The 229,423-nt window shown below is 42.3% G+C and overlaps 72 protein-coding genes across 82 annotated transcripts; 33 read left to right on the top strand and 39 right to left on the bottom strand.

The window, feature by feature from the left end:
* The first annotated feature begins 477 nt into the window (after positions 1–477).
* BCIN_11g00720 (hypothetical protein) lies at positions 478–2,201 on the top strand. Its single transcript, XM_001545833.2, has one exon. The coding sequence runs from the start codon at positions 553–555 to the stop codon at positions 2,131–2,133; it is 1,581 nt and encodes a 526-aa protein (XP_001545883.2). The 5' UTR covers positions 478–552; the 3' UTR covers positions 2,134–2,201.
* Positions 2,202–3,244: 1,043 nt separating this feature from the next.
* Positions 3,245–5,183, bottom strand: BCIN_11g00710 (hypothetical protein). The gene has a single exon (XM_024695791.1). It carries the CDS (start codon positions 4,902–4,904, stop codon positions 3,309–3,311), a length of 1,596 nt encoding a protein of 531 aa, XP_024551585.1. The 5' UTR covers positions 4,905–5,183; the 3' UTR covers positions 3,245–3,308.
* Positions 5,184–5,339: 156 nt separating this feature from the next.
* Positions 5,340–7,176, bottom strand: Bcnnt1. The gene is made up of 2 exons (XM_024695790.1): positions 6,887–7,176; positions 5,340–6,587 (listed from the first exon to the last, which is right to left on the bottom strand). The coding sequence occupies exon 2, from the start codon at positions 6,530–6,532 to the stop codon at positions 5,738–5,740; it is 795 nt and encodes a 264-aa protein (XP_024551584.1). The 5' UTR covers positions 6,533–6,587; positions 6,887–7,176; the 3' UTR covers positions 5,340–5,737.
* Positions 7,177–8,062: 886 nt separating this feature from the next.
* Positions 8,063–11,396, top strand: BCIN_11g00690 (hypothetical protein). The gene is made up of 2 exons (XM_024695789.1): positions 8,063–9,066; positions 9,227–11,396. The coding sequence occupies exons 1-2, from the start codon at positions 9,035–9,037 to the stop codon at positions 10,833–10,835; spliced, it is 1,641 nt and encodes a 546-aa protein (XP_024551583.1). The 5' UTR covers positions 8,063–9,034; the 3' UTR covers positions 10,836–11,396.
* Positions 11,397–11,403: 7 nt separating this feature from the next.
* Positions 11,404–12,454, top strand: BCIN_11g00680 (hypothetical protein). The gene is made up of 2 exons (XM_001545839.2): positions 11,404–11,801; positions 11,857–12,454. Exons 1-2 carry the CDS (start codon positions 11,617–11,619, stop codon positions 12,287–12,289), a joined length of 618 nt encoding a protein of 205 aa, XP_001545889.1. The 5' UTR covers positions 11,404–11,616; the 3' UTR covers positions 12,290–12,454.
* A 1,318-nt stretch (positions 12,455–13,772) lies between these two features.
* BCIN_11g00670 (hypothetical protein) lies at positions 13,773–15,115 on the top strand. Its single transcript, XM_001545840.2, has one exon. The coding sequence runs from the start codon at positions 13,855–13,857 to the stop codon at positions 15,022–15,024; it is 1,170 nt and encodes a 389-aa protein (XP_001545890.1). The 5' UTR covers positions 13,773–13,854; the 3' UTR covers positions 15,025–15,115.
* A 291-nt stretch (positions 15,116–15,406) lies between these two features.
* BCIN_11g00660 (hypothetical protein) lies at positions 15,407–16,987 on the bottom strand. Its single transcript, XM_001545841.2, has 2 exons — positions 16,605–16,987; positions 15,407–16,546 (listed from the first exon to the last, which is right to left on the bottom strand). The coding sequence occupies exons 1-2, from the start codon at positions 16,850–16,852 to the stop codon at positions 15,637–15,639; spliced, it is 1,158 nt and encodes a 385-aa protein (XP_001545891.1). The 5' UTR covers positions 16,853–16,987; the 3' UTR covers positions 15,407–15,636.
* Positions 16,988–17,588: 601 nt separating this feature from the next.
* Positions 17,589–19,036, bottom strand: BCIN_11g00650 (hypothetical protein). The gene has a single exon (XM_001545842.2). It carries the CDS (start codon positions 18,966–18,968, stop codon positions 17,688–17,690), a length of 1,281 nt encoding a protein of 426 aa, XP_001545892.1. The 5' UTR covers positions 18,969–19,036; the 3' UTR covers positions 17,589–17,687.
* A 3,040-nt stretch (positions 19,037–22,076) lies between these two features.
* Positions 22,077–23,111, bottom strand: BCIN_11g00640 (hypothetical protein). Its single transcript, XM_001545845.2, has one exon. The coding sequence runs from the start codon at positions 23,080–23,082 to the stop codon at positions 22,153–22,155; it is 930 nt and encodes a 309-aa protein (XP_001545895.2). The 5' UTR covers positions 23,083–23,111; the 3' UTR covers positions 22,077–22,152.
* Positions 23,112–25,456: 2,345 nt separating this feature from the next.
* Positions 25,457–28,203, bottom strand: BCIN_11g00630 (hypothetical protein). Its single transcript, XM_024695788.1, has one exon. It carries the CDS (start codon positions 27,230–27,232, stop codon positions 25,580–25,582), a length of 1,653 nt encoding a protein of 550 aa, XP_024551582.1. The 5' UTR covers positions 27,233–28,203; the 3' UTR covers positions 25,457–25,579.
* A 1,879-nt stretch (positions 28,204–30,082) lies between these two features.
* On the bottom strand, positions 30,083–32,132 carry BCIN_11g00620 (hypothetical protein). Its single transcript, XM_001545848.2, has one exon. It carries the CDS (start codon positions 31,928–31,930, stop codon positions 30,230–30,232), a length of 1,701 nt encoding a protein of 566 aa, XP_001545898.2. The 5' UTR covers positions 31,931–32,132; the 3' UTR covers positions 30,083–30,229.
* Positions 32,133–32,275: 143 nt separating this feature from the next.
* Positions 32,276–33,901, bottom strand: Bcnas6. Its single transcript, XM_024695787.1, has 8 exons — positions 33,771–33,901; positions 33,697–33,722; positions 33,494–33,622; positions 33,328–33,430; positions 33,256–33,269; positions 32,960–33,197; positions 32,756–32,850; positions 32,276–32,702 (listed from the first exon to the last, which is right to left on the bottom strand). Exons 1-8 carry the CDS (start codon positions 33,826–33,828, stop codon positions 32,652–32,654), a joined length of 714 nt encoding a protein of 237 aa, XP_024551581.1. The 5' UTR covers positions 33,829–33,901; the 3' UTR covers positions 32,276–32,651.
* Positions 33,902–34,065: 164 nt separating this feature from the next.
* Positions 34,066–35,859, top strand: Bcprp46. The gene is made up of 2 exons (XM_001545850.2): positions 34,066–35,464; positions 35,600–35,859. Exons 1-2 carry the CDS (start codon positions 34,099–34,101, stop codon positions 35,683–35,685), a joined length of 1,452 nt encoding a protein of 483 aa, XP_001545900.1. The 5' UTR covers positions 34,066–34,098; the 3' UTR covers positions 35,686–35,859.
* A 28-nt stretch (positions 35,860–35,887) lies between these two features.
* Positions 35,888–38,662, bottom strand: BCIN_11g00590 (hypothetical protein). The gene is made up of 4 exons (XM_001545851.2): positions 38,057–38,662; positions 37,510–38,006; positions 36,831–37,459; positions 35,888–36,776 (listed from the first exon to the last, which is right to left on the bottom strand). Exons 1-4 carry the CDS (start codon positions 38,594–38,596, stop codon positions 36,046–36,048), a joined length of 2,397 nt encoding a protein of 798 aa, XP_001545901.2. The 5' UTR covers positions 38,597–38,662; the 3' UTR covers positions 35,888–36,045.
* Positions 38,663–40,745: 2,083 nt separating this feature from the next.
* On the top strand, positions 40,746–43,128 carry BCIN_11g00580 (hypothetical protein; the record flags this gene model as incomplete). Its single annotated transcript, XM_024695786.1, has 6 exons — positions 40,746–40,768; positions 40,830–41,194; positions 41,247–41,527; positions 41,582–42,183; positions 42,238–42,504; positions 42,558–43,128. 6 exons carry the CDS (start codon positions 40,746–40,748, stop codon positions 43,063–43,065), a joined length of 2,046 nt encoding a protein of 681 aa, XP_024551580.1. The 3' UTR covers positions 43,066–43,128.
* Positions 43,129–43,166: 38 nt separating this feature from the next.
* Bcgim5 lies at positions 43,167–44,829 on the bottom strand. The gene is made up of 5 exons (XM_001545854.2): positions 44,650–44,829; positions 44,394–44,558; positions 43,794–43,900; positions 43,525–43,642; positions 43,167–43,462 (listed from the first exon to the last, which is right to left on the bottom strand). The coding sequence occupies exons 1-5, from the start codon at positions 44,669–44,671 to the stop codon at positions 43,404–43,406; spliced, it is 471 nt and encodes a 156-aa protein (XP_001545904.1). The 5' UTR covers positions 44,672–44,829; the 3' UTR covers positions 43,167–43,403.
* A 2,733-nt stretch (positions 44,830–47,562) lies between these two features.
* Bcsgm1 lies at positions 47,563–50,760 on the bottom strand. The gene is made up of 3 exons (XM_001552347.2): positions 50,339–50,760; positions 48,751–50,282; positions 47,563–48,699 (listed from the first exon to the last, which is right to left on the bottom strand). Exons 1-3 carry the CDS (start codon positions 50,502–50,504, stop codon positions 47,731–47,733), a joined length of 2,667 nt encoding a protein of 888 aa, XP_001552397.2. The 5' UTR covers positions 50,505–50,760; the 3' UTR covers positions 47,563–47,730.
* Positions 50,761–51,048: 288 nt separating this feature from the next.
* On the bottom strand, positions 51,049–52,873 carry BCIN_11g00550 (hypothetical protein). The gene is made up of 5 exons (XM_001552348.2): positions 52,405–52,873; positions 52,192–52,350; positions 52,112–52,141; positions 51,917–52,056; positions 51,049–51,852 (listed from the first exon to the last, which is right to left on the bottom strand). The coding sequence occupies exons 1-5, from the start codon at positions 52,496–52,498 to the stop codon at positions 51,271–51,273; spliced, it is 1,005 nt and encodes a 334-aa protein (XP_001552398.1). The 5' UTR covers positions 52,499–52,873; the 3' UTR covers positions 51,049–51,270.
* Positions 52,874–53,509: 636 nt separating this feature from the next.
* BCIN_11g00540 (hypothetical protein) lies at positions 53,510–54,625 on the top strand. Its single transcript, XM_001552349.2, has 3 exons — positions 53,510–53,694; positions 53,812–53,978; positions 54,131–54,625. The coding sequence occupies exons 1-3, from the start codon at positions 53,665–53,667 to the stop codon at positions 54,297–54,299; spliced, it is 366 nt and encodes a 121-aa protein (XP_001552399.1). The 5' UTR covers positions 53,510–53,664; the 3' UTR covers positions 54,300–54,625.
* A 1,401-nt stretch (positions 54,626–56,026) lies between these two features.
* BCIN_11g00530 (hypothetical protein) lies at positions 56,027–58,516 on the top strand. The gene is made up of 2 exons (XM_001552350.2): positions 56,027–57,859; positions 57,983–58,516. Exons 1-2 carry the CDS (start codon positions 56,504–56,506, stop codon positions 58,268–58,270), a joined length of 1,644 nt encoding a protein of 547 aa, XP_001552400.1. The 5' UTR covers positions 56,027–56,503; the 3' UTR covers positions 58,271–58,516.
* A 13-nt stretch (positions 58,517–58,529) lies between these two features.
* On the bottom strand, positions 58,530–59,960 carry BCIN_11g00520 (hypothetical protein). The gene is made up of 2 exons (XM_001552351.2): positions 59,725–59,960; positions 58,530–59,607 (listed from the first exon to the last, which is right to left on the bottom strand). The coding sequence occupies exons 1-2, from the start codon at positions 59,762–59,764 to the stop codon at positions 58,649–58,651; spliced, it is 999 nt and encodes a 332-aa protein (XP_001552401.1). The 5' UTR covers positions 59,765–59,960; the 3' UTR covers positions 58,530–58,648.
* A 107-nt stretch (positions 59,961–60,067) lies between these two features.
* Bcnit2 lies at positions 60,068–61,668 on the top strand. Of its 2 annotated transcripts, XM_001552352.2 has the most exons (5): positions 60,068–60,355; positions 60,403–60,495; positions 60,583–60,945; positions 61,209–61,552; positions 61,610–61,668. In XM_001552352.2, the coding sequence occupies exons 1-5, from the start codon at positions 60,149–60,151 to the stop codon at positions 61,623–61,625; spliced, it is 1,023 nt and encodes a 340-aa protein (XP_001552402.2). In that variant the 5' UTR covers positions 60,068–60,148; the 3' UTR covers positions 61,626–61,668. The 2 variants fall into 2 exon arrangements, with proteins under 2 accessions (XP_001552402.2, XP_024551579.1); XM_024695785.1 differs by lacking the exons at positions 61,209–61,552; positions 61,610–61,668 and having other exon boundaries at positions 60,583–61,117.
* A 12-nt stretch (positions 61,669–61,680) lies between these two features.
* Bcopi3 lies at positions 61,681–63,048 on the bottom strand. The gene is made up of 4 exons (XM_024695784.1): positions 62,864–63,048; positions 62,764–62,803; positions 62,688–62,704; positions 61,681–62,622 (listed from the first exon to the last, which is right to left on the bottom strand). Exons 1-4 carry the CDS (start codon positions 62,922–62,924, stop codon positions 62,111–62,113), a joined length of 630 nt encoding a protein of 209 aa, XP_024551578.1. The 5' UTR covers positions 62,925–63,048; the 3' UTR covers positions 61,681–62,110.
* Positions 63,049–63,204: 156 nt separating this feature from the next.
* BCIN_11g00490 (hypothetical protein) lies at positions 63,205–65,582 on the bottom strand. Its single transcript, XM_024695783.1, has 4 exons — positions 65,176–65,582; positions 64,994–65,115; positions 64,767–64,932; positions 63,205–64,709 (listed from the first exon to the last, which is right to left on the bottom strand). The coding sequence occupies exons 1-4, from the start codon at positions 65,246–65,248 to the stop codon at positions 63,595–63,597; spliced, it is 1,476 nt and encodes a 491-aa protein (XP_024551577.1). The 5' UTR covers positions 65,249–65,582; the 3' UTR covers positions 63,205–63,594.
* A 157-nt stretch (positions 65,583–65,739) lies between these two features.
* Positions 65,740–69,979, top strand: BCIN_11g00480 (hypothetical protein). The gene is made up of 3 exons (XM_024695782.1): positions 65,740–66,271; positions 66,324–67,896; positions 67,948–69,979. Exons 1-3 carry the CDS (start codon positions 66,014–66,016, stop codon positions 69,804–69,806), a joined length of 3,690 nt encoding a protein of 1,229 aa, XP_024551576.1. The 5' UTR covers positions 65,740–66,013; the 3' UTR covers positions 69,807–69,979.
* A 1,349-nt stretch (positions 69,980–71,328) lies between these two features.
* Positions 71,329–75,536, bottom strand: Bcmdm1. Its single transcript, XM_024695781.1, has 3 exons — positions 74,617–75,536; positions 71,767–74,564; positions 71,329–71,651 (listed from the first exon to the last, which is right to left on the bottom strand). Exons 1-3 carry the CDS (start codon positions 75,472–75,474, stop codon positions 71,585–71,587), a joined length of 3,723 nt encoding a protein of 1,240 aa, XP_024551575.1. The 5' UTR covers positions 75,475–75,536; the 3' UTR covers positions 71,329–71,584.
* Positions 75,537–75,704: 168 nt separating this feature from the next.
* On the bottom strand, positions 75,705–76,860 carry Bctrm8. Its single transcript, XM_001552358.2, has 3 exons — positions 76,641–76,860; positions 76,375–76,589; positions 75,705–76,322 (listed from the first exon to the last, which is right to left on the bottom strand). The coding sequence occupies exons 1-3, from the start codon at positions 76,784–76,786 to the stop codon at positions 75,835–75,837; spliced, it is 849 nt and encodes a 282-aa protein (XP_001552408.1). The 5' UTR covers positions 76,787–76,860; the 3' UTR covers positions 75,705–75,834.
* Positions 76,861–77,198: 338 nt separating this feature from the next.
* On the top strand, positions 77,199–78,136 carry BCIN_11g00450 (hypothetical protein). Of its 3 annotated transcripts, XM_024695778.1 has the most exons (2): positions 77,199–77,760; positions 77,812–78,136. In XM_024695778.1, exons 1-2 carry the CDS (start codon positions 77,695–77,697, stop codon positions 78,124–78,126), a joined length of 381 nt encoding a protein of 126 aa, XP_024551574.1. In that variant the 5' UTR covers positions 77,199–77,694; the 3' UTR covers positions 78,127–78,136. The 3 variants fall into 3 exon arrangements, with proteins under 3 accessions (XP_024551574.1, XP_024551573.1, XP_024551572.1); XM_024695779.1 differs by having other exon boundaries at positions 77,213–78,136; XM_024695780.1 differs by having other exon boundaries at positions 77,442–78,136.
* A 7-nt stretch (positions 78,137–78,143) lies between these two features.
* Bchom6 lies at positions 78,144–79,375 on the bottom strand. The gene is made up of 2 exons (XM_001552360.2): positions 79,283–79,375; positions 78,144–79,222 (listed from the first exon to the last, which is right to left on the bottom strand). The coding sequence occupies exons 1-2, from the start codon at positions 79,314–79,316 to the stop codon at positions 78,162–78,164; spliced, it is 1,095 nt and encodes a 364-aa protein (XP_001552410.1). The 5' UTR covers positions 79,317–79,375; the 3' UTR covers positions 78,144–78,161.
* Positions 79,376–79,583: 208 nt separating this feature from the next.
* Positions 79,584–80,928, top strand: BCIN_11g00430 (hypothetical protein). Its single transcript, XM_024695777.1, has one exon. It carries the CDS (start codon positions 79,675–79,677, stop codon positions 80,764–80,766), a length of 1,092 nt encoding a protein of 363 aa, XP_024551571.1. The 5' UTR covers positions 79,584–79,674; the 3' UTR covers positions 80,767–80,928.
* Positions 80,929–81,064: 136 nt separating this feature from the next.
* Bcrtt107 lies at positions 81,065–84,061 on the bottom strand. The gene is made up of 4 exons (XM_001552362.2): positions 83,893–84,061; positions 83,401–83,834; positions 81,917–83,354; positions 81,065–81,868 (listed from the first exon to the last, which is right to left on the bottom strand). The coding sequence occupies exons 1-4, from the start codon at positions 83,992–83,994 to the stop codon at positions 81,266–81,268; spliced, it is 2,577 nt and encodes an 858-aa protein (XP_001552412.1). The 5' UTR covers positions 83,995–84,061; the 3' UTR covers positions 81,065–81,265.
* A 427-nt stretch (positions 84,062–84,488) lies between these two features.
* BCIN_11g00410 (hypothetical protein) lies at positions 84,489–86,370 on the top strand. Its single transcript, XM_024695776.1, has 3 exons — positions 84,489–84,838; positions 84,889–85,027; positions 85,355–86,370. Exons 1-3 carry the CDS (start codon positions 84,644–84,646, stop codon positions 86,296–86,298), a joined length of 1,278 nt encoding a protein of 425 aa, XP_024551570.1. The 5' UTR covers positions 84,489–84,643; the 3' UTR covers positions 86,299–86,370.
* A 721-nt stretch (positions 86,371–87,091) lies between these two features.
* On the bottom strand, positions 87,092–89,491 carry BCIN_11g00400 (hypothetical protein). The gene is made up of 5 exons (XM_024695775.1): positions 88,947–89,491; positions 88,550–88,894; positions 88,423–88,502; positions 88,049–88,374; positions 87,092–87,987 (listed from the first exon to the last, which is right to left on the bottom strand). The coding sequence occupies exons 1-5, from the start codon at positions 89,193–89,195 to the stop codon at positions 87,350–87,352; spliced, it is 1,638 nt and encodes a 545-aa protein (XP_024551569.1). The 5' UTR covers positions 89,196–89,491; the 3' UTR covers positions 87,092–87,349.
* Positions 89,492–91,550: 2,059 nt separating this feature from the next.
* On the bottom strand, positions 91,551–93,039 carry Bcgst3. Its single transcript, XM_001552365.2, has 2 exons — positions 92,355–93,039; positions 91,551–92,136 (listed from the first exon to the last, which is right to left on the bottom strand). The coding sequence occupies exons 1-2, from the start codon at positions 92,819–92,821 to the stop codon at positions 91,683–91,685; spliced, it is 921 nt and encodes a 306-aa protein (XP_001552415.2). The 5' UTR covers positions 92,822–93,039; the 3' UTR covers positions 91,551–91,682.
* Positions 93,040–93,890: 851 nt separating this feature from the next.
* Positions 93,891–96,163, bottom strand: Bcfmp30. Its single transcript, XM_001552366.2, has 3 exons — positions 95,678–96,163; positions 94,440–95,266; positions 93,891–94,278 (listed from the first exon to the last, which is right to left on the bottom strand). The coding sequence occupies exons 1-3, from the start codon at positions 96,016–96,018 to the stop codon at positions 94,049–94,051; spliced, it is 1,398 nt and encodes a 465-aa protein (XP_001552416.2). The 5' UTR covers positions 96,019–96,163; the 3' UTR covers positions 93,891–94,048.
* A 900-nt stretch (positions 96,164–97,063) lies between these two features.
* On the bottom strand, positions 97,064–99,488 carry Bcnpl3. 3 transcript variants are annotated; one of them, XM_001552368.2, is made up of 6 exons: positions 99,068–99,488; positions 98,862–98,990; positions 98,623–98,789; positions 98,070–98,146; positions 97,914–98,013; positions 97,064–97,823 (listed from the first exon to the last, which is right to left on the bottom strand). In XM_001552368.2, exons 1-6 carry the CDS (start codon positions 99,117–99,119, stop codon positions 97,422–97,424), a joined length of 927 nt encoding a protein of 308 aa, XP_001552418.1. In that variant the 5' UTR covers positions 99,120–99,488; the 3' UTR covers positions 97,064–97,421. The 3 variants fall into 3 exon arrangements, with proteins under 3 accessions (XP_001552418.1, XP_024551568.1, XP_024551567.1); XM_024695773.1 differs by having other exon boundaries at positions 98,070–98,789; XM_024695774.1 differs by having other exon boundaries at positions 97,064–98,013.
* Positions 99,489–100,504: 1,016 nt separating this feature from the next.
* Bcndc80 lies at positions 100,505–103,270 on the bottom strand. Its single transcript, XM_001552369.2, has 4 exons — positions 103,121–103,270; positions 101,227–103,053; positions 101,044–101,174; positions 100,505–100,993 (listed from the first exon to the last, which is right to left on the bottom strand). The coding sequence occupies exons 1-4, from the start codon at positions 103,163–103,165 to the stop codon at positions 100,783–100,785; spliced, it is 2,214 nt and encodes a 737-aa protein (XP_001552419.1). The 5' UTR covers positions 103,166–103,270; the 3' UTR covers positions 100,505–100,782.
* A 231-nt stretch (positions 103,271–103,501) lies between these two features.
* Positions 103,502–105,160, top strand: Bcpex14. 2 transcript variants are annotated; one of them, XM_024695772.1, is made up of 4 exons: positions 103,502–103,610; positions 103,661–103,667; positions 103,718–104,037; positions 104,086–105,160. In XM_024695772.1, the coding sequence occupies exons 1-4, from the start codon at positions 103,578–103,580 to the stop codon at positions 104,833–104,835; spliced, it is 1,110 nt and encodes a 369-aa protein (XP_024551566.1). In that variant the 5' UTR covers positions 103,502–103,577; the 3' UTR covers positions 104,836–105,160. The 2 variants fall into 2 exon arrangements, with proteins under 2 accessions (XP_024551566.1, XP_001552420.2); XM_001552370.2 differs by lacking the exons at positions 103,502–103,610; positions 103,661–103,667 and having other exon boundaries at positions 103,713–104,037.
* BCIN_11g00340 (hypothetical protein) lies at positions 105,153–106,995 on the bottom strand. Its single transcript, XM_001552371.2, has one exon. The coding sequence runs from the start codon at positions 106,765–106,767 to the stop codon at positions 105,223–105,225; it is 1,545 nt and encodes a 514-aa protein (XP_001552421.2). The 5' UTR covers positions 106,768–106,995; the 3' UTR covers positions 105,153–105,222.
* Positions 106,996–107,348: 353 nt separating this feature from the next.
* Positions 107,349–109,501, bottom strand: Bcerg13. The gene is made up of 4 exons (XM_001552372.2): positions 109,257–109,501; positions 109,078–109,180; positions 107,938–109,016; positions 107,349–107,886 (listed from the first exon to the last, which is right to left on the bottom strand). Exons 1-4 carry the CDS (start codon positions 109,314–109,316, stop codon positions 107,749–107,751), a joined length of 1,380 nt encoding a protein of 459 aa, XP_001552422.2. The 5' UTR covers positions 109,317–109,501; the 3' UTR covers positions 107,349–107,748.
* Positions 109,502–114,199: 4,698 nt separating this feature from the next.
* Positions 114,200–117,470, top strand: BCIN_11g00320 (hypothetical protein). The gene is made up of 2 exons (XM_024695771.1): positions 114,200–115,900; positions 115,951–117,470. The coding sequence occupies exons 1-2, from the start codon at positions 114,648–114,650 to the stop codon at positions 116,975–116,977; spliced, it is 2,280 nt and encodes a 759-aa protein (XP_024551565.1). The 5' UTR covers positions 114,200–114,647; the 3' UTR covers positions 116,978–117,470.
* A 1,413-nt stretch (positions 117,471–118,883) lies between these two features.
* BCIN_11g00310 (hypothetical protein) lies at positions 118,884–120,513 on the bottom strand. The gene has a single exon (XM_001552376.2). It carries the CDS (start codon positions 120,479–120,481, stop codon positions 118,937–118,939), a length of 1,545 nt encoding a protein of 514 aa, XP_001552426.1. The 5' UTR covers positions 120,482–120,513; the 3' UTR covers positions 118,884–118,936.
* A 742-nt stretch (positions 120,514–121,255) lies between these two features.
* On the top strand, positions 121,256–122,458 carry BCIN_11g00300 (hypothetical protein; the record flags this gene model as incomplete). Its single annotated transcript, XM_001552377.1, has 5 exons — positions 121,256–121,580; positions 121,641–121,741; positions 121,793–121,844; positions 121,897–122,217; positions 122,271–122,458. 5 exons carry the CDS (start codon positions 121,256–121,258, stop codon positions 122,456–122,458), a joined length of 987 nt encoding a protein of 328 aa, XP_001552427.1.
* A 366-nt stretch (positions 122,459–122,824) lies between these two features.
* BCIN_11g00290 (hypothetical protein) lies at positions 122,825–124,368 on the top strand (the record flags this gene model as incomplete). Its single annotated transcript, XM_001552378.1, has 3 exons — positions 122,825–123,013; positions 123,081–123,697; positions 123,747–124,368. 3 exons carry the CDS (start codon positions 122,825–122,827, stop codon positions 124,366–124,368), a joined length of 1,428 nt encoding a protein of 475 aa, XP_001552428.1.
* A 497-nt stretch (positions 124,369–124,865) lies between these two features.
* BCIN_11g00280 (hypothetical protein) lies at positions 124,866–126,185 on the top strand. Of its 3 annotated transcripts, none has more exons than XM_024695770.1 (3): positions 124,866–125,235; positions 125,307–125,594; positions 125,651–126,185. In XM_024695770.1, the coding sequence occupies exons 2-3, from the start codon at positions 125,501–125,503 to the stop codon at positions 126,067–126,069; spliced, it is 513 nt and encodes a 170-aa protein (XP_024551564.1). In that variant the 5' UTR covers positions 124,866–125,235; positions 125,307–125,500; the 3' UTR covers positions 126,070–126,185. The 3 variants fall into 3 exon arrangements, with proteins under 3 accessions (XP_024551564.1, XP_024551563.1, XP_024551562.1); XM_024695768.1 differs by having other exon boundaries at positions 125,296–125,594; XM_024695769.1 differs by having other exon boundaries at positions 124,866–125,594.
* A 172-nt stretch (positions 126,186–126,357) lies between these two features.
* Positions 126,358–127,712, top strand: Bcoms1. 2 transcript variants are annotated; one of them, XM_024695766.1, is made up of 2 exons: positions 126,358–126,622; positions 126,676–127,712. In XM_024695766.1, exons 1-2 carry the CDS (start codon positions 126,441–126,443, stop codon positions 127,667–127,669), a joined length of 1,176 nt encoding a protein of 391 aa, XP_024551560.1. In that variant the 5' UTR covers positions 126,358–126,440; the 3' UTR covers positions 127,670–127,712. The 2 variants fall into 2 exon arrangements, with proteins under 2 accessions (XP_024551560.1, XP_024551561.1); XM_024695767.1 differs by having other exon boundaries at positions 126,358–127,712.
* A 986-nt stretch (positions 127,713–128,698) lies between these two features.
* On the top strand, positions 128,699–130,585 carry BCIN_11g00260 (hypothetical protein). Of its 2 annotated transcripts, XM_001552382.2 has the most exons (4): positions 128,699–128,943; positions 129,006–130,114; positions 130,178–130,256; positions 130,313–130,585. In XM_001552382.2, exons 1-4 carry the CDS (start codon positions 128,742–128,744, stop codon positions 130,507–130,509), a joined length of 1,587 nt encoding a protein of 528 aa, XP_001552432.1. In that variant the 5' UTR covers positions 128,699–128,741; the 3' UTR covers positions 130,510–130,585. The 2 variants fall into 2 exon arrangements, with proteins under 2 accessions (XP_001552432.1, XP_024551559.1); XM_024695765.1 differs by having other exon boundaries at positions 130,178–130,585.
* A 2,407-nt stretch (positions 130,586–132,992) lies between these two features.
* Positions 132,993–134,400, top strand: Bcrad10. Its single transcript, XM_001552385.2, has one exon. It carries the CDS (start codon positions 133,016–133,018, stop codon positions 134,177–134,179), a length of 1,164 nt encoding a protein of 387 aa, XP_001552435.1. The 5' UTR covers positions 132,993–133,015; the 3' UTR covers positions 134,180–134,400.
* A 1,172-nt stretch (positions 134,401–135,572) lies between these two features.
* On the top strand, positions 135,573–137,026 carry BCIN_11g00240 (hypothetical protein). Its single transcript, XM_001552386.2, has one exon. It carries the CDS (start codon positions 135,636–135,638, stop codon positions 136,983–136,985), a length of 1,350 nt encoding a protein of 449 aa, XP_001552436.1. The 5' UTR covers positions 135,573–135,635; the 3' UTR covers positions 136,986–137,026.
* A 203-nt stretch (positions 137,027–137,229) lies between these two features.
* Bcfrp1 lies at positions 137,230–141,107 on the bottom strand. Its single transcript, XM_024695764.1, has 2 exons — positions 139,317–141,107; positions 137,230–139,266 (listed from the first exon to the last, which is right to left on the bottom strand). The coding sequence occupies exons 1-2, from the start codon at positions 139,790–139,792 to the stop codon at positions 137,982–137,984; spliced, it is 1,761 nt and encodes a 586-aa protein (XP_024551558.1). The 5' UTR covers positions 139,793–141,107; the 3' UTR covers positions 137,230–137,981.
* Positions 141,108–145,261: 4,154 nt separating this feature from the next.
* BCIN_11g00220 (hypothetical protein) lies at positions 145,262–147,496 on the top strand. The gene is made up of 2 exons (XM_001552388.2): positions 145,262–145,673; positions 145,868–147,496. Exons 1-2 carry the CDS (start codon positions 145,384–145,386, stop codon positions 146,358–146,360), a joined length of 783 nt encoding a protein of 260 aa, XP_001552438.1. The 5' UTR covers positions 145,262–145,383; the 3' UTR covers positions 146,361–147,496.
* Positions 147,497–150,749: 3,253 nt separating this feature from the next.
* Positions 150,750–153,453, bottom strand: BCIN_11g00210 (hypothetical protein). The gene is made up of 5 exons (XM_024695763.1): positions 153,393–153,453; positions 151,986–153,331; positions 151,578–151,877; positions 151,330–151,493; positions 150,750–151,072 (listed from the first exon to the last, which is right to left on the bottom strand). The coding sequence occupies exons 2-5, from the start codon at positions 153,162–153,164 to the stop codon at positions 150,931–150,933; spliced, it is 1,785 nt and encodes a 594-aa protein (XP_024551557.1). The 5' UTR covers positions 153,165–153,331; positions 153,393–153,453; the 3' UTR covers positions 150,750–150,930.
* Positions 153,454–157,550: 4,097 nt separating this feature from the next.
* Positions 157,551–159,079, top strand: BCIN_11g00200 (hypothetical protein). The gene is made up of 2 exons (XM_001552392.2): positions 157,551–158,445; positions 158,501–159,079. The coding sequence occupies exons 1-2, from the start codon at positions 157,725–157,727 to the stop codon at positions 158,827–158,829; spliced, it is 1,050 nt and encodes a 349-aa protein (XP_001552442.1). The 5' UTR covers positions 157,551–157,724; the 3' UTR covers positions 158,830–159,079.
* A 1,084-nt stretch (positions 159,080–160,163) lies between these two features.
* Positions 160,164–161,701, top strand: BCIN_11g00190 (hypothetical protein). Its single transcript, XM_001552394.2, has one exon. The coding sequence runs from the start codon at positions 160,282–160,284 to the stop codon at positions 161,566–161,568; it is 1,287 nt and encodes a 428-aa protein (XP_001552444.2). The 5' UTR covers positions 160,164–160,281; the 3' UTR covers positions 161,569–161,701.
* A 170-nt stretch (positions 161,702–161,871) lies between these two features.
* BCIN_11g00180 (hypothetical protein) lies at positions 161,872–167,354 on the bottom strand. The gene is made up of 3 exons (XM_024695762.1): positions 166,408–167,354; positions 165,966–166,343; positions 161,872–165,899 (listed from the first exon to the last, which is right to left on the bottom strand). Exons 1-3 carry the CDS (start codon positions 167,102–167,104, stop codon positions 162,385–162,387), a joined length of 4,590 nt encoding a protein of 1,529 aa, XP_024551556.1. The 5' UTR covers positions 167,105–167,354; the 3' UTR covers positions 161,872–162,384.
* A 1,650-nt stretch (positions 167,355–169,004) lies between these two features.
* Bcvma5 lies at positions 169,005–170,618 on the top strand. The gene is made up of 5 exons (XM_024695761.1): positions 169,005–169,479; positions 169,539–169,633; positions 169,683–169,774; positions 169,823–170,315; positions 170,365–170,618. The coding sequence occupies exons 1-5, from the start codon at positions 169,179–169,181 to the stop codon at positions 170,569–170,571; spliced, it is 1,188 nt and encodes a 395-aa protein (XP_024551555.1). The 5' UTR covers positions 169,005–169,178; the 3' UTR covers positions 170,572–170,618.
* Positions 170,619–170,731: 113 nt separating this feature from the next.
* On the bottom strand, positions 170,732–171,563 carry Bcmet14. The gene is made up of 2 exons (XM_001552397.2): positions 171,516–171,563; positions 170,732–171,411 (listed from the first exon to the last, which is right to left on the bottom strand). Exons 1-2 carry the CDS (start codon positions 171,521–171,523, stop codon positions 170,802–170,804), a joined length of 618 nt encoding a protein of 205 aa, XP_001552447.1. The 5' UTR covers positions 171,524–171,563; the 3' UTR covers positions 170,732–170,801.
* A 324-nt stretch (positions 171,564–171,887) lies between these two features.
* On the bottom strand, positions 171,888–173,158 carry BCIN_11g00150 (hypothetical protein). Its single transcript, XM_024695760.1, has 3 exons — positions 172,957–173,158; positions 172,186–172,907; positions 171,888–172,133 (listed from the first exon to the last, which is right to left on the bottom strand). Exons 1-3 carry the CDS (start codon positions 173,117–173,119, stop codon positions 172,104–172,106), a joined length of 915 nt encoding a protein of 304 aa, XP_024551554.1. The 5' UTR covers positions 173,120–173,158; the 3' UTR covers positions 171,888–172,103.
* A 718-nt stretch (positions 173,159–173,876) lies between these two features.
* BCIN_11g00140 (hypothetical protein) lies at positions 173,877–174,610 on the top strand. The gene is made up of 2 exons (XM_001552399.2): positions 173,877–174,088; positions 174,152–174,610. Exons 1-2 carry the CDS (start codon positions 173,962–173,964, stop codon positions 174,457–174,459), a joined length of 435 nt encoding a protein of 144 aa, XP_001552449.1. The 5' UTR covers positions 173,877–173,961; the 3' UTR covers positions 174,460–174,610.
* A 32-nt stretch (positions 174,611–174,642) lies between these two features.
* Bcmak21 lies at positions 174,643–178,014 on the bottom strand. The gene is made up of 4 exons (XM_001552400.2): positions 177,475–178,014; positions 176,278–177,428; positions 175,688–176,228; positions 174,643–175,641 (listed from the first exon to the last, which is right to left on the bottom strand). Exons 1-4 carry the CDS (start codon positions 177,964–177,966, stop codon positions 174,766–174,768), a joined length of 3,060 nt encoding a protein of 1,019 aa, XP_001552450.1. The 5' UTR covers positions 177,967–178,014; the 3' UTR covers positions 174,643–174,765.
* A 275-nt stretch (positions 178,015–178,289) lies between these two features.
* On the top strand, positions 178,290–180,632 carry Bcaim10. Its single transcript, XM_024695759.1, has 7 exons — positions 178,290–178,477; positions 178,548–178,617; positions 178,672–178,712; positions 178,770–178,860; positions 178,925–179,004; positions 179,052–179,181; positions 179,231–180,632. Exons 1-7 carry the CDS (start codon positions 178,343–178,345, stop codon positions 180,571–180,573), a joined length of 1,890 nt encoding a protein of 629 aa, XP_024551553.1. The 5' UTR covers positions 178,290–178,342; the 3' UTR covers positions 180,574–180,632.
* A 464-nt stretch (positions 180,633–181,096) lies between these two features.
* BCIN_11g00110 (hypothetical protein) lies at positions 181,097–181,898 on the top strand. Its single transcript, XM_024695758.1, has 3 exons — positions 181,097–181,532; positions 181,595–181,746; positions 181,803–181,898. Exons 1-3 carry the CDS (start codon positions 181,184–181,186, stop codon positions 181,809–181,811), a joined length of 510 nt encoding a protein of 169 aa, XP_024551552.1. The 5' UTR covers positions 181,097–181,183; the 3' UTR covers positions 181,812–181,898.
* A 3,196-nt stretch (positions 181,899–185,094) lies between these two features.
* Positions 185,095–188,078, bottom strand: BCIN_11g00100 (hypothetical protein). Its single transcript, XM_024695757.1, has 5 exons — positions 187,618–188,078; positions 186,540–187,370; positions 186,057–186,488; positions 185,786–186,003; positions 185,095–185,689 (listed from the first exon to the last, which is right to left on the bottom strand). Exons 1-5 carry the CDS (start codon positions 187,854–187,856, stop codon positions 185,214–185,216), a joined length of 2,196 nt encoding a protein of 731 aa, XP_024551551.1. The 5' UTR covers positions 187,857–188,078; the 3' UTR covers positions 185,095–185,213.
* A 329-nt stretch (positions 188,079–188,407) lies between these two features.
* BCIN_11g00090 (hypothetical protein) lies at positions 188,408–189,982 on the top strand. The gene is made up of 2 exons (XM_024695756.1): positions 188,408–189,131; positions 189,185–189,982. The coding sequence occupies exons 1-2, from the start codon at positions 188,894–188,896 to the stop codon at positions 189,826–189,828; spliced, it is 882 nt and encodes a 293-aa protein (XP_024551550.1). The 5' UTR covers positions 188,408–188,893; the 3' UTR covers positions 189,829–189,982.
* Positions 189,983–190,334: 352 nt separating this feature from the next.
* BCIN_11g00080 (hypothetical protein) lies at positions 190,335–191,665 on the bottom strand. The gene has a single exon (XM_001552406.2). The coding sequence runs from the start codon at positions 191,511–191,513 to the stop codon at positions 190,452–190,454; it is 1,062 nt and encodes a 353-aa protein (XP_001552456.1). The 5' UTR covers positions 191,514–191,665; the 3' UTR covers positions 190,335–190,451.
* Positions 191,666–193,101: 1,436 nt separating this feature from the next.
* BCIN_11g00070 (hypothetical protein) lies at positions 193,102–193,455 on the bottom strand (the record flags this gene model as incomplete). The annotated part of the gene is made up of 2 exons (XM_024695755.1): positions 193,102–193,265; positions 193,308–193,455. 2 exons carry the CDS (start codon positions 193,453–193,455, stop codon positions 193,102–193,104), a joined length of 312 nt encoding a protein of 103 aa, XP_024551549.1.
* Positions 193,456–196,829: 3,374 nt separating this feature from the next.
* Bcagp2 lies at positions 196,830–199,070 on the top strand. Its single transcript, XM_024695754.1, has 6 exons — positions 196,830–197,159; positions 197,240–197,267; positions 197,321–197,544; positions 197,601–198,390; positions 198,449–198,590; positions 198,660–199,070. The coding sequence occupies exons 1-6, from the start codon at positions 196,849–196,851 to the stop codon at positions 198,881–198,883; spliced, it is 1,719 nt and encodes a 572-aa protein (XP_024551548.1). The 5' UTR covers positions 196,830–196,848; the 3' UTR covers positions 198,884–199,070.
* A 1,616-nt stretch (positions 199,071–200,686) lies between these two features.
* Positions 200,687–202,643, top strand: BCIN_11g00050 (hypothetical protein). The gene is made up of 7 exons (XM_024695753.1): positions 200,687–201,108; positions 201,200–201,219; positions 201,268–201,304; positions 201,356–201,435; positions 201,482–201,864; positions 201,927–202,022; positions 202,072–202,643. Exons 1-7 carry the CDS (start codon positions 200,838–200,840, stop codon positions 202,223–202,225), a joined length of 1,041 nt encoding a protein of 346 aa, XP_024551547.1. The 5' UTR covers positions 200,687–200,837; the 3' UTR covers positions 202,226–202,643.
* Positions 202,644–203,403: 760 nt separating this feature from the next.
* BCIN_11g00040 (hypothetical protein) lies at positions 203,404–205,840 on the bottom strand. Its single transcript, XM_024695752.1, has 6 exons — positions 205,560–205,840; positions 205,061–205,482; positions 204,972–205,002; positions 204,744–204,899; positions 203,641–204,629; positions 203,404–203,583 (listed from the first exon to the last, which is right to left on the bottom strand). The coding sequence occupies exons 1-5, from the start codon at positions 205,635–205,637 to the stop codon at positions 204,075–204,077; spliced, it is 1,242 nt and encodes a 413-aa protein (XP_024551546.1). The 5' UTR covers positions 205,638–205,840; the 3' UTR covers positions 203,404–203,583; positions 203,641–204,074.
* A 2,535-nt stretch (positions 205,841–208,375) lies between these two features.
* BCIN_11g00030 (hypothetical protein) lies at positions 208,376–210,548 on the bottom strand. The gene is made up of 4 exons (XM_001552413.2): positions 209,567–210,548; positions 209,387–209,514; positions 208,949–209,267; positions 208,376–208,831 (listed from the first exon to the last, which is right to left on the bottom strand). The coding sequence occupies exons 1-4, from the start codon at positions 209,597–209,599 to the stop codon at positions 208,409–208,411; spliced, it is 903 nt and encodes a 300-aa protein (XP_001552463.1). The 5' UTR covers positions 209,600–210,548; the 3' UTR covers positions 208,376–208,408.
* A 3,770-nt stretch (positions 210,549–214,318) lies between these two features.
* BCIN_11g00020 (hypothetical protein) lies at positions 214,319–216,713 on the bottom strand. Its single transcript, XM_024695751.1, has 4 exons — positions 216,268–216,713; positions 215,943–216,181; positions 215,531–215,875; positions 214,319–215,481 (listed from the first exon to the last, which is right to left on the bottom strand). The coding sequence occupies exons 2-4, from the start codon at positions 216,030–216,032 to the stop codon at positions 214,432–214,434; spliced, it is 1,485 nt and encodes a 494-aa protein (XP_024551545.1). The 5' UTR covers positions 216,033–216,181; positions 216,268–216,713; the 3' UTR covers positions 214,319–214,431.
* Positions 216,714–217,478: 765 nt separating this feature from the next.
* BCIN_11g00010 (hypothetical protein) lies at positions 217,479–220,070 on the top strand. Its single transcript, XM_001552415.2, has one exon. It carries the CDS (start codon positions 217,866–217,868, stop codon positions 219,891–219,893), a length of 2,028 nt encoding a protein of 675 aa, XP_001552465.2. The 5' UTR covers positions 217,479–217,865; the 3' UTR covers positions 219,894–220,070.
* Positions 220,071–229,423: the final 9,353 nt, after the last annotated feature.

The raw sequence follows: 229,423 nt of genomic DNA, 5'->3' as shown, positions 1-229,423 counted from the left end.
GATGTGTATATATCTAGTACAAGTCTACGTACTTTGTTTTTTTAATATTGTAAGAACACACTTCAAGTTTGAATCTATTATAATCACTCTGTGTATTTCTTTCTCCATTATTACAAATAAGATATAATGATTGTTTTTGATGAGATTTATAGAATCCATGAATAGCTGTATATCATTGTTATATAAAACCCTCACCTCCGTATATTTATATAAATAAATGGACTAGACTAAAGACATATTCTCAATTGTAGAAAGGAAATATTTAAATTATATCTATCTTTACTTAATGCTTCGGCAGAGATTGTCGAGATGAATTCTCTTATGTGCACCATTCATCCTTTTGAGAATATCTTGAGGTAAGTAGTGATCAAACAACGTACAACAAAGGACATTCGACATTTCCGGATATCTTATACCTTGTTTCTTTGATAACAATCTCATCGCTCATTCAATGCCTGAATAATCTTTGTCCTCAAAGAACGTAGAAATTATCAAAGTTGAATGTCGATACTTGACCTGGAATAACTCGTCTCATAAGTAACTATCAACATCATGGCTCCACCATTTCCAATCGAGAAGAGGGCGGTTGCTTATTTGCGTACCATTCCCACCATTAACCTTCGAAATAATCCAAATATACCAGACCCTGGCTTACAGCTTGAGGATATTCAAATTGATTCCCATCTGCGCAGCTATGAGAAATTTATTCATCTTGGAGTTACAGACACGCGGGATCCTGGGAAACGTCAATTTGAACTCAAGCTGTATGCCATATCAGATGAGGTGGACGAAGAAAGGACTCCCTCATTTTCTCCAGCCAGCGAAGACGCAGTCACATTACCAAGCGAAATCGCCAGCAAAAGCTACAATGCCAAACGCCAAGTTGAAATAAAAGCCTACCTCCGATATATCAAGAGTGGTCATGAAACTATCAAACAGCTTGAAGCTTTTCATCAATACCGCAATGAAAGGGGCAAACTCATGTTGGCCCAATATTTCAAGTTTTGTGACGTTGGAAATGTCAAACAACTCCGTCGCGCCTACGTCATCCAAAGAAGTCGGCTACCCGAAGCATTCATATGGAAACTCTATCATAAGATTATTGATGCGCTGGCTTTCCTTCACAATGATCATCCGAAGTACGATAATGATCCTTTACACAAAGGTCGCAAGTCAATAATCGTTCCAGACCTTGATGCCGAGAATGTATATCTTTGTTGGCCCGAAGGTGGATCACATAGTTTGGTGTATCCAGACATAAAGTTGGGAGACTTCGACACGGTAAATTTTGTTGATTTCGAAGGTGGGTTTCTGGAGGAGGACATCACCGGTATCGATTACAGACATAACCCCCCCGAATTAAATTGGTGGAGTGCCAAAAGTGATATTTGGCGTGCCGGCTCAATTGTATACTCACTAGTTTCTCAATTAAGGACGACTACTAAGCTCGCTATTCCCAATGGCAAAACTTTTACAGATCTTACGGAGGAGGACCAGAGGAGAATCACAATGGATCCCAGAAGAGTACAGCCTATCGACCACATGTACAGTGGAGAGTTTGAAGCTATGCTTCAAAGATCCTTAGTGCTTGATTATAAAGAAAGACCATCCGCCAGAGAATTGCTACAAGAACTTGAAGGTCCGGCGACAGAGAGAGCGCTTAACTCGGACTTGTTTAGGGCATTGCCTGGTTGGATTGTAGATGATACCATCCCGGGAAAGGATAATAAGTTCACAGAAGAACATACTTTCTCCCAGGAAAGGCTCAAGCAATTACTCCAACCAGGTGCATTGGAAGCAGAGAAAGTGGTACAGAAGAAAAAATTGGCAGCGGAGAAACAAGCGATAATTGATGAAGATAAACGAGTGGCCGCACGAGCAGAGATGGTTCGTGACAATCCATCAGCCTTTGATCGGTTTTATGGGGACTGGTTACCTAGAGAGTTAGAAGATGGGAATCTCACTGATAGGGACTTTCCGCTTGATGAATATGCAGAAGAAGCTATAGCATTTGTAATGGTCAGACGCAGAGGAATAGAAGCCGGAACTTGGATTGATCCAGGTCCAACTTGGCAAGAAATAAAGAAACTCGACCAAGAAGCTAAGGATGCAGCGGCTGCTCCCCCACCTTAAACGCTCTCTACATTGCGTCGTTTTTATATCGTTAAATATACTCAACTTGGTTGAGGTATTAGTATCCAATTAAAAGAGAATGATGCACAATTCACAGTTCTATGCTGCTCTTGCGAACACTATGCTGCCCAAACTACGTAGGTGAACAGACTTTGTACGTGCTCAGCCCAAGTCTTCAACCGATTTTATTTTTGATTGAGACATATGTGATTCCCAGCATCAGGTAACGAAGTAGTTTGATGTCATTACTTACAGTCATAATCAGGATTTTCCAACATACCTAGGCCTTCGATAGTATTAAACTTGATATTGAGTGACTATTCTTTATTTCGCTAGGAATCTGCATGGGCTTTACTCGCATGAGCGCTACTCACAGACGGAGCTTGTATAAAAGGGCTAACCGAGATGCAAAAATGTCGTAGAAAACGGGAAGCCCAACGAGATTGTCATCAGCCATTATCCATCAGATTTATGACCGGCTGTAAAGTCTCAAGACGGTGAAGCTCTAAGTGTATACACATACAAGCACAGAGAATTTCAAATATTTGCTCCGTTCTACGCAATTCCATTAGTATGTGTAAAAGTACAGAACCCTTCTACATTTTTGGGCACACCAGATACTTACATACTGTCTTCAACCAATGTGTTCTCACAATCCTAATCCATAGCGAATAGGGAAACCGTGACAGATGTCCAATCTTATCCGAAAGCCGACCTGTCGCCAGAACATGGTTGATTGAATTATGAATTCTCCGAAAATTTTATTGGCAAAGACAAATAAACGCTGGGTTCAGAATGGCCGATCCTTCTCAAATTCTCTCATTATGGTTAGCTAAGTTTGATTTCTTTTGTTCTACTCAGTGGGAACTACTTGCCTATACAAACCAGTGTTTTTTCATTCAAACAAGAACAGCACTGCAATATCTTCGCACGACAAAAGTGTGCACCAGGTCCTAAATACTCATACTGTCGATAATATCTTGAATAGATTGTTACTATGTAGCTTCAACACATCGAAGATTGGAAACTCAGAATTCTATCACATGGCATAATTATAGATAAAATGATCACAGATTGTGAATGGTTCGAGAAGTGTCGTCCAAAGTTTACATGCAAAATTAGATATATAAGAGTGGCGGATTGAGTAGCAGAAAGTCCAGGATCCGCTGCCTGGATCATTGATTTGCGACATCAAAGCCTGTCTGGCTGGGCTCCGACGCAGACTTATGATCAACCACTTTCGGCAACTGTGGAAGGTCATTCCCGATTGCCATACACATCTCTCCCCACCTATCAATTCTTTTTCTCTCTCTCCCTTTCGCAACCACGCTGACGCTATCGCCCAAACCAATCGACTTTGCTTCCCATTCGTCTCTATCAGCCCCAAATTCTACTGATTCATTGTTCCTCTCCATCCAACCTAGAATCCACTCTCTATCGACATCCCCGACCATAGCCTCTTCCAGTGAGACCCTATAGCCATCGTCTGGACAGTTTGCGAACCCACTCGACTGATAAACATCACTAAGCACCACGTTCAACATCCTTACTCGCTTCCTCGCTTTCTCATAGTCGTTCTCGGCCTCAATGACCCCCTCAATTGCCCCCTGATGTTCTTGCAATAGAGTCAGATCGAAGAAACTCCTAGCAGGCTCCATTGTTCCATTCTTAACTGCACGTGCATATTCTGCATATTCGTTCTCATAATAATGCTTCCAATTATCGAGCCGTTGATGCGTCGCTTCTAAGCGATATCCCATGTCTTTCATATGATCCACGGCTTCTCGTTGTTCGTTTTCGATCCGTTCTCGAGCTTCTTCGCTGTGGGTGAATATTCGACGTGCTTTGTGTTGAGGTACGAGTTGTGAAGTCGGCATGCGATAAAATTGGTTCGATCGAGAATTCTTTCCTTTTTTATCTAGAAGATTTCGATCCCTTAACACGTCCCTCAACGTGTTGAATAATGTGTTTCTTTGCTCACTTAATTCTCCATATTCGCGCTCTGTAGCTTCTTGTAGCTCCCGCTTTTGTTCTTGAATGCGCGAGGAAACATTGGAAAGATATTTCAATTCTTCCAATTTCGCATCTCGATCACCTTGAACTGTGCTACCTGACGATGGAAGTAGGTGATTGAGTTCATTCAAAGTCATCTCAACACACTCATATTCATCATCCAATCGATTTACAATCCTCTTATGATCATTGAATTGTCCTTCCCAGTAGAATATTTCGTTCAAGTTTCTCACAATGTCATTCGTCAAAGCTAGAGCAGAGTTTGGGACACCATTTCGTCTCATGTAGGTAAATATCTCGGGGTACCTTGCAGTCAAAGGTGCTCGCTCCGGTGGATCTCCCTGGTCAATTATTGATGTCGGCAGCTCGTAGGAGCATGTGCGACATTTCTTAAGATTTTGTTGATGCGGAGATGAAAGTGATGTGGCATCGGTCAACACTACGCTGGAAGGCGATAGGGGTTCTCTTCGGAGAGGACTATCCGCACTAGGACTTATTCTACTTGCTCTTATTCTTCTCATCAATCCGCTTCCGAATGTAGATATCGAAGAGGTCTCTCCTCTGCTCGAGCCCTGATTTACTGAAGTTGATGTTGTTGCTGTCTGAGGTGCTTCAGAAACCAAAACCGTATTTAGTGTTGGCAAAGGCTTGGCTGTGGAATCAGATATCTGCTTTGATCGAGTACCTTTCATGAATACCGAGCTGAGCAACCTCCTGAGAGACTTGCCATCTGTCCATTGATCTATCAATGCTTTCATCGAGAACAATTGAATCACTAGAAGTACTCCTTGTCGACGGAGAACATACGAGTGTCATCTTTCGTGCGAGGTGGATTGATACAATTGCTGGAACAGTAGATCGACGTGGAAGAGACATCGAGAAAGTTGCACTCAAGACCTATTTGGGTGTTCTGAGGACAAAGAAAAATATTTTTGGACATTCTAAGAAAGTCGGCACGGTACGAAAACACGGTTTTCACATGGTTACCAAGTTGATTTGAAACAAAGAAATGTTCACCCGAAACCATAAAACTACCCAGGGAGAACGCTTGCAATGTACTTGGGTGGTAATGATTTATTGCGTCGAGTTTGGATCTGCTTGTCATCGGCGGCCACAGGAACTTATGCTTATGCGACCCATGGTGCTCCATTCTTGATTCTTGATTTGTGATGTGTGAATTTTAATGCAAGCAGTGGTGTTGTTGGTGAGGATTTATTGTTTGATGGTAGGCGGTATACATGGTCAATTTGAAGGTGCAATTTTTTGTGTGTGTATATGATTGTTGCGCAAGTGCAGAGCTTTCACTGTTCGTTCATTGTGGTAGAACAGCCAGCGATTATTGTTCTACTCTGCAGCGATGAATCCTGCGCTCTATCGAATTCAACATAGGCCGAAAGTTGGCTCTACGCGGTACAAAGACTTTCGCATATATCGCAGGCCATATGGATTGTCATCTGCGGTGTTCAAGGTCCGTGATTGACGGTAAGAATAGTCTCATCCGCACCAGAGCCGGGCAGCGAAGCATAGCTTAGCCGGCTGGTTCGCCTGTTTCTTGCTCAGCCGCCGAAATCAATTCTTTATATGCTGATGATTAACTACTATCTTCCTCGGCCCATTTCACAACGAAGCCAAAAACTGTCCTTCTCAGTTCTTCATCTCCCCTGTCCTTTTCGAACATTACTTTCTCCATCTTCTCCTCTAAGACCTTCTCAACAGTCATACCCCCCTCTCGTACCAAGTCAAAGAATGCCAAATCCTTTTCCAACAACCAAGGTCGATATGGGGTAAAGAATACCAAGGCCGTAGAATCCTTATTCTTTTTTAGAGTCTTCTTGATAGAATCCAATAGCTTTGCGTGCTCGGAATGATTGAAAAGAAGATCCGCAAGTATCAACACGTCGAAGCCAGCTTCCTTCTCCTCTGAAGGTAGAAGTGAGAGCAACGGGGATGGATCAGCGCCCCAACAATAACCTTCAGCAACCAGGCTTTCTTTATCATTCACCCTCAGCTCGGGAAATTGCTCATAGAATACCGAGATGTTCTTTCTGAGATTATCGATGAGGTCCGAATCTGGATAATCCGTAACCACAACATTTTGGGCACGAAGGGAAGCACACGTAAGACTTGGAAGACCTGCACCTGCACCAAGCTCTAATACTGATTTCGAAGTAATCAAAGAAGGATTCTTTTCCAAGTAGTTGGATATTATGCGACCTGCATTCCAAAGATGATGGCCCCACAGTGGATTGTGACCGACCAGATGCAGAGTCAGTGTCTGACCGGAAAGTAGTGTATGGGTTTCTGTGGTTGGTTTCGGCGATGGAGGATAATAATCGTCCGGTTCAGCGAACAGATCGGGACCATCTTCGAAATCCGAATCAGCCATGATAGATTATTGAATGGAGTAAGTAATCACGTGTATGATATGATGCTTGTGGAATCTTCTTAGACGAAACGAGGTCAATGTGTTAGTTACGAAATGGGAACGTTGAGAGAATGACGAAAAGAAGAAGTGCTTGAGATGAAAGATTTGTCAGAGGACTTGTGTGAAATCTCTACAGTTTGACAATATCAGACTGAATAGACTTATTCCGACCCAACTTCCCAACGTGTTTCTTAGTGAAACACGATACTTGAATGAATGAATGAAGGAATGGATGAGATAGAGATAGAGATGGAGATGGAGATGAAGACTCGCTCCACAACCCCAATGTATACTTAGTCAAGTCTGCTTGCTTACCTTGTTATGAAAGCGTGATTTTGGGGAAAGGAGAGAATTGAGTTGAAGCTGTCTCGCCGTCTCGTCGTCGCGTTGTTTCTGAATGTTTCTCTCTCTCTCCTGATGTTTCGGAATGTATAATACCCAGAGAGCATTGCAAAATATATTTTGATTTTCGCATTACCCCACCATTAATGTAACTGTTATGCGGATTTGGCCCGTGGATTTATGCAAACGTGTGACATTTATTCATCCCCAGCCACTCAGCCACTCAGCCACTCCGCCTCCTGTCGAAGCAGCCAGTAGATAGCTAGATGCACCGCACTGTCCGATAAGATAAGCGAACCAGATGTTGTCTCTTTGCATGGAGTGAAGGAGGAGGATGTGGCTTGCATGAGGAATGGAAATGGTCCCTTGAAGGTTTGAATTAGATCTAACTTTAATGCGGGCACGGGTGATGGCCGAGATGGCTTGCCCATAGTGTATGGTCCAGTTCGCCATTTCGAGTAGTTGATCTACATGACCTTGATGGATGGAATTTCTCAAGTACAGAATGCTACCCAAGGCGAGGGTACTTGGTAGAGACTTTGCGTGTCGAGATGAGAGTAATAGAAACGTTGACAGCAGAAACTCAGTAGATATACTTTCATCACTGAAACAAATGACGCTCCGCTGGCCCTCCGGGAGCCACTGCCGTGGAGGCAGACTATGAGACTGTTCGACCATTTGAAATCACTGTCTGCGTGCTCCTCGTAGATGCGTATTGTATAGAAAACATCTTCGAGCGCAGCGAGCTGTGGGGGTTTGGGGGCTTGCCCCCAGATACGAGAGCTTACAAGTCGATTGGACATTCATCATCTGGTAAGGGGAAGCCAGATCGACCGATATATAAATCATGAATGCTAGATATCATCTTGATATCATCTTGATATCTTCTTGATATCACACTTCTGTTCCGAGTACTAGCGCAGCCTTCCCAGTTTTCAAACCGACTCCATTGTTTCGACTTACCCATACTATGGAGTGAAGATCGATTCCAAGACGCGGTCCATTGGTATCTCTCGTATTGATGTTGTAGATGTCTCGATGTCAACCCAAAAGATTCAAGATTCGACGCACGGGGATCAAATGCCACCAATCAAAACTTGCTCACCCAGCTGCAAGGTTCTTCCAAACTTCTCTTCACTCTCTTCTCAAGTCAAGGGCAGTCAGCAATTCCATATTCATATTGACTCTCGCACACGCACACGCACACACACGCACACTCTCACTCTCTCTCACCCTCACTCTCACCCCACTACGTACGCGCTACATACCGAGAATACTACTTTATACTATATGACCCCCGTCAACGCGAAATCTACTACCTACCACTTTGAGATCTTACGATATCATGAGTAACTCAATCTCCTCCCATTCAATCTTCTTTGGGAAACATTGTTATTCGAGCCGTCCAAGTTCATCCTCCTCCTGTCCTTGCTGTCCTTGCTGTCCTTGCAAACCTTACGAATAGAACAAACAAATTCGAGAAAAATCAATCAACAATTAACAATTCTCAATAAAAACCGGGCAAAAAAGAACAAACAAGGCTTCATTGTTACTAACATCTTACCTTGTCCTATCCTGTCCTGACCTGTCCAGTCCTGTCGTGTCTTGTTGACCTTACCCGTTCTACCATCAGCTCGGATCGCTTCAAACACTTCTCCTCCCTACTTTGGCCCAGAAATATTCTATCCACCCCATCACCCATCACCCATCACCTCATTACCTTGTCACACCCGAAGTAAAATAATTCAAGCTCAATTCAGCTTTTCTTCACTGGCCTGATACGACCTACTAGTGCCTCTCCCACTTTTTCTCATGATATCGATTCATCACAATTCACTGCGTCTTGAAACCTCCCCCCCCTCTGCCAACCACACGTTGGGGACTCAAGATTCTCCGGAAACACGCAGGAACCATTCCACATCAGTCGCACAAGTCAGACGCTGATCATCTTTCCGATTTCCCCTCCGTGCGGTCGTTGCGCATGCAGATAGTGATTTCCGGAACACAAACAACATCGAGATAAGGTTGTCTGAAAGAATTTATCTGCACCTCCAGTCTATCCATTCGGGTCAGCCGACTTGGTTTTGGATCTACTCCAAGAGATTTTCGATTGTCCCAAAGATGCCGTTAATCAATGGATTGAAAATGGCCTGGTATGTTGAGACCCATCCGTCCTTGGCGTGTTCATCAATGTATGCATATGAAGTGGTTCACAAGCCAAAGACATATATATATACATACACACACACCCACTTATAGATACTCGACCTATCCACCAATTGTCTTCAATATGCTAACATAAAACCACCATAGTGAGCCATGTATTCGAGGCCATCGATCAACAAAATGTACACATGCGAATGAGAGACTGATGGTACCGGTGAGGAAGCCCGGAAGACCACTCAGTGCATGCCCTCACTCAAAAGACCAACCATGTAACTGTGGGAGTGTTACTGCTGCCATTCCAAGGAAACAAGCATGCCACTGTGGTACCGACACACCTGTCTCGACTCCTCCGGCTCCTATACAACGAGTCAACTCCATACCCGATCCTACTTCCCCGACGCAACTCACATTCAAAATACAGAAAACAGCATCAAGGCCACAGTCGAGTAGGAAGCAATCATTTGATCCTGGGAATTTGGAACGGATGGATTTAAACCAAGTCAATATAGTTCCTTTCGATCAACATACCCAAAAAATGCCAATCATTCCCCCAAATGCATATCATATGTCGACTGCTCCTCAACCCTATGGATATGGTCCACCACAATATCTCATTATGCAACAACAATACGGCGCCGTCCCTGCCCAACTACCTCCGCCTATGCATGGCTTAGGAGGGCCAATATTAGATATACGAACAAATGGATTCACAAATGGGCTCAGCAGTTTAGATCAAGTTGTGGAAGATCCCCTAGAAACACCAACTGAAGTGAAGAATGGTCAAATTACTCCTAAAATGAACGGTGGGTCTTGTTGTGCGCCATCTACTCCAGAAACTCCACCTCATATCGATAATCTTGCTACGAGTGGTGGTTCATGCTGTGCGCCCCAAAAAACCACTCACAGTCACACTTCTTCGAATGCCAGTACGATGTCAGAACCTCCGCAAGCCACACCCAAACCCAAAAGTTGTTGTTCTTCAAAGAAGAACCCTTCATCGACTCAAAACTCCCAAACAAATACTCCCATGATGAACCCGCAAATACCACAAAACGGATTTCCGATGAATAATGCCATATATTCACAGTATCCACCTACCGTCTTCACATATCCTGCTACATATGGTTCTTATCAAAATCCACTACAGCCATCTGCGTGGCGCCAAGGTGTCCACGATATGAGTTACGTTCATGTTCAAGGACAACCATCTATTCCTAACGCACCTTTGACATTTGATCCAAACCAGATAGCTCAAAACCCCGAAACCGTTCATACTTGTGGCTGTGGTGATGGCTGTCAATGTGTTGGTTGTGCAGCTCATCCATATAACGATGCGACAAGACAATATGTCCTTTCGGCCTGGGAATCGATGCGGGTCGAACCGGACTTGTACAACAACGGTCACGCGCATGGGCGCATCAACTCGAATGGGAACATTGCACCTACTTCCATCCAGACACAAGAGATTATTAAAGAGAGCCCTACTTCTCCACCTCCTGCTACCCCATCTAGTACTAATTCCGGAGCTGCAGAAGAACAGAGCCTTTCAGCATCGGATTTCTTTTTCGTAAATTATCCCTTCAGCGCAGAAGATGGCTGTGGAGGAGAAACTCAAAGCTGCCCCTGCGGTGATGATTGCCAATGTTTAGGGTGCACTATCCATCGCGTGCCAGACATTCCATGCCCTGGCGAGAAGGACAGTTGTCCATGTGGCGATGACTGCGCTTGTATTGGCTGCACTATACACAACATGTGATACTTTGTTATTGCATATATCTAAGTGGGGATGCTATACATGATTCAGGAGGAAAAAATGCTCTTGAAAATATATGGGATCTGATAATTTTAAGTGTTTTGTTTTGAAGGAAAAGTTTGATACCCTTTGCAATTTTTGTTTATTTTAAGCCTCGGGGGCAGTACGATTAGCTATCAGTGATATGTTTCCCCCCTGGGTTGAAGCGAGCTACCCTGAAAAATATGAGAATAATCATGCATGGAATGCCAGAAAGATTCGATTCTCTTTTAATCACTGTATATAATGCAATTATGTTTCTCTAGCATTTGGTACAATATGTATCTCATGCTAGCCGAGGTCGACTTGACAAAATCGTTATTAGCTTAGCTAACAACCCCTGGGCTCATTTGTAGATCTAAAGAGTTCATGATATGCTGGTACAGTGTATCACGAAAGTATCCCCATATCAAATGTGGAGCTTTCAAAAGATTTGCTAGTGATTCTGCACCGCGACCGTACATATTCAACAGGGGTGATTCTATTTGACCACCGAATCACAATGCAAATTCTTCAATTTATTCATCTATTTGCATGCATATGTGACCTTCATGCTTTACTTAATTCTTAGGTACATGTCAGATTTCTCTCTTTTAATCTTAGTCTATATAACCCCCATCTTTCTACAAAATGGCTCGTTCTAGTTAAATATGTGAGCACCGCTCCCAGTTTGACACTTTGCATATCCTCAGTTCTTGGCGTGTCTGTAAAAATACCTCAATTCGCCTCGTCTTGATCCTACGATATGTCATCTTCATCTTGTACGGGAGCCGCCAGATTTCCACCTCTCACACCATCAAGTGATAATCTTGACGCGGCTCAAATTGTTCAATACAATTATCTAGCAAATATAACAAAGGCTGTATATAAAAATAGTATTGTCACGGAAGAGGCAGATGGATCACTTCAAGGACCCTTCAACATGTTGCTGTTAGTATTATCCTAAAATGCTCTAATTCAATACCCACATTAATATTGAAATCAGTTACACGCCCACGGTTGCACAGCCTTGGGTGAATCTGCAACTAGCTGTCGCTGGCCTGCTAGTCCCAAGCGAGGCTGAATGTGCCGTTCTCGGCGTTTTATCAACCACCAAATCCAAATATGGAATTTATGCGCACAAGATCTTGGCTGAGAAAGCAGGTCTAACAGCTTCGCAAGTTGCAGCCATGCTAGCGGGAGATTGTCCGGCAAGCGTGACACCTCGTCAAGAAGCTGTCTATGGCGTCGCTGTAAAACTAGCTCAGACTAGAGGTCCGTTGGATATGCCATTATTCAAAGCTGCCGAGGCGGTATTGGGACAGGCGGGGATTCTTGGGGCCATTCAACAGTCTGCTGCGTTTATGTATGCTTCGATGATGTTGAATGCTGGGGATGTGTGTTTACCATCGGGTGTGGAGGTTGATGAAAAGATGTGATGGGTGGTTGAGCTGCTTTGCTTCTATGAGATTTGGCTGTTGTAGAGTACACGGGGCAATTATATTGGTTATTTATATGTAAATCTATATATAAGGACCAATAAAGTTCCTAAGAAATATCATATGGTAGAATAAACAACATTCTTAAAGGCCTCAGATATCTCAATCCAGCACAATTTCAACATAATCCCCACAACAGTCCGAACCTGTCAAAGCATTAGCCTCTGCTTAATCTTTACCAATTTGGGCAAGTTTCTGATTCCCATAGCGGAACAGGCATCGAACTCTGAAATATCGATGATTTTGTGTGATCGAGCAAAATAAAGTGACTTTGATGTTTAAACATTGATTTTGATACAGAAGATACCACAATTCTAACCCTTTACCACGAAAATGTAAATCGTCGGTTTGAACGCTTCGGCCACTCAATCCATCTTGAACGCAATGCAGTTGTTCGGCGATTTCCGTTCTGGTGAATAAAGAGTAAAATATTCCGCGGTCGACCTCTAAGGCCCAAGGTGTAATGATGAATAAAGAAGTTTTTAAAGTGTTGAACAGACTGTTGTTTTTGTAACACTTTTTTTCTGGGGGGGGGATTTTGATATTTATGGAGGGATGTGATTGGAAGATTGAACATGTGTAATAATGACTTGGTCAGGCTTCTATCGCTTGTGTCCGACAAGTCGAATTTTATTGCTATAGCGTTCGCGTCACCAGTGAATGCCCTATAGAAGTGTTTTCATAGATGATGGCTGTAGGTAGTCCATGTAATACTCATCTTCATGGGTTCGCGTGTATTCTCAAGGATAGGAAGTCCTCCGGACACTGATACTTCAGGATTGATATGTAGCTCCCTGTGCTAAGTAGATGTGTATTTAACACTAGCGAAAATCGAAACCTCTTCGTTATCCCATTTGATTTTTTGTTTTGAACACTGTCCAGTTCACGTTAGCGACATGTTGAACGGCATGTATCAACACCGTGATGAGCTGTGGCGCTTATTTGTGATAACCTGCGGCCACCACAACAAGCAAAAACCACTGCTATCATCATTTTAATTTACGTTATTCTTCATTGCATTGTTTCAGAACTTACTGCGCCTCCCCGTTGATCTAGATCTTCACTGAATGGCCCTAAAGTCGGTTCAATTTTCGCTGGCAAGCGCCTGATGCTTGCTCAATTTGGACCCAACACACAAATTTTATAAAACGTTACAAAAGATCTTCTTTGGAGGCTTAGGATAGGTCAGAAATTTCTTCAAAGCCGCTTTCTTTCCGTATTTTTGGTTCCAATTTTATGGTATGACAAAGAAGCATTTTCCCATGGCCCTCATGAATGACCTCGCAAGACTGAAAAATTGGGAAAATTCCGCACTGTTGACCTTGTTTGTGTTATAAGTGAGACTCTTTTTGCAACATTTAGATTGGAAGAAAGGGGGCGAGAATATATATTTAAGTATCCCGTATACTCTTTCAATTGGTGCGGGACTAGAATCAACACGCCAATGACTGTATGTACTCAACTACAACTTAATTACCATTTATACACATCTTGATTGATACAATATGGCTTCCACGATTATACAGACTTCAAAAGTTCTTGTTCTTGATCTTGGGGAACATGCCACGAAACGCGTGTTGACAGAGGACGACAAACTGGTGGAAATATCCGCACCTTTCGCATTTAAGCTCGTCCACAGCGCTGAAAAGGTTAAGGATCCTGTGACGAGAAAAGTCACTATGTGCACCGAAGCTGTGGATTACGTATGGTTTTATGAATGCTTAAAAGAACGAAAGGTTCAAGAGAGAGGGAAGAAGGCTTCTGTGATTAGATCTAAAGATCCAGATAACATTAGTTACTACGCCGACATGACTCATCGCCCCATCTGTGTACGACTCAACGAAATCAAGATCAAAAAAACTCTAGGGGTACTGTACAGTACTGACTATAAGGTATCGGCAATATTGAAAATTTTTGAAATTTGCTCAAATATTTGCATCAATAGAAAGGGTTACAAAGGCTACGATGATTGGATAAAAAGGTTTGCAGAACAGGGGCTCAGAGACAATATTTTTAGGCTTGCTCACGAGATTAGAGGCTTGGAACTGGATTTCAAGCTTCCATCTTCAACTGATATGATAGTAGACCCTGCTGAAGGATGGCTCTATGATTCCAAGGGAAAGGATCATATGTTATGTTGTCTGAAGAGTGGCGAACCTGTGTTAAATAAGGATGACGAGTTCGTTTGGGCATATGATCTCAAGAAGAGAAAGCCAAAGCCAACAATAAAGGCTTCTGCACCTGTAAATGAGCCTGAAAGTGCACCAAAAGCGCCCCCAAAAAAGCCGAGGAGTAGAGATCTCGATAATAAACAGTCCGAAAGGAGGCGCCATGAGATCGAACCTCCCAGCCAAGATAGCTCTAGAGAAAAACTTCCTAGTCAGCGTAGTTTCGTGGAAGGAATTCCCAGCCAGGGAGATTCCAAGATCAGACCTCCCAAGCAGGGTGGTTCCAGGGACAAAATTCCTAGCCAGAGGAGCTCTGATGTTACACCTGGCAAGCGGAATGACCCTAGCGACAAAAATTCCGCCAAGACTGACCCCAAGGTCGTATCTCAGAAGCGAAACGATATTAGCAAGTCTTTAGAAAAGAAACCTTCGACTAAGAGAACGACTAGTGAATCTAGATCCACCACCAAAAAACCTGTTGCAGGGAGGTTGCAAGCGTCTTCATAATATCAAAAGCTCTTCTGGTATCTTCAGATTCAGTATTTGTCTGACTGGGATAGGTGTTTGACATAGCAAACACAAACATAGAAATCAATCATATTAGTAATTTAATGCAAAAAATTTTAGTGCCAATCTACCATGTGTAATCCTGACATATACATATAAGACATGTAAAACACAAAAGAGATACGACCATGTGCAGCCACGTTGACAAATTCAACAAATGTCCCATATTTAACTCTTCTACTTTGTCTCAGTATCCTTGGACCTAACGTGAAACATACAAGATATAAGTTTTCAAGAAAATTGGTAAAAGTCTCTAGACGACGGTGCTAATTTGTCCAATATTTGGGGTCCTTTTACGGGGGAAGTTTTGGGAAACATGAGATGTGATAAGCTGTCAATATAAGCGGAATTATAAAACTACCACTGTCTATAGCTCCTTGCGGATTCATCGTCTATGACATAAGAAAGTGACTAGATACAAGAAACCACGGTAATTGATGCATGAAATAAACACATTCTTGTCCATGAAAAACTCGTCTCCTGCGTTTAAAGTGCACTACCCCCGAACGTATCTCCATGTACCGGATGAAATAGATCCACTCGAACAAATATTCAGGGATTACAAGTGGTACATTCTCTTATCTCTGATTTTGTGCAGAGCTCCCCTCTTCGCAAGGTTTTATCCGAAGTTTTCTTGGCCGCACCAACAGCTTTCGAAGCTTCCCCAGAATCCAATCCATGGGCACTTTTCAAATGACTTTCGAGTTGAACATCCGTGAAGCGACTTTGCTTCTTTCCACATGCGGTCAACCCGCATTCCAAACTTCCGTGTTCTTTCTGCATGTGCTCGGAGACAGGCGCCTCAACTTCTTTCCCGCAATGAATCACAGGACACATACTGACGGTAGATGGTTTATCATGACATTCTCGGATATGAACCCACAGTTTGTCTTTGCGGGCGAACCCTATGTTTTCACATTGCACAAACGGACACTCGTGGTTACGTGTACGAACGTGTGCAGTTTGGCGGTGCCGTTCCAAGTCATACTTATTTCTAAATGGTTTCTGATAGCCGCAGCCCCCAAAGTCACAGACTAAGGGCTTTAGATGTATATTCTTCAAATGCTTCTTGAAAGCTTTTTGGGTGGTAAATGTTGCCCTGGATGTACATCCGTGCCACTGACACTGAGCCGGTCCGCAGAAAGTGGACTCCAAAAGATCAGCATACTCGCAGTTTTGAACAGACGGGCCAGCTCCTGTCGAGATAGTTGGCAGCTTTTTGTAAGTTGACGTCGGGCCGTAAAATCCAAATTGTTCAGAATAAGGGACTGGTGTTGAAGAGTTGTCGCCAGCGAGACAAAAATCGTGAATATCAAAATACCCAGGTGCCTGAAAATCGTAAATCGTTGGGATGAATGGACTTTCAATTTTGGGATCGCATGTGAAATCAGGGAAGGAAAAATCGCAATCGGCTGAGGAAGAGGGGAGGTTTGGGGCATGATGGAACGATTCCTCATTGGGACTAGCGAAAATGCCCTGTCAGCACAACAAGGCTCGTCATGCAGGGAGTGGTCACTCACAAATTTTGAGCAATGCCCCAATTTGAGTCGGCATAGTCTAATTCGATAGGATCCGGAAAGCTGCTGGGAAAGTCTCTCAATACGACGTTGCCGTGCACACCGGTGTCGAAGCAGGCCCTTGGAACGTTGGAGAAATTGGGGTGTTGTTCATCGCTGTATGCACTGCCGCAAGTGCTGTATGTGTGGTGTGAGGCTGATTCGTATCCCCAGCTGTCGTAAGATGATTGACCGAGATTTCGTCGAGACATGGCTGTGTTGCTCGCAAGGTAATCTTCGAGGCAGAATCTTTGGCTTTTAATCTCGATGAGAGCCTTTTTACTCGGCCACAGGTGAGAAATAGCTGGAAAGTAGAAAGAAATGAGTAAATTTGCTGCATATTCTGCAATTTTGTTAAGGGGGGAAAGTTATCGGTTTAAATATTTTGGGCTACTTGCCAGCTCTCTGCTCTAGCCTCATCTATAAGTCATCGTGATAGATCCTGGCTCGCCCGATCTATACCACACCACACTGAATAGCTGGAGCGGCTTTCTTTGAATACCGACTTCTTAATCTGGCAGAAGCAGATTAGATACAAATAGTATAAAGATTTTGTAATTTAAAAGAACCAGTTACATGAAAGTTAAAGACATTAGAAATCAAAACCCCAAAACCTTCCAGTCCATCATTAAGAAATTGTCAATCATGACCCATCATAAACTCGTTAAGTAGCTTGTGAATATCCAACTCAGACCCCCCTTCCCTCAAGCGATTAATCCAATGGCCCATTTGAATGTCTGAGTGGTTTCGATGTCGGCGTCGATCCCAACTTTTGATATAGACGTTGACTGACATGAGCTATCTACCTGCTCATCCGATCTTGCTTCTCACCTAATGAGTTGAGGCCATTAGAATATGTTTAATTTTGACAGAAATGAATCTAAACAGTCTTAGCAACTTTCATAAGATTGTGGTGTTCTGATTTCGTACCGTTCTTTCAATCTGATATGAGCCCGATGCTTGGCATCATTGATCACATTCCACAATGGAAGGTCATTTCTTAAATTTCACTGCCTCCTAAAACTTCTGACGACATATTCACCTAAATTACTCATGGCTATGAGATTTGATTCGGTGTTCATCTAGTAGTTTCTGATCCTTAAAGCCGTGTCCAGGACCCCGAGGACAATTCATCGCAGGACAGTAGTAATGTCCGTGCCATTTCTCCTTATGTTCCTTCAAGCGATGCTTTCTGTTGAACTCTTTTGCACGACCAGCACAATCTGAGACCTGGCAACTGAATTCCTTAGGACCATCTTCATGTATAGCCGTCGAGTGACGCTTGACTTCCGCATTCGTTCCGAATACTGCACTGCAAATCTGACATGAGAAGCGCTTCTCATGTGCTCTATACCAGTGGGCTTCCCACTCGGAATACTCTTTAAAAATCTTCTTGCTATTGTGACCGCATTTTTTATGTGGGCATTTGCAAGGAAGCTGATATGAATCGCTTGCACCATCTGATGGTGAGTGTTGGTTTTGGTTATCCCAAGCTGCTGGCTCTTGATTTGTGGCGACTACGGTAAAAGATTCCTGGATTTGAGAATGATTGTACGGATAGAAGGTCGGATATTGTGGTTGGGCTATATTGACGTAAGGATAATGAGCTTCCGATATAGTAGAAGACTCAGGGTCTTTCAAAACAATCCCTGCCTGGGCTATTCGGCTATTATCCTTAATAGTGACTTGTATTCCTTCATTTACTGAGGCCACAAGGTTGTTCTGCTGTCTTGGATCTCGTTCCCAATTGTTTGCATATCCCGATACGTCACACCTACTAGGCGAATATGCTTGCAGGGGGTTTATCGAAGTGAAATTGGTCGAGGGGTATGCAATATTGAAAGAGCGTTGCACGTCTGGATTCCCCAAGCCTGGCCACTCTACTTCTGGCTCAGTTGACTGCCCTGGCTTCGCAATGCTTGATTGAATTGCTTCATCGTCTAAATGGCTTTGTTTCGCCCACCCAGAATTTGATCCATGTGAATGCTCATTGTTGGTGAAAGCTCTTGGATCGTAAAAGAGAGAAGGGGGATGGTAGATTTGTCTAGTTGAATTGCAGAACAAATGAGTTGGTGGTGCGTAACTACTGAAATGAGGGATGTCTGGATCTTGATGTTGATTTGTGGATTCGCTTCCAATAGGTTTCGACCCCACTGATTGAGAATAATGGGAAATATTGCTAACAGAAGCCTGATTGATTACGTTTGAGTGAGTAGGAGGGCGAAAAATGCTGTTGGTGGTCGTGTAATGAGGTTCGGGAGGCAAATCCCGGTTAACATGCTGACAACAGCGTTGGTCTTCCCTAAACTCACACACCCTACACGCCATGACTCTGTATGGTATCCTAGGCTATATTTTTCAACAACCTGTGGAATTAATAGCACGAGCGGTTTGTCAAATAGAGGTAATATTTCGCAGATCGTATTCCGCACCCCCGAGCGAATATCTACGTTTGCGGAAATCCATCGTTAGTAAAAACATGACCTTCAAATGCCCCAAAATGAATAGCATCCATTAACAAACTCACCTAAGACTTATTTTTCAGATTTTTCAGAGTGAATGAAGAATATAAACGTTTGTGCAAGGCTTAGCATACTGGGTTTGCTTCTATATCAGAATGAGAAAACACAAATTTGTGGCGGGCCTCAGATTACTTACATATACTTAGCATGTTATGTATGGATGTCATATAGGCAGTAGAAAAGATCTTTATGCAACTTATGTTACTTTTTAAGGTTATGGGCAAGAATGGCTGAGCATTATAGCATGAGAAAGAGGGCATTCCATGGCTGTGAGTGTCTTTCTTGCTAGAAGGCAATTTGAAAGCTTCAACCCCTTCTTATACCCGACTCAGATGAACAGCAACTGGGGCTAACTGGTATCCAGAAGCTGGGCAATTCTGGTCCCACAGATCAAAAGTCGGTCAATGAAGTAAATATCACGAGAATATCGATGAATCTCAGCGTTCGGCAGTGCAAAGTATGTACAAGGGAAGGAAGGGCAAAAGAACACGGGCAGAAAAGACGGCTTATCGAAAGCCGTTAAGAACGGCTGGTGATCGTGACGATTAAACGTTGAAGATAAAAAATTGATAGCGGAGTGAACTATAATCTAGCAACTTCAATGGATCGAATGGAATAAAACAAATTCTAGAATGGAAGAAATAACTTGCATCTATAGACTGGAAGATACTCCCAAAATGAAATACATCTCATAAGTCCATTACATGTCCTAGCATATGGCGAGGCTGAAGTAGGGACGTCGTAGAAAGTACCTCCTACATTACGGCTTCCTCCTTGCTTGCCCAATGAAGCTTGAATCAGAACCAGTTGTCGTAAAGAGCAGTGAATGGTCGAATTTATATTGCATTAGGATTTTGTTCCTGTGATTGCTGGTGCATTAGTGTTGGGGCAATTCTACATGATGGGCATTCACGGGCAAACTTGTCAAATGACAAGAACTTGCGCTGCGATTGAAAGGGAATTGTCCTTGAATCTAGTTCTGTTGCGAGTGATTGATTCGATCAGGGAAATGCGTGGACCCAGGTTATCAGTTGAGTTTGAATTTGAGATACTGGCAATACCGATGATGACATTGATAAACTCGCGTATTTTGAATTGATTCGTCTTCTTTAACTCATGAGATTGAGGTCGATAACAATCGAGAGTTTTGAAGTGTTATGATTCTGAACGAGCGGATATTCCACCTTTCTATATTCATTCTTTGAACCGCCTAGGGCGAAAACATTTGCGGCGATAAAATCTTGCCAAACTTCAAAAAAACATACTTCGTTCTCTGTCTCGCGTTGTTAAAGCGCCTTGGGCGACTATATGAGGATTAGGTCACCGAGCTTACAGGCCAGCCGCGCATATAAAGTTGCGCTTCCCCATAAGCAACAACGCGACTCGGCTTTAAGGGTATCGAAGACGTCCAACAAAGCAATTCCTAATCGGTCAGACATATGAGGTCTATTGTCCAAATTAATCTGGGCAACAGGGCGCATGCTAAGGGCAAAGTTTGTTCCCAAAATGCCAAAGAAGAATGTTCGTGCCTGTCACAACCACCCAGACAGTGTGAAGCACAGCGATCATTGACACTGCTGCGACACTGATCGCAGCGACAAAGCGACGCCCTGCACATGCATTGTAATAGATGCCAGTGAAGCCAAAGGCAACCCTTTATTCGGCAGCATTTATCATACTAGACCCTGGCCAGCGCAGGAGGAGGTAACACGCATCTCGGACGTCCAGAACCCTGGCAATTCTTCTGGGATGACGGTATTGAGTTATGTCAAAGGAATCAATCATTTGCATACAGTCACCGTACTATGGTCGCTGTCAGGCTGTTGTTGGTGTCAATATCGTGAGGTCAAGATACGGATGAGGTCAATTACTAGCGTGTGTTTTGCTTTTTGCACTACATTAGCAGTTCTCGGACCACCGGTTCCCCCAAAATTGCCAATGCACATTATCTACGTAGGTTCTGAGCGACAGCTCAATGAATCAACATGAATGACTTATCGGCTTCATGGATTTTAATACGTGGACTTGGTCAGGTTGTGTTAAAGCCTACATTGCGGCATGATTCGGATAGATGTCTGAAGTCTGGGTGTACAGGAAGTTGGAAACATATTTATTATACTCACTCTTCTGCGGAGACTATGGTGTTTTTGTTTCGATGTTGACGACATGGTATCGTCTCCGACATATAACTAAATCTTTGTTGTTACGACGTTCAATTGGCATACTGGGTTGCTTTGCTGCGGATGATCTCCTGCCCTGCTACTCTCAATACACATTTTCCGTTGGTTTGAGGACTAGAACTGGTGCTGGTTACCAATAATATGGAATGGAACAACAACCCACGACTGATATTACCATAAGAGCGTCTCTTCAGGATCTATATGCTAGGGAGGGTCTCGTTCTATTAAAGGCATGTCCGAATATCTTTGTCAATTCACTATATATAGTCCACCAGGTCACTGCTCCAAAAAAAAACTACTGATATCCCGAAATCCTGCTGGGGTGCGGTCACCGCCACAAGCAGACCGGCCTACGCAACGGTCTAGCAAAACAAGCTTTCTTGGCGAAGCCTGCTAACATTCACGACACTTTAGACGTCACCTCAGAGACACGCGAGAAGGATAATATATGTGTTTGTTTGTTGAAAGAATTAAAAAGTCCACCGAGATATCTTAACAAGAAATACAAAAGACTGGTAGTTAAACATCGTGTACAAACCATAGGTATCGCTAGCAAACAAACACGATTCCCCTTAACATAACAAAAAAAGCTCATTTCAACACAAACACAATTGCTGCCAGTGATAAGATCATCACCAATCATCACTGAATAAAATCCTAGCGCTATACCACCGGGGCATCTTATATATAGGCTCGTATATATAAATCTAAGATAGAAAACGTGATGTTAGCCATGTATTCATTTAGCTGAAGGATATTCTCATACCTTTCATAAATCATATCTCTCATGGCCATCTTCTACAGGGAACCTCACGCACTATGACGACTGCGTATATGATCCATCAACATCCTCTCGTTCTTAAATCCGTTGTCAGGTCCTCGATCGCAGTAAGGAACAGAACAGTAGTTAGGCCCATGCCATTTCTCCTTGTGCTCTTGAAACTTGTCTTTCCTGTTGAACTCTCTCGCACGAGCTTGACATCCTGCAATGTGACAGTAATGCCGTTTGGCCCCCGTTTGATGTTTAGCTTCAGAATGGCGTTTGAGCTCATTGGCCGTCCCGAACACGTCACCTTCAATCTGACATTGGTATTGCTTTACATGTACCCTAAACCAATGGCGTCGCCAATCCGAATGTTCTTGGTATTTTTTTTGCTTGTCCGAAGGTTTTGCTAGACAATTTGCATGTTGACAGACACCCGGGCTCCAAACACCCGGATCTGCATCTGCATTATTGAAAGCGTTGGTATCTTGAGGTATGATTTGCGTAGTAGGTTGATGAAATGGGTTATGATTGGCTGCAAGTTGCTCGAGAGGAATGTCGACAGCAGGTGTGTAAGTGGGCGTGTAAGCGGGTGTGTAAGTGGTATGATGTTGATGGAAATTTTCCGAAGGCCAAGCTTCCTGAGTTACGACATCCATCGACATGATCGGGCGATCATAGTGCGGAGATCCGGAGTCATATTGCTGAATTTGGTTGCCATGCTGCAAATGTTCATTGGTGTATGAATAAGTATATGGCTGATGTCCCTGGATCGCAGGCTGGGCGGGGGTTTCGGTGATAGATGCAGGTGCAAAAACGCTATAGCCTTGAGTGATGACTGGATTATGATGCTGAAGTCTCGGTGGAGCCCTAGGAGCATACGCTACCGGAGTTTCTCGCTGTTGATCAAGAGCCGAGTCTTGGATGTATTGCTCATCCCAAGTGGGACTCGTAAATTGGTTGCCGTGAAAACTCATGTCGCCTATGTTGTCTTTGAGAATAATTCAAAGGACACAAAAAGTTCTTTAGATTGATAGCACTTCAAATTTTGACTGCAATCCAAATGATGGAAAAGTCAAGTACTTTAGTTACCATAGAACGACGGGCAGCTGAGTTCATTCTATATGCATTTCCAAAGTCCAAGTAGAGGGTTCAGGGTACTACCCTTGGGGTAGTCCAAGGGCATAATACCAAGAGTATGAAGCTCTTTAAACCTACAGTGTGACTTGAACTAAGCAGAACTCACCGAAAGAAAGCAGTGCTTAATAACTCCAATCAAGATGGTGAATTTAGAATGGGGAATATTTGGGGCATATAGGGCAGTTTTGGGGCAATCTACTTACCTCGTCTAATGAACTGGCGCGTCGCAGAAGCTTCAAAAAGCAAGGCAGATTGTCAAGAAATCGCGAAGAACGTGGGAGAAGATGAGTAATGAAGAACCGTTTTCTGGAAATAATGTATGATATTGAGATTCTGTCCAAGCCTAGCTACTGAATGAAATACGAATATGGCAGATAGACCGGTTGAAATACCGGAGAGCTTTGCTCCAATATTTGGCTTTCCAAAACGCTAGGGTAGATAGCCAGCCATGAGCCTAAATTTTTTTGATGTGAAACGCATTTTACTTAAGAATAGGCGAAAACGAAGACTCGCTATTGCATTTTTGAAGATATCTCACCACAAGCAGTCTTACTAACTCGCTTCCCCTGAGATTAGCAGACAAAAAGCGGCAAATCCGAATTTTCCCTACCGAGAGTTTCTGTACGATAATTAGCGTATGATTCGACAATCCAAGTAGACCAGCAAGACGCCACTCAAACTTTAGTTTTCGAAGATAAACACATATCTGAGTATGCAGACCCATTCGGAAAATACTTATCTCAAGAGACACAGACCTATGTGCGGATTGCAATACATGGTAGTAGATTGTTCAGAAGTTTCCCCTGTGTCATCCTGTATGTTCGGGTAGTAGGGGTAGCTCCCTCCGTATGCACCAATCCTCGAGAGTCTTCTCGCTTCAAGTCGAAAGAAAAAACTCGTGACTATCAGCAAGGTCAATGACACGCAATCTAGTACTGTATTTTGCGGCCAAAATATTCAAATTCATGTGTAAACTCTTATGACAATTGAAATAATATGGCTCCTGGGAGACCAAAGTGTGAAGGAGAGTATGGATTGAGATGTATAAAACTCAAATACAGTTAGGGAATACGTACCGCTATTCTACCTTGCTCAAGCTCGATATCAGGAGGGGATGAAGAAGCTTTATAGCTTAAGGGTCTATCTTAAATTCTCAATCGGCTAATAGGGCGGCTTTATGGGCGAAAAGGAACATCTGCATAAGCAGTGCTTGAAAAAGGTCAAGCCAAAACAACAACAACAATGGTGGTAGCAATGGTAAGTAGCACCAAGGATGACACGCCCCAAAAATCATAACAAAATTTAGAGAATAGGCTACTGTAAACTTTCTCAAAATATCTAACAACTGCTAGATGGTGTCATGACAGTCGCATCCGTCAAAACTAGACGCTTTCGTCCTTGCAAAGGCGACTTTGAAAAAAATGCCCCGAACATCCAGATCATTTCCTTTGCCTAATTCTGGCCGACAACACCATTTTCCAAGAATTGAGCCTTGCAAAAGGGCATACTTCTTTTCATACATTTCGCCCGGTCAGCTTACAGTTAGCGTGCCATTCTATCCAAAATTCGTTCATATTGCATATAGGGCATCATGTTCCCTGCAATTGCATAAGTGCATCGTTACCAATCAATAGTAATTAAGCCTGATATCCCATCAAAGGCTAGATAGAGTGCTAGTATGCCTTGAATTGATGTCCTGGTTGATAAGGCTTGGGGCATAAATTAATACCAAAACGATTCAAGATTTTTCCAGTATCCCCACCAAGAGCCGCATGATGGAAGCATATAGAATTTACTAACGTGGAAGCACCTACACGGTATTCCAAGAACGCTTCTAGCAAGATCGGTGAAAGATGGCCCTAGTCTTACCGAGTGCTACGGTAAGGAAGAACTAACCACCAGATATTAAGCGCTAAGTAGTGAGGCTGCGAGCCTTTCAGCCTACTCTTCAATCTGTGATTCCCTTTCAAGTGGGTGACATGATGAATAGTCGTGCAAGATGGTTCCAATTTTGGAGTCACGCAAGTTGAGATTTCGTTAAAAGTAGTAGGTAGCTGGATACGGCTTGAGCCTTAGAAATTATCCGTCAACGAAATTTTGAGCATGACTTGCTAATGTGATATGGTACATATCTGAAGGCATATTGATTGATGTGTCGGATTCAGCCTTGACACCGACATAATCTTCCTCAGATTAGAAACTTCATCCATGTGCAATTCTACCCCAAGAAAACTAGGAATCACTTCGAGGAAAAAGAATCTGAATTCGCGGCTATGTAGGAAAAGTAGATCGAAATACTAATACAGGTTTGTATATACACAAGAGGGTCTGGAGCTAAGCATCTTGGCTCCATCTATGCTCTTTTTGACCATGCTTATCAAGTGCTTCTTGATCCTTGAACCCATGACCAAGCCCTCTTACACACCCTGGATACTGGCAGGGGAATGGCCCATGCCATCTATCTCGGTGATCTTTGTACTTGTCACCTCTTATGAACACTTTAGTACTACGTCGACAATCCGGAACCTGGCAGTTCCAGTGTTTAGCATCTGCCTTACCAAAACGGTGAACGGAGAGTCGATGACGCTTGGCTTCTGCAATTGTGCCGTATTTCTTTTTACCATTTGGGCAATTCGGTAAGCCGCAGAGATATCGCTTTTGGTGAGAACGTTTGAAGTGGTTTTTCCAGTCTTTGTATCTATTGTATAGCTTGGGCTTATTTGTTCGTTTGCATTGGCATTGAGGATGTAGACATGTACTTGGAAAGCTTCTCGGGCAGAGTTGATCAATTTCCATAGTAGGAATACAATCAAGGTCTAAGCTTTTGTTCTGATTCATGCTATGAATATCTTCTTGATTATGAACGCTATTTGAGGGACATGAAAGCTTTGGTGAGTGAGACTCTATATGGTTGGAACCGTGTTGTTGATACGCGACTTGATTATAAGGTGATTTAGAGATTTGAGAGGGGTAGGAATTCGAGACAGACGTATTCCCATTCGAAGTATTTGCATCATTGTAGCTTTGAGATACTTGGCATGAAATCGACATTTTTGATGAATGTGGTAGATTGTTAAACAGAATATCACCGCCCCAATGCATGCCCAGAACTTCAGGAGGATTTCCCCACAGATCAGTAGGGCGCGAAGTCGAAATAGTCAGTCCGTTTGTACGTGAAGAGGTCGGTGCTGTGCCCACAGGCAATAAATTCGTGGATGCTTGAGGAGGATATGCCAGTTGATTTCCAGAGCTGTCTTTCCCGAATTTGAGGAAAGAGCCAGAACCATAACGATTGTACTTTACAGGGACATAAGAGTATAGGCTTGGTGAGACGTTTTGAGTTTGATAATGATACTCCGTGGGGGGTTTTTGGTATGAATTGAGTTGTGCAATCGAGTTGTTCGCCAATTGCTGCCCTTGATAGGCCCTGGTATCGAATCGACCTTCGGAATTGCCTTGAAGTGGATCTGTATATGACTCAAGATTGGGAGGAGGAGAGATGGAATGTTGGAATTTCGATATTGAATTTGTACCGTCTTCTGAGTCGTGAAACCCAAAGGCCGTAGAGCTCGAGGCATTGTTTGCTACACCATATTGAAAAGAGCGAATGGGCAATGATGTGCGTAGATTGTTGTGTGACGGCAATTTTAGATTTTGTAAAAATCCATGGCGTACAGATTGGTTGATTTTGTTAAAGTAATGAGGAACGTCCCCGTGAACATTAAAAGAATGGTTGGGTTTTGGAGATATAAATGGTTCGACTTTTACAAAAGAATTGCAATTCTCTATGCGCCCAATTTCATTATCATTGTTCTTTGGTGATGGGATTTGAGTGAAGTATTTGCCAGTGCCTTCACTTCCGTATAAGTTGTTCGGCTGTTCTAGCTTCGAAAAGGATTCTACAACCTCCTCGCAGTTGTCAATAATACCGGTGGGATTCGCGGAGGGTGGGGAGTTGATATGATTGAACCAGGGCGAAACCGGCATAGGGATTTTGTGACAATCAGATAAGTGATATTTGTAGTGAAAGAATATGCTTCGACTCGTTTCTGAATAAATGGAAGAGCTGGACAATCGGATCGTTGTAGAGATATCTGTGATTCTAAGGAGCTTGGCAAGAGAGAAAACTTGCTCTGGTCTCGTAAAAATATATTGCGATTTGGGAGGGGCTTTTTAGCAATATGTGATGTTGAGGGGCAGTTAAGGAACGGCGACGTCAATGAGACTATCAAAAACTGATCATGTGTGATATAGCTCTTGCATTTATATTAATCAGTCTGACACACATGATATATGTGTTTCTCAGGAAACGTAAAACTAGTGAAGTTAGTAAGGAGGCTTATTAGTGTATGGACTTGAATTCAAAATTCATTGGTTGGTCAACGACATGCCACCTCAGAAGGGTATTTTTGAGGGCATTCAGGCAGAATCGCAGTATACTCTGCTTGTTTATGACACGAGAACAACAATACTGCGCCCCCCGTCTCATTATCGTAGCTCAATAAAATTTTGAATTCAAGCCGTACTGAGGAAACGAGATTGCAAACTGGCCCGAGGATTGCCAATGATTCGAAGATCTAGAATGTGTCAAGGAAAGCACGGCTGTCAAGGACGACAGCATATTAGGTTTGAGAACTTCCTATGACGAAAACTTGTCGCGAACATCTTATTGTCAAATTGAAAGAAGTGTTTCTCTATTGAATAAGAGGACAGAGGCTGTGCAATGAGCATCGAAGGTACCAGAGGTCAAAAGAATGAGAAAAGAAGGATATGATGCTTAATACATACACAGACTTGCATGCTGTCCACAATCATAAGCAGGCCTGACCGGCGACTGTGGACTAGATAATTGAACACAAACAAGCGGTGAGCCGGTGAGTGAAACGAGCTGAGCAGGCTGAGAAATGGAAAGCGCATCATCAAAACGAAATGAATTTCTCAGATATGGAAATTTGAACAGGAAGGGTTGTTGCAAATAATTGACACGTAGAAAGGTACATTGTCAAATTTTGCATATAGCCGATATGTTTGTGCTGGGATATTTGCCCAACATAGACGGAGTTCGGCACTGAAAGTGTGGTGGGATTATGGATTATCCAGACATGAAATTATAAATAGTACAAAGTTGAAGAATCGCTCGCAATCCTGAATAAAATAAGTTACAGTATTGAGGAATGAAGAAAATCCAACTACATACGTCTCGGGACTACACGATTGCCCAGGGCAGATTATGGAATTTCAACTGTTCGCAGTCAGATCTTTGAACTGGTGTCGCCGTCGGCCTACTGAGCTAAATATTGAAGAATGATAATGCCAGACGAAGGCATATGATATTATACCATTCCCGATGTATGAGTCGTTGCAATACACATGGTGTGTTTGTCAATCCGATTATTCGCCGTTAGATTCAATAACAGTGAGATGGGTTCCAGCCTCTGCAACAACTAAGCTACGCAAATGGCTTGAAGAACGCTTGTGAGATTTTCGGAGGGGAAAACATCTGTAGAAGAAACGACGAACGACAACGTGAGGTGGATGATTGCGCAAACGAGAGGGGTTGAGAAATGCATTCGCCTTCCCTCATGATCTCAGGAACGGGACCGCTTTGCAAGAGCTGGCCAGAAACTTTGATCAAAGATCACCCGCCTCTATCCTTTCTCCGATTTTATGGCTTCCTTCTCGGTTGCATCATAAGGTACAACTTGTTTGGCACGAGTAAAGCGCCAAACACGATTGTGCTCCAATGGAAATAATAAACCCCATCAAGACCCTTATCAGGTGTCAAATACCATCCTAAATTATCGCTAACCCTTTTACGCAGATCAACCCAAGTCCTTGGCATCTCTGCAGCCCCGCTAGAGCACCAACGTTTTGAAAGATGATCGCGCTTCCTGTCATCGATAAGGTTACACCTCAAGCCGTCGGATTGAAGTTATCCAAGCTCTCCATTTCAGTTTGACCCGACAATATCTTGCCTCGTAATATCACACTGTATCCAAGGGATCTTGAGTCCTAACATGAAGTTGCCCTTCGGAGTTATGGGGTGTATATCTGAATTTGAGCAGATTCAAGCGACATTCAAGATTCCGTCCTGGTCGACAAAATGGCTTGATTTCGAAGTTAGTTCTGTCGTAAAAATCTTGCGAGGTTGCTGGAAACGTTTTTATTTCTGTTCTAGTTGACGTAAAAATGAAATTTGGGCGCTCACGACGGAAGGTTCTAGTCCGAATTAGGCATCGATGCATTGTTTTCTACGACGAATAAGAACATTATCAATTCTACGCCAATCTTCTCTATACATGCTCATTATGTTTTGTACATTTGTTCTTACTAAGAACTCAGTCTTGTGACAAGATCTCTGATAAGACAGTTTCCTTCATATTCATGCCATTTGTTGGATAAAGCTTTCCCCAATATCACCATAACCCCCAGAATTAGCGTTTGTCCGGAAGCGACCACAGGACAATTACGTATGCTAAATTCCGGCTATTTCATTTACTTAGTCTAATTGTAAAGAAATTTGAATCATAAATCAAGACGTGACTGCTTATTTGCGACTGTCGGTTATCCTGCCTCTTCTATCCTACAGATGAACGGACAGCGAAATGACCTGCCCGCTACTCTCCTTGGCAATTCGTTATATGGCTACGAAAGGCACTGAGAGGAAGGTGACGCCTAAGCTCTTAAAGAGCGATGAGTTTGTCAGACCTTCCACACGACGACTGAGAACTCCGTGATTTCCCTGCCTGGAGGATCTACTCGGCTCCCCCTGACAACAATGAGTAGCGTACCAAGTCGCTCGAAGAAATTCGTGAAATCTTACAATATTTATAGAATTGAAACATATTAATACTAAATCAATCGTGTATATATCCCGAATGCTGTCACTATAATACAAATCTACCCATATATCCACCCTTCACTCTCCTCTATCCAGCAGTCAAAAGTCTGCAGGTATCTAGACTTTCAAAATTACCCCAGACGCTAATGTCCCCAATCCCAGTACCCCCTTCGATCACCCATATCACCCCTCTTAATACACCCCGGAGAAGCGTGATCTTCCAAGCCTCCCCAGGGCCAGATTGCCACGAAACATACCTCATCATAATCACACTTTCCACATTCCAGCCAAGTAGTCCAATCCAATTCGTTGATCAATTCTTTGATCAATTGTTTTCCTTCCTCCTCTTTTGCACCATTTTCATCACTGCTTATTAATTCCCTGACTTCAAACAAAGTACTGCAGATATCACGAGACACCTTCAAAATAGCAGCATGAATTAAATGATCTGCATCCGTTTTCGGTGTCACCGGTCTTAGATAGTGACTCGCACATTTCTCAATCGAGGAAGGAATATCAATCTTCTTATAATCCGTGTGCGCATCCAACAGCAATTTGATTTCCGACAGTAACACCGCTTCTGACGTCTCATTTTGAACCATAAACTTGAGACGATCCGAATACCTTGTGACAATCATGTCCACGACATTTTGCCAATTGATCGTTTCTCTTTTCTCGTATTCTCCAGATTTGAAAAGTTGCAGAACATCAGAGCGGATTCTCTCCAAATCACCTGATTCGAAAGGTTCGACCAATCTAGGAAGTTCGGAACGAGAAGGATCGGGGTTAGTAATATTGAGAGGGTAAAAGAAGGCAGAAATCATAGAAGAATAATCGACTTCCACTCTTCCACCCATAATGCCCTGATACCTATATACCAGGGCCCTCACATACTCAAAATGGCTCACATCATCCTTTCCATTATCAAAGCCCCCAGATTTGGCGTCTCTTTGAGAAGCACTTACAAACTCAAGCCCATCTTTGAAACTACAGAGAATAATTTCAAATCCCGCTTCCATGCGAAGAACTCCTTCAATACCATATTCCTCTCCAATTTTACAAAGATCGGCTGCACGGATCCAATCATTGTTCGGCTCTGTTGAAGTGGGAGAAAGATTGCGAATAATGTAGTCTGTAGAATCAAGGGTTCCCATGCTGGTTTTTCCAGCGGACATTCCGTCAATGTAGATGAGCTTGGTGAGGGGCTTGGAGGTACGATACGTGTGGAGATAACCGCGGCTATCTTCTTCTTTATCTTCTGAATTATGAACATTATTATCGTGCTCGGGCTTGGGTCTGGGATGGTTGTCCATTCGCGCATGAGGAGGAGGACCTCTTCCCGGTCCCCCAGGAGGTTTCCCTCCAGGACCTTTCCCTTTACCAGGACCATGATTTCCAGGACCTCCAGGACCTCGACCTCTTCTTGGACGTGCAAATGCTTCTGCATGCTCGATTTCGAAAGCTAACCATTCCATCCCCTCAACCGGCTCGGGTGTGTGGGTTCCATGGTAAAAGAGAGTTCCTTTAGGTACTGTTGCTGGGAAAAAGGACATCCCATTATGCTTCAGAGAAGATCCCCATTGCCGCATAGACGAATGAATTGTATTAAAAATCTCGGGTGCATTTGCGCGTGCGTGTTCTATACTGGGACCATTGGATGTTTGAAGTAACAGTGGTGATTGATCAGGCACTGCACTAGCGCTGACCAATAGGGGTAACAGCGGAGCAAAAATTAGAGTCGGTGAAAGCATTTTCGATTTCATCGCGGCTACTATTCTTGAGGTCAGGAAGAACAGTGACCAAAATGGAGGAAAAAGCCAGGACCAGAGGAGGACGGATAGCATTCAAGTATTTATCATTTCAGGCGCCAAGATAATCAACAACAAGCGATAATAAGTAATAGAAATGCCGGTACGCATACGCAGCTTACGACGACGCGATTCCCGAACCAATTTTTATCTTATCAATCTGATCAGTCAGGGATGCAATGGTGACATGCGACCAATGAATGAGCGAATTGACAGTGGACTTGAAAGCTTGATTTGCAAGAGTGGGGGCACAGTCTATCGGTTCCGAGCTGTCATCCCTTCGTCGGTATGATTCATCCTCACTCAGCTGTTGGGTGCATATAACCTTAGTTGATGTGTACTAACCGAGAGACTGCGTAAATGAAAACTGTTCAGTTCAGTTGGAAAGAAAGAATTAAGTAGTATTCCATTGATTGCCACTGCTATGTGGGCTTTTAATCCACCCTACAGTCAAACAGGAGCGGCCTCGTATTTGATACCACTTCATTTGAGAGGTAGGCCCAAAGGAGTGAGTTCTGAAAAAGTTCTTCCTCCTTGCAAATGAGAAAATGGTACATGAATCGTAGGTTACAGGGGGTGATTTAGACTAGACGAATGTTTAGTTCAAAAGAACGTCAATGTTCAACATTAAATTCAACCCCTGTATTGCCTGAAGGCTCTGAATCTGGCATTAGAAACCGGAATCTCAAAAGAGGATAAGTGAGAAGGGAACGAGATGCAATTAGATTTCATTAATTTCACCAACCATACTAGCATGCTATAAATCGATACCCTCCATCTCGGCCCATTGAACTATATATTTCTTGACCTAAAAGTTTTAAGCTTGGTACGTCATAAAATGGGAGGATAATAATCACTAACCTGACTGTCAGGAGCAAGGTCCAATGCAAGGCAGCCATCTACATCCTTCTTGTCTGTTTCCGCACCGGCTTTCAACAGAGCTACTGCAGTGTCACCTAAATGTATGGTTTAGTAAGCTGGGAGATTCGTAGTGAAATCATCCAAAAGTAGTTGTGAATGTCTTTCAATCTGATATAGAAAGTCAAGTGAACAGTACCAACATACCATGACCTTCGGCAACCGCATGATGAAGTGGTGTTTGTCCCGCGACATCTGTAGGATTCAACGGGCTTTTATTCTTCAACAATAACTCAACTAATGGGGTGGATCCAATAGCTGCTGCACGATGAATTGCATACTGTCCACGCTTGTCCTTAACTCTACAGGATGCAGGTGGAGTTTGCGATAGTAAGAGTTTGGCTATTGGAAGATTGTTTTTGGAGGTGGCAAAGTGGAGAGCGGTCTAAATGTCAGTTAGATGGTTGTTTGTAGGGTGTTCAAAAGAGTCTGCAATGCCATACTTGGTCGCTGAAATCTAAGAGATGATGAGCATCAGTTGAACGGAATCGCAATGCAGTAAGGATAAAACATACTCTTGGCATTTACTTCAGCCTCTTTCTTCAATAACAAGTTCACGATATCATCACCTTCCTTAAGGCTGACAGCGATCATAAGAGGTGTCCATCCAGATCCGTCCTACCATTTATATCAACAAGGTTTGCCTATAGCCTTGAAAGGGATGATATGGAATATACACACCTGTACGTCGGGATCAAAGTTCTTCACATTGGAAAGCAATATGGCAATGTCCAAATGTCCATAAGAAATCGCCCAATGAATAGGTAATCTTTCGTCGTCATCTTTCAAAAAGGCGAGTTTTGGGTTGGCCTACAATTTGTGAGTACTACTCATATTTGCATATAGCCAAGTGTTCCATAGCAGAAAGTCTAGGGATCTCCTACATTGAGAAGGGACTCTACGATAGCAGCTGGATCTTTATTAGTATAAAGGGAGAGAGGAGGAGAGGGTGTCTTACTTCTACCATCTCGACAAGCCTGATGAATGGCGTATTTATCGTCTGATGGTTTTTCCATTTTGTTTCAATGTGTCAAGTATGATTTTGATGAAAGATTGATTGAAAGAAGAAATCTTGTATGAAATTATTTCTGATATCATATGATGGCGTGGAGGAGGAGCCTGGAATACAAAGCGACAGCCAATAACCGACTTCAGTGGCTGGTGTGGTGGCCAATACGGTGGCTTGACGGACTGTGGCTCACGTCCCTGAAGCTTTATCGCGATAAATTTCCAAATCGCAACTCCTCACACGCGCAACTTATTAACATCAACCACCTCCATTCATTATGGCAACCGCAGTCGCCTCCCTACCTTCAGACGATCAAATCCAATCTTTAATAAAACAAAATGCCAAACGAACACGTTCTCTTTTCGCAGATACAGAATCAATTCCCGATCCAAAATCTACAGAAACCGCAGATAAATTAGCATTGGTAGGAAGAGTCCACGCCGAATACGATCATGTTCGAGAATTACCAGCTGCCTTGGCCGCAAAACAAGCTGCCGCGGCTGGGAACAGGAGGAAGAAGGCTAAGGTACAAGCTACAGATGGGGACTCAGCTGCAGACAATAATACCATGAAGATGATCGAAGGAATTCCATCACGAATCGAGAGTTCTGGAGCTGGAAGTAGTACCAGCCTTATAATCCGAGGCAAAGATGCACCACCTAACGCGAACGGCCCTTCGATATCTACTGCGCAGAGTAACTTGCCATCCAGCAGTTTAGTGCGCAAACAAAATTTCGTCCAAGCAAAACCTGAATGGCATGCCCCATGGAAACTCATGCGCGTGATATCTGGACATTTGGGATGGGTGCGTGCTCTAGCTGTTGAGCCCGAGAATCGCTGGTTTGCTTCTGGAGCTGGAGATCGTACAATTAAAATATGGGATTTGGCGACTGGAGGATTGAAACTCACATTGACCGGACATATATCGACTGTGAGAGGATTGGCAGTTAGTCCTCGACATCCGTATTTGTTTAGTTGCGGAGAGGACAAGATGGTCAAGTGCTGGGATCTGGAAACCAACAAGGTGATTCGACATTATCATGGGCATTTGAGTGGTGTCTATACTTTAGCTTTACATCCTACGCTGGATGTATTGGTTACAGGTGGAAGAGATGGTGTAGCAAGAGTATGGGATATGAGGACCAGGAGTAACATCCACGTATTATCTGGACATAAAGGCACAGTATCAGATCTGAAGTGCCAAGAAGCCGATCCACAAGTCATCACTTCCTCCCTCGATTCTACCGTCCGCCTATGGGATTTAGCAGCTGGAAAAAGTATGGGAGCCCTCACCCACCACAAAAAAGGTGTCCGCGCACTCGCCATCCATCCCAAGGAGTTTACATTCGCAAGTGGCAGCGCAGGAAGCATCAAACAATGGAAATGTCCAGAGGGAGCCTTTATGCAAAACTTCGACGGCCAAAATGCTATTATCAACACGCTCAGTGTGAACGAAGACAATGTATTATTCTCCGGAGGAGACAATGGATCGATGGCGTTCTGGGACTGGAAGACGGGTCATAGATATCAAGCGCTGGACTCTATTGCCCAACCGGGTTCTTTGGATGCGGAGGCGGGTATTTTCACGAGTTTGTTCGATAAGACCGGACTGAGATTGATTACGGGAGAAGCGGATAAAACTAGTATGTTCCTCTATTTCCCTTCCTCCCTCTTTCCCTCCCCCCTCTTTACCTTCCTCCACTTTTCCATCTTACCCTTAGCACCCTTTACACTCCCTCCAAAGAGGAATAAATGCTAACCACCCCTTCCCCCAATAGTCAAAGTATGGAAACAAGACGAGCTCGCAACCCCTGAATCCCACCCTCTCGAATGGAAACCAGAGCTTGGACGACGAAAATTCTAAATACGTATATGTATAATATGAAAATGTAAAAAAGCATCGGGAAGGTATTTGGGCGAAGCTAGACGAGACTAGGCAGTTTAGCTGGGGGGCGTGTTTGGCGTTTCATGATATTGCGTGCGTAGTGGTTTAGATACTTATTGCATACATATACCATTGCTACATGAATGATGACCATTTTTGGGAATTTCTATCTTGAAATCATTGCTTCCTTCTTTGTATTACTATGCTATACTGGTTTATCGTGTGTGGTCGTGCTGGGTATCAATTTAACTGTCGTTGTATCCATCTACATATCCCAATCCAATCTATCTCCACATGTTCTCCCTTCCCCGACTCTTCTCGCTACTCCCACCCTTACCGCTATCCCACGAACCCCACCCCCCTAATCTCTGGATCATCCTTAAAAGCAACCTTAACATCTTCCTCTCCAATCCCCAATCTAACCTTGCCCATCCTCTCCGCCTTCCTCACTTCTATCCCTATAATACCCGCCTCCATTAATTCCATTGCTGCTTCACCCATTCCCTGAACTCTTGCCCCTTTTCCTACTTGTTTACCTCTGATTCTTTCTCCATTATTACCACCCCCAGCTCCAGCACCAGTAAGCAAAAACCCCACCACACTTCCCCCTGTGTCCAACTTCGCCATCCTCCTACACTCGTCAACCACCTCTCCCACAAGACACTCTCCCGTCCCGGCCCTCCTCAATCTCAGTACCAACGCCGCTAGAAACATTTTTGTCGCCAACGGCAAAGCTCTCAAATATTGTTGCAATGGACTCGTTGTCGCCTCATTAATGGCTTTTTTGACCGTCGCTATACTAACCACGCCTTTCCCCTTCTTTTCTTCTTTGCCTGGTGTTTTAGAAGGTGTATTCGGGATAGAGAGTGATTCCGATTCTGCGATTTCGACAGCACGACGACAGATATCGAGGGCACGACGAGCATCGCCGGACACGGAAGCGACTTTACGAGAGGCGAATTGAATTGCGTCGGGGTGTATGAGGTGGGTGGGAACATCGGTTAGACGAGAGGTTATGATTGTTTGGAGTTGCTCGTGGGTGTAACCGGGGAAGGTTATACGGGTTAGACCTAGAATTAGATGTTAGTCGTAGTTGATCGAAGATAAAGAGTAATGTTACACACCGAGACGTGAAGAGATTTTGTTGGAAAGGGTACGTTCAGGTAAATCCATGGTGTTGGCCACGGCGAGTACGATCAGTTTGGAGTGCCTCAGACCAGGCCAGTTGAAAAAATTATACATGACACTTTGGTTTTTCGTTACCAGTTGGTCTAATTCGTCCATCAAAACAACGCATGGTTCTCTTCTCGGGGATGGTTTGCTGAATTCCCTTTCCAATAGATCCAACGCGTGACTTGGACTCACACGGTCTCCTTTGAGAGCTTCCCATAACAATGCGTATGATTGATGTGGATCTGTGACTTTCATTCCGTTGATCTCGACGAAAATAAAAGGATCTAATTCATCGGCTGAAACAGATGCATTAAGCTGTGCGACAACTTCTCGTACAGTTGCAGTTTTTCCGGTTCCTGGAGTTCCAGAGATATAAATACATGAGCCAGTACCATCTGTAATAGCAGCTGCAAGATGTGTGTATACTGATGAGAATTCTTCTTCACGACAGGGAAGGGTATCAGGAACGGATGAAACGTGAAGACGCGATCGAGCTGTTTGAAATGGAGAAGCATTAACGGATGGTGAGAGCATACGCATTCCCAAAGGCGTGAATTCTAGTGGCTTCTTAACGACAATCCTACAAATACTGTCAGCATGAATCTTTTTGACCAATCGCCAATGACGAACCGTTTGTGACTAGGAGTGAGTAGCTTGGAGGGTGTGCGTGGTTTTCGAGGGGTTATAGCTTTCGTAGTCTTTTGCCTTTTCCTCGGTGTTGCTAAGATTTCTTCATCCACTTCATAATCATCATCATCATGCTCAGATGCCACGCTTGCGTCATCATCTTCATGATGCTTCTTCTTCTTCTTCTTCTTAGGATGAGAAAGGACAGGCTTCTTTCTCTTATTGCTTGGGAGGCTATTTTCGATCTTCTCGATCAACTGTTCAACACTTTCCTCCGTGTTATGGTATACATCATCCCATACGAATTCGTCTGTATATGTGACAGATTTGCTGTGTAATCCCCGGCGACATATGAATGTTTTCCCTTTTTCTTTTCGGTTTCTAGGTATTTTCCCTGTTGGGAATTTGGCATTGAATGCTTCTTCGGATAGGATCGTAGCTACACCATTAATGGTCGCTAGTGAAATTGTATCGAGATCAGAAGAGATGTAGAGCTCATTCTATAACCGTTAGCTATAAGAAGCACGATGTAAGCACTGGAGAACCTTACTTCTAGAAAATCCGATCGCTTCTTCGTTTTATTGTGAATGTCATTTGGGCTACAGAACCACCAAATATTGGCTTTCATTATATCATGGTATGACTCGGCATTCTCGTCATAGCCCTCATCTTCTTCAAAGCCCGAGATAATTCCAACCCAATTTGTATTCGAAGTATCGTTATTGATCAAAACACAATCTGCAATCCTGCAGACCGTCTTTCCAGCCCTAGCACCAACAATCCTCTTAGCTCCTGTGCCTTTCGAAAGTCGACGCGTTCTCTTAACTGCTGAGTTTTCGCCCCCTTTAGCATCGGTCTGCGAGGGCGAGGCAGTTTCTTCGGAATTCTCGTCGTCATATATCCATTGCCATTCGGCTTCTTCGTCGGAGTCTTCGTCTTCGTCCGAATCCTCCCTCACTGTGCGGCCAGCTACCAAACGTTTTCTTGCATTCTCAGCTTTCTTCAATCGTGTTTTTGCATCTGTAGGTAGAATCGCGTGGGACGAAGGAAGTATTGCCTTTGACGGAGGGAGGATTGGAGTTGGCGACATCTTCGATATTGGAATTCCTCATTGGATCATTAATGTGTTGTTGATTGACCTTTTTGAGTTTAGGTCATGGAATGAAATGTTTTATTTAACCTTGTAACCTTGTAACCTTGCTCTGTCCCTGTACCTGAAATAACCTTAAGTGGACTGCGGGGAAAGCTTGTCACTCCTACGGCACGTCATCTCCTGGCACATCGGTCTCGACGATGAATAACTGATACTCAATTGCTCTTATAAGAACAGCTGCTAAATGCCGAATGAATACATACATACTAATAAGCGTGTGTCTGTTTCTCATCGCGAGAAGAGACACAGAGGGTCGTCTTGAGGGCAGTAAACAGTATGAATGCTCCAGCCTCCAGCCTCCCCAGATAGAGATGGTGGCTCAGGTGCGGCCGATCTCCCGTTCCTCTCCCGTGCTCCTCCGACGCTAAGCTAACAACAAGTCCATCTTGGGTTTATAATTTGGCTTTCGTTTCGAGGAACCTTCCTCCCACAATCCTCCCACGATCCTTAATTCGCCATTTTGGCACACAACTTTTCCACCCTGCACTATAATGTATCAACATACCTCAGAAACATGTCCCATCATTCAAAGAATCTTCTTTATATAACCGCTTACAACGACTTTTCTTTTCCAAAGAAAGATGTCTGTGGCAAGCCATGGGGGAGAACTTTCTCTCCCGACTATTGGTGAGCAAGTCCCCAACCTTGTCAACTCTGGGATTCATGATAACAATATCTGGATATCTCACATGAAACCACAGACTAATAAGAAATCCAGGCAAGAGGGCAAATACTTTTGTTGTATGTTCTTGCACAATTCCTTTCTGTCGCATTCGAATATTGTACCAAAGAGATCAACGAACGTGCATCTGTGTACTCAATGTGCCAAGCTAGGCTACCTGGCAGGAGATAAATACACTGTCAATCGTCAAGTTTTGATATCTCGTGAACTGCACTGCATGTTCATGCTTGAAGTCAGGGTGCGCAGATTGAATTTGTATGTGTGGACTTGGACCAACGTCAAACACACCGATTGGTTCAAAGAAGAGAGATGCCCTTTGCAAGATTTCCCAAGGTTTCCTTTCATGCATGTGGCCCCAGTGATCCTTGTTGAGCGTTTTTGCTTATGCGCGGATAGATGCATATGTATTGAAATTACATGGCATTTTATATGCGTTTGTCTGATCGATAGATCTTCATACGAAGCAGCTTCTCTTTTCATTTGGTCATCGATAGCCTCATGTTGAAGTACGCAAGCCAAAAGTCAAAAACACTCACATCCTTGATACAATATTTCCGTTACCTGCGTAATCTCTGAGAAGCAACCAACAACTCAATAACAATCCACTGACGGTATGATAGGTCTCTCTCCGTTTGGATACTCGCCGGTTTTGCGTCGCTGTCGAGGCCAATTGGCAAATTTGGCCTTTAAAAATTGAACTATCGAGGTAAGAGGAATAGACAACCTTCTTCACTCCATATTTTTTGACAATTTACCTTGGAAACTGAAACGAACATTATCACTTCAAGACTCGTCATATATTCTAAAGTCAGAGTTAACACCTTTTTCTTCTCTGTCTTCTCTGTCTTCTCTCTCTCTCTTCACCGCTTTATATTAGATATCAATGGTGTATTTGACAAAGTAGGATGTTCTCATCATTTCGCTCTTCACTCGCCTAATTTTCTCTACTGGAATTTGGGAAGAACTTGACCTTCTTCCTTCCTCTTCGGTTGCTATGGGATATTATTGTCAACCTAAAATCTTGCCACCTTCAATCCATTTTCCATTTTCCATTTTCCACTTTCCACTTTCTTCTTCAATTTTCTTTTGACAACAACAGCAACAATTTCTGAATCTTGAATTTCCTTCGTCAATCGAGAAATTGATTTTATCTTAGTATCGCTGCCGATACTATCAATCTCTTTTAAAAATTGCCTCAACCTTTCGATCAAGCTTTTAATTCTTCCCTCTACAGACCTCGATTCTCCTCACTTTCTCTTTTGAATTGATTTAATCTTACATTTCATAACCAGTCCGATCATCTCACAATTTTAAAGTGTGATAGATCGTGTGCCACTTCTTACAACTACTCGTCGCAGTATTTGTTCTTCTCAAAGAAAGAAGTGTTGAATATAGATCGACAAGATGCATTCGAACAAGCTCGCGACGTATGCAAAACTTCATTCTCATCATATTATTTCAATCGAGCATACAGCTAATTCTTACAAGTTATGAGACTCATACTGCTGCTGCGTGGTGTGCGGAATCGGAGGCGGGCGACGCTGAGGAAGCACCTACTCCGGCAAATAATGTCGGAGATAGACCTCCTGCTGTCAGACAGGAACTTCCTAGATCGACTCCGGCAACCAGAGGAACCGACACCAGTGGAGGTGGGCGCGGTCGTAGCATTAACAATGCTACCCATGGACGTGGTCGTGGGACCGACAGCAATGTTCGTGGACGCGGACGTGGAACATTTGATCGTGGTAGCGGCCGCAATGGCAGCCACCGCGGTGGCGGAGCCACTCGAGGTAACTCGAGAGGCAATGCTGGCCGTGGCGGGCACCACTCCGTACCTACGGGACGTGGTAACGGTACGTCACAATTGTCAAGTATATTGGCATGAAAAATACTAACAATCATAAGGACGATTGGTCGAGAATGCTCCTCGGGGAGGACGTTCTCGCGATGGTACTGGCTTTTCTGGCCATGTACCTTCAGATAACCATCGTGCCGACCAGGAACTACCTCGCCGTCCAATTAAAAAAGAACGAGAGTCAGGTCTCAATTCAAGCACTGGCTGGGCCGTGCCAGCTGGACTCATGACTGAAGCCAAGAAATTACAACTTGAAAATGACCGAAGCTTGCGCACCAACACAGCACGCTTCTTGAAGAAACCTGTCGAAGGAGAGGTATTCTCAGCCATAGTAAGTCTTTTCTGTCTATTGCTTTAGTCGGTCGTAGACACTGATCTCCCATAGGGATTCTATCAATGGCCAGTGAGGGGAGAGAACCCCGAGCAGTTATTTGGCGAACAAATGAAGGATCTTGACCGTCTAAGAACCACTTGGAAAGTCTTTATTCATTGGAATGGTGCCCGCCGATGGCTAGTTATCTCTGCCCCGTCACCATCCGGTCAAACTACCATAATTGAAGTCATCAAAGGTATCCGACAAGCTGCTGATAGTGCTCATGCTCGTGCAAACATGGAAGACACTGTTTTTATTGTTGTACCACCGCGATATTCTACTGAGTCTACTCTCCTCGAAGCATCTACCAGTTTTGAAGGCCAAAAACATGTCTCTGGTATCAAGTTTTCCAAGATGTCTTCCAATGAAGAGTTAAACAAACAGAGCCCCCGTCGCTCTTTGAAAGTGGAAGCCACCGTCGAAGAGTTTCGTAAGGAGTTGAGCGAACATCTCAACGAGCTGACTCGCCTCAAGGACCGCATGCAGATGCGAGTATATTTTGGAGAACTGCACCTTACACGCTGGCAAACAGTTTTGACTGATGGCAAGCAAAATTGGGATGCCTTCACGAAGATGATGAAACGTACAGGAACTAGGGGTATATTCGAAAAGGGGTAAGTTCATGATGTACCAGAAGTTTATTCACGAGCTGACACATACTTGATTAGTGTTGACCCTCGAGTTGTCATTCACATGATGGCTGATGTGAAGTCAAAACTTAACAAATTCATGGTTTGGAGTAGCACGGACTACGACCTGCAGGACGTGAAGCCAAAATTCGTTGCGATCCTCGTCGTACAGAATTCATCAGGCCAAATGTTCAAGATTGAGGCAGACATTGACACGGTATATGGTGGATACCAATGTGGTGTAGTCAAAGTTGTTGAGGAAGAACGTCGCAACAAGTGTGTGGAGATTGTGACTGTTGATATTGAGTAAGTTTATGATCCTTGACTTCTTGATCACTTACTAATAGAGATACCAATAGACAAGTTGATTGGACCATTGAGATCATCAGTGAAACAGCCGGCACCATAGTCGAGAGTTCATTTCAAGACTTGGTTCAAAGTTGCTTGCAACCTTATGTTCGTACGGGATTAAACACTCGAAGAATGGAGGATCGTAAAGACAAGTATGGATTCATATATCCTAGAATCACCCCTCGTGTTCAGGCTGGTCTACGTGTCGAGAAGGTTACACTTCAAAGCATCTATAGGTTCAAGACTCAAAAGGGTGGTTACTGCCTCGAATTCACCATCAACAGAAACTGGAATGGTTTGAGCACTGTAGCAGAGCCAAATATCTGTGCTGGAGTCGCTGTTTTTCATGATCTCTGGGATACAGATATGGAGGCAAATGATCACACTACGATGGACCGCGACTGGCAGAAGGATATGAGTAACTTCTTTCCAGCTGGGGGATTCAAAGGTTTTTTCGAAGAGCTCGATGAACTTCTCTTGGGTTTCCACCAGTCAATAAACGAAAGCAAACCCTAATCGCCAGATCGATACTACACATCAAGTGCTTTCATAACTTTACTATTTTGAAATTACTTGACAAGTCTCTTCAAAGGCACCGCCTCTCCGATCTCACTTTTTGAGTTTCATTGCACCAGTCCTTTCTTATTTCATTTTGCTGCCATCTTTGAATGAGAGCAATCATCATCGGAATTTCACTCGTCATAAATACAGTCTGCACTCTACAGCGAATTTGGTGTTTTCCTCGACTTGACCATTCTGATTTTAGTGGTGTCTCGAATGAATCGACTTCTCTACGAGATTATTTGAGTTTTTGGCATTTCAATTTTTTCCTTCCCATCCATAGCGCAGAGGTATCAAGATGTTGAAGCTGAAGCAGCACCTGGAGTTGAGCTAAGAACTTTCTGGCGTAAAACTGTATTTAGAAATTAGTTAATAATTCATCGATTCTGTAACCCAAAATAAATTGAAGCATACCATCTTCAACCACACGTAGACTATTTGATTTGTTGTTGACTATAATTTCTAAATCCTTCAAATTGGTTCCAATTTCTTCAACTTTTGCTTCGTAGAATTTGATTGCATCTTTGGTGTTCTAAGGTTTGTATGTAAGTTTCGAGAGAGTTTAGGATACATGTAATTTCTAATATGGGAATGAAGAAATGAATGTATAAAATGGAATTGGAGAAGTGCAAAGGGGTGATGAAGGGAAGATAAAGGATAATGGAGGAAAATAACAATCGTACCTTCTCAACATAGAAACCAGTTCCAATATCTACAATCACATTCTCGGTATCCGCTAATTCGCCGGGGACGTAAAGGGATGTTGTGAGAGGTACGAGGATTGGTTTGCCTAGTGGATTGAGAGGGGTAGTTAGTTCAAGTGTGTTACAGGTATGATCTCGGCTTGTGGACATCTTGGAGTAAAGAGAAGAAGAGGAAAGGGGAGAGAGAGCAAGGGCCAGCACATTTGGTTGCTGGGAGGAGGGTGCGGGTAAGGAGAGGAGAGAAGCTGCATTGCCGGAAATTTGAGCAGCGGGTTGATGTAGGCGAGCAATAGTTGAAATGGCTGAGTGCAGAGAGAAGGAGAGGAGTAGAAGTAGAAGAAAATGCGCAAGGTATTCTGCTCGTTCTTTTGAACTTTGAGACTGGCAAAGCTTCTTCGGCACTTCCTATACTCCTCAATTTCTCGAATCCTTGTGCTCTCCCCGAGATTCCCTTCCCCGTGCTCAAAATTCGCAGCTTCTTGTAGCCTCGCTTTCCTCTCTCCATTACCCACTCTTTTATTCCTTTCTCCCTTTCCCTCTTCTCTACAAACAAGTGAAGAAAACTGCAGATAAACTTACCCTCAAACGTCTTTCCAACACCCGTACTAATACTCCTCAAACATTCTCTGAATTTATTCTGCGCAGCGCGGAGTTGTTGGAAGGAAGACGTGAGATGTTCGAGCTCGTCGTCGAGTTGCTTTTTGACTTGGGTTAATTGGGCGGTGGTGAGAGAGGTGAGGTCGACTGTTGTTTGTTAGGTTTTTGGGCTGGAAGTTCAGAGAAGAGGAGGGAGGAAATGGGAGCGAAGAGAACATTGGAGGGGGAGGAAACGCACTTTGTTGGCCTTTTTGCGCCATTTTTACCGATTCCTTTAAAAGCGCGAGAGCGAAAATCAAAAAGAGTGAAGTAGAGAGGTATGCGGATAGTAAATGGTGGAGTTTGAGAGCTTCAAGTGCGAAATGAGTGGTGGGATGGAAACTAATAATTTATTTCGAGGTGAGATGATGAATGGAGCTTTGTGAGGTGAGGTTTGTGATTAGTCAGCCATGTGCCCCGCGGTGAATTGAATTGAGTGAGGTTAATGATAACGACAGCTTCTGTCTTTTTTGTATGTTTATTTGATTGAGTATTGGATTGGAGGGAGTAATGATTATTCAAGATGAAAAACCAAGTGGTTGTATCTGGTCACTGGCGATGAACTATGGAATTGGTGCTTTTGACTTGTTATATATCGTTTTACTTGGTTTGAGTATTTCTTTGGCTCTGAGAGAAATACTCGCTGTTGTTGACGGCAGGGTTTTACTGTTGGAAATCTGTTTCGAGTTAAGTACTCTCAGAGTGCCAGCTGTTAGACTTTTATGTTAGACTTTCATGGAAAGATAAGAGTGCAATATAGCAAAGGATCTCATGGAATTTCAAGCTAAAGGGCAAGAATTCATCCTAATAGTCTGATATTCATTGCCACGGGCTCTTGATCTCCCCAGTGACAAGGAGGGGGGATATTTGTTCTTACAGAAGTTATGCATCAGTCTATCTTCCATGATTGAATCTTAGCCATATTTTCGGGTGCTTGCTCTCACTTCTTGCTTCCATACGGCTCGTTTTAATCAGAGGACTACATCTTTAGTCGCGTTTATATTTTGAGGATTCTATGAAACGGAACGACAGACAGACAATGACTAACTGTAGTACTTCTGCAATATTGTGACTTTTATTGGGCCATCTATCTTATACCCTCCTCTAAGGAAGTCCCGAACAGGATTTCTACCACAAGAGAAGTAAGTTGGAGAGCCGTTTCACCCTAGCTACTTTGAATTCTAGTAAATGAACGTCATAATATTGCACACATGAGAACTCCTCATTGCCAAGCTTCCAAAAAGGATCTATATCTCTGGGTTCCTTTCATTAGGTATCAAACCTGTACATGTTGAGCTTATGAACCTGGGAGTATAGCTGATGCCAATCCTTCAATATAGCACGATTAATATCACACCTTGGTAAGATTGAAATGTAAGAATGATAAATGGTTTTCAGAATTGGATTAAAATCGGAGATCGAGAAAGAGAAAATAGGTAAACAGGATAACTAAAATTTTAGATATGAACACTAATGTATCTTTACTATTTCCTACGCTCGTTTGTTTTCTCTCATATTCCTCCCTCCACTATCTTCTTTTTTCATTTGATTTCTCGTCAGTGTTCACAAATCTCTTAAGTCCTAGGTAGTTTTAGTGTCCGGCATTGGCGTCTACCTCCTCCCCTTCTCCGACCCAAATCTCAAATCTCAAATCTCCAGCAACCTTAGCGAAATCCTGACCTCACTTCTGTATTTATATATATGCAACCAGACAAGCCTCTACACAATCCGATCGTCCAATTCCCAACCACCATCTTCTATTTCATGCAAGATTCTACCGCTATATATATGCACATACAAGAACTGGATTCACTCTGCAACGATATGTATACAAATCACCAATACACACATGCCATACAGTATCTTCAACCCCAGCCCATCTCCATCACATCTATACTGAAAACAAAAGTAAAGTCAAGAATCAAAATATGAATGGAACCTAAAAATCAAACAATCATCATGAATGAAGTACAAAGCACGAAGTAAGCTTCTATATCTAGATAGCCACCCATTGTTCTAGTCACACCAACTAAGAAATAACTCAGATCAAATAAATCTATTCTCCAACCCAGTGATAGAACCCAGAAGGAGAGTAGATAGACATATAAAGTAAAAACTATCTATCCATCCATCTTCCCATCCATCCATCTATCTCGCATGCGTACCACCACACAGTAGAAGCAACCATCCAAACCCTCCATCTAAGTATACAATTCTCCATACCCGTATATTTACTCATAACCTACAAACAAGTCTCCATCCACATCCATCCCACATCGTGACAGATCAGAATGTATAAAACGCCAACCCAAACCCAAAAACAAAAACAACAAGAACTAAAATCCAATCCATCCCCATGAAATCAATTACAAACGAACGAACAAAACCAAAACCAAAAAGCCGAGTCATCCATCCATTCATCCACCCAATCAACATTTCAAACCAACCCTCCAATCTCAATCTCGTTCTTTCCTTCCCCTCCCCTTTCAATAGTTATCTCATGAGTGATTTAATCACTACTCAAGCAAGTTTATAAATAACCTTTACCCAAATAAACAAACACACTTTGAAATATAAAGAGATTGATTTCCAATCTAGCTATCCCCTCGCTTCTTCCACCGACCCACATTCTCTCCCACCCCCAATTTGATTTAATTCAGATGCGAAGATAAAACTTCCCATCATTCCAAATTCCAAAGTCCCAGTTTTCAATTCCAATTTTATCCTCATAATCCATCCATCCATCCATCCATCCACATCATATCCACGGAATAAAACTCACAAACTCACACTCACATGTAACTTACTCTAGCCTCTAGCCTCTGGCGTCCAGGAGCAAAAGACTCATCTCATCAAGTCTCATCTCATCTCATTCACATCCACATCCAAATTTCCCACTCCTATTCCCCAGAGTTTGGATCTCCCTCCTCGATATATCATATATCATTTATCTAACATCATGTCAATCGTCCTTTGTGTAATTTTTTATTTTTTATTAATAAAAACATACACACAAACATAAATCCACACATTCACCCATTTACGTATGCCTACTTGCTCAGCATATCGTCTCATATCACAACATCACCACCAAGATACCCCTCATTCAATTCAATTCGATTCATCTCATCTAGTCATCACCACACCACACAGACTTCGATTCTAGATAGACGGACTAAAATTCCAAGATTCAGCTAGAAATACAAATCCCACTCATGTGTAGGTCCTCTCCTGGATTCGCCACGCCAGTCACCATTCTACTCTATGAATCAATCCCACTCTACCCAACACTCTTAATGACAAGTTCCTTATACATTGCCTTGATATCCTCCACATCTCCTCTTAACTCATTAACTTCTTCACTCTTCTCCCCTAACAATTCAAGCGTCACCTCATATCTCTCCTTGACCCCTTTAATCTCTTCCTCTAATGTCTCAACTTTCTCCTCCAAGCCCCTCTTAACTTCTACCTCCTTCATCAGTGCTACAATCTCTGTTCTCGCTTCATCTCTTTGAGCAATTAATCTAGCAACTTCCTCTTTCGTAGCCACTTTTTCACTCTCCAATTTCCTTACTGCGGAACTCATTCTCTCAACTAGTTGGACTGTTGGACCGGCACCAGCAGTCGAAGTCGAAATAATATCATGAATAGTTTGTTGAGGAGAAGAAGAACGATGAGTATCAAAGAAATCATCATGATCTAAAGTATGAAGACTTGGAGTTTGTGGTTTAAAATCACTTCCACCCGTCCCATTAGTTGCAATCGAATTCAATGAGAAAGAATTTGTCAAAGAAGCTGTAGAATCATGTCTAACGGGGGTTCCCGGATCTGGCGATTTCGATGTCGGTTGTCCAGATTGACGACGTCCTGCAAATCTCTCTGGTGTTACCAAGTCGCCAGTTGTTGATCGAGCTGATGTTCTTCGTGATTGCATATTTTGTAGACCCAGGTGTTCCGACGTCAATCCTCTTCGACTTGATGCCACAGGTGATTCTCCACGACTATTGAGAGAAACTTCTTCCAACCATTTTTGTTTCTCTTCTAATAGTCGTTGTTGCATCTCAGAGTTCCATGTCTGTTTCTCATCCTCGAATTCAGCTTTGGCTGAAACCAATGCGGATTCGGCTTCTTCAACACGCTTCTTGAGATCATCTAATTGAGCAGTCCGTTGGGAAAGTTCTTGTTGAAAGTTAGGTAATTTCGACCTAGTCTCTTCCAATTCATCTTCATTACGTTTCGCTTTGAGTGTCTAGAGTTGATTAGTTGTATTTCATGGCAATAATTGAACACTAGTACATACCACCTCACGAGCTTTTCGCCTAACGTCAGCTTCTCGCTTAGTCGCCTCATCTCTCTCTTTTTCTAGGCTAGTTGCACGTGCCGTCAATGAGGCTTCAATACCTTGCCAATTCTCACTGGCAACAGCATATTGTGTTTGTAAAGTCTCGATCTGACGTAAAAGTTTCGCCTGTGCATCACCAGTTGCACCAGTTGAAACCTCCTCAGCTCTCGCTCTCATCATCTCCAATTTACCCTCCAATATTTGTTGCTCATTCTTCATTTCAAGAGCTGCAATTCGAGCATTTTCAGCTTCTCTATCCATCTTCTCTCTGAGCTCTTTAAGCTGTATTTGTGCTCTGTCATTAACGAGTTGCTTCTCAATTTTCAGATTGGAAATATCATCCTCCAGCTCAGCAACACGTTTCTTCTCGGCTTGCAAAGCCTCATTAGCAATCTTTGCCTCTGCTTCTTTCTCCTCAGCAGCATCATTTTCGAGTTGAGCTTTGAGGTTGGCAATAACGGTATCCTTGGTATCTCTCTCGATCTTAACTGCATCGAGTTCTTTTCTCAGTCGATTGATTACATTATTTCTTTCACTGAGACTCTTCTCAGCGCCTTCGGCTCTTTTTAAGCGCTCTGCCAGAGATGCAGCTTCCTTTTCGGCCTTTTCTTGTTTCTTTTTGATTTCCGCAACTTCTTTATTATCCTCAAGAATTTTGGCACGAAGTTTTTTGATAGTGGTCATATGAGTTAATTCTTTCTTAGACAAAACCTGTCCTTCTTCCATTAGTAATATGACTTGCTGTTCTTTCTCGGCCAATTTTTTCTCCAGACTTCCAGATGGTGCAGCATTCTTAGCATTGCTGGCTGACTCTAGACTTTCTTTTGCTAGATATTTTAGTTTTGCCTGAAGCGCATCAATTCGTTCAATATAGCCATGGACTTCCTCTTGTCTTTGTAGCTCTGAAGTTTCATAGTCTGACTGTAGTTGGCTAAGAGCTGCCTCGAGTTGCGCCGGACTTTTCGATATTGGAACCGCATCAATTGCTGGAATAGTTACCGATGGTTCGTCAAGGGATGCGCTGGCTATCGTCTCATTGTGTGGAATAGAGTCAATAGATACCCTAGGTATACTTGAGGTGGTAGAATCTGTCGACAAACGAGACGTGGGCTCGGCTTTCAAGGCAGCAACTACATTGGGTGATGCTTGCTGCGATTCGGTAGTTATTTCTGTAGTTGGTTCGACGATTGGAGCACTTGATTGAACCTCCACCGTAAGTGTATCCAATTCACTAGCATTCGCGATTGTAGTAGACCCAAGGTCTTGAGAAACTCGTTTCGTAGCCTCATCTCCGCCTAGATTAGAGGTGGCATCTAAACTCTGCCTCGGACTTTCGCCGACCGTAATTGGACTTCCGGTCCTCGAAGGCACATTCGAAGATGTTGACTGTGCGCCAGCCTTCTGTGCATTTTTTGCAGCTACCGCCCTTGCTAGACGTTCTTGCAATCGATCGTTTGTTCTACTACTATTGGATGCGCTTCGAGAAATTGCTAGAGAAACTGTCAGATCAATGCAAACCCCAAGGACCTGGAGTGAATTTACATACCTGCCTCTGGTTTTGCAGCACTTGTATTGCCAGCTGCAGGAGTTGGTTTGTTCGCTTGACCTTCCTGTCCTTCTGCCAATAAGATATCTAATCTGGATTCCAACCCTCCTACTGCTTGTGATAAGAACCCCCATCTCGAGGAACCTTGTTTCGCCGGACTCGTCATGGTTTCTCAACCTTCCCAATTGAAGCACGATTCTTCCGTTGATTGTCGAAGATGATCAGATCATACATCGCATTTCATGACCCAGAATTAGGAAACGGTTGTAGCCTCGCAGGACAAAACAGTTTTTTGATTTCGCTTTTGGTAGATTTAACTTCCGGCCGCCCTTGAATTGGATGGATAATGTTGCGAAATATATCTTGGGTATCTTCGCATATTTATCCGTCGGGGAAAAAGTACGTATACTTCATTAAATTGTATGCTCACTCTGAATCTTGCTTGCGTACTGCCGTGGCTGAGACTCTTCCCTTGATAATGGACACGATTTGATTATCCAACCAATCACCATTACGAAATAACCCTGTTGGATCTGCGCAAGGCTGGCAATGACATTTCTGGGCAAGGCAAGACAAGGCAAGACAAGGCAAGGCTAGGCAAGGCTACATTTTCGTGGGGGTCGGGGTTACATTGGTCCACCAGTGAGTGGTCTGTCTGTCTCGTCAGATATTTGAATCCAGGTCCAAGAAGAAGAAATCATCAACGACAATAACGATAAATAATACAATTTGATTAATCAACAGCAAAACTTTGAGGCTGACAATAATTCATATTCTATGAGAAAGGGTATCAATATTCAATATTCTCGCTACACCGTTAAGGAGACAGCCATCTACTCATACTCGATTCCACTCTATTCTCACATTGCCAGAGAGTTGCAGACAGGATTCCTGGCCCGGATACATCACCGACCACCACCAACAATTTCTGTTCAAACCGATTTTCTAGACTCATCTTTTGTGTGTCCGTTCCTGATTCCATTCCCACTCGAAATCTTGCTGCTCTCAGGGCGTGTGATGACTTCCGGGAGACTGAAGTAATGTGGCCAATTCAAAACGTATTCATCTTGCTTGTCATTCAAACAATGTCGTAGCCAAATACCCCAGACCAAGTAGAAGTATGATCCAATACCCGTCATCAAATGCCACCAACCATGTCCTTCGAGTAACAATCCCCACGGAAGTCCAATTTCATGTCTCCATTGTCTGACCGTCGAGCAATAATGGTTATCCAAAGACCATATACCAAAACCGCCGAGAAATATGGAAAGACCTAAGCCGACCATCAACCACATCTCTTTAAGGATTTCATACTGTCTCTTTTCATTTGCCAAGCGATCGGAATGAGAAGTATTAGGATGCTCGTGAGAAAGTTCTGTGGTAGCATATTTCTTTCGAAGCGAAGGACGTATGTTAACTTCCATCACATACATGGAACGGAATAGTACGGTAGCTGTGAGAAGCGCAAATGCATTCTGATGGAAGTCTGGGTCTTGAAGGTAATGGTAATAAAGCTGTCGATGTCTTATTTTAGCATGAAGGATTGAAGAATATGAGGACGAACGAAAGCATGCTCACCGTTATGAATACAGACAAGAATATCAAGCTGAATGCTAATACTTGTCTGAAGATGCGGGATTGAGAGAAGGAGAAAGTTGCATAGCACATCAAACATGTGGTATAAATCATAGAAAGTTCGTCTACAAGTTGCATGGGATCTGAAGCAGCATCGTGTCAATGACTGAATACCTTCATAGGATAGATGCAACTTACACTTCAAGGTTGAATGGAACAAGAATGAACCTTTAGCCATGTCAGCTTGACCTCATGTCAAGATCGAACAGCGAGCTCACCTGTTCCTACCGCCCCATAACCTAGAAAGGCCACCAAGAATACACTATCATGATCATACTTCAAACAGTTCCGACTGCCTTTGATGCAAAGCCATATGAAAAGTAGGTTGGTAAGAGTATTGACGATTTCGGCAGAGTATATAGTAGCATAATAATCCTCTATCATTCAAGGTTAGATGAGAACAAGTCAAGTCTGAGGTTGGGAGCGATTGCCTTCACACCAATTTATGGTCGAGGTTACAGGAGCCCAATAACCTTCTTCTGGTCGCGCGGGAGGATATGGTATCGATGGGAGATGGAAGCCCATTGTGACAATCAGAGAGGGGTTTGTCTGTATTGATCGCTCGCAGTGCAAAGGTATATGCCAACCAATATCCAATGGCTGGTTGATCGCACAATGGCGGGGGAAGGGAGGGGGTCTGTGATTTGATATTGCAACGATGAGAGACAATAATGATGATGAGCTGAATATATTTTGAATAGTAAACAATCCACAATGAACAATCAAAAATATTGAAAATATCTAGACTGATCTAATACACACACACACATTGGATGAGTTTCTTTTTTGACTTTGAACTTATCAAGTGCCGGTAACTTTCTTTCCTACTTTGGACTATTTTCCAGCTACGGAAGTGTGTCAGGAAGTGAAGGGCCGACCCTGGTCCAATGTGAGAAATGCTTAAAAATGCAAATCGTCATTCCAGTCAAGGTGGATCTAATACTATGATCTCGAGCTTTCTGGACCGGAAGCTACGGGAAGGAGATTGACGGGGGAGGGGTGAGAATGGGTTTATTGGAAGATATGTTCCGTGTTATTGCATGTGTGGTATTCAATAGGTAGCTAGTCAGCAATAAGAGAGAGAGAAGGAAGCAAGGTATGAAATGGGTACTGTGCCATCTACTCGTACCTAAGGTTTTGATACGATGTCTGGGTATGTTGTCTATGGTCTCTATGTTGTCTATTCTCTATGATCGCCATGCTCTCTGGTCTCCATGCTCTCCATACTCTTTATGATCTCCATGCTGCCTTTTTGCTAGCATCTCTAGAATGGCTCGCTTCTTATGTAGGCGTACATATTAAGCTTTAGCTGATCATGTTTTCCTACACTCCTGAGAAGCAATCTGGATCAGATCATCAACACGAGAGTTACAAATAACCGAGGTATCAAACACATGGAGGCACATCCGAGTAGGTAGTTGGATTGTCTACTCTGTACATACGTCCCGATTCTGCCGTCAAGTCAGCCTTCACCGTCTTTCTTATCGACATTCCTTATCGGCAAACCACATGATATTTTTGAAAATCGTTCCCCACGCACATGGAAACAAGCAGACAGTACAAATTACCAGTATACCAGACCAGCATTCAACGAAGCAAATATATGAAGAGAAAGTGTGAAGAATCAGATCTACTCTTAAATCGAGCTCTTTGACGCCCAGTTCTACACGCCACACACATATTGCACAAACATGTCTATCTCCAACGAAGCTTTACAAAAGGTAAAAGATCAAGAAGACACACTCCATTCCATTCCAGCCTCCCCCCTCCCCCCTCCCGTTCCCCCCAGAATCTTGCCATATCAAACTCAAACCCGGATCTCACTAATACTCTCATAGCTCGTCAACGAAATTCAATCCCAGGCCATTCAAGCCGAGCAGCAAATCAGTGTCGTTAAATCTCAAATTTCTCTCAAGCAACGCGAAATCCGTAAACTCGAACTCACATCCACCGAAGTATCCACGTTACCACCTGACACCAATGTCTATGAAGGAGTTGGTAAAATGTATTTAGATTCCTTCGACTCCTGTTGCTTTCCCCCATTCCCCTCCACCGGTTCTTTCTCTTACCTCGAGTCATTTTTTACTTTTTTCCTGGGTTGTTGGAACACATGATCACTTCACAAGATATAACAAACAAGCATTAATAATTGGACAGGTTTGTTTTCAGCCCTACAGCTGATGTAGACAAGAGGTTGAATCGCGAGACTAAAGACCTGAAATCCGATATTGATAATTTGGGCAAGAAGTTACAATATTTAGAAACGACTTACGAGAAGAGTACGGAGAATATTACGAGGATTCTTCAAAGTGGTGGTCGTGCTTGATGGAAAGTATCCTCCATGTTGGACGCATTCTAGACATTTGCATTTTAGAGTTTATGAAAAAGCTGTGATCGACCATTCTCGTTAATGGCCGGGTAGCTCCTTGGGAAGGATTTGGCTTGGGATAGATGATTGACTGACTGATGGTGGGATTTGGGATTTCAAGGTGTGGCGAGGGAGGGGGAATATAAGTTGTGTGAAGGAGTCATATGAACTCCCGAGTCTTTAGAGACATGCCGTATCAACAAACAAGCTCAATCACTTCACATCACCCTTTCCTTATCTACTGAATAATAGGTTATGGTGTATGACTGAACCTCTCACTCCACTTAGAAAGAGAGAACAAGAGAGACATGAACTTGGAAGTGTTCGAATCAGTGTGATATAAAGTTGTTGAATATACGGGTAACTACCTAGTATTCAATGTCATGTGAAGAGATGATACGGAAACACACAATCAATTATGATATGATAATCATTATTCGCTGGCATTGTCATACACGGACGGATATCGACCTCTACTCAATACCCAGTCCTCAAAATAGATCGAGCACTATGTCTTACCATAAAACATCATCCTCAAGTTCAGATCTATTCCGCACCAATTTCCACCTACTCCTTCATCATAACCCATCACCCAATAATTCAAAATCCGAAAGTAAGGTGTATAACTCGACTCGACTCCTACCGACTCCAAAGTTGGGGGCTAAAAAGCCCAAGCGAACGAAATCTAAGCGCTAACCCAACCCCTCCCCTTTTCTCCATCCCTCTTTTTCCAAGTGCCCAATCTCTCCACCATCCTCTTCTCATCCCATCCCATGCCAAACAGCGTATCGCGAAACTACCAACAATCCATTTGTGCATCTTTCGTTTTCAATACTATTTCCCTCCACCCCACTCTGCACTTTCCCTTCATACATATCCAGATTCTTCACCAACCAACAAACCACAGTTCCACGCAAAACCTAAAACGCGTTTTCCAACGTTCGGCTTTCATTACAGTGGGGAAATATCCTTCAGAGCCTCAAATGATCTAAGTCTACATTCCTTGATCACAGTGTTGGTTACAATGAGCCTAATCCGGATCTTACATCGAGCATTAGCATTGACATTAGCATCAGCACTTGTACCTACCTCTCCTCAACACCCTACAACACCAAGCATATTTTCCACCCCTGCCCACCAACCCATCACCACCATAGGATCAATTTACGAAAGCTAAATTGCACTCGATGGTTTAGCTGTGCTTAGCTGCATAGAACTGACTTCAAAGATGCAGTAGCGCACCAGCGTCTCCACTAATACCGTTAGGGCTGTACGTACAAGAGTACATGGGATAACTAGCCGGAGTGAGAAACTGCACCGTCTGAACCACGGTATGTACACTTGGAGGTAAATTCATAGCATTCTACCAACCCGTTCGTGAGCATTCATCTGTAAATGATAATAATCATAAATGATCTCAAGATAGATACTAGGTATATATAACAGCCCAGTAACAAGCATAATAAATACAGGGGAAGGCAGCCACAAGTTCAAGTCAATCAGTCATTCAGCCGCTCCTCGGAGGGAAGTGAGGGGGGGGATTTTCAACCACACCTAGGTACACACCTTCGATAGATGCAGACGCAGTAATTTGCAAAAATCTAATCCAGTAAAAGAGTCTTAAATAAGCCCATGCCCATTCCTGCTGACGAGACACCCGCTTGATTTCTTTTCCTATCTTTCCTGCCTACTACTACTACTACTACTACTACTACTACTACTACTACTGCTTCCTTCCCTCTCTCTTCTCTTTCCTTTCCTTCACATACGAGGTATCTCGTAGTTCTGCTCAAAATAACACAGAGGGATATTCCACTGAAGATCCCCAAACCACAAGCTTTATTTGAAGGACAAAGCAAGCGACTAGCAAGAAAAGAAGACGACCGAGTTCGAAAAGCTTATCGCACACCACAGTCCATCCTATCTCCACGTCGCAATCCCCATCGCCCAACCCCTCGGTCGCTTCATCGCGGGGTCAGACCGATCAACCAACCAACCGATCATCGCATCTATCCAAATCACTCTGCAAAAATCGCATAGCATATATAAACTTACCATTTCGAGTATTGTCTCCACATCCAGGGAACTACTTTTTTCATCTTTTACTTTACTCCCAAGAATAAATAAATAAGTAAAAAAAAAAAGAAAAAGAGAAGCAAAAAATGGCACGACACTACTACGACGACGAAGAACTCGACATCCACATTTCCCGCGAGACACGGGCCCGCGACGCCGGCGCCCCGATCCCGTACCGACGTCCCCAATACCCACCCGTGCCCGCTTACCGCTACGGCACGAGCACCTATCTCACACCCGAGATCTCGTCGGGAATCCGCCGATCCAGATCCACCGGGCATCGGGAACACTCACCTGTTCCTCCCCCTCCCCCCGCCGCACCTGCTCCAATCGCCCAACCCATCATCGTGGATAATTCCCGCCGCATCTACAATGACTACGATAGTGACAGCGACTCCTCTTCGGCCTACGAGTCCCGACGGGCACGAAGCCGTTTGAGCGTGGGCGAAGTGGGCGGGAGACGAAAACATGGCAGTCGTAGCCACAGTCGTCATGTGAGTCACAGTCCGTCTTCGTCGGGCCGACCGAGCTTCACACGCGATGATTTCGAGCTGGAGCGGACGCGCGCGGAGCTCGAGCGAATTCGAGTGGAGAAGGAGAGAGAGCGGAGTGATCGATTGGTGAGAGATGGGGGGGAGTTAGCTCGCTACCGAGCCGAGAGCGAGAGGGAGCGAAACGAGAGATTGTTGCGCGAAGATATCGAATTGCGCATGACGAAGGGGGAGCTCGAACGGTACAAGTCTGAGCGGGAGCGCGAGCGCGAGAGAGAAAAGGCGGAGAGGATGTTGAGAGAAGATGTGGAGCTGCGCGTGACCAAGGGGGAATTGGAGCGTATCCGCAGCGAGAAAGAGATGGAGAAGAAAGAGCGCATGTTGCGAGAGGAATTCGAGCTGCTCTCTCTCAAGGAAGAGAAGAAGCGGATGGAGAAGGAAAAGCGCACGCAGGAAGAGAGGGAGCGAGCAGATAAGGAGATCCGCGATACGTACGAGCGGATGAAGCGAATGGAGCAGGAGCGGCACGCGCGCGAGAAAAAAGAACACGATGAAGCTATTGAGAAGTACAAGCGAGAAGAAGCCGAGAAGGCGGCTCGCGAGCGCAAGGAACGGGAAGAAATCATTGAGAAGTTCAAGAAGCAAGAGGCGGATCGCATGGCGCGTGAAAGACAGGAGAGAGAGGAGAGAGAGAAGGAATACCAGAGACGTTTGCATGAAGATCTTCACAAAGCGGGCTTGAACGAACAGCAAATCGGAGCGGTGAAAGCTGGGAAGGCTCTCCCGCCTCCACAGGTTCAGAAGCCTCCGCCACCGCCGCCAGTTCAACATGCTCCGCAATTTCAAATCCAACCTGCGGCTCCGAGACCAACGTACACGAGAATGTCGAGGAAGCATTTGTCCATTGAAACTTTGAGGGTTTATGGAATTTCGTATGAGTTTGATAAAGAGGTAATGATCCCATGTTCCTTCCTTTGTCCTTTCCATCTATCTTTTCCCCCCTTTCCCTCTTTGCTCCCGTCCCTTCTTTTGCACTTCACCCACACCACCCACTAACTCCCCTCCCCCACACAGGACCCCGAATTCCTGCTCATCAAACGCTGGGTTCCGGAAGAAGAACAAGACATCCTCTGGACGCACACGCGCCAAATCCGCGAAGTGCGCGCTCCACCCCACACGCACAACCAACAACACACCATCGAATACGTCAAGGAATACGTCGTTGAAGATCGTCACAAGAAGAAACATCATCACAAGAGTGATGATTTGCAATTGGTGATTGAGAGGAAGCATAAGCATAGTCATAGTCATAGCGGGAGCAGGAGTCCGAGTCCTTTTGTTAGATGGGCGGCTGGGAGGTAAGGTGGAAGGGGGGGATGGAGTAAGAAATTGACGATGCAATGCTTGGATGAAGAATGATGATGAAAGAAAGATGATTGATGAATACATGGAGTGGACTGATCAATGAGTCTGTTTTGCTTTAACGATTTTCCTGCACCTTTTTTTTTTCTTTAGATGAACTCTCATCTCTTTTTTTTTATGTACTGAGCTTCAATACCCACGACATGGATCGTTATCAACGATGAATTATTTCCAATAAAAAGACCAACCAAGCAAAACCTGTCAGAAGTGATGTAAATAGCATGGCTCCAATATTGATGAGGGCACTGAAAAGTAATATACAAGTCAAAAGATGTGAGTAGCGAATTCGTCTATACTCCTCCACTTTTCTCTCCTCCATCAAACAACCAACTCTTTCTCTCTCTTCAAAACCGCCTCAGCTCTCCTAATAAGCTCCTCGTAAATCGTCCAAGCCAAAGCAGAACTAACAGCCTTTCTCCCCATTCTCAGCCCCAGCCCATCAAAAAGACTCTTCACACCCTCCTCTCCCACCATCTTCTTCCCCGCCATAACCAAATTTGTATATTTCTTCGGCTGCAACTGAATCCTCGTTTTAATCGCATCAAAAGGATTCGTAATCGCCGTCGCCAGCCCTGCTGCCAATACTCCCGATCCAAAATTGATCGAAGCGCTCGTACTCCCCTTCATATTTTTGCTCAACCCCAAATCCACTTTCTCAGCCAACCCCTCAACTTGAGGAGACGAATGTACAATGTGACTCAGCCTCTTCTTCAGCTCTTCATAAAACAACACGTAGAGTCCCGCATACGGAGCATCCCTAATCGCCGTAGCTCCAAACCCGGAGAAAAATCCTCGAAACCCTTCAGTGAGAAATATATCTCGCCCCGCACCCGCGATCGATTTATACGCATACAAATTCGATTCATATCTTACTTTGATAATCGTCATAGGCATGAGAATAAAGCCGGCTCCAGCTCTCGCCACGGCCCCCGTTGTCAAATTCGCTAGATTCGATAACTTGGGTAGACTAGATGAATGTACCATGCTCTTCTGTTCCACCACGCCAATCGTCCTGAGGAGATTCGATCTTGCGACATTCTGTCGCAGAGCATTTAAACTGGTAAAGTAGATTGCGGAACCGAATCCCGTGCGTAAAGCAGAAGGAACGGTTCCCCGCCAAAAAGACCGGATGCTATTTGGTGACTGCGAAAGCTCGCGAATAGTGGTGAAGAGAGAGGCATGGTTACTTTGTTGCACACGGGTCTTGAGAAGATCGGCGGGTTGGAGGAGAACTGCAGAGAGAATTCCTGATCCTAATCCTGCTCCAAAGTGGAAATCTGGAAGAAGGGCATGATGTTAGTTTTGTATTCTTCCCGGATTGAATTGGATTGGATTGTAGGTAAGATACGTTTGAAGTGGAGGGCCAAATACACAGTAGCGAGAGAAATACATACAAGAAGAGGATTTTTTCCCAGCATTTCCTCCATTTGACATTTCGCTTTCCTAGAGTTACACTGGCATTTCGGTTGCTAATGGATGAAGGAATTGAATTCTTTTATGAATCCAAAAAGTGCTCACGTCAGGTTGCAGTATTGTCAGAGTGGCGGCTTTTGGGATTGTTCAAAAAATGTTTCGTTAAAAGTTCGGGCGCTTTGAGTTCTTTGATGGACGTCATTTTTTTCGGAATTCCGCATGGGAATGGGGGTCCAATCAATTTGGGTGGTGATGCCGTACATCACCATGATTACATCAATTATTGATTATTGAGATTGAATGAATATATATATATATATATACGTATAATATATATACGTATATATCCAATAGTCTCATGTATTTAGATGATGATTGTTGAGCTGAATTATAATTATAATTATAATGTTTCATCTGAAATCACAATCCCACTTTCCCGCCGTGCTGGTTAACATCGTTTGTCAGCAGTATCGACCAATATCAATATCCATATCACGTCACATCTCCAAAGTATCTCTTCCCAAGAATACGAGACCCTTCACCAATTCTTCTCTTAACCGTCCGAAGATTCCCTTCAAAATGGATCAAGATCAAAATTCAGAAACTCTCGTCGTAAGATATCATCCCACGCACATCAACATACAACTAACTCTCTCCAGGCGATAGGACAATTATGTTCCACAGCAGACATTCAACAGAATCTTCTCACATGTCAGAAACTTGCCAAAGAAGCCTCAGAGCAAGGAGCAAAAGTTTGTTTCTTCTTTTCCCTAGCTTCAAATACACAAACCTCAAATCTCCACATCTACCCTCTCAACTCGGCTCACACCATCCCCTAGGCACTCTTTCTCCCTGAAGCTACGGACTACATAACCACCCCAGGCTCACCCCCTACCTCCCTCTCTCTCGCTCTTCCCATGAACACATCCCCCTTCGTCCTCGGTCTCCAATCCTCAGCTAAGAAATATTCTCTAGCTATAAATGTCGGGATCCACGTCCCAAACGCTTCTGGCGACAAGGTGCTTAATCGATCCATCTGGATTTCCGAGTCTGGAGACATAATAGGACAATATGATAAGGTCCATCTCTTTGATTATGCAGCTGCGGGCTTGAAGGAAAGTGATAGTGTAGAAGCTGGAAAGAGGGTTGGAGGGCCGGTTGAGACCTGCGTGGGAAAGGTGGGATTGTTGATTTGTTTTGATGTAAGTTACGCTTTTTTGATTGTTTTGTGGAGTTGGATCGGTATCATTTTGAGTGATGATTTGAAAGAGAGAATATCATAGTTGGTATTCCCTCGTGAAACGGCCTTCGAATCTTCGATACCAAGTTTGGCTCTTTCGTTTCTTCTAATTCTTGTTTCTTTCACTTCTCATGATCCACCCCCCCCCCCCTTTTTCATAAGTCATGCCTCCTTCAACCCTTTTTTTACTTGAACCCAAAACTGAGACTCCTCCCCCATTCCTAGCTCCGCTTCCCCACTGCCTCACTCCATCTCCGCACCCGAAACACCCAAATCCTTACCTACCCCTCCGCCTTCACCATCCCCACCGGCCTCTTACACTGGGAAACTCTTCTCCGCGCTCGAGCAATCGAAACTCAATCTTACGTCATCGCCGCCGCGCAAGTCGGTTCTCACAATGTCAAACGGGAAAGTTACGGACATAGTATGGTTGTTGATCCGCTGGGGAGGATTGTGTTGGATATGGGTGGAGATGGCAACACTCTTGCGGGCGGGAAGTTGGGAATTGCGAAGATCGATTTGGGGAAAGTGGGAGAAGCGAGGGAAAAGATGCCGTTGCTGGCTAGGACGTGAGTACTCTTTGTGTTTTGCGATATGTTTGAGTGGTTACTGATCGATTAATTTAGTGATGTTTATGAGTGAGAACTGCGAAGTCAATAACCAATAGCGAACAGTTAACGATATAATATAGACGATATATAATAGATATAAAGATAAATATAAAGATAAATATAAAGATCTTAAATATGTACACCGTTTTCTTTTTCCTACCGTAAAACGCTTTTGATGCAAAGTAGTTGATATCTATGCCAACCAATCCTGTCCATTGTTGAACCCCGTTTTTGATAACCCATTTTCCGAATGTATATGCTTCGTTCAATCATCAATCCGTACCCATGAAATAAGCCCCTGATGTGAAATTTATCGCTCGACTCTCTCTTTTTTTTATTAAAAAAAATGGCAAGAATACTATGTCACTTCTAGCCGTCGCCATGATCTACGTCCACTACCCCATGCCACTTGCTGCCCCGCATCCACACTTCCCCGGTTTCACACCTTAATTCCCCGCATTGTGCCATGTCCGTTCACACCTATACAACTAGTCCTTTCCGACTCTCACAAATCATTTACAATCCCTTCTTACCCTTCTTGCCACTCCTCTCTTTTTCCCTCTTGGCATAGATACCTGCTGTAAATGGGTCCTCAAATCTCAGTGCCACAAGATAAACGACCAACACTTCGACCGTGAGTAAAATGCCAGCTGGCTTCCCCCAGAGAAGCGCTGTACCAAGGAAGCTCATTGTGCTTCCATAATACATTGGCGCACTACTGACATTGAACGGGAAGCCCGTCACCATCTTGTCCATCAAAATTCCAAAATAATCACCGAGATATGTACCTGTTACACCAAGAGCCCACATGGAACTCAAGACGAGTGTGTTGCCGGCAGCAAGGAGGGCGTAAGATGCATATTGGACAAGAGGAGAGAGCAGTAATGGATGGGTAGGTTGAGAGCGAAGAGCGCGTTCATAGAGAAAATCGCGGAAGATACCGAGGGAAAAGATGGTGACGGCGAGGAAGTAACATCCATATCTTGAGTTTCCATTGAAGAGTTTCGTGAGGATTTTGTTATGGTATTCTGAAAATTGGGCAATTATATCAATAGGTGCTTTTGGGCTATAAGTGGGATTGTTTCAAATGTACCTTGACGAGCGACGGTACTGAGAGATTGGGTTAGTTTGACATTCATCCAGAGGGAGGAGAGGGATATGTAGCTTACTTCCAGAAGATAGGATTGAAGGCAATAGATGCTGCCGCAACTAGGAGCTTTGGTTAGGATTTTATGAAGCTATTGCTGGGGGTGATCCGTATTGACATACTCGTGAGGCTTTTCTGGTCAAAGTCGACCAGACCTTTGTTATTACCTAGGAAACTCGTCATGGTTGTAGAGTGTATAGAAATAGAAGTGAGACGTGATAATTGAGGATATTCTACAAAAGACGAAGTTGTAGAAGAGAAGAAATGGACAGATTGTCTTCCATGAGATTCGATAAAAGTGGTTGTCAAAAAAGTCATGGGAAATCTTTCACGTGAAAGTCTCATACCCTTCGTACCCTTGCCCGTTCTCATGACGTCTTTTGGGGGGAAGCGAGTTTCCAAAGAGTGACCTCAGGAAAAGAAAAGAAAGCTTAGTAAGCATGTGCAGAGAGAGTACCACCAGTGCTCTGCATAGAATTTCCACCAAAATCACGGCTTTCCTACAATTCTCCCTTCCTGTCTTCTCACTCTGTGATATCAATAACCGATGAACGGTCGAATAATATAATAAATTCATTTCATACCGACCAATATACCTAAATTTCCCTATAGATTTCGACTCGAATTGTTCATATTGTACCACTCACTCCATTTGATGCATTCAATACAGAATGCATAGTACAATGCAATCTTTCCTAATTGCGCCATCATGAATCCCCCCAAGGTCGTGGTATCTTCATACAGTAAGTTTATCCCCTTGATTCCTGTTCAATTTCCATACCCGTTACGCCTGCCCTCTTCCCTTGACCCAAAACAATGTTACCCATGATATGATATGATTCGGTATGCCAGTTTACTGTCGTCTCGTTCTAGTTTTCTTGGCTGTTGTTGCAGCATCTTCCTCTTCTTCATCTTGTCCTTTCTTTAAGTCTTCATCTAATCCCCATTCATCTTTATCATACCAGTCCTCCCCATCTGACATATCACGGTTGTCACCGACATGTCCTTCGGCTTTTGTCCATTTCAAAACCAAGTGCCGCATACGATCGGCTCTCAATAATCCGTCGTACACTTTCTGGGCTCCTCGGATAATCTCTTCTTGCTTTTGAATATAGTGTACCAACAATCTCCTTAATTCGTCAGCTTCTCCATGAGGTAGATATAGATCTCGATCAGGATACGAGTTCTCTGGTGCCAAAAAATAAGGATGAACGAAAGGCTCGCCGTTCAAATCGGGTGTTATAGACCTCGAACGAGTCGCGTTGTCGAACACCGCTTGTGCTTGGGCGCGAGTCCTCATACGGCGAGGAACAGCATTCATAACTGTATCGTCTTCATTATCTTCGGCCATTGGCTCGATATCCATTGCATCTCCGGGTTCTTGCGAACCCTCTTGGTCCATATCAACATTGTCTGGCGGTGGTGTTAAACCATGTGCCAGTTCGGAGTCGTTGCCAGTGCCAGTTGCAGTGCCAGTGCCGTTTGCAGCAGATGTGTCTGCAATTTCTCCATTTGCCGAGTTAGACGTCATATCTCTGTCAACATCCAATGCCTTTCCTTTCCCTTTTAAAGCCTGAAGGGCAGCGACTCCAGATGCAGCATCACTCTCGATGCCCATGATCATCAATCCTGAAGCAGCTACGCTGTCGTCGTCAGAAGCTAGAGCTACTCTCGACATTATGTCCGCGTGCTGTTTTGCAAGTCTCTTTACTTGAGCCCGATGACGTTCCGTTTCTGTCTCAAAAAAAGAAGCATCATAGTCAGTTTCGACGGTTTCACACGGCATCCAAGTATCATGGCCACTGAGTCGAGTTAGGAGATGTTTAATCTTCCATAAAGACGCCATTTCTTTCTGAAGCATCTCTCCCGCATTTCTTGTTAATTCTGTTAAGACTTTCGATGTGAAGGGCTGCGATAATTTTGGATGGTCAGGTAAATCGGAGGCAGAGGTTAGAGGTGCAAGAAGTTCTACTCGAAAGAGTTAGCAAGAAACTTCCAGAGTAATAATCTTTTGGCATCGCGAACCCTCTAATTTTATGTTTGCATATGGATCGAATTCTGCTGCTGCTGCTTTCGCGATTGAAATCTTCTCTTCATCTTCTTCGTCGCTATCGATATTCTCGCCGTCTTCGTCAATAAGCGGGGGTTTCCTACTAATAATGTCTCTCGTGTAGCCCGCATGTTCAATTGTCTATTGGTAGATGTATATTAGAGAATAATTCTCAATACTCTGACCAAAGTGCAAACATTACCTCTCTGTATATATGTCGACCATTTGGCGGGGCCAATTGACCTTGCTGGACGTATCTCGCTCTCTTTCGTAACTTATTTCCTCGATTTGTGAGTCTTTCGATAGAAGCATCGGAATCTGATTCTGCCAAATTATATCAGATATATCGATCAACTTATTCCTCGAGGGTAAACCAGTATATACCATATGCTTTTCTCTTGACTGCTCTTTTCATAGCAATGATTGTATCCGCGATCATAGCAGCTTGGGAAGCCATGGTGACAGTTTGCGAGATATGTAGACGAGAACAATATATTTGTGGCAGCTATATTCTTAAAGTCCTACGAGCATGCCGTGATTGTTCGCATTCGATAAAAGCATCCAAGAGCTGAATCTGGGGTGCCTTGAGTACGGGGTTGTTATGGAAGGTATTTGATCGCAATGAGTTTGTGGGAATTCGAATGAATGCGCCAGTTTAGTTATCCCTGACTGTAGGAAACAGAATGAGTCCCAAATTCCTTATATCGAGAAGTAGGTAGGAGGGCGAAATATGCGCGGAGAGGAATTTACAATGTACAATAGAAATAAAGTCGAGAATGATGAAAGTTATCTAAAGAAGCTTTGTACTTACTGGGAGGGCACAGGGCGAGGCTACATCAATCGGCATGTCGGTGCTTACATTGGAGAATGATCCGTGCATCGCAAAATGATCAGCCTTTCGTAGGTGGCTATGGTCTGAAGTTGTGACCTTACTTGTGCATTTTGATAGGATGGAAAGATTGGAATTGATTCACCATTATATTACATTGGAGGAACAGTCTTAATATATATCTCTTCCCATTTGGTTGCTTGACATCTGAAGAGGCTACGTTCAGATTCGAGTCGATCGTTGAGCTCAGCCTTGCCTATCTACCTTCGCATTCAAACGATTCATTCCACACTCGACCAGTCTATGTTTACGAAATAACACTGTCTGGCAACGAATCCTGGACTACTTCCGTCTGTAGTCTTATGGAGCTATTGACACCACAAGACCATCAACATGGATGGCTATGCGACTCAATATGTTGCGCATAATTTACCATTGCTCGTAGTCTCCGGGTTGGGAGCCGATCCATCGCCGACCAATGCCAGATTAAAGGAAGGAGGGGTGCTAATCACTTCTGATGTTGCCCCATTGGAATCAGAGGATGCCAACTTCATTCTACAGTATTTCAAGAACAATGGCGCCGAAAATCTGCCATGGAATGGATACGAGCATAGTGAGAAGAATAAGTTTAGGGTGAAGGTTATTGGACGGGTAGCTACAGATGGGCCACTCTTCTTGGAGTCAATCACTGAAGGGTTCATAGGATTATATATTACCAAGTCGCAAAGCTCCACCTCCAACGAATCTATCGCATTCCCCCGATTCTGGGAGTCCTGTTCCTAATTCTAGACTTATTTTGCACTCCCCATTATCTCCACTGACCCCTGGATCAACGGTCTTTCCAGATGGCTTGTTGGATACAAAGTGGCTAGACAAACACCAAGATCTCGTACCAAGCGCATATCTTTCCTTCTACAACTTTACATCTGATTCGAACTTGGCAACGTTACATGACAATCAGTTGAAGACGGACATCAACAATATAAAAAGTACATTGAACAAATCTGGTTACAAAACTCGGCTCATAGTTGCATTATTGAGCGAAACACCCGGCGTGCCGTCTCCTGATGTAGAAGAGCGCCTTTCTAATATTCGTAAAGCAACTGGTCTTGATTCGAAAACTTCCTTGTTTTTCTTGCCTCCACAGAGCTCTTCTGTTGAACTTGAAGCCTTTGTCGATACGATCTATTTTACTATATATCCGCTCTGTATTGAATATTACCGTGACTTGAGCAAGCACTCAAGAAGAAAGCGCAATAGAGGCGTGGTTCCACCTCCAACAGCTCCACCCACATCAGGAACTTCACAGACACTAACTGGACAAGGATGGAATGTGAGATATGACTTTAAGCTCGGAGTCTTTGCAGAATTCAGGCAGGAAATGGATGTAGCTGTTCGTTCATACGAAAGTGGCTACGAAGCATTGTTGGGTGAAGAGGTCCTCGAAACCATTGCTACATGGAGTCCTCGATTTAATGAAGGGCGTCTCATCGCCGACATATTCGCCATCAGAATATTGCGTTGTCTACTATGGAATGGGCATTCATCAACTGCAGTCCGCCGATGGCAAGTTCATCGGGACAGGATACGTGACTTTGTGGATCGTAGAGGTAAAGGTTCATCAACATATGGCTGGCAAGCATGGGAAGCTCGTTGGGCAACCATTATGGCTGAGATGATTGAGAAAGTTAGCTTTACGGATTTTACTCAATCTAACTCGACTATATATTTACCACTTGACAAAGCTACTTTGAGTGGGGTGCAACCATGGGAGAACCTCCATCATCCAGGTTATTGGTACCGCGAGGCTTCGAAACATTTAATGGCTCGTCGAGCTCTTGCTTTGGCAATACCCGAGGAAGATAGATCTCCTCCTGGATCATCCCCCGCTTCACAAATTGCGAGTAGAGTTTATACTTATGATACATATCTTTGCCCTCAACCTCACGAGGAAAATCCTTTACCAGGTCGGACAGGTGTTGATCATGCAAGTCTTGTAATTGACGTCCTGAACAAAGCCATCGCGGAATTTCAAGCGAGAGGACAACACCGTCTAGTGCAAGAGCTCTTATTTCAATGTGGAAAAGAACATATGAAAAGGGAAGCATGGGATGATGCATTACGAATTCTTCGTGCCCTATGGCAGAAAATGACGTACAGAAATGAGGGGTGGTGGGTTGTAGTTGAGGAGATTGCATGGACTCTGAGAAAGGCTGCTGCTAAGGTCGGCGATGGAGGCACAGTAGTTGCTGTAGATTGGGAACTTCTACATTCTTGTCAGTATATCATTATAGATAAAACTTATCATTTGTTAACATTAACCATAGGCTTTGCTCGTCAATCGAACTGGCATTACAATATCGAAAAGTCTTTAGACGGCCTGAACACAGTCAAGGTAAAGCCTGCCATTGTACTTCATGCTGAAGAAGTTCAATCTTTTTTGACTGCATCATATGCTTTCGAAAAATCTGAAGGTAAGGTGGGCGAGCATTCACTGTCTCAACTGGCAATCAGGTCTTCTGCTCTAGCTTCATCGACGCCTGTAACCATTAGCGAGATACGCATAGAGTTTACAGGCAGTATGAAACCCATTCTTCTACGGCACAAAGCAAACACTGAATCTTCCGAGACTGTGAAATCCGGCGTCTTGTTTAAGAAAACTTCATTGGTTGATGAATCGACCGTGGAAAAGGGACACGATCCTGACGATCCACCTACTCGACACACTTTGACAAACTATGAGGATCTTACTCTTAGTCCTGGGCAGGTTAAAGCTTTCGAGTTTGTCAATTTACTGCGAGAAGCGGGTGATGCAAAGGCTTTGAAAGTAACATTTTCAATTGCCTCGGAGCTTTTCGATTTTGATTATGTCCATTCATTTGACAGGCCTTCATTCCCTGAGATGTGGTATGGTGAACATGCAACAAAGAAGAAGATTGTTCGTGCCAGACCATCATCCATTCACGTACTTCCCAAACCACCCAAGTTGGAACTACGTATCCTCGAATTCCAGGAGCAGTATTACACAAATGAGCTCATCTACTTAAATCTCGAAGTGAAAAATGGAGAGGAAACCGATTCTATTGTAGACCTAGAAGCCCGTCTTCTTGGAGAAAACATTCCATCCAATATTGTCTTACGACGTCTCGATAAAACAGATTCACCAAGTGATACCGAATCTGAAGAAGACGATCATGAACTATCACTTGGTACTATTGCCAGTGGCTCCTCCATCACCGTGGAAATGGTCATCTCATCAATAGATCTACCGGCAGTCTATGATCTTAGCCTCAAAGCTTCATACAACCTTGTAACAGATTTGGAAACACCTATCTCACAAGCGATGTCAGCACAACTTTCAATACTGAACCCCTTTGAGGCTAATTATGATTTCTCTCCCCGAATTCATCCAGGTTCCTGGCCGAGCTTCTTTACCCATGATGAATCATTGGAAATCAGTCAAGATGGACAAGATAATGACCGTGAAGCCTTTGGGTTGGCACAAAAATGGTGTTTGACGACTCGCTTTGCTTCATTCGCAACGGAAGACGTAATTGTCGAAGATGTTGACGTCGAAATCCTCGGTTTACAAGGTGCCATCAAATGCTCTACAAAGCGACTAACGGCAATACCCGAAGGCGGCATAAAAATTAGTCCAAATGAACTCGAAGAAGCTCAATTCGATGCTTTTACGCAGAAGTACTCATTGGATGACCGAGGCACAGCTACTGTTGACTTATCACTCGTCATCAAATGGCGTAGAAATAAAGATGGATCGACGATAAATACATGTATAGTACCTGTCCCCAGACTCCTCGTCTCAAGTAGCGAACCAAGAGTTCTAGCTGCAGTAACCTATTCTTCGACTATCCCATCTATGATCCACTTCGATGTCACGATTGAAAATCCTTCACATCATTTCCTCTCATTCGCAATCACAATGGATCCTAGTGAACAATTTGCGTTTTCAGGAGTCAAACAGAGTACGCTGCAATTAGTTCCGCTTTCGAGAAGAACGGTCAAATTTAGATTATTGCCGACGGTTAGAGGGGAATGGATTGGTCCCATTAGGTGTGTGATTAGAGATAGGTATTTTCAGAAAGTGTTGAAGATTGCGCCGACGGAGGGCATGAAGAGTGACAAGGAAGGATTACTTATCTGGGTGCCGAGTGATGAGGAGTTTTGATTTGGGTATGAGGTCAGGGAGTGTATATCTTAGATGAAGAATTTATTGATTCGTTCTTATGGTGGATTTGTTTTGTTGTGTTGTTATTTGACTCGAACGTGTTTTCTCAAATATGATATTTGATATGTGGCACGATGTAGTGTTTCACGTCAACATTCATCAATAACAAGTCAAGTTCAGCATACTGCCTTTGAAGTTGAGCAAATTCCATTGCTTATAACTTAAAAGAGATAAACACTCACTTAATCACCACCAAGTCATTCGCATCTCCCTAGATAGAGCCCATTGGTGCAAATCGCAAAACCTCCAACTCGCCATTCCCTCCTCGCCCCCTCGCCCCCTCGCGACCTTATCTGCATCCTCTTCCTCACCTCGCTTTTCCAACCACCCCTCAATCCCATCTCCCACAACTCGATAGTGCAGCAGTAGAATCCACTCATTTCCAAATCAAAATAAAATAAATTAAATGGTTGTCCGTCTCGCCTCTCTATTATCTTTCACATATGACAGGGCTGCGGGACTTCGAATCGGATAATCATGCTGGCTGGCTGGGGTATTGATGTACCTGTCTGTGTAATGTAAGTGTAATGTAGTAATACTTGGTGTACTGGGGATGACTGGTGCTTAGATGGTTCATTGGGGGGTGAGAGCGTGGCGTCCTTGGACTTTGGATGCTGGATTTGTGGGGGGGTTGAGATTTTGAGAGAGGGATAGAGGGGGATGAAGTCATTATAGGATGGATGGGTTGGACGTAGATTATTTGTGGGGCTTAAAAGAGGGGGAGAAGCGAGGGAGGGGAGCGTGTTTCTTTTCAGTTTGATAGCTTTGATTGAGATTTATTAGGAGGAAGAGAGAAAGGAAGAAAATGAATATTATATCGAGATGAACTTTTTGTGGGAACTGAGAGATGCGATGCGATGAGACAGGATGGGACGAGATAATAGCGAGTATGTAGAATCTTTCTCTCTCTTAACAGTCTTTGCTTATTTGTCCTTGTATCTCTCAACCTATTCCCTGCATGCTACCTACATATACCTACCTATATCTGCTTGTATCTGCCCAAGATACAAATATGCAAACCAAAGCTCTCCAGACTTCACGAAACTAAAACCACTCTTCCCCATTCAACCCCCACCATTCTCTTTATACAAATCACTAGCCAGCCGCTATGATCCTAATCTTGCATTGCACATCTGACAAGTGTATATATGAAGAGCTTGCTAGATTTGGTTTCACATGAACAAATCCCGGTTTCGGTATTTAGCTTCAACTTGAAGAAGAGCGCATGATTTAACCTCTCTGCTTCATGCTTGCCTTCTTACATCTCTGCTTATACTTTCTAGGAGAGATGATTTCAGCCTAAAGCTAGCGCTCAGTAACAATCATGTTGCCGCAAGTGTTCATCCGTCCCGTTCACAAGTGCTTTCACGCTCGCATCGTGGAGAATCAATGTCCAGTTGCACTCTCCTCACCTCTCACTTCTTCAACTCTGCATCAGATACCGATTCACACATATGAGTACTGTAAGCTGCAAGTCCACTATGTATCCATGGATCCAATCTAATTCTCATATATACATCACACCACAACATAAACCACATCATACATCATACTTCATCTACTCTCCAAACATAACCACACCATTGTTTCATCCACCAAAACTACCATTCATCAAGACAACATGATATTCATCTCTAAACTCCATACCAATGATGCATTCGGTAAAATCAACCCAACGCCTCTGCTAAACTGCAAAACACTCAAATGCAACTAGTCAGCTATGAACCCAAATCCCCAAACAAAGCATCAATAACTTCATCTAACAGCGTAAATGTAAGATGTGCACTAAATTTATGTGTTAGTCTTATCTCATCTCATCTTATTTCATGTCATTTCATTCAATTTCATCACCACCATCCCCCAACCCGTCTTCCAGAAAACAGGAAAGAATAACACTTACTTCAGCCTCGGATTGTTGAACGTAGCAAATATCCTCCGGCTAGCCGCCTGGGCATTAACCCTCCCAACTACACTCCCCGCCAAATCCGGTATCAGCGTTGCCAACATCAAACTTGCTTCCTTTCTACTCTTGCTCTTTTCCCCCGTCGTCCTGGTCTTCCCTTCCACCTTCCTTTCTCCCCCAGGCCACATTGAATCTTTAAGTATTGAAATATACTTCACGATCATATCATCATGTATAAATCCTTTCACATTTTCCCTAACTTTTCTTTCTATCGTTCCACCTAAAAGCTGGTGAAGAACAACAACTACAGCACGACCACGCAACCAATTATTTCCACGATTAAGTTCGAAGACTTCGAGAAAGATATCGCAGATAGGTTTTACGAAGGGTTCTAATTCTTTATCTTCGAAGGCGTTCAGTTCTGCTTCTGCTTCGGCTGCTGTTAGAGGGTCCTCGCTTATTGCTGAGGGCATGTTGATGAGTTGGTTGGTTGCTGCCGATAAGAGATTTTGTCCTGCGACCGAAAGTTGATCTAGCACTGGAATATTTCCTAAAATATCTTCCATTCCATCTGTTACTGAGTTATAGAATCTTGTCATGATATCCTTCTTATTGTCGATGGCATTTGGGTCTTCTAGTTCTGGAGCCAAAGCACTTTGAGAAAGAAATGCGCGCAACTCTCGACTTCGACATACATCTGGTAATAGAAGAATTTCGCGAAGATATTTTTCCAATGCCGCACGTCGCTTTTGAAGAAAGTCACCCTGTAACTTCATAACCATCCTCCTACGAGGAAAATCAAGATGTCCTACTGATGGATACTTGATTCTCAATCGTTGATGAAGTTCGTGAAATTCGCTGTAACGTCGAGTGACGGTCCAATTTGCAGCTGGCATTTGTTCTCCGGCTTTTCTTTGTACTTCAATAACGTAAACGGCATACTCTCGGCCGTCATCCTCTTTGCCAACTACGATCGATTTGATTTTGATTGTGGAACGTCCATAAAGACTATTGTCACTCTCTTGGATAACATATTGCTGCCTCTGAAGTTCCTTGCGACGAATCTCTCTTTCCAAACTAGCCTTTGACTTTCGCAAAATTCTAAGCTCGGCTGTATTGTTTGTGAGTTCAGCTTTTCTTGTTAATGAATCAACTACAGCATCTTGAGCTATAAGTCGATCGATATCAGTAGTGAGAAGAGTGATGGCCTCTGCTAGACCTAAATCACCAGGAGCTGCCTCGTGGACTTGATCTTGGTTATCTTCATCGTCGTCTTTCTCGGGATCGTCATGTTCGTCAGAAAGAAACCTTTCTTCATCCCCAAACAGATCGTTATCTGTAAATACACCAATTCTAGACGATGTATTTACAAGTCCAAGAGATGCTATACTTGGCTTCTCAGTTCGTTCGTGTCTGTCAGCCCCTTTACCATTTTCTAGTCCAAATAGATCCGCTCGCTTATGATCACTTGAACTCCTGTTTGAGATGTCGTTCGACGTGGAATGAACGCTTGGAACTGGTGAATTCGGGGAGTCATTAGGGCCGAACAATGAGCTTCGAATATCATCAATGTTAGGCTTATCTTCCATGATCGTATTCAACGCTGCTTCCATGGCTTGCACAACATTGTTGTCTGGAACAATCACGCCAGGCTCTTGATCAAGACTCATTATTGAATTTGCCATTGCATCGCTATCCAGGTCATCATCTTCAAATAAGGGGGTTTCCTCATCTAGAGAGGCTCGAGAATTCGACATAGAATCTGGTTGGTGGGTGGTTAAATCAGTGAAAGACATGGCAGTCCGACGTAAATCTGACCTCTTTGGAACCAATTTTGATGAAGCCCTCGAGAAAGAAGGGGACCGTGTGTTGACTGTCATGGTAGTATTTGATCTGGGAGCTATTGGCGGTTTGCGCGTTGTATTCTCCAAATTAAGTGACGGTGCTGGAGAAGGTTGGCGAACTTTTGAAGCTTCTTGGGATGTGAGACATTTGTAGAAAAGATCTGATCTTTTAAAATGTGGGAAGAATTTGTCTTGCATCACTTCCAGTGCAGAAGTTTGAGCACGTAAGATAGCTCTTCTAGCCATAAAGTATTGCTTTGAAGTTGCCTTGTTACCCGCCCTGAGAAACTCCTGGACAATATGTTTTGAGGTATCCGGGACTTTGAGTTCTGGCTTAGAAAGATACGCATCATTTATCTGCGCAAGATCCGTTCTATCGGCATCAGTCCAAGGGGCAATAGTAGTCGGGACTTCTTCGTCTTCTGCACCATCATCCTCGAGAGGATTTCGAAATCCATCAACTACAATCCAAAACTGTACAAGAGACATACAATTCTGCCTGTCCATATATTCCATGAAATACGAAAGACCAGAAGGATCGTGTAGGAGATCCACAAGTGAAGCATTTTCGAGCTTTGATGCTTGAACACCATTACGACCTGGTTGCGAGACCTGAGCCCCACGATCACCTGTGGCAGCCAATTGGTTAACCCTTTCATCCAATATCCTCTTTCCAATATCAAGCCGTCGCAAGTATACCGGATCTTGTCCATCCTTCAAGGCATCTCGCTTGAATTGACTGGACACCTCACTTCGAAACCTCCTGGCGTCCGACAAGTTGTTCGTCTTCCTAATCGCGCGAATGAATTTTTCAAATCTCCTTTCATGATCTCCTGGTGACAATCTTGGAAATTGCGCAGTACGATTCGATTTAGGAGCAGGTGATGCATGCTCATCTAGTGCAGCTCGAAGTTTTCGCACAGTTGATCTATCTTGAAGCATAGAGCGTCCCTATACTGCGTTAGCACAAATCTCGAAATTCCTGATAATCCGGGATGTATACATATGCCTCCATTATCTGATTCCACATATCCGGATCAGAAAGCATTTGCATTATGGGGAAAAGAACGGCGCAAGCCACCAATTCTCTGATCAAAACTCCTACCGCACGACTCCCGATAGCACTCTCTGGTAGGATCTCTGGCAACAGTTTTTGAGTCAAGTTTCTCAGATATTCTTGTTGTACCAGCTTTGTATCCGAGAAGGCCAAAGATGCCGCAGAATGTAGTTTCCCATCATTATATTTCGCCGCTATCGCAAGGTCTAACTCATCAGATTCCGTAACGCTTCGATTTAAATTCTTGCCTCTGATAGCAACCTCCGCATTGTAGAATTCCTTAAAGTGCCCTGTCAGAATAGGTACAAAACGAGTGGTCACAACCTCCACCAAATCTATATCCAGTAATCGATCCCGCAGATTGACAAGAGCCAATCTTATCGTCTTGTCGACCTCATTGGTAAATGACGGGTTCCTGCTAATACTCCCATACCACGAAGCCACAAAATCGCGAAGTATAAGGTCCAAGAAGTCGTCGAGAGCGCATGATACCATAAAGGAGTCTGGGACCAATGGCTTTCGTACATGCATTTGTCGTGTGCGTAACGCGGCTATTTCCTTCTTCCATTTCGTCGCTGCCAGAAATGCAGGTCCTTTTGGTCGGCGCACAATATGCTCTTCTCCGTATTGGGAACCTCTAGATGTGAGAAGTAGCAAAGCTATGAGCCCGACGATGGGTACAATCAGTCCTGCGACAAATGCATATCCAATCCAGCGCAAGGTCGGAATCCAATTGGTAGCAAATCCCCAAGCAAAAAACACGGCGATACCAGCTAAGATCACATCCCGACGACTCAGGGCCATAATCTGTAGAGGGCGATTGTATTTATGAACAGCATTTTTGGTGGGAACTTTTTTGGAAGCTCTAATAAGGTCTCACAATGGTTGTAGCTTTCGGCTTTCAGGGTCTTCGCGTAATCTTTCCATTCCATTTCACTACACCATGACCAGTCACGGTCGATGTGCATATTATTCTTTTCACAATGGGAAATGTAGACATGATTTTCGAATTTTTTGTTCATTTGTTTTCTCTATGTAACCTTTCATACTCGCAAATCTCGTCGGGAGTAGATTAATCATAAAGTCCCATTGCCTGGCTTCTATGGTCATTTTTGTGTAAATGATGTCCCCTCTAGATATTTTGATATCTTCTTCGCCCCTCTTTTACCAAGGAGGATCTTCCAAACGCTTGAATAATGCAACAAATTTTGGTCCATTATTCCTCGTCACCTTCTTTCCTTCTTCAGTCTCCGTTCTCATTATGTTGACACATTCATCTGCTTCTTGCTCTTCTTCTGCGACGCGCTCAAAAGTAGGATGTGCGTTGAAATGTGTAACCATCCAATTGTGGAGGTCTTCAACATCGGTGATAGTATATATGATTCCTCCCGGTCGAACGACATAAGCATACTCAGCAGCTAATGTGGTCGACACAATTCTGGCCTTGTGCTTTCGTGCTTTGAAATGAGGATCTGGAAAGCAAAGGAAAATCTTTGAGAGTTGATGTTTCTTAAAGAAATTTGGCATAAACTTCATGGTATTGGCTCGTATGCATGAAGCATTTTGAAATAGACCAGATTCTTTTTCTTGAACCCTTAGAGCTTTAATTCGTTCTTGTACATATTCTGTGACTTGTGCTCGAATCTCCATACCTATTATGGAAGATTAGAGTCGTGTGAAGCGATTGCAAGGAGTGATTCGTACCAAGAATTAAAGAATTTGGTAATTTGGGAGCTAAAGCTACTGTCAAACCACCAAATCCGCAACCAATATCTGCAACTTCAACATCTTGCTTCAGCTTCTTGAGACTGCTAGAGTCTGAACCAGTCGAAGGTTCTTCTGTTCCTTCAGACGCCGCTGCGGACTCTGCGTAGGCGGGGTAATGCGAAGCCCAATCCATCTGAGCTGGGGAAGCGGGACTAATACCAATTAATGACCCTTCCTACAATGACAATTGCAAGCGTACGTACTATGCCAGGCGATGGTCCGAGAATGGATTTGCATGCGCTCTCTGTCTGTAGAACTTCTTCTTTGGCAATTCCTTACTCTCCTCGCCATTTTCTCTCGCAGTTCTATAATCCTCCCTCTTCTGCTTTTTGTTTGGCGGCCCTGCCATTGTGATTGTAGAGCTTCTAAAGTTTCTTGACAGTCAATGGGATCTTCTTTGATATAATGGAAAAGTGAGTGTCCGAAAAGATGGGAGGCTGTGGTTGTAGTTCAAACGAGGCTTTAGCATGACGGAAAAGCTCAAGGCTGAACTTTTTTTTTCGCATGGGACATCAAATGCACAAGATAAAATGTTAGTGGGTGGTGGATTTTGGAATTCTATTTTAGTCCCATTTAGTTAATAAGTTTTACGGATTTTATGGATTTTTAGTATTATTTTTACTAAATTGCTAAACCCCTGTCAAGCTACCAGGTAAATGTGATTGACACAATGATTGATTCCTACCCCTAGTAACCTTAATCGTCATCTTGGGCCACCGCAGCAACCTTACTCTGATTGCGATAACAACATTGTTCTTCCCCAGAATATAATATTGATATATCGAAACATTGTGAAGGACGACCTCGAATAATTGCAACAAACCTCTAGAATTCCATCAAGGGATGAGGTCGACATTCGTTACTCATTCCATTACTCGAATTCAGCTCTTGGCTAGCGGCTGATACAGTTGCATACAAGCTCTGTAGGTATGTGCTTGTACCATAAGCATTGAATGAAGGATTTAAGCCATTCCATCCCTCATTCTTCATTTTTTCTCAACACCGTCTCTCCATTCCTCCAAAATTCGATATATCGATATGTGAAAGGACCGACCATTCATTTTTTACTCCCACATCACTCTGATTCGAGGGGCTCGTACTTGGCGACTACATCTTTACCAACAACAACCATTTCCTTACAGCTTCCGGAGAGAAACACGAACTGTGTACGAATTCTCAGCGTCATCGCCTATTCAATCGTTTAACGTCACCGAGAGACCTTTTGATCTTCGTTCAATAGGAGTCTTTTCATATAACATGCCGTGGTTCTCAATTCTTCCTGAAAGTTTAGCGTTTGTCGAAGTGTGGGCTAGAAACACGTTTGTAGGTATCTGGTGCTAAGTACTTCGATCACTGCACTAACATCATACATAGTTTGTGCTGGGTATACTGTGCATAGGGCCCTGGCTATTAACTCTCCTCTTCGATATTTTCTTCTACCTTTTCCGCTTAATACACCATGAAATGCCTTATTTTGGTGGGAGAGCAAGAGATAGACCACGACCGCGTGCACCGAGCTTGAGCGAACGACCGAATGGCCAAGGACGACCGAGAATCTTGACAATGCCTTCAGTGAATGGGGCAGCCAATATAGCAGAATTATTAGAGGAAACAGCCGAGGGGATGAAGAAGGGAATAGAGGAAGCAGCGCAGCCACGAAAAGATAGTGGCGCGATAGTAGACGATTGAACAGCAAACAACTTTTATGGTATTATAACATGATTTTAAGACAATCTTTCGAGGACCTTAATAAGATCACCTGTGACACCCATTGCTGTCACATCTCCTCCAGCACCAGCTCCTTGAATGATCAAAGGATTGGATCCATATCGCTTTGTGTAGAAGCTAATGATGTTATCACTTCCCTTGAGGGCAGCAATTGGGTGAGATTTATCGAATTTCTCCAAACCTACCTTCACCTCCTTCTTTGCGACATCGATACTACCAACGAATCTTACAACCTTGCCCTCCTTCTCGGCGGCAACCTTTGTTTCCTCCATCTGGGAATCGAACTCTGGCAACTTTTGAAGGAATTCCTCTCCACTTGAAACACTCTCCAATTCCTTAGGGATCAAGCTTTGGACTGGGAATGAAGTTGGAGATTCAACCTCGAGACCTGCCAATCTTGCCAAGATTGTCAATTTTCTGGCGACATCCAGACCGTTCAGATCATCTCTTGGATCTGGCTCGGTATAACCCAACTCCTTTGCTTTAGCAACCTCGGAAGACCACTTTCCTCCCGAACCTTCGGTAGGAGCGAATGAGTTGAACAAGAACGACATGGTACCGCTGAAGACACCTTCGATTTTAGTGACGGAATCACCTGTGTCGACCAATTCCTTCAAAGTAGAAATGACTGGCAATCCAGCACCAACCGAGCTCTCATGGTACACCTTAGCACCAGATGATGAAGCTGCGGAGAAGATATCCTGCCACAATTTATATGATCCAGAAAACGCCTTCTTGTTGGGAGTGACTATCGAGATTCCTTTGGACAAAACTTGTGGGTATGCATCTGCGACATCTTGCGAACTTGTGTTGTCGACAAGGACGACCTTTGCAGGTGCAGCTGCTAAGTATTCAATGATCTTTGGTAAAGAGAGTGGTTCTTGTGTGGAGTCTGCGAGTGTAGTTGAGAGGTTGGAGTATGAAAGCGGTGTGTATTTTGGACTGTAGAGAACTTTCTTGCTTCTTGAAACGAAGATGAGGGATATCTTGGATGAAGTAAATCGTTGAGAAAGAGCTTCAAGTTGAGACAGAAAGCATTTTCCTACACCACCAGCACCTAATCCAGTATTAGCTAATTGGAGCTCCTATTAAGCTATCAAAGATTAGAGATTAATACCAATGACTGCAACGTAAATTTCCTTAGCAACCATATTGACTTGACTTGTAGGTGATTGAGATTGAAGATTGATCAATTGCGGATTGTTTTGTCTTGAATAAGGTTCGATGTCTTGCTCGTACTGAAGAATCGAAATGTTATGAATAATGAGCAATCACGAAAGATTGTAAGTGGTGGGGTTGTTTCCATGCACAATAATCCGATCTCGCACATGCTGATACCCCTCTCTATGATATATCCACCTTGCTGCTTTCCATTGGTCAATTATAGATGGACGAGGCCGTGATTTTCGAGCTCCCCAGATTCCCTCAGCCTTACGAGAATATACATCAAATCCATGATCGCATTACCTCCATCTCTCCTCCAAACACAACAGCGATAATTCCTCCAAAATGTCCAACGACCCTAATAACCTTTACAATTTCAAGAAACCTAAACTCCACTCTTCTTCTGCTAAAGAATTATCCTCTTCCACAAGCCTAGCATTCTCCTCGACTCTCTCATCACTCCTCGCTTCTCAGACACAGGAGTCTTCATCATCATCCACGACCCGCGGTCGTCCCCGGCCTTCCAAAACCAAAGAAGACATCTTCAAAACACACAACAAAGGAACCAAGAAACGCGCCGCAAAAGATCTAGAAGATGACGAGGATGGAAATACATATACCCAGATTCGAAAGACTGGCCAGGGGGAAAGAATAGACGATAGTACACTTCACAGGAGTAAAAAACGACTTGCTGAAAAAGCAAAGATTTATTCGCGGTTAAAGCGCGGCGATAACGATAGACTTGCAAACGGAGATGGAGATGGGAATGAAGAAGCAGAAGGACTTGTAGATTTCGATCGCAAGTGGGTTGAAGGAGGTGAAAAGGATGAAGACTCCGATAGCGATGATTCTTTTGGCGCCGGCGCCTCAAACGCAGAAGATAACCAACTGGTCGAATATGAAGATGAATTTGGTCGTCTCCGCCAGGTAACCAGAAAAGAAGCGCAGCGTCTTGAGCGCCAACGCAGAAATGCCCTCCTCGGCGCAGAAGAACTAGAGCGGATGTCCGCTCGTCCTGCACAACCCTCTCAACTCATCTACGGTGATACTATTCAATCGTCCGCTTTTACATCTACACTAGATTCCGAAACCGCAGAGAAAATGGAGGAGCTCGCGAAAAAGAGGGATAGGAGTGCGACGCCGCCGGAAATGAAACATTATGAGGCGGATAAGGAGGTGAGGAGTAAAGGACAAGGGTTTTATAGTTTTTCGAAAGATGAGGAGATGAGGAAAGAGGAGATGGATAATTTGGAAAGGATGAGGAAGGAGACGGAAAGGGGGAGGAGGGAAAGAGAAGGGCTAAAGGAGAAGAGAAAGAGAGAGATTGAGGAGAGGAGGAGGGTGTTGGGGGAGAAGAGAGCGAAGAAACAGGCGGATGCTTTTCTGGAAGGGCTCGGCGATGTACCGACGCCGACGCTGACGGATGGAAATGAATGAAAGGAGCGAGGAGTGGTGTTGATGTTCTACGTCATCACACATACTTGAGCTATGATTTATATCTCGTCATTTGGTGGGAAACTTCGGACTTGAGCATCGAGTGCTCTGAGAAAATACCGGGTCAGGAACACGAAAATTGTAGACATAGAGAGATAGGAACCATGATACCCCAAATTATTGACATTTAATTTACCAAACCCCCTTAAAAAATACCATACCATCCCTCTAGATAAACCTTTCAGAAGAATCAACACATCACTGTCAATACATCAAGAGTACTCATTTTGAACCAAAATCATGTATCTCATCAGCTAACATACAACCCTACATATCAATATTACATCTAGGCTCCCAAAATTCCTCCAGCCTGCAAAGAACATCGCTTCTTTTCTTTTGTAATCCGTCCGTCCAACCAAAAGCCCAAAAGGTATATGAATACATCGCCATCCCTAATCGCCAGCAAGAACATTAATTGAAGCTTCACCATCCACTTCATCAATTAACGCTTCAGCAAATACTTTTTGTCCCACTTGATTTGTTGAGACATAGCAACGTCTAGCAGCCATTCCACTTTGACAATCCTCGGCTCCATGTTTCCCGCCTTGGCCATCTCTTCAAACTTCGAATAGAGAGCTTGTTCAGGTCTCTTATCGCTGCTAATCAAGTAAACTGGTTCTGGAGGTCCATCATCTTCTTCCGGCTTGGTAGGTTTGATAGTTGGACGTCCTTTAAAAGTACCAAAAGTAGCTCCGTTGACTTCTGCAATTTCTTGATAAGTTTCAATGCCATTGTCGATGTCGACGGTACAGTATATTGGAATTGTGTTTAGAAGTCGACCTTTGTTAACCCTCGCACGTTTCAAAGTATCCTTCAACTTGACATTGTGCTTCTTTTCGTTTTCCGCATCTACCAATGGAAAGTCCTCGACGTCCAGCATCTTTCCGGCTTTGATACAAGCCTCAATGTATTTCTCTGATACGACGGTAGGTCCATGTGCGAGACCGACAAGAAATTTCCTAGTTCGAACCATTTTGGGTGCAGCCATAATGTTGACTTTTCCATAACCAGTCCACAGAGAGATACCTAGACTACGTAATTTTTTCTAATGAATGTTAGTAATGGCTGTGACATGATAAATAGATCAACTTACAGTGTCTGTATCCTCCTTGGTTGGCGCATCTGGATTGGACCAAGCCTTGTAACCAGTAACAAGCATGCGAACTTGCACTTCTGGTTTGGATGCAGTTTTCGCCTTTTTGGATGGACGAACATCAACCTCCTCGCTACCACTATCACTATCCTCATCATCTTCTTGATGTTTTACCAGTGGACTCGAATTACGTTGCAAATCTCGTTCCTTCTCGATTTTATTCGCAGCTCGATCACCCCCAAATACGTGTCCTTTTCTTTTCTTCTCTAATTCGTACTTTGCAATATCGGGGGCCATTTGATGAAGAGCATCGATTGCTTTATTCTTAGCACTTCGGCTACTTGTCGATGAAGGGGTATCATTTTCTTTGCCTAAAGATGTGCGCTTCTTGCCAACCGGTGTAGAAACATTCGTAGAGACTGTAGAGTTTGTTGAAGTTCCTTTGCCTTTGCCTTTAGGTTTCGGCGGAGGTGCAATAACTTCAGCTTCCTCGTCTTCAGTTTCGCCATCCATATCGTGATCTCCATCTCCATCTACATCCCGATCTCGAATTGTCAAATTTTTCATTTTGGACGGCTTTGGACTGTTTGGACCTGGTGTAGGATCTCTAGGAAAGTATTTCTTCTCTAAGGCCTTTTGATCAAATTGAGTTTGTCCAATAACCTCACCCAGATTTGTTCTTGGAGGGAAATGAATATAGCGAGGGTTCGTTAATATCTGAACCTCGCACTTGGCATAGCTCTCTTCAAGCCAAAGGTGGTTGATCATGTTGATATTCCATTCAGCAGCCGCATTACACTTCTCACTGGCCTTTCGAGCGGTGATCAGATGTGTATTATCTTGCTTCATGCTTTTTGTAAATTCGCCACCAGCAGCATTTACCAAGTTTTCAAGGTAGATACGTGCCTCTCCACCATAATTGGAGAGAGTTATCTTGTAATTCTCGAAGCCCGGTAGACCTCCTTTCGGAATAGGATAGTGAAGAAGTCTTCGGGTGGGATTTGTCCATGTATTATGAGCAATCATATAGTAAAGCCATGAAAGATTACCCACGTGAGTTGAAGCTGATCGAGAGGCAATTACATAATTTCTACCCTCCCGGTAATTACAAACAAACATATCAGCTTGACGTACTGAGTTTGTAATCGTACCTTGGCCATGTTCGACGAGATCCGAAAGTAATCTGGTAAGTCGACTTCCAAGGTCCAGGTCTTTAGACAACATCACCTTCTTATCCTTGAAAACATCCAGTTTACGTTGTATAGGGGAAGCAGTTGGAGTCTCGAGCATATCTGAGTGCGCTGTAGTGGCACCTTCAAGTCTAGAGGAGGAAGGTATTGGCAGACTATCTTCGGGATTCAAAAGGAATATTTCGGGATTTGGGAGTAAATATGGTCGTTCGTCTATGCGCTTTCCTAACTTCAAGCAATCATCAAACCTATGTTTGATTAGTTGAGAATACGTGACAGAGTAGAAACACTTACCACTGTGGAAGAACGATTTTGCATTTTAGTCCCTTCTCCTTCGCCGCCTGACACTTTGGATGGTCCATACTAAGAGCACAAATATGAGTGACCAATTTTGTTAAGCTATTACTTTCCATTCCACCCATAGCACATGTAGCACCAATTATCGCAACTTTATCGCCCTGTGGAATATCTGCGCATGTAAGGTGGACATTGGAAAAGATATATCGTTCATCTGGTGTGTATGGACGAATTGGTGCTTGTCTGCGTCTGCTTAAAGATTGTGTAACCCATTCAGGTGTAATGACTGGTACAAGCAAGAGACCTGCTTTATCGTAACATGCGAAGTCGGTTGTGGTAGAGATGATATGGGTAACTTCCTCTAAGTTCATGCCATCGTCTGACTTCTTAATTTCTGCTGAAGCACCATTATCCTCAAGAATTTCTCTCAACTGCCAAATTGTGTCAGCACACGCATGAAACATCATGGATGGTCATTGTGAGGTATACCTGTCTTGCTTGAGGTATTGGAAGTTCTTCGCTCAAAATGATAGTGATAGCACAGCTATCGAAGAGGGGGAGGGGAACGGCGCCACTTTCTACTTCAGTCATATTGAGATACAAATCCTCATGCACAATAGAAAGAGTTTATGGCATGTAGCAAGTGCAACGAATTGACGAGGGCCTTGCTAATAAATACTGCTACAATATTTGCTTGTTGCAATGTTGAAATTGTGTTTGATCTATAAAATCGACAAACGCGGATTGATGCGCGTTTCTAGAATCACGTACTTTAAAGAAACGCGCTAAAATGACAAGGGTTAACTGATTGTTTTTGACAGGTAATCACGTGTGAGCTTGAATCTAGGCGTGTACTGTTTCCCGCCTTTGTTTTTCACATATCGCATAAAACTTCCTTAATAGGAAATCTTTGTTTTTTAAGATATATCGAGATGTTTCAACCAAATGATAATTGGTTAATTATACTAAAAACTGCTAGATGATTCCCGCTTCCCCCTTTCCCGCTAACCTAGTGTTACCGGCCGGGGCCGAGGTTTGTGATGCATCCCAGCTTGGTGCTCAAGTCTCAGTATCTTTCCTTCTCCGTCAATATACTCTGATCTTCACTTCATTATTATATATCACTCAATCCAGATCAAAACGTTTGATATACACCATCCTCTTTGCTGTGCCTTCAAACTACATATATACATCCTTTGTATCCCACCAAATAAGGGTTCTCCCCCACAATTACCCCATCATGCACTCCACAGTCTTTGAGGTAAAGGAACACATTCTCGAATGCCAACACATTCGGGAATACCCTCGTGCCACTTCAAATACTCAAGAAGATGTACTACATCTAGCAATCAAACAATACATACCTCGAGATAACCCGAATCCACAACCAGGAGATGTAACTATAATTGGTGCTCATGCGAATGGTTATCCGAAAGTATACTTATCTCATGCGTTTGGATGATTCCACAAGCTAAACATGTATAGGAGTTGTATGAGCCATTATGGGAAGACGTTCATGCACGCGCAAAAGCCAATGGCTTCAAGATACGAAGTATTTGGATCGCAGATTTAGCTCATGAAGGTGCCAGTAGCGTTCTGAATGAGCAATTATTGGGAAATGATCGTACGTGCTAGTTCTCTTGGTAGACAGATTAGACTGTTTTTGTTCTATTGTAACGATTTCACTTAAGATTCAGAAATGTAAGCCTTCGAATCCCACAAGTGTGTGTTCTACAAGTGTGACTTCTACAAATGTGGGCGGAGGGGCGTGCAAGTCGCACGCACAATAGTCGATTTCTTGACATAGATTGAAATCCCTACTAGGGTCTTTACACGCAAACTCGAAACACAGTTCATATATACCCCTGACATCAGAGTTCTCTTTCATTTACTTAAATTGACTTGATTCTATGAATCGTTATTATACCAAAGGTTATCTAACACCTTCCAGCATCATGGATAGATCATGCCCGGGATCTCCTCCATATGGTCAATACCTACCGTTCCGAAATGCCTCTCCCCATAATTGGAATCGGTCACTCCCTCGGCGCCAACATGCTCACCAACCTTTCTCTCATGCACCCCCGTCTTCTAACCACCCTCATAATGCTCGACCCCGTAATCCAGCAATATGCATCTACCCCCTTTGGTACTATCTCACCCGCCCAACTCTCCACCTTCCGTCGCGACCTCTGGCCCTCCCGTGCCGCTGCCGAAGCTTCCTTTCGAAAATCAAAAGCATACTCAAAATGGGATTCCCGCGTCCTAGACCGCTGGTGTCAATATGCCATCCGCTCAACCCCAACTCTCATCTACCCCAATGAGCCATCAGGCAGTACAACCCTAACCACAACCAAACACCAAGAATGCTTCTCCTTCATGCGTCCATCTTGGGAGGCCTTTTCCGAAGATGGGAAAACTGTTATCCGTCCAGACCTCATCCCAGATTTACACGAGACCAGTCCAGCGAAATATCCTTTGTATCGCCCAGAACCAATTAATACACTTCTACGACTTCCGCAACTTCGTCCCTCGGTTCTTTATATCTATGGTGCTACAAGTAACGTCTGCAGTCCTCCTTCTCGCGTTGAAAAATTATCTATGACGGGCACTGGACACGGAGGGAGCGGAGGGGCTAAAGAAGGAAAAGTTAAAGAAGTCGTGTTGGAAGGAATAGGTCATTTGGTGGCGCAAGAAGCAACACAGGAATGTGCAGATGCTTTGACTCCCTGGATAGGACAAGAGCTAAAGAGGTGGAAAAGAGAACAGGAAGAGTATATACAATGGACTAAAAAGAGCTTGATTGAGAAGCAAACGCTTTCCGAAGAGTGGAAAAAAAGAGTTGGGGGACCACCGAAGAGAGCGGGGGGGGAGAGTGAGGGGAGCAAGTTGTGAGGTGTGAATCAGGAATTTGTGGCGGTAGAATTTCAGATTAGAAGTATAACTAGATTATCTAGATCATAAGCGTTACCATAACTACATTTTTTTCTAGGCTTTGCCAGAGTGATATCAATAGTTCCACTTTAGACGAGAACACATTTGTACCCCATAGACAGTTACACAATTGCAGTTCAATTAACCTCAGTTGATAGATATCATGGTCAGATATCATCATTTCCCTAAAATAGCTTCAAGCGACCTAACACCTACTTCATTCCCCCAAACAAGTATCTTATCACTCCAAGCCCCCCTCCCCCCAAAACCCCCAAATCCATCAAATACCAACGATAGTCCATTCAGATCTCTTCATTCGTTTACTACGTGCTATGTAGGTAGGTATATCACCTGCAACGTGCATCTCCAAACTCAGTATAGTATTGTACGGGAATCCCGCACGCTACAGATATGGGATGACGAAACAGGAGGAAGAAGACAGGCAAGCAAGTATATCGGGTGAGTGAATCATAAGCTTTTTGTATATCTCCATAGCTAGTTAGAACACATCTTTGTTTTAGGTCGCTCGCTCATCAATCATATAGGAATCTATATAAAAACCATCTTCCCATTCCCTCTCATGACTTCTCTTCACTTCACTTCACTTCGCATCATATCATATCATATCATATCATATCGTATCGTATCGAACTCGTCAGTAGTCACATGTGGTTGAAAAGTAACTCATGGATTATCAATATGTAAATGTAAAGATCACACATGCATTCCAGCAATGCCATGTAATGTAATACAATGTGGCGATATTCCTAATTCACGAAAGAACTCCAATCCAACGCAACGTCCGTGTAAAAACCACCGAATTCCTAATCCTATTTCCATGTAGCACTAGCGTTCCTCATTCCATCTCTGAATCAGATGAGATGAGATGAGCAATCAAACCCATCCGAATACCGAAACCCATTGTAAAGTCATCGTTAAATCATCTCTCTGCCCCAATACCCCAATGCCTATGTGAAATGATCAAAAATTCAACCCCAAACCCCATATCAGACTACTGTTCCATCCTCCCCGCCAACCCCCTCCAAAAATTACACCTCGCAACCAACCCCCCGTCAATCTCCTCCATCGCAGTTACATTAGTTTCGATCTTCATCCTCCTCAGCTTCCCCCCGGCTGCACTCGCCTTGCCCAAATTTTCCCAATGCGGCGCCCCCTCCTCCTTCCCCCGATTTGGATCCAGCTCCCTCACAAACCCAATCCAATACTTCATCGTGACCTCCACAACCTGTCGATTGTAACTCAGATAACTGCCTCCATCTCCGGTCTGCGTATTCCCGGGTCCGAAAATGGCGGGGAGTTCGAAGACGTGTGGGACGCCGAGACCGTTGGAGATGTTTTCGGCGTCTTGGACGTTGTAGCGGTAGAACCAGACTTGGGTTGCGGAGTTGAAGGTGGCGAGGTGGGTGGAGATGAAGAGGGCGGGACAGACAAAGGTTGTTTCGCCATAGGCTGCGGAGGCGGAGGGGAAATATGCGTTGTGATTTGGGAGGGGCGTGGTGAGGGGGTATTGTGTGTTGATGGAGTCGAGATCTGCGGAGGTGAGACCGGGATAGTTGTTTTTGAAGAAGGTGGATATGTCGTTTGGTGAAGCGGCATTTGGGGCGAAGACTGAACCTTCATTTGTCACGTCTATGTGTTAAAATGATCAGCATGTATCCCTGTGAAAGTAAGAGAAGATATAATAACAAACCTCCAAACATAATGGGCAAATCAACAGACAACCCCTTTTCAAAAAGAACATAGGGATAATCTCTTATGAAATCCCCATCAATAGCTGGCGTCCAATAAAATATCGGACTTCCACTCTGTCCAGGATATGGAGACGCAACATTAGCCGCTTGAAGAACCGCTGTACTCTGAGTTCTTAAGCACGCTAGTGCATCATCTGCTGATCCGCAACCAGCGGAATTCGCGTAACGATCAAATTGCCATTCTAATTCTGGTACGAGGGGTTGTGTGGGAAAGAAAGGGGATTCGCCAATTGCACCGATGAAGAGGTTATCATTTCTGCCTCCACTTTTGTAGAGTTAGTGAAAGCCTATATTGGTAGATGTTTAGACTCACTACGCAGTAAGATGAAGCGCGACAGAACCACCACCGGCAGAATCTCCATGAATTACCACATGATCCGGATTACCACCAAACTATACTTTCGTTAACATCTATCAGTCAATCGACTATTTACACACACCTGAGCAATATGATCTCGAACCCAATGTAGCAAAAATCGTTGATCAAGAAGTCCGACATTTAAATCACCATTCTCTCTCACTTTCTCGCTTGTCAAAAATCCAAATGATCCAACTCTATAGTTAAAATTGACAAAGACAATCTCATTATTCGATGTGTTGACTACTGTCGAGCCATTAAAGTTGGCATTGGAATTAGAGATATATCCACCTCCTTGTATAAAAACCCATACTGGAAGTTTGGAGGCCGGTGTAGCAGTACTCGGTGCCCACACATTAACGAAAAGACAATCCTCCGATTGTGAGGAGGTGGGACCATTATTTGTAGCGAGACAAATCGGTCCAAACTACAAGAGAATATTAGTGAACATCAATTTTAACATGTGATCCATTGTATACCGTTTGAGCGTTTTGAACACCATTCAAGCTTTGAGGTGGCTGAGGAGCGCGGAATCTTAAATCATCAACAGGAGGAGATGCATATCGCATTCCTAGGTATTGAGTGATTCCTGAGCTTAATAGGGTACCTTGATATTGAGCATATCCTAGATCTACAAGCGATGTTTGATGTTTTATTCTAATTTGGATTGGTGATGAGATAGCGGTTGTAACAAGGTAGCAGACCGTGATTGACAGTCTGAGTAACATATTGAATAGGTGCGGAAGTGTAGAATGTTCAGGATGTTTGTCCAAAGGGAGCCCAAGCAGACCGAGATGAAAGGTAGTGGAACTGCGCCAGCGTCCGTAAGATTCGATGGGGATGGAGAAGTCGGTTGAAGACTGGCGTAATATGGTGATTCAGGAAGTTCTTTAGATGGGAAAGTTGAGGCTCGAGGAGAGGAGTAGTTTGAGGGGAGATCACCTGCTAGATGAATCTAGACACGTGGACATGCACGTATGGGTGATATACAATATGTGAATAGCGACGATATGAGACTTGTATCGATAATTAGGTGAGAACTATGATGACAAGCCCTTGATTGCTCAATATCTTTACACCGCCACATCCATACAGCCAATTGAGAAATATTCCAGAATGGTGATAGTAATTTGGAAAGTCTATACTAGCAAACATTTCAAGAGCTATCCCATCAAGTATATAAGCCACTAGCTATACCAAAGTTTCTGAACACACACAAAACACTTCTCATAATATTGAATAATTAAAGTAGCACTTGCTATAACCCTTGTACTGTACATGTAGCTATACTTATAGATCTATACAATCCATTCGATTCACGCATTCCACGTAAGAAGAAACACCAACAAACCTAAATCATCCCATCTCAACGCACATCATTTTAGATACCTGGAACTAAAATTGGCGAACTCGGCAATCATGAAGACTGAACATAACACGATGGCGGGTGATCATATCCGTGTCGGGAGCGGGAAAAAATCAATATTGAATCATGCCGCATGAACGAACGAACCATTTAACCTAACCTTATGCATGCGGGAGCTAACGCGACGGATCTCGCAATTCAGCCAAGCAAACCCCGGCGAGTCGAAACAAGTCTAGAGAATCCGAAATGGAAGAATGACCACTCAATTGCTATGTGTGAGTGCATAAGCTTTTCTTCTGCAATACTCATCGGAAGTACAACCTTGTTGTACGGGTAGTGTGGGGGTGAGTGGGTGAATTATGACCTACAGGATACGATATTGCGGGGTAGCACCTGAATGAATGAATCGTGTTTTAGCCGAAAACACTCGAGCACGCGAATCGAGGGGGTACGGTACCTCGGATGGATCATAAGGATGGGAGTCATATATATTTCGTAACAGAAGACGAATGTGAAAAGGGACAAATAGGAAAAAGATAGGATGGGATAAACAAATAACAACAATACATACATACATACACACTTACATATATATATAAATGACACCCTACTCCCCAACTAACAAAGCCTTTAAGCTAGCAGTATAGTACACGTACTTAATGCCCAATCATAAAGATCCAGACAAACACCACAGTATTCCCCATATATATCACAGGAATTCAAACACACACAATATACCGGTACCCTAAGCCAATCCTCCATCCACGAGAAACGACATCCAAATTTCAGCAGCGTGACTTCTCTACTTCTACTGATCGATTCCCATATTCATGGGGGCAAGCCCCCAAACCCCCACGGCCTCGCTGCGCTCGAATCCTCTCTCTTACACTCCAAGGTATGGTTTTCGCTGCTCTTGATTTTCCACCATCTCATATGATATGATACGAATCTCTAAATGAGAAGTATCTCGTTTTACATTATACATTATACATTATACATGTCTATTTCTATTTCTATCTCTATTTCCACATCACCAAACTCAACCAAACCAAACACCCCCTCACATAATAGATAATACCAATCACCAGCACTTCCCCAAGAAAGAAAAATGAAAACAAATCCCATCCAAACCACCACTCTCTCCATGCAATAAGGTCGTTACGCTTAATCTGAATCTTAATATTTACCGAAACGCAAGAAAGGTATTCATTCGTACGTCTCCCCACACAACAAATACACTCCGCAGTACATGTACCCCAATAATAATAGCTCCAATGTGAGAATATACATGTAAGCCACATTAATACTCGACTCGACTTTTTTTCCACATTATATTTATTACATACATGTATATATACATACATACATCCATTTCATCCGACCAAATCAAAAATCAAACCCACAAAACCGAACCCTCGAGCGCAGCGAGCAAAAGGGGGTTTGGGGGCTTGCCCCCATCAATCGAGTTGATTGTATGTAACACTGATAAATATATATGTTTGGAGTAGGGTAGATTAGCTCGTTCATCGTAGACATAGACATAGACATAGACATAGACATAGACATAGACAGACATAGACAGACATAGACAGACATAGACAGACATAGACAGACATAGATATAGAGAATTGAGATAATTTGTTCTGATCACGTTTACTTGCTGCTTGGTATTTTGCGATGGGTATTGCAAGATCGGGAAAAGGCGAATCGAAGCAAATGAAATCATTATTTTATTATCATGATAGACCTTTTATACTCCCCTCCGTCTCTCCGTCTCTCCCTCCCTATAAACCTAGCGCTCCATCCATTCTCATAATCAATCCACCCCCAATCAATCCGAGAATCCAGATCAAGGAGAAGAATACTTATACCCATACTGAACCTTCGCCTCCTCCCCCAGTTTCCTCAACTTCTCCTCTCCCTCCCTAAACTCCTGATCATCCTCTACCCTCTTCTTATACGCCTCATTAATCAATCGACTCTCACTGGGCACACTGGTACCCTTCTTCACCGCATCCCTCTCATTAATCCTCTTCCACCAACTCTCCAGATTCGTAAACTTCGCCAAATCCACCCCCGCGAAATACGCCACGTTGACCCAGCTGAAATTCGCAATATCGGCAATACTATACTTTCCCTTTCCGGGGCCGACAATGTACTCGCGATCGGCGAGATGGGCGTCCAGAACGCCGTAGAGACGCTCGGTTTCGCCTACGTAGCGTTGGGTTGGGTAGGGAATGCGTTCTTTGGCCAGGCGGTAGAAGTGGTTTGCTTGACCTTGCATTGGGCCTAGACCGCCGTGTCTGGGGGTTGTTAGTTGAGTGTGTACTTTTCTTCTCTTTCGTATCTATATCTATGTAATTCTCCACCCTCTCCAGTCCTCTTCTCTCCTTCTTCTCAAGTAAAAAGAGAGAGAGAGAGAGAGAGAGAGAGAGAGAGAGAGAGAGAGAGAGAACAAAGAATAAAGGAAAAGGAAATAGCGAGAACATAAAAACGTAACAACATAAAAATAAAAACTCACTGCCAAGCAACCCACTGCTCAACTCTACTCCTATCATCCTCATCTTCAAAACTAAACCTCCTCTCCACATCATAATTCCTCGTCAAATACGCCAAAATAGCCGCCCCCTCAAACACCGCAAATCCATTGCGATCATGATCCACAATCGCCGGAATCCTTCCATTCGGACTGAATTTCGTGAACCATTCTTCTTTCTGGATGTTTTCCATGATATTAATCGATTGATACGTGTATTGTTTTCCGTAGGCGGCTTTGAGCTCCTCGAGCAATATGCTGATTTTGTGCCCGTTGGGCGTTCCAAACGTGAGCAGCTCGATGCCGGATGTGGCGAGGAGACCGCTTGGTCTGTTGGGAGCTGCTGAGGAGGTCATGGTGCGTGTGATGGTGTGGAATGGAGTGGGAAAATGAGAAACGGTATGATTTTTAGGAGAAGATTGGAAAAGTCGATGGAAAGATGTTTTGAACATGAGGAAAGTAGGAGGGGGAGAAGAAAAGAGACAAAGGAATGAAAGGGTTTAATTGAGAGATTTATATAGGTAGGTAGGTAGGTAGGTGTGTATGTATGTATTGCCGCAATGGGATTATTCCGTTCTATGTCTATGTCTACGAATGTCCAAATCTATGTATGACCAACAAATCTGTAGCTATGTGTGACGATGACGACGATGATGATGATGATAAATCCAAGAGGGACAAAAAAGTATCAATTGCTTGGAAATCAACCCCCCCCCTCGGTCCGGGGGTCTTGACTAATTCCAAGAGAGCAAAAGTACCACATTTTAATTGATCTGTAAGGTGGGTTACCAATTCGAGGGCGTCTCTTTGATAAGTGCCGGGTGTGTGTGCACGGGTGAGTATATTTCCTTAGCAAAATAAACACAAACTTATCTACTTTGAAATCCAATAACTAACCATCAATTTAACCAAAAATAACATTGAGGAAAGGATCTCAGATTTGAATCATTTTTTACATCAAAATCTATACAAGAGGTTTGTAAAGTACAATTATTGATATCTATAATATTATATTAATAATAATAATAACAATAATTAAAATCTCATTATAATTTTGATGACTTCGATTCTTTTGCCTAACACTACCTATTCAAAGATACACACACCCTCGTACATATCTAATATATATTTAGAAGATAAATAATAAGTAGTTATAACTTAACTATATCTATTAATCACTTACTCATCTATTGTTCATTACAAAATAAATAAACAAATAAATAATATCAATCAACACAAGCTGACCGAGCATCCACAACATCCACAATATCCCAAAGATCGATCAGGAGGGAGACGATCGAACATGCATACGAGGTACCTATACGTAGTAGATTGGTTTCCAACTATTTAAGTTAGCTGTATCGCAGGCGCTGATGTAATTAACTAATTCATTATTTGATTGATAATTAATGGTTGTTCTCAATAAGATATTTGTAACTATAAGACTTCTATTAACACAAAAATACAATACATTTTACTCGTATTATATGATACATATAGATTGCTGGATATTTAATAGAATGTTTATCTTCAAATGTATTGATAAAATCGCGTATCAAACCAATTGTCTACAACCGATTTAAATATTTACAAATGACATCATCATCTTTATCATCATCTCCCCTCCTCCATCTCCCCTCTACATACTCTCCCCATCTCCCCCCAAATACAAACGCCCCCTAAAATTCTCTACTCTCCCCAATATCGCAAACATCAAACACACCCACCTCAGGCAAATTTTTCCAACCCAAAGCCTTTTTCAATAATTGAGGCGGTTCCATAACCGCTTCAGGTGTTAAAACCCATGTTCCCCAATGAATCCCCATGGCACGTTTACACTTGGTATCCAGAAATATATTGACCGAATCGAAAGGGTTAGCGTGCATGGGTGAGAAAATGTGACGGGGTTCTAGAGGAGGATATTAGTTTCATGGTTTGAGGGCATGGAGAGAGAGAAGTTTAAAAATGTGTAAAGTATGATAGATGGGAAGATTATCACTATCATACTTTCCACAAAAAAAAAAAAAAAAAAAACAAAGGAGTCAGAATTTAAGAATATCCAAAACATACCATAAGCACCAATAGGAATAAGTCCCAAATCAAATGGTCCTCTCAATTCTCCAATCTCTTTAAAGGCAGGACAAACAGGTAAATGTTGATATTCAGGTCCATAATCATCAGTCCCTTTAGGAACTTTGGGAACTGCTCGATAACCAGTATCTCCACCAAACCAAACGGATTTTGAGTCAGATGTAACAGCAAATGAACACCACAGTGTATGCCCTTTATCAAAGGCAGTACGTGCAGATGTATGTTGCGAAGGAAGACAACTTATGCGGGCTGTTATAGGAGATATGGATGTAGGAGACGAAGAAGAGGATGAAGGTGGTGGGGAGTTCTTGGAAGATGTCTGAGAGGAGGTAGAAATACGTTTCTCTCCTGTAATAGGAGATAAAGTAACATCAATATCTTCCCACCAATCCATCTCTACACAATTCTCAATTCCACATTCCTTAAACCACTTCTTCAATCCTAGCCCTACAATAAATTGAGCATTTGGATGACTTTTATGGATTTCCATAACTGTAGGATGACTTAAATGATCATAATGACTATGACTTATAACCACAAAATCAACAATTGGAATCTCGGATAATTTGCAAGGGATAGGTGTATAGCGTTTGGGACCCATAAATGAGAATGGCGAACAACGTTCTTCAAAGACAGGATCGAAGAGTACACGTAGACCAGAGGGATATTCGACATAGTAACAGGCATGTCCAAGCCAAGTTGCGCGGAGGGAGGATGTAGTACGGGTAGGTAGAAATGTAGGTTTTATGACGGGAACTGTTGGAGGTGTTGTATCTGGTGTGCCGAATTCGCCTGATAGTTTGGCTCTGCAAGATAGAACGATGCGATTAGCAAGCGTTTGTTAAAGTGTTTGGGTAAATAAATGGTTCTTCGATAGTCCCATTGTATCTCTATATTATCCATGTACTCAAAATGACGCTCCGCTGGCCCTCCGGGGGCCACTGCCGTGGAGGCAGAATATCTTCGAAAGATTCGTAGAAAGTAATGGAGATATTGACAAGGAAACTTCCCTCAATATCTCCTGTCCGCCCACCTAAAAACATTGTCATAAAAGAAAGATATATATGGATATAAACCAAACCCAACCAAACCATCAACACAAATGCCTTCCCACCCCAATTGATCTCCCACAGATCCAATTGAACCCCTACTTATCCATCCATCCATCACCTACTCCCCCCTCCAAAAAAAATAAAAAATATATAAAAATAACTTACCTAGCCACAGCCATCCCAATCCCCACCACCCCCATTTCCTTCCACGACTCCCACGGGTTCGTAAATCCCGTCCCCTCCCCCTCCTTCAAATGATGTCTCTTCTCCTTCGCATTTTCCGGGATCTTGTCCAGCGCAGCCGGACTACTCATGCTAGCCGCATAGAGCGTTGCGCCTATAACAGAGCCCGACATGGCTTTGAGGGTGTGTTTGGGATTGGGCGTGGATGGATTGGAATTGGCTGAGGAAGAAGAGGAAGAAAAGAATGATATTTTGCGCAGTCGTGGTAGTTGTCGTGGACGATGCCGAGGCTTGAGGAGGTAATGGAGAGGAGAGATGCGCATTTGTATTTATAGAGAGAAAGAGAAAGAGGAAGAGAAGTACAAAGGGAAGGGAAGAAGTAATTGGCTTTTATATGAAATGAGAGAAATAATACTGCCCCTCTGAATTAATCTTACTCTCAATACCCAGGTAGATGGACAGGCTGACAAGAATTGCGTTGCTAGCTCCCGGGTATGTATGTTATCGTATGGTATGGTATTGTATTGTATTGTGTTGTATTATATGTATACTCCATAGCTGCATTCTACTCTACTGTACCGTATGATAACTTACTACTTATTACTCCTTACGTACATTCAACACGCAAGGATCACCACCAAATGCGAATGCGAACGGTGGAATAGTCTTATCGCACCCACCACATCGTCTTATCTCCGTCCCGTCCAAAGTTTAAAATGGAGCAATGCAGAACGGCCACGGTACTTTGGCACATCATGGGCATGGACATGGAGATTCTCATCTCCCGAGGCCCGAAGAAGTCAGTCTCGAACAACAACAACAACAACAGCAACCTCTGAATACCTTCTCTTCTTTCAACAAACTCTATAGAGTAAATAAAGATTGGTTTGGTTTGGGTTGATCAAATTTGGCTTCTGCGAATAGCCCATCACATTTTATCATCTCATCTCATCTCGTCTCGTCTCGTCTCGTCTCATCTCATTCACTCCATCTCATACCATCCTACTCATCCAACCTCCAAAATCCACCGCCCTTGTTCTACCCATCCATTCAATCAATCCTCTTCCTGAGTACTCTGTACTTGCAAGTAAGTGTCCATTATAGCCTGGATGAAACTTCTTTTCCTCTGCACATTATATAAAGTCTTTCAACGTGTAGACTGGGCACCAAGAATGTAAGTCTCTTGAATATATCTAACATAGTAGTTTAACCGCCGTCTACAGGGGTCAGTTCTCATCAGCAATGCACACAAGTTAAAATGATCAAGTATGCTAGAATTAGGACCTAGAATTGTAAGTCATCAAGTATATGATAGTCACAAAAAATTCAAATGACAGACGCATGAGCGTTCGCAAATAAAATAGCCATTGATTTCTAAAATACAGGTCATAAGGGTGAAAATCATAACTTAATGTTATGTCCACCCCTTGAAAAAAAAAGCATTTCCTCATGTTACAAATGATAAAAGAACGATCCCCGGGTATGCTTTTAAATGAGCAAAGAAAAATAACAAGATTGAATAGAGCCAACTAGCGAAATCCGTGTATTCACATCATAACCTTACGTGAGAAGACCTAAAGACGTTACCTCAAAACGCCCCTTGGCCTGTTCACTGTGAATCATCAATAGAAGAACATTTCATATCCCACCCGGTTGTCATTAGAAATCTGTGTTATGTGAGCAGAATCCAAATGGTTACTTTTGCAACCAATTTGGAAAGGATGATTTACCAGTAGCGGCCACGACGGTATCCGTCATCAGCATATCCGGCATCTCTTGGTGGGTAGTCTCTTGGAGGAGGACGATCATAAGGTGGTCTACCGTGTCCATTGACATATGGGTCAGCTGGAGGGTAATCGCGACGATAAGGATCATCAAAACCTCCACGGCGTGGTGGTGGATAATCATCGATTGGACCACGAGGTCTAGGTGGTGGAGAACGGCCATAACGACCACGATCATCATCATAATAAGCACGACGAGGTGGGCTTCGATCACGATAGGCATCACGTCGAGGACTATAACCTCGGGGTGGACCACGTCGATCATAATCATCAATAGGGTAAGGTCGTCCTCGAGGCATTGGGGATCGAGATCTAGCACGATCACGAGGGATATCGGGTTGGGTCTATTCAATTTCGTTAGTATCACCAGAAAAACGTTTTCGATGGCGACCGGTAAGTCAAGATGTGTAAAGTAGGAAATAAATAAATCTCACATCAGCAGTGCAAGTGACTCGAGCACCTTTGAATTCACGACCGTCGAGCTTTTCAACGGCAGTCTTTAAATCTGCAGCAGTTTCGAATTCGACAAAGCTTCTGTATGGTCAAAAGTTAATAGTTATCCAATCTAAATTTATTCAGAAGTGACTTACCCTTTACCATCACGGTCACGACCAGTTTCCGAATAAACGACATCGAGGCTGGATTGACGAGCGAAGTCTTTAAGATCCTATATCCAGAAATCCACGTAAGTTGTTGTCCTGGACTGTTGAGCTTTTTATAAACGCCAAAGGATGGATGTTGCCCTTGAATTAGTAGCCAGGAATCTCCCCTTATTAAAGGTAGCGCAGATTCACCTTCCAGAGGTAGACCATCTTTCCAGCGCCACAATGACCATGATCCGGTTGTGCAAGGGCAATAGCAAGCAATGATAGCAAAAAGGGAGTCGAGACATGATAAAAAGGGCGAATAGCGATTAACGTTTGTATGTGTCCATGAAATCCTAGTCGCCCGCGCAAATGCACTTGCATATTTGTTATGGTATGAAGAGTAACAAGCGCGTCGCTGACCAGGATTACAATGGTAACTTGGCCAGTGACGGTATGCATGGAGGAAAGGCGTCCAAAACGATTATGATGTGGTATATAGTCCAAATAGCAATGATTGAGATCCATGAGTCCGGATGAAGGAACGGGGTAAACAGACCTGCCAGCTGGTCTCACCTGGAAGTCCAGAGATTTGCATTCGATGAGGGGTACGTCTGGGACGAGGAGCAGTTCGCTCAGGGTTATTGGCAAAAGTATCTCTGTTACGAGTACCACGAGCGAATTGTACAGTCAAGCGTTCGCCCATAAAGTCGGAACCGTGGAAGGCTGTGAAGGAGAGTATGTTATTAATTACGTTCGGGATCGAGATGAGTTGGGGGTGATTGTTGATTTCCTTACCAGGAACGACGTCGCGCGCATCCATTGCATCCTTGTATTCGATGAATCCGAATCCATTCATAAGTTTAATCTCGGTGATTTCGCCAGTGCCATGCGTGTTGAAATGAGCTTCAACATCAGCTTTGGTTGCTATTGAGAGGCAGAAATGGTTAGCGAGTGGATTGTCTGGGTGTCGCATGCCAATTGAAGATATCGGATCAGCTTACCACTGCGAGGGAGATTTCCCAGATACAGTCTGGTCGAGGAAACCTCAGTCATTTTGATGTAATTGATGTGATTGATGCTGATAAAAGCTGGAGGCTGATTGTTGATGGCTGTGACAATTAGGTCGGATGTGGGTTGTGGGTGTGGGTGTGGGTGGTGTGTGTGGGTGTGTTGATGGTGGAAAACTTTCGACTTCGACTTTTTTTTAAAGTTCGGGAAAGCGGGAGCTTAATAAGATTGAGACCACCGCCGTCGTCGCGATCGCAAACGAGAAGAATGTGTCTTCGTTTTGCCCTGTGCTGTGGGATGATGATCGAATGCAGTTGATCCAACGCGAAGTGTAATTAAATGTCAAGGTAAATGCAAATTGATCAATGCTTGCTGCAGCTACCTTAACCATCAGGTACTGGGTATGATATGCGCAAGAAAGTGGGGATGGAAGGAAAAAGGTGGATGGAGGGATGATGAATGAGAATGCGAAGATTTGAAGGAATTGGCTAATTTGGCTCTCAGGGAAACGAGTGTAGATTCAGATTGGAGAAGGCTTGGGAGGAGGTGGGCGGAGGACACAGGAGGCGTGCGGGGAGTAATCGCAGCACCTCGGCAGGGGCGAGGCTAACAGTGCGGGCCATGGCTGTATGAAAAGCGGGATGCAAGGGAGCAGCAAGGGCACGTGACGGGGGTTCTGCCCGCGATAAGAGATCCCACGAACCCGGCCGGCGAGCTCCATTGCGAATTTTCACATGAAACAGAGCCAGGCACATTGCTACCTCCGCCCCTGGCTTTTACTACGCACTGCCCGCCGACCCCAGCCCGGGAGTCAAGAAAGAAATTGGCCGGGTAACCAGCCAGCACCACACCGGACGATTCTCGACGCTTCGACCATTTCCTGACCTGCCTACCTGGGATTTATGTGCCTGTCTCGCCTGTCTTGCCTGTCGCGCCTGTCTCAGCCTTTGATGGATAGATGGATGCATAGATAGATAGAAGAACACATCCAGGAGCGGACCTCCAACTGTGAATGCATCACAGTAACCTAGTCGCTCGTCCAAAAGAAGCTCATGATCAAGGACCGCCATCAACATATCACGCATCACGCATCACGCATCACACATCACACATCACACATCTAGTAAAGCACAAAGTATTTCATCCAGCGTGTCCATTCGCTCCTCGCCCAAGTACGTCCTGAGCCAAAACAAAATAGTGTCAGCAAAAGTCACATGAACAAAAGCTTTCACCGCATCATATCCCTCCCTTGCTCCCCTTACGTCCCTTGCTGCTTCTTGCCTCGCTTTCTTCCCACTACATTCAACCGATTCCCCTACTGCTGCATACGACGATTACATTCAATAAATGCATAAATTTCTTTTCGTCCCACGCCCCCGCCCCCCGCCTCCTCTCCCCACTTGCTTTTCTGACTACAATATCAACCACCATGAATACCACAGACAAAACTCCTCAGACATTACAAGCCTTTGAATTTAAAACGTTTCTCATAATAGGACCAATATACCCTCTGTCAACAAGAACTCCAAAGAAAGAGAGCCAAGTGATCCCATAACACCTTACTATTTCATCCAAAACATAATTGACTCCTGGCTCATCAAACCCCATTCCTTATTCACTAGAGTAGGCACCCATTTGAAATACAAAAGACCCCGTTGGCGTAAGACTCCATCAAAATCATCAAAGAATAGAGATACAATAAACACCTTCATCCACTCATATCAATATCTTGGGTATCATCTCGGATTTCATCATCCCCTCCTAGCTCATGCTCAACCTCATCCACAACGAATCCTTCATAATCTTCAAGATTCTTCTGAATGTGAACCTTGAACTTGATGATGTCGTTTAACATCTTCTCGATTTCTGTGTGCAATTCCTCACGAAGAGTATTGGCTCGGAGAGTCAATTGTTCATACCTACACCATGTTAGTATGAGAAGGTATCAAGCTATCTCGGGCTTACTCACTCAATGTTTGTATTCATCTCTCGTTGCTCCATTAATTGCACAGATTCCGTGAGACCAGCTCGCATCTTGGCTAACTCTTTCTCCATCTTCTCAATTTGTGCATCGGAAGCCAGCTTTTGAGTTGTCGTGACCTAACGATGCATTAATCACTGTTTAACCCTCGGTAATATTGCGTCTTCTTACCTCTTTCGTCTTTTCATACTCATCCTCCGCAGCTCTAACACGGTGCGATAAAGCCTCTACCTCACTCCTCTTGTCGTCAATAGCTTCTTTAATGTTGTCGAGCAAGTCATTGTGTTTCTCCATTTCTTCAACAGCTTGTGTCCTTCGTTCGGAGATTTCTTTTCGAAGGCTAATGAAGCTGTTCTTCACATGTCCTCGAAGATCCAGGTTCAAAATATGAGCTGGTTGGTAACCCGTCGTAGGATCGGCAAGAAGTCTATCGCCGTCTCTCGCTCCAGCATGAGAGCTTGCCATTTGTGATGCCGAGAAATTGGGCCCTTCATTAACAACAACCTGGAGCTCGTAATTCTTTCCTTTGGCGTTGATTGCGGTGGAAGGAATAAGTCCTATCTGGTATCCTAGACTGTTGTACTTTTCCACTGTTCTCTCCAAATCTTCTAATTTGCGACTCGCTTCCAACTCCTTCTCGGCAACCTTCCTTCTCGCTTCCTCTAATCTTTGTTGCGTAGCTTCGTGTCCCTTCTGAAGTCTTTCCATCTCAGAGTTCAAACGATCGATATCTTGCATACTCATTCCTCGGCTATCTATTTCCTCCTGCAATCTTGATCGCTCATCAGATGCTTCTTTGAGTTCTTGTAAGACTTTGTCGAGCTCCTCTTGCAGGAATTGTATACGAGACTCATATTTCTCGGACTTTTGATTCATGCGATTGTCAAACTCTTCAAACTTTACTTTATCATCTTCCATAATCTTGAAGTTACGATCCAGAGTGGCAATGTCCGAACCAGTTTTCTCGAGCTGCTCGATTTCTTTTTGTAATCGTTCATGCTCCCCTTCAAGGACACGCATTTCGTCGAGGTATTTGGAATTCCCTCTATTGAATTCCTGCGCCATGGCCTGAATGTGTGGAGCAAGAACCTGATCTTGGTCATCGTCTCCGGCATCTTCGTCCATGGAAAGCCAATCTCGGTATGCACTACTGAGAAAGTTGAAGATGATGCGATCTCCACTAACATCGACACCAGCTTCTGCGCATGCCTCATCGTATCGATCGGTGCTGTATCCATCCAGCATCTGAGCAAGCTGCATCATCCAATGTAATAACCCAAGGAAGAGTGGCCAGGAATTTGCGCCTCCAACCGCGGACAATGCAGATTTAGTTATGCTTTTTTGATATGGATAACGTAGTTGGGCCATGATTGGAGGTACCTCTTGATCGATAGCCTTTTGAAATCGATAACTTGGATCAATCCTGTGGTAAAGCCATTGGAACATGAAGACAAAGTCCTTTTGAGTTGGCGATTTCAGAGTATTGGCCGATACGTTGTGATTCATTTCGATGTCGTAATTGTTATTCGCCATATACTCTAACAACTCTTGGCCAATCTTTCCTTGATAAGCTCGGTCTCTCAACGGACGTGGGTCCTTTGGTACTCCAGCTGGTTGTGGTCCAGTTTGAAAGAAACTTTGATGTCCCATCGGTCCACTTGTCGAAGTACGGGATCGATAAACACTGCTTCGACGTTCTGCCCCTTCACCAGATGCGCGACCCATTTGAGAAGGTGCATAACTTTTTCGGCCACCGCTTTGTTGAAATGAAGTCCTCTTTACAGATGAAGTTCCTACATCTGCCAAATTTGTGCCCGATGATGATCGTGAGAATAGAGGTTGATTTGGTCGCGAAGGTGCAAGAGATTGTCTGGCTCCAGCACTACGGACATGACTGGCGGTAAATGGTGCATTATTGTAACCACCGATTGAATTCGATCGTTTCATGGCAGATGCGGGTTGTGGTAGACTCGAATTGTAGTTGATACTTCCTAATGTCTACACGGAATGAGCAATGGAACCATCTAAATTAAACATTTGAAGGGGGGGGTATAAGGATCCTTACCTCTCTCGGTCGGCGCACGGAGAAAGGACCAGTGTCTTGCGACATTGTCAATAGTTATCCTCCAGAATGAGGCTGCTCGTTATGAAATATATGTGATAAATTTCCTCCTGTATGAAAGACAATATCGAATATTGTAAAATGTTGTTTATCTGAAGCGTTTTTATTTACATAGCCATGCAGATTTGCGACAACAAAACTTCTGACTTTGGTGTATCGAAGGGCCAACGCTTGGGGAAAGTAAACAATTCAATTGGGTTTAGCTTCTAAATTAGATAAGACGATCACGTGCTTTCAAGGGAATCCGAACAAAGGCTCGAGAAAGGGAGCAAAGGTCGCGGTACCTCGGTTCCGGCCATTCATATTTTAGTGTCCAGTTCCCCAGATTTCCCAGCTCGGTATTTGTTTGACGGTGAGAAGAAGTTTGGCCTCCCTTTTCTCCTTTTCATCTATACTCAACATGGCGATTCGTGAGGATCTTGTGGTATCTGCTGTAAGTTATCTCCAACTCCCGTATACAACCCAATACTGATGCATCCCTAGGTTACATGTGAGAATATTCCAGCTGAGATGGCTTCAACATTTCTAACATTTTGATAGTTCTTCAGGACCCAAGTGTCTCTGCATCACCCTTGGAGAATCGAATCGCGTTTTTGCAATCAAAAAATCTTACACAGGAGGAAGTCGATGCGGCATTAGGAAGAGCCAGCGGCGAACAATCGCCAGCACCACAGAACTATTCGAATTATGCACCACAACAACAAGTCGTAAGACAACCTCAGCCTGGGTATGGGGGCTATCAACAATATCCATGGCAACAGCCTCCCCCGCCCGAAGTACCAAAACGAGACTGGAGAGATTGGTTTATCATGGCCACGGTAACGGGTGGCATAGGATACGGAGCATATTTTCTGGCTAAGGTAAGGGTCCAGCTTATTCGGAAGCATTGACTTTACTAACACCTTCAGCGTTATATCTATCCAGTAATCGCTCCTCCCACGCCTCCTCAACTGGAACAAGATAAGAAGGAGATTGACGATTCTTTCGAAAAAGCATTCTCTCTCCTTGACCAGTTAGCTAAAGATACCGAAACTCTCAAGACAACCGAGCAAGAACGAACAGAGCGATTAGACATAGCCTTAACCGAAGTAGAGACTGTGATTAACGAACTGAAATCTGCGAGCCGAAGAAGGGATGAAGAATCTCGACGTATGGGCGATGAGGTCAGGGGGCTCAAGGATTTAATACCCAGAGCCATGGAAGGTCAGAAGGAAGTGACAGACAGTAGATTGAAAGAGTTGGCTGTGGAAATGAAGAGTTTGAAGACATTGATGGGTCAAAGAATGAATCCAACCCCGGCAATTAACCCAACCTCGAATATGACTCCATACAACAGAATTCAAAGTTCGGCTGTACCATCGACTCCTACTCCAATCACTTCGATTACCACTCCTAGCATCTCTACTCCTGCCGCTGATTCACCCACTGAAACCAGCACTCCACGCCCAGCATCAGTCGGTACCAGCTCAGGTACTGAAGCCGTAGCATCTGTTCAAGGTCGAAATGTCACTCCATTCAATTTCAGTACAGGTGCATCGGCAGGAGGAGCAAAAATTCCAGCATGGCAAATGGCAGCTGCAACTAAGAGCACTAGCTCTATTCCAACCACTACCACCACAAATGGGACACCAGAAGCAAGCGGGTCAGCTCAGGCATAATTGCAACATCGGCATATCTGGAGTCAATGAAATTGCATGGGACGGCGCGTTAGGGTGTTAATGATTGGAGACGGAGATCTTGGAATATATTGCGTAGTGTGTTTACAATATAATTTAATGAAATACGACTGTCTGTATTGAGTCTGTTTTACAAACGGAGAGCTTAGATTTCGGTCAATGGCAGGGAAGTTGATTTGTTTGGCGCTACGTTTAACAGTCGTATGAGAATTCATTTAAATGTACACTGAAAAGTCTAAGTCAAGGAGGAACAATGGTCATTCTCATATTGTCCTATACATTTATCGTCAATCTATGTTTGATATCAAGTACTTTAGACCAGAATATAAACTAGTTTCTATTCTATTATATATTCGTCTCCGCATAAACTCAAAGTCGTGCCCTATTAGTTCCACCTCCATTTACGCTCCCATTCTGCTCCTTCATCTTTCCCTCCTCTTCTAATATCCTCGCCTGTTCCTTCATCCTCTCAATCACAATTTCATCACTCTCGTCCCACAATCTTTCCACATCAATCCTCGTCTCCTTAATCCCTTTAGCATTAGCACTAATCATCACCCCCCTCGTCTCTACCCTTCCATTCGCCATCTCCTTTCCCCCCTCTCCATCTACCTTCATCCTCTCCACAACCTCTCTACAAAACCCCGCCCACCCCTCGAAACACTTCCTTGTCCCCTTCAAATGCGGCAGCGCCAACGCAAAACAATGCGGCATCCACTCATACTCCTCCCATCTCACCCTCACCCCCCTCCGCGCCAATCTACACGCTAGTATCTTATTCTCATCGCTCAACAACTCCGTGCCCACCATGAATAGAATCGGCGGACTCCCCTCCCACGCGCTTGCGTCCGCCGCCAGCGGCGAAACAAGAGGATGCATAAGCAGCGCATCCTCGCAGTACACATTCGATCGCGGAGATGCAGTAGGCCAGAGTTTGCACCGCGGATAGGGGATCGAATGGGAAGGCGAAAAGAGTGATGGTGGGGGTATGTAGTCGTATTTACTGTTTGTCTCCATGGAGGGTGAGGAACGCAGGAGATCTGTCCAGGGAGAATTGAGTGCTAGACCGGCTGGTAATGGAAGATGTCGCGATACACCGTTCCAGAGTATGGGGGTTGATGTTTTGTGTAGATGGAGAAGTAGGAGGAGAAGTGATAATGAGAGGTTTCCGCCTGCGCTGTCGCCGGATAGGACGATGTTTTCCGCGGGGACAGCGGTGTGAAATGAGTTTTCTGGTGGGTAGAGGAGGTGTATATATGCGACTAGACAGTCTAGCAAAGCAGCTGGAAAGGGGTTCTGAGGCGCAAGTCGATACCGAAGAGAGAGGACTCGGCCGCCAGTTAATTTGGCTAACTTCTTGCATGGGCCGCGATAGCTGGCGGGATCAAGAAGCCAGTGTGCTCCCCCGTGCATATAGAGGATTGTCACGGGAGAAGTAACTTCTTTCATCATCTCAATATATTGTTGAGCTTCCGAAATTGAAAGTCTTGCGGCATTTTTAGGTGCATGGGCGCGATGCCCGGTCCATTCGCCTTCTACGGGGAGCAAATCTGGTTTTTGGAATCCTCCTTCTTGTAGTGATTGTCTAGGGTCCAGTGGGACTTTCATTTCCTCTATGACTTTGAATAACTTCTGACGAATATCATCTTCAGAGGGGATTGCTAGCGTGACTTTAGAGATCCAGATCCGGCCTTTGATGCCAGAATCATGCAGCGTAGCAGCTTGGGTTTTGGAAATGGGGAATGGGGTGCCGCACAGGAAAGAGCGGAGAATGTTGACTGTGAGCTCGGTTTTTAGATCCCAGTGGGTGGAATGGGGGGATATGCCTAGAGTGTGGGACACGAGGGTTTTTCCTATCATGGGCATCTTTGGGAGCATAAGTTTTGCTATAGAGAGGGAAGAATTCTTCTCCATGACTGATGCTGATCTGGGTGGGAAAGTTGAGGAGGGTTTGGGGAATGTGTGGTCTGAGGAGGAACAACAGGTGTGAAACAATGGACAGTATATAGATGGACCAACTGTGTTGGGTTGGGCGTATTTATTTGTCTCTAGAATGATAGACTATCGGAAAGAGATTGCTATGAATTCAACTTGAATCCAGCTCAAATGCTTACGCCAAATCTCCAATCCAACATCAAACACGGGAATACAATTTAAATTAGGGTAAAGACGTGGTATTGCGAAACGCCACTTGGTTGATCACAATTCATTTTCCACATGCGGCGCTAATACGCTTGTACTCAACCTCGGTTGTTTGATGCATCAATTTTCAGATCATGTTTGTTGATTTTGGTTGTAAATTGTCAACTCGACTGGTTGAAATTGGTCAATAGAAAGTTTCGTCTCGCAAGCTTATGCGTTTGCGTTTAACGTTCGGGATAGGTCTAAGGTCGAGAGATTGAGAGAAGAGAGGGGAAGAATTTTGTGGAAGCGAAATGCCCGTTTAACAGTTGGCTGCGATAAATTGTCACAAATAGGAAAGTGATGAAAATCTCTGAATCAAGATCCAAATTTGTCATTCTCATATCTATCATTGTTTGTCTAAATCCATGTGTAGGTCAAGACCTAAGATTCAACTAGCATCCACACAATGCTTCAATTTTGCTGTTTCTCCCTCACCTTTCCCTCATCAGTATCAAAATGTAAAAATTCCTATTTCACTGAAATAATCCCAAGCATTGAAATTTCCATCCCCATCCCTCCCCTTCACTCCCAAACTCTCTATTTACCACACTCCTGGTCTATCTAGAAGTGAAGTATATGCAAGCGAATATAGCGCCCTGTAGAGGATAATCGTGAACATGCAATTCGAAGGCAGAAAGTAGCCATCCCATTTAATCTATGCAAGTCGCAAGCAGAAAGAATCGCTGTCAAATTAAAATTAATTTTGAGAATTTATGCCTTGATTTCATATTCTCTGCGGAACATCTCGTCGACGCTCTTGAGGTAGTAGGTACCCTCGACAATGGTATCTGGGCTACCCTTGGGTGTGTATGACTTTTGGAGATGGGCTTCCTTGCGGAGAGCGCAGAACTATTTTGTATTAGCATTATATTCAGAGTGAATTTCATAGCATATTCTTACCTCTTCGTAAACTTCTGGGGCGACGGTTCTGCGAGCATCGAGTCTTTCTTGCAAGTTCAAAGCCTTTGAAATGGCCTCAGTGGAGCCGTTGATCTTTAATGAGAACAAACTTGCAGCCAAACCACTTCCATAACTGAAAATACCGATTCTCTTTCCTTGAAGGGCGGCACTATCAACATTGCTCAACAAACCAACCAATCCACCATAAACACTGGCAGTGTACATGTTTCCACAGAATGTTGGGACTTGGATACTAGGCTGAACACGCTCGTTGAAACGCTTCTTTGTCAATCCCATGAATGTCTTCTCGACGACCTTGTCGCTCAAAGACTTGGCGTAATCCATATCCCTTAACTCAGCTGGTACATCGGCAAAAGCTGATGCGGTTGGGTTGGCAAGATAGTCGTTGTAGAGCATACGGGCGTATGATTTGGAAACGAGCTTGCAGGTAGGGGCGTGGAAAGCCATGTAATCGAAACGGTCAAGAGGAGTTTTTGTTGATTCCTCGGCAACGGCACCATTGGTATGTCCGTTGGCGAGAGGCTTAAGAGTTTGTTCTCTCTTGTTGTAGGCCTTGTAGCAAGCATCAACCGCTTCAGTGTAGCATCTCAAAGAGAAGTGACCGTCAACGATTGGGTATTCACTTGTAAGATCTGGCTTGTAGAAATCGTAGGCATGTTGCATGTAGGATCCGCGAAGACCAGGCTCGACAACAACTGGAGCATTTGGTCCAATCAACATGGCAACAGCTCCAGCACCTCCAGTTGGACGTGCAGCACCCTTGGCATATAGAGCAATATCTCCAGCAACGACAATGGCGTCTCTTCCATCCCATGCAGATGATTCTACCCAGTTGACAGCGTTGAAAACGGCGTTGGTACCACCGTAGCATGCATTAACAGTGTCAATTCCCTCAATATTCGAGTTATCTCCAAACAATTGCATAAGAACTGATTTTACGGATTTCGATTTGTCGAGAAGAGTCTCTGTACCGACCTCAAGACGTCCAATGGTTTTGGTATCAATGCTGTACTTGCTGAGAAGGCGCGAGGTAACGGTCAAGGCAAAAGAGTAAATATCTGCAAGGGGCCACGCATAAGTAAAAAAGCAGACACATTTTGCAGAAATACCAATTCTTACCTTCTCTATCGTCGCAGAAGCTCATCTTAGTTTGACCAAGACCAATTGTGTATTTTCCCGCACTAACGCCATCGAATTTCTCGAGTTCTTCTTGAGCAACACACTGTTACAGGTTAGTTTCCCACATAAACAAACGGGGGTCTGCAACAGAATAGGGGAAGGGAGATCTGGTTAATTACCTGACTTGGGAAGTAAATTTCAATGGCCTTGATGCCGATGTTTTGAGGACGAGCAGACATGATGGCGAGGGGCGGTGTGTGTGGTGTGGTGTTGTGTAGAGTGTACTTCTAGAGATTTATTTGAAGATATAAGATAAAGGGGGATCTAGAAAGGAAGCCCTGAGATGTTGTATGTACAGTCGAGACAATTGACGAGACTGAAGACAAAGATTGGGATTAGTATTGTTCGAGATTAACAGTAACACAAGTGAATTAGAAAGAAGAGATTGTTCTCGTCCAAAACAAAGATAGAAATATAATTTTAAAGGGAATTATTGTCTTTATATCGATTTTTTTTTTGGATTATCGGCACGAGTATCAACAAAGCAATTCCAATTTCCCACTAGACCACCGCCAACACAGCCCGATAATCAGTAGCCGAGAGGAAACAATCCCATGTCCACTCACCACCCTTGACGCCGTGATAAGGTTTCCCGTCAACAGTTCAACTAACGAAATTAAGAAACACAACAGTGGAGATTTGGACTGACCGATAGATGCGATAGATGCTCGAGCGGGTACGGTGTGCTGGTGGGTGGGATGATATAAAGACAGAGAATCGGGCTCCGGGAGATGCAAGATTCAAAGATTCGGCCTTGGTGTTCAAACGATACACACAGTAGATGTATGTATATGTATGCGTGTACGTCTGTATGTGTGTATATACGAAGAATTTCAATGTCCTTTTCAATGGCTGATAGGTCCAAGTCCTCTCTCACCGTCAAGGGAGGAGGTCTATCCAGTTTATACTTTGTCTATATACTTTGTCTATTTCCCTCACCTGCTGAAAAGAGAAGGGCATAAAGTATATTTCGCAGTGTTACGCGCACACATTTGACAACGGATATGCTAAAGAAGATCGAACCCTTTCAACTAATGCAGACCCCTGAATGTCCATTGACAGGATTTCTCATCTCTGCTCCATCAGAGAGTCCATCTTCACGTCCTGAGATCCTTGAAAAGCATACAACGACATCGGCCTCCGAGAAGAGAAAGCTTGATATCACCAACTGCATTACCCGATCGGGTGGGATAAAATGGGCGAATGTGGCGGTTGAGTCTAAAAGTTTCAAGTATAGGTGCAGCTCTTGCGTTGTAACTTGTGCAAGTCCTGTGAGTAGGGGTCAAATGAGGCTATAATATTGGTTAGCTCATGCAGGAACGTTCGGAACATAAGGTCAAGCCAGGCTCGGGAAAGCTTGAGCTTACTATTCGAGAAGTGGCTGGCAGATCAGCAACTTTTTTCACCCGCTAACTCTGGTCTAGTTCTCGAATACGTCCTTTTGCATTTCTACTATAACTATGAGGCAAACAAATCACATTCAGCATCTACAGCCTTCACTGAACTTCTTTCCCCCTTCAAGGTTGAGCTCGCTCGCATAATGTCAGAAAGGGTCCAAAGCGGTAAAACTTCTTTGATGCAAGATTGCGGCGCAGTGCTGGAAATCACAACATTCTCACGAGTACATCACAAATTTGCGGACGATATTCAAGTATGGATGAAGTGGATAGTTTCCATGGATTTCTGTATAGTAGCTCGCCTCGGACCCGGAGATCTTTCTTTATCTTGATTATCTTTTTGATCAGATAAGATTAAAAAAATTTGATCTTGGATATTCTCCATTGAGAGTGTCCACAATCTCCACTTCAGACAGGATCTTTATATGCTATGTGTCACGATATCAGAATCTTGGAAGAAATTCTTCAAAATGGTGTCAAAATGGGTCTGAGAACCTTGAAGACGAGCTCAAGATTCATATAAATTACCTCACGGTGCGGAATATACTCCTATATACAGCCTTACCACTATCTTCGCATGATCTATTAATCTTTCAAGGCAAGTCGAGAGTCAAGAATACATGGCTGTTTTCATTCGAGGCAAGTCGACACTTGGAGACTACAAGCTGCTCAAACCAGATAGCTTCTATATATATCACGCCACACTTACTCACTCAAACAAATCTGCTTTGTTCGAAAATTTTACGATATAGGATCTATGACCGGTGTGTAATGTTAGCTCTCAAGGAGCCCAGGCGCCGAGTTTCTTTTCTTTTATACTAAAGCTGAATTATCTTCAACCGTTCCAGAGGAAGCTACTATGTACGAATCACGGCATCGAGCGCTCAGAAATCAGGAACAGAAACCCCAACAAAATTTACGAAATATGATCCGCTGTGGGAACAGGGGAACTTGTCTTCCGGTGTTTAAGTAAGTTGAGTATCGGATTCGTATTGGTGGTGGCGTGTTGCGGATTCACCCGAAGATATAATTGCCAAGAGTTCGAGTAGGTAAGATATAATTTCGCAATAACAAAATCTTCATTCACGAGATTTCTTTGGAAATTAGGATGAATCATATCAGGTTTTTGTATCTTGAAATTTCAAGGAAATGTTTATCCCACAGACAGCCGGCTGGAAGAGGAAAGGAATGCGAAAGGAGGGTTGAGGGAAAACTTCTTTTCCGGGACTCTTATGAAGCGTTGCTTCTCTCAAGCCAAGAAGATCATTTCCATATTAGGCATTTTTGGGTAATACCCCCATCGGCAAGAGAAATTTTCGACAAAAAAGACATCAGTTGGTGCGTCGAGGAGAAATATATGAGCCCTTGTGACATGATTCAGTATCGGCTCTCGTTTCCGTCAAGCACAAAGCTTTACCTACATGTTTGACGGAGAGCTTTTAGAGCTTCCGTCACCATCAAAAATAAGCATGAAATCATAGATTTCAGATGGTTTTGGTCTATTTACAAGCACAGATAGTTTCAAGCTTTCTTGTTATAATGAAGCTTTAGAAATATTTGGATTGAAGGGAGACGAGACGAGTGCCAAGAGCCAAGTTATCACTCTTGAGTTCTGACAACTATCCGTTGGACAAAACGGCGAGATAAAGTTTGGCTACTGAATCACTCGTTCTTGCTCCTCGTAAACACGCATTTTAGAAGCGCCATGACATTTTCTGGAATTTCCTTCTTACTACCATTAGCAGATGATGCAAATGCACTGTAGCGGAAATGTATCGTGTGCTTCGGCTGTGTCGGTGATATCCAAGTCAGGTTGCAAGATGCGAAGGGGTGTGCGAAAGATTTATCCCAATTGTATCCCATGTTCAATTTGCGGGGCTTTGGTGTGCTTGGTGTAGTATCAGACACAGGGTATCGATACCGAAGAGGCAACAGGTTAATGGATAAAGGAATGAATGATTGAATGAGATGCACAGAATGATAATTCTTTAGACTTTGAGAGTTTCGACTGGTCTATTATTCGGGCATCAATGGATGATAAATGAGAAGATGGAGGGTGAAGATACATGAATGTCCTCTTTTGGTTTTGATACAACAAAACATGTGGGAGGATATACCCCACGAGCCCACCACCTCAGCCCCTTCATCGCCTCGCTACGAGAAAACCTGTCTAATTCGATAAATTGTTGCTTGCCGTTCCTACTACAATGAAGGTGCAGATAGGTATCTTTATGTAGTGTTCGCCTTGTGAAGTCAGCAAATGTATTGATAAATAAGTCTTAGAAACACTATCCATGGATCCTATACCCGCAACACCTTCTTTGCTATTCCTTGTAAAGCTCAGCCGGTCTCACAATTTGAAAAAATGTTCAAAATTCTATTTTCATCCCCATAGATTTCCCGGAATCTGACGATGATATTCCGAGGTAAGACTTTCATTAAAAATTATCAAAGCACAAGTACAAGTGGGCTTTAAATTTACTCGAACTTTCACTGCCTTCAATTTGCTTTCTTGATTTTCGTAACTGTCAACGGCTGGTAGACGAGAAGGATTAAGTTCAAATCTGTCTAATCTGTCTACTAGACTAATATTACAAAACTCGTGCATGCAGTATATTGTTATGCTGACAACGGACTTTTCTCCTAAGCCAGCCAACTTCGATAACAATTATATCGTCATCGGACATTTTTGGATTTAAGGTTGATACCTTTTTAAGTTTTACTCGAAGCCCTGAAAGCATTCCAAAGACCCATTTTCTATCCACACTTTTAATACCTTTCTTCAACAATATGCTGGCTGGCAATGGGATTATGGGGGTTCTTTGAGCTAGGGTAAGGAAGTGAACAATCGGTAGAATGTATATAACCTTTTCATTTTCTATGATACTTAAAGGTACAACACATGGTTGGATCCTTCACCTCTGGAAAGGTGATAGATTTCAAGAATCAAGATTAGATGTTTTTTTGTCCATCCCAATTAGACAGTATAAATAAGTCCGACCGAATAAAAGGCAGTAACCATATACCGGAATTTTAACGATGAGATCTTCCATGTCTTTTGCTGTTCCTGAGTCTCTAGTTACAGGTTTTTTGGAGTAAATTGCCACTCATTTTCCTCTTTGGCCCGAGTCTGCATTCCAATCCAATCACGTTTTACTCTCGTGTTTATATTTTTCCGTATCGGATTTCCCTATTGGTTTTCATTACATGGGCTAACTGGGCAGGTTAATTCCGAGCACAAGAGGGAAGCACACATACATAACAGGCACATATAGTCTAGATTTTGACACAAACAAGCACTTGGGGATTTCAAGCACATCCTTCTAGTTTCCTACAACCTTATCTTATTTTGGAAAAGCACTCCATAGATAAAGTGGCTACTCGTTGGATAGAAGCCAATGATACTCAATACGAAAACCAGGAACCGTTCTAAGCCATACATAGCAAGAAACACTAAGCCTCTAGATGCTTAGTGTCATGTTTACAAGGCTCATTACCAGCATATTTCATTCTTAAACCATTGTCAACTGATCACTTGATTGGATATCAATCTCGACTAAGCGAGTAGATACAATCCAATTATATCGTCTCGGATTTGGAACTTGGCGTACTTGGCGATCTTCTTCTCACTGGTCTAAGCAGCTTCCCTCAAACAACTCTCTCCTGGAAAATACCCCCAAACCTCAATTTCTACTTACTGTACGCCCAAAATACCAAGGAAAATCATTTCTCTACGACCCATTCACTCATTTTATACTTCACACTTCACATTTTACACCTCACACCTCACACCTATCAACTTCCATCAATAATAACACATCATTTCATATCATTTTGATCATCATTGGATATTAACGCGAATAACGACTACGACAATTGATATCTATACCGTTTCGATCCCCTTCCGGAACCCTTTTGATGAATAAACGACCGATTATATATAACGTCACTTGCTGCGAGGGAGAGAATAGCATTTAGAGTTGTACTTGCGGACTTTTAATTGAGGCGTGCTGTGCGTGTGTGTGAGTGTGTGTGTGAGTGTGTGTCGTGAGTGTTGAACACTCGGGAGTGCGGACATCCGTGGTCATATAGGCGCTCACTCAATCGTAAAAAATGGGCGAATCTAATCATTCTTCACACATCGACCATAATAGAAGGGAGTCTCAAAGGTCGACGCGATTATCGATGCAAATGCAGGACGACGATGAAGAAGATTATGCTTTGGCAGCCATGGGAATATCGAATGGTGGTGGCTACAGGCCCTCGGACTCATCTCAACATACTTACACTCCACCACCACCACAACAACAACCAATACACGAACAACAACCTCAACCCCCATCATCACCCATAGAAAGACGGAGAGCATCAACACCACCGCCACGACCTTCGAGTACTACAAAACCAAGAGGAATTGATTCGTTCGCGTTACGAAATGATGGTGGAAATGGTCAGATGTCAAGGGGTCCAACATTCGCGTACTCGGGGGAGAATGGAAGTGGAAGTGGTTACGGATTAACAAGGACATCTACCGCAACAAGTATATCGAGCATATCGAGCGAATCAATTATGATGAGACCGGAAAGCCCGTATAGAGGACCTACAGGACCATCGCATCCATATAACATGTATAATCAAGACTCACGATTGGCGAGAACAGCGAGTATCGCGACGACTTCAACAATGCCGGCACCACCACAGGAAATGTCATACACGGGGCCAAGCGGACCAACACATCCTTATGGTATGTACCCGCAGAGTACAGTTTCAAGTGATTCCGATCAGTTGCCAATTGCACCCATTCCGGTTGGTTTCCCTGGTCTTAATAATGAGTATCAACGAAGACTAGGTCCGGAAGGTGAGGAGGCCGCGGATCTTATTGGGCCTGATGGACATACGGAACAACTACCACCTTATACTAAATATCCGGACGAGGCTTTTGCTAGAAAATTACGACCTACATCTATACCAATACCCGTACCTGTACCTACCATTCAAATGCCAGCTCCTATCGTTCCTATATCTGGTGCTGGCGGCATGGGACTAGCGACTCGAAATCCCGAATTTGCCTCTAATGAAGACCTTCGCTCATCTCAGTCACGCCAATCATCAAGGAGTATAATGTCGGATCGAAGTTCGCATCAAAGCAATCACGCCGACATGGAGTATTTCGAAAAGCCTCCACTGAAGAAATGGCAAGTCGTTGCCAAAAGAAAATTATGTGGCATCGTTCCTGTATGGGTCGTTGTTTTGATAGTATTGGTCTTCGTACTCTTTGGAATTATACTTGGAACTGTTTTTGCCATTTTAAGGCCTAAACATGGTGACGACCCTAATAAATCTAGCAAGCAACATCATGATGGCGGGTTAGTTTTCGTTATCCAATACCCAACACCAGGATACTAATTCTTTATAGGTCAAGCCAAACGACAGTATTTGCGACCATGACCACCACATTCGATGCGACTCCTCTGTCCACTGTACCTGCTTCGCTTCCATCGCTTCCAACTGGAACGTACAATATGCCCCTCACCGTCCCTTCAACTGCTCAGAGTAGTTGTATCATGAACACTGCCGAAAACTCGGCTTGGAGTTGCTCCATAGCAATGACACCACTTGAAATGTCTATCATAGACATTCCGGGTGGTGAAGAAATCTCCAATAAGGAAATCTCGATAAATTATGGCAACGCTTCCTTAAATTTCTACCCATACGGCGCCCAACCACCGATTTTGTCGTCTGCTCAGGTGCTATCTCTCGTCAATGATTCGGAATATCCTAGTCGAGGTCCAGCCTGGTTCTTCCAAGTGCCATACAATAAGGTAGTTGTATTGCCACAGAAGGCTCTCTCAACGAACATGAAGCGTGATCAACCTGCCTCGGGTTTCATGAACCGTAAAGGAGTGGCTCAAGCTGGAGACCAACCTTGGTTTTGTTACTGGAATGGAACCTTATTAGAGGCTTTCATTTATGTCAATGAAACTAGTAGCGCGGGCTCTTCCCCCACGGCCACTTCTGGTGGCTCATACCCAACTAATACCGGTAATGCATACGGCACGAGCACTCACTCATCGGATGTACCTTCGTCTACGAATGGAGGTCAATCACAACAATCTTCTTCATCTGGATCTTCTGGATCTTCTCAAAATGGCCCTCAATTCTTACCTCAATATCCTAAAGTTTATAAAATCGCCGAACGTCGTATCCCTCGAGGTGGTCAAACTGTTCCAGCTTACTGTGTAGCTCATCAAATCTTATCAAATGGTGATGCTCAACCATTAATGAATTCAACTGGTCAACCTATTACAATCTATTTAAATGAGACGGAACCTACAACTGTCTCACCACTGTCGTCTCGAAGTCTCGTCTCTGATTTCTTTGAACGAGATTTGGTGGAACGAGATGGGGATGAGAGTTGCGGTTGTGTGTGGCTGGAATCTTAAACTTTGATTTCACTTGGACGCGAGACGAGACTTGATATACAATAATTTATGGGCGTATTTAATGAGGATTGGCGGGATTTTTGGGCTTTCAAATGGGAAAGATATTTATTGTATATTGGACCCGATTAGGATCATGGCGTTTGGAATACGGAATGGATATGCATAGCAAGAGCAAGCCTACTTGATCTTTTGCAGTATTGTTATTCGGAGCAATGGAATCTCGCATATGCAGGATTTGGGTCTGGGTTTTTAGGTTATATTATATGTTGTGGCTATCTATTTCTACATTATTCTGGACATGTTAAAATTGAGAGGATGGGGCATTTTATAAGGAATTGGTTATGGAAGAGGAGGATGTATGGCTAGATGGATGAATATCAAGATTTGAATAAAGATGGGGTTTATGAAGATTGGAGTGGGGAAAGAGAGAGTAAAATGGGGATGTGAAAGAGAATGCGGATGACACTTTTTTTTATAGCAATTAACAATGACAATGGTAATTGGTTGATATGAATGATTTTAATGTGAGGGTGTCATATCAGGGTGCTTCGGGTGTATGAAAATATGAGAAGAGCGACTTTCATGAATCTTACCAAGTCGTCCTAGGATAGCATCATGGTATTTTTAGAGTCTACGAGCCCTCTTTATATCTCACATTCTCCTCCGCTTATTATCATTTCTCCGAGGCCCTCTAATTTGAGAGGTCTTTCGCATTTATATGAAGGCATTTATTTGTATGTTTTTGGAGAAGGTGGTTTATGTGTATCGTTTGTTTAGTACCTTTCTTATTAATTAATTTATGTAGGTGAGGGTCTATAACGTGGTTTATCACCGAGCGGATCATTTGAAAATACATCAAAATTAGCTATTTTTAAATATTCTTATTTTAATAATTAATCATTATTTTTGAAAAATAAAAGGATGTAAAATAATAATAAAAATTTCGTTTTTAGAAATCTAATTTCGATATAAATATTTCTATTATATCGAATGAAAAATTGAAAATGTTACGATTTTCGTTATAAAAAAAACTATTTCTATAATAATTCTTATATCAATTCAATTTTATAAATTCAATTTTTAAAAAATTCTATTAATAAATAAATAAAAAGTGCAAAATTACATATAAACGAATTTTATATATAAATTAAATGATTCACTTAATGATATAATCTGTTTGATGATAAACCACGTTATACCTTTTTATATTTTCTTATTTGTTGTACTAAGGAGATCGATCACACTACTCTATACAGAGTGCTCAATAGTCCAGACTACAGTCCAACAATGAAGATTATCAAATCTCCAAACTAATTAGAACATTGAAATTGTAAGGAAGAAAGTGTGAAAGAAGGACTAGATGAAACAACTGCGCCGTTTGAATAATCTCCTCTGAAGCGTCTGCCATAGGGAAGGGCAGGCGGAAATTGACCACGAATTGTCGTACATATATGGTCTAAGAGAAAGGTGTATATATATCGAAAGCGTTGGATATCGTTGATGAGTATGGTTGGTATAATAGAACTCAATCCTGGAGGTATGGTGGTGTCCTAATACGAATGTGTATGTCGGACAGATAGTAACTAAGACTTGCTACCAATTGTAAGGAAGAAAGTGTGAAAGAAGGACGAAGTTCTCATCGTACTATGTAGAAGATATTTATATGTACCTAGGATACCCTGGTGCGCTAGTATTAGCGTACCACAAATCATTTGAGGTATTGAGTTTGATTTGAACATTTACCATTTCCAATTGCTTTTGGGCATTCAAACCCTTATAATGTTGGACTACAGTCCGGACTATTGGATACCCTGAAGTCTCTATAAAGATTATATATAAGAAAAGATTCATTAACAGATAAAGCAGCTTAGTTTGCATACATAATTACAACGGATTCATGAGCGTCTGAATCTATTCCCATGCTAATATCCAGCCCCCTCATATATCCACACCTCCCCCTTAAAAGATATTAAGAAGCGAAGAGATCTCCCCTACAAACCCCGTGGCGGAAGCCGTCTCAGAAGTAGCCGGCGCACTAGTAGTACTCGAAACATCCGTGGTAGCAACACTACTTACACTTTCCTTCGTCGTGCCACTTGCAAGACTACTCGGGGCACTCAAAGCACTAGATGAACCCGAACCGCTTTGCACGCCCGACGCACTCCCCGTCGCAGAAGCCATTGTGGTCATCCCGCTTGTTCTCGTCGAGGCTGCGCTGTAAACGCTCAGCTGGCTTGAGTATCCCGCCACGCCGGCTTTGTAGAAAGCGGCATTTTTGGCTTCGGCGCTCATGATGGGATCTCCATAGCCGGTTGGAATGACGATTTTACTGATAGATGCGGAGGAGGAGACGGTGGATGTGGCGGTTTTGGCGCTGAGAGAACATCCGATGGTTCTGACGGCGGTGGAGGAGATGGTGGAAAGTTTTGTTACGGAACCAAGGGTGTTGGTGGCGGGTGAAACAAAGTAGGTTATGTCTGTTACGGTGTTGGAGACGGAACAAGAGATGGAACCGCTGGAGGAGGAGATGCGGGAGGAGGAAGTTATAGTTCCACTCCCTGAGATCGAGCTCGAACTGATTCCTGATGATACTGGCCCAGTGCTGGTGAGAGATCCACTGGTGATAGAACCTGTTCCAGATGAAAGGGATCCACTCGCTGAAGCGGAAGCAGTGCTCGTTATGGAACCGGTTCTTGTTGATGCTGATCCAGTACTGGTGAGAGATTCACTAGTCTTTGAATTGATTCCAGAAGAAACAGACCCACCAGCCGAAGTAGAGACAGTAGGGGATGATAAAGAGCCAGTGCTGACAATGGATCCGGAGACTCCACTAACACTGGACAATGAACCAGTTTTAGAAGTTGATATTTGAGAAGACGTAGCTACAGAAGTAGAACTTTTACTGGATACCAAAGAGCTAGATGTTGACGAGCTAGAGATCGGAGACACAGTGGAAGATGAGACTTGAGATGTCTGAATTGAAGCCACCGAGGTAGGAATTGAGCTGGTGCTTGAAATCAAGGATTTGGAGATAGTACTCGTACTACTTGGTGCTACAACCGAAGTCGAACTCGTTGAAGTAGACGTAGACGTAGGTTTCGTGGATATAGATGACGTAGTCGGGATGGAAGTAGTCTTGATTGAAGTGGTAGTAGGTGTTTCAGTGGTTTTCACCGAGGTAGTTGTGGGTGTAGTCACCACGGCTGTAGTTTTTTGCGTTGTTGCTGGAGCTGTAGTTTTCTGGGTTGTCGGTGCAGCCTCTGTTGTTTTAGCAGTGGTTTTAGCAGTGGTTTTTGCTGTTGTCTTCTTCGCGGCTCTTGCGAAGAATTTGAACAACCCTACATTGTCAAGAAGCCCTTCCGAAGGTGGAGGGGTCTCTAAAACAATTGCAGATGTCGCTGTAGCTAGTATATCAACAACAAGATCTGCTTGAACTCCTGGGTATGCTTGAACGGCAGAGACCAAGAGCACGGAAGCAATGAGAGAATGAGAAGAAAAATACATTTTGAAATGAAAGAATGAAGAAACAAAAGGACTGTAAGGACTGTGATAACAGAAAAGACTGCGTAAAATGTTCAAGTAAAGTTTGAATTAAAGATTCTTAGTTGGAGCACTACATCTTATATGATAGAGGTAACATTCGGGAACACTGATCAACATCTTGGATAGTCGTCACATTCATGTCATCGGTAGTACAAAGGATCAGGATCGTATCTATTATTGTTATCATTTGGTTTCAATCATGAGATAAATGATTAGGGGTCAGAAACGAAATGAAAACATAAGCAGATTTCCACAAAATAAGCATAGCTGTTGATTATGTCAAGCGAGTCGTGAGTAATGTGGATGATATGCTGATGAACTGCGCCTCGAGCGATTTAACCTTAAGATCCTACAGTATGACAAACTTAAGGTTTCTCTCGGCATTTTGTATTGTACTTCTAGAAGAAGGATGAAATAGGATCAAATTGAAGCCATGTGGTAATGCCTTGGCATAGGCTTTTTTTGGGCTGTGGGGAAATTGTACAGTGAGTAAAACGAGCCATATAGATATAGCATATTATGATACGACGCCTTGCACATCGTTGAATACTGTATATATTCTCTTCTCCCAAGTAACTGAAGAAAACAAAATTCATTAACACACAATTCTCTTATTTTTGCTTCTATAGCAACTGTCTGTCCTTACCTTGAAGTATTAAAATTCGTTTAACATTTTTTAGTTTTCGTTTCTCATTCTTATTTTTCTACTCTCCCAAAGGGCGTTCAAACAACAAAATGCAGCTCCTCCCATATCTTTTGACTACAGGTCTGATTGGCCAGGCTATGGCCGTGAGCATGAGCAGTCGCTTCACTGTTTCATCTACTTGCTCAACCTCCAAGGTAGATGACATGTTGACTGAAACAATCGATATGGTAGATACTGCAATTAAAGGAATCGATGCACTTCTCAATGCTGGAGTTAAACTCAACCCAAAAATTGCATCCGCTGCCATGAAATCTCTCACGAAAGCTGCCACCACCGCTTGGGGAGTTACAGAGCCTAGTTGGTGGTCATATTCATTAAGTGCAGCTGATACTGCTCAACTAAAAGCAGCTCAAGGTATGTACCAATGCTCAGTCTACATCAGTAACTAAAACCCCAAATCTAATGAATATGTAGCAAACTATCAAAAGCTTTACTCGGCTTTGAATTCCGGAACCGGAATGACTGCAAGCGACAACACATTATTCTGCGATGATTCAACATTAAAATGGACTACCGTATGCTTTGATCATTACTTGAAGAGATACTCAATCTAACAACATTCATAGAAAGCAATTGATATTTTCCCAGACGGAGGTACCATGACTACCGAACAGTACTGTGAGTATTGAATGAACTGTATCATGTAGCACTAGCTAATGAAGCATCACAGTCAAGGCACAAGGTTACACCGACACCAGTGTTGTCAAAGGATTATGGAAAGATCCAGATCACAAACGTGGTAAAAACTTCAATTTCATCATTGACGAATATAACGGAGGTCAAATGTGTGGAACAAAATCTGCCGAAGCTATCACATACTGGCAAACCGGAAACATGTTCATGTGCCCCAACGCATTCAACAGTGCAAACTACAAGACTAGTTTGAAAAGTATGAGGTCTTCGACAGCTCAAGTTGAATGGAATGATGTTCGATCACTTCCTGGAACATTCCTGCACGAAATGATGCATTTCCTCGATTTGAAACCACATGGTAAGTCTTTCTTGTCCTGTGAGTTAGTTGTGATCCTGCTAACAAAGAAATAGTTGTTGATCAAAGAGTTACTGGGGATGCTGGAGGACAAGTCGCAGCTTATGGTTTGATTGCAGTCTGGATACTGGGCGGTAAAGCTGGAGAAGAAATTGTAGACAGGTCAAAGGCTTTGACGAATGCTGATTCTTACAATGTCTTCGCAACGATGGCATATCTCCAATCGGCAGAATTTATTGGCTAAATAGAAGAATTGGGGAAAAGGATGGGAGAATGTGTAGATAAATGAAACCTTTTAATGCTATTAGTTTGTTGGTCCTATTTTTTTTAAGGACGTTCTGCTTGCTGTGCCGTGGAGGCGGTGGCACGATCAGATATGGAGGTTGGATGTTGCGCGTGTCTTGTTCGAGCAGAAACTCGTAGAGAACCAGCGTGCGCACTACTAATGTCTCGAAGCTCTTATATAGAATTCTCACCGATTCGTAACGTCTAATATTCGGTAACAATCTGCCACCGGTTTCAAGAAATTGACACACAAGACGTGCAAACATACACCTTGAAAGTCGTAGACTACCTCAACCTAAGATTATCGATCAGAAGCAAATTTAGCATGACTGGCGGCGTTAAGAAACGGACCAATACTCGGGCGAGAGATCCTGCCACTGGCAGGTTTTGTTCCGCACCTAAGCCGGAATCCACCTCTCAGCCAAAAGCTCAGCCCAAAACTCAACCGGCAGATCCAGCAACGGCCGCCAACTCCGTATCCAAGGAACAGTACAATACACTACTTGATAAAATTGTGTGTTCAAAGTTCCCGGACTGAATATATAAATATATTTAACAGATCGCTGACGATTTGTTTCTAGCATCGTGATAAAGAAGGGTACTTGGAGGAGTTGAAAAGAGAGAAATCAAAATTTGAGCAGAAAGAAAAGGAGGTCGAAGGATATAAACGAGAAATTGCAAGATTGACTGAAAGCAGCACAGATACTTACAGGCAGATGCAGGAGCTTGAAGATAAGTTGGTACTTTTCAAAAAGGTCGAGCAGCAAAAGCAAGAAGCCGAAGAGATTATTATACAAGAAAAGGAGGAGAGAGGAACACAATTGCAGGAAATGGTTCGGAAATATGGTCTGGAGGAAAACTGTGGCATTGCATGGGACGACAATTTCAAAGAAAAATTGAAGAAGGGGTTTCCGGGTCGACGTACGAACTGTTACACTAGCGTGAAGGTGTTGATTGCTCAATGGGCTTCGGATGATTTGGGTGTTTCCGAAGAGGTCGACAAACTGATGAGCGTATTCAAACATTCATACAGCTTCAACGTGGCAAAATTCTCCATACCCGATCTTGAACCCGGTAATGCATTGTCGAGCCGAGTCCGAGATTTCATAGGAGATGGTTCTCCGGATACCCTTCTCATATTTGCATACAATGGTCACGGCAGCATTGAAAAAAATAGCCACAACGCTATTTGGTCTGGGTAAGTTTACGGCATGCCACTATTGCTTTCTTTGCCTAACAAAATATAGAAGAAGACAAGGTCCGCGTATGCCTTGTAATGGTATCCAGACCCTCCTCGAGGATTCCGAATCAGATGCCCTTCTGTTGTATGACACATGTCATTCTGCAAATATTGCTATATCACTTAACCCTCCAGCGGGGAGTGTAACGGAGTTAGTCGCGGCATGTGGATTTGAAACAGTTACCCGAATGGGCGACAACTCTTTCATGTCCGCACTCACACAGGAGTTATCTTCTGCTGCAACACAAGGAGCTGTATCGGTTTCTAGATTGTACAATCGAGTACTTGCTCGTCTGAGGAATACCCGGAATCACAAAACAAACGCTACACCCGTTCGTTGTACGTTGGTATCTGATGATGATCGAACATCTATCATGCTCGAACCTTTATTGCCACCCCTAGTCACCGTGTCTCACCAATATTCAGAATGTTCAAATGAAGTGAACGCAGTGTACAATATTGTAATTGTGAAAAGAGGGTTAGAGATGGACGACACTTCGGTCTTTTTGAAATGGTTGTTGCGGGCTCCATCTAACGTTCTCGACGTCCAACTACACCGCATCAACATTCAGAAACAAACTTCATCGAATGGCGGTCTTGAATACGAGAATGATGGTCATGAACCTTAATATAGAGTTCCTCAACTCCAAAATCAACGATAAGACACGGTGTCATCAAGCTAGATCGACAGATGGTCTTTAACTTCAACACCAATAGTGTCAAGCTTGAGGTTCAAGCTTAGTTTGGATTTTGTCTCTGCGCTTGCACTTGACAGCGCGCTGATTATCCAGATATTGAAAACATCACAAGTCTTCTCTTATCAACTCCTGGTGTCTATTTTGGTGACATTCTGTAATTGGATGTGGTATGTTCTTAGGAGTTTGAGCGACTTTTTAGAGTAATTACCAATGATACAGTATTGTATTGGAGCCTCGGCTATTTTTGTTGTGCAGCGAAGTATTGAGGATTTTGTAATTCCTAGGCCATCCTGTTGCATCTTCCTTTAAACACAAAAAGCATGATAAACTGAATACTATTAATACAACCAAATCAATTGCCAATATTCAAAATTGCCTGTCAAAGATTCCTTGTATTCACGTGATCGATGTTTTTGGGCTTCTTCTCTGCCGTTACAGCACAACTTAAACCCAGGCTCTAACAACAACAACAGAAGTCACTACATCATTAACTATGGCGGATAGCACACGACCAGACCGCGACCACGGTCGGAGAAGAGATTCACGTTCCAGATCACCTAGGCGACATCATTCGCATTCTCATCGGAGACGATCACCGCATAGTAATCATCATCGAAGCAAACGACCGACCGAAGCAGCACCAGAACTCCCATATGGTTGTAGGCCGATCACGAAAAATGATTACGAGACATTCAAACCAATGTTTGCATCGTATTTGGATATTCAGAAAGGCATATTTCTGGATGAGTTAGGGGAAACAGAAGTTAAAGGGAGATGGAAGAGTTTCCTTGGAAAATGGTAATCACGAATTTGGTTTCGGCCAGAGAAAGTTGTGGAATACCGGCTAACATGTGTGAGGAATCGTGGAGAACTTTCGGAGGGTTGGTATGATCCATCAACATTGCGAAAAGCCCAAGAATCGGCAAGGGAATACGAGGAAGAAATAGCTCGGGAGTCAAATCCGGTCCAGTCAAATGAACCTTTATTGAGTTTGGATCAGCGCGATCTCGAACAGAAAGATTCCAATGGAGCAGAAGACGACGGAGATGATAGTGATGATTCGATGGGTCCAACATTGCCAGGGGAGATTAATAAATCTAAAAGGAATAGGCTGGGGCCTAGTATACCAAATATGGAAGATTTGGAGCTTAGGAGAGGTATTTACACACGCCAGTGATAATTAGAAGTATCACCAAATCTAACTGTCTCGCAGAAATGGCCGTCGAAGATGGAATGGCTCGCCGCGACGACATAAGGTTCGAGCGGAAAATTGATCGTAAACAACAGAAGGAGGCACTAGATGAATTGGTTCCGCGAGCTGAAGCTGGTACACGAGAACGTCAATTGGAAAAGAAGAAAGAAGTGAACGAGAAGATGCGATCATTCAGAGAAAAATCTCCTGGTGCAGCAGAAGTTCCGGATACTGAGTTGATGGGCGGCGATGATGGAATTGAAGGATTCAAGAAAAAGAAAGAAGAATTCCAGCGCAAGAAGAATGAGAGAGAATTGAGAAAGGAAGAGATAATGAGAGCTAGACAGGCTGAGAGAGATGAGAGGCTACAAGAGTATAAACAGAAGGAGGACGGGACTATGGCTATGCTCAAGGCTTTGGCTAAGCAGAATTTTGGATGAACGCATTCAATATGGCGAACCAGGACAGAAGCAATACATGCGGCTTTGGGAAATCAAGTCTTTACGATTCTCTATTAAATAAATTGTATTAATATCTGCCTTTTTATAAGAATCCACGGACATGCTTGAGAATCTCATTCAGCCTTGTGCTGTACAGCCTTGTGAATGCCGAGTCGGATAAAATAAATCGATCACTTCACTTCCATCTCAACACAACACAACCAGTTCAACTTACATCAATGCGACATATGTTCAAATAATTTGGATTGCTGCGCTGTAGGGTTGTTCGATATTACAACCATATCAGAAGAAGTGAACCTATCACTATACCTGACTGGAAATCAAGTATTGCCAGAGGCGAGGCTGTCATCATGGAAATCATCAGGAAGAGGATGATACGCACCGGACTGAGGGTTAATCGTTTGCGTTGTTTGAATGAAATCAATCGTAGCTCTAATCTATTTCGCCACTCAATAAGCACAACGGCAGTTCGAACCGCGAAACAAAAACCTCAAATACCTAAAAGGCCTTCAAGACCTCAACAGCAATACAAGTAGAGCTTCCACCTGAACATACTATGCGAGATTTCCTGCTAACCCCCTGCAGAACTCCAAGTCCAAGACAAGTTTTGAACCCTACTCCACCCCCTCCTCCCCCTCCACCAGCGGAACAACATCCACTTCGAGGTAGGAAATTTGCCTTGATAGGAAGTAGTATCGCTGCCTTGATATTTGCTGGCTACTCTTCCTATTTATTTGTTCTGCTCAACAGAGAACCTACCGAATCTTCTTCTTCTAAAGTTCAGGCTGATGTCTCATCCCGCTATGATACCATTGCGTCTACATTTGACTCGGAAGTTGACTGGACGGAATGGAGTATGGGAATCACGAAGATGCGCAAAAAATTGGCGCAGGAAGCACATGGAGATGTACTCGAAGTATCTATTGGTACAGGCAGAAATTTAGAGTATTATGACTGGGATTTCAAAGGGTTCAATGGTGTTGGGAAAATTCAAAAAGTGGGTGGTATCAAGAAGGGGAAAGTTAAGAGTTTTACGGCTGTTGATAAGAGTGGTGAGATGTTGGAAGTCGCCCATGAAAAGTTCTCGACAATGTTTCCAGGGGTCTTGGGTGTGAGATGGATAGTTCAAGACGCTTCCGAGAAAATACCAGGCCCCCCTCGAAATGCAAACGAAACAAGCGGGAATAAAGATGCGAAATATGATACAGTGATTCAGACCATGGGATTGTGCTCCGTTGCCGACCCGGTAGGATTATTGAAGAATCTGGGAGAGTGCGTGAAAGAAGAGGAAGGGCGCATATTATTGTTGGAACATGGAAGAGCAAAATGGGATTGGTTAAACAGAGCGTTGGACAACAGTGCAGAAGGGCATGCAAAGCTTTTCGGATGTTGGTGGAATAGAGATTTGGGAAAGATTGTCGAAGAGAGTGGGCTTGAAGTTGTGAATATTAAAAGACGACATGGCGGAACAACCTGGAGGATTGAGTTGAAAAAGCCCAAAGCCACACCAAAAGACAGTGGCGTGGGAGTTGCGACAGAAGAAAAGACACAGCAGGCAAGCAGAAAGGGATGGTGGTAAATATCAATCGAGCTCGCCTTTCTTTGCACTCCTCTCACTGTACCAACATATCACCGAATTGCAAATATATGCGCTGGAGTTGTCGTATTGTCGGAAGGCGATATGATAGCAATCGTCTGATATTTTGTTGGATTTGTACCCATGCTGCAGTAGCTATGTCCATGCTCAGTGGTCACCAATCGCTCTTTTCTCAACCGGCCACCCTGCCCAGTCAAAGCAACGGAGCTAAAATGACAAACGAACGAGGCCAGATTTCTGGACGAGAATGGTGAGGACGGAATTAATTTCAGAAGTCTAGATGATTCGGCTTCTCCCTGATTCCCCTCAGATCTCGACATAATTAGAACCTTGGGCTATTCACATACTGAGCAAGATCAGCAGAATGTCAATTGACGTTCCTGTACCACACGCCGCAGACGTTATGCATTATTATCCCCTGTACGGAGATCCCGCAGATGACGTCGGTGTTTTCTGGAAAACTATGGCTATAATTACATGAACTCCTTTTGGGGGATGTTTGCCCGGTAAGATGACCATAATTTCAATCGCCACGTTAACGAGTTGGGATGTCATGCAACTTTCAAGTTTCATCCATTTGCCCTACCCTTATCTTCATTCGCATGATTACGACTTACAAAATGATATATTCTCATATCTAGCCATCACGTGCCAGGGGTCTAGATAGGGCGTTCCCCGGCCGGAGAGTAAGTTACAGTATAGTGGATCTTTACTAGTCAGTTAACCCTTCACGGCCCCGTGTCAGTGTGTTAATGTGGAAACCCAAATCAGTTAAACAAAATCTTTTTACATAACAACTTTCTTTACTTGTTACAAACATGCATATTGATCATCCAAAGGCGCTTGACTATTTCCTTCTTGTCATTCTCTTATCATTTTGCGGGGTGGATAACCTTGTACGTACGCGGTGGGTAAAGTATTACCTTCTAGGTATTACTCGTATCTCTTCAAACTTAGATAGTGAGACATATGTAGATATTTCTCTGTCACTTTTCCTGTTTCCTTCTTCCTGCATATCTTCACCTCTTATTTTTCTCTTTCATATTCGGTAGTCATGCCTCAACATCATGATGCCGACGCTGATGCGGCTCAATTGGCCGCTCATGGTCACAAACAAGAACTGGAACGCAGTTTCTCTTTGCTTTCTATGTTAGGTCTTGCATTTGCCATTCTTAATTCTTGGACTGCTCTAGCTGCGAGTTTAAGTGTTGCATTACCAAGTGGTGGACCAACTTCAGTGCTCTGGGGATTGATTAGTAAGTTTGTTCTCAATTTTGTATTCAATCTATGGACTTGATGCTAATTATGGTTTCAACAGCCGCTGGAGTATGTAACTTATGCCTCGCCGTCTCTCTTTCCGAATTTCTTTCCGCCTACCCAACAGCAGGTGGTCAATATCATTGGGTTGCAGTCATAAGTTGGAAGAAATATGTTCCGATTCTCAGTTGGATCACTGGATGGATCAATGTTTCCGGCTGGATTGCACTCGTCGCTTCCGGTGGTCTTTTAGGCTCTCAATTAATAGTAGGAGTTATTTCACTCATGCACCCAAATTATGAACCACAACGTTGGCATCAATTCCTCCTCTACGTCGCATACAACATCATCGCTTTTATTGTCAACGCGTTCATGACATCGCTATTACCTCTTATCACGAAATCGGCATTCATCTGGTCGATTGTCGGATTCGTCGTGATTTGTATTACCGTCTTGGCGACAGCTTCTCCAGATTATAACGACGCATCCTTCGTCTTCACCGACTTTATAAACAGTACAGGATGGCCTGATGGAGTTGCGTGGCTTCTTGGTTTGCTTCAAGCCGGTCTTGGATTGACCGGTTTCGATGCTGTTGCTCACATGATCGAAGAGATTCCAAACCCAGGAGTTCAAGGTCCAAAAATTATGATTGGATGTGTTTTGATTGGTGTCTTTACAGGATTCATATTCCTTATGGTCTTGCTCTTTGTAGGAGGTAATGTCAACGATGTTATTGAAAGTGCTGCGGGCCCATTACTTCAAACTTTCTACCATGCAACTGGCAGCAAGGCCGGAGCTATCTGTCTCCTCATTTTCCCACTCGTCTGCCTTCTGTTCGCGACCATCTCCATCGCTACAACCTCCACTCGTATGACATATGCGTTTGCTCGCGATCACGGTCTTCCTTTCTCAAGAGTCTTTTCTAGAGTTCATCCAAAGTTGGCTCTTCCGCTAAATGCATTGTACCTTACAATGACATGTGTATTCCTCTTTGGGCTCATTTTCTTGGGTAGTTCATCGGCTTTCAATGCAATTGTTAGTGCGAGTGTTGTGGCTTTGGGTGTTAGTTATGCGATACCTGTCGCAGTCAATTGTTTGAGAGGGAGGAAGTGTTTACCGGAGACGAGAGCATTCAAGTTGTCGGAACCAGTGGGCTGGGTTTGCAACCTGGTGAGTTCTCCCTCATTTACTTTGATCATAATTTTGGGAAATATAGGCTAATGAGATAAATAGGTTGGCATTGCATATGTGATGATCACTACAGTTCTGTTCCTCTTCCCACCTGAATTGCCAGTGACAGGAAACAACATGAGTATGTTCCCTTCCTACCTCTCATCTCAATTTCGACAATACTAACGTATCACCCAGATTACTGCGTAGTAGCCTTCTTCCTTGTCTTCGTCATCGCAGTGGTACAATGGTACGTCGACGGCAAGCAAAACTTTACAGGTCCAAGGATCGATATGGATGCTATGCAACACGGAGAGGTTGTAGGGATAGTGGTTGGTGATGAAGCCAGTGGGACTCCTAGTGCAGAATTTGGGGATGTAAAGGAAGTCAAATGAACTAACGCTTTACGATGAAAATACTTGCATATGTATTATGGATATATCAAGTAATAGATGTACAATATTTAGACCAAAAAAAAAATTATGAATAAAAATTTAAACAAATCGCGAATATGAAAGGCGTATGCTGATCTTGCGCCGTCACTCCGGATGATGTGGAATTTTTCATCATTTCATCATTCCTCAGAAGTCGAAACTCACAGCCAAGCCGAAGATAAACGGCAGTGCCCGAAAATGGGGGTTTCCAAGCCTGGGAGTTCCAGTGCTTCAGGCCTTGGTAGCAGTAAAGACTGGGTATGTGGGGCCGGATAGATGGAGTTTGTGGGGTAATATTCGGAAGTACAGAACCTTGAGTCTGAAGGCTTGGTGGCTTGCAGGCCTGAGTCTTGGAGGCAAGAGTACCGAGTCATGAGCCGTGGGAGGCGTGAAGCGGGAAGTGATAGGGCTGCTGGGTGAGTGGGATGAGATTTTTTGGGGGGGGTTTTGGAGATGTTGTAAAGGTTTTCTGGAGAGAGTGTGGGGGAAGAGAATATTTGGTACATAAGATGGAGATTGGGACGTGGGATATGGAGTCTTGATATAAAAGTTGTGGGGGAGTTTGGGAGAAGTTGGGGGACGTGGTTGAGGATTGGACGGTGCGGGAGTTGCGAGTGATTCTCTTCAGGAAAGCAAGTGGATGAAGGATGATTCTGTTACGTCACTTACTTGTACACTGAGGATTGAGGTTAGAAGAATTCAATTGTTAACGTGATCATTAGCCAAGTAATTGATGCTATTTGACTTGTCACTGGTTCAAAGTGACAACGTGTTCCGGGGGCGGTACCTAGATATCTCTCCACATTCTCGTTTATGCCGCCTACGCCGTTTCAATAATTACCAGATTAGTGAAGAACATGTAATATTACAAATGATTAACATAATTTAGATTGCCTGGTCAAACTTCCACCACGATTCACCAATGAGAAAGAATTAGCAATGCATACACACAGTCATGAAATTCTGGACCAAAACTCGGATCTAGACCCAGAAATAAGGATGCTTAAATGTGACGAGGACTGCGATATCATGAAGAGCTGATCGGGACTAACCTTCGTTACCCGGGGAGACGACGTGACAGTAGCACTGAGAGACGAAGAACTACTGACAAATTCTTGGAGACTGCTATCTGTGATTGATGCGCCGGAGATCCAGAATGTCTTCCACAACTCTGTGGCTGGGAATTTGCAACGAGATATCTCGAGGTAGTTTAGCCTGGGCTCTCACCGTAGCCCTCGATTCTTCGTGAGTCCATCAGAGGAATGTGGAGCGTGGGAAGCTTGCAGTGAGCATGCCTTCGTTGAAATTGGTGGATCCATCTAGATGTGCGGTGAATGTGGGCTTGTGTCATTGGATAAGTATTCCGCGTAGAAGTCATAATAAGTATCCGGATTGCCAATTGTAGCAATACCACGCCCTTCGGAGCATCTAAGAATAGCAATCCTTGGAGCCTGAGGAGTGGCTCCAGTGCGCCTTTTAGATTCTCTGGCAAACTCGAAGGCTTAGCTATGAAACGAAACAAGACGAAGGCACACGTTAACCGGGGAAAGTGATATTGACTGCATTATTTTTTACAAAATACAATAGTTATTGGTGGATGATTTAACCACATGCCCTTGAAGCGCTCTGTCCAATACTTTCGAGGACTTAAGCGATACCCCCTTCTTTTGAGCAGAAGAATGGCGAGATTGTGTTACACTCGAACAAAAAATGGACTAGTCACACTTCGAGAAGTGGATTTGATATATAGCAGCATTCCGAGGCATGATGAATATCGAGAGACTGAAGCTTTTGTCTCTAGGGCATATATTTGAATCTCTAAGAATGTCAAATCTGCACTCGCAGCTGCTAGATAATCTTAGAATGCATCAAGAGACGAAAGTTGAAGCCATATGAAAAAAGCCACTCAGAACACTAATGGACTAACGAAGCAATGAACAATGACGACTTTCCAAATCATGCTATTAAAGTAATGTGACAGTACCATGGAGAGATGTGTATTCAAGCCGCGAATTTGTAAACAATTTGAGGAGCAATCATCTCCTTGTCGGACCCTGTTCTATGAATCTGCTCGTGGATATTGGGTTGTGTGCTTGGTATAGCCCACGAGAATATACATTAGGAATATGGGCAAGCGACGGCATTGATAAAGAGGCTATTCTCGGTCTAAAGACAATGCTAGGATCACCTTATAAAAGACATTGATATAAAAACAGTGTGCTAGAAGATAATTTCGATAAGAAGCTGTTTTATTGGTATTGATGAAAAGATAATTCCTTATGTGAAATTATGATGTTGTGGTGCAGCGTGAGCTGTGTCTTAAACTTAAGCGTACAGTATTTACACCTGTAAAAGTAGCGTTCGCTAGCCTAAACCGGTGAATAACAGGCTGCCTTCCTTTCCACCTCAAATATTCATACAACATTCAACCACGGCAACCTTTTGATTAACAACAATAACATTCGCAATGGACGACGATGATGATTTCGGCGCAGATGCAGATTTCCTAACAGCTCTCGCACAAACCCCTGTTACAGCTCCATCCACAAACCGCGTTCAACAACCTACCCCGCAACGCGTCCAACAGCCTACTCCACAGCGTCTTGATCGAGCACCTCCAACAAATAATGCTTCCGCAGGTCCCAAGGTTGTTCAACCAGTTCCACAAGCTATTGCATCGCGTTCTTCTGGCTCATCAATTCAAGTGTCTCTGCGGCAGAAAGGCAATCCAATACTGACGAATCTCAAATCCTTTCCATGGGAGTACTCAGATATCCTAGCCGACTATGTGCTTGGTACAACCACATGCGCGCTCTTCCTATCACTCAAATACCACCGATTACATCCCGAATATATATACAATCGGATAAAAGGTTTACAGGGTAAATACAACCTACGAGTGCTTCTCACAATGGTTGATATTGGAAATCATGAAGAGAGTTTAAAGGAATTATCCAAGACAAGTTTGGTGAATAATGTCACCGTGATATTATGCTGGTCAGCTCTTGAGGCTGCAAGATATCTTGAGTTATACAAAAGCTATGAACATGCAAATGCTAGTGCTATAAAAGGTGTCGAAAGTAAGAGTTATGGAGATAAAATGGTAGATTTCATTACCGTTCCTAGGAGTATCAATAAACGAGACGCCGTGGCATTGGTTGATGCATTTGGAAGTATCAGAGGTGCTATCAATGCAAGACCTGAGGAAATTGCTGTTGTTGACGGTTGGGGAGAGAAAAAGGTTAGAAAGTGGTGCGGTGTTGTTGATGAGCCATTCAGAGCACGAAAAGCAGCTCGTAGGGGTCTCAGCAGAAAGGAAACAACAGACGATGGGACGGAGCGGCCAGAAGGTGTTTTAGATCGTGCTATACCTCTGAGTCGTGTCCCGTTGAGAGAAATGAATTCCGTAGTAGGAAAATCAATTGAGCCCACACACCAAAGTCAAAATCTCACCGAGGAATCACAAGATGAACGGATACCAGGTGATGACGACGAAGAGGCTGCAATCTTGGCCGCTCAGCAAGAAGAAGAAAAGGCAGCGCGAGAGAAGAAGAAAGAATTGGCGAGAAGAGATGAAGAGCTCAGTGGAGGGGTCGCTGCAGCTTTGGCAAAATTACGAGAGAAACACTGAAATATTTGAAATTCAACATATTATATCTTTACATGTTGATCAACATCGAGTATCTCTGACCCGCAAATGACATTTCATACTACATTTGAACGCGGGAGTTGGCTTCGGAAGGTTGATTGCCTCGAACAACGTTACGGTTGGCTAGTCGACCAATTCACTACTGCAGCAAATGCAAATTTGATGACTTTCATGCTTCTGATAATATCTGTTCTATACGCGCACCTAGATCTTATATATTTCTAGAGATAGGGCAGAGGCTAAATCAATGAATTTTATTCTAAACGTTTACAAATAACGCAGCTCTTTCATGGCACTGGTTCGTTTTACAGAGAAAATCTATATACTTGCGAAAGTTCCGTTGTCTTGAATTGTTATGTGTAGCACATAATACTTACTACACCTTTGGGCTGAGCATGGCAACCAAATCTGTGATCTCGAAGAGGAATCTTCACCTCTTTCTACTTCTTCTGAGCTTAGGAAGAGTAGGTTCATATCGCCCCTATTCCGCGAACTCTACGCTTCGTTTGCCGTATTGTCCTGCCCAGGGGGCCTTTGCGCAATTCAACCGACATTTTCTTTCTTTCGACCGTCTCTAGTGAAACAAGTACTTCACTCTCATAGATCGGAGGAGAACTTCTTGTATCGTGCCAATCAGCTTCATAAGATATGATGTTGCCGAAACGTTTATCCATCCAGCTCTCGAATTCACGACGATTGGATATTTACCTATCCGGACTTTTCACCTCGAAGTTCAATAGAGACTTACATGCAACTTCTTCCTCGGCAGATCTTCCAATACTGCTATTGGGTTGAATTTGACGGTTTTCGATTGTCATTAGTGAGAGCATGTAGATCAGTTTGACCAACGATAGAAAGTTGGTGACCAACCGTATAGATTCTGCATATGTGACCAGTCCTCTCCAGAGTTCTCAGTAGCCTGCTCCATTAAGTCGTGTTTCTTGCTAATAGATTTTTTGGCATAAACTTCGGCATTTTCCCGTGTGCATTTTCATTACTTGTGATCTCGGCCCCGTTCTTGGATTTGCGCTTCTGAGAATGTCTCCAAACTTAATGCTTCAGTTTCTACCACCTCTATAGCTAATTCATACAAGAATGATAGATACTTCCACAAGTCTCTCATTCGTTTGCGCTTGCTAGTAAAGTTGACAAACTCTCAACTAAGCAAGGTAGATTTTGTCAATGTATTTTTGTAAGCGGGTAGATGGTTCATTGTCTCATTCGAAGCGGACTTGTTAAAATTAAAGTTTCTTTTTGTTAACACATATCCAGTAGTAGATATTCATAGGTGAAATTGAACTCTTTGTTCCTATCGAGAACCGTTCTTGGATCTCTTAGTAGACATCAATTGCTTGACGTCGTTGCTGCATTTCTAGAACCTCATCATCGAACCGAATCCCACAAACTTAACAATAACAAATCATGCAAAAGTTTGAACATGTTTTTCAACAATGACGCAAGTCGTGTCAATCCACCCCTTCCACCTCTCCCGCCACTTCCGCCCGTCTTCGGACTAGATGGTTTCGAAATCGAAATTCCAGAAATCCCGGAAACAGCGTCGAGAGCAGGATGGTATTGGTTTGGTTGGGCATCAAACAATAATGCTGTAGTTCCAAAGAGTATCTCTACTTTACAAAACATAAATGCACATCTACGAAGAGAAAATGGGCGGTTGCGAAATCTAGACGAATCACGGCAAAGGGAAATTGGACGACTGCACAATCAAAGTATCAGACTAGGCAGACAGGAAGATGGACAAAATCAGATTATTGAAAAACTGCGTAACCAGTTAGCCGAATTGGGGAGACGAGATGATCAACGAATGCAGACTATTCAAGGGCTCAGGAGAGAGGTGGAAATATTGGGCGAGAGGGATCAGATAATTGAGGCATTACGCATCCAAGTATTGGAGTTAACTAGGGGAGTTGCTTTACACGCACAAACTATTCAAGAGCTCAGGGATCAGAAAGCCAAAGCAGGTGAAAAAGATCAGACAATCGAGGAACTCCAAATCCAAGTATCGAATGTCAAGAAGGAGAATGACGCACATGCACAAACTATCCAAAAACTCAGGGAAGAGGCGGCCCAGCTACTGGGCCACCCATCATCCATAGACAAACTCGGCCTTCAAATAACCACCCTCTCAGAAACCCTCCTTCAGAAAGATCAAGCGATCGAAACCCTCCACAGTCAAATAAGCATCCTATCCGAGCAGCACAGCAAACAAATCGCCGAACTCCGGACGCGCATAACCAGGCTCTCAAAAGAAAACGACGAGCGCGTCAACATCGTCTCGGAACTCCGCGTCAAGCTCACAGAAGCCAGCGAAAAAGCCCTGCGCCACGAATCGACCATCTCCTCCCTCGCCGACAAATCAGCAAGCGATGCCGAGACACACGAAACCCATCGCCTCTGGCTCGAGCGACAACGCAAAGAGGAGAGAGAAGAGGCGCACTACAAAATCGACGAAGCACGATTGCAGAACGCGATTCTGATACAGCGCCTGAAGAGTTCGTTGAAGGAGGCAGAGAGTGAGCGGGATGCGGCAGTGCAGGCGGAGCAGAAGACGAATGCGTATTTTGACGAGGTGATGCGGAGGAGTAGGGCGCTGGAAGCGACGAATGAGTCTCTTGAGGGAAGATTGATGATGTGCAAGAGGAGAGAGACGGAGACGGAGACGGAGAATGCGAAAAAGGAAGAAGCGTTTGAGTCGAGAATTAGGGCTCTGAAGGAGGAGTTGAGGATTGCGAAGCTGGCTGTTGCTCAACCGCTTTCGGAAGGGAAGTGATGCTGAGTCTGTGGTGTATATAGTCTGGAAGTTGAATGGCAGGGCATGATTGAGTCCGGCTGTATCGATAGGTTAAGTTGGGAACTATCTGGTTGGCACAAGAACATTTCGAACCTTGTAGTCTACTAGAACGGCGGCGCGTTCTAAAGTGGAGGAATCGAAGTTATGTGTTTTCGTGTTTTCACTCATCACATCTCTGCTTCTTAGCACCCACAACTTTGGTCATGTATTCATTGTATTTGAACTTTATCTCCCACTTCATTCACTACAGTACTACATACAAAATGAACCTGCTCCTTGCTTTCTCTACGAACATCTAACCCCAAGTCCCATTCATCGTCCCTCTAACACCTAGCAGCAAGCACGCATGTACTTCCCACACCAAAGGCGTACACACCCATCCACCCCCATCCCATCTCCCTATCCCCCCCATTTCACCCATGAAATCCAAACCCTAATTCCCATCCACCCCGAAGTGATATGGCCAAGCCCCATACCCCCCAATCAATATAAACAAAGACAAACACCATGCTACCGAGTCAATACTTCCGAATCAATACAGCATCAATCCATTTCCATTCATTCATTCCCTCCCATTCGTCCCACCCTTTATGTCGATTGACATTCAAATCTTAAATCCAGCGCCCAAACCTAAAAACGCCATAATCTCAACCTAAAGAACCCCAACCTGGTTAAGTCGTCAATCCCGGACCATCCATGGTATGACGTTGTTGCACCTAAAACAAAGGATATCGCTCAAAAACTCCATACAATGCAACCTTTCCCTTTCCACTTTTCAAATACACTCGTTCGCTTTCACCCACCCCCAATAATTACTTTCCATCACTTCTTGTCGTTTTTAAAAAGCATCGCATGGCATCGTACCGCACCGCAAAGCATCCATTCGACGATGGTCGAACAACTTTTCCTGCACGTGACAAAGTCATCGCATCGATTTTCGTAGCCCGCAGGTAAATAACTCCTCTCATTGACTTCTCAATCCGAGATTGATCCTGTGTCCACAACCTCTAACCCATCCCCCGCATTACCTCCCGTTCTTCCTGGCTCCCAGCCTTCCATTTCATCCCTTCCATCCTCCTTAATCAAGTCCAATAGCACCATACTATTCTTCTTGATCCTCTCAGGTCTATCCACAATTCCTCTTTCAAGAATCAAGGCTTCAGCTGTTTTGGCCCATAATTCCTGTAAATCAGGCACACCTTCCACCAGTAACCCAAGTACTTCTCTTCCCAAAGGACGCATTGGCGGACCTGCTGAAAGACTTGTTCTCCATACCAAACTGCCATCCGATACATTCCGTCTGGAGGCTATGCAATTAGACTTGTCACAGAACCATTCATTGCATCCCGAAGAATCATGACTTGAAATACCAGATGGAGGATTAGCGATAGGCTGGGGTGCCTTCTTTCTTCCTAGATGAGTGAATTTTGACATCTTGGATTTCGGTGCAGCGGTGCTGGGTTCGACAATTGGCAAACGACAACTTTGTAGAGAGCCATACCATTGGTCCACGGCGGCTCTCCTCGCGTTATATCCCTTTGTTTTCCAGAATTTTTCGGCTTGCTGAAGCCCGCCAATTGTTAGGATCGCAGAATACACTTCATCAGGTGGTCGATCCTTCAAATAACCTCTGATTGATCTTTCCACTCTTCCAACATATGAAGGAGGCCTTAATCGACGAGAAAAGGATGACATGAACAAAGGGAATACCTGATGAACATGCAATAAAGTTCTGTCATCATACATATTCATAGCATAAGTCTCGAATGGGTTAAGTGTGTATGGTAATCGAGTTAAAGGCGCCCCGCGTCTTTCAAGATGTCGAGCATATACTTTTCGATAAGTTTCGAAGAAGTGAAATATGGTAAAGACGAGTGGTACTAATCTTTGACGCATCCTTTCATATTGAGGTTGGAATTCCAACACTTGAGCTTCAGTCGTCCGCAAGAATATCTCCTTTCGGGCTTGTATAGAAACGAGGGTAGACAATTTTGATGCGACATGTAATCGATGCCATATTCCACACAGATAGTGTAAGTTCAACTTCTCCGGGTCTGGCAAAGGAAATAATCGTATGGTATAACGAGGTAGTGTATGTGTTGCGTGATGTCTCGCGATCGGTGCTTCATTTAATGTAATCAACGTGTGAAATGATCTTGAAACTTGTCGCAAGTCAAGAATTGTATGGATGGGTAAAGGTGAGAGAATTTGAGCTTGTAACTCGGCTGGAAGGGTGAGGAAGAGGTCGGAGAGAGAAACACTATGTAGGTTAGCAATTTATCCGAACAGCCGCTCAGGGAAAGAGTTTACCTTTGTCTTTCAATTCTTTCTTGAATTGTGTCTGGGTGTGTCTCGACAATTGATGGAGCTCGATGGGTAATGTTCACTTTGGATCTTAGAGCACCCAATGAGCCACTGAAACTTGGTCGACGTTGTGTTCGTAAAGTAGTGAGGTCATGTCCGAGCGAACGTTTTCTTTGATCGCTGGGTCGGAAAGCCAAACTCTCATGGGTGACACTTCTCTGTCTCGAAGGTAAATTGAATGTAGCTGCTTCTAATGGCGAAGGTTCGTGATTAATTAGAGGAATCGACAAAGAGCCGATCTGTGAATTTTGTGATGTTCCAGTTGTAGTCCCAGTCGGAGTTGCAGTCGCAGCAGCAATAGATCCAGACCCAGACCCTGTTCCACTCTCAGCATGCCCATGCCCATGTCCATTCCTATCACTCTGTCGTAGTTTATCGAAATATCGCTCTGAAGCGAATTCAGTAAGATGAAGTGGTTCCATCTCTTCCCCCGCGCTTGGTCTTTAGTACCAATAGGTCGTAGAGTTGAAGTTCTTTGTGATTGTTAAACCATATCAAGATTTATGGACGACGCTCTTCGAGAGGGAGGGCCGCCCAAATTGCGCCGAGTTGAAATAAAGTTGAGGAAACGACGTCGCACGATTGAACTTCATGCATTATTGAAAACACCAGTTAAAGGATTCAGAAGTCAACAATATCAATTCAGGTTATTCGAGAGAGGCAGGGAAAGGTTCTCAATGTAGATCGACAAGAGAAGTTTGGGAAGATGGGTTGGCTGTTAAAGAGGTGTGAGAGGATAGTATGATAGTCGGAAGTCGAAAGTTGAAAGTTGAAGGGTTGAAGGGTCGAAGGGTCAAGCAATAAGGGATTGATTGGGGTTGAGATCGGAGTCAAATGGAAGAAAGTACCGAGATAACAAGTCTTAGTATGTATTCGTACCTTGGTATCCTGTCTGCCTGTGTTGATGATGGTATAATCGATATGTCCAAAGAAAGTCCAAAGAAAGTCCAGACGAAGATACAAGAGATTTTCTTCTTTCTTCTGTTTGGGGGCCCAAGAAAAACGAAAGTGTGATGGTTTCGATCGACTGGAATTGGAGTTGTTCGGATTATTGTTGCTGAGATGACCTTTTTCGAGTGTGACTTTGAAAGAGACAGGAATAACACCACCACAAACTTAAGAAGATGAATTTATGCTGCTGGCTTAATGTCGTAAGATGTTAAATGGGTAAGACAATTCCTCCATCAATCCTAGTTCTCTCTTCGTGTGGTGTGCAGTGTCTAGATTTTTCCGTTGTCGCTGTGTTGTCGTTGTCGGAGTGTTGGATTCAAGTAGCCATGTGTCGTCGGACTTTCCGTTTGTAGATCGATCCAGAGACACAAATCGACAAAAGACGATGATGTGGAAGTGGAAGTGGGAGCAGGGAGAAAGGAAAAGGTTAAACAACGACCGACTGACGAACGATGGAAGATCTGGAACCTTTCTCTCTACTCTCGCTCTCTCTGTCTCTTCAAAAGAGTAAGGGTGGAAAGGGTGGAAAGTGTGGAAAGTGTGGCGGCTGAGATGGATTGGGTTGATGGGATAGACGGATGGGATAGACAGAGGAGATACGTTTCTCGTCTCGCTCCCGTCTCTTCCCAGAAATAAAGGGACTAGAAAGGAATTCGGTATATCGGGGGAACTAACGAAGGAAATAGATGGGGATAATGGGACAATGGGATTGTGGGATCTCAAGGGATAGACACGTTTTCCCCTTGACGTTTTATGATTTTTCTGAATATCTTAACCTCTTCCAGTACCAGACTGCAAGACTACAAGTAGTGTTTGGGTAGTCGCACTTGTTATGTATGGAGTAACTTAGTAAAAGCAGCTAATAGTAATACCGATATGGTAGATTGAAAAATGCTACCTAACCACAATAATGAAGCCGAGCTGCGTGAGCACGGTAGGGAGGGAGGTAGGGGGTAGGGGGGTAGGGGGGTAGGGGGAGGAAGAGGAGGAGGAGAAGGGGGAGGGGGAGGAGGAAGTTCTGGATATCTTATATTATATGTATGATATATATATATATATATATATATATTTAACCGCGAGTATCAAGGAATGGTTTGTTCACTGCAGTGAAGTTTGAATGAAGATTGATCGAAGATTCGGTAAAGATTCAGTGAAGATTCAATGGCTGATTGAGTTCTAGATTAAAGTAAAAGTCTCTCTCTCTCTCGCTCTCTCTCTCTCTCCTCTACAAGTTGAATTCTCTCTTTCTTTCCTTTCTCTTGATATGCTTGTCTACAGTAAGTAGTGCTTGTTCCTCTTCTCTATTCTTCTTGTCTCTCTCCTCTCATCCTCTCCTCCTCATCCTCATCCTCATCCTCATCCTCATCCCATCTACAGACACATCTCATTTTCTTCTCTATCGGCCCAACTATTCAATCCCTCCCCCCCCATTCGCCCAACGGACATCTCTCCAAAATCTTATTTTCCCAATCCCGATCCCAATCCAAATCTATACCCACTTTGAGTTTAGCACCAAAGGAACATTCGGTCGGCGTCTTTATGGAGACTCCACACTCCACTGATTGGAATTGTGGAACATCCAGGACCCAGGCACATTGAGATCCGGATAAAGTAAGACGAGAAATGTAGGTCCTGGACTGCTGGGTAATATGACTGATGAATTGACGAGAAATGAGGAAAACATGACTGATGGAATTGGTGCGATGGGGATGGGGATTCGGGTGTGACGATGAAGAGGGATTGAGAGTGGGGAGATGATGATGGTGATGATGATGATGAGGGGGAAGAACTTTTGATATTGGGACATGTACCTGCGACCCAGGCAAAGTAGAATACTTGAATCGAAGATACAAGAACTAGCCCTGTCTGTTGCGCTTAGAAGTTGTGAGCTCGTGATTGAATCGTGGTTGAAGATCATAGGAGAATGTTTACGGTAAGATATGGATGGCATCAAGTAGATCAGAATCACGATATGGCTCCAAATGATACATCGATGTAAGACGACATGTCAACAACTAGTCCTTCTTAGAGATGGGTATGTGCTTCGTAAACAACATCGCTCCTCTCCTCTCCTCTCCTCTCCTCTTCTCTGTCCTATCCCATCCTCTCCTTCACACGAAACAACCAAAACGACCCTTTTTACTGGGCAAGGGTTTCCTTATCCTATCCGTCCATCAGTGCCACCCACGGCGGTACCGAAAATAGCACTTTCGAATTCTTCCGTGATTATCCCCGAATCCAATAAGATCACCAGTATTCTTACTTAATATTGCCCCAGATATTGACCATCCGTTTTGAAGAAGGAGAAGAAAAAAAAAAAGATGGAAAAAGGATATTTGGCCGAGAAAGATGATGAGATCTGATGAGTGTGAGTTGACGAGCCAAGCCGTATTAAACACGACGGTGCACAGTACAGAGTATGATACGAAATCAATCTATGGTCACTTGAAAAGTTGCATCGTACCACCAGTAAGGTCGGTATTCAAGTACTCAAGCATCCAATTCTTTCCTTTTTGTCATTGTACTCCTGTTTCGAGACTGTACTGTATTTCCGTACATCGATCTAATCATCACACATGTCGGTACTTGAAAAAGGCTCATTCATATGTGACCAATTGCTAAAGTACTTGATATCCCTTGTTTTTCATCCAACTAGATTCTGCAGTGTTTTGATTAACAACCCGTTCCCATCCATCCATCATCCACCTACCTAATACCTTTCCCACATCCACATCCCCATTCCCTTGCCTTTTCAATGCTTTCCCCAAACCCCAAGCTATCGGCAAACTTTACAACTGACTACTGTGCTGTACTGCACCTAACGCTGTCCATTACAAATCTAGACCCTCCCACCCAGTCTTCCGACCAAATTTCCTATCAACATTTCATATTACCTCAAGTAACGCCGCTCCATAGCCGCACCAATGCTCCATATCAAAACGTCCTTCAAATGGTGGAGAAAATGACAGAGGGACATCATTATGGAGAACCCAAACCCACTCTTTCCCACACACATGACATTCTTAAAATTTTCTACGCAAAACGGGATCTGGGGCAAATAGTGTGGATTTTCCCCATTGCCCCATAATGATGTGAAGCCGAGGATGTTTTTTTCTTTCCCTTTCGAATCTTTGATGCTATGTATGTAATATCTTACATCGTGCTAAATCCTAGTACATGTCACTATATGGCCGAGAAGCTACGATGAGCATCATGGGCTAGCTATCTTGTTAGAGGAAAATCAAGGTAGAAGGTTTTCCGAGCGGAAGATCTTTTCAGAAAGAATGAAGAAATTCAAGTTCTGCAGTACGCATGCTTGTTTTGATGATCGAACTTGGATGAAACCCAATGATGCATAGTATAGTTCGTCCATGCGATATGCCGTGAAAGAAGGGAACGATAGACCGCTAGATATATACTCAATCATCAGCTATACCCATTCATGGATAGCTGCACGAACAGATACTATAATCGTAACGTTCATTAGATGAATTATGATCAAGTATTGTCTAAATTAGACAAGTACATCTGTACAGATACTATGTATGTAGACCAATCCTTCACAAAAGAATAGCAAAAAAAGAGATATCTCCCCCAATCCAACCTCTCCAACTCACACTACCATCGACTTCATCCAACATACTATTGGAGTAAATCCCAATCCCAATCCCAATCAATCCCCAGTCTCCCTCGGCATTTCATTTGCATTTCATTTCCAATTCATCTTTTGTTGTCCGCATCTAACTTGTAAGAGAATCATTTCCAATCAAAAAAGGCCAAAAAATGTAACAACAAATCACACAATTGGATCCAAAAAGAAAACTCATTCGGCCCTATTCTCAAACCTTCATCCGGAAAACAAAAAACGCAACTGAGCGGCTGATTTCCCTTTTTCTTTTTCCCCTTTCCCTGTATAAAGATACTTTATGTAAGATCTTTTAAAATATATAAGGAAAGATAACGGAAGATCTTTGTTAATATGGGAGTTTTGGATCGAAACGAAAAGAGACGCGACTTGGTGTCTTTTTTGGGGGGGGGGAGGGGAAAACGAGATATCAGGGAAAAGATCTTTAGAGATTCAACTTCCTCAGCTAGTTGTAATACCTAGCTAGGTATGATAAATGGTAAATGGCTTGGAACCAAAATCGGCCCCATTGCCTTGTAGAGATAAGTAGGCATATTGCCAATGCTTTAGGGGAAAGGCATTGTCAGCAATTGATGAATTTCATACGTACATAAAAATTTGAGTTTGATTGAAACAGTACTACAGTCCTCTACTGCAGTGCTCTACTGTTAGGTGTATGTTATCACATGTTTTGATACTCGTGCAAGATGCTCGATGAAAGGAATTCCTTTCTTTCCTGGCTCTAGGTGCGCTTTTTGATCAGTCGGAATTTGGCTGTTGAATGACGCTCCGCTGATTGACCGGAGGCTTGCCAGGCTATGTTATTGATCTGATAGCCGGCCAAGACTATGTGTCTACTCATGCAGATGTTGCTCCGCTGGCCCTCCGGGGGCCACTGCCGTGGAGGCAGACTATTCGAATGAGTAAATATATTGTAGAGAACAAACTTTCGAGCGCAGCGAACTACGGGGGTTGGGGGCCTGTCCCCATGAATGCTCGACAGACACGATATGAGAACAGGGCGACTTTATCATTTATCAGGTGTGATTTTAGGATCTGCTATCGAAGCTGATCACTCAAAGTTCGACTCCATCTGCTGGAAAATGGATATACACACACCCTCAATAATTTAAAACCATTCCTAGATATCCATACACAGTGCACGTGTAATTATGGAGACCTATCAAACAAATCGTGGGGTTGAAGCTTAATGTGATGATGCATCGCGATTCACAAGCTTTTATCCATCTTGCAATATAACATCCGCATCCACATCAACAACCGCGTTCCTTACACTAATAAGTCTTAAGCTTTCGACGTCTAGCTTACCCATACATCAAAATACATAGTCAAATACTCCAAATCAAAGTGGCACATGGTATACAGTTCAAATCCAATCTTCCAATTATCAAGCAATTTGAGTATCAACCCTCAATAATGTCTTCCTCGCCGTCTACCTATCCTACTTCAAGCTACACCCCTCACCGAAACTCTCAATCCTACTCTGGTATAGATCCAGATGCACCACCACCACCGCCGCCTAAACCAAATTCCCGAGATGTGAGTCGTCAAGGTACACCTGCGGGAACTGGAAATCAATCATTTCCTAGACCTGGAGAATCATCAGTGCAATACGAAGGGAGACAAGAAACTGTTTCACGAGAACAACCACAACAAATACAAGATCCGGGAGATCAATGGCTTCCGAAAATATTGATGGATAAATCGTATGTCTTACCTTGCCATATGCAGTTGAACACTTTCTTCTGCAGGTCTTTCTTATCCTGCCTATCATGGTCCCCATAAATGTCTCTATTGATCTTATGTATCCTTCTTTTGGTGTACAACAGGACTATTAAGAGTTTGGCAAAGGAGGATAGCAACATCGTATCATTTAGTGAACACTATTAACATCATCCAGGAAACAAGACCTCGCATCCGCATTATCCAACCCTGCCCTTCTAGCCGCCCTCACTCATTCAACATCTACCGCACATCCATCCATTTCCACGTCACAAGAACCATTAAAATCTGCATTGGATGATAATATCGCGCTAGCAACCCATCTATTGGAGCTTGAGTCTCGACTTGATCATCTGCGCTCCTCGACACAAGCTCAATTATTATCTACACATGCACTGGAACGTCAATGGAAACAAAAACAATCCGAGATGGATAGAACGTTAGCCCCCTTCTCCCCGAGCTCATTATATCAGAGATTAGGACAAGGTGTTCAGGAACAAGAAATGATATGTAGGGCAATGGAAGAGAGCTTTCTAGAGGGTGATGGGGTTGCTACAGAAAGGGAAGCTAGTGATTGGGTTAGAAAGTATAGGGAGTCGAAGAAAGTTTATTATTCTAGAAGAGAAAGGAAAGACAGATGGGATGAAGGAAGAGTTGGGGGTTGGAGATGATGTGGGGGGTTGGAGATGTATCATTCACTTGGAACCTTGAGCGACGAGCATTTACTTGCTACTTGCGACGAAACGACTATCTGGATATACAACACGTCCTCCATAACGGTCAGGAATCTTTGGAGTACCATACTGCAGGCCACAGGTTGTCACTGGTAAAACAGTTCAAAAACATAGTACTGCGCCGTTGATAAAAGGCATAGAGACGTCGGGTGTGATATAAGAGGCTGAAAATGAAAGGACATTATATTTCCCGGCGAGAAACTACGTATGTCGAAACAGGGAGTACGAGACGATAAACAAATACCGGCATACAAGAACGTCGTGGTTTGGTAACGTTTATGTACATATCCTCGGTTGGCTTCCACGAATTCTCACAGGTGACGAATTATGAAACATGGTTTGTGCTACATCAGGAATGAAGGCGATAGAGAAGAAGTATAGTATATCAATACATTGTGCACAGGACAGGATAGAAATCGTGGAGACGTGGGGATTTAAAAATGGACGTGGAGAAATGGAGGGGAACTCACCCGGTCCTGGATGAAAGACATTAATCAATCCAATAACGCAATATCGGCAATCATCCACACTTCCCCGGCTCCTTAAAGAACCAAGATTTATTACCTTTAGTATTGTACGACTGATTGGAGAGTTTGATAAGAGCCAAGGAAATTCAAATCATGGTAAAGGTCCGAATAGATGTGGTCGATGCCCAATTAAAGACAAGAAATGCAACTACCGGGAGAGGGGAAAGATTGGTGAGATGGTATCTTGTGTTACATGTTTGGGCTAAAGATGGATGCGGCGAAACTTTATCTCTCTTGAAGGCAGTTCGTGGTATGATTTGTGGTATGAAAAGTAGCAAAGACGCAGTACGAGGGTAGATTATGCAGTGTAAACGTGTGAATCGGGCGGGTATTTCCGTTCACACTAGACATTTTGCCTGAATGCTTAGCGAGATGTCGGGTGTTTTCTTCAAGATTTGCCAAAGTGGTTATTGTGTTACGTTTTTGGGGGGAGGGGGTGTTCTAATGCAATTGGGGTTGGTTGGGGGAACACAACAGTAGATAGATTAGATTAGTTCTTGGAGAGATCCCGAGGTATTGTAACGTTAATTACAGCTGCTGTAAGCACGCGATGAATAGAGAGAGGTATTTGATGATTGGGGAAATTATGTTTTGGCGAGTTGACTTGACTCGGTAGGATAGTGTGCTGTGCTGCGCGCTGTGCTGTACTGACTGTGCTGTATGTATGGTAGGGCAGGGTAGGGTAGATAGGTGGATAGATGAATACGAGGATTGGAGCGGTCATTTAGGTACCGGACCGTATGAGATGATTTGCATTCATTGATCACGGTGTGTATGTGCGTGTTCTGATTGATTGATACGAGATGGAGGGCTATTTGCGTTGGTTATTTCATGGGCTTATGCATGTGCATGGGAGGTTTGTGATGGTTTGAGTTGTGTCTTCTTCTTTTGGGGGGAGGGTAGGAGGGAAGGGGGGTGAGGTGGAGTGGATGAGTTGGGGTGAGTTGACTTTGAGGGTGGTTGGATGTGTTGTATGTAGATAGAATCGATAGTACGGAATCAGGAAGGATGCTATATAATGTAAGCGTGTCGTCCAATGAGTTAGTTGTGTGTCATGAGGAGGTGGAATACTTTTCGGGATTCCGGGGTTCTCGCTTTTCTGCTTCGGGGAATGTGTGGTGGGAGTCTTGGGATTGGCTATGGGGTGGTGTTTGGTGTTTGGTGTTTGGTATTGATGTGTTTGTTGATAATATGGGTTAGGAAATGAATTGTATCGAGTAGAGTAGATTAGATGGTTGAAGAAGGGTGGAGTGATAAAGTGTGCTTGTATCGTGTGTTGGGATGGGGAAGTGAGGGAACGGAGAATAGAAAATAGAGAGGGGGGAGGAGGAGGAGGAGGAGGAAAGAGGAAAGAGGAAAGATTAAAGCTTTGTGTGCACTATCACTTAGGTATTCAACAATTAGAAGATGAAAAGAATGTGAGGTTTAAATGGATGATTGAATGAATGAATGAATGATGGTTTGTGATATTGTACATTTATAATTGTATATTGTGCGGTGCCATCCTGCTTGTTGATGATGAGAATCAGATAACTCGATAATTCTTCCATCCTATCTATCTTACCTTGTACCATCTTCTCTATCTGCTATCTGAGTCGGGATTGCTGAGTTGGCTTCCTTGAGTAGATTGTGTTCTTTTCCCTCTTGATTTGCTTTGCAAGATTGAGGTTTAGAGTATTCAGATTCAAGCACCTTTTTGGGAGTTTCCCTTTCATATTCTTGCTATTTTGGGGTACTCTGTTCATATTCACTCTTCGCTCACTTGAAGATCTTTCTGATTGTTGCCTCCGTGCAGACTGGAAACTATATAGTATGGATTTTTGTGCTGAATTTCATCTCATCTCATCTCATCTTATCTCATCTCCGTAGTTCGGTCTGTCAGATCACTTCTCCATCCATTCACTCCTCTGCGTTCTGAGATTGAGATAACTCGAGAGGGGATTGTTGATGGCTTGGATGATGGAATGCGGGAAGATGAATATAGATTGAGTATGGGTGTGAGGGAATAGGAGAGAGGGTATTGGACGTAGGATTGAAGAGCTAGCGGTGATGTTTGGGGTTGCGGACTGGGATGAAAACCGATGGATGGCTGGGATTGGGATTTATGGGGATAAATTATGTTTGATAAGAACTGGCGCCATGATGGAATGAAGTAGATTGGGGAAGGAGGAAGAGGTTCAGTGAGTGGTGAGTGGTGTTCTTCATATTCTTCTTAAAACCAAAATATGAGTTTGAGTGACGGATGGTAAAGTCGTAGAGCAAATAGAGATAGAGTATAGAAGGGTAAGAACAGAGAACTTAGATAGAAGACCAGAAACTAAAGATCAAATCTCAGTAGTGGGTGAAATTTCGAATTGATAGGCAGAAACAGACACGATATATTTGGTTTTTCCTCAGTTTCTATCCAGATATTTGGGACATTCATACGAAGAGAGAACCCAAATAACAGTTCAGAATTAAAACAGAGCTTCATGAGCTTAAGTGACGAGTGACTTTCATGTTTGTGTATATTTGTTGGATTGATTGTTATTTTTAGTGGTATAAGAAAACGAGAGGGGCTGGTGGGAGGGGGGGACCGGAGGAAAGTTAATGGGATGTATAGAGAAAATGACCAAAATAGACTTGATATACAACTTGAAAGAATTAGAATAAAGTAACGAATAGACAAAACAGTTGAAGAAAGAACCGGAAATGAAAGACCAAAAGGAGAGGGATGTTGAGGACATGAGAGATGAAATTCTTTTAAGGGGGGATGGTAATAAGCGAAAATAGACCATTGAAGGGATAAGAAATCCAATCAAATATTCCTCTCTCTCAATCCTCTGAATCCTGGGTTTGTCAAGAAATGAGAACCAGACTCTAGGACACAGCTATCATTTCTTTAACGATAATGCAATGATATTTGATATCTCATCTGTCATGCTCAGACTTACTCATTGGCTTCTCCTGATTCCCTTGCCTTGCTTGGATTACTTTCCTTTCTCACTTCACTAATGTAACAAATCTAACACTCATATCCTCCTACACAGAGTGAATCTGGACACTTTTTCAACCCAATGATTCAACCTTAAACTATTCCAAGCCAACTTCTTCGGATTTTGTTTTCAAATAACCAGAGAGATCGCACTATAACTATTCATCGATAAAATTGCCAAAAGAAAACAATACACCCTGTCTCATCCCCTTCACACACGTTCCATTTTCTACTTAGACCTCAAAATCATTTCTCCCTGAAACCTCAGACCAAAAAGAAAATTGAAGCCCGATCAAGGATTCGAACCTTGGATCTCATCATTTTTGTATTCGTCGATACGCTATGGTTCATTGGTTAGCTCCTTTATTCATACCTATCTTTGTTGGCAATGCTTGGTACTTGCAGTGATGCGCGTTAACCACTACGCTAAACGGGCTGATTGTTTTTAGGGGAAATGGTAGGGTTTGAGTATATATCTAGTGTTATGGGATTTTATAAAGGTGAATAGAGGAGTGAAGATTGGTTGTTGAAGAGAGGAAGAGAGGGGGGGGGAGTGTTACTAATGGGGTTCTTAGGATTATACCATTCGTCTTTAAGGCATCAGTCTACCAAAATACAAGCTGGCATTACTTGAACACCTCTTTCTTCGTACCCTCAGATGGATCATATCAATTCTCTTTTCAGAAGCTTGACAATGCGTGGAGGAAATAGTGAAGTGAAGTTGAAAGTGAATCCATATATATAAAAGAAAGAGACAGTAAATCGATACCAAATGTTGATCTCTGTCCCTTAAAAACATAATACTAACAACATTCGGCTAAATCATGAGTCAAAACTCCCAATTTCCACAACTAATAACACTCCAAGACAAACCTGAAACCTAAAGAACCAAAGGCATGAAAACTTCCGACAGTATATATACCCTCCACATTACCCAAAGACTCAACAACTCCATCTCATACCCAACAAGCAATATCTAATGCCCTCTCCCATAACACCTTTAAGTCTAGAGACTGGGCCTAAGCCTAACACTACCCTCAGCATCCCTTCGAGTAGAAGCAGTGCCGGGTGAATCCAAGGCATATTCTTCAATCATCTTCTCGGCTGCTGTTTCGCCTACTAAGTATGCTGTTGATTGTGTATGATTACTATTTTTCGCATTTGCATTAGCCCCAAACCATTCATTTATTCATTAAAACGCTCCCTTCTTTCAAACTTTGTTTCTACTCCATCCACGAGATGAGAGAGATGAGATAAGAGAGGAGGTAGCCAAATTCTCAATGCATCAATCTACCTCCCATGATAAACTCCTTTATCTTGAACGGTCTTCCCGGAAGGAGTCAAATAAAGAGGGGATATGAGAACTTGGAACAAATCACGAATAAAAGGAAAGAACAAGACTTACTTTGGCAAAAGCGGAAGTACACTCAAATCTACCACTCTCAACCCTTCCACACCCAATACCCTAAAATTCGTATCTACACATGCTGTACTCTCATCTTTGTTTTTACCCATACGGACTGTACTGCACATGTGCCAGCTGCTGAAGAGATTATTGCGGCAGTGTTCCTACAATCCTTTGTCAGTTTTGTTTGTTTGTAGGAGATGCGAGATGCAGGAAAAATATGTAAAAACATGAGAGTGGAAACTAACCCAAATACTTTCATCACTCGCCCCAGCACCACCCTCCGGGACTCCAATCATTTTTACAGTCTTCTCTTTAAAAACAGGCGTGTTTAAAAACTCCATTGTTTTTCTTACTGCCTCGATCAGAACTCGTCGATCATATGGATGATTAATTAGATTCGCGTCGATTTTTGGTGGTACAGAGGGGTCAGCAGAAGAAAGTGTGACGCTGCCTGTTGCTTGGGGGTTCATGACAAAAGAGAGACAGGTCAGGTAGGAATCTGTCGGCGAGAGAACATGGGTGCCTGTGAAAAGAGGAGGCACATGCTAGAGGTCGGATATTAGTTCAAGGCTTATGGGAAACGAAGCAAAAAAGCCTCGAAGGCAATGACCAGCGGAGCGGCAACAAAAACAAAATTAAAAATGAACTCATACCGTAGCAATTTCAAAAGTGGGAACATTCTTCTGTCTCATAAAAGCCTTTGTATCCTCCGGCAAATCAGTAAATTCTTTTGATTCCAAAACTTTCTCGTTTTTGAACCATCCCATCGGAACACCACAATATAATTCCGCCAACTTTCCACTCTTATCTTTAACCCAACCTTCCTTTGCAGTTTTCTTCATCTCTTCATTCATCTCGAATTCCATACGATCATTTGATCCTTCTTTCAGCAACAGAGTTGTGGTAGAAAAGCAATGATCTTGAAGATTCTTTCCTACTTGTGGAAGATCTTTGATGATTGGTATATTGTGTTTCTTAAGTTCGGAAGCAGGACCAATTCCAGAAAGGAGGAGAAGTTGAGGACTATTCAATGCACCGGCTGATAGAATGACATCTTTACGAGAATAGTATTCTCGACCATCAGTTGTTCTAATGCCTATTGTTTTATTCCCATCAAATAGGACTTTCGCGACGGGGGCGTTGAGAATAGTTTCGAATCTCGGACCCATTAATGGTAAATAAGACGAGGCGGTTGTTCTCAACCCGTCATGCATACAAGAAGAGCCCATACCCATTCCAATCGGATTCCCAGAATTGACATCAGTATTTAATGGCAATCCAGCTTGTTTGGCAGCTATATAGACATCCGTCAAACCCTTTTCCCAAACGGGAGCGTAAGAAAGGTGAAGAGGCCCCTTGGTTCCATGATCTTCTGGCTTTGGATTCACAAATTCGCGATATTGGTCTGGAACTTCATCGTGGTAATGTTCAATTTTTTTGAGCCGCTCTTTAACATGCGCCCATGACCATGCATCATCATCGACCTTTTCAGCCCAGGCGTTGAAATCTTCCGCTCCCCCGATCACCCAACAGGAAAAATTAATAGCGGTGCTACCACCAATTCCTTTTCCTCGGGAATAATCTATTTGTTGACCTCCTAGATGAGAACAGGGCTCTGTCTTGTACCCCCAGTTTAAGGAGGGTTGGGTGCCAAATAGTGTAAAGCGTTCAGCGGGAACGAGATATTCTTGGTCATTGTTGGGACCTCCTGCTTCGATGAGGAGGACAGATGGATGAGAAGGTGCTGATGAGAGGCGTGCTGCGAGGGATAGTCCGGCTGGGCCAGCTCCTACAATTATGAAATCGTAATTGTTGTGTGGTGTAGATGTCATTTTGAGGTATAATTTGTTGAATTATATATTTTTTCCAGGTAGAATACGACAAGGCCTATAAGTCAAATGAGAAGCAGGTACTCGAGATTGATATCAAGTCTAAAGGATAAAGAACCCAAAGATTTTGTTAATAATCAATGTTTCAAAATGTGCCACGCACTCGGTACCTAAATTAGAAATATCAGTCCAAAAAGCAACAAAAATGGAAGGAGCTTGTTGATCACTCACCGATTATGTCTGGGATTTTGTTTGGCTGATACTGTATCAACGAAGTCCAATTCTTACAATCTGTGTAGGAAGGGAACACTCTTATTCTCAATATTTAGCTGAAGCTCGACCATCAAACATTTGCAACATATACGGTATACCCCAGATGAACAATGGACATATAATAAAGTATATGGAGGATCTACCAGTATGCAAGGATATCTAAACATAAGTTCCCGTCCCAGGATGACGGAATTAACCCGTTTGTCCGCTTAGCTTCTCCTTTCCTCAATGATTGGATCTTGTATTGATAGTTGTGGATTAACATATGGTGGGGTAACTCCAGAGTAATACACTAAATAAAATAACTGTAACATCGGCGTCGTCTTAGTTGTATCGGGAAAGAGTTCGGTATATTTTTGGAATGGCAGACAGTCAAAGGGTCGCCTTTTTCGGGGAGCTAAGCTCAAGCAGATCCAATAAAATTCGGTTCATTAGCTAGCTGAAATGAGGGTTGATTGCGGGGTAAATGGGGGCTGAGAATTGGAAGTGGGGATCGTCAAGTCGAAGCCAACTCAAATCATGGTCCGGTAGTTTATGCGGGATATGATCATGTGTATTGGGTGCTAATTTCTGAACAATGGACGTCACAGATAGTTCTTGTCGTTTTGCTGTTTTCACACACACAGATATTGGAGATGATTGACAACTATAAGTCCTTTGTTCCTCCCATCAAAAGTCAACCTTCGAATCCGATGATGAGAATCTGGTGAAATCCTCACGACACATCAATCTGAGGCGCGCATTCTATGATGTCCGAATTTTGTAGCTGTGCCGGAAAGTGGGAATTCGTCAATTATCGCCGAACGTCTTTGTAGTATTATAGGTAGTACATACACGAAGCTTCTATTGTGGAGTTAGCATGTTACTGAACAGGGAGAAGTACGTTACGCCATGGTCGAAGTCTTTAGGGTTGCTCCATCTCGGCCATCAATGTACAAACTTTGCTTGGACATATTGACATACCTCGCCCATTATCTGAGGTCTGGGCAATAAAAGCCATGCATGCCCAGCATTGTTTTCATGTAAATTGTACTCTCTTATCATATGCCACCCGAGTCGAAGTAACGGATCTTTCATCCGTCAAGATATGGCAAAATTTGCTCTCTCCACAAGTTGTTTCGGAGAACAGAGGAATGTAGAACCCTAGCTTGGGCTCAAACTCACCTAGCATGAGAAGTTGAATATCGTATCAAAGAAGGACAAATAAGAAGTCCAACCTCGTCGACCTTATGCCAGAGTAGAAGCATAACTATGCAGAAGGTATGTTCTCAACGATGGCACTGAGATATCTATAGCCCGGATGCAAAGGAACAGGAAAGCGAAAGATTTCCTACAGGCAAAGCATCCTATCCAGATCACAGAGTGGCCATAGGGTCTTTAACAATTTTCAATCACAGCTTAGCCCAATTACTAAATCATCGACCAATAGTAAGTCGTTATTACCTCGTTAATAACTGACGAAAATATCTACATACAGGCAGAATCAAATACCCTGTTTTTAATTTTGGTTTCGTCCGCATAACATTCATCAATCGCCTACCGACTCCGCTTGACAACTCCTTATGTCCAGGAAACGAATGACAGCCTCGTTCATTACCGGCAACCACCTAAAGTGATGCCTAAATCTGAAGGATCTCATTTATGATTTCGTCAAACATGGGTATGAGGATTGAGGAGAGAATAGAGTTTGAAGATGTAGCGGTGAAGATGTTGTTCTAACGATAAGCCTGTGGTCTGCAGTCATCAATAAGCCCTGACAGCTGGGAATCATCTCCTGCTGTTGGAACAAATCTCATACCCCGAGAATCAATATGTCCTTCATTGAAGGAGATTGTAGCGAATTAGACTGGTGCCTTGAAGACGACCGGCAGTAATACTGAGAAAAACAAAACCTTGGTGTTGTATTGAGATCACTGCGATGATTATTCCTCCAACCCGGATTTGGCCCACATAAAACGAATTCTAGAGCCTCAGTCGGAGTTGAAATCAATTGCTGCACCCCATAAACTATAGATATCAAAATGGTCAAATGAAGCAATTCCGATTCAGCGGCGCAGTTCATAGGCCAGAGCATACTAATGCCTAGGAAGTGTGACGGGATAAGATGAGATTCAAGGCGCAGATATAACGCTTTGGTACAGAAACTTTTTCAAATCATGTAGTGAGATACAATTTAAGACCATTCTGTTGTTGAGTGCTCGAGGACTGAATGTAACAAGCTTGTGATAATTGTCCCTGGATCTCACTCAGATAGCCACGTGTGTGTCAGCGGGTTTGACATGAGATATGCAAGATATCGACATTTAGATCATACTAATGATCTTGACGACTCGGAATTGTTCCAGGCCAGTTGATGAAAATAAGAGGAAGATTAAACGCATTGTATCGATCGCTAGTAATCTAAAGACGGGCGAAAGGAATACAATTTGCAAGGGTGTTGGAAAACCAATGCTACAATTGTTTTCTGACGCAAGCACATGGCTTTCATCCATCGGAACTGAGATAGAGCTATTTCAAGTGAGGCGTGTACAAGAAGTGATTCGAGGTCCTCCCAAGAATGCTTGTTTGCATCTAGAGAGGCGTTGTGTTCATCACGGAACGGTGCGAACCATGAATTCATGGTAACATCGCCCTTAGATAATCTTCTACCCCGCTTCACCAACATCTATGATTGGAATACATCCTTGATGCCCCTTGAGGGTTCGAGAAACTTCCGCTTGTGTATATTGCACATAAGCTATACGAAGACAAAATATTGGAAATCAAGGCTTGTTCATGTAGTGATACAGCAGCAGGTGTGCATCGAGGAGAGTGTTTCCCGCAAGATGGACGATACTTACAGAAATAGAAATGGCTTTTGGGCTTTTCGAGGAAGTTTCATTCAGCCGTTGTGCTTTCTTGATAAGATGCTATCAGGAATTGGACATGGGGACTAGAATCTCTAACGGCCATGCAGCAACATGTGTAGGATCAGATGCGTACACGGTCTCTTTGATGTATTGCTGTGAGGGGCTGTAGCTGGTCGAGGGACGAGGATTAGCAATCTGAATCGAGGAATTCCTACCAACCAGTACATGATATGAATACTCTCCACCTTTTATTGGCTGACCTAGAGAGTTGACAGTGTGGTGCCATCTGGTTGTCTCGGTTGAGTCTGGCGCGATTGGTACGATATAAGAATATTTCCTTTGGTGGTAAATGCAATGTATGGCTACAACACGACTACAGCATGGCTATTCTTCATTCAGAGGTTCCGACCGAATGGCTGACCCAGTTTGAGACCCAAAAAACCGAACGAAAATCGAATAGCATTATGCATCTCGACGGTAATATACATGATTTTATGTATGCTACCCACCCCAAATGCGGACTATTATTAGAATCCTTCACAAACTTGATGTCTAGTCTCGGCCAGCAACCAACGAAAGGCAACAGAAGTAATCACTTACCACGCGACTGCGATCAATTTGCAAATTTTCCCTGTAGATTCCACCAGCTTTCGATTCCTGGGCCCATAAGGAGGCCTGGTGCGACGAAATGAATCAACATTTATATTGGCTCCGCGAGCTTGACACCTCCCTAGGTACTCTTGGCTGGATTTGGAGATTTAAGACGAGAACTCCAAAGTGGTTCTTGCGAATCTTTCCGTGTTATTCTTATTGGCTGCCGGTGGAGTATCGACGATCAGTAATATTCAAATTCAATAACTGATAGATATCATTTTTCCGTACGTTCCCAAGAGGCCGGAGGGAAAGAAAAGGTCGAGCATCTGGAATATATATCAAAACGCAAAGTTCTCAGAAGGGAAGGTACCAGGAGACAAACCACCACCAACAAAGTAAAGGTATTGTAAATCAACTATCTATCCAATCCTAACTCTTCCTTTCTCTTCTTCTCTATTTCTCCGTTTTCTCTTTCTGCCCCTTCTGCAACTTTCACCAGTCCTGAAATCAGATCCTCCCTCCCCACCTTGTCCAACCCCTCTTTCTGAAGTTGTTCAATTTACCTTTTGCTGCGCCTCATTCAAATACTACTGTCATGAAATGAACGCTTGCGATCAATAGTATCTCCACCTTTGATATCCCAAAGAGCGATAGAAGCCGCGTGTGTTTCCTTGGCTAAACTCTGGAAAGCAGATAGCAGATAGTTACATTGTTTCTTCTGTTTTGCAATTCCATCCGATCTTTAATCTGAATGGATTAACCCGCGATAAACCCCATACGCCTGCAGACGAACCTTCCCCAAAGCCCCCCCAGAGCTCGTTCCGATCGTCAAGGACCATTGCACAAAATGGCAGTCTCGACTTCTTCACCGCGATTGCACTTCGAACCCGATAGTGTACCTTTACCTACTTCATCTGATAATGCAGAACCAGCTTCTCCTGCGCTGTCGTCTTCGACAGCTCTTGCACGTTTTGAATTCGAATCTGGCCGAGGAAATGAAGGAACAAAAATATTGATGGTAGAATGGGAAGATGAATCTGCTGAAGGATCCATCAAAAATATGGGAGATTGGGAGGTATCATGGGAAGGGAAAAGCACCGTTCTATCTGCACGAGATGGAGCAGAAGGTAAACTTCATCGACTTTACTTTCTACTGGCTCCGGGAGCTAGCATACCAAGAATAATAAAATTATCACAAGTGGGAGGGAAGACAATTCAAACAAACCCATTACCTGCGATATTCCCACCCGAATTAGGCTTGACTGCACGACAAGCTGGACGGAAAGGAGTGTTACACACAATATGGGCGAAGAAAAGAATATCTGTCTTACAAAGGGAAATTGACGAGGAAATGAAAACAAATGGGGAGGGGATAGGTTTAGAAATGGCCATGCAGGAAAAGCAATGGATTGAGGAAAACTTTGGTGTTGGGCCAAGAGTTACACAGCCAGATTTACAACAGAATGCTACTCCAACTAGTCCAAAAACACCCGGTGGTGGTAGGTTATCCGAGAAGCTTAAGGGGCTGAAGTTAGGAACTAGTGCCCACGACTTAAGTAATATTTCAGGTACGTGTAAAGTTAAATATCGAAGAATGAAGATAGTGACATTAATAAGTCCTAGAACCCAAATTCGAAAGTCAGCAAAATCCACTATCCCCTGAACAGGGCGATGTCGCTGTATCGTCGTTCTCCTTGTTTCATGGAGGAACTTCGCGTCATCAACCACCACGTCTTGTCGCTCAACTTCCACCTAATCATTCCTCTCAATATGGAATGAATTCTCTAAATGCTGTTGCAATTGGTGATGTGTTACAAAGAACATCAGAAGAAGATCAAACGGAAGATGAATTATTCGCCATCAAGATGAGTCCAAGAAGTCCGGAGATGACCAAAAGTCCTTTTAGTTTCGCAACTAAGGACGTAGCTTTGAGCATGGCTCAAAAGGATTAGGAAGCTCTATCGCCATATCTTTGGAAGAAAGTCGAGAAATTTACTTACGATGATATGACTGATGAAACAAACGAAAGAATTGAACGAATTGAGTTGACAAAGTACTCACAACACTGGGAGGTTAGATTTTCAAAAGCTACGAAAACACTCGCTTTATACCCACTACTTTGGTCGTCGAAAATTTGGATTTGGATAAAGTCTTAGCGGCTTATTTTAGATAGTTATTTGGTCACCAATTTTTTATTCCCCAGATTGAATTATTTGAGGGTTTTTGGATTTATTAGGTCTGTTACCGTGTTTTACCAAGGTTCTAAATACACATCTAATTTACTACCGGACCGAAACACACCTCCAGAATCCGAAGTCACTTTAATTGTCCCAGCCGTCTTCATAAATTCCTCTTTTGTATTCGTATACACTGTTGATATACATAAGTCGCAATTGGTCCGTTGAACTAACTGCTAAGTACTAACTACAAATCTGTCTAACATAACGTTCAGTCTAGGAATGTTTCCGTAAGCTTTGGCTAGAACATTTATTTATACTTTCTTTAGCTTTCCCCACGCGTGGGAATATCCCGTCCAGCTCCTCGTGGCATCTCGCGACTATCACTAATAATAAAGTGCGAAACTATTAGTTGACAGCTTCCAACTGATCATTTCTGATTTGTTTACAATTTGAATCGCCTCTCAACTACCTACCTAGGTAGCCGGCATTCTACGCTCGTTGAGTGAATAACCTCATGGCTCGTGCCTACTGCTTGGATAATACGTAGGTTGACTGTCGGGCCATCATTGCCCGACCTAATGAATGATATTGATGCCTCGTTGCCCCTCATCCTGGTCCTATCAAGTTCAATAAGACCTGCAACTATGACGCGACGACTTATTACAAGATTGAACCTTGTTTCTGATCTACATATGACCGAGGTTTCAAACAACAGTTGAGGGAGGGGGTTTTGACGGATATTTCAGACTTCCCTTTTAATAGCTTCATAAATTCGTTTTGCATTTGCTGTTTAACGTTACTTTCCAGCCTTAAGTGACTGCTGCATTGTCGACTAGTTGAACGGACATTCTCCTCTCATCCGATTGCGAATTGTCAAAGCACAACGGTGGATGAATTTTTATCAATGGGAAAAGATCTGACAAAGTGTGGGTCATAAATAATCCATGATAACGTTAACGTGGTCGTCTTATTTTATCTGAAGACCTCCCAGGCTTGCCATTTTATCTCTTGTAGTCGGAGATCTTCAACTCATTATTATACTCAATCAGTTATTGGGTTATCGCTGCAGTCAATCTTGAATGGACGGGGAGCTAGTTTGTTTCCTCGTTTATTGAACAAAGGGATAGAAATTCTCCAAGATAGTGGCCTTGTATTTATGTCAACATCTTAACTATCAACTCGAAGTTCACACCTCTTTACTTCACACCTCTGACATCTTTCACCATGTCTACCAACACCACAATACCCCTGGTGTCCCTATCGTCTACCTCTCTCTCATTTGTAGAAACTCCCTCTAAAACCGCCATGCTCCTCATCATTTCAACATATCTCCTCATAGTCCACTTCCTTCGCTTTTCGAGACAAGACTACATGATCAAAAAATTCGGATACAAAACCCGAGAATCATTAAAAAATATGACGAATACGGATGCGCAAGCAATAATCGGTCACATAGGCGAATTGGAATTCCCCCATTTCTACATTACCAGTCTTCAATTCGCTCTCTTCAAAACTTACGGTGTCCCTACAATCTCCAAACTCCTCGTCGATACAAAACAATTTAGTTCCAAGGAAACAGCGAGTAAACGCTACGCGGATACAACTGTATTAATTGGAGAATTCTCTTCTCATCATCCTCTTCATCCGAGAGTTTTGAAAGCGATTTCAAGAATGAACTATTTGCATTCGGGATATCAGAAAGCGGGGAAGATTTCAAATGATGATTTGCTTTATACATTGAGTGTTTTTATTACGGAACCAATTAGCTGGATTAGGGAGTGGGAGTGGAGAAAACTGAATGAGATGGAGATTTGTGCAATTGCTACGTTCTGGAAGGGGATTGGTGATGCGATGGGTATTTCTTATCATGATCTTCATCGTTTCAATGAATGGAGAGACGGAATTGAATTTTTCGAGAATATCAAGAAGTGGGCAGAAGATTATGAGAAGAGATTCATGGTTCCGAATGAGTATAACAAGAAAACTGCGGATGAATTGGTTCCACTTCTTTTGTTCCTGGTTCCAAATGCACTACTACCCTTTGCGAGGGATGCAGTTGGCGTTCTTATGGGCCCTCTTCTTCGCTCCGCAATGATTTATCCGGAACCCTCACGCCTCAATAAACTACTTACTATTTCTATACTACGTACTCGTCAATTAGTTCTCCGCTACCTATCACTCCCAAGACCAGAATGGATGAGAGTTAGACAAATTTCGAACTCGGATGATAAAGGGGTAGACGGGAGGTATCATAGTACGAGTTATCTCGTGCATCCGTACTATCAACTCCCGGGTTTTTGGAATCGGTGGGGGCCGATGGCTTTAGTTACGAGGGTTATGGGAGGATTTGTACCGGACGAGACGAGGGGGGATTGGTTGACGGAGGGGTATAAATTTGAGGATGTGGGGCCGGACAGAAGAAGAGGAGAGGGTGGGAAAGAGATGAGGGATACGGAAGAGAAATTGGAGAAAGAGAGAACTCCAGGATGCCCTTTTGCTTTTGGGCGATAATTATAACGGAGTGTGGGTATTGCGAGGGTGTGTTTTGTGAGATCTGGATATAAAGCCATAAGGAGAGGATTGATGATCTCGCTGGACACTGTTTACGATATATGCGATAGGGAATAGGAAGCATTTAGATACATAGGATTGGATAGAGGAGAGTAAATGGGAGTGATTGTTTTGGATAAGCAATCTGGTTATTGACATCGTTTATGAATATACCCATTCCGCCTTCATCGTGTAACTGCATCTCAAGAGAGTTTCACAATAACACTGCAACGGGATGCCAAAAATATCGCGGAAATCTACAAATGAGCCGTGATCTCTGAATGTTTGCTATATAAATAAATGGGTATCTTGTGATTAAATCAAAAACTCCAAAAGAAATGGGTATCCTAAAACCATAAACTCCGAGAGAAAACTTGGGTATTACAAATTCAAACTAAAACCAAAACCATGCCATACTCCATATCTCTCAGTTCCCACATGCAGAATTTATCTAAGCCCAGCGCTGTGCCATGCCATACCGCGCCATCCTAGAAAATGTCAAATACATAGCCCTCAACAACCATGCAATCCCACTTAGACCAAATGCCCTATGCCAAGGCCGTTCCCAAGCTATCCCGATATCCCGAATGTTGTAGTGTCATGCGATGCGAAGTGCGAAAGGAGGCAACGCTTGTCAATATGTTATGGATGTGACAGGGAAGATGAGGAAAACAAAGAGGTGCTCAAGTACACTAGGATGAAGACCTAATAATTATTGGAGGACACTATGCCCAGGCGAAAGGACAGTGCCGGAGATTTTGAATATAAACAGACAACTTAAAACGTTGACTTGTTTTCATCAAAGGCAAAAATATCATTTTTACCGAGGAAAAGAGAAGGGTCTGTGACGTCCAGATCTTTGACACACTCCGCGACAAATTCTGGCTTCCAGAGATTGTTGACTTGGCCAGGCAGATAAAATTCCGTCTCGGTCGTCATCATCTTGGGAACTTGCAATTTCTCAGCAAGTGCTAGCTTGGCGAAAGTTGCACCACTAGCCCAGAGCATGTTCTCGGTGTCTTTGATCCGCAAAGCCAATTCTTGTGGCACGCTCTCACAGACCCCCCCTTCCTGCAGGACGAGTCTGCAAGTTGATCCATCGGGATCATATTGATCTTCACCACTCAACCACCTGTTGATGAGCTCATAACTCGCGAGGTCAATCTGTCGGAACATGTTGGAGGAGTGCACAATGTTGGCATCTTTTTGTAGGATTGAAAGGGGCTCACTGTTCATGAAAGTGTCTGGGCTATCATTAAAACCCAGAAGATTTGTCTGTCCGATCTCTTGGCCCGCGAGTTCTCGGATAGCCAGAGCTAATCCAGAGACAGTGGCTCTGGCCTGGGTGGGAATGCGACTGAATTGATATTCTAACTTGGCGTCCTCAACACTCTTATCTAATTCCTGAGCTGTGGACTTGGGGACAATATCTTTTTCGTTTGATCCCGGAGCTTTGGTGTCAAGAGTATCGTCGTTTTTATCTGACTTTCGAGATTCAGTTTCGGACTCAATGCCATCGCCATTATCGTCAGGATCCTCCGAATTGGACTCTGGGGCATCACTTCCATCTTTTGTTGCTGGATCACATGAAGCTTGTCCCTGTGCGTAAGCCTTTGCGTTGAGCTCCTTCGGAGCTTGCGAGCGTCCTCTGATCGGACTTGCATCGCTATGCTCAGGAGCTTCCCATCCAGAATCAGGAGCATTAGCATAGAAGTCAAAATCACTGACAATTTCAATGACTGCAAAATTCTCTTCTTCCAATCCCTCTCTGATGATCTGTGTCACATTGTGCACCTCGCGCTCATCAACCGGCCATCCAACTTCGTAGAAGCTTTCCAGAAGCTCGGCTCTTTCTGGAACTTCCTCGAATTTAACATCTCCAGGAGCGTATTCAACCGTGATGAGTATCCATGGTTCACCATCAAACGTCTCGCTTGATTCTTCGTGAGGCGATTCAATGGGGAACCCAACTTGTCCAATCACAAAGGTCAAATCTTGAGGGGGTCCTTCCATTGTATCTTCGACAATATATCCACCGATGCTTTCGACATCATCAATTAGAAATCCTTGGTCATCGTACAATTGCCAACTCCCTTGATGTCTTGAGGCAAGAGAGCCACCCATGAAATTCTCTGAGGCTGGAATCGAAGGCAATTGAACAGGCGCAGTAGAAGCTGGAGATGATCCTCTTAGTGGTGAAGCACTATATAGATCACCTTCGTCTGCCTCGTTTGGACCATAGATGTCTGACAGAATGCTTTCCTTGGGATTGAAGTTTGACTTCTGCGGTGGCTCAATACTGGTATCACGTGTGGATAAACCATCGCTTTTGCTACCATTGAGAGAGTCGAAGGCTTCATTGGAATTTTCACTATCCGATATCGGGGCCGGGGCAATTCCTTGCTTAGCCAATGCTTGTGCTTTGAAGAGCGAGGCAAATCGAGATTTCTTTGGTGAAACAGATATCTTAACCGTCTGTAGACCAAAGTGAGCCTGTGGAACAGGATCTGGAGAAGTCTCCTCTGCAACCGAGTCTTGTATTCCTTGCTCAGATGTAGGTTGCGCAATGAAGAACTTTGCAAAGCGGGATTCTTTTGGTTGGACAGGGAAATCAGCCATCGCCAAACCAAAATTGCTAACTGGAGCAACATTGCCAGAGGCATTTGGAACTCCACCCTGTGATACCTCTGCCTTAGCGCAACCAGCCTCCTGTTGTGTTTTAAACAATCCGGCCCATCGAGATTGTTTTGGTTCGATTGGCATCTTGATCATGGCGAGACCAAAGTGAACATTGGGAAGTTGCGGAGGTCTTGACTCCACATCTTGAGCTGCTTCTTGTTCTCGAGCTTGTTGCACACGGGCTTCTTGATCATGAAGCGCTGTCTGCTCAAGAGCATTTGCATCATTCGAAGGCTCATGAGCAGTGTTGCTAATAAACTGTTCATTGTCAAGTAACAATGGCTCATCCCGAAGTTTCTTCCACATAGGGTAATAGGAGTCAATGTTAAAGAAGTATAGACGTCCGTCGACTCGAGGATGTTTACACTTTTCGGCCTGGCATCCATACCACCCACAGAAATTGTTAAAGACATACAATTTATCCCCTGGATTTCTCTCAAGATGGACTTTTGCTTTGAAGGTCACACCTAGCCAGTATAATCTTGTCTTGTACAGAACCTCCAACTGAACCCAGCGCTTCTGAATCCTATTTAGTTGGTGGTACTCATTTGGATTAGTCCATGGATTAGGGAGCCAAGGATCGCTAGCTCTGAAATCATCTATTCTAGTTGGAACCGGGTTGTGAGGACCCCAAGGAACGGTGAGACCAGGAGGAGGAAAAACTGATCTGAACTGGCTGTAGCTTGGAATTCTGTACGTGCGTACAATTTCTTCCGCATTAGTTTCCCCAGGTTGTTTGACTCTCTGAGGCACAATCACTTCCTCAGCCTTTTTATCGACTAAATCGGAACCATCCTGCTCGACAGGGAAAGTGTTTCGACGCTCTGATAGATAGGCTTCCCGGTTCGCAACCTCCACTGACATTTGCTTACTAAGCTCCAACATGAAAACTTCTTGCTCCGCTGAGTCCGGCTCGTTTGGTGATTGTGATTCAGACACAACCTTCAAGGTTTCAAATGTGTTGTGGGAGAAAACAACTTCTGATGCCGAATTTGGGAGAGAAGTCTTTCTCGCAGGGACATCAATTGGTGTAGTGACCATCGGAACAGTAGGCTCTGCAAGAACAGAATGATGTAGATTGAGTTGAGGCTCAACGCACATGTCAGATTCATCATGAACAACGTAATTGTTGGGATCATTGAACATTGCCTCATTCTCCGCATCAGAAGGAGTTAGACTGGCACGTCTTCCACATGGATAATGTGAATTTGGCGAGACTAGATTTCCAGGTGCCGAATTGCGTCGTTGACGAAACACATCTTCAGTATCTTCATCCCGAATGCTAGAAGCATCGTTGTCACCGGTGGGGCCCTCAGATAATTGAATTTCATCATCAACAATCTGTGAAAGGTTGGCCGTGGACGTCTGAATCAAACTGGGAGTAAAATTGTCGTACCCGATTGGTTCGCTTACTGCTACTACCACTTGTACAACGCCATCTTCATTTGGTGTAGCCACTGGTGTGACTACCAACTGGTAATCTTCTGGAATATTGACAGACAATCCAATTGATACCAGGGGCAAACTTTTATCCTCCGCGTTGATGTCATTGGGAATAGGAACAGCATGCTCTGTGGCATCTGTTTCATTGACCAAGATCTCAACAGTAAGATCTGCATTGGGAAATTGAACATCAGTATTTGTCTTCTCATAAGGGGTATAAACTTTGTGTGGCTTACCTTGACTATCAACAGCATCGTTGTTGATCGAGATAGCAGGGCCGGTGGCTTCTGCCACCTCAGCTAGTTGATCGCCATCATCGTTCAAATTGCCATCAAGCACCGACTCGATGACAGAGGCGATTGGTGCCAATGGAAGCACAGCGATGTTTGTGGCTTCCACATCTTCAATAGACTGGATACCACCATCAATTACCACCAAAATTGGCAACGCAGTCTGAGCAAGTGAAGGAACTGTAAGTCCATCGTCGATGTAATGGCTAGTTGTATTCTCCAAGCTAGCATTTTCTGGTACTTGCTCAATTGTCTCGACTGTGTTATTATCTGGTGAAGAATGACTTGAAGAACCAACAAGTGTTTCTGATTCTGGTGCGGATTCTGGTGAGTTAATATTAGTGTTTGGCTTATTGGATCAATGCTTAAATGTCAGGGATTTGCTTACCAGTAGAATGTCTTCTAGATCTACTACCAGTCAAGAAGTTAACGAGATTCTTGACTCTATACTTGGTAGTATTGCGAGGATATTGGCTCTTTGTGAGCTTCTTGGACTTTGTGGTATTTACTTGGTTCCCGACCTTCTTGTCCTTCGTGGAGAAAATGCGAGCAACCGAGCGGAAAACTTTTCTGAAACCCATTGTCATGGTAGGCACAATGCGAAAGGTTGAATTAGTGCGTATTAAAAGAGGTGGATATTCCATGTTATTGTATGTGATAGAAAGATACCAACAACTGGATGATGCCGGAAGAAGACGATCAATAGAAAATATCAATTGTATTGAGAAATATGAACTGCGTGAAAGTAGAAGTTGTGATTGCTTTGTGATTACGTTGCTTTCGTGAAGTACCATGTCAAGAAAAAGTAAAGGGGATGAAGATGAAGCAGAAGAAGTCTTAAGTAGTAGGATAGAGCAACCGTTCCAAGTCTCCAAAGACGCTAACATGTATATGTTTGGTATAATACAGTACTGCCTGTTTATGATTGAATGGGTGACTCTATTGAAGGGTATAGATGGTTGACATAAAAGAGATGCTGCCGTAGCTATCTTATGGAAACCAAAGATGTTCGGTGCGGTCCTGTCAGTACAGCATTGGTCCAGCCAACTGATCAGTGTTGTATAAACATGAGGCAGATGGTACATAGACGTTATATATTTTTAGTCCGGCTCTAAATTTACTAGGTACGATAAAGTTCGAAAGTTGTGAGGAACTACCAACCCTATCTAGTTGCATGTTGACCACCGCCGTTCATAGTTTGAAAATTTCTCCTACCCCACAAAATGAAAGTGAAATAATACATAAGTATAATCTATCGAACTTGACTTCAAGCTAGTCATAAAGTTGTACTCTAGATTGACTTCGGAGTTCGGGATGGCTGTTGTATAGGTCGACTTGAACTAAAAGTTTCTCGATGGCCCAACTACTTAGAATGTGCTCCTCCTCATCCCACGCATCTAAATTCAATTCTCTTCCGTCAACTAGCCAGCATCTATTGACAAGCTCCGACAGCAATTCAAGTCACTTCAAGAAAAGAACTACAGTCATAGCCATTCTTATGCTCACCGAGTAACGACGACAACGGCATGACTGACACGTTTTTCAAGATGTTCCTGCTTTCCAGACAGGTGAAGCTAATTTTCGCGATAGTTGGACTATCATTTTGACGTTCCCCTGCAACAGGTATCACCCTCTTAGTGGAATTTGCCCGCTTCTTTTCGCAGCCCTCTCAATTAGTTACAATGTTTATTAACACTGTTTGGTGAACTTGCAGAACCTTTTACTCACGATACATGCCGATTCAAAGAACAGTTTATCTGCCGCGATACCCACGGTCGATCTACAAAGCACCGGCGATTATACTGACAACGCGAAGCAAAGCAAACGTTCGGTATTCTCGCCCTCATGCAGGTTTTTTTTTGAGATGCTTTCGAGCATCTTAGCGATGCATTATTGGAAATATAACGGCTTCAGGTGGACTTTCCAAAGTGAACGCCCGATATGAAAGGCAAATGAATAGCGCATTGTTGTATTATCATTTGCCGATGAGGAAGCACATAAATAATAAGTGGAGAGCACATCTTATCATGCACACTGAGCATTGAAAAGGGCTGCGCCTTTATTGTATAATGATGTTCGACCAACAATGATGACAGGTACTCTGAAAGCCCGAATTGTCTAAGAGAATCTAGATGCCACTGCATGCTAGGCGACAAAGGATTGATGCGCTACATCTTTTATCGAACTATCAGTATCAAATGTATTGTGAAGCAAATGAAAGTAAAATCAAAGATGATGAATTAATACATCCATCATGCTTCATGGATCGCCATGGTTTAGAAGCAAACTTGGATTCCTTTCTGTTCAACAGTGCAAACGAAACGACACAGGGACATGGTAGCCACGATGTAGAAGCCTCAATCATATGAAGTTGTCCTGGAGTGGGTACATCAATACAGAAGGCTACGTTTTCAGAGCACAAGTCTGAGCTACTGTCAAGCTCTCTCAGGCTTCCAGCATAGCGAAGAGGAAGAAGTGAGTCGTTACAAAATGGTTGATGCACACTCATTCTAGGAGAATACTTCTCTCCATCATGGTGAGAGCTCAAGCTTCAAATGGAGAGCAAGTTGCTTAACTTTTATGACATTGTTGTAAAAGAGCAGCCGGAAAATATCAAAGAGAAGTGAACATGGCATGTACAATATCTTGGGAGGCTTTCCAGATAGCTCGCTCCACGTCCATTCGCTCTACTTGCTTGAAAGCATTATCTCAAAACATACAACTTGAGAAGTGAAAACGGGGAAGGTTTGCGAGGGAAGTGAATTTCAAAATCCATTGCCATCTTTCAGAGATATGGCTAAGAAGCGCAGACAAAGATATTATCTACAAGATCAAATAACGCCAGCTAACGACGTTGAGTTAAACATTCCCAGCGACTGCTTTTGGCGAGTGAAGCATGTGGTTTGGGTGGTGAGACGAGAATGAGGTTGTTCGCAGCTCCCTAGTTTATCGTGCACGGTCCTTCCTCAATATCACAGCAAGCTCGAAGCTCCCAAATCCCTAGCACAAAGAGCATCTTACAACAATCCAGGAAATTCCAGCGACGAGGTAATCCATTCGAGTTATTCAGCTGGAGCGCAACTGGGTTTCTCTTGATCCCACTTTCTCCAATAGTACCTACCGCTTCTATCGACTAGCAATCCCTCGGAAGTTCCAACTATGTCTGTTCCCACGAAATACCTATTGGTATCTTTACCAACATCTATCTCTCAATCCAGTGATAAAGAGGAAGCTTTAACAGCTCTCCGGTCTACAATCTCCACCGATAACGGGACTACGATACCTTTTAAGATTCCTGAATTCAAAATCGGTACACTAGATGCATTGGTTGGGCAAGCAGATGATCTCGCAAAGTTGGAAAGCGCTTGTCAAGGTGTTGTAGCAAAAGTTGGGGAATCCCTTCGCAATTTATTGGAAGGAGATGAGAGCAAGATTGCACAGCAGAAGACTGTGAATGACAGTGAGTCTGGTGATCTACGAGCTCGTGTTTGCGATTATGGGCTAATGGTTTGGCTATAGAACCCGCGGATCAATATCTACGTACGTTCTCATGGAACAAAGTTAAATATCGTGCCGACAAACCTCTCGCAGAGTTAATCGATTCGTTACAAAAGGTTGGCATTCTTTTATAGGGAGAGTTAAAGCATTGCTGATCAAAGATAGGAACTTGTTAGTATCGATAACGATGTTAAGGGTAAAATGAACCAATATAACCAAGTCAAGACGAATCTTACAACGTTACAACGGAAACAAACGTAAGAACTCTGAACCTGGAAATATGGCAAAAAGCTAACCATGTGAAGTGGAAATCTCTCTACAAAATCCCTCACTCCGGTCGTCGATCCCAAATTACTGGTACAAGATTCCGAATACCTCGAAACTCACCTTGTCGTTGTCCCAACAAACGTCAAGAAGGATTTCCTTAAGACCTATGAAACCATATCGCCAATGGTTGTCCCAAGATCCTCCGTGGAAGTTACCCATGACGACGAGTTCACATTATTTGCGGTTACAACATTCAAAAAACACAGCGCAGATTTCCAACACAAATGCCGAGAAAATAAATGGACACCTCGTGATTACAAATATGTAGAGGGTGGAAAGGAGGTGGAAAGAAAAGAGGCTGAGAAAGTAGAGAAGGACGAGCGCAAGGTATGGGGTGAAGCTCTAAGACTTGGTAGAACTGGTTGGAGTGAAGCTGTCATGATATGGATACATGTCTTAACTTTGAGGGTATTTGTTGAGACAGTCCTGAGATATGGATTACCCCTGGATTTCGTCTGTGGTTTGGTTAAGGTATGCGTATCGAGCCCAAGTTTTGTCAAATTTTATTAATTCTTTCCAGTCAAACCCCAAAGGAGCCAAGAAAGCGAAAGCGGCACTCGATTCGACATATGGTTACCTCGGAGGTAATGCCTTCGGTCGAGACAAGAAAGGAAAGGCTTTGAAAGATGATTCCGCACTATCTTCGGAAATAGCTGCAGCGGGAGTTGGTGGAGGAGAAGGCAACGAGTACACGGCCTATGTCTATTACGAATTCGAAATCATATAGATAGTGTTGAGGGAATTATGTGGATATGGCGATTGAAAGTTGGCGCATGGCAATGGGAACATATCTGTTGAAGCATGCATTTGTATTATTGTATCGTAGTAAGAGATATCAACAAAGCAATTGTTTTCAAATCGATCAATGTTTTGTTCATTGAATTCTATGATATCTAGCATTTTTGATGAAATAATTCTTTTCAATCGCTCGAAATGTCTTGTCCAAGGTATCTAAATTTACAACTTCAACAACTTCTCCTTCTCCAAATACTCCACAATCTTCTGCACACACTCCTCCACACTCAACTTATCCGTCCTCAAATGAATCTCTGCCTTCTCGGGCTCCTCATATGGCGCACTGATACCAGTGAAATCCTTAATCTCACCAGCTCTAGCCTTCTTATACAATCCCTTTGGATCTCTCTTCTCTGCCTCCTCAACAGGAATATCGATGAAAACCTCAATAAATGGAATAGCGTCGTCTCCATTGGCGGCCTTTTCATGCAATTCCCTCGCAACAGCTCGATCTGCCTTGTAGGGAGAGATGAATGATGTTAAAGCGATGGTACAACTATCTGCGAACAACTTTGCGACTTCGGCAATACGACGAATGTTCTCGTTGCGGGACTTCTCGTCGAATCCGAGATCTTTGTTGAGTCCAAAACGGACATTGTCGCCGTCGAGACGATATGCGGCATGTCCGAGATGGAGAAGATGTTGTTCGAGAGCGGTGGCAATGGTAGATTTTCCAGAGGCAGAAAGTCCGGTAAACCAGATTGTGAAGCCGCGTTGTTTGCGGAGGGTGGTGCGCTCGGCGCGGGTGAGGGAGGGGTGCCAAGTGATATTTCTGAGGGGGGTGGTTAGTATTATATCTTTGAGTATTTTGCTTTCCATTGAAAACTCAGGACAAAGATAGAATTCAAAGTTTACACGCAAAGAGGGAGAACATACGTAGACATTTTAAAGAATTGTGTGAGAAAATTGAGAGTTATTTTTTTCGAAAAATGTTGTGAAGATTAAAGAAATAAAGAGAGAAGAGCAATCACGCAATCACGCAATCGAAATTCAATGGACTGCCGTCGTTACCAAGCCCGAATGTCTCCCCTTGTTAACCCGCTACTGATGCACCATAAAAATCTGCCCCGCACTACACATAAAGTTGGCAAACGCGTAATATGTTTCTGAATGGTGGGGAGTTGATGATCACGTGGGGGTTGTTTTGCGAGCATCTTTCAGGGGGAAGTAATTTATCTCTTGCATTGTTACATTGTGGCAAGGCTGGCCGCTGGGAAGATGGACAGTTTTGTCCAAGATCTGGAAGTCTGGAGATTGGAAATTGGTAGATATAAAATAAGGCCATAAGTCTAATATCTTTCTAGATAAGCAAGGTCACTAGGTGATTCTACAAGTAAAATCTAGATCTCATGCTTCTTGTCTAACCATATATGCGTCTAGAACACTGAATGCACACCCTTTGTCTATACTTGACAACCTTGGTCCCCTTTAACCTTCAACTGAGGAGACGTTCTCTACAACACTCTATGAGACCGGGTATATTCTAGCCATCATCTGAAAGTTAATTAGCATCAACCATAACATCATCCTAGCTTTCCAAACTCACCTTAGCCTGTCTGGGTTCAATAAATAATGCGTTTGCCTCACATAAGACATTCGGTTTCTCTCCCTCCCCAACTAGAGTCTCAATTCTTCCTTCAACCCAAGCCTTTCTGCCCTCGACTTTCGTAGTCTCCGCTCTCAAGACTACAAAAGTTCCTGCAGGTGTAGGTGCTTTATAATTGACTGTCAAAGTAGCCGTCATACCAATCTTATTCGGCAATGCACCAAAACAACATCGTGCTAGTCCCTCGTCTAACATCGTGGCTAGAAATCCTCCGTGTATAATTTTTGGATGTCCACAAAGATCTTCTCCTAGGTATGAGATTGACACAAGAGATTTCCCGCCTGCCTCAGTCCATACAAATGGCGGTACTTGAACACGTCCCGGGCCCATTAATGTTCCACCTGTAAGATTATGTCCTCGCTGTGATTCTGGGATTTTCATGTGTGGCCTTGATTCTGTGAATTCGGGTCGGCTTCGTAGTTCCTTCGCAACTGGATGATTGTTTATATAGGCTTCGACTTCTATAGATTTTGCATCGGTTGGTGTATATAATTTAAGGGACTCCTCATCAGATGGGGGATCAAGTATAGCATTGGCGGCTTTGAAGGCTGGATAAGCAGCTATTGAGAAGCCTACAGATGTGAAGACAATAGCAATTCCAAAGAAAGTGAGAGTTCGTAAGAGAAATGAGGGTTGTGGAGGTGGAGGCGGGGGAATAGTAGCTTTGTGAGGTTAGCTAAAGTTTGGAAAGGGGAATTGGGAAGAACTTACTTTCAACATTGCATAATCGACGAGCTGCAGTAAATGTTCGAGAAGAAGTTAGAGGAGATGAATTCCTTAAAACTGCTCCACGATATCGTACAAGTCCTGAACTGCGAGTTACAGCTCTGTATGTACCAGCTCGAGGCTGTAAAATTTGACGAGAGAAAGACATTTCAGATTGCGCTATTTTCAAGCTACGATCTTTGCATGCTGATATAGAAAAGAAACGGGCAAGTCTATATAGAACTTTCTACGCTAAACGCCAGCTAACAAAACAATTCGTGCGTGGTATATTTTATAATAGATATCGCAATTGATATAGTGTAAATAAGCCGAGGATAATGATTTCCGGACCGGCCCATTTAAAACCGGCGATATGTTCTGCCGAGATCTTATCTTATCTTATCACACGAGATCAGCTAGCCTTCACCAGCTAACAAACTACTAGGTAGACTAGCAAATTAGGTACGTATTGATGCATTTTGTACCTGCTTTAGTCTGAATCGATGATATTATATGAAGGCCTAAGCTAAGGATCATAGTCAACAACTCTGATATCGTAAATGTGAACGGGTATTGTGGGAAAAATCTAGCACATCCTTCAACCACCAAACAGCGACGTCATCTTCTGGGAGTTCTGGTCATTAATCACTTCAAGCCTTGAGTTCCATAGTGCCTGCTCTGTATCCAAACAATTGTCACTCTATTGACATAATCATCACGTGAATTGAGACATTGCCAGTGATAGAAACGTATAGCCAAGTAAGTCAACACCTGTTTTCAACTGATGCATAATGATCAACGTTTAGCCCCTCATTTTATGCATTTACAGCTACCCCTGTTTGACCTCAGCCCATTTACTTATAGGCGGGAACACCCATCATGAACTGACCTTCTTCCAAATACATTCACCTCAATCTCCAACTCTCGATTATCTTCATCATCTTGCACAATCACTTTCTCGAGCACAAATCCAAAAACATCAAGTCAAACAACACTATCCGTACGTTCATCATGGCAACCGCAGAGACTGTCCAACTTGGCGATATCCATGCCCCAAAAGAAGATAGCATCATTGCTTTCAAAAAAATCGAAACAGAACTCAAGAAGAAACTTCAACATCTCCGCCACGAAACCAATAGTTCGTCTCCCTTTCTGTCCCCTCTCCAATCCCCATTCCCATCACTAACCCACTTCCCTATAGAACACGAGCCCCAATACTTCGCTCCTATCTCTCACGTCCCAGATCACACCCTTACCTCCTTCACTTCCTCTTCCCTCACCTCCGTCCGCGTAGCCACTAGTGCCTATGGACTTCACCTCCTCGGCAAAGTTCTCATTCCAGAAACCGAAGATAAATATTTCATGTTTCGAGCTTTCATCCCCGGAGATTCAGATACCGCTACTCTTCATTGTATACACATGGAAGAAACGGATGTTGGAGGTGAGGAGGGAAAGTTTTTTAGAGCAATATTTGAGGAGGAGGATGAGTTGAAGTGGTTTGATGAATAGATTTTCAGTGCAGGAAGGGTAGAAGAAACGAGGGAATGTATGAAATTAGGAAGTTATGAGGTTATTGTTGATTGTGGTTTGGCCAAAGGAAATCATGGGCACTTGAACAGGGAAATGAGCAATGGTATCCAGAACCAGAATATTTCAATCAATTATTATGCTGCCTGGACTCGTGATTTGGAATGGGTATAACTTCTTGAATTCATCTCGAGATATCCGTACTGACTACCTGCAAACATTTTTACACAACACCCATCACAATTATGTGTAGACATTTTCCTTTTCCCCATCTACCATATTGCTACTTTATCTTCCCTTTCCATTTCCCATACCCATGTCCTCATCTCCATCATCTTTGTCCAACATAGCCGCATAATCCTCCGCACTAGCGAATGTTGGAAGATTCTTTAGTTTCCTCTTCTTGCTTCTGCTAGTCTCTTTCTTCTCTTCTTCCGCTTCAGGGCTCTTTGCTCTCTGTAATTCAGCTTCAAATAATGCATCCATATCCGATCCTGCTTCATCATCACTATCCTTGAGGTCATCATCTTCTTCCGAGAAGATGCCCTCTCCATCATCTTCCTCAGCATCTTGCATATCCTCATCCTCATCTTCTCCTTCAACATCGACTTCCTCATCCGATCCCTCAATATCAACACCACCTTCAGAATCATCCTCGGACATGTCAAAGTCATCCATATTCAAATCATCATCATCAGACTCTGGACCCTCGATATCTGGCTTACTTTCAACCAAAGCTTGCCAAATTTCATCCTCATCTTCATCCTCATCATCTTCTCCGTCTTCGCCCTTCTTCTTCTCCTTCTTTTTAGATGCATCCTTACCCTTACCAATCTGGTTAAAGTATTTATGGAAGAAGACTTCATCAACCGCAACGTCCTCTGCCTTCTTTCTCCAGAATGCTTCTGAGTTGACAGATTGTTGGACCTTGGTACCACGATTGGATACAAGGATACCTTGACTTGCCCCACCAGCAAGAGGTTGCATAAGGGAACTTCCCTTTGGTGCTCCAGCTGCTGCTTTTGCGTTTCTGTAGACAAAACGATCTAAGAAATGGGTTAAGGTGTGGGAAGCAAGATCGGGTTTAGGGGGCATTTTTTCGTCATTGATAAGGCGGTCGACAAATAGAGATACAGATGGATGGAAATGTCTCAAGAAAGGAATCTAACATTATTAGTAAAGCTCTCTCATTCAATAGAACGCAACTCACAATTTCCCATAAACAGCTTTTATCAGCATTGCTATGTTCTGGATCTCTCTTCTTTCCATCATATGTGTCTGTTCTAGGTTTCGAAGGGGCTATTGTAGCTTGAATATCTGCAGTCTCTCCTTCTTCTGGCACATCTCGATAAACCTCTTCTTCCTCTTCATCGTTTGCTTCAGGAGTATTAAGTAGAGTCTTGAGTCCAGGGAATGTGACTTCTAACTCTCTTAACAAATAGATAATACCACAAATGAATGGAGGTTGATGAAGAGTGACAACTTGTAACATTCTTTTCGTAAAAGCCTTTACGCGCTTGATATTGACATCTGATTTCAAAGCCCTGTAGAGTAAATTGAGATACAGTGCATGTTTTGAAGATGTGATTAGACGAGGATCGAGTAAGGATTCGTAGAGAGTTCTATAGAATCTGTCGACGGCAAGGTGTTTTGTTGTTGATAATTGCTCAATTAACATCAAAGCTTGGATACTAGTGTTGAAGTTGGACGAATGTGTGATTCGGAATAAAGTGTCCATATGTTTCTCGAGGCTAGATCTAGTCAGTGTTGTCCACGGCCATTATAATTCATGAAACTTACGTTAAATCATCAGTTTTTGTGAATGGGAATGCACGATTGACACCGGTCAAAACAGCAGAGATCATCTTCTCTGTTGTTTCCTCACTTGCCTGCTTTGCTTCCTCTTCTGCTGTCAACTTTTCCTTTGCTTTCTTTCCCATAGCACCTCCACCTCCTTGGATCTCTCCTTTCTTGTTGAGTTTAGGACCAGTAGGTTTGATAACTTCGGGCTTTTTGAGAAGGGATACGAAAAGGCCGAAGTAAATGCTCAAAAGTTTCTTCGCAACCTCCTCCTCTTTCGAACTGAGAATCGTTTGATTGAGAGTATTGATGGCGTAGTATTTAGCGTGTGAACTCTGACCAGGTCTCAATATAAGTTCGTTCTCGATGGAATTGATAATGATCGGCTTCATCAAAGGATGGGAAGTTTGAAGTTGCATGAGGAGATATGATGATCGTGAAGCGATCTTTTTATCTGGATCACCAAGTTTGTTGACCAAGAGTCGAAGTAAATTGGATTCTTGTTCTGGCTTATCCTTTAAAAGTTCGTAGACGTACATGACAGCTCTTGAACGAGCATATTCTACCTCATCGCTACACCAAACTTCCAGAATCTTGAGCATATCAAAATATGACTCCTTGAGCCAATCTTCATATGCCCATGAAATGAGATGTGCTTTGGTCATATTCCCTGGTAAAGGTTGTCCGGATTTCCAAACTCCAGTGTCGCTTTCTTGCAATGTACCGAGAAGTCCAGGTTGTGAAGCAAATGTACGAAGACGTCTATCTGCAGGAAGCACCACACCAGCGCCGAGCAAATCCTTCATGGCTCCCAATGCTGTAACGGCTTGTCCTCTACTTCTTTTCTTTGCCAGATCCAATAAACTTTCGAATGATCTTGTAGTATGAACTGGGGATTCTTGAACAACCAAAGTCAAAGCGGAAATTTTATCGGATAATGTACCGGAGGACATAATAGTAGCAAGGAAACGATGTGAAGAAGTCGCAGAAAGATGTTTCGAGGCATATAGAGTACTGTCGGCTTCAAGAAGGGCTTTGGCATATTCGTTTAGGTTGTTGATTGACGATCGATATGGTCCTGTCTCGCTGAAGTCTCCCGCAGGGAGGATGGGGAGATCTGCTGCATGCCAATCTGGTCGCGCTTCAAAATTCTATAATCGGTCAGTGGACTCAAAATAAAGGTAAGGAGCTACCAACCAGGCGATTTTGATCCTTCACAGATTCTTTGACTTGAACCGCCGCAGGTTTCTCTGCCGCTTTGGAAGTCTTTGAAGATTCTTTGACTTTAGTCGCACTCTTCTCTGGTACTTTGGGTGCCTCTTCGGGTTCACTGGATTCTGATTCTGATTGTAAGGCCTCATCCCGCCAATCATCAGCATCTCCCTCCTCATCCTCCTCATCAGCTTCTGCTTCAGGAGCTTGTCCTTCAATTCCAAGACCTGCTACAAATTTGGCAAACTCGTTTTTGAAGTCCTTGTCTTTGGATTTGGTTGTTGGCTTTGCTTCATTCTCAGAATCAGATTGTGCATCGAGTACAAGATCTAAATCTTCCTCTGTTCCTCCCAATGCTAATATTTCTTGTAACAAAACTTCTTTTTCACTTCCTCCTGATTTTGGCGCTTTGTTGACCTGTCGATCCTGATCCTCCTTATTGGTATCGCGCTTTCGTTTTTTATTGTTTGACACCATTTTGTACAATCAAAGTAATTCAATTGGAGTGATGGTGGTGAAAATATCGAGGGCTGTTTAAATTATTTCTGACAAAAGTTGCGACACACTTAGAAGTTCTTGATTGGAAAAAAAGTTTAATTCACCGCCTTTTATTCTGCCATTGACTGCCGGGACAAAGATTTTCCGATGCTAGGAAAGCTTCATTCCCCAATATCGTGTAAATTGAAACTTTTCATTGGCTTGGTGGCATGATGGTCAATGTGAATCAAAAGACAATCCGAAAGATATATATGATAAGAATGAAAACATAGTATTTCTTTCCATCTTCCCTTATCCCAACTGTTCATTCGAACTTGTTCTGAACGTAAGACGCAGGACCGGCAAGTACTTCAAGATGCGTTCCCTCCAAAGTATTTCGAGGTTTGGAGGATCTACAACAAACACTTGGAGTCTGTGTCGGCGTACAGCACTTTTCCCGCGGTCTTTCAAGCTTTCATATTCTCAAACGCAATCAAATCTTTCTACAATCGTAGGTTCAGATTTATCATGAAAACAATCTTCAATCACGTGTGTGTTTTATTGATTAATTGATATGGTAGAGTGATGATAGGGCAAGATTATCTAAGTTCTGGATACCTACTGGTGGTATAGCTGCAAGCGCAGATGAAGGTAAGACTCAAACTAGTTATGTTCATCGAACTTGTGAGAACTAATTCGTATTAGATTCTCATGCAAAACTTATTCGAGGAGGGTTCTTACGTCAGGTGTGTTGTCAAGTCATTCCTCTTCACTCACAAGGCATCCTCTCACACCATGGATAGGCCCACACAGGCATCTTTCATATGTTACCGCTAGGAAGAAGAGTACAGGACAAATTAGAAGCACTCATTGATAAGCACATGTCAACGTTAGGTTAGCAATCCCGTTCCGCCAATTTGTTTTCCCCATTCATGCTGATATTAATGTCTTCTGAAAGGTGCATCGAAACTTGCCTTGTCATCTCTGTCATCTGAAGAGCTCTGGGTCAAAAGTGGTCGATTGAATTCTAGTTCTGAGGTATTTCCCATCATATGATTTTATTACCATAATTGTAACACTATCAGCTCTTCCGATTGGAAGACCGAAAGGAGGCGAGGTATCTTCTTGCTCCTACACATGAGGAAGAAATCACGGAATTGGTTTCAAATTCAGTCCAATCATACAAGGAACTTCCTGTTCGTTTATATCAAATCAGTTTGTTCGAATCTGTCATCTTCTCTGTTCCTCGCTCATTCATATTTAGCTCGAAAGTATCGTGATGAGCTGCGACCAAGGCAAGGACTTCTCCGTTCTCGAGAATTCGTCATGAAAGATCTTTACACGTTTGATTACAACAGCACTTCCGCTCTGTCAACTTACGAAGACGTCCGCAAAGCATATCATAATCTTTTCGATGAATTAAAAATTCCATATCTTGTAGCCGAAGCAGATTCGGGAGACATAGGCGGTGACCTCAGTCATGAGTTTCACTTTCCAACTAAAATCGGAGAAGACAATATCATCAGTTGCAGTAAATGCAATTATGTAGCAAATGAGGAGTTAGCAGAAAGCGGGCTGCCAAAATCGGGTGAAACTGAGAGTTTGACGAACGAGTCCAAAAACCTGAAGAAGGTTGGTGGGTTCTCTCGTGATGGATCTGCCCTCATTGTCACTTGGTTTTATTCTGAACGTGGAGAGGAGTATGACTTGAACACAAGTTCAATAAAAAGGCTTGTACCGGACTACGACCCTTCGAGGAAAGTTGGACATGTGGAATTGTCGCGACTCATCAATGAGGATTTTATGCTCACGAATACATGTCTCAACAAAACAGATGAAATCCAAATCACTCATGTGATTAATCTTATTGATGGACGAGTCCCTCTTGAGTTTTCAGAGGCAGTTTCCAGGAAACCAGAAGTGCACTCTGATTCGTCTTTGAATAAGTTTAAAATTTCGTCTTTCGCCCAGGATCCACTTACTGGGGAATCATTAAATTTGAAGCGTATCGCAGAGGGCGATGTCTGTCCCAAATGTCAAGAGCCGACGTTGAAAGTCGAAAAGGCCATTGAGCTTGGACATACTTTCCACTTAGGTACACGATATAGTAAGCCGATGGAAGCAACTGTTACTGTACCTTCTGGACTTGTGGGGGGAAATCTTAAAGCTGGAGAGAATGAACCTCAGCAAGGAAGAAATGATCAAATACAGGTTCCTATGGAAATGGGATGTCATGGTATTGGCGTAACGAGAATGGTTGGAGCTGTTGCAGAAACTCTAGCTGACGAAAAGGGGTTGAATTGGCCTAGAGTTATGGCACCTTTCGAGATTGTTGTGGTACCAGGAAAGGGATTGGATGAAGATGCATTGCAGATATTCGACACTCTTTCTGCTGCTGCAATGGATCCAGTAGTTGATGATCGAGAGGTATCGATTGGTTGGAAAATGAAGGATGCCGATTTGATTGGGTATCCGGTCATTGTTTTGCTAGGTAGGAAGTGGAAGGAAGGTTTATGTGAGGTTCAATGTAGACGGCTGGATGTTAAGGAGGATATCAGGGTTGAGGATTTGAAGAATTTTGTTGGGAAGTTGTTGAGTCAGCTTTGAGTCAAAGAGGTGTACTATAAATTGTAATACATCTCACTAACGTGTACCAATGATTATCAGGTCCTGGTAGAATATTGTCAAATAAAGGGTTTCACTTTGATATTCCATGTACTAATCATTTAGACGAGAGTCGAATTTGGAGGCAATTTGTCAAGGGGCGCGTACGATTACTCGAGTTATTGCTGAGCAGTCATTTGAACTTATCATATATTATCTATGAGCATATACTATTTTTTGAAATAACCTCAATACACTAGACTAAATCGATCAACGGAATTTAGGTAACTAACTGGCTACTTGTTCAAGAACCGATTTCGGCATCAGGCTCCCATTCTGAGGCGTTTCACAGTGAATTTCAAACAGAACAGTTGGAACACAGAAATACGTGCTTTCTATCCCGCGAGGTATTCACTCCTCCGCCTTCGCAATATAAATTTGCCCTTCACTGCAAAGGATTTGCAACTTTTCGCTCCATGTACGATCAAACACTGTCATCACGCTCAACTTTATCAACGTTTCTCTCGGTTTATTCCAGCAGAGAAGCAGCCTTCCAGAATCAATAGCTGCACTGAGATACAAACAACCTCGCCAGCTCTATCTCCTCAACAAAATGTCTTCACCCCCACGCAAACCCACACTCAAAGTTCTCGAACCCTTCGATCAAGGCAAAGAAGCAGGTAAACAGGCATACCGTGAGGACAGAGTAGAGGAACTACTTAAATTCCAGTACTCGGAAGAATACTTCAAAGGTTACGAGGCAGGTGTAAAAGCAGAAAAGAATCTCAGAATCCCCGGCACCGAAGAATGGGAAGCTGATAGGATTGCCAAAGGGGCCCAAAAAGCCAAGGAGCTCGAGCTATTCGAGAGAATCGGAGAGGAAAAGGCCAAAGAGGCTAGAAGAATTAAGGAAGCGACTGAGGCTGCTCATTGCGATGCTGTTATGTTTCACAGGGAAGTTGGTGAGTCATTTTACAGATATGTGTAGGCTGAAATGACGGCTCACTGATCACACCGAATGTAGATAAGTCTCGAGGAGCGTCGAAGGAGGAGTTGAATGAAACTTTTGGGATGAATATGACCTTTGCAGACATGGGAAGAATTTTAGAAATTCACGGCCCTCGTGCGCAATTGGATGGGGATGGCCAGATTAAGGGCGGGCTTGAGCGTGGGGAAGTAAGTATCTCTCTCGCTTGTTCGAACTCAATAGGAGAAAAGCTAACATTTGGTAGTACAGATAAATGAAGTAATTGACACTCATAAATAGCTGAGTTGTTGGGGTTGGGGAGACAAAAGTTTGCTGGTCTAATAATTCCTCGGGTCATATCGAGTCGAGGTACAAAGCTACAATTGGAAAGGAACAGAATGACAGCTGGTTGATCGATGGAAGATAGTAGGGTTTGCTTCGACCTATTCTCATTATCCTCCCCCTAAATCAATGCAATTAAAGCAATAATATTTTGAATATCCTCCCTGAATTGTAATACTAGTTAACTACTATTAGTTGAAAAGCTTTTCATATCAAAAACCGATATTTTACTATATTTTCAAATATAAAAATATCTATAATTTATAATTCAAATCCTTTTAAAATTCATTTTTATAGTTTTTATAATGGTAATTAATATTTTCAATATTTCAAAATTCTTAGAAATTTATATTATAAAATTTTACATAATTAAATTGAAGTATTAAAAAAGTTATTTAATTCTTGTTTGTTTTGTTAATAAATCTACTTACTTTGAAAATACTTTAATTACGTAATTTGATCAATAAAATTATAAAAAAATGATTGATTTTATTATTGTTAAAATATTATGAAAAGTAAATCGATTCATAAAAATCAAAAAATATTATATTATATTAATAATTATAAAGAAACTATACGTACAGTCACCATGCACTCCTACTAGCCGAAACACATTTTTTCCATTTTTGATATATTTTATTCTTCAACACTACAATTTATTTTATTAATTATACCACCATAATATACTCCATTGAAATCAATTGACTTTAATAATATTCCTAGGATACAATTGAATCCATGTAATCACAGCAGAATTATTAGAAAGACCAAAAAGAATACTAAACTCATACAAATTACAATTGACCTAAAAATCTTTCGTAAAACTATTCAATAGATTATATTAAAGAGCTCACAATATATCGACAGAATCACTTTACCTAAAAAAAACTAAAAGAAATCATATTTACCTTAAAACGAATACACCTTACTAAATTATATTCGAATATTCCTCAAATCCACTCATCAGGAAACCATTAATATATATACTCTTGATTATAATAGGAATACAATACAACACATTCTTAAAAAAAAATGATATAGGTAATTAGAAAACTAGAAAGAGACCTGAACTTGTAAAAGAATACACAGTTAAAAGATTAGCCTAATATCTAAATTATAAAAGATGGATAGTGAAAGAATGAGAAGTAATCTTCTAATTGAATAAGTACTCTATAAAACAGAGAAAGAGGAAAAATCAGAAATAGACCTTCCACACTCCATACCAGAAATAGAAACAGAATATAATCCAAACCTATTCTATAAATAAGAATATAAAGATTATAATCTGAAAAGACTTTTATAATATCGAGAGGAATAAGCTTTATATTATAAATAAGGATTTCGAGAATATGAAATTCGAATATAATACTAACTTTTATCTTAAGATCCTTAATAAAAAGCTAGCTTCCATTTAAAAGGAATTGAATGAGGGGTATCAATTTATACAGGATAATGTTTCTATACATTATATTTATAAAATATTAAAGTGGTTCCAAAAAAAGAGTATTCTTTTAATCAATCTCTAGCCTCCTTATAATCCCAATTTCAATCCTATAGAGTATATCTGATGACACCTAAAAGTATATGTTTTTGAAATGTTTTTGGATATTGTAGCAAATAAAAGCAAATCGGAATATGCTAGGCAAAGGCTAGAGAATACTTTGCAAGTAGTTTAAAATATATTAGATGATAGTTTATTTATAAATTTGAGGGCAAGTATGGGGGATAGAATAGAGGTTTGTATTGTAGCAAATAATTAGTATATTAAATATTAAAAGATTCTATTACAGCATTTTAATAAGATTTTATATTATTAATATATATATATATATAAATCAAAAGCATATTCAAATTTTAAAGCAAAATATTGAATAATTGATTTAATAATAATAATTGAATTGAATGTTGGTATTAATGAATTCCGGATAAAATCCGGTCGGCTAGTAGGAGTGCATTAGTACTGTAGAAATAATAAAATTTGATGTGAAAAGATGCTTCGGCTGATAGTAGTTAACACTAACTGTATTGCTGTGAGTTGCCAACGGCTTCCTGCATTGTTTCTATGCATTTTGAGACTTTCTCAAACACATTCTTCATATCTACAAATTTTGCAGTCAAATTCTGCGGGTCCCTCCACACTTGCAAATATCATGCTCATTTCGGGGTTCTTATTTTCTTTGGAAGTAACCAGTCTTAAATAGTGCAGCAGAGCTCATTTCTTTGTGTGCTGTTATTCGTCTGTATCACTCACATTGAAGGACTTAATTGATAAGAATCTTGAGATTTAGTCTCTTTACGACCCGCAAGCGCTTGTCAATGATTTATTGCGAATTATTCTTGCCTTTGGAGCTTGCTGTTTGGGGAGCTTAGTGTGATGTGGATGTTTGCATTGCTTGAGATTCCAACCATTCGAAGGTGAGGTAGAAATCCTGTAGCGATGCACACCAGACGAGAACGACGATTTCGTGTAGACCGCTTTCTGTATATCTCCATCGAAAGCTAGTTTCACTCAAGTAGTCTTATTAATAGCTCGAGATATTCCTGTCAGACTTGTTTCTGCACCTTTACCGATCCTTTTGACCTATCGATTCCCAACTTGCCATTAAGGCCTAGTTCGAACGACAAAGATTTCCATCGACGTGGAGTTATTCAGTGATGAGAACTTTCTTGAGTTCTAACAACGAGTACCCCATGGGATTAATTTCTTTTTCTGCTGACCTGTTCTATGAGTATACTCACGTTCTAACTGCAGAAACATATGAAATACCCCTTCCAGATACCTCACTGTATTATTTGCACTCAGAAGTAATAGAATGGAGCTATCTCCAAAACCAAACCCCAATAAAATATTTGAAACAAATGTTTTTAAAGCGTAGAGATGAATCGATTAATTGATTGGACAAATATGGTATGTGAAAGTAAGAAGAAACACTTGTAAGATTAAAGAAAAGAAAAAACAGTGAGCGGTATATACATCAATAATGTCTCATGGTGCAGCTCCTTCACCATCGATAAAACATCTAAATAATAACATAAAGTAGGTAAATTATGCCAATTGTGCCACTTTTAGATTTCTAGTGGTGGCATAAATTCTGGAAGAAGCGCGTGATAGATCTAAGGGTGGCACAGCAGTTCTCAAGACATATTTGGGCAAGAATGGTAAGCATGACGGAACCAATGTGATTGTGTCATAATTCGAGTATAGAGCTTCTGTCTGAGATGAATTTGTATTTTTGAAATGCAAAAAATTCAACGGCTGCTAACCGGAACGAAAGTCTCGAGGCTCCCTATGGAGGCACATTTTGATGTTGCAGAACATTAATACATTTTAGTTTCACTGTGGCGATACTTGATAATAGTCCAACCAATTCAAATCCGAAAGTTGTTGGGTAAACCAAGCATCGTTCATCGAATCCATCTGCATACCTGTATCAAACATGATAATATTATCATTGCCAAGCTCTCCATTGGGGACTCCAGGCACAATAGCTGAATAATCCTGGGGAATCGAATCTTGAGGATTAGTGATGTGCTGTTCAGCATGTGTTGGGTTACCGGTTATATTTGACCCGAGTGGATTTCCATTCAATGGATTCATAATTTCAGCCGATTTTCTTGCTTGAACTTTCTCTTTCAACGTTTCTAAAATATTTATGGCTCGTTTGGCTGATTGGATCTGCACTTTGTGATGCTCGAGAATCTCGATACATGAAGTCCATGATGTTTCGAAGCAATGTTCGGCGTATAAACTGGCTCGGATAAGCGGAGATAATTGTGCTGCAAGAAGGATAGTCGCAGCAGCGAATGCAACTGTTATTGTCAGTAAATAAGAATTAAGCGAGGTTCCTTGTTTTCTAAGAGCATTGACTGCCGTCCAATGATGACAAATTTTTACAAGAGACTTACAATAAACAGTGTGCCACCCTGAGCTACGATACTCCGTGTTGAGATTTTCGTGTATAGTCTCTACGAGCAAGTGAGCTGACTTCACACATAATGTGCAAACTCCAATAGCAAGGTCTTTCGTTAGTCCAGGCTCAGATTTGGCGAGTAGGGCTGACTTCTCCTTAAAGACGGACGCTAAGAGTACGGGTCGCAGGAGTAAGATGCGAACAAGTAAAAACCTGGGGGACAATGTTAGAGATTGAGTTGAAATTGACAGGTTTTGCTTCATTACCTGCTTCGTAAAACTTTCGACTGTAAAACAACATGAAGTTGGCCAGGTGCGAAAGCGTCGGTCCTTAGTGCAAACGAAGTAATATCCTTAAATATTTGAGGGACACTCCCCCGAAAATCATCGAGTTTCGCATTTATGGTCAATATACTGGCTAGATCATCTACCGACCAAGGATTGAAAGACTTGGCCAAATTGCTTTCACTCTTGCTACCTTGAAATACGTAAAACTTTGAAAGTATTTCATCCATAATGTCGAATAATCTGAGTGAGTAGACAAACAAATTCATCCGAGAATGGACTCCAGATGGTTGAGCTCCCGGAACTTGATGGGAATCTGCTGTTAAATATTGATCATCGATTATTGATGGTTCTGGGACATCGTAGGATCCGCTTCTTATCATAGTTGGTCGACCAAATGTCATGGCCAGTAACCTTTTTAGCAATTAGTCGCGGGAGGGGTAAAAGTTGAATAGGACTACAAACCGGTCAAGCAATATACAACAATGCCATACCCTTCGCTTAATCTCGTAACCTGATTGACTGGTTCTATGTGAGTTATTTTCTGTGTTAAGACCTAATCCTTGTGCGGTTCGAATAGCTAATCCAACCACATTCCAACATCTATTTGCATGTTCAGTGGATTGTAAATAAACACCCGTGAGTAGAAACAATTGAACCAAGGATAACTGTAGTGCATCCAATATCTCAAAGTTCAGTAACCTTCTCGATCGTCGATATAATTCATCTGCATAGCTTGATTTCCGTTGTGGAGGAACATCCTTACTATATTGACATCCCAAAGCAAAAACGAGATTAAGTGTAGCGTGAAAGATTGTTTCGTTCAACTCATCTCCATCTAATCCTTTTCCTGGTGATGATAGCCACAATCTCTCGTAAGTGGCATTGAAGGTCCGCAGATCTAAAAGAGGGAATACTGGATGAACGAATTCCCAATAACAATTTAAGAATTCATCAGCCTGTTGACGTTGAGGTAAAACAAAATTTGCGACATCTTGCTTATGAAGTATTTCTACTTCACCATGTGGTTGAGGTAGACTGTCAATTGATGGTCTATCCGTTTCATTGATCGGTACTGCTTGATCTGATGCTGCTTGTCGAACTTGAGATACTAATGCAATCGTCGATGATCCTCCGTAAAGAGAACCTTGTGTCTCCGTATTAGAAACCATAGCCAAACCACCAACATTTCCAGGAGAGGCTGCGGTCCCTACAGCCAGACTCGGAGATGAGGTTGATTGACTGACTGATTGAAAGTGAACATTTGGTTTTGGACTACTGATCATTAAAGACTTCCTGAATATCGGTAAATTAGCTGATTGGACACGAGTTCATAATGTTGGGACAATTGTCTGAGTGTGGACTATGATTGGAAATACCCAACATCCTTGATGTATTGAAGAGCCCAAATCTTTAGATGTTTTAAACGAGTCCATTACGCTTCATGAAATCGAAAGTCAAAAAGTAACGCCTTGGGTATTGGGTGAAATCCCGTGCAAAAGGTACCCGGCCTGCAGCCGGGGAAATTTAAGAAAAAACCCACCCGGTGTTGATAGAAGCTTTAGAGCCTACCGTTGCCTCCTCATAAGAACAACTGTCTTGAACACCTCTTCGTATACATGATGAACATGAAGGACGATCACCGTTGCATGCTGTCTTTCTTTGACGACAAGAATTGCAAGCTAACTGGGTTCTCCGACGTTTACGAACATGTTGTTGTGTTTGCAGTTGGTCCTGATTTTGAGATGCTCCAGGCACATCTTCGGGGCGAGGAATATCCATGGACGGAGATGGAGAAATGGGACTCGGGGAGAAAGTAAGAGTGGGGAGGTAAGAGGCAAGAAGAAAAATTGATGGAACGATGTGCCAAGACTCGAATCAAACGCTGGTAAAGGGGGGTTGAGATTGTGCTGATAACGGCCAGTATCAATGATATTTTGGCTGATATATATGTGAGGAGGAATTGTGAGACATCAAAGTGTTGATATTGCTTTGTTAATCCGCTGAATTGAAAGATGATCCGGGTAACTGGTCAGAATTCCCTGGATTTCGTTATTGATGGTCATGGTCATGGTAATAGTCACATGATTTTACGATTCTACTCGACCACTTACGTAGACATGTAGAATAGAGGATGGAAGGGTCGGTCCGTCATGACTAGGATAAAAAGTTGTCGATCTAAAGCCAATATGGTTAGCGCGTCACGGGACTCGTCTCTAGGAATGCTTTCTCTAGCTTGATTGTCATTTTGATATCATATCTGTATATTCCCACAAGAACGACATATTCAAGCATTCCTCGCAAATGATCGATAGTACGAAATTGAATCTTTTGAAAGCGTTCAACTGTTTCAATTATGAGGAGACTTGAGTTCAACGGCGATATTCAACACTACCGCTTGTACTCGCAGGCCTTTGGGCGGCAGAACCCAGAGACCTCTTCACAATTAATCAATTTTACCCCTTCATCTGCGGTTTGAACATTCACAACTAGATTTGTCTCGCCGATGCCCTCGCTTTACTTCCTTCCTGACTGGAATTTTTGATGCAATAGAACTTCATGAGTCACGCCGTGGCATCTGGAATTCCAGGTTAAAATCTGACACCGATTGGCTACGTCGTAAGGATGGATGGTGGTAAGCCTCCAAGGTGTAGTTTACGATAAGGAACGCATCATCCTTCCATCAGTACATGCTCAACTGATAGGCATTTTATATATTCAGTAAGTCCGTCGTAAAGGTATTTTCAATTCAAAATTCAAAATTCAAATCCCTTTGAACCTCTTGACATTTCCATCAATCAATCTCAAAGATTTCAAAGATGTCGTGCCCAGATTGCTTTCGAGGGGGACTAACCACAACAACCGCAACTGGCAAAGAAACTATCATTCATGGTCTTCCGACTTATGTTGCAGAACCAGAAAATGGAATTGTGCCAAAGGGTATAGTCGTTATCATCACTGATGCTTTTGGCTGGAATTTTGTGAACAATAGAGTAATGGCAGATCGATATGCCAAAGGAGGAGGACTTTTGGTTTATTGTCCCGACTTTATGGATGGTTTGTTATCTCCAGCTTTGTCTACCTTTGAACATAATCTAACCTCTCCATAGGCAATGCAATGAATCCTCGCGCCATATCTCTATTTGATAAAATTATGGAACCCGTGTCTTGGTTTACTACGATTTTCTTCAAACCTATATACGTTTTCCAAGCTATGATTATCGCAATTCCCTGGAAAACAAAGACCAAAATTCCCATCACCCATCCTAAAGTCGTCTCCTTCTTTCAAGCTCTTCGATCATCCGAACCTCCCTTTCCAACAAACATACTCAAGATCGGTGTCGCAGGCTTTTGCTGGGGTGGGAAGCACACTATACTTCTCGCACAGGATGATTTGTCACGTCGCGTTCAACGACATCAATCGCAAGCCAAATCTCTCACTCCTGAACCATTGATCGATTGCGCATTTACTGCCCATCCTTCGTATATCGAGGTACCAAACGATATCGAAGCAGTCAAAATTCCACTCAGTGTGGCAATTGGAGACAAAGATTCAGCTATGAAAGCTCCTCAAATTGATCAGATGAAGGAAATACTTCAGGCGAGGCAAGAGGGAAATTTTGAAGTCAATGTTCTTGAAGGCGCAAAGCATGGATTTGCCATTCGAACACACCCTGACGATAAGGATGAGTTAGAGTGTGCAAACAAGGCAGAAGCTCAGGCTATTGATTGGTTCAAGAGATGGTTTGCTTGACAATTATTTTCGTCCCAGGTGTTGAAGTCGGATTCTTCCGTTCTCAACGCGTCCTGTCGTTACATTTCCTCGTTTTCCAAATGTTTGCGTACTACTTTCTCACCAGACATGCCCTGTCATTACAATGTTTCAATACATTCACATGTTATCATCAGTCCACTTAAAATTCTGTGTCTCAAAATATTGGCATTTGCTTTGTCCCTTTTTCCAATGAACCAAAAAAAAAACCAAAGGTTCTTCCCCTATCTGTGAGCGAAAATCACGAGTGCAAGCTATGGTTGGGTATACCCTTCCAATTTCGGGAATATCAGTAAGCCTCGTAGCTCAAAGAGAAGTGACTACACAGTATGCAGTCGATCCGCCCTTGAGGCCTGCATAGTTTATGAGATTAAGTCGGTGGACCATAACTTCTCACATGAGTGGCGAGGGCCCTCGTAGTGAGAAAATTGATCAGTACACTCGTTCAGATGAACTCATATCGAGCATTCACAAGAAGCATTTCGAGGTGACATTTTTAAGTTATGAATATATGTTCGATTGTCTAAGACTTTTTCTTCCTAACTGGCCTAGAAGTAGATATTGAAAAGGAAGCCTGGCTCTTTCCTTCGACTGGTATTCATCCCCTACTCGACCACAGCTTCCGAATCATGGTATTTTTCGAGTCTCAACAACTTCTTTGCATTTTCCCTTCCAACATCTTCATATGCTTTTCGGCCACCAAGCGCCTTCTTGATGTTCTCCGCATCTCCATCCCACCATCCACATCCATTCTCAATTGTCTCATATGGATAATCAACACTGAATAACAATCTTTCGGGACCTAAATACTCACAAACATACTTGAGAGTAGGGGTTGAGAAATGACCGGAGGTTGTGAGCCAGATGTTTGTCTTGAAATAATCAACGACAGTCTTTTTCCAAGGGATGTCACCATTTTTCTCGGCGAGTGGCTTTTCGACGTCCTCAAACCAATGATTGATTCTCCAAAAATCGAAAGGAATATGCTCGCCCAAGTGACCGATGATGAGTTTGAGTTTTGGGAAACGATCAAAGACACCGTTACTGATGAGTCCCAAAACATGAAGGGAAACGGCATTGGCGAAACTAAGTGGTGGGCCAATGAGATATTTGCGTTGAGCAAATTGCTTCTCATACATGGATCCAGTTGGTGCGGCAGGATGAATGTAGAGTGGAACATCAAGCTCTACACACTTCTTCCAGAAAACATCGTAAGCAGGTTGATCGTAGTAGAGGTAGGTCTCTCCACCAGGACCAGCATGTTGAAAATCATTGACGAGAGCACCGTGGAATCCAAATTCCTTGACACATCTTTCCAACTCTGCGGCGGCTTGTTCGGGGTTGTGCATTGAAAGGCATGCGAAAGCTCCAAGTCGATCTCGGTGGTCTTTGATCTCATTTGCGATGTAGTTGTTACATTCAGTGGCATGTTTCTCGGCCTTAGTTGGGTCTGTGATTCCTTGAATACCGGGGACGGTTAAAGAAACGATGGTATAACCAATTCCATTGGCATCAGAGACCTTGACACGCTCACCAGTGATGGACTTGATTTGACGCATGTAACGATCGAGGTCCTTTGGGGCGATATACATTGCAGCCTGGTCACGAGATTGATCCGCCAAGTTGGGGATTTCGTAGGCTTCTTCGAGGGAGACTTTACCGAGCATGTTGATGGCAATTCTAGTGTTTTCTTAAAAGTAGATAATCGAGGGGTTTTAAGTGAGTTGAATTGATTGGCTTGATGATCAGATGTTTGAACTGTTTGTTTGAGGATAATGGGAGTGAAGATGGAAGGCCTATTGAGCTCTTATATAGATATCGAGAAGATTCAGCTTCATCTACCTTTTCAAGGGTATGAATCATGTCATTGACCATATTTTGCTACTTCCGAAACTTTCGTTGAGGCGTGTAAGTCTCGACGGTCTAATTCACTAGGGCCGACGCCACAAATTCGTAGTCGAGATGATTTACTGTTCAGATCAGCGCTCGCATCGAAAAAGTTCCGATGTATGACACTCAAGGCATTGCTAGCTCATCGTAATTCTTGCACTGTGCTGTGTTGAACTCGCCTTCTCTTGTTTCGGGGAGTTATGGTTCCTGGCTTATCGGGGAGTTAGGAACTCACGAGAAAAATGGGGCGGAATTCAATTCTCATCTGTCAATTCAAACACTTTTAGTGTCTCAAGAAACGGCATGAGTATGGGTAGATCGAGGTTCAGCCTCAATCGAACTTTATGGAAAGTTTCAAAGGTTAAGCGGGATATATGGCGTTGACTTGCTCGATGGCTCATAAATGACGGCAACAACGGCATCTTTCAATGACTCTGGGCCGACCATCTTCCGCATTTTATTAGTAATACCCGTACATTGTCAGAGTATGTAGGAGTAAACATACTTTCACAGAATAGCGGCGTATTAAAAACGTCAATTTCCAGATTTCTGCATCATGACTTGACATTGAACGAGTAAATAAATGACAAATTCCAAGGAGTCTGTACTTGTTGCTGGTACAATATATCCATTAATTGCGGAGAAACACTAATCTCGAATAAGTGAATCCAGACTAACAAAAGGGTGAATACAACCAAATGGTTGTAGATAATCGGTCGAAAACAATATGAACATAGTGCTGGAAAGACCGGAAGGTTGTGATCGAATTCAAAACTTCCATACCACCCTGGGACAGCACCTGTAAGATTTTTAATGCTATGGCCAAGGATATGTAAGAAGCTCGTCTTCCTCCCCGTCATATGCCAATCGCACAAAATATTCTGCATCATGAAAATTTGCGAGCTCTCTCACAAAACCGTTGGTTGTGAAAAGAACCTTGAAAATTCGTTCTCGAGTCGAAAACGACTTTGCAGCAACGGATTTACATATAAGGGCAATCAAGTCCTTAAAATTCTTCTAGAGCAATGCACTCCCTTCACATCCATCAAATATCTCCAAGCCATCGATCATTCAAAATTGCAAAGCCGGTCCGTCTGAGATTAGATCTGCTAGCAACTGGATTGTAGCTGGCAGTGCATCGGTATCCTCTTTCAATCTCTGGAAACGCTCGATGGAAAAATTGGGACAGGTTCCATCTGTCCCAATATCATCCCCAATCATATTTATGATTTGTCCGATCAGGCCATAGACAACCTTGAGAAGTTCTGTTGCTGGATTCCTGGTCCTCCAATGTCTCGCGTCATAGTGTCAGAACTCGGCCATCACTGTAAGGTGGGCAAGACGAAGATTACTCAAAACAAAAGCCTATACGAGAGTGTTTTGGCCCGGCTGTTCTAAGCCATGTGGATCCTTAATCCATAGAGTTCCAGATGTGGGTGCTACAATCCATTGTAGGATACGTGTCGAAATATCACCATTAACTACCAGGGATTGGCCCATTACAATCAATGTATCGACATCAACAGAAGCTTGTATATATTGAAGAAGAAATTCGCTATCTTCAAGCATACTTGCTTTCGACAAGCGAGGGCTAGAATCTAATGAAGGGTTAGGACTAGTACCTAGATGATACCCAGCCCCACCAGCCCCACCAGAACCCCTCTGCATTTTCGATTCTGGAGTATTTGGAGGATTGATCTCATTCAGTCTCTCCTTCATTTCTTTATTTTCTAGTAAAAGCTTGTGCATTGTATTTCCAAGCTGCAACAATTGCATGTGATTCTGCTTTTTAGATATATGCCTCTCTTCTGCTGTGACTCGAGTCGTATATGTTTGTAACTTTTGAACAGCCTTTTGAACAGCCTTTTGAACAGCCTTTTGAACGGTTTCTTCCAAGAACGAACGACCAAGCGATTTCGAAAAGCGTTTCTAAGACGCTTGATACCATTTACGAATTGTAACTTCAAGGAAGTCGAAAAGTTGAATATAAAATTCGGTTATATGACATTTAATGTATGCAGATTTTTGATATCTTGTGGTGGCAGCGGCAATCCAAAAAGATCGGACTTGGTTAGATATATCGTCTGATGCGTCAGATACCTCCTCGGCGATTTTGCTATGAGTTGTGATTGCCTTTGTAAAGCTGTTAGCTCTGAGATTCTCTCAAAACATGTTTGTAGTCTCGTACCCTGACCAAGGCAGAAAAGGCACTAGTGAGTACGCTGGTATACCTATCCCCGCTCGGTAACAATGCAAATAGACTTTGTAAAGTTCTCTTCGGGGAATTTTTGACTTCAGCACCCTTCGCCTCTTGCTTCTTTTGCAAAATGTCTTGTTGTAGCCGTAACGTCAAAAGCAGAACATCCGTGCCATTATTTCCACTCGTAATGGAAACTTCGGCTTTATGAAGCTTGAGCTTGTCTTCGAGGTTTCTCTAAGACACTGACAGTTTGTCAATTTTCTCCTCCAAATTCGGAAGCTTTCTTTCTAAGAAGTTGGGCTATATTAGATCCCATAACTTGCGAAACTGGAGGAATTTGAAGAACTGAAAAGCGTTGAACTTGATAAACTAAACTCTAGAAAAAACAGTTTTTCTTTCATGTTGTCGTCGATTCCTTGCTATTATCTGGGTACAAAATCTTGGTGTAAGTGATTTGGTAATTTCTCTTGCTGAGGTCTCATGTCCTGGTTTGATATGGTGGTATTTGTGCAATGCTGAGTGATAATTACATAGGTATGGGGCATGTTGAGCTTATGGATGAGATAGATCCCGTTGCAAATCTATCTAAACCGGTTATGAAGGAAGGCTTCCACGAGATCATCCAGGCACTCTCCGCCAGCCAACATATTGGGAAAGACCAGTGGTATGCGGTCTCTATCAAAGGCAAAGAGGCAGAGGAGTCATTCTTCTTCTTCACGGTACCCCCCAACATTCCGAGACGTGCAAATCTCCTGGATATTCGCTATTGTGATTGAATTTTAGGGCCGCACGTTGTAGAAAGAGCTTATTCCGTCGGTATGGAAGAATTTAGTTTTCGTGATATGATAGTGATCCGGCTGATTTGAATTCAATAGAATGTGTTGTTATTTCGACAGGCAGACCCCTACTTGTTTTGACTGTTGCAGATATTGAAATCAAAGAAGATGTGATCGAGAAAGAGCCTTCTCCATGGTTTTATCTTGCAGAACGATGGAAAGCTGTCTTAGTCATTGATGAGGCTGACATTTTTCTCAAACGCCATAAATACACAGATCTCACTTGTAATGGAATTGTCTCGGGTATATTCAAAACGAAACCCACAGATCAGAACCAAAATGCATTAACTGTTATTGAAGTATTTCTACGTAAAATGGAATATTTTCAAAGTCTCCTCTTCCTCACGACGACAGATCGATGAAACCTTTACCTCTCGTGCCTATGTTGTGATCGAATATCTACCACTTGGCAATGAGAGACGTCATCAAACCCCGGACGGTCTCTCTAAAAAAATGTGAAAGGAGACTGATGGAAAAATTGAACTGAGTTGGAATACAAACAAATATGTGAAGCAGGATGCTGAACGACTGGATATGGGTTTGAACGGTAGAGAAATTCGCAATGCACTTCAAACTGCTATTTCACTTGCAGATTTTGAAGCCATAGGGGAATCTGGGTAAAAAGGGAGTGATCCTATTAATGTGGAAAAGGGACACTTTGAAAGAGTTTTTGAATTGAGCATATCATTGCGCCCTTATCTCACCTCGATCAAGCGCGATACTCAGGAATCAAGAGCTCAGAATTATTATGGTAGAAATGATAGTTATCAGGAGTCATCGAATTACCGGGCACGCTAGTACAGAGCTATCAAAAATATGCTGCCAACAGTTGCAAGAAGCTATAAAATCCATCTCCAACCTATAGATAGCATTTGCCAACGGTTCACCTATCACGGCTCCCAATACTGGGCCAAGGTTCGTCGCTGAGAGTCAGACTTAAGATTATTATAGTTTGGGATGATTGAATGAATTTAATTGCTATAGACATGCGTTGGCGGTATTTGATCAATCCTAACATTGATGTCGTGTTGAAGAAGAGGAACACAGGAAAGTTATATATTTGCGCTGAGAGGAGAGAACATCATTGGCTTCACGAATGATCAATGTGATGCATCAATTGGGGGAACACAGAATAAGGGATCTCTGCATTCATTTCAGTCATGTCAGAAATTGCTTTTATCGTGAGATGAGAGAGCTCGGTGGTGGGTGTGGTCAGTTTGAACCACAGTCTCAGTATTTACTAGGTCTTCATTTGACATTGAGGATTACTAGGGAAGCTGATTCTCAAGGAAAAAGTTCGACAGCATTAAATATCATTTGAAATTGAACAATTTTAACATAGATGTTGTTTGTCAAAAGTTGATAGGACGAGTAAAGTACATGAGAGAATTCAAGGAAAATCCAACCACCCCACGCTTAAGGTTAATACGGCGGTGCAATTGTGGCTTGAGAACTGTCACGAAACTGTATTTCAAACCGAGGCTCTTTCGGCCCTTGTAAAAAAAAGCTTCATTAACCTACTTCGTATCTAGTACATGATGTGCGCGGCCAATGAGAAAGGCTAAATTTTAAAAAAGTCAAAGGTTTTCACTATCTATCCATATTAGCATTTTCAAGCTACCTCAAGCACACACCGGAATCGTATCAATCATAGGCCATGGTCCATGGGGGATGGTACGGGATGGCCGACATATGATTGCAACCTTATGAGTATTCAGAGGATACACTGCAGACAAGATCATAGTCGGCATAGGAAAGCCAAGGGCTCAACCTACTGCCATATGAAATGTTTTTGCCTCCTTCTCGAGTCTCAATAGAAATCCCATTTTCCAAATGGCATGTCACCCCTCCTTATGTAATAAATTTTGCGGGGGGGAGGGGAGGGGGGAGATTTCTCTTCCTTGTCATTCACTCTTGCCCATGTCGATGTCGATGTCTTGGTGGGGCACGGACGAGCTGCATTGGTGTAACTACCTAGTAATCGTTAGCTGGGCATTCTTTCCCGCTGACGATAGATTTGAGTGAGAGACAAAATATTTTCTTCTATTCTCTTCCCCGATTGTCATCGTTACCATCATGTCTTCTTCTGGTATTGAAGCATCTCATCCATTTAATGATGAAAATGTTGCTTCATATAGACAGCCTGCAAATGATGGGTATCTGAAAGAGAAGCATGAAGAAGAAGTACTTGATACCTTCTCTCCACCATATCATGACAATACCATATCCGTCAACCAGACACATGATTCTACCCATCGACAATTAAGACCAAGACATATTCAATTGATTGGTATTGGAGGGACAATTGGAACTGCTCTTTATGTTCAAATTGGTCATGGGTTAATAAATGGAGGACCAGGAAGTTTGTTTTTGGCCTTCACTTTTTGGTATGTATATCTCTTTCCAGACCATTGACGTAGAAGTACATGGAGAAAGGGAATCGGTCTCTGATTTATCGAAATGATAGGTGCACTTTCATTCTGGCCGTCACAAATGTAAGTATTCCTTTCGGTCATTAATTACCTTTTTCTGACTGTGAAAACTTTAGTGTATGGCCGAAATGGTAACCTACCTACCAATATCATCTCCATTTATTCGATTCGCTGGTCGGTATGTCGATGAAGCATTTGGAGTTGCTGCAGGCTACAACTTTTTTATCTTTGAAGCCGCGCTTGTTCCATTCGAAATTGTAGCTTGTAATATTATCATTCATTATTGGAGTGATGCAGTTCCTGCTGGTGGAATCATTGCTATTGTTATAGTTCTCTATGGGTATGCTACTCTGAATTCCATTCTTATACCCAAATCATTAACTAACAATATTATAGTTTCATTAATCTGTTTGCTGTTAGATGGTATGGAGAGTCAGAATTTTACCTCGCCATGGGGAAAGTGATTTTGATTGTTGGTCTGATAATATTTACTTTTATCACGATGCTTGGTGGAAACCCACTTCATGATCGATTTGGGTTCCGATTTTGGTCCAGTCCAGGAGCTTTCACCGAACTCTATAAAACGGGATCTCTTGGTCGCTTCCTAGGATTTTTGCAGTGCCTCATTCAAGCCTCATTCACCATAGCTGGTCCAGACTATGTCTCAATGGCAGCCGGCGAAGCCCAAAATCCCAGAGTTGTTATGCCTAGAGCATTTAATGGCGTTTTCTATAGGCTTACCGCATTTTTCGTGCTGGGAAGTTTGGCTGTAGGAATCTTAGTTCCATACAATGACCAGGAACTCAAAGACGCGTTTACAAATGGTCTACCGGGAGCAGCAGCTAGTCCTTATGTAGTCGCCATGAATCGACTTCAAATTAGAATTCTCCCGGATATCGTAAACGCCATGGTTCTTGGAGCTGCTTTCTCGGCGGGTAATTCTTATGTTTATTGTGCATCAAGGTCACTTTTCGGTCTTGCGCTTGAAGGAAAAGCTCCCAAATTCCTCACCAAATGCACAAAGGAGGGTGTTCCAATATATTGTGTTTGTGTTACGTTGGCCATTGCATTATTGAGCTTTTTACAAGTTTCAAATAACGCAGCTGTAGTACTTCAATGGTTTGTTAATTTGGTTACTGCAAGTCAATTGATTAATTTCAGCGTCATGGCTTATACGTTCATATGTGTAAGTGAAGTTGTTAAATTCTCAGAGTGGTTATGAGGGTAATACTGACTTGATGTAGTGGAAGAAAGCATGCGATGCACAAGGACTTGATAGAAATACTTTACCACATAGAAGTTTTTGGCAACCATTCAGTGCATATTATGCATTGACAGGATGTTTTATCATGACTTTTGTTGGTGGATATACAGTTTTCCTACCTGGTATGTGGAGTGTTTCCCCCTTGCGAATTTCTTTGGCCTCTTGGATTGAAAGAACTAATTTTATGACAGGTGCGTGGGATGTTCCAACTTTCCTCTTCTCCTATGCAATGGTTGGTATTTTTCCAATTATTTTTATCGGATGGAAAATTGTAAAGAAGACAAAATGGTTAAAACCACACGAGGTGATATTGAGAACTCAGGAGGTGGAAGAAATTGAAGAGTATACAAGGAATTATGTTGAAAGACCTCCGAAGACAAGGTGGCATGCTTACGTGGACAAAATCTTTAGTTAGTGGCAGGTGAAATAGGAGGTTAAAGAATCTATCATGGCCATTAAGTTTTTGGTTGGGGTTAAATGTGACTATTACATTTTGTGGCACTGATTTTCTTCTCAGACGACGGCCGAAGATAGAATCGGCGACCAATTTATGAAGTTTTGAACAAGCTGCCTGTGGTTGAACCAAAATGTTTGTGCGGGGTACTGGATTTTCCGTTCCGGTGTCTTCTAGCCTGAACGCGTCGTGGCGAGCGTCAACCACAATTATTCAACCTCTAACCATTTTTGCCGTCCACGACGTTACTCTCTGCGAACACTTCGAGATATCAACGATTGTTAAAACTCAATGTCTTTGTGTCGCAATAACAAGACACTTTGGGAAAATGGTGAGTGTGCGGGATGGAACTAAGATCTTGACGACAAATCTTCGAGCATGAACAAACAAGAACGTGCGCAATCACGATGATTGGGCACGCGATGACGGATTACTGTATCCTAGACTTTGCCGGAAGTAAATTGAATGTCTGGTGCCAGGAGGCTGGGACGGGTAGGGTGATAGTAGATGGGGAATAATACCAAGGCAAGGGGAGTTCCTGCTTATAATACCCCAGAAGGTGGATGTTTCAAAGCCTTGATCGTTTTTCCAGAGTCGGTTTGTCCATATGCACTGACGCTCATGGAACAGTATCAGGCAAGAATTGACATCATTATTCTGTCAGCCGATTTGGTAGCTGTCGAAGCTTTTCCTTGCTCTCGACAATTGCCATCGAGTTAGATCTCAACATTCTCGAGTTGGACACAGACACGCCAATACCAATAGTGGTCATTATCAGGTTTCCTCCCAAGAAAAATTTGCTGGAGATGATAGATTCGGTGAATGGAGATTTAGTGATGTACAGATGTATGGAGCAATCATGATGGAGCTTTCGTATCCTTGGGTGAACTTATCATTTCCAGGTCAATTTGGCGACGGATAAAAAGTCTTGTAGCACGAGTTTTTTTTTCCATAGCCGCACTTTTCTTGCGCACGCTCACGAAAACTTTGCCAAAGTTGGATGTTTGTTCCCTGACTATCGTGTGTAGTATTGGCGTCGATTTTCTTTTTGATATGACATTGGTTGCTACCACACATGTGTTGCCCCTTATCTAGAGCCCACGCTTCAGATACTCAATCCATACAGGATTAAGCCATTTTTGCTAATTTCTCCCACGCGATATTGATTACAACCTCGTTAACTTCAAAGGCTATCAGCTCAGATAGACACATGTCGTTGACGTGTTCACGCTCCATGATACATTGGACACAATAAACTTTCGACACCTCACTTTCATATTAAACTTCGCCGCCACGAGATTCCAACCATAAATGCCAGTCGGGGGTAAACGATGCACGATAGACGTTACACTTGGAAACCGCACTGCCTGAGCCTTAAATTGCCGTAATTCTTTGTTTGTTTCTATCCAATCTCAACCAAGTAGCTGACAAAATGCCCCATATCACTCTCGGCTTCCTGTTTTCTATTGTAATGGTTTCATTGTTCTTCGCAACATTACTAATCGAATTAATTCATTTTCTCAGAATGTCACCGTGCGTCATCAAATGTTCAGACTCTTGGATTGTTCTCAAGGCAAATTCGAATAAAGAATGGAATTTTTGCTCTTGTGATCTGCGGTAGTCATGATCTGACACCTTGTTAGATCGAAGGGATTTCCCGCAAATTCCATCGTTGGTGGAGGCGCCTCTTTGAACTATTCTATCCATCTTTTGAGGTTTGAATTTGGTCTCGAACTAGTCAATCACGAGAATTTTTTATCCTTTGTCCACATGCTAGTTGCATGCTGGTGATGGGAACTCTTCTTCAATTAATCTACACTGTGTAATGTCGAGTCATTTCATCATTCATAATCTTCTAAATACGTTTCATCACTACTTACTTGAAATCATCTTCATCCATTGTATTGAAGTAATCATGAGTCCAATAATTCAACTATTTAGACGCAAATCTCCTCTTCAAGAAAAGCTTGCAGAAATAGTGAAGTTACCGCATTCAGTCCTTATAACTATTCCGGCTGGAACACCACCTCCAGGGGTCAAATCCCTTTCTGAAAACCCAGAGACCCTGCAACCGGTTATTATCGCAGTTTGTAGCATTTTGTTTGCTCTTATGCTTATATGTTGTGGGATTCGTACATGGACAAAATTCATGATTATGCGACCTGTGAAACTGCGCTGGAACGATTGTAAGCAAGACATTTCACCCTTCACCACCAGCCAGATTGTTGTGACTATGAATTATTAAAAAAGTTGGAATACTGATCAAGCTTTTTTTAGTAACCTGGCTTCTTGCCTTGGTATGTACTGATTCTGTCATGAAAGCCAAGCTTCTGACTTGTCTGTAGCTCACCTCAATAACCTGTTATGTAATCACCATGATATGTATGCTACTTCATCACTACTCCATGTGTACTTAACTAACGATAGACGTAGCTGTCACTGGTCTAGGAACCGTAGGGTTGCATACATGGGATTATTCACTCGCTAGATTATTTACCAATTACAACGGAGTTGTACGTATTCTTGGAAAGGTTTTAGTTCATTCCTAACATAACATAGGGATTCATTGTACCTACTTGGAATACCCCTTTGGCTTTTGGGCTCGTGAAACTTACAATTTGGCTCACTTATATCGAAATATTTACTTCAATGCGTTGGGTTAGAGTTTGTTGTTATGTTGGTGCCGCCATAACTTCGATTTGGTATTTTCCAGTAGTCATTGCTACACTTGTCTGGACAACCCCGCCGCGTGGCAAGAACTTCGTATACAGTTTAATTTCGGATGGAATATTTACCACTCAAAAATTGACTATTCCTATAGCTGCTGTTGGCTTGGCAATTGACGTTTTCCTATTTGCTATACCATTACTCGCAGTAAGCAAATTACATATGGCAACAAAAAAGAAATTGGGAGTAGCATTGATATTTGCCACTGGAGCATTGTAAGTTTCATTTTCACAAAAAGAAAATATTTGTGGATAGAAATACTAACATAAGAAAACAGAGCCATTGTTGCTTCAATCTTGAGTATTATTTACCGCGTTCGACTCAATGAGGTATTGGATAACACATGGGCTTTAGTACCCGTATTTATCTTGACGTAAGAATCATAGAAGTTAAACATCATATATGCTAACTTTATTTTACAGCCTCGCGGAGTTGTTTATCGGTATGATCATTGCTTGTACTTGGCACATGTCGAAATTCTTCCGTACATACGATCGGCAGTTTGGAAAGGTGGGCTCGAGCATAGCATATATTGTATGTTTCAGATGCGCGAGAAAGTTTAAGCAAAGAAAATAATCAGAGAAATCCGGTAAGGGCAGTGAGGGTTCTGAAACAAACGTGGAATTGGTCAACAAAGAAAGATGTAAGAAGCAACCTAAACTTTATCCTAATCTCGACGTTACGAATTTCAATGCAACTATAGTCGAGGAAGATTTTAAATCTGATGAAAATATTGAGCTTGGGAATACAAATGGAGTTGGAAATCATTAATTCTATGAGAATTAAAATTCCAAAAGAGGTCTAACAGTTGTATATTTGGGAAGACTCGGGGGGACTCCCATTTTTAATTCTTTGGTCAGCAACCAGAGCAATCCAATGTAATGTTTCATTTCGAAAGCAAGACTCATGGCGCAAATTCAGCTTTGTTCGTGAAATTCTTTCTTTTAAAATTGTATCTGTATGTATAAATCAAATTTATTATGAAAAAAGTTCACTGGCAATGAGATGGAATAAACTACATTCGAGTACACGAGTGTGTTTTCTTTGAAATCTTAAGATTCAGTATCAGGAAATGGATATTTATAGGTCTTGATATTGATAATATAGAATATGCACGATAATCCATATCTTCTAGCCCTTTTTGTATATATCACGAGCACGATCATGATACACATCATTCAGCTTTCATCCCCTTGATTTTCTCGATCAGAACATAAGTTTGTTATTGAATTGGAGAAAGTTTCAAGGAATATCGATTGCGAACCATCATACAGTCTTCTTGGAGTAGTTTAGGAAAATTTTCATGTTGGGGGAAAGAAATTCGGGGTTCAGCTAGGCTACACGTTCAAGGGTTTCACAATATTTGATTATTTATAGCTTGCATATAAAACAACTCAAAAGTCTCTGCTGAATCGTACTAAGGATCTACGAAGTAAGCATTTTTTCAAAGAATTCTATTGATTTTTTATTGAAGTAGCTTGATTATACAAAAATTATCTGCACCCGCAGATGACCCGCACTCTAAATTCGATTTATCCTAAAAGGCTTATATAATTATATCTAAAAATATGTAATTCGCCCAACCGTAATCCAAGCGAACCCGCTCGAAAGCTCCCAAATTCGAGTTTTCTGTTCGACTTGGCTTGCAATTCTGGTAAATTTCTAAAACGAGATCCCTACTTTTGCAATTCGACGTACAAGCAGTTGACTTCTCGATTTATAAAACCCCAATTTCTTCTTGTTGCTCTCGCGACCTAAAGTGGCATGAATGCTTTGCACAAGCCGCCGCTTGACGTTTCAATCCAATCTTTACTTCCCACGCACTGGCGACAATACAATAGACCTCTCGGGTCGTATTTGTTTTTTATTTCGCGCAGACGGTCATAACTACGTCCAAAGAAGGACAGCTGCCAACCAGGCTCGTATGCGTTCGCCTAGAATTTATTAGCCACTCCTGTATACTTTACCTCCACAGAGTCTTCTTAACATACCTCATTTAAATAGGCTCCAGAAGCTGGGTCAAAACCACGGAGTGTATCAAGGCTATTGTAAGTCATATCATCGATAAGGCTCTTTATATCCGTTTGCGGGATTGAGTCGTCCCATGGTTGTACGTCATTGAGATGGAGAGTAGTGTTACGCCATATTTGATTCAACGCATTGTCGATGGGCTCATTGCTTATGGTCATGGTGCCGGACATTGTCCGATCGGGTACGCTTCCGTTCTACACGTAACAGTAAGGTATAGTTTTGAAAGGAATGCGTGAGAATGACAATAATAATAAGAGTGTATTAGTGATATACCAGTTTTTTTCGACCCTGTAGGCCCTACCTCTTGAAGAGTCTTGGCAAATAAATCTCGTTTCAGAGAAGCCTCGCGAGAGATGAGTCTGGACGCAGTGATGGTTGATTGACGGCCAACGTTTTAAATGCTTGGGAGCAGCTTCAGAAGATCGGAGACGGTGGAGATGGGTATGGGCGCAAGCGTATAGTCGATGGTACCGTTTGAAGCAGTTTTACTCAAAAATTGCTTCAGTGGCAAGATAGCGGCTTCAACTGTGGCATTGTCCGCATTCCAAGCAAACAATGAGCCACTCAAACTCTTTGGATTCATACCTAGTGTGAAATATCCATGTACTCCTTTGTCTTGAGCTTGTGGTACTACGCCAAGGTGTCCGGCAATGACATTCCACCAAACCTCGGTAGAGGTTGCGTTTTTTCCGGAAATATTCAGAGCCAAGGTCGTGAGGCTAGGCTCGGGATATGCCTTTAAGGTCATGTTGAAAATAACACCGAAAGTGCCACCGCCTCCGCCACGAATTGCCCAGAATATATCTGTGTTCTGCTTTTCGTTTGCAGTGAGTATCTCGCCTGCGGGAGTAACTAAACTTGCTTCGATGATATTATCAGCACCTTGGCCATGAGCACCAGTCATGACGCCGTGTCCTCCTCCAGTGGCCCATCCAACAACACCGACATCCTTTTTCTTTTGTTAGCACCGCCAGAAGGTTATAAAGAAAAAGGGAGCGCATGAAGAAGGGGGAATATCGATCATGGAAAAATCAAAAGACCACAACGACCAAATTTGACTTACCACATTGGCACCACCGACAGCAAATGCTTTCTGTGCTAATAAAGTATCAAACAGCTCTCCATCTTGGACACCCGCGCCTATTGTAACGGCTTTTTGAGCAACTATCCCCGTCGTATTATCTGCAGTAATTACAAAAGAATCATCCATGATAATTCCCTTTATGTTGTGTGTCCATAGCCCGTAGAGAAGTCAGAAAGAGGGAAGTTTTGAGATTATCGAACTAGATACGACATACGATAAACTTCCGAAAGCGGTATTTCTTCATAGTCATGTCAGTAACATGTATATGGTTGAGCGGGCCAAAGGCCATCTCTTACCTTCCGGCACCTTTGTGTCCAGTATTCTTGATACTCAGACGAAGGTTATGTTTGCTGGAGAAGTTGAAAGCTGCTTGGATATGACTAACCTCTGTCACGCTTATCACGTAAACAGGGTATGCACCGATGGAGCAACCATCAACTCCTGCTCTGGTATTGCCGCTGATACTTGTGCCATTCGGATAAATAGGATTGCAGCTATTGTTTGCCCATATACTCGCGTCGATGCTGACAGGATTGGCGGCATGGAAAGCAGACGACGTCCACGCGGTAAGAATTGAATCGCATTCGCTTGGGTTGTAGCTAGGTTGGGAAGGATAGCAAGCCGCAGCTGGAGGTGTCGACTCAATAAGTTGTCCAGAGATAGACTCATTCAGCGCCGTCCACTCAGATTTGGAAGGCCAACAGGATTCCGACGGAAGCTAATAGGAAGGATCAGCCATTATTTAGTGTGCATTTCGAGAATCCAACTCGATCCAACAAGCAAAAGCACACTCACACATTTGCAACCAATGTCAGCAATTCCTTGTCTAGCGAAGGAAATTAGGGCAATGCCGAAGATTGATAGAGTGCGCATGGCCGATTGGAGATGTTGGGGTGTTACTGTAGGACTTGATTTGATGTGATTATTGATGGCTTGAGCAGGATCTTTGAGAGGGACATCCTACAGTCTTTTATACCAAATTTGACATGAAGCAATACATGGTACAAGGGATTCTCCATAAATTTGTATTGCATGTGTGGTAAGCCGGCAGTAGGGGAGATGCGATCCACAGCTTCATCTCAGTGTCCATGCATATGACCAATTCAACTTTCTACTCAAAATCCAAAGCAGGTGGCGCACCAGGAGAAGCAGTGTACTATGGGCGTATAGGGTGCGTATTACATCCTGGATTCGGTCATGGGGCAGAAATGGGATTTATTTGAATACGGTTGTTCCGCCTGAAAAGATGGGTGCAATTATTCAAGAGCATTATCTCAATAGCAGAGTGAGACCTAACAATTTGACTAAGAGAATTTTCTCTGGTTTTAAGGATTCTTAAATTGGGCCTATTTATTTGAAGAAAGAAAATCATAGACCGCATAGAGTTTATTCTTAGTCGCATTGATCAAGCTAATAAATGACAATGTTTTCGGGGCAGCGTATTACATTTCTAAATCAGGCATATCCGTATTTGGAGCCCATATCAGATTAGTTCACCGTCTGAGCATCAAATTAGAGTAGATCATCAAGTGGGTTCAACGTTACCGGATTTTCTTTGTCAAGACATGGAAACACAGGCAATTTCGGGGTTATTTTGTTTGGTGCATACATCACTCGTTGGCGTCGCCCCTCCATCCCTCTGTACCATCTCAAATTTTCAAATCCAGCTAATTTGAAAGAACAAAAATAGGATATGAATGAATAAGGGCTCGTTCGGATCGATTTCATTTTTATTTGATGAAATCTCTAATAATGATAAAATGACAAGGATAAATTGAAATATTGAGATATACAGAGTTGAATTGAAAAAGAAAAAGATATCGCTTTTTCTCAAATATATTCGCTTAGAATCAACTTTCTTTCTTCGAAATCCATTTTCTAATCCGGTTATTCTTTTAATAAAGAATCTCTTATTTCTTTTATCCTCTCGAAATGACAATCAGGTGATTAGCTAAGTTCAGTGCCCTACTTTTGGGCCACCCCTCTTTTGGGCCACCCTTTTACACCAAAATTAGCCATTTTGATGTATTGATATCTTCATCAAAATTGAATATATTTTAATAAAATTTTATATAAATAATCTTTATATAGATATTAATCAGTTTTAGAAGTTTTAGATTTTCCATAATTCTTTTGATTGAAATTTAAAATATTGAAATATTGATTTTCGAATTTGTATGGGAATCACATACAAATTTGAAACTTTGTTAAAAACAATAATAACTTTTCAACAAAAATGATTAAAAATATATTATAAAATTTTATAATGGGTTTCAAATATTTTTAATAGTAAGGTTTAAAAAAATAATATAAAAAATGAGTGGATATCGATTTATAAAGAAATCACTGATTTCTAATCCCTGTAAATTTTAAATTTTCAAATAAAATCTTAATATAGGTTAGTAAAATTTTAAAATTTAAATTTCTATATATAACTATATATAATAATATAATTAAATTTTGTAGTTTATTTTTAATAATTTTTGTTGAAAAGTTATTAATGTTTTTGGTAAAATTTCAAATTTGTATATGATTCCCATATAAATTCGAAAATCAACATTTCAATCATTTATATCTTATTACAAAAAATTGCTAAAAATCTGAAAATCTCAAAATTAACTTACATTTATATAAATAATCTATGATTTCAATTTCAGCTGATAATATCAATAAATAAAGAAATTAAAAATCGTGATTTTCGTTATTTTTGGTGTGAAAAATGGCCCAAAAGAGGGGTGGCCCAAAAGTAGGGCACTGAACTTATTATCTTATCGATCTTTACGATCTTATTTAATCGATCTATATAGCTTTTAATCTTTCATTTTTAAATTATAATTCGAATTTATAACGTAACATATGAGGAACTTGGACAGATACCTTTACACTAAATTTTGTATGTAAAGGTACTAAGAGCGACTTTTTATAACTTTAGAAATACTAGAAATATAGTTTTGATATTTTGAAGTATAATATATTCAATATATATATTTAATAAAGATATTAAAGTGTCTTATTTTTATAAATTCTTTTACCCCCTTTTATTGAAAAAATTAAATACTTTATTTGATATTCCTATATAGATATTATGTACTTTCTAAATCAATTAGCTTTCATATATGAATCGTGTTTTAAATCATATATATTAGGGAAGATTAATTAAACTAGTTTAGTAAAACGATTTATTTAATTTATAATAAAAGTATTAAAGATTTTATTATAATAATAAGACATTCACTTTGTCAAATATGAAACCTGCTACTATAGGGACTTGGTTTGGGCATGCTCTGACTTTTAATATATTTCTATCTCATTGTTAATCCTTTGATTGAAAAGTTATAATGTGAGGAAATAATCGCAAGGTGGAAGTCAACCGGTAAGCTGACTTCAACCGCAAGGCTGCATGTGCGCCCCTCACTTGACTCATCTCCAAATGTACAAGAATGAATGGAAAAAGGGATGGTCCCAAATTTGATAAGCAAGCTTTACGCTCCCAAATGAGCATGACTAGAAATAAGTTCACAAGCGCACCGCGAGTTTGGGTGGGCCACAAGAGTTTGTAAAAAGAGAATAAAGCTCAAATTGGTGTAAGCATTCCGCGTCACTAGTCGCTATAGACCCAAATCTCCCATGATTGATATCTAATATTATGCCAACAATTTTTCCCAGATGGCCTCGACATCAGCGTCCGTCTTACCTTCGACACCAAGAAGCTCATTGTCCAGCTTCTCTAGCCGACCTCCGTGCCCATCTTGGAATGCCGCCACGCGGACGTAGGTATACACCACAGACGGCGAAGGATTACCCTCAGCCCATTTCTCATCAGCCCATTTTTTCTGTTCATCGAGGCTGACTGTAATTGGGGTCCACTTTCTCTCAGGCGCGACCTTTCTCGCCAAGTCGAGCAGTTTTTTCTGTGAGATGACAATATCTTGGACGTAGACGGGTCGGTTCTTCGTCTCTTCTGGGTGACTCAAGACTCCGACAACAGCTTGTGCTACTGATGCGAGAGTCGTTGCGCTGAACTCAAACTCTCCGCCGTTGTACAGTGGTGGTTCGGCCGACTTCCACTAGATGATTGAGGAGTCAGTATATGTCTCAAAGCTAGGTGCAATATGTGGGAGTGTGTGCATAATTCAAGGTTCAAACGAATAGATGGAATGGTTTGGACCCCGAATGTCACTTACATCTAGAAGGAGGGTAACTTCGAGAGCCCAGTCCAGGAATACGCTGGTAACAACATATGTGTAAGTTATATCAGCGCCAGCTGCGACCTTGTCCTCTAGATATTTTCGTGTAGCCACTTTGGGGGCGAAGACAGGAAGAGCCGCTGCTTTGGGCTTGCTTAGGTCAGCTGCAAAATCGGAAGGCAGGATGCGTTTGACACCTGCTGCAATTGCAGCATCGATGAGGAGTAATTGACCAGATGATCCTTCCAGACCAATCGTCAAGACGAGAGCATCTTGGCCTTTGAGGGCGGATATGAGGGAGTCCATGGATGTGTAGCTGGATGATCGGGAAGTCAGCAATTGCTCGTTAAACACTTGTCTCAAGAGCAGTTTCAGGAGTACATCACTCCTGAGACACTCCAAAAGTAGGAAAGGGCCACCGCTCGATCAACGTACTCTGCTCTGATGACGTTGGCTGAGGAAGGGAAGGTTGACTTCGAGTCTGGACGAGCGATGACAGTGACGTTGAATTTGCCAGAGTCGATCAGGGCTTTGAGTACCGGAACTCCAAGAGCTCCACCGGCCTAACAAATTTCAGTACATGGAAAGTGGTCAATGAGCTAGGGCGATACTCACTCCAACAACTGCGACGTTCTTGATGAGGGACATATTGAGTCTTGGGGTGGTTGTGTAGGTACTGATGTGGGTTGATAGGAGATGAAGATAAAGGTGAAGATGGAGTGGAAGAGCGGATAATATGATGAGAAAGAATGTCTACAGAGAAGCGCACTTGCCTTTATATAAGGAAGGAATGCTTTCTGACGATTTGCAGCCACTGTATACACTAGCTGCGAGCATGGGGCATGCCCAACTATGATTCTCAAGATCGATCCTCTATGGAGGTAGATTTCCTCTGAAACCTCATGTCCGGCATGGCAGTGGCAGTGGGTCTGTGGAGGACCATCAGCTCTAATTGTAGTTGGCCAGATCAGGATGCAGGGGAAGCGATTGGCGGGATCCCATAAACACGGGCCTATTTCAACACCAGCCCAGCCTTGACGTCAACCTCACAGCCAGTCTCGTGCCCCACGAGTAGCCGGCAAAGGAATGTCATTCCTCAGCGTGTGTAATCCGGTCGCTGCAAGAGCCCTGCATTGGTACTATTTCAGAGGGAAGCAGAAGCAGAAGGAAATGGGAGTTTTGAGTTTGGCATGGACTCTCGTGCGTGTGGTTGATACATGAGTAGCGACGCAGGGGCTAGAATAGTGGGACGGTGGATTCTGGACACTGTGTTATGGGACGGCAGTTGTTACGTTTTTGGGATTGGAGCTGGTGCAGTCGTGAGTGCGCAAGGAATTGATGTCGTGGTGAAGGAATCTCAGGAGATGAATGGAGCAAGGGGGGAGACTTTTCGTCAAAGATACATGGCTATCAGGCAGTTTACATTTGTAGGGCTGGGCTTGTTGCAGTTGTGTTGGCGAGGGATTTGTGTGTTGCTGAAGACTTTGAGAGGACCGGTAGACCAAAGGGGGAGGATTGCTTGTCAAAATTGTATGAATATCAGGCACTTTACACTTAAGTGACTCTTAAAAATGATACTGATATGGCATACTGAAACGTATCCCACAATGATAACATATCCCATCAGCTTGCCTCTGCTATCTTTTGCTGGCAGTATGTCGGTACATGTTGTGTCGTTATTGAGAGGTTAAAGTCTGTAGAATAAAGCGAACGAATTAGAGTATAAGCAAATCAGTCATCTAAGACTTGAGCAAAATTGCCGATGTACTCTCCCCTACCCCTAATAAACTTTAAATATTTAACATTTATTAGGAGTAGTGTATTCATCTGGAAAGTTTGTACAGCGCTAGCAAGGATACAATAATTTAAGCTCATCGTGGGTTAGGGTTGCGGTATACGCTGGAGTTGCCTGATTTGTTTCCTTGCCAGATTATTCATTAGATGCTTTGGAATTCTGATCAATGCTTCTATTTTGAGGCGTTTTACCTCATTTAAAAGCAAGACAGTTGGCCTTAAAACTCAACACCCTTGCTAGCGCTGTACAAATTCTACAAAAGAATATGATAGGGGATATTAGTAGAAGTGCTGGGGGTAAGTTATAAAGCCGTCTTATTAACTTTAATTCTATCTATACAAAAGTGCTCTTAGTATAAAAAGGCGATGATATAGCTTATCTCTAGTATCTTCATATATATCAAATGCTATTTATTAAACACGCTATATAATTGATTAATAAACATACTATATAATTAATTAGTAAACACGTTATATAGTTGATTAGTAAATATACTATATAAATGATTAATAAACACGCTATATATTTGATTAGTAAATGCGCTATAAAGTTGATTAATAAACACATATATAGTTGATTAGTAAACATACTTGTCGGGATAGGGATCATGTGACCGTGCTAGCGCTTGCGCTAGCGCCTTTCGACACTATAGCTATACGTTTCGTAGTCCTAGCTTTTAGAACCCTAAGCAATATTACAACAGTGTGAATCATAGTACTATATTGACTTGATCATTCTAATGATAATATTAATAATACTATGTAGTTGATTAATAAACACGCTATATAGTTAATTAGTAAACATACTATATAATTGATTAGTAAATACGCTAACGTAGTTTATTAGCATGCGAGTCATATCATCATGTGGGTCATTTGAAAATACATTAAAATTAGGCCTTTTTCAAGTTCTTGTTTTAATAACTAACTATTATTCCTAGGAATTTTTTAGTAATTACTATTAATGTCAATCAATTTCAATAGGGGGATAATGATTTAATGAAAATCTCTCTAATCGATTATTATTCTTGCTGGATTCAATTTAAGGTTTTTTGAAAATTTGGAAAAAGAAATCAATAGAGAATTAATTGAATTATATTTATTCGAAATCGGAATCGAAATATTTCTAAATTAAAGCTTTTATATTGAATTGAAATTATAAGGAATTGATAACTGGAGAAAGGTAATAACATAATAATTATAATTATTAATAAAAATCTAAAAATGAAATTGAAAGCGAAGCTTTCAATTTATATAAATAAAATTAATTAATATAATTAATATAATTGATTATATATCTTAGAAAATATATGCATTCTTATAATCGCTTTTGTTTTGAAATGAGTTTTTGATTATTTATAGAAAAAGGAAAAAATAAAATGATTTCATACTATTGTCGTAGGTCAAAAGTATATAAAGAGTGATTATATATATATATATAATATTATTTTTAAAGAATTGGTTTATAATAAAAAATCGTATTATTATATAGTCTTTATAAAACCAATAACTGAACAAAAACGAAAATATACTTCAATTAATAAAGAAAAAGGAATACTGGGATTCTCTATGAATATTAATAATAAAGATACTATTTTTTTTCAATTGCTTTAATCCCTAAATTATATTCCTTTTTTCTTAAATATTAAATGTATAAAATGAAGAAGATATAAATTTATAAAGCAAAATAAAATATTGAATAATAAAGAAAACAAAAACAAAAAAGTTATAAATATAATAGAAAATAATCTTTTTAATAATTGAAGTTTCCCTAAGCAATTAAAAGATTCAAAAAGAATATATAAAATTACTTTTGAAAAGAAATATAATGGAAAGCTTATTGATTGGAATTCTCAATCAAAATTGTAAAGGAAAACAATAAATGTATTTTATAACTTTACAAACTTTTTACGAAATTATAATTATAATAAAAAAAGTATTCATTTGAAAACCCCATTTTTTTTGAAAAAAGTATTTAATATATTATAACTTTTTTTATCTTTTCTAATTCTCCTTTTCTATATTATTAAAAAGTTATTTAAATTCTTAATTTTAATTGATTAAACAATCAATTAATTAAAATAAAAAGAAATATAAAAATGAAAATATATAACTTTAAAATTATATATTATTAATATTTAATATTTATAATTTCACTTTTGTAAATCTAAAAATATTATCGAAATTTCCTATTTTCCAAATTGACTTCTAAAGAATTAAATACCTAGCTCTTATTGTCTTCCTTACCTTGCTATTATAATATAGCAATTCACCTCATTTTACTACGTATAGCCACTTACTCTATGTATAGTATATGCGAAGGCTTTCTTATATGATCATTACCACCTCCTATTCTTTTACAATAAGAAAAGAGAATTAAAAATAGAATTAGAAGATTTTAACATTTTAAAGTTTAATTACATCTCTAATATCTTTATATAAGCTAGAAGTAATGATTTAGTAAAGTTTATAAACTATTATTATTATTATTATTATTTATAATTAAATCTCGAGCATAGCGAGGATCAGGGGTCTGAGGGCTGGCCCCTATAAAGATTAAAGAAATAAATTAAAAAATTTATATATCTTAAAAAAAAAAAAAAACGCTACTATGAATCCAAAGTCTGAAAGATTCTTTTTACCCGACGGCTAGTAATTTATTTATACGGAAAATTACTCTCATACTCTAAAATTGGAAAAAAAATTACTCTTATATCCTTTAGATTCTATAATCAAATGGATAGATTCTAGTCTTTTGAGGTTAGATTCTATATTTGAAAAAGATATAAAAATTACAAATTAATTTATTATAGAATCTATTTTAGGGTTAAAATTATAGAAGAATAGATTTTATAGTAAGCGATAGAAGGGTAGATTTTATAGCTAAAAGTATAGATTCTATGATAGGCGAAAGTAGGGTAGATTTTATAGTACGATTTTGATAAGAATAGAATCTAGCCTAAAATGGCTATATTCTATAATAGAATCTAAGAGGCATGAGAGTAAATTATTTCTGAATTTTAGGGCATGAGAGTAAATAAATGATATTTGAGGGGCATGAAAGTAATTTGCCGTTATTTATATAGATAATAAGATTTTTTAATTAATTCTTGGAAATCTAATTTTATATAATAGTTATTATAAAAATGATTTTTTTATAACGAAAATAGTGACAATTTCACTTTACTTTCTGATATAATAAGAATATAAAAGTAAAAATTAGATTTTTGAATATTTGAACTTTTAATAGTATTAATTACGCTCTTATTTTCAAGAAATATTGATTAGTTATTAAAATTTGAATATTTTAGAAAGCTTAATTTAGGTGATTTTCGAAGTGGGTCACATGCTGATATGGGCCACATGCTAATAAACTACGTTATATATTATTCATTAAATATCACGTATAGTATTACTTATATAACCATTTTAGTCGTTACCACGAGCCTGCTTCCAATATTAGACTAAATATTATTTTAATCACCTACCCTTGCATATGCCTACGACCTGCGATATCTTCTAATAAATATCAATTATAAATTAGATTCGAGATGATAATTATACTACTTGTTTTGCTCAAGTCCCCTTCCTCCCCCTCCCCCCAACCAAATTTAAATCGGTCATCACCAATAATAATTATAAAGTCATTACAATAATATCTGGGCCTGAAATATATACAAGAGATATTAAATCTGAGTCTGCAAGGTTGCTCCAGCCCAAAAGGAGCATCTTTCAAGTTGCTCTTCCGGTATACTTTCCATGGTGATATTGTTCAATTTAAAGAGTAACCTCTTCTGTCCTTGTTCATGTCCACTTTCAAAATTATCCCAGTTGGTAAGCGTCGAGTTCTGTTCCACTCCATTTGGATCCAAATATTTGATGAAGTTAATAAAATATGTTTGAATTATTGGAACAATGGGTGCATTATATGTAGAATAAGAACCATTGACTCCAATACCTGAGCCAGTAGGTCCAACTCCGAATACGGCCGTGTTCTCAGAAACGTGAGGAACGCCATAGCCTCCAGCAACGTATATCTGATCTTCGACGTTGTATCGATAGTTCCATACCTGGGAGTAGTCATTGAACGAGGATTGGGAGCTTGCTATTTCCAGGCCGGGACAGATGAAGACGGCCTCTCCATAGGCTTGAGCGAGCGAGGGGAAGTATGCCGCATGCAGTGGAAGAGGGGCCATCAATGGATAGAGGGATTCTATTGCTTGTAACTGAGTGTCAGACAAGTAGGAAAATTGCAGGGACATGAATTCTGAGACTTGAGCTTTTGTTGAGGCATTGGTAACGAATCCAGTTCCCTCATTCGTGTCATCGCTTGTGATTATCGGAACTTTAACAAAACTTCCTTCTTGATAAAGGATATTTGGGTAATTTCTGATAAATTCCCCATCTATACATGGTGCCCAGTTTGGTACTAATGCGGCACCAGAAGAAATGATGACCGTAGGAGATAAATTGAGGGCTTGAATGGCTGCTGTATCTTTGCTTCTAATGCACGAAAGTTGGTCTGCAGAAGAAGAGCAATTGAGCGCCGTTGAGACATTGGTAAATTGGGATTCTGTATCATTGATAGCTTTCATGCCAATAAAATATGGGGATTGTGAAATTGCTCCGATGAATAAGCCATCGTCACGACCTCCATGCGCTGCAAGCTGCAATGCAACTGAGGCAGATCCGGCAGAGTCTCCATGAATAACAACGTGGTCGGGATCACCACCAAACTGTCAATGTCAGATATTATGTTGAATGGATGTCAAAATAGTGCCGTACCTGAATAATATACTTTTGTACCCAGAGCAAGGCTTTTCGCTGGTCTAGCAAACCGGCATTCAAGTTCCCATTCAACTTGATTTTCTCACTTGCCAAGAATCCCCACAAACCTACTCGATAATTGATTTGCACAAGGATAATGCTAAGCTCCGATTTCAATAGTACATCCGTACCATTGATATTGGGGAGACCATTCTGGGAGAATCCTCCTCCTTGAATGTAGAACCAAACCGGAAGCTTTGAGTCGGTAGTGGCATTTGACGGAGTAAAAACATTGACGTAAAGGCAATCTTCGGAAAGAGTACTAGAAATGTTTTGGTTTGATCCGACACATGCTGGTGGTGCCTATTACAATACTCGAATTAGTGCTGGGCGTGCAAATAAATCATGGTTTGAGATCGGGCAAACCAACTGTAGTAGCGGGCTGAATGGCTGTTTCAGTTGAAGGATCGGCAGGTGCTCTCCATCTGTAATTTCCTAAGGGTGGTGCTGCATATCGCATACCCAGATATTGATTGATACCATTGGTAAGTTGTTCACCTTGGTACGTAGCATAATCGAGGTCGACTATCGTTGATATTGTAGTATCATTTTGTCCTGAAGCGGTGGCTTGCGAGAAACACGCAGCTCTGAGAATGCAGAGAATAAAAACTACTCTCATCGTAAAGATTAATGAAGGCTCGGATGTGTGGTGAAGAGAATATTAATGGATGGATATATGGGGGGACATTACATACATCTCTAGTGGTCTTTATATAATGCGAACTAGACTCCTGGAATTCGAGTTTTACTAACGGCATAAGCATTGTCAATCTCCAGTCGAATTTTAATGAACCCAACTCCTTTCAATTTGCTATATTAATGTCTAGTTAGTTTCTCAAGTTATGCCAATTACATACCGTCCACTCCGTAGACAAATATGATATCAACGAGAGTAATAAATTTTAATAAACAATAGATGCTAGAATTCGTCCGAACGATACGAGAAACTTGTTTATCCTCCGTGCCTTTGTCTAAGCAGACATGTAAGTCCTGATGTTTAGTCACAGATTGTGCTTTGAGTGTCTCGGTGTGTATTTCTGACTGCATTATCCGTGGATTAAAGCTAAGACAAGAGATGATGTCATCAGATCACTTATAATTCTACCAACTTGATGTGGATGCGAAGCTGCTCGTATGATACGAAGAAAAAAGATGGATATCGGACAGGAAGGGCATTTTTGAGAAAGAAAAATAGAAAATTTAGTTAGTGCCGGGTAAATCGAGATAAGGCTGACGAAGTGTCGATCTTTTGCCTTCGCCAAAAGATATGTGGTCTAGATTTGGTTACACATTGCCCCACAATTGAGCTCAAAGCTCGTATATACGAAGATACTAATTGAGAATTCCAGAAAGCTAAGGTAAGTTTACGCCACATTAGAGCTAGCCATCGATGATTCTGATTGGCAGAAAAAAAGCTTCTCATCAAGCTATTTGGTTTATGTCCTTATTCGTGTCACCCGAAAGTCTGAAATTTGATCGGGATTAAACGAGATCGTTTCGAGACGTAGAAGTTCGACTCCTTTCGCTGATGCTGTGGTGCTTTACTACTAAAGCCGCTAATTTTACTACGAAGTAGTTCATGAGAGGCTCGAGGGGATCCAACTCCGGGCCCACTCAGGTTTATAAGCACACTAGGTAAATCTACTACAAACTCCATTTGCGGGAGTTTGCGCTCCGATATGCATTGCCCTGGATAGCCGGGGCATATACTTCTTTCAGCACAGACTTCGATGACCTCCACGATTTTAATTCTTCATTATGGGGTACCAACCTCGACCTCTCGTATATCAAAGATTGAATACGAAGGACCTGGCTCGTAAGTGGGTAAAAGCACTTCTTCTCCACCAATGCACATTGCGCACACAGCTGCCACATTTACAACGCGCTTGCTCGGCACTTTCTCTCTGGTATCTTTGCTGTGATTTTTTGCAAAATAGATCTTAGTATTGTCCAATCTCCACAAACCTAGGTGCGCACATACTTACCCTTTCTTGTTGTGGGTAGGATAATCTGATCTACTATCTACTTCTCCTTCACGTCCGCAAACCCTGTTTACCGGAATAAGCATGGGCGTACCAGAATCTTTGGAGTATTGACGGTACAGCTGGTCTGGGAATGGAATCATACCGCGGAAAATACCTGCATATTTACTGTCCAGTAAAGATAGATGATTTCAAGCCATTCTTTTCTATTTAAAGACCCCATCCTATGTTGCTTCACAATAATTCACCCAATTCCCTTGGTCTATTCCTAAAAATTAGGTTTCCCTGATTCCTCACCCTCGAGCTCAAATATGCAGCTCTCCGTAGCGAGTTTGCTTTTCAGCACGCTCACTGTAGCCCAGCAGGTGTATATACCTGGAGCGAACCCTACCACACGTTCATATTGCAATGCATCACCTACTCCCATGACCAGCCCATCCGGGACACCAACATACAAGACCAGCTCCTTTTCCTACACCTTGACGGAAACTACTCGAACAGCCATTTCCGTCACTCCTGGACCACAAACCACCCATGGCTTGCCATACGCATCCGTGAGCAGCCTTTTCGGAAACGTATCGACAACTTCTTGGGGAAACTGGTATCCCAATGGTACCAAACAGACTGATACAGCCAATCCCTACGGAAACGCAGCTTGGTCATCTCTTTGGGATGCGCTACCTACTGGCATCATCGCCAACTTCACCAGAGGAATTTACACCACGACTGTTTCCCCCACCCCCATCCCCACAAGCGAGCTAATCTTGCCACCTCCCCTCGACTATGATCCACAAGACTGCTACTATTTCCCCGAAGACTTTGTCTTCGGTGTCACAGGGGCAGCAGCTCAAGTCGAAGGTGCCATTGCGGATGAAGGAAAAGCTCCTACAACCGCAGAAATGCGCACTTTAATTTCGCAATCCATTCCCGCCGCATATCTCTCCTATGTTTATCCCGACGGACAAGTCACCAACGATTTCAGCGCCGTAGAGAATTACTACCTGTACAAACAAGATATTACACGATTAGCGAGCGCTGGAGTGAAGTATTACGCGTTCAGTATATCTTGGGCCCGTATCATGCCATTCGTGCTACCTGGCACACCAGTCAACTCTCAGGGACTCCAGCATTATGACGATCTTATCAATTTTATCATCGAAGCGGGTATGCAGCCGGCGGTGACGCTGCTTCATAACGATTCTCCTTTGCAGTGGTTTGGAGACGATCCAGTTACGGAGCTTTTGGAGAGATCTTATACCCTTGGTTCCAACCAAGGTTTTCAGAGCACATACAAGAATGTCACTTTTCAAGATGCATATGTAAATTATGGAAAGATTGTCATGTCGCATTTCGCGGATCGCGTGCCGATTTGGATTTCGTTCAACGAACCTCTACAATCGTGTATCAATGGGAAATCGTTTGACGCAGTCATAAAATCGCATGCGAGACTCCATCATTTCTATCACGATGTGTTGAATGGGACCGGGAAAATGAGTTTGAAGATAGGTGGTACGCCTGGCGTTCCTCTTGATCCTACAAATGTTACACATGTTGCTGCTGCCGAGCGATATAATGATCTCGGTTGTGGCGTGTTTTTAAATCCCCTTACGGGTCAGGATTATCCGGATGCAGTAAAGGAGACTTGGCAGGACTATGTCCCATTAAGCGATTCGGATCTTCAATATCTCAACGGCACACTTGGTATCCCTCCCCTCTATCCCGTTCATTCTCCCATCCACATTCTAACCAACTTTATAGATTTCGTCTCGGCAGATCTATATAGCGTTCAGATCGTCGCTCCATTGCTCGACGAGGCCGGCACAAAGACATGCGGTCTAGACAATTCAACTGATAATACATTGTATCCCAACTGTGTAGAACTATCCGAAATCACCGCCAACGGCTGGAGTTTTGGTTATCACCCTGACTATTTGATGTGGAATACCGGTGTATATCTACGAACCCAGCTCGGTTATTTCTGGAATACCTACGGTCTCCCAGTCGCAATCACCGAATTTGGTCTCCCGAGTCCACCACGTACTGGTGAAACGTATAATGACATGGCTTTTGATGTCGATCGTTCGGAATACTATATCAAGTATATGAGTGAAGTGCTTAAGGCTATTTGGGAAGATAATGTACATGTGATGGGTGCTTTCATGTGGAGTTGGGTTGACAACTGGGAATGGGGAACCTATTACCATCATTTTGGTGTTATGGGGAATAATTTGACTTCTCAAGAAAGATTTTACAAGCGTAGTCTTTTTGATATTATAGATTTCATGGAGAAGAGAGCTACATCATCGTCGGAGAATACCACTGGGACGGTGAAGTTTTAAATTAATCACCCGATGGCTAAGTTTGAAAGGGAGTTTAATTTGGTATCCCTTTAGGAGGCTAGGGACATGAAGACTGAATGTAGGGTAAAGGATAGCCTAGGGTGTGAAAAAAGATTTGATTTTTTTGATATCATTTGATACGCTAATACTAACTCCTATACACCTAACTCCTATACACCTGGTATTAACGTTTTATTTGGTATTAATTCAAATTTAAGGGTTTTGGGGCTTTTTATATATATATAATTATATTTTTATAATTCTGAGAAAATTTATGATTTAATAATGCTTTTTTTATTTTGCTAGCGTTCTTCCTTATTAAATTCTATTTTTAGAATTTTATCTGGTATTAACTAATATCTCGTTTAGTTTTAGAACTAGCTTATTAAAAATAACTTTTTTGAAATTTTCAAAATAAATCGAATTGAATGATATATATTTTATCCAAATCAAACTTAGCTTGTTTTTGACTTAGAAAAATTAGAATTTCTTTATTTTTTATAAAACTTATTTAGGGTTTAAAAACTTCAAAGCTAATATTTTCGAAAAAATTGTAATATATTATTATAAATCGATTTGAAAGCTAAATATTTTGATATAGTTTTTATTATATATATATAAAATTTTATTTTTATTTTTAAGATTTATCTAATATTAACAAAAATCATCTAATATTAATTCATTTCTTACATAATATTAAAACTAACAATAAAATAATAATATTTTTGAAATATTTGAAGAATTTAAAACTATATAGCATTTTCAAATTTTTCAAAAACTAACTTTTAATTTTAATCACATAAAATTCTCATAATATAGAATTAAAATTAGAATTAAATTTAAATATTCGAAAATCTGAAATTGAAAAGAGTTTTATAATTGAATTAAAATCAGAATTAAAAACAAATTCAAAATAAATTAAAATCTAATATTATTTCAATATTGAAAATTTATATTAATATTCAATAAATTAAATATAATTATATTTTTATATTTTTGAGAAAAATTCTAATTTAATAATGATTTTTTTATTTTATTAGCATTCTTCCTTATTAAGTTTTATTTTTAGAATTTTATCTGATATTAACTAATATCTCGCTTACTTTTAGAATTAACTTATGAAAAATAACTTTTTTGAACTTTTCAAAATAAATCGAATTGAATGACTATTATAGCGGAATCAGGGTTAGGATTAAAAAGCCTTAACACCCTTTTCTCGCTTAAATTACCGAATATGGAATGGATCGAGCGCATTGACATTTATTGACCCCATCAAAAAAAAATATTTCACAGCTCGGGCTTGCGAAATAATTGCACCCTTCAAAATCTTCAAACTCTCAAAATTCTATATTTCTCGTCTTTGGCCTGTGAAATGCATCTACTATTGGAAAAATCGAAAATCTCAAAATTATGTATTTCACGTCTCCGGCCTGTGAAATGCATCTACTATTGGAAAAATCGAAAATCTCAAAATTCTCGAAAATCTCAAAATTATGTATTTCACGTCTCCGGCCTGTGAAATGCGTCTACTATTGAAAAAATCGAAAATCTCAAAATTATGTATTTCACGTCTCCGGCCTGTGAAATGCGTCTACTATTGGAAAAATCGAAAATCTCAAAATTCTCAAAATTATGAAAGTTATGTATTTCTCGTCTCCGGCCTGTGAAATGCCTCTACCATATTAATAATCGTCACATTTTGAAAATTCTCAAAATTATGTATTTCACGTCTCCGGCCTGTGAAATGCATCTACTATTGAAAAAATCGAAAATCTCAAAATTCTACATTTCACATCCCCGGCCTGTGAAATACGTCTACTATTGGAAAAATCGAAAATCTCAAAATTATGTATTTCACGTCTCCGGCCTGTGAAATGCGTCTACTATTGGAAAAATCGAAAATCTCAAAATTCTCAAAATTATGAAAGTTATGTATTTCACGTCTCCGGCCTGTGAAATGCCTCTACCATATTAATAATTGTCACATTTTGAAAATTCTCAAAATTCTCAAAATTATGTATTTCTCGTCTCCGGCCTGTGAAATGCCTCTACCATATTAATAATTGTCACATTTTGAAAATTCTAAAAATTATGTACTTCACGTCTCCGGCCTGCGAAATGCCTCCTGCCTTTCAAATTTCGAAAACTTGAATGATCTTATTTCACGATCCGGGCTCGAAAAATAAATTGCACGCTTTCGAAATTGATTAAAGTTATCACAATATAATTATTTATTTCCTTTTGCCTTTCGCTTTTCTTTTATTTAGTTTAGTTTCCAATTTCCAATCTGAAAAGAAAACTCATTGAACTTATTACAATCACAATGCGACGCATCAATATTGATCGAAATGGTCAGCGAGATGTTGCTACAAATCAAGATTTGGCAGACATGTTCAATGCAATGTGCTGGTCAATTAATCAAAAAGCGCCTGGTCTACTTGTATTGTCGGAGCGAATCAACTTTGAAGAGCTCGCTGCATTTGTTAGCTCTGCTGGCTCATTGATTGTTGGGATCTCGTCAAATCGCATTTACCACTTTCGAATCACTGCATTTCAATCCGATGAGGCAGCAGATCGCAATCGAGTAAATAATGCAGAGAGAGCTTTGCACGCTTTGAAAAACGCATTTCAATTTGCAACCACGATTACCATTCACAATCAGAGCGTTTATCAATATTTCCCATATGTTGATAATAAAGAAGGGCGTGGCATCGATAGCAGCCGGTTCGCTTTGAACTTTAGCGATAGGATCGTTCAGGAGATTCGATGCGCTTTTATGAATGGGGATTTGCATTGCTCTGCGTTTGATAATAATGATCATGAGGTGGAAGGTGTTATTAATTTAATTAGAGGGAGTCTTGTATCTGATATCATAGATTATTTTGATGGGACGAATGTCATGGAGCGGTTGGCACAATATAATGGATGTCCAGGCTGCAGTTATTTATTTTCTTTTTGATTTTTTTCTGGTGCGATCAGGAGAGCATCGCTTGATTTGTCACAGAGGAAAAGGGGAGGAGTGTGCGTGATAGATATTGCAAGAGAATGAGAATTATTGAGCTTCGTTTAGGAACAATATTTTAAAACACCAGAATATAAAGATCTTTAATTTTCTTTCGAATTTATTTCAAAACCTCAAAGTTCAATTCAGCACATCCTCTAGATTCAAGATTGCCTTCAACGCTTCAAAATTTACTACTACTTTCACCTTTTCTTTATACTATTTTATTGATAGTTCCTGCTTTTGAGAATGGAAAATTTCCTTACAAAAGCTTTAAGTCCAACAGGAGCACGTCGACTTTACTGGCTTGCAATATCGCCATGCACTAAACAAGAGTTCTGGTTAGTTATATCACGATTCAATTATTTTTACTTTTATTTAAAACGCGGGTCGAAAAAGCTAATATAGGAAAGGGATCATATAAATGGAATTAAGCTCTGGTCGCCTGAAGAACCGAATAGTGAAAATCTGTTTTATGATATTTTTTCGATCGAGATGTATTTGAAAGCTGTGAAGCCAGGTATGTACAAATTGGTATTGTAGCTCTTTATTTACTAATGAAGCATTCAATAGAAAGTAAATGGGTTGAGCTGCCACCCGAGGATTTTTATATTGGAATTGCTCATTTATTTGGTAAGGAATCTTAGATGCTTCAAGTTTACATTTGATCTTCAAATTGCGCCCTCTTTCAAGTGCACATTTGCTAATATTGAGCTGCCTAGGGGAGGATGAGCTTTTTGAGGAGGATGAGCTTTTTGAGGAGGATGAGCTTTTTGAGGAGGATGAGCCTTTTGAGGAGAATGAGCTTTTTGATTTTTAATAAATTGGTTTGAGTGGGTAGTGTAGGTGTGAATTATTCGACTATTGGAAGGGCGATATTCTTAATGCGATGGGGCTTTTTGGAAATGTTAAGCCCGGCTTGAAATTTAATTTTGGTTGTGAGATTAACTTAATCGTTTGAATGGCATTCAAATTGCTTTGTGCAAAGGGAGTTAATTGCTTCGGTTTCCTTCAGCTCATCCAACATGAGGGTGTGTCAAATAAAAAGTTTTTGATATTCTATCTTGCAGTGTTAATTCAATTATTGAATGATTAAATTTCGGTTGAAGTTTGATTCGGCTTTGATCTATTGAGCTCGGTTCGATAATAGGTAATGTATGCGATTGCATCACCGATAGCACTTACGCTCGCTCTCTACTTAGCAAGCAATATAAATTCCTTACTATCAATATTTTTATTCAGTTTGATTGATTATATGATTTTAATCACTATTTATTTGCTCGTCAAAATAATATTTATTTTATTTCAATTAGTAAAATGAGCTAATGGAGTCGCAATGGGTTCTAAATTTGATAAATCAAAAAGGTCAAAAAAGGTCAAGGAAGAAGAAAAAAAGTGGGCTGAGCGTGTATTCTATAAAGGTGGGTGCACTCAATTGAAAGAGCGTGCAAGCTTGATTCAATTTTTTCAGTTTCGATCAAGCTCTCAATCTAAATGCAAAAGCTCAACCTCTCTCCTTCCACAATGTAGGTTGAACCCTCTATTTTATTTTAATCAATACATTTTCAAGCATCTTACTTTAAGCTTCCAAGCTATATTGCGATTTTGCGCTTTCCCTCGAGGTGAATCAAAACTGTCACTAAATAAGCATGTCTGAAGAGTCTAAAACGCAATCGCCCCCGTCTAACTTATTAAAGAATACATTATCAGCTTGTTATAAGTTTTGGAAAAGAAGTGAGGTCTTTTTATTACTTGCTAGTGAATCAATGCCTTTACTAACATCTTCAAGATAAGCAGCCTCACTTCAATCACCCAAAACAAATCATTCACTACCCGACTAAAGGATTGGCTTCGGAATACTGGGTTTGGTACATTGAACGTTGGATCTCAGAACGACAACCAAAAGTCAAGCGCTCCATTCGTTATACAAACCCTTTCAGTAGCAGCGATCCAAAGGCTCACGAATCGCCAATCCAATATTCCTTACTTTCCCAAATCGATGCTTTAGCCAATGCAATTCAGATTTCCTCGACCGCTTATAAATCTCTCTATCACACTCCAACTCAATTCTCAAATTCATCCCTTCAAGAAAGTTGCACTAGGGTTGATGCCTCAAGCACACTATCGAAGCAAGTTCCCTCTATAAATCCAAAGCCAGCTGGCTCCATTGATTTGATTATTAACTCACAAGCAAAAAACAACTCCTCAACTGTATTTGAAGTTCATAAATCAAAAAAGGAAATTTTAAAAGATAAGGAAAAGACGCAAATTGATAAAATAAAAAGCGAGCAAAAAACTACATTCAAAATCCAAAAACATTGCAAAATCGATCAAAAAAGAAAAAAGCAACAAATTCAATCTCGAAAATTTATCTCCTCAAGAAAAAAAGGGCCAATTGCAAAAGGCGGCGAGAAACAAATACGGGAAATTGTTAATCGAAATATTCCATCAAAAGCTCTCACTCGAACTCGCGATTGTTTAATTGATAAAAAAAAAAGAGTTCTTGAAAGCAAAGCAGCATTTCGGTTAAGAAAGCTCGAGCTTGAAAAAGAGGAGAGGGAGAGCAAGTGGGTAGCAAGCATTTGGCGCGAGGAACAAAAGCAATTGCATGCAGAATCGTTCTTGAATTAACGCAATTCGAAACGCTTTAGAGATTGCACTTTAATCTTTATCAATTGGAAAATGCCTTTGAGCGCTCTAGCTCCAAATGACGAGCTTCCATATCCAATGGAAAAAAGCTCTGAAAAACGACCCTTGACCCCAAGCGCAACTCAACAATCGCGAAAGAGACATTCAATTCCAAACTCAACATCAATTGCAATTTCAAAGGAAGGAGCAGATAATTGTTTTTTAAATTCTTTAAATGATCATGAGAGCGATCTCCACTCCAATAAAGTCAATAATCCACAACCTCAAGCTTTGAAAATTCAAAGCAGTCGAGATGAATTTGCTAGATTGGATTCGCTGCCTCAAAATATGAGAGGTGCAATTTTCGAAAGAGGGCAGCGGAATCAACAATACTCAAGCGAAAAGAGTAGCGCGAATCAATCAATCCTTGAAGAAGATCACAATAAGTTGATGGATGATGCAGCTAATGAATATAGTAGCAATTGCGATTGGGATAGTAGCAGCAATGTCGAAGAAGGTCGCTCACAAATTGGAAAAGCTTTTAACCCCTTTCAAACCCCACCACTCACTCTCGCAAATCTTAATTCCTTTCAATTTTCCTCAATCCAAGATCGAAATCCCTACTCACAAAAGAGTTCCATCAGAGTAGGTGAAGAAGATTTTTCCCTTTATTCATTTGAGCGCTGCTCGCTCAGGTTTTTTGATATTTCTCGAGCCGGGCTCGAAAAATACATTTTTATCAATTGCAAGCGATTATCGTTTCAAAGTTTAAATTGAAGCTAATGTTTGTTATATATTTTAAGCGGAATTATCAATCCCCATTGCATCAAGCGGAATTGCTTCAGGCTCAATTACTTCAATCGCAATTGAACCCCGCTTCAAGGCTCACTCCTGAAGCTTTAAATTTCGAAGGGATTCCTGATGCAGCAGATATTGAAGGGAGCTTTGAAATTGATACAAGCAATCAGAATGGCTCCCCTTATTTCGAGCGCTATTCTGAGAGCAGCAATCCATTGCCAACTATTGAGATTCGAAAGGCATTGTCTGATGCGGATTTTGCTTTTGACGAAGAGTACTACTCCACTGATGATGATGAAATAGAAGTTAGCAATGAGGAGGCAAGGGAGGCAGCGCAAGAGTTAATTGATCTTGGAAATCAAATTGAAGTGGGAAGTGAAGTGGATAGCGATCCTTTTGGTGAAATATCTGATCCTTACTCTTTCAATGCGTTCGATCACTTCTGTGCTCACTTTAGAAATGGATTTTTTTGTGAGGAAGTTGAACATGAAAAGATATTTCAAAAGCATCATGAGGAAATGTTTAGGAGCGGCCAATCTCACTCCAATCATTGCATCAACCTTCGTCAATTTGCAATTGAAAGAAATCCATATCGGGAGCAAAACGAGATTCCAAATTATCTCGGCAAAAGGCACCTTCAACGTGGAAAGGAGATATTCACAGCATCAAATTTGCCACGTCAAACTTCAAGCAATCATTCCCTGATGGTGGATCACTTAAGTGAAAGGCAACTTCGCACTATCTATGAAGGCACCTATCATCTTTCGCGTATACAAAGCAATCAAGGTTTTGGAGTTACTGATCGCTCTTTTGAACGAGCCGAATCAGTTGCAGAGCCCCTCAGCGATGACGAATATTGCATTGATTCAACTCGCACCAAGCCCCCTACATTGTGCATGTTGAATCATGAGCTTGAGGTTTCAGCAGAGCAAACCCCTACAATTACTGTAGATATTGATAGTATGTGTGGGGAATTCAAAAGTTTAGCTGCGATTAAAACTGGGTGGATTTACTACCCTTATACGAATGCTCCATTAACAGGTCGCACCCATGGCGTTTACATCAAAATTCCCTACAATTTGCCCTTTGATTCAGATGATCACTATTTAGCAATTGCTGATTTGAACCCCTTTCGATTCGATGCAGAGCACGCTTTGTTGCTCTCCCCGGAAAAGATTCCTCATATTTTTTTCGGCAAACTTCACGATTGGAGCTCCATCAATATCTACCTGCTTTTCCCCAACATCTTCTTTCACCGAAGGAAGGGCCTGAAGAAATCTCAGGAAAAGCACATTTCTATTTACCTTAGTGACGATCAACGCAAAATCCTACACGAGGAGGTGATCCACCCTGCAATGAGCTTCGCCTTTGATCATCACACGTCGGAATCTATACCCTCTCACTGGGAAACCATGAAAGCTCACGCAAATGCGCACGGCACAGAGCAAAATCGCCTTCGCGGGTCTCAATCTCGCTTTCAATCACTTGGCTATCGAATTAATCCAAATCAAAGCGATCAATTTGATACCTTTACTCGCGAGTGCTATCGCTTAATTGAAGCATTGGAATTAGTTGATTTTTACGGCTTGCGATTATATTTCAATGGAAAGGGCTTTAAAGATTCGGAACGTCAACCTTCATTCTCTCAATTGCACGAAACCTGGGGGCGCGCGATGGAGCAAGCAGTTCAATAATGCCTTTATTCCAATGGATCGCTGCTGGTTGGACCTTGGGCGGCAGTTCACACCGGTGAAGAATAGCAATTTTGATGAGCTCATTATGCTTTGGAAGCCATGCTGCATCAAGAAATATTACGATGAGCGAGCCACAAAATGTAAAACCCGCTCCACGCTTCCTTTGGAAATATTCAACCTCGGTGGCTGCCGGGATATTATTTCTGCTACCATGACTGCACGGAAAGGGTCCAAGCAAGCTGTTGGTGGAGCTTGCTACAGTCAATTTTACACCAGATCAAAAATGCACTTTGTCACTTCCACTGTCGAAGTCTTTCAAAGTAGGGATATTGATGCTTTAGCATATGGATCAGCGCAATTGAAAGCTGTTGGCAGCGCTGGAAAAAGTAAAATGCCCACATTTCAAAATGCTGGCTGATGCTTACATCAATGGAGTCAACCGCACAGATCTTGGAATTGATGAAATTGAGAAAACCTCCTGCGAACCTCGAGAGGAGCATCGAATTCGCGCTGATATTTGCTTTTCCTTATTGCGAGAATTGGCTGATCAAGAGAAAAGTGAATGGGGTAGTGAAAATTCACAAGGGAGCGTTAGCGGGATGGGGGGTGAGAATTTCGCAAATGATCTTACATTCAATAGTGAAAGTCTTGCGAGAAGTGCAAATTCAAGTGAAGGGGGGCGGTTCGCAGAATGGCATTAGGGATTGGGGAAATCAATTTTCTTGCACCTAGCGATGCTCGCTACTCTAGCTCAATTCCACTCCGCGCAAAGGAAACTATGTACGAAGCTAAATTGCGAAGCGAATATTTCAGAGTGCAACGAGGGAATTTCCCCAATCAACATTCTATCGCTCGCCACCTCCCTTTTTGGATTGTTCAATCTCCCATCTTTGCCTCATTTCTGCGCTCAAATGTTAATAAAGCCTTGATGGGATTCGAGCATGTTTTATCAACCTTGAATCACGAAGTTGTGAAACAATCAGCGACAGCTACTGCATTGATGTTCTTGGAACTGATTCGAAATAGCGTTTTGTGTAAAAATATTAAGGGCGCTCCACATCTTTATCAGAATCATTGGAATCGCAGGGAGTCCAATCAAATCATTAATCGCAGAGAGGGCTTGCTTTAAATCAACAATTTTATGGAATGGGAATGGAGCGGCAAATGATGAAGTTTGGGTACGCATACTTTTGCCCCAAAGTGGATTTCAGAGCATTTCGCATCCTAGATTCATTCAGCAAAGGGTTTTTTCCCGAGCGGCCAGATTTTGTCAAGGCTCTTGCGAAAAAAGAGATTGCATGCATTTAAGGTCTGGGAGGTTGATTCGATAATTGATCAAATTCAAGAGTGGTTTGAATCCATTTCCCCTAGCGATTCTCTCGCTTGGCGCCAGCATCAAGCCATCTTGG

This window comes from Botrytis cinerea, chromosome 11, assembly GCF_000143535.2.
Source record: "Botrytis cinerea B05.10 chromosome 11, complete sequence".
In the NCBI taxonomy this organism is placed as follows: domain Eukaryota; kingdom Fungi; phylum Ascomycota; class Leotiomycetes; order Helotiales; family Sclerotiniaceae; genus Botrytis; species Botrytis cinerea.
This window is presented reverse-complemented; position numbering and strand designations above follow the sequence as displayed.

Bases quoted from the DNA above. Each gene is read 5' to 3' on its own strand.
- Bcnnt1 (XM_024695790.1), bottom strand. From the start codon at position 6,532: ATGGCTGATTCGGATTTCGAAGATGGTCCCGATCTGTTCGCTGAACCG.
- BCIN_11g00220 (XM_001552388.2), top strand. From the start codon at position 145,384: ATGTCTTCCTCGCCGTCTACCTATCCTACTTCAAGCTACACCCCTCAC. The intron at 145,674-145,867 runs GTATGTCTTACC...AACATCATCCAG, and splicing joins AAAATATTGATGGATAAATC to GAAACAAGACCTCGCATCCG.
- BCIN_11g00450 (XM_024695778.1), top strand. From the start codon at position 77,695: ATGCCGTGGTTCTCAATTCTTCCTGAAAGTTTAGCGTTTGTCGAAGTG. The intron at 77,761-77,811 runs GTAGGTATCTGG...CATCATACATAG, and splicing joins TGTGGGCTAGAAACACGTTT to TTTGTGCTGGGTATACTGTG.
- BCIN_11g00210 (XM_024695763.1), bottom strand. From the start codon at position 153,164: ATGACATCTACACCACACAACAATTACGATTTCATAATTGTAGGAGCT. The intron at 151,878-151,985 runs GTATGAGTTCAT...TCCGACCTCTAG, and splicing joins CCACTTTTGAAATTGCTACG to CATGTGCCTCCTCTTTTCAC. The intron at 151,494-151,577 runs GTTAGTTTCCAC...AAAGGATTGTAG, and splicing joins CGAGTGATGAAAGTATTTGG to GAACACTGCCGCAATAATCT.
- Bctrm8 (XM_001552358.2), bottom strand. From the start codon at position 76,786: ATGGCAGGGCCGCCAAACAAAAAGCAGAAGAGGGAGGATTATAGAACT. The intron at 76,590-76,640 runs GTACGTACGCTT...AATTGGTATTAG, and splicing joins TCGGACCATCGCCTGGCATA to TCCCGCTTCCCCAGCTCAGA. The intron at 76,323-76,374 runs GTACGAATCACT...CTTCCATAATAG, and splicing joins ACCAAATTCTTTAATTCTTG to GTATGGAGATTCGAGCACAA.
- BCIN_11g00720 (XM_001545833.2), top strand. From the start codon at position 553: ATGGCTCCACCATTTCCAATCGAGAAGAGGGCGGTTGCTTATTTGCGT.
- BCIN_11g00030 (XM_001552413.2), bottom strand. From the start codon at position 209,599: ATGTCCCTCATCAAGAACGTCGCAGTTGTTGGA. The intron at 209,268-209,386 runs GTACGTTGATCG...CCGATCATCCAG, and splicing joins GCCAACGTCATCAGAGCAGA to CTACACATCCATGGACTCCC. The intron at 208,832-208,948 runs GTAAGTGACATT...TCAATCATCTAG, and splicing joins AAGTTACCCTCCTTCTAGAT to TGGAAGTCGGCCGAACCACC.
- BCIN_11g00620 (XM_001545848.2), bottom strand. From the start codon at position 31,930: ATGCTATCCGTCCTCCTCTGGTCCTGGCTTTTTCCTCCATTTTGGTCA.
- BCIN_11g00190 (XM_001552394.2), top strand. From the start codon at position 160,282: ATGTCTACCAACACCACAATACCCCTGGTGTCCCTATCGTCTACCTCT.
- Bcopi3 (XM_024695784.1), bottom strand. From the start codon at position 62,924: ATGACGAGTTTCCTAGGTAATAACAAAGGTCTGGTCGACTTTGACCAG. The intron at 62,804-62,863 runs GTATGTCAATAC...CAAAGCTCCTAG, and splicing joins TGACCAGAAAAGCCTCACGA to TTGCGGCAGCATCTATTGCC.
- BCIN_11g00490 (XM_024695783.1), bottom strand. From the start codon at position 65,248: ATGGCTTCCCAAGCTGCTATGATCGCGGATACAATCATTGCTATGAAA. The intron at 65,116-65,175 runs GTATATACTGGT...ATAATTTGGCAG, and splicing joins AGTCAAGAGAAAAGCATATG to AATCAGATTCCGATGCTTCT. The intron at 64,710-64,766 runs GTTCGCGATGCC...TCTTTCGAGTAG, and splicing joins TGCAAACATAAAATTAGAGG to AACTTCTTGCACCTCTAACC.
- BCIN_11g00020 (XM_024695751.1), bottom strand. From the start codon at position 216,032: ATGCGATATGCAGCACCACCCTTAGGAAATTACAGATGGAGAGCACCT. The intron at 215,876-215,942 runs GTTGGTTTGCCC...GTATTGTAATAG, and splicing joins CCATTCAGCCCGCTACTACA to GCACCACCAGCATGTGTCGG. The intron at 215,482-215,530 runs GTACGGCACTAT...TGACATTGACAG, and splicing joins TACAAAAGTATATTATTCAG to TTTGGTGGTGATCCCGACCA.
- BCIN_11g00690 (XM_024695789.1), top strand. From the start codon at position 9,035: ATGCCGTTAATCAATGGATTGAAAATGGCCTG. The intron at 9,067-9,226 runs GTATGTTGAGAC...AAACCACCATAG, and splicing joins AATGGATTGAAAATGGCCTG to TGAGCCATGTATTCGAGGCC.
- BCIN_11g00530 (XM_001552350.2), top strand. From the start codon at position 56,504: ATGGCACGACACTACTACGACGACGAAGAACTCGACATCCACATTTCC. The intron at 57,860-57,982 runs GTAATGATCCCA...TCCCCCACACAG, and splicing joins CGTATGAGTTTGATAAAGAG to GACCCCGAATTCCTGCTCAT.
- Bcfrp1 (XM_024695764.1), bottom strand. From the start codon at position 139,792: ATGGAACCACTTCATCTTACTGAATTCGCTTCAGAGCGATATTTCGAT. The intron at 139,267-139,316 runs GTAAACTCTTTC...TAACCTACATAG, and splicing joins GAAAGAATTGAAAGACAAAG to TGTTTCTCTCTCCGACCTCT.
- BCIN_11g00100 (XM_024695757.1), bottom strand. From the start codon at position 187,856: ATGGATATTCCTCGCCCCGAAGATGTGCCTGGAGCATCTCAAAATCAG. The intron at 186,004-186,056 runs GTAATGAAGCAA...ATTGTCCCCCAG, and splicing joins TCGAAAGTTTTACGAAGCAG to GTTTTTACTTGTTCGCATCT. The intron at 185,690-185,785 runs GTAAGTCTCTTG...TGACAATAACAG, and splicing joins AGGGTGGCACACTGTTTATT to TTGCATTCGCTGCTGCGACT.
- BCIN_11g00180 (XM_024695762.1), bottom strand. From the start codon at position 167,104: ATGTACCATCTGCCTCATGTTTATACAACACTGATCAGTTGGCTGGAC. The intron at 166,344-166,407 runs GTAAGCAAATCC...TTAACTCACCAG, and splicing joins ATCTAGAAGACATTCTACTG to AATCCGCACCAGAATCAGAA. The intron at 165,900-165,965 runs GTAAGCCACACA...TTCCCAATGCAG, and splicing joins CGATGCTGTTGATAGTCAAG to ATCTTACTGTTGAGATCTTG.
- BCIN_11g00670 (XM_001545840.2), top strand. From the start codon at position 13,855: ATGGCTTCCACGATTATACAGACTTCAAAAGTTCTTGTTCTTGATCTT.
- BCIN_11g00540 (XM_001552349.2), top strand. From the start codon at position 53,665: ATGTCTATCTCCAACGAAGCTTTACAAAAG. The intron at 53,695-53,811 runs GTAAAAGATCAA...ATACTCTCATAG, and splicing joins CCAACGAAGCTTTACAAAAG to CTCGTCAACGAAATTCAATC. The intron at 53,979-54,130 runs GTATTTAGATTC...ATAATTGGACAG, and splicing joins TATGAAGGAGTTGGTAAAAT to GTTTGTTTTCAGCCCTACAG.
- Bcerg13 (XM_001552372.2), bottom strand. From the start codon at position 109,316: ATGTCTGCTCGTCCTCAAAACATCGGCATCAAGGCCATTGAAATTTAC. The intron at 109,181-109,256 runs GTAATTAACCAG...AACCTGTAACAG, and splicing joins AAATTTACTTCCCAAGTCAG to TGTGTTGCTCAAGAAGAACT. The intron at 109,017-109,077 runs GTAAGAATTGGT...GGCCCCTTGCAG, and splicing joins CTTCTGCGACGATAGAGAAG to ATATTTACTCTTTTGCCTTG.
- Bcprp46 (XM_001545850.2), top strand. From the start codon at position 34,099: ATGGCAACCGCAGTCGCCTCCCTACCTTCAGACGATCAAATCCAATCT. The intron at 35,465-35,599 runs GTATGTTCCTCT...TTCCCCCAATAG, and splicing joins GGGAGAAGCGGATAAAACTA to TCAAAGTATGGAAACAAGAC.
- Bchom6 (XM_001552360.2), bottom strand. From the start codon at position 79,316: ATGGTTGCTAAGGAAATTTACGTTGCAGTCATTG. The intron at 79,223-79,282 runs GTATTAATCTCT...ATACTGGATTAG, and splicing joins AATTTACGTTGCAGTCATTG to GTGCTGGTGGTGTAGGAAAA.
- Bcpex14 (XM_024695772.1), top strand. From the start codon at position 103,578: ATGGCGATTCGTGAGGATCTTGTGGTATCTGCT. The intron at 104,038-104,085 runs GTAAGGGTCCAG...TAACACCTTCAG, and splicing joins GAGCATATTTTCTGGCTAAG to CGTTATATCTATCCAGTAAT.
- Bcrad10 (XM_001552385.2), top strand. From the start codon at position 133,016: ATGGACGACGATGATGATTTCGGCGCAGATGCAGATTTCCTAACAGCT.
- Bcrtt107 (XM_001552362.2), bottom strand. From the start codon at position 83,994: ATGACTGAAGTAGAAAGTGGCGCCGTTCCCCTCCCCCTCTTCGATAGC. The intron at 83,355-83,400 runs GTAAGTGTTTCT...AATCAAACATAG, and splicing joins AAAATCGTTCTTCCACAGTG to GTTTGATGATTGCTTGAAGT. The intron at 81,869-81,916 runs GTAAGTTGATCT...AACATTCATTAG, and splicing joins CCAAGGAGGATACAGACACT to AAAAAATTACGTAGTCTAGG.
- BCIN_11g00480 (XM_024695782.1), top strand. From the start codon at position 66,014: ATGGATGGCTATGCGACTCAATATGTTGCGCATAATTTACCATTGCTC. The intron at 66,272-66,323 runs GTAGCTACAGAT...AAGGGTTCATAG, and splicing joins GGGTGAAGGTTATTGGACGG to GATTATATATTACCAAGTCG. The intron at 67,897-67,947 runs GTCAGTATATCA...CATTAACCATAG, and splicing joins TTGGGAACTTCTACATTCTT to GCTTTGCTCGTCAATCGAAC.
- BCIN_11g00140 (XM_001552399.2), top strand. From the start codon at position 173,962: ATGGCAACCGCAGAGACTGTCCAACTTGGCGATATCCATGCCCCAAAA. The intron at 174,089-174,151 runs GTTCGTCTCCCT...ACTTCCCTATAG, and splicing joins TCTCCGCCACGAAACCAATA to AACACGAGCCCCAATACTTC.
- BCIN_11g00430 (XM_024695777.1), top strand. From the start codon at position 79,675: ATGTCCAACGACCCTAATAACCTTTACAATTTCAAGAAACCTAAACTC.
- BCIN_11g00630 (XM_024695788.1), bottom strand. From the start codon at position 27,232: ATGCCGGTTTCGCCCTGGTTCAATCATATCAACTCCCCACCCTCCGCG.
- Bcnas6 (XM_024695787.1), bottom strand. From the start codon at position 33,828: ATGGAAAAACCATCAGACGATAAATACGCCATTCATCAGGCTTGTCGA. The intron at 33,431-33,493 runs GTGTGTATATTC...TATAAATGGTAG, and splicing joins ACTTTGATCCCGACGTACAG to GACGGATCTGGATGGACACC. The intron at 32,851-32,959 runs GTATGTTGGTAC...CCATACATTTAG, and splicing joins TGCGGTTGCCGAAGGTCATG to GTGACACTGCAGTAGCTCTG.
- BCIN_11g00400 (XM_024695775.1), bottom strand. From the start codon at position 89,195: ATGTTACTCAGACTGTCAATCACGGTCTGCTACCTTGTTACAACCGCT. The intron at 88,895-88,946 runs GTATACAATGGA...ATTCTCTTGTAG, and splicing joins GTGTTCAAAACGCTCAAACG to TTTGGACCGATTTGTCTCGC. The intron at 88,503-88,549 runs GTGTGTGTAAAT...ACGAAAGTATAG, and splicing joins TTCGAGATCATATTGCTCAG to TTTGGTGGTAATCCGGATCA.
- Bcnit2 (XM_001552352.2), top strand. From the start codon at position 60,149: ATGTTTCATCTGAAATCACAATCCCACTTTCCCGCCGTGCTGGTTAAC. The intron at 60,356-60,402 runs GTAAGATATCAT...AACTCTCTCCAG, and splicing joins AAAATTCAGAAACTCTCGTC to GCGATAGGACAATTATGTTC. The intron at 60,496-60,582 runs GTTTGTTTCTTC...ACCATCCCCTAG, and splicing joins CCTCAGAGCAAGGAGCAAAA to GCACTCTTTCTCCCTGAAGC.
- Bcsgm1 (XM_001552347.2), bottom strand. From the start codon at position 50,504: ATGACGAGTCCGGCGAAACAAGGTTCCTCGAGATGGGGGTTCTTATCA. The intron at 50,283-50,338 runs GTATGTAAATTC...CAGTTTCTCTAG, and splicing joins TGCTGCAAAACCAGAGGCAG to CAATTTCTCGAAGCGCATCC. The intron at 48,700-48,750 runs GTATGTACTAGT...AATCAACTCTAG, and splicing joins GGCGAAAAGCTCGTGAGGTG to ACACTCAAAGCGAAACGTAA.
- BCIN_11g00090 (XM_024695756.1), top strand. From the start codon at position 188,894: ATGTCGTGCCCAGATTGCTTTCGAGGGGGACTAACCACAACAACCGCA. The intron at 189,132-189,184 runs GTTTGTTATCTC...ACCTCTCCATAG, and splicing joins TTGTCCCGACTTTATGGATG to GCAATGCAATGAATCCTCGC.
- Bcndc80 (XM_001552369.2), bottom strand. From the start codon at position 103,165: ATGTCGCAAGACACTGGTCCTTTCTCCGTGCGCCGACCGAGAGAG. The intron at 103,054-103,120 runs GTAAGGATCCTT...CATTCCGTGTAG, and splicing joins CCGTGCGCCGACCGAGAGAG to ACATTAGGAAGTATCAACTA. The intron at 101,175-101,226 runs GTAAGAAGACGC...ATGCATCGTTAG, and splicing joins AGTATGAAAAGACGAAAGAG to GTCACGACAACTCAAAAGCT.
- BCIN_11g00080 (XM_001552406.2), bottom strand. From the start codon at position 191,513: ATGCTCGGTAAAGTCTCCCTCGAAGAAGCCTACGAAATCCCCAACTTG.
- BCIN_11g00310 (XM_001552376.2), bottom strand. From the start codon at position 120,481: ATGTATTTTTCTTCTCATTCTCTCATTGCTTCCGTGCTCTTGGTCTCT.
- BCIN_11g00590 (XM_001545851.2), bottom strand. From the start codon at position 38,596: ATGTCGCCAACTCCAATCCTCCCTCCGTCAAAGGCAATACTTCCTTCG. The intron at 38,007-38,056 runs GTAAGGTTCTCC...TAACGGTTATAG, and splicing joins AGCGATCGGATTTTCTAGAA to AATGAGCTCTACATCTCTTC. The intron at 36,777-36,830 runs GTGTGTAACATT...ATCTAATTCTAG, and splicing joins CAAAATCTCTTCACGTCTCG to GTCTAACCCGTATAACCTTC.
- BCIN_11g00680 (XM_001545839.2), top strand. From the start codon at position 11,617: ATGTCATCTTCATCTTGTACGGGAGCCGCCAGATTTCCACCTCTCACA. The intron at 11,802-11,856 runs GTTAGTATTATC...TATTGAAATCAG, and splicing joins GGACCCTTCAACATGTTGCT to TTACACGCCCACGGTTGCAC.
- BCIN_11g00040 (XM_024695752.1), bottom strand. From the start codon at position 205,637: ATGCGCACTCTATCAATCTTCGGCATTGCCCTAATTTCCTTCGCTAGA. The intron at 205,003-205,060 runs GTAAGAGATGGC...ATGACTATGAAG, and splicing joins GGACACAAAGGTGCCGGAAG to AAATACCGCTTTCGGAAGTT. The intron at 204,630-204,743 runs GTAAGTCAAATT...CAAAAGAAAAAG, and splicing joins CTGTCGGTGGTGCCAATGTG to GATGTCGGTGTTGTTGGATG.
- BCIN_11g00150 (XM_024695760.1), bottom strand. From the start codon at position 173,119: ATGTCTTTCTCTCGTCAAATTTTACAGCCTCGAGCTGGTACATACAGA. The intron at 172,908-172,956 runs GTAAGTTCTTCC...AACCTCACAAAG, and splicing joins TCGATTATGCAATGTTGAAA to CTACTATTCCCCCGCCTCCA. The intron at 172,134-172,185 runs GTGAGTTTGGAA...ATTAACTTTCAG, and splicing joins TTGAACCCAGACAGGCTAAG to ATGATGGCTAGAATATACCC.
- BCIN_11g00050 (XM_024695753.1), top strand. From the start codon at position 200,838: ATGAGTCCAATAATTCAACTATTTAGACGCAAATCTCCTCTTCAAGAA. The intron at 201,865-201,926 runs GTAAGTTTCATT...ATAAGAAAACAG, and splicing joins ATATTTGCCACTGGAGCATT to AGCCATTGTTGCTTCAATCT. The intron at 202,023-202,071 runs GTAAGAATCATA...TTTATTTTACAG, and splicing joins GTACCCGTATTTATCTTGAC to CCTCGCGGAGTTGTTTATCG.
- BCIN_11g00200 (XM_001552392.2), top strand. From the start codon at position 157,725: ATGGCAGTCTCGACTTCTTCACCGCGATTGCACTTCGAACCCGATAGT. The intron at 158,446-158,500 runs GTACGTGTAAAG...AATAAGTCCTAG, and splicing joins CGACTTAAGTAATATTTCAG to AACCCAAATTCGAAAGTCAG.
- Bcgst3 (XM_001552365.2), bottom strand. From the start codon at position 92,821: ATGTTCAAAACATCTTTCCATCGACTTTTCCAATCTTCTCCTAAAAAT. The intron at 92,137-92,354 runs GTGAGTTTTTAT...AACAACCCCCAG, and splicing joins GAGCAGTGGGTTGCTTGGCA to ACACGGCGGTCTAGGCCCAA.
- BCIN_11g00260 (XM_001552382.2), top strand. From the start codon at position 128,742: ATGCCTCAACATCATGATGCCGACGCTGATGCGGCTCAATTGGCCGCT. The intron at 128,944-129,005 runs GTAAGTTTGTTC...TGGTTTCAACAG, and splicing joins AGTGCTCTGGGGATTGATTA to CCGCTGGAGTATGTAACTTA. The intron at 130,115-130,177 runs GTGAGTTCTCCC...TGAGATAAATAG, and splicing joins TGGGCTGGGTTTGCAACCTG to GTTGGCATTGCATATGTGAT.
- Bcfmp30 (XM_001552366.2), bottom strand. From the start codon at position 96,018: ATGCGCATCTCTCCTCTCCATTACCTCCTCAAGCCTCGGCATCGTCCA. The intron at 95,267-95,677 runs GTAAGTTATTTT...TCTATCTTGCAG, and splicing joins ATTGGGATGGCTGTGGCTAG to AGCCAAACTATCAGGCGAAT. The intron at 94,279-94,439 runs GTATGTTTTGGA...ATCCTCCTCTAG, and splicing joins TATTCCTATTGGTGCTTATG to AACCCCGTCACATTTTCTCA.
- Bcnpl3 (XM_001552368.2), bottom strand. From the start codon at position 99,119: ATGACTGAGGTTTCCTCGACCAGACTGTATCTGGGAAATCTCCCTCGC. The intron at 98,014-98,069 runs GTAAGTCACTTC...TTGACCATACAG, and splicing joins CGTGACCGTGATGGTAAAGG to AAGCTTTGTCGAATTCGAAA. The intron at 97,824-97,913 runs GTGAGATTTATT...GAAATTGAATAG, and splicing joins GAGTCACTTGCACTGCTGAT to ACCCAACCCGATATCCCTCG.
- BCIN_11g00660 (XM_001545841.2), bottom strand. From the start codon at position 16,852: ATGTCTCGACGAAATCTCGGTCAATCATCTTACGACAGCTGGGGATAC. The intron at 16,547-16,604 runs GTGAGTGACCAC...CATTTTCGCTAG, and splicing joins TGGGGCATTGCTCAAAATTT to TCCCAATGAGGAATCGTTCC.
- BCIN_11g00280 (XM_024695768.1), top strand. From the start codon at position 124,931: ATGGCGGATAGCACACGACCAGACCGCGACCACGGTCGGAGAAGAGAT. The intron at 125,236-125,295 runs GTAATCACGAAT...AACATGTGTGAG, and splicing joins AAGAGTTTCCTTGGAAAATG to GAATCGTGGAGAACTTTCGG. The intron at 125,595-125,650 runs GTATTTACACAC...ACTGTCTCGCAG, and splicing joins AGATTTGGAGCTTAGGAGAG to AAATGGCCGTCGAAGATGGA.
- BCIN_11g00650 (XM_001545842.2), bottom strand. From the start codon at position 18,968: ATGGCGTGTAGGGTGTGTGAGTTTAGGGAAGACCAACGCTGTTGTCAG.
- BCIN_11g00550 (XM_001552348.2), bottom strand. From the start codon at position 52,498: ATGGGCTTCCATCTCCCATCGATACCATATCCTCCCGCGCGACCAGAA. The intron at 52,351-52,404 runs GCAATCGCTCCC...CTTGAATGATAG, and splicing joins GACCATAAATTGGTGTGAAG to AGGATTATTATGCTACTATA. The intron at 52,057-52,111 runs GTAAGTTGCATC...ATGCTGCTTCAG, and splicing joins GTTCCATTCAACCTTGAAGT to ATCCCATGCAACTTGTAGAC.
- BCIN_11g00320 (XM_024695771.1), top strand. From the start codon at position 114,648: ATGGGCGAATCTAATCATTCTTCACACATCGACCATAATAGAAGGGAG. The intron at 115,901-115,950 runs GTTAGTTTTCGT...AATTCTTTATAG, and splicing joins AAGCAACATCATGATGGCGG to GTCAAGCCAAACGACAGTAT.
- BCIN_11g00240 (XM_001552386.2), top strand. From the start codon at position 135,636: ATGTTTTTCAACAATGACGCAAGTCGTGTCAATCCACCCCTTCCACCT.
- BCIN_11g00110 (XM_024695758.1), top strand. From the start codon at position 181,184: ATGTCTTCACCCCCACGCAAACCCACACTCAAAGTTCTCGAACCCTTC. The intron at 181,533-181,594 runs GTGAGTCATTTT...CACCGAATGTAG, and splicing joins TATGTTTCACAGGGAAGTTG to ATAAGTCTCGAGGAGCGTCG.
- BCIN_11g00410 (XM_024695776.1), top strand. From the start codon at position 84,644: ATGCACTCCACAGTCTTTGAGGTAAAGGAACACATTCTCGAATGCCAA. The intron at 84,839-84,888 runs GTATACTTATCT...AAACATGTATAG, and splicing joins ATGCGAATGGTTATCCGAAA to GAGTTGTATGAGCCATTATG. The intron at 85,028-85,354 runs GTACGTGCTAGT...AACACCTTCCAG, and splicing joins GCAATTATTGGGAAATGATC to CATCATGGATAGATCATGCC.
- BCIN_11g00710 (XM_024695791.1), bottom strand. From the start codon at position 4,904: ATGAAAGCATTGATAGATCAATGGACAGATGGCAAGTCTCTCAGGAGG.
- BCIN_11g00520 (XM_001552351.2), bottom strand. From the start codon at position 59,764: ATGTCAAATGGAGGAAATGCTGGGAAAAAATCCTCTTCTT. The intron at 59,608-59,724 runs GTATGTATTTCT...CCCTTCTTCCAG, and splicing joins TGGGAAAAAATCCTCTTCTT to ATTTCCACTTTGGAGCAGGA.
- Bcmak21 (XM_001552400.2), bottom strand. From the start codon at position 177,966: ATGGTGTCAAACAATAAAAAACGAAAGCGCGATACCAATAAGGAGGAT. The intron at 177,429-177,474 runs GTTGGTAGCTCC...GACCGATTATAG, and splicing joins TGAAGGATCAAAATCGCCTG to AATTTTGAAGCGCGACCAGA. The intron at 175,642-175,687 runs GTGAGTTGCGTT...TAATAATGTTAG, and splicing joins AAAGCTGTTTATGGGAAATT to ATTCCTTTCTTGAGACATTT.
- BCIN_11g00340 (XM_001552371.2), bottom strand. From the start codon at position 106,767: ATGGAGAAGAATTCTTCCCTCTCTATAGCAAAACTTATGCTCCCAAAG.
- Bcgim5 (XM_001545854.2), bottom strand. From the start codon at position 44,671: ATGGCGCAAAAAGGCCAACAAA. The intron at 44,559-44,649 runs GTGCGTTTCCTC...AACAAACAACAG, and splicing joins GGCGCAAAAAGGCCAACAAA to TCGACCTCACCTCTCTCACC. The intron at 43,901-44,393 runs GTAAGTTTATCT...TCAATCCACTAG, and splicing joins TGTTGGAAAGACGTTTGAGG to GCAAACCAATCCTCGTACCT.
- Bcvma5 (XM_024695761.1), top strand. From the start codon at position 169,179: ATGTCTGTTCCCACGAAATACCTATTGGTATCTTTACCAACATCTATC. The intron at 169,480-169,538 runs GTGAGTCTGGTG...GTTTGGCTATAG, and splicing joins GCAGAAGACTGTGAATGACA to AACCCGCGGATCAATATCTA. The intron at 169,775-169,822 runs GTAAGAACTCTG...AACCATGTGAAG, and splicing joins ACGTTACAACGGAAACAAAC to TGGAAATCTCTCTACAAAAT.
- Bcagp2 (XM_024695754.1), top strand. From the start codon at position 196,849: ATGTCTTCTTCTGGTATTGAAGCATCTCATCCATTTAATGATGAAAAT. The intron at 197,160-197,239 runs GTATGTATATCT...TCGAAATGATAG, and splicing joins TTTTTGGCCTTCACTTTTTG to GTGCACTTTCATTCTGGCCG. The intron at 198,391-198,448 runs GTAAGTGAAGTT...GACTTGATGTAG, and splicing joins TGGCTTATACGTTCATATGT to TGGAAGAAAGCATGCGATGC.
- BCIN_11g00640 (XM_001545845.2), bottom strand. From the start codon at position 23,082: ATGAGTTTTCACGGCAACCAATTTACGAGTCCCACTTGGGATGAGCAA.
- Bcoms1 (XM_024695766.1), top strand. From the start codon at position 126,441: ATGGAAATCATCAGGAAGAGGATGATACGCACCGGACTGAGGGTTAAT. The intron at 126,623-126,675 runs GTAGAGCTTCCA...AACCCCCTGCAG, and splicing joins AGACCTCAACAGCAATACAA to AACTCCAAGTCCAAGACAAG.
- Bcmdm1 (XM_024695781.1), bottom strand. From the start codon at position 75,474: ATGGCCCTGAGTCGTCGGGATGTGATCTTAGCTGGTATCGCCGTGTTT. The intron at 74,565-74,616 runs GTATACATCCCG...AACGCAGTATAG, and splicing joins ATCAGATAATGGAGGCATAT to GGACGCTCTATGCTTCAAGA. The intron at 71,652-71,766 runs GTAAGTGTTATT...ACATAAATTTAG, and splicing joins TTCAACAATCCGAGGCTGAA to TGCACATCTTACATTTACGC.
- BCIN_11g00010 (XM_001552415.2), top strand. From the start codon at position 217,866: ATGCAGCTCTCCGTAGCGAGTTTGCTTTTCAGCACGCTCACTGTAGCC.
- Bcaim10 (XM_024695759.1), top strand. From the start codon at position 178,343: ATGCGTTCCCTCCAAAGTATTTCGAGGTTTGGAGGATCTACAACAAAC. The intron at 178,861-178,924 runs GTTAGCAATCCC...GTCTTCTGAAAG, and splicing joins TAAGCACATGTCAACGTTAG to GTGCATCGAAACTTGCCTTG. The intron at 179,182-179,230 runs GTTTGTTCGAAT...ATTCATATTTAG, and splicing joins TGTTCGTTTATATCAAATCA to CTCGAAAGTATCGTGATGAG.